This window comes from Semicossyphus pulcher, unplaced genomic scaffold (assembly GCF_022749685.1).
Source record: "Semicossyphus pulcher isolate SPU_LCO1_2020_fin unplaced genomic scaffold, fSemPul1.0.p SCAF_19, whole genome shotgun sequence".
Classification (NCBI taxonomy): Eukaryota; Metazoa; Chordata; class Actinopteri; order Labriformes; family Labridae; genus Semicossyphus; species Semicossyphus pulcher.
In genome coordinates, this window is record NW_027211692.1 from 17,860,355 (window position 1) to 18,108,603 (window position 248,249).

General features: G+C 41.5%; 3 protein-coding genes, 22 non-coding genes and 1 pseudogene across 27 annotated transcripts; 23 read left to right on the top strand and 3 right to left on the bottom strand.

Annotated features, from left to right (window-relative positions):
• Positions 1–256: 256 nt before the first annotated feature.
• On the top strand, positions 257–58,177 carry pdgfd (platelet derived growth factor d). The gene is made up of 7 exons (XM_069668605.1): positions 257–544; positions 30,529–30,718; positions 33,175–33,352; positions 42,221–42,280; positions 46,484–46,697; positions 54,182–54,399; positions 57,709–58,177. Exons 1-7 carry the CDS (start codon positions 427–429, stop codon positions 57,841–57,843), a joined length of 1,113 nt encoding a protein of 370 aa, XP_069524706.1. The 5' UTR covers positions 257–426; the 3' UTR covers positions 57,844–58,177.
• A 36,639-nt stretch (positions 58,178–94,816) lies between these two features.
• Positions 94,817–228,949, bottom strand: dync2h1 (dynein cytoplasmic 2 heavy chain 1). Of its 3 annotated transcripts, XM_069668841.1 has the most exons (98): positions 228,767–228,949; positions 228,256–228,429; positions 227,779–227,917; positions 226,002–226,120; positions 225,547–225,691; positions 225,113–225,258; positions 223,894–223,980; positions 222,701–222,835; positions 222,461–222,574; positions 222,247–222,358; positions 221,727–221,851; positions 221,320–221,495; positions 220,846–221,041; positions 220,631–220,726; positions 220,159–220,320; positions 219,915–220,013; positions 218,437–218,576; positions 217,904–218,132; positions 216,631–216,758; positions 216,125–216,240; positions 215,836–215,963; positions 214,857–215,006; positions 214,556–214,761; positions 213,873–214,028; positions 213,654–213,768; positions 212,976–213,146; positions 211,938–212,096; positions 210,831–210,899; positions 210,485–210,639; positions 209,972–210,104; positions 209,755–209,872; positions 209,491–209,603; positions 209,228–209,341; positions 208,850–208,997; positions 206,722–206,927; positions 204,569–204,751; positions 203,767–203,949; positions 203,339–203,562; positions 203,022–203,119; positions 201,507–201,510; positions 201,155–201,167; positions 199,019–199,213; positions 198,691–198,822; positions 198,412–198,544; positions 198,042–198,249; positions 197,802–197,931; positions 197,545–197,700; positions 197,035–197,294; positions 195,829–196,075; positions 195,203–195,354; positions 194,864–195,008; positions 193,646–193,748; positions 190,073–190,237; positions 188,883–189,007; positions 188,342–188,590; positions 188,011–188,119; positions 185,264–185,377; positions 184,644–184,786; positions 184,296–184,377; positions 183,960–184,120; positions 182,590–182,727; positions 181,281–181,394; positions 180,996–181,156; positions 179,356–179,479; positions 179,123–179,244; positions 178,732–178,818; positions 177,267–177,393; positions 176,376–176,517; positions 174,887–174,996; positions 174,569–174,589; positions 173,883–173,981; positions 172,894–173,017; positions 171,422–171,585; positions 171,119–171,238; positions 169,027–169,161; positions 168,282–168,425; positions 164,777–164,866; positions 159,720–159,785; positions 159,558–159,620; positions 159,437–159,487; positions 159,031–159,162; positions 157,646–157,718; positions 135,959–136,119; positions 134,258–134,383; positions 127,939–128,049; positions 124,671–124,740; positions 124,015–124,100; positions 118,963–119,038; positions 117,342–117,568; positions 117,025–117,129; positions 111,835–111,951; positions 109,377–109,484; positions 108,347–108,448; positions 100,965–101,054; positions 98,078–98,187; positions 97,913–97,994; positions 96,751–96,867; positions 94,817–95,479 (listed from the first exon to the last, which is right to left on the bottom strand). In XM_069668841.1, exons 1-98 carry the CDS (start codon positions 228,947–228,949, stop codon positions 95,321–95,323), a joined length of 12,930 nt encoding a protein of 4,309 aa, XP_069524942.1. In that variant the 3' UTR covers positions 94,817–95,320. The 3 variants fall into 3 exon arrangements, with proteins under 3 accessions (XP_069524942.1, XP_069524941.1, XP_069524940.1); XM_069668840.1 differs by lacking the exons at positions 174,569–174,589; positions 201,155–201,167; positions 201,507–201,510 and adding an exon at positions 174,154–174,174 and having other exon boundaries at positions 183,960–184,123; positions 184,302–184,377; positions 190,073–190,215; ... (1 more) ...; positions 199,019–199,218; positions 203,004–203,119; XM_069668839.1 differs by lacking the exons at positions 174,569–174,589; positions 201,155–201,167; positions 201,507–201,510 and having other exon boundaries at positions 183,960–184,123; positions 184,302–184,377; positions 190,073–190,215; ... (1 more) ...; positions 199,019–199,218; positions 203,004–203,119.
• On the bottom strand, positions 107,018–107,136 carry LOC138597548 (5S ribosomal RNA). Its single transcript, XR_011308610.1, has one exon. It is a non-coding gene; the product is annotated as a 5S ribosomal RNA (ribosomal RNA).
• Positions 140,953–141,025, top strand: trnam-cau (transfer RNA methionine (anticodon CAU)). Its single transcript has one exon. It is a non-coding gene; the product is annotated as a tRNA-Met (tRNA).
• Positions 141,660–141,732, top strand: trnam-cau (transfer RNA methionine (anticodon CAU)). Its single transcript has one exon. It is a non-coding gene; the product is annotated as a tRNA-Met (tRNA).
• On the top strand, positions 142,099–142,171 carry trnam-cau (transfer RNA methionine (anticodon CAU)). The gene has a single exon. It is a non-coding gene; the product is annotated as a tRNA-Met (tRNA).
• trnam-cau (transfer RNA methionine (anticodon CAU)) lies at positions 142,805–142,877 on the top strand. The gene has a single exon. It is a non-coding gene; the product is annotated as a tRNA-Met (tRNA).
• Positions 143,508–143,580, top strand: trnam-cau (transfer RNA methionine (anticodon CAU)). Its single transcript has one exon. It is a non-coding gene; the product is annotated as a tRNA-Met (tRNA).
• Positions 144,213–144,285, top strand: trnam-cau (transfer RNA methionine (anticodon CAU)). The gene has a single exon. It is a non-coding gene; the product is annotated as a tRNA-Met (tRNA).
• Positions 144,921–144,993, top strand: trnam-cau (transfer RNA methionine (anticodon CAU)). Its single transcript has one exon. It is a non-coding gene; the product is annotated as a tRNA-Met (tRNA).
• Positions 145,630–145,702, top strand: trnam-cau (transfer RNA methionine (anticodon CAU)). Its single transcript has one exon. It is a non-coding gene; the product is annotated as a tRNA-Met (tRNA).
• trnam-cau (transfer RNA methionine (anticodon CAU)) lies at positions 146,071–146,143 on the top strand. The gene has a single exon. It is a non-coding gene; the product is annotated as a tRNA-Met (tRNA).
• trnam-cau (transfer RNA methionine (anticodon CAU)) lies at positions 146,777–146,849 on the top strand. Its single transcript has one exon. It is a non-coding gene; the product is annotated as a tRNA-Met (tRNA).
• trnam-cau (transfer RNA methionine (anticodon CAU)) lies at positions 147,480–147,552 on the top strand. Its single transcript has one exon. It is a non-coding gene; the product is annotated as a tRNA-Met (tRNA).
• On the top strand, positions 148,185–148,257 carry trnam-cau (transfer RNA methionine (anticodon CAU)). The gene has a single exon. It is a non-coding gene; the product is annotated as a tRNA-Met (tRNA).
• trnam-cau (transfer RNA methionine (anticodon CAU)) lies at positions 148,893–148,965 on the top strand. Its single transcript has one exon. It is a non-coding gene; the product is annotated as a tRNA-Met (tRNA).
• trnam-cau (transfer RNA methionine (anticodon CAU)) lies at positions 149,602–149,674 on the top strand. Its single transcript has one exon. It is a non-coding gene; the product is annotated as a tRNA-Met (tRNA).
• Positions 150,043–150,115, top strand: trnam-cau (transfer RNA methionine (anticodon CAU)). The gene has a single exon. It is a non-coding gene; the product is annotated as a tRNA-Met (tRNA).
• Positions 150,484–150,556, top strand: trnam-cau (transfer RNA methionine (anticodon CAU)). The gene has a single exon. It is a non-coding gene; the product is annotated as a tRNA-Met (tRNA).
• On the top strand, positions 151,187–151,259 carry trnam-cau (transfer RNA methionine (anticodon CAU)). Its single transcript has one exon. It is a non-coding gene; the product is annotated as a tRNA-Met (tRNA).
• Positions 151,895–151,967, top strand: trnam-cau (transfer RNA methionine (anticodon CAU)). Its single transcript has one exon. It is a non-coding gene; the product is annotated as a tRNA-Met (tRNA).
• Positions 152,598–152,670, top strand: trnam-cau (transfer RNA methionine (anticodon CAU)). Its single transcript has one exon. It is a non-coding gene; the product is annotated as a tRNA-Met (tRNA).
• trnam-cau (transfer RNA methionine (anticodon CAU)) lies at positions 153,303–153,375 on the top strand. The gene has a single exon. It is a non-coding gene; the product is annotated as a tRNA-Met (tRNA).
• On the top strand, positions 154,009–154,081 carry trnam-cau (transfer RNA methionine (anticodon CAU)). The gene has a single exon. It is a non-coding gene; the product is annotated as a tRNA-Met (tRNA).
• LOC138596853 (KATNB1-like protein 1) lies at positions 218,979–219,832 on the bottom strand (annotated as a pseudogene).
• Positions 228,950–242,049: 13,100 nt separating the features above from the next.
• LOC138597437 (uncharacterized) lies at positions 242,050–246,085 on the top strand. Its single transcript, XM_069669038.1, has 3 exons — positions 242,050–242,188; positions 244,767–245,063; positions 245,790–246,085. The coding sequence occupies exons 1-3, from the start codon at positions 242,050–242,052 to the stop codon at positions 246,083–246,085; spliced, it is 732 nt and encodes a 243-aa protein (XP_069525139.1).
• Positions 246,086–248,249: the final 2,164 nt, after the last annotated feature.

Below are 248,249 nucleotides of genomic sequence, written 5' to 3' on the forward strand. Positions count from 1 at the left end.
TATTTCTGAGTGACTGAACTGAATTCATTTGCAGCACCCAGATAAGACGTTCGGCGCCTGTAAACTCATGTCTGGCCGTGAACGGAGCTATATTACCCTCCACGTGCACTTCACTGTTGCGTTGAGTTTTCGCTCTCTGGCGTCTGCGGGCGCGTAACTTTCAGAAGAAGGAACCTGGAGTTTTTGGGGGGGCATTTTGGCACAGGACGGGACAGCGTGTGCGCCAGGCGTCAGGCAGAGGAGTCAACAAGTGGCAGAGGAGGAGGGAGATTACGCAGAGCTGGAAGTTGCTGAATGGAAAGTTAGATCTGGCTTAAACTTTCTCGATCGCGAGGTATATTACTTAATCTTTTTTTAATACCCTAGGACATAGAAGAGAACACCATTTAACATCTTTTCTTACGCTCGAACGAGTTTGTCATCACCATGAGTGGACCGGTGTTTCTCCAGATGTGGATAGTTTTACTGTTGGGGACTATTACCGGGGTCGGAAGGGCGCAGGTCTCCACCGCCAAAGTGTTGAGGGGCAACATCAGGAGAGACGGTGAGATGGCTTTATTATTTCACTCACAGCTGCTGCTGTTTAAGTTGCTTGTTTCATCAGTGCTGAAAGGCTCTATAGAATACATTTACAAGCTTGTAGGAACATCTACTTAATCATAATTACTTTTTAAAATATTAAACGGTGTATTTGCTGTAGCTTATGAATTAATCCGTATTGGCCTGTAGGTTATAACGTTTAGATATTGCAGTGCCTTTAATGCATCTTTGGATCTACTTTCTGTCCTCTCTTAGCTGTGAAACTCATTAGAGATGATTAGTAAGAAATTTACTTGCAAATAGACATCATTTGTTTGTCAGTGTGACAGATGACTGGCATGGCTGGTTGTAGCGAGTGACCTGTTGACCCACTGATGTACAGCTTGTGGAAGAGAGAGAGAGAGAGAGAGAGAGAGAAGGCAGCAGCAGAGTGGAGACAGAAAGGAGACAAGTTAACAGGTTAAAGGAAGCTGTGTAGAGAAGTCTGCAGGATGACAAAGCTGCTCCACTTTCTCATATTTTGAAAACTGAATAAGTCTCTGACAACTGTTTGCTCGTAGGACTTCTATCACAGTAACAGCTACTTCATCGAATCTGAAGTCTTCAGATTCCCTGAGCCTCTTGCCTGTCTCGCTTCCTACAGGTGCGCCGTGCTTACTTTTCATTTGGCCCTGAGGCTAAAGTCACCGTGCAGGAGTACCTTTGATTATACACACACACATGCACACACACACACACACACACACATACAGCTGCAGGGTTGCTTTTGGCAGAGAAACATGAAAATACCACTGTATTAGGTTCTAACCTGGACGACTGCCCCTCAAGCCTGTTTCACCTCTCACTCCGGTGTGTGTGTGTATGTGTGTGTGTGTGTGTGTGTGTGTGTGTGTGTGTGTGTGTGTTTATAACAAAAGAAAAACATGGAAGGGGAGGCTGACCGTGACTCAAAGTCTACACTCCTACATTTCTGTGGCATTTGATCCCCGTCAAATTATTTTCTGTCACCACCTGTAACTGTTCCTGATGAATCCTTTTATAAACCAAACCTGGCGTGCGTGTGCTAAAGCAGCAGACTCAAACACACTTAGATGAGTAAACAAAGGAGTTTTGTTATTTTAACCTGAGTGTGCGGCATCCGCAGGTTTTGAGTGCAGGGTTGCGACCTGTCAGAAGCTCAACAGTCGCTGGGTCTTGTTCAGTCGCAACAAGAGCCTATAAAAATGATGTAGGGTGTCATAAAAGCCACCTCACAGAGTGACAGAGAAGACAGACAGGTGGGGAAAAGACAGGGCTTGTTTCAAAATAAAAGCTCAGGCTGGAAGAGGAGGACAGCTGCAGTAACTTGATTTGATTGAAAATACCTGCAGGACAGGATACAAAGTCTCGCTGAATGTGAGAAAAAAAAAGTATTAAGCATGAATGATCAGAAGAAGCACCAACATGCTTTTGTAATGCCTTGGAAAGTGGAGTTTTATGACATGTTCTAACAGCTTGTTCTGCAGAAAATCCCCTCTGTAGCTGTTACTAACAGAGACACATGGATCTTATTTATACAAACGCACTATTATCTTTTTCAGTAATGTGCAGTTTACCACTCTGGGAACATTCACAAAGCGACATGTTTCTGTCTTCATTTTCTACATGTTTGAGATCCTGATTAAAAAATATGCACTTCACCTCACGCTCTCCTTTATCACTTCAGCGTTGGAGCGCGTGTGCTCCTCAGTGTGTGTTTCAAAGCTGCAGCAGGCCTTGAATGAAGAATTTTTTATTATAAACACATACTTGAGGTTAATCGATGCGGTTAAATCTGAATAAAAGGAATAAACAGTCTCTGTGTTGCACATATCCCTGAGTTGTCTACACTTGCCATCTGTCAAATTAATCCAAACTATGGGAACACCCGGCGATGTTGTCAAGAAATGATTAGTTCCCAGAAAATGCCCCCAGACATTCGCTGGTTAACACCTTTGTGGTATAACTTTAGGTTGCAGCCTTAAAAGTATAAAGAGTTGCGCAATTTCGGATCATGTCATCGAGCTTTGAAGGTTGCGTAACTTTTTTTTGAACACTGTCACAAGGGGAGGGGAGCAGTCACTCACTGCAGATGCTCTGACAGAGCTGTCAGGCCGTCTCAACGCTCTGTTAATATCAAATCAGATTATGCCGTTATCAAAGTGAACTCTTTGATCTCTTGATGATCTTTCCGAGCACAAAGACTACACTTCCCTGTGATAGCTGCTGCCGAGACGGACAGGTTGTTAGATGTTGCGCAGGCTTTTAAAAGCTCTTCAATACGCTGCATGTGGAAGATTAGACCTTCAATTCAAACATGTAGGGCCTCTGCAACATTCAACCATCATCATACGTGTGTGTGTCTTAGCTCACTGCAAGGAATTCCCCCCGAGGTTTTTTCTCCCGTGTTTGTTCAGCGGCTTGCTCGTTACTTTTTCGCCTGCCATTAAAGTGTGTATTAAAGAGATTGTGGCGAGGGTGGGACGAGGGGGGCGGAGTGTATTGGTAGTAAGGGAAACAGAAAAAGACACATGTAAACACATAGAACAAAGTAAACACTGTTTGGCCTCTTGCCCTGAACGACTAATCATGAAGCTGAAGAGAAGAGATGACCCAGATAGAATAAAACGTATTTTCACAGACTATTGTGTGTGTGTGTGTGTGTGTTAGCAGCACTTGAGGGCAGGGAAATATGTACATGTGTGTGCAGGCACAGACAGAAACAAGCACACAGTAGTCGTTGCTGACACAGTGGTAAACTATCATCACCCTCACTAGTAAAACAACATCAATTGTAATTTGTTTGGGCTCGCCGTCTTCACGCCGTCTACACTCTGTGACACCATATTTCCTGGCTGCTTGACAGTTGCTTAATGACTCTGCTGCATTGATAACCGTTACCTTAAAATTGACATCATAACTCCGCCTCAGTTGTTGGTTAACTTGGCCGACCCTTTTGTTCCGGACAATCGCCGTGTCTCTGCATCTTTCATCCCCCTGGCACTGTAAGTGACGGCTGGCCTCAGTCATGAGGGGTACACGTCTACTGTTGTAAACGTTTATTGGCATTTAAAAGTCTAGACCCCGAATATATGACGTTCCCACTTTTTCAGATGTTTTTCAAAGGAAACAAACCCTGTCTCATATTTGGACCAAGTATGTGTCTCATGATACAGTATCAATTATTTTTTTAATGAAGTATTCTTAGTTAATCTCAATTTTTTTCAAACCTTGGTCGGAGGCATTGTTATTACAGGGCTGCACAATAAATTGCAATTTCACAATAGAGTATTCACAATAAAAACATCGTTAAAGTCTGAATTTATCGCATGAATACGATTTTTTTTTTTCATTTAAACAAGCTATGCTTTCTCCTTAAGCATGCTAAATTTTACCTATTGGATGGAGCCCTGGGTATAATGGCCATACTTTTACGCTATTATGATGCGATCAGTTGCAGCCCAAGCTAGCTATGAGCTACTCTCATATTAATAGGCGTCAATTTAGGTCGCTAAAAAGTCTGTTTGTTTGATCCGAATCAAAGACCAAATTGTTACAATGTTGCATTTTGTCTCAAGTTTGGTTTGTGTTCACACGGCAGCTTTTACTAGCGGACCAAAAGTTTTGATGCGCGAGGAAACTGCTTTCTGATTGGTCAGAATTTCCACGTGGGAAAAGTAAACTAAGAGAGCGAGCACACTCAACACAATCGCAGGCTTTAATGTCGGATTTTTTTCTTTTTACAAGCATTCGGGAAATTGTTTGGTCAGCCCATATTTCTGTTTCCTTGTCGCTCCCACACGTCTGTCCTCTACTCATCTTGCTGCCTGGCAGCTGTCTCTGCAAGTGTCAGCATCCGTTAACAACCCACCATGCACTTTCTATATTTGGTTCGGATCTTTCTTTCTTTCTTTCTCACCTGCAGTCAACAAGATTCTGGTCTGCTCGAAAGCGAACTGAGACGCCCGTTTTCAGGCAGACCAGAGTTTGTTTGTTTGGTCCGCACCAAAGTTCAAGATTGCTTTCACACCACCCACGAACCGACCGGACTGTCTGGATAAACGCACCAGGGTTCGGTTCAAACGGACGGTAAACACACACAGAGTTTCAGCCAATATGCACTCTGTAGTATTTGTTTATTTACCACACATCATAAAGTTATCGCGATTTTGAATAATGTAATAGCACATCGCAGAGTTTTACAAGAACATACTCGACACACTAAAGTTCTTGGGGAACATGATTGATTGCTGACTGTCTGGACTTCTATAAATGTTCAAAATCATTGTTGTTGTATCTTCACACTTACACACTGATGTCAAAAGGACGTGTGTCACTATATTGAGAGTACCAGGGAATGCAAGCAATACGCTGGAGATTTATCTGCACTGTTTCCCTTTTCTCCCTGTTGACTTTAAGATTAGCTTTAGTTATGCAATACGACTCACACTCTCACACACGCACCACTTACGCTTAAAAGTATGACAACATTAAGAAGTGGCTTGAAGAGAATGGCCATGCTTGCAGTGGTGTGATCAACTCTTTAGAGAAACAGAGCCTGCAAACATACAGTGTTTAATCGTCATGGCCTCTGTGCTAAACACAGAAAATAACTTCTATGGAGAGAAAGAAACATATTATCTTCTATAAAGGCTCCTGGCATACCTTCCTGCTTCCTCCTTTTCTTTATTCCAATAGTTCCTCTCTTATCTGTCGCCCTCCTCTCTCAGTGCTGTCTTATCAGTCTCTGCCTTGCCACATATCAGTCCATCTCCCCAGATCCTCCTCTTTCAATCTCTCCCTTTCTCATTTCTGCCTTTATCTCCCCCCCATCTGTTCATCTCCTTTTAATCAAAAGCCACTTCTACCTGTTGGCTCTGTGAGCAAATATAATGTGGCAAACAGTGTCACAGGCGGCACGCTCGCACAGAACAAAGCTGCCTGCTCAGGGATAATGCTTTTAGTCGACCTTTGTAATGCAGCAGACATTTAGAACCCTTTAGATATTATTTTCACTAGAAAAACAGACACAGAAATAGACAGGTAGGAACACAGTACTACTCACATATGCACATGCAGACAAAACATGGGTGCTCCCACACTCACAGCGTTGGTCATATCAGTGAGTGTGATGTCATCGGTCTTGACTCTGTGTGAGAACTCTATGTGGCCTTGTCTCTGATAACAAACTCACACACAGAAATAGTCACTCAAAAATGACTGGGTATCACAATGTAAAATGTGTAGCAAAAGAGGCAAATGTCCTCTTTCATAGAGAAGCATGAAGAAGCATCTTTACAAAACCTCACCTCAAGGTCCATGTAGTTTCTGTTTTTAGTTCAGTTAGTATCATGCAACTTCCCTTGTCAGTTGTTAAACCCAAGTGTAGATGTATGATTTTTTCTGAGCACTTAAAGACCAGACCAGACTAAAATGCTCTGCTTGAAATAATAAATTGTCTGATATGTTTTTTCTTCAAAATACATTTAATTACCTTGTAAAAATCCTCCCAAGGCATCTCCTCCTTCTCCTTCATATGCACATTTCCAACCGTCCCCTCCGTCTAGAAAACAAAACACGTCTCTGCTGTCGTTTAGTGCAAACTTAGCCAGCTTGAAATTCTGTAATTAGCAATAGTAACGTTAACGTTAGTAGTCAGTAGTGAGGTTGCAAAAATCACGATAACGGTTACAGCTGGCTCGCGCATCACCGAAGTGGTTGCCATAGGTTACACATAATGATATGCATAGCGTCACCCCGTCCATTAACGGGATCGGCTCCTTAGGTTTGTGATGTCTCAAACCTGCCAATCTGAAAACGTGTTGTTCAGCCTGTCCTTGGTACACTGCAGTTTAAAAGCAGACAGGCCCAGCCATGGAGATGACTGCTTATGTTGTCCCTGATATGTCTTGTAGCACATGAGAAACACCACATGGACATGTTTACAAGGTTAAACACTTGATTTTCACTTGAGGGGGGCTTTAAGCACTTCGACTTTTTCTTTTGTGGGTTTAGAAGTTGAGATTCAAAGCTCATTCAAGATTGTTAAAGCACTTTAAAGCCCTTGCATGCTAGGAATCATTCAGTAAGTGATTTGGATCTTTGGATCATATGACACAATCTGTCTTACCATAAAATCCAGAATATCGTCTGCATAAAGTTGCATTGAAATGTAAGAAGCATTTTGTTTTTTGGGGGTATCCCAGAAGGGAAAAAAGGTTTTCTTCAGTTCTTTATTGATAGAAACAAGTATACAAGTTATTTCAACACTATTTCAATTTATTTTCAAACACAAATGAATCAAAATACACACAGAAATTATAGCCTACCACCTGATTTTCGCCATGTTGGTAGGGGCTGCACTGGTTGTCATGACGGCGCATGTCTGTGACAAAGCTTTAGCTAGATTGTAGCGCCATCGTCTGTGTAAAATGCAATAAAATACCTCTCTCTTTTATACCGGTTAATTGGTCGCAGCAGTAGGATGCAGCCCCCCTTTTAGATGACAAAAAAATGGATTAAAAGGGCTTCTTATACACCGAAATATACAGTAATGTTATTATCTGAATATAAGCCAATTTGTAGCATTTTAAAAAATGTAAAGTCTTTAAAAAAAACCTCTAAAATGTTTTCTTACTCTGTGCTTTGAGGTGCAGGAGAACAAAGACAAGAACAAAGCTTTCAGCATTAGCAGAAGTCCAGGACACTCGGCAACATCATGACTGATTTAGAGACATGTGGGATCCAAATGTTTTGTGTCACCAGATTAAACACAGGGATGACAGCAGGGAGGAGTATCACTGGAAATCATGAGTCACACTCAGGACACCCGGACAGGGAACTTCTCCCCACCCACCCACCTCGTCTGACACACACTCAAACACAAACACAATTACAGGATCTCCCTTTCAAGGGTATCCCCTAATAAACACTTTCACTGCACATGCACACACACACACTTTTTGTGCAAGAATCGCATGTGCCAAAGTTACCCCACCCCTAAACATTTGGCAGACAGTCTTTTCCTCCCTTGCGCAGGGAAAATAGGGTGGTGACCACTTGGACGGTCTCAGTGAGTGCAAAAAAAAAAGAGAAGCAAAGACAGAGATGATGTCCTGGAAATTGAGTGGAGATAGATGTAGGCTCATATATGTGGCTATGCTGAGATTCTAGGAGGAGAGGGCAGCAGGGGAGGAGTGAAAGTTTAGAGGGGAGCTTAGAGGAGTTAGAGGGCACGGAGGAGAGGGACAGGGAGAAGGTGTGTTGAGAGAGATATGCCAAGTTAAAAAAGACCTGTCCCTCCACTTTTCTGCCCTGTCAGCTTGGAAGGAGAGATAGTAAGGCCGACGGCGAGCGAATGGACGGAGTATAAAAGAGGAGATGGAGGGAAGAGGGACTGATAGAGGAGAGGAGGAGGGGGGTGAGATAAGGTATTTTTGGAGAGGCTGAGAGGGTCGAGTGTAGTGCCAAGCATCAGCAGATTATCTGATCTCACTTTATGTTCAAAGGTTAAGCATAAAAGGAAGGCACAAGCAGGACTCTGTCAACATGCAGCGCCCTCACCACTGGGAGAGCTAAAGAAGGAATCTGGCTCTGCAGACTGGGAGGGTCAGACATGCACGCTGAGGTGAAGTGGAAACATAATTAAGCTTCCTCACCTCATGGCCTAAAAGTGAAAGTTTAAAAGAACAATGAATTCCTCAAGCTTATCCAAACATACAGACTATCCTCAAGAGGAAAGTTGCTGGATTCTTTCACAGGGATGTTACGACTCCAGTAACATCATCACTCGCTTTAATCCACCATGTGCAGGTTGCCTAGTTGCGTATGGTGGCAAATGTTAGCTGGTGTTTGCACCATGAAACAATACTTTGACATTTATGCTTATTTGCCTTGTTGCTGAAAGGTCAATCAATATCAGTTTGGTTTAATTAGTAATCGTTTAGTAACCAGTGAGATGGTCCTAATCTACCCTACGTGTTAGGGAACAGGCCGAGACACATGTTTGAAAAACCGCTTGCTCTGGTTCCTTTTCTGCAAGGTTTTGCATAATGGTAATTCATGTGAAGAGAAAGCGACACCATAAAGACAATCTCCTACACTCCACAGCAGTTTGCTCGCTTGCTGTTTGTCAGGTAGAGGTGTCATAAGCCCCTTTCACACATGCACTGCACTCCAAAACATTTCCTGACATTGTCCTGGTGGTGCATGCTGCAAATTTTCACCCAGCCTCCGAGTGAAATGGCCACAAGAAGTCTGGGTGAGCCGATGTGTGACTGCAAGCGAGTGGGCGGGCTGGTGACGTTTGTATCACAGACACATTAACGAGCTTAAGAGCAGCACCTAATAGGCTGATTAAAAACATCAGAGGTTGAAGAAGAAGGAAGGGCTTCTAGCTGTGAGGGTCGACACTGAAATTGTTCACGAGTTTGCAGGGAAGGGCAACCGGAGCACTACGCTGCTTCGTACTTCCGCAGCGTACTTCTTACGTCATCTCCTGCTTCACGACACCCCTCGACTGACAGGGGAAATCTTCCACTTTTCCTTCCAATATTAGACACGCACAGTAACAGCTCTCAGTGATTTGGTAGAAGGGCCAAGAAAGTCTGCTTGGGGTGGCAGTTGGGGGCGATTATTGGGGAAACTTGCCCCAGGAGACTGGGGTTCAAGTCCCGAGTAAAAGTCAGTCTGGTGTGACAAGAAAGAAAGTAAACACACTACAAAGTGAGCCGAGTTTCAGTTTTCAGCCACTTTTTAATGCAAACTTTGTGATTTTTCAGACTCATTTGTCTCCATTGATGTGTACTGTCTACTTTTGGCTATGCTAACTCAATTTACAAGCCAATAATGCTCTTAAGAAACTAAGCCGAGCTGGGGACACAGTGTACTGTAGAGGAGAATTAGAGAGCAGGGCTGAAAGGAAAGGAAGGGAGACAGATGTTTAGTCCTCGTGGAGTGTCGTCAGTCTTGTAGCTGAGCCATCCGACTGGCACGGTGGACGCAGATAACAGAGTAGCGGGGAAAAGGGAGGTGAAGGGTGCATGGACAGAGAGACAGGATGAGAGAGATGCAGGGAAGAAGAAAGAAAGTGATTAGGCCGGCGGATGAAAGAGAAGAGAAGATGAAATGAGGAACATGAAGGGAATAAAGAAGGAGTTTTTAGGGAGGATGGTAGTGAGATAAGAAGAGACAGAGAAAGGAGAATTAATGAACAGAAGTGGAAAAAAGTGGGAGAATAAACAAGTGGAAACTTATAATTGAAGAGAAAATGAGGGGTTGAACAAGGTAACGGAAAGAGGAGGAAGTGGAGGAGGGGAGGAGAGAGTCTGCCAATATGCGAGTTCAAGAAAAAGAGCTGACAAACAGGTTAACGAAAGAGCCAATGAGAGAGAGTGGAGAGAGAGAGAGAGAGAGAGAGCGAGAGAGGGATAACATGGGGCAAAGTGAGCGAGAGAGAGAGAGAGTGATGGATATGAAAAGAGACAGAGGAGAGGTGTGAAAGAGTGATAGAGGGTGCATGGCATCACAACAGAGAGGAATGGGAGTGGGAGGGAGGGAGCGTGCTGAATAAGCAGCGAAAGTGAAAAAAGAACAAGAGATTAAGGGATAAGAAGAGCAGAGAAGAAGAGAGGAAAGTTTGGACAGAGGGAGGGAGTTTGTGAACACACACGGGGAGCCTCCCCCCCCGATAGGCAGAGACACACTGATGAATAAGAACGAGGGATAACACGGGTGAGAAAATAAGAGCGCGTAAAAGAGAGTGCAGAGTTTTAAGGGAGTAGATTAGCTGGATTATTGAGCTCCTACCGCGTTCGCTCTCAGTCCCTGATAAACAAAGCTAACAGTAAATGTACGAGGAAAGTGCTCATCTTTTTGTGTGTAAAGGCAGAGGTATAGTAACGGTGTGTGTTTGAGTGGGCAAAGCTGAATGCAGTAACTAGAGATGATCAGATAACTTTTTTCCCCTCCCGATATCGATACCTTACTTGAGTGTTGGCCGATATCAACATGATGTTGTTTGTTATCATCAGACCATAATTTACCTTAAAACAGATGATTTTGGGGGTTAATCTGCTGTAGTATCCGATCGGTACATTCACTGACATACTCGCAGTTACCCGATATAACACATTTTAAACAGTATCGGAGGCCGATATCGATACTAGATACTTGATCTGTATCGGCACAACTGTAGCACTAGCATCTTCTTACTCCAGCAGAGCAGACGTGCCGCAGAGTGCGCCTACACCTGCAGCGCACACACAGCGTGAGGTCACGCTGATTAATGAACCTAAAAGTCCCCAACTTAAAATAACATGTGCACTTCTTTATATGTACATGAAAACACACTGTATTTTTTATATTGCAATAAATATCATGCCGCCCTGATACAAAGTGACTCCTAAAACAAATTACAAACACTGGGTGACAAATTAAAGGCAATAGCCACATTAATTTTCTTAGTAAGGTGTTGGGACCACTGCGAGCACCAGGGCAGCCTATAGTAAAAGAGCGGCCCACACCTCATATTTATACCTCCGGTGTGTAACAATGCCTTTGCAGTTGCAGCTGGTGTGTTAATTACATTGAAATCCCCTCAGGCAGGGTGTTGCATAGAAACAGGCTCAGGATCTCGGAGGGGATATGGAGGGAAATTAACAGGATGTCTAGTGCAGCTATTTGGGAGTTATTGAGATTAAGGTTGGATAATAACAAGCTTTATGAAAACTGTTGATGTAAAAGCTGCTGTTGGCTGGATGTTTTATGCTGTATCAAAAGGCAAGGTGCTTATTTGCTGAATTGCGAACCACATTTAACATCATCAACATGACCAATGTCTTACTACAAAAATTTTCCAACTTATTCAAACTAATCATAGCTGTGTTCCAGTCCTAACCCACGGGCTGCAGCCTCTGAAAGGAAGTGGTCTACGGAGGATGTGGCATTCATAGCCTGCGTAGAGCGTTAAAGCCGAGCTAAAATGAGACAGTCTCGTCTAAGGAGGATTTCCTGTTTGGGTCACCAGCTGTTCTCGCCCCTTACCCTAGCATCACCAAACACCGCTCCTGTCGCCTGGTAACAGGTTGCTAGCGGGCTAACTACTTATCATAACTAACATAATGTAACTTAACCTATTATTTTAAAGATAATTTCATTCGAGGGCCCTTTTGGTTTTTTTAAACATGTGTAACGTTAGCTATTCAATTTAGTTAAAACCAAAAACTTTTACATTTAAAGGGCCAGTATGGTCATTTTCAATCTCAGTCCTATTGTGCTATTATGGGGACCTAATGCCATTATGGGGGAAAGGAGGACACATTTGCTGGCCGCATCTGAATGACACTTCGAATTGGGACAGCCTTCGACGCGTCGCTGTGACGCAATCAGCCTTCAAATGCGGCCTTGGAATGCTGCAGCCCATGGTTTGGGACACAGCTCATGTTTGTCTGGTTGGCGGATTGACGGTAACTTGGACCATGGGTCAGCCTGTGACGATTTGTCTTTGCAAACTAAGATTTGTATCTGTCCAGAAGGAGAATAATCAACTGTAGCTGAGCTGCTTTTTAATAAATGTTCACGTCCTTAAGTGAAATCCTCAGGGACTAGTTTAACAGGAAGTAATTAGGCTCTGCTTGCATCATAGCAATTGAGTGAAGTAGTGCTAAACGAGTCAATTAGCTTCATTTTTATTCATGTTTTCCTTCATTCATTTAGCAAAAAATCTTCCTGACTCCAAGTGAAGTGACAGCATCCCCATGGAGAGATGTTTATCTTGATTTTTCTGAAAGATTAACAAATGGTGGAAGTTTGTTTAGCTCTATATCAGGCCGACAACACTAGCACTCTGCTACACTCACACCTAACTGCAGTATAAATCCAAGGAACCCTTCACAATAAGGAAGTAGTTTTATATTGACTGTTGTGTTCACTGCTGTTGCCTTCAATAGTTGCTGCTGCCGTTCATATGTCTTTTTTATTTTTTTATAAGCTCTACCTCCGACCTCGCATCCGCCAGCTCTGATCTCACTCTAGGTTTTCCCTGGGAGAGAAATTCCAGATTCTGAGAAAGTGTTTTGATGCCAGGGGGGTTTATGCTAGCAGGGCTAAGTGAGGGTGAGAACATGACAAATGTCAGAAATGACACTGCAGAATGATGAGAGCTGAAGCCGCTCTCACCCCGGGAGATCCGTCCCTGCTGAAGGAAAGAGATAAACACTCTGTGTATTTACGTTTTGTGTGTTTTATGTGTGTGTGTGTGTGTGTGTGTGAGGGAGCGGCAGAAAGAGAGAAATCCTCTAGTGCTCTGTGAGAGCTACGTCTTTGTTACTCTGACAATGGCGCTCTGACACAAATGAAAAAGAATCTTTTTTTTCCTCCTCTGTCAAACACTTTTATCTTTTCCTCTCCGACTGTCAGCGTTTCTCCCCGTATTTCCCTCTCTCTCTCTCTGATCCTCCATTTGTGTGTTTCAGCATTTCTCCCGCTGTCTCTCCATCTCTCTTCCTCTTTCTCTGTCTCTTCTCGTCTTCATTAGCTTCCCCTCTCCTGTTTTCATTTCATCATTTACTCTCAGAATTTGGTATCGGAGCAGCAGAGAGTGAAGGAAGGGTAGAGGCGTAGAGGAGAGAATACAAATACTGAGAGGAGAGAGTTAGGGAGGACCGGCGATAGGGGACATGGATAGGAGCACAAGCGAAAAGAGAAGGCATTGTTAGAGGGATATCAAAGAGGAAAAAAATGAGAAAAAAAAGACAGAATATAAAAGGAGAAGGGGAGAGAAATGGCAGGAGGACGGTGTTATGTGCTTCTGTGGAGCCTGCAGCAGGATAAGTGATCCCTGTGGTAGATAGAAGGTCAGAAACACACTGACAGGCAGACCACTGCTTAACCCTGCGCTCTCACCGCACACTCACACACACGCATGCTAACGCACACTCGCAGACAGCTGATGCGAGGCCTGCAGACCGAGAGCAGGACGGCTGTCAAAACATCAGCATCTGCTCAGCATCACACACGACGCTCAGAGCAACACGCGCACACACTCGTACATCCAAGCAAACGGCGTCCAAGCAGCCCTCAGAGGGATCAGGGCTGATATTTGATAAACTTGTGCTACCACAGCTGGGGCTTAGCTCGAACACACACACACACACACACACACGACACACGCAGAGCCTATTTTTCATGTAGTTATACGCTGAAACATAAAGTCACGGCGATGGAGAGGAAACAGAGTTAGTGTGCTGTTATTACATTAAAAGTTTATAACATATCGTTACAGTATACAGCCGTAGCTGTGCGTTTTATTCAGTGCACTTTTACGTGAACATCGATGTGTGTGTGTGTGTACGCGAATGCAGGGCTAATTGATTGTCCTCGTCAGCCCTGCTGTTCAGACTGCAGTAGCTGTCAGCAGGAGCCAACTGCTTCTCTAACAAGCCTTACAAACACACACACCCTTTTACACTCTCCCACAAGCACACACACACACATTATCCTATTAATGTAGAAACAGACGCATTAAATGCACACACACGCGGCCGCAGAGGCAGCTTAAGTAATCCATAAAATGCATGCGGTGGGATTGTGCCAGAGCTGTTATTTTTGACATTTGCAGGTTTGATTGACAGCAGTTGAGACATCCGAAGAATCTCCCGGCATTTCTCCAGTTTAAAGAAAGCTCGGCTCTTTAATCCGACCTTAAGCCAGAGATATACAACAAAGAATTACAGTACAGATACAGTGTGGAACAAGGAGGATAAGATGCAAATGCTATGCAACAATCCCTCAAGCCACACAAGCTGCAGACGCGCACACACACAGAGGGAGGATATTGCTGATGAAGTGTTGGTAAATACACTCCATCACAGTGTAGGAGGTTACACAGGGACAAGCCCCTCTCATCCCTCATCCTCTGCTTCTCTCCAGCCCGCCCCTCCCTCAAACACTCCCCGCAATCTGTCCTTACAACTTCCCACAGCTTCCCACACCCACCTGCTCTCTCTCCCCTCGTAAAGCCTCCTTCCTGCAGTCATGGATTTCTGTCTCCTACTGTATTTCTTCTCCTTCTTTCTCAATGCTCTCCTGCCTGTCTTTTTATCAGTCAATTTTCCCTTCAAGTATGTTTTTGATCAAACGAGGACATTCAGATGAAGACGGATCCTCCTGTCTGATTTCTTGCTTTGACTCCACCTCCTTTATTCCTCCAGTTATGAAAAACTATATCCACGAATTTGTATGTGGGCATGCGCCAGAAAGGTTGTGATGCTGTACTTGTTCATTTTTGTCTTTAATCCCTGTGAACACATGTTATTATACATACTGTATTTCAGCATCTGAGTGGTAAAGAAGTTTTTAGTAAAGTAAAGCAGACAGTGACAGATATAAATTGGGTCTATTCTACCTTTTCTGGTGATCCATGACCAGTAGCAGTGCCAGGGAATTGTATGGATGGCTGGATTATTTAAAGCAGATGCTAATGATTTTTGGCACAACAACCGATAACTAATAATATAATTGATTCAACTCGATCAGTTATCCTGGGTAAATAGCTGACATAAACGTTACTAAATGTACAACGCAAGCACAATTAACTCTGTAGGTAATGAATGAACAGGTCAAACACATACAGGAAGTACATAACCGCGAACCTCAGCTGTGAGCAAAAGCTACTGTAGCACAGGCTACATTTGTCTAGCATTACCATGGATGAGTGGTGAAACGGATCACACCCCACGGTTCGGCACGCAGGTGATCCGTGGACCCAGGCAAAGTTTAAAATCATGGTGTAAAATCCAGTTTTACTTCCGCTTAATCCCAATGCTGCGTTACAGTGAAAAGAGACAACACAACATGAGTGGATTTAGCAGTTACTGCAACGCTAGCTTGAGAGCAGCACGAAAAGATGCTGCTAGGAGGGCATCAGCGCCACAGAGATCCGATCTATAACTGTAAACTCGCTAGTCTGCTTTTAATGTTTCTATACGAGGTATCCATATTTCGCTGTACACCGGCTGCTTTGTATCAGACAGCTTCCACGTTTCTACTTGTACTAACGTTTAATATGAAAGCTGGTGAATGGATAACAATTGGTCGCTTAACGTTACACCGTTAACCTTTCACCGTGCATCCTGAATCGTTGTGTAGTTAAGATTTACAGTGACAGTCGTGGCTAGCTGAAGAGGGAAAAAGGTATTATTAGAAATATCTGTTTGGGTTTTTTTGCTGATCGATCCCAACCGTGAGTTTTGTGATCCGCTACACCCCTGCAATGGATACACCAACACACGACTCCTGCTACCTAGCAGTGCCTGCCAGCTGTAGCTAACGTTAGCTGGAGGCACACAGCACATGACAGAAATAGCTTACTTTAAACTTACGATGCTAAGTTTGATAGGCTACAACTACATTGTCCTCATTATCCTCCAACTGGAACAACACGTTCTCCTCCACCATGTTAGCACCTAGCTTCCTCATTGTTGGAATTTGCGGTCGGTGATTGTAGCCACCGACACCATCTACTCGCACGTTTCTTAGCGATAACAAAAGTAAGGCCCATAATCAGCACAAACCTTGTGTTTCCCTGAGTTGATTTGACACTTGTAGGAACTTCCATAATAGAAACTTCTAGAGTCACAGATATTTAGATTGCCATCAAATGTATGCAGACTTGCAACGATATGAAGCAACCAATCAAATTGCAAATTGCATCACTCTGTTTTGCTGCTCACACTTTGTTTTTTTGTATATATTTATATGTATAAATTAAAGTTTGTGTTTAGGGGGAAACTTTTTTAGACCCTGCTAGCCCCCCTCCTCCCGCCATCTTTGGCCCTGACGCATTGTTATAAAGGCATATTCTACGACCATGGAACATGCTTTAACCTCCATTGTTTATGCATTTCATCCCCTGAGAGATCCTTTTTGCACAGATAGGCTTCCTTCTCTGTAGTGCTGCACGCTCTCCCTCCCTCCTCTTTTCCTCTGCCTCTGTGAATATGAATATTTCTGTGTCCAATCACCACTGCATCCTCCGGTTTGTGCCACCTCTGCATTTGGGTGTTATGACTGCTAAAGCACTCCTGCCGTAGTGCCTCCTCTGACCTGTCTTCAACGCTGACTCAGCAGGTGTTAGTCCCCCCTGCATTATTCAGCTTGCTTAGCCAAGGTGTTAAGCAGGAGCACATCACAGCAGAGGGCGGGAGCATGCTAAGTAGAATGGCACAAGACATGGAGAATATAGGGATGTTAGCTTAGCGCGATACAGAGATGAGCTCGGAGAAACACGAGTAAAGCAGTGCCCCGTTTCCGTTCATGGACGTTAGTGTGTGTATGTGTTGAGGAACGCTATAGTCAGCTGATAAGAAATATATTTCACAGTTATAAAACCTTGATTAAAGATGCTCCAGATATAGCATTGTATGTATGTATGGGAAACATCGCAGTACAGGGAGGTTGTATTAGTTTAAGGGCTTTAATTTGCACATCCGGCCTTTAACTGCAGTTTGAAAAGTGTGAAAGCTGTTTGTGTGTGTTGTAAATCACAGCTTATCACCTATTCCTAAGTTGTTTACAACACATATCATCCTCGCAATATGCTTGCGCAAGTATTCACAGTTCAATGTGCTAAAATATTTAAATGACCTTAAAAAAATGGACATTATCCTTTCAAATCTCAAACCCTGATTTTCCACCCAAGTTGGCAGAGTGCAGCTCGTCCCTCTTCTTTGTACCCATTAGTCTAATTTGTCCCCCTAAACAGGTGTTGAATCATACATGGCTGAGAGGCACTCGCACAAGCTAAGTGGATGCTAATGCTAATCAAAGCCCCAAAAGGGCCATCGAGGCTCGCTGGTGAAGATGTAAGACCAGCTTAAAAAGCTCCAGCACCAAAGAAAAATGTAAATGCATTACGAGTCGCAGCTTTTCCGGGGGATGTCTCTCTCGTCTTTGTTTTTGCCTTTGAAGTAGATCACAAAGGCAAAAAATAATGATGAATTTGCACAAATCGGACGCACATCACAACAAAGCGCCGGCACACAAACATGCACATAACTTCACTGATGCACACAAAGCATTTATTATCGGTTCCTCTGTCTGAGTGTGACTCAGAGATGCTCTTTGTTGTAGCCGATGCAGTGTTTGATGTGTGGAGGTATCTTGGGGCTTTGTGGACTTTTCTTGTCCTTTCCACAGTACAGTAGCTGCAGCAATGTTCTCTGTCTTTCCCCTTTTATTTATCTGTTCTGTCCCTCTGTTTGCTTTTCAATCTCGTCCTCTCTCTTTGTCTTTCTCCACCTCACTCAATCACTGTCTCCCTGTTTCGCTCTCATCCATCCCGCTGTCCTTCATCTCTTCCCTTTCACTTTGTCCTTCTCTGTTTCTGTCTCTCTCTGTTTGTCTTTCTGCCTCTCTCACTTCTTTGCGCTGAGTTGTGTGAAGTCATTTTGAAGAGTGAGTGAGGTCAGTAAACCGTTTTGGTCACGTCTGTGACTGTTTGTATAACCCCCCCTTTGTCCGTGTCACAGGACATGCCTTTGTGTCGGCTTCAAAGGAGCACACACACTCTCACACTCACATACTCAAAATCCTTAAACAGAGTTATGTGCCACATGCACACATGCAGCCTTTCTCATGCACCCTAACACTCTCACTCTGAAAACATTCACCCACCCCACCATACACGCACAGAGGGTGCAACAGCTCCTATGTGGCTGGAGTATGGGGCAAGCTGAATAGAGGACAGGGATGCAAAGAGAAAGGGACAAAGGGACTGTAAGAGAGAATTGGAGAGGGAGGGAGGAATGGAGAGAGAGTGTGTATATTTCCTTATTATACTGTAGATGGCACGTGGTTTTATTTACGTGGAAAGACATACACCGATCAGCCATAACATTATGACCTGCCTAATATTGTCTAGGACCTGACTCGTCGAGGCATGGACTCCACTAGACCTCTGAAGGTGTGCTGAGGTATCTGGCACCAAGACGTTAGCAGCAGATCCTTTAAGTCCTGTAAGTTGTGAGGTGGGGCCTCCATGGATCGGACTTGTTTGCCAGCACATCCCAGAGATGCTCGATTGGATTGAGATCTGGGGAATTTAGAGGCCAAGTCAACACCTTGAACTCTTTCCTGAAAACATTCCTGAACGTGGCAGGGCGCATCATCCTGCTGTAACAGGCCACTGCCATTCAGGAATACTGTTTCCTAAAGGGGTGTACTTGGTCTGCAACAATGTTTAGGTTGGTGGTACGTGTCAAAGTAACATCCACATGAATGGCAGGACCCAAGGTTTCCAAGCAGAACATTGCCCAAAGCATCACACTGCCTTCTTCCCATAGTGCATCCTGCAGCATTGGTCTAAAACAGGATATAGGCCGAGCGGTTTTCCATTCAGGACCGGCTTATTTTGCCTTTAGAGACGCTGTTTTAAGGTGTGTTTTCCCTATCTTCAAGAAGCACATGTACTGCTGGTTAAGTCTCTTCAATGCCAAATTCTAAAGTGGGACCGTTTTTGGTGAAGACAATCTCCAAACTAACAAAAATCGCATGAAATTGTTAGACCAGTAATCAGGGCTGGCTCAAGGCATATAGTCGCCTGGGCTGCCACATTATGGGGCATGCTTTTGAAAATAGCCCCGTGTACGATGTTAATGTAAGCCTACAGCCAGATCGGGGGTAAGAAGTTGGCCTCTATAGTAACTTCTCAAATATTTTAATTATTGAATTATGATTCAAGGCAATGTGGGGTGCCAAATCGTCACCTTTGGCACCAACACATTTCCAAAGTAATTCAAATGGAAATCCACTTCCCTGACCACAGCTCTGCAGCCATCACACTAATGCAGCAGCGATGTTGTGTCCAACTGAAAGCATATAATGCATGTACTGTGCTTTTTTCTATAATTATATATAGGCATGCTGTCCTCTATAATTCATGTGTATGTACACCCCAGCTTTCTCGGCACGTATGTAACTCTCAGATGAATGCCTGTGTGGCCTGCCTAATGCACCGGACATTCTTCAAACATGTACTTTCCCTCTTGATCATCACTTTGATAGTTAAACTGGAGAATAAGTGAAGGGTCCCTCCTGGCTAACGTTTCTACATTCTGCCCTGCTTTTCATGCAATCACTCTGCTTTAGCATCCTTATTCCCCACACTTTTACACTGACTGAAAAACACATGCATAAATAAAGTGATGGCAGTGAATTGGTTTTTATAAAAGGCTGCAAAAAAATGATAATCTTAAAGAAAAAAGATAAAGGATATCAGATGGAGGAAGAGGACGGGAGAAACAGAAGCGATGCGTTATGTTTTTGACCATTTTCAATCTATTAATATTTCACGCCCCAGAGGCCGAGTCCAACCTCGGTCACGCCTCAGGGACCCGGCTGTGACTCGGTCCCTGAGGCGTGACCGAGGTTTGAAATACTTTAAAGGGTGAGAATGTATATCAGGCGCCCATTGGAGTAAACAAAAGAAGAAGGAAAATTAGAGCTTTAATGTTTCTGTCGTGGCCCAAACAGAAGGAAAAGAAGGTGGAGATGATGGTGTGGGATGGAGGGAACAGAAGAAGTGAATAAGAGGAGGAGGAGGAGAAATGTGGGGCGAAAGCCGACGCTGACCAAAGCTGACACCCCTCGGCATGCAGCGTTCACCTCCAGTGTGTGTGCGTGTGTGTGTTTCATGCCTCTGTGCCTGTGTGGGTGTGACTGAGAAACAAGGGAGAATATTTAAAGCTGATTTGTCATGAGAGAGTGGCACAGCGGAGCCAGCACAGGCTTTGATAAGCAGCACAGTGATGCAAACACACACGTACACACACACACCCAGACACACACGCGGAGGCCTTGAGCTAACATTTAGCCAGATGGAAAAGGCTCTGGTTATTTCTCATGGGTGGAAATTCTCTGAGGGTGCGAGTACAGCCTCCTGCATCAACAACCAATACACACACAAACACACACACAGAGCCATTTATAGTGACGAGCAGATGTGCACACACAAACCCACTGAACACACGTCAGCCACCGATGACATAAACACAAACACATTTATGCACAAACACACACAGAAGGACACACGCAGTGTTTACCAGCAGTTTTGCTGCTAATGGGCAATGTTTTACACTCTGTGTCCAAACACAGGTGAGTAAACAGGAAGGCAGATTGCCGGTTATGGCAGCAAAAAGCTCTGTAATAAATATATAAATATTATTAATAATAAAAAGAGTTTTTGAGTTTTATATGCCCGTAGAGCAAAGTCGCTAAAGCTTCTTTCCAGTTTTCATTCATGCAACACTCAAATTAGCTCCTAACATCCTCCTAAAATGACTTGAGTTTGAGCCTGTAACTGCCTCCTGATATGAATAAAGTTGGCCTGCATACAAGCTAATACTCAGCAAGCCAACTGCTTTATTAAGTGGTCTTAATGTCCCGCGACTTTTTCAGAAGCCTGTCTGCCAAATTTAAACAGATTGATTGGGGTTTTTTTCAAGTCCTATTCCTGTCACTGAAATGTCTGTGGACTTGAAATTTAGTTTTCCTCTTAAAATGAAAGCAGTAACTGAGCATATTCGTTTGCCAGGCAACCACTGGAGACTCCAGGCAGCTACTGCTCCCAAAAAGCCAAGAAATAGTCCAGTACAAAGCCCCTGTAAAAAAAACAACATGTTTTGAGTCCTCGGTTTCAAACAACCGAAGGATCTTGTGTGTTAATTTGTGAGCCTAAAAGGCATTGGTAGTTGTTTTCTAAACAGAGTCTTAGCTGTTTCCCTCTCTATCCAGTCATTGTGCGAAGCTAAGCTAACAGGCTCCTGGCAGCCGTTTTAGATCAAACAACTCCCTATTCCTGTCACTGAAATGTCTATGGACTTGTCTGTGTACTTGAAGTTTAGTATTCCTCTTAAAATTAAAGCAATAGTTAATCATTTTGGGAAACCACTTACTTGCCTTCATTTGACAGGCAACCAATGGAGACCCCAGGCAGCTAATGCTGCCAAAAGGCGAAATAATCCAGCACAAAGCCCCTGTAAAAAAACAACAGCATATTTTCGATTTCTGATCAGACACAAGCAACCGAGGGAGTTAATGTGTTCATTTATGAGCCTAAAAAGCATTGGTAGCTATATGTTGTTAGACAGGACTCCCTAAAAACATGGTATTTCACTTGCATGGGCGTGGCTTTGCAGGACGTAACAGTGCAATGGAAGCTCTGTGACTGTCAGTCAACTGTTAGCAAGCTAACTTTACGTAAACAGGTTTCCTTTGGAACAAGCCTCACGTGCCCCATGGAGCTATAAAGAATGAAGTTACCCGAGTCTAATGATAACGTGGGTTAAATGCTCTCACGCCAATGTCAGCAGTTTGTCAACAAATTTAAAGTGAATTGCACCTTATGCATGTAGGCTACATGGAAGCTTACTGCCCTGTAAGCTCATTTGGGCTGGGCATCGATTGATGCAAGTACTACATTGATATCAGAGTACAGATCCCCATCTGAGTATGTTGTTGGACATAATTTAGTCGATCTAAAAGTCAATATATTTTAGCACTGTTTGAGGTGAGGTCTCCTGTTGGTTTAATCTTGGAGATAACGCAACGTTTAGGTTAATAAACAACTTTTTGGGTTACTGTTTTGCTAGCGAGACGAGCGGACTGCGAGCGGACAAGAAAGCGCATCAGACACACAACACTCTCTGTCGCAGGACGTAAGGCACCACACCCGAGTTAAACACTGTGTTTTTAGGGAGTCCTGTTGTTAGACAGTCAGCCTAGCTGTTTTACTCACTTTCCAGTCATTGTGCTAAGCTAAGCTAAGCTACGCTAACAGGCTCCTGGCAGCCGCTTTAGATCAAACAAACAGATCTCTCCTCAGCAAACACATTTAGCATCATGTCAACTCCTTTAACAGGGATGCCAGAAAAGATAATCTGCATGTTATAAAACTTGTGGAATCTCTTTAAATAAAAAGTGTCTTAACCTCAAAAAAGCACACTAAATCTCAACCCGTAACTGTTTAAAACACCTATTTTTTAGACAGAAAGTCGGGATGCCACCAAGAATGAGAACAGCAACATCGCACGTCTCTGGGGACTTTTTCACAGCAGAAAGTGAATGTATTATGTGTGTCCTGTTAGCTAGTGCTGGGGCGCATGAGAATTCATTTTGGGAAGATGAAAGTCAGACAGGATATGTTAGACACGGGGTGGCAGATGTAGGAAATGGGGTTGCCTTGTTATAGGTAATGTCCTGTGGGAGTGTGCCTCTGAGTGAGAAAGTATCATATGCACACTGTCACTCAAGAAAAGTAGCTTCTGGTTTGCACAGAAGTCAGACTTGGATTAAAAAGGGATGATTTCTTATATGAGGTGCATATTTTTAGAGCTGTGACTTCAACAAAATCAACTTATTATTAAAAGAGAAACATAAATGTAATATCTCGTCTTCGTCGTCGGTTATTTTCTTGTGATGTTATTACTTTTCCCACAGAACTAGTTCTCGGTCTCCGGTGCACGCTGGATGATCAGAGTGTGATTGGCACTTGGATCAGAAATAGATCTCGGAGACATGAAGAACATCACACCCTGGCACTGGAGGTGGGAGAGCCGAGTTTAATTAGTGAGAATTTACCCACATACATCCTGGCACACATGCATCCATGCAAATGCACACAGAACTTTTTCCTGGCATATCCGCAAGCTCACTTTAATGGATCCCACGCTCGACACACACACGTCACACAGTCACGCAGCATCATTGTCACGGCGCTTTAGGTGTCGGATCAGGAGGCTGAAGGCTTTATTGCGAGTGTCAGACGTTGCGTGTACTTGCGTGTGTGTGTTTGGATGCAGGGTGTGAGTCAGAGTCGGTGATATTATCAGCTCTTTTGTTGCATGATCTTATTTCCTGAGATTGCAGAACTTTAACTTTCTGTCAAGTTCGAAAGAGATAAGTGTTATATGACGGAGCATGGGTCCTGTAAAACACATGATTTAATGAGACTGATGCTCTTGTGTGGCTAAGAGCTTATCTTTTTGTGCTATTACAGTATGTGATGTTGCAAATGCCAATGTAAGCGATACATGCAACATGTTCTTTTTAATCCTTCACCATTTAACCTGGGAACCCATAGGCTGTGGTCTGATGACAATATAGCCTCTGAAAGTGACAGCAAACTTCATGGGCATTTGTAGCCATTGTAGCCAGCAGTGAGCGATAGAGGACTTCCAGCCAAGACTTCCTTTTCCTGTCCAGTTAGCAACTTGAGAACATTCGTCCCTCCAGATATGTTTCAGCAAGATAAACGCCGTCTTTCTTGGTTTTATTTTTCTTGGTTTTACATTAAATCCCCAGTTCATCTGTTTCTGGTGAGTCTCAGTTTTACTGTAAATAGTCAGTTGCACACAGGCTACACTCCGGCTAACTACAGCAGTATAACCCAAAAAAGAGACAGTTTTTCTTGTGATTTACTTAAAATTATCGACTTTTAAGTTTGCAGAGATAACGCTAATTAGCTTTTGCGCCACAGAGTCAAGCAAATGTATCGCTCAAGTTGAATTTTTTGATCTAGAATGGATTGTTAGCTAGCTTGGTTAGCGCTGTCGCCTCACAGCTGGACGGTTCCTATTTCAAGTCCCGGTTAGGACAAGTCTTTCTGTGTGGAGTTTACATTTTCTCCCCATGCATGAGTTGGTTCCCTCCGAGTACTCTGGCTTCCACCCACAGTCCAAACACATGCTCATTAGGGTTCATTAGTAACTCTAAATTGCCTGGAATGTGAGTGTGAAAAGTTGTCTGTCTCTATGCGTCAACCATGTGATTGACTGTCGATCAGTCCAGGGTGTAACCCCGCCTCTCGACCAATGACAGCTGGGATAGGCTCCAGCCCTCCCGTGACCCTGAACAGGATAAGCGGTATACATAATGGATGGAAAGATGGTTAGCTGAATTTACATGCAGATGTCTGTTTATGGAGATTAATAAGAAGCTAAATCGTCGTCACATAACTGCTGATGGGAGCCGGGATGTCATTACGACAGACTGTGTTTTGCCTCCTTTTCCTCTCCACATGGACTGCATGCACCACAGCCTGCTGATACCTGACCAGTCAATACTACTCGGACTACAAAGGTACTCCAAACAGAAACGAGAACACTTCCCGTAAGAAACTCTGGTCTGGCGCCTCCAGATTCTACATATTAAAGTAGAATCTGTAAATAGAGACTATTTTACAGTCTAGCTTTCCCTGAATTTCCGACTATTACCACTTTCTTGGTTAGATGCGTAATGAAAAAGTTAATAAATCCCAAATGCAACAAAGTTTTTTATTAAAAGATCCTATAGGAGCCCATATTCACATATGTAATCTTAATATAAATAGAGATGTAATTTAAATCAGAGGCATAAAAATACATTTTAAAACACCACCACCTCTTTAAAGGCTTATGTAAATATAAAACTTTTTTAAGCTTTTGCCATTTCCTATAATAAGTTAAGTTTAACATTTTGCATGTAGCTGACAACACTTCCCCGTGGTCTGAGCGAGGGATGAAAAGAAAGAGGAGAGTGTGAAAGTGAGCAGAGAGACAAATTAAAGCGAAACTTTTCTTGGCACCGTATGTGGAGGCGATTTACTGGCAGAAAATGTCCTTACATGCATGGTTAGGCCAAGTAATAACAGCCTCTCCTAATTTCATATATTTCACTCATGCTGTGCCCATCCTGCGCTCGTATAGTTTGGACGCTGACACATTTTTTTCTGTGAATATATTGGCCTTGTACCTCAGCTAATTGGACAATGCGGATGAAGTGCTGACTCTGATGACTTTGATGCTGTGTTGTCTTTACATCAGCATCAGATAAACAAGTATAGCATTCAAATCCCAATTTTTTATAGAGTCTCCCATTTTGACATTTAAATACATTTAGATAAACTTGCTACATTTAATATTTTGTCTAAAGTCTTTAATCCACAGACATTAGCAAACATGTGGTATCTTCATTGCTAAAGCACTGCAGCCTTGTACAACAGCTATATTTACTGTTTGCTTATTTTGGGGGCTTTTTTACCCTCAGTTTGGTCTTCAGGTGTGAAACACATGCTCAGGTGATTTAGGATAACTGATATGGCAAGTTTGGCCGACTTTAGCCATAAGATTGGTTAAGTTGTCTACAAAATGTGACTACGTAAAACCCTAAAATAACTATTAGGACTACAAATCAGCAGCGTCGTAGTTTCATTCAAATACATTGTGGTATAGTACAGTAGTATTTATGGAACGCACCGCATATCCCACAGTTCCCCCTATGTGTTCCTTAAGGATTCTCCTCGGCCCTCATCCTGTTTCACCCTCTTACCCTAAATCATATCTTTACGCTCATTTGTAAACCAGGCTGAAGAATTGTAGCTGCCAGTTTCTAGTGCTGCATATTCTCCAGCATGGATCTCCAACAGAAGCCTATTCTCTTATCGTTGTATCATTTGCATGAATTTGCAGAGGTGTCATTGACATCACTGCATGATTTATGTTAAGGTCAATGGTGTCACTAAGGAACTGCATCCAAAAGAGCCGGGTGCTGCCTGAGCAAATTTACATATTTTCTCAATTTGGCGTCTTTATTCTTCTTAATGCTTTCTCTCTCTTGCACACACTCCTCTCTCTCTCTCACACACACGTGCATGTTCAGAATTTCTTATATATGTGAAATATTCTTTTAATAATTATCCGTTGAAACAATCTCTAAACCTCTGAGCCCTTTTGGCAATATAAAGTATTTTATAATAACAGAAAAAATGCTAAGAATCATGCAAACTTCATAATCAAGATGATATCATTTGACCTTTTAGTGGATAGAGAGTAACTCATTAGCTCACCACCATACTCCTCTTTCACTGGCATCCTGTCACTGTTCATTTTCTCTGCAAGCCTCTGGAAGAGTTGAAGAGTGTCATGTCTTCTTTATTACTGCTGCGCTATCCACAGCTGTTTATCTGGCGCCAATTATCTTAACAATGCTGAAGGAAACAAGGCAGAGGTCCATAAAGGCAGGCGTGTCTTGAACACCAGTCGGAGCTGAACACATCCAGTGAAACTCAGGCTCTTGAACAGTTGTTGTAGCTGTGCCAAGTTAGCAAATACACAATGTATAGTAGGAAACATGATGCGATGTCAGTGGCTGTTTTTTGTCAGCAGGTGTTTTATCAGTCAAAGTCTAGTAATTGTAGTATTGCTGAAGTTTGTTTTGTTTTTGTGCTCGTGAAGCGAGTTGGTGCTGGATATGCCACGTTCTACTGCTCGCGTGTGATTAGTGAATGTAGCGCCGTGTAGACCGGGCATTGTATGATCCGTGTTAAGCACTGTGGAGTAAAGTGCCGTGTGAAAATCCCTACTCTGTTCTCTGTCTCCTCTCTGATCTAACCAGCTATCCTGGGGCTTCTGCTAACTGCTACATGCCGCTAGCCCTCACCACCTACACCAGCCACGTTACAGTGTGTATGACAAGAATGGTGTCGCAGTGTGAAGAAATTTAGCTGTTCAATGTAGATACATTTTAGATGTAGATACATTGACAAGCTCTGAATGGAACCCCCGACACGGTCACCCATGATAACAGCCTGCTTCCGCTTATGACACCGCTATTTACTTCCAAAATCAGTTATCTGATTATTTTCTCACCCGGACTTCTTTCGGCGGATTGATATGATTACAGTTTGTCCTCTGGATTGTGCAATTAGAACTGCATCCCTAGAAACGGTCTGTTCTTCATAACAACAGTCTGTTATTGAGAAATAACAGACCTTGGAATGTTGTTATTAACCAATCAGAATCAAGTATTTAACAGCTGTGTAATAATTTGAAATAACAGTGCATCGGTTTTATAAAGGCAGACAGGCATCCATCAAAATGTTTCATGCATATTTTCTATTTTTTTAAAAACTTGATTGGGAGCACTACACGCGTATATGGATCTGTTGTTGCAGATCAGAGCTTAGTGAGAAGGAAGATTTAACATTCCTCAAATTCCTGCTGTTTTTAAGGTTTTTTTGCTGCACTTCTAAAGTGTAATAATTGTACCTAGCTTGAGCATCAGCACCACTTACTGCATATCTTTACAACCCTAATATTTGCACATCAATCAGTTGATGAAGAAGCTCACATTTGCATTTTCTTTTGCTGACTTTCTAAAGATTTGGTTACATTTTTGCAACACTTGGAAAGAAACCTGGCTTAGGCTGAATGCAAACACTGCAGAACTGCTTTCAAAGTTGTGCTCTTTAAGATGCACAACTGAAAACATCACGCACACACACACATACATGTTGGCTTTAGAGAAACGATGCACACTATAATACAACCACTCCATATGCAAGAAGTGATTATTGTCACATACACACACATAAACACAAATTCCCTTGTGAACATATGGGAAAACTGACTGACACACACGCGCACACACAGCTCTGTTCCCCTGTGACCTGTGGTGGTGAGAGCAGAGCAGAAGAATCCCTTTACTAACAAACTCTGCACCAACACACACACACACACACACACACACACACACATAAATGCATGTGCACATACATTCACACAGGCATAAATGCTCATTACTAAAAGTATACACTCGCACACACTAATGCATGTACACACACTTGCAGTAGCTATAGTGTTAATTACCACAGAATTGGCAGCGGTTGCGACTCGTGAAGAACACAGAATGACCGATGAGACAGAATTACTGATAGAAGCAAAGAAGAGTACAGCAAAGAGAGGGAGCGAGGGAATGAGGGGAGAGGAGAGGAGGTGAAATGGAGTTAGCAGTGAAGAGGTGGAGGAGAAGGCCAAAGCTTCATCATCATCTCCCAGGGGTGCGGGCTGCGGTGCCTTGATTATGCATTCAGCTCTCTCACTCTTGCAAAAAAAAAAAAAACACACACCCCTCAGAAAATACAGCCCTGTCAGCCTGCTTCAGCACACAGCCTGACCTCAAGGTGTGTGTTTCTGTGTGTGTGTGCGTGCAAGGGGTTTTGTTTTCTAATTTTAGGAAGTCGGCATTAAAATTAATGAGTTTTATTGTGCCATATCCAAATTAGATTTATGATTGCATTGATGATTCAGGATGAGATATTCAGTGGGTGTGATTATGATGTTCATCAGTACTGATGAGCAATTATTAGACTTCAAAGACGACTTTAAAAGGACCATTATAGTTTATAGAAGAGGGCGGTCGAGCTAATAAGCAACGACAGACAAAAGTTAAAACATGATTCTGTCTCTTATTATTTCTGCAGATATCTTAGGGATGTAGATACAGTAGGTGGATGTTTTATGATGACGTGTGTGTGTGTGTTTGTGGTGAGCTGGTAAAGTAGCGAGAGCTTGAGACAGTAAAACATGATGTTTTTGCTGCACAATATGACTGACCTTCACTGAAAAGAGAGACACATCTTTATAAAAACTTTTCAGCATGTTTATAGAAAACATAACGTGTTTATTGTGCAACATACAAAGAAGAACACACTTTATGTTCCCTGTGTTGGCAGGCACATGTTTGCCATACAGTTTTGAGCTCAGATCGACATTAGTGTGGCCATTTTTTATCATCCATCATCGTTTGTTGGCCCATGGTCAGTTTTTCCTTTTGGACTTAGCTGTTGAAAACCATAACCATCAAAGAATAAATCTCAATATTTTTGTTAAAACCTCGATCTTTTCTCTGCTTCCAATGCCAAATGTTCCAATTGTTTCATCTTTGTTTTAAATTTGGCCAAAAAGTGAATTGGCATTTTATCAAAAAAATAAATCTACTGTATTATAAAATAAGTTTTTAATCATTAATAAAATAATTAGTATTATCTATTTATTTGGCTTTTGCCTTTATTGACAGGACAGCCGAAGAGAGACAGGAAATGTAGGGAGGGGACTGTGTGTCGAGGACTGTGGCCTCTGTATATGGGGCTGCTGCTCTACCAACTGAGCTAAACCAGCGCCCTCATTATAAAATAAGATCAAATAGAACTTTAATAATCCTGAAGGAAATTCTAGTGCAAGATTGCTTTAAAATGACAGTACATACATGTTATATTACTTTAAGTTATTAACAAGTAAGCAGAAAGTAACAGTGGCAATTACTCTGTACTGACATCTATCATCAAGTAGTGACAGTATTGATAGTAAAAATGTACTCTATATTGCATGAGGTTATTTATGTGAAGATAGCGCATGATATGAAGTTGAATTGTACATAATAATTATGATAAGTCATGTTGCACAGGATAGTGAAAGTTAAAGTGATTAATACTGCACGTGATAATGCACTCCATGATGTATATGTATATAGCCCCTGATATTGGAAGAGATGTTGCACACGATAATGAACATGATTGAGCCTAATACTGAAAAGTATTATTGCACATGATATCAGAAGTTGGCTGTCGCTCAGAGTCGGTCATCTGTCAATTGGAAGGTTGGGGGTTCGATGCCTGACTGCTACAGTCACATGCTTAAGTATCCGTGGGCGAGACACTGAACCCCACATTTCTCCTGAAGGCATAGCCGTCGGATACGAATGTGCAAAGACACTGATTGGATATTGGCACTTAGGCCTCTGCCATCAGTGTGTGAAAGAGTGTGAAAGGGTAAATGTGACATGTAGTGTAGAAAAACAGCTTTGAGTGGTCAGAAGACGAGAAAAGCGCTATATATGTACAGTCCATTAATTATCGCTATGTCTTTATGTCTTTATAAATTAGGCTGAAAGCTTTATAAGAGCTAGAATTGGATGTATTTGTCAAAGTTGTATTTGAATTGTGTCAGTGTTTTTATGTGTCAAAAAAGGTTCTGCGACTATATTTGCATTAGGTTTAAGTGTCTCAGTAAACAAGTTGCTTCTTATGCTGTTATTTAAAACTGGACTAACTAACTGATTAGTTGTAACCGCTAACAGACAGCAATCGCCTCACCACAGACATGTACCGCAAAGATGAAAACATCACAGTGACGCAACTGGGTGGAGCCATCCACAGCCCACGCTACCCCAACGCTTACCCCCGCAACCTACTGCTGTCATGGAAACTGCTGTCGCCGCCAGGGAGCCGCATCCACCTGGAGTTTGACGGACACTTCGGCCTGGAGGAGGCTGAGAACGGAATCTGCAGGTAAATGTTGTGAAAGGTAGAAAGAAACGGTTGGAGGAGAGAGCGATTGAATTCAGAAGAGAGGATAGAGCAGGTGAGAGAAAAAATGGCTGAAAGACAGTAGTGATGATTTGCAGACAGCTGTAAATCCAAGAAGTTAAATAGAAGTTACATTGATTAAAAAAGTAAGAGGAGAACTGATGAAGGACAGTTTGGAGTGAAGATGAAGAGGGGGAAAGTTTATCGAGTATAAGTCTCAACTTTTCTTTAATGCATGCATATTAAGAGGTCAGCAATAAAGTGTGATTTAAAGGACGAGAGAGTAAGAATATAAAACTGTTTAGGGGGTGGAATTACATTGAGAGAGATGTATAGTTAAAGTTTAATCCTTTGGCAGGAAGTATTGGAAGTTTGTCCTTGAAGGTTGAGGAGAGAAAATATACTTCTTAATCCTCATATGCAACTCAGCTGTCTTTGTAAGCACTTTGCTGAAGAGACAATGGGGAGCAGAGGGGGAGAAAAGAGAGGGAGAAAAGAGGGGGAGAAGAGATTTAGAAGGTAGGAAAAGAGAGAGCTATTTTCTGTCTTTCTAATCTGTCTTCTTTGACTTTGTGTGTATTTTGTATGTGTTTGATTGATGGACTCAGTATTTGACTAGGGGATAGTGTTGAAATGTTATCAAAGTTTTCCAAGAACTTTTCCTGCAAAATACTTTTATGGTTCTTTTGAGGGTTGTACTCACCAAAGTAGTCGCTCAGATCAGGAAACACAGCGACCACATCAGACACCTGATTGTGCTAGTTTCCTGCTACTACTGAGATAAGAAGATTGATGCACTCTCATACATAGACTGTATAAAAAGATGGACGACATGACGGCTCCCTAAAAGTAAAGCCAAAACATTTCGGGCGCCCCCTGCTGACTGGCTGCAGTATAGGTCATAAAGCCCGCCTCCTCCATGTTAACAGATGGGACATGAGTCAAATTATAAAATCAAAATACACGTCAAATGCATGTTTCTCAAACATGGTTTCTGTCGTTATAGTTAGTTCTTATCATGCTGATTTATGTTCAAGTGTTCATTTTTTGGACAAGTTTACTTTAACGTAACTAAAACAATCACTACAGTCACTGAAGTTTACATATCTGTGAACGTCTGCTTCGGACCAAAATGGTTCAAAAATGGTAATTGCGGGAGCACACTTCCCAGATATCCAGACAGTGTTGCATGTGTAACGTCCACGGTTGGCTCCGGTTGTAACTCTTGATTTTCCTGACTGATGGTCGCTTTCCTTTTTAGACTGTTTGCCTTCAGCCATAGTAGATTACTGTTTACTCGAAACACTTGCAGAGACCAGAAGTGCAGCCGCTTAGCTCCGCCTACCCTCTCTGGCAGACCAACCACTGCTGGCTGATGGAAAACGCGTCACTAACTAGGCGCCACTTGTTATTTTTTTCCACGAAAGTCGCCACAGACACCCAGTCTGTAACACTGCAAATGCAAAAGCTTTCATCAGAGGGCCATAGGCTAGATCGCCATTGTGTTACCTCATTCAGTGATAGACAGAGATTTAACATTTATTTAAACACAAATCTTCAAGACTATTACTTTAAGTGTGTGTTTTGGTTAGCGGAAGTGGCTATGGCGGCTCCACTCGGCAATCGCTACCGCGGAGCTCTGGCTCCAAATGACGTCACCAGTGCAAGATGGGAGCGCCCATCACAGGAGTTGTTTTGGCTTCAATTTTGTACAAAGAGAGTAGATGGAGATGCATCAGCCATCTTTATATACAGTCATTGCTCTCATATCTCAACTAGCAGCCAGTAAACTTAAGTTAGCAAAAAAAACAGAAACAGCCAGAGACAGCTTTTAGTCCAAATAAAAAAAATATATATTGCTAGCAGCATCTTGAAGCTTAAACATTCACATTTTCCTTATTGATTGTTTAATTCTAACCTAAGATGAGGTGCAGTGAAGGCTAACTGTGGACTTGTATTTTAAGTCTTTACGCTAAACTAAACTCAGCTAAGCCAGGCTAAGATTTTAGGCACACAACTGCTAGGGTTTTTACATTTAACTTATTTAACTTATTAGCAAATTTCCTAAAATACGGTCAGTAAAATTTACAAGTGAGACTTAAAGGAAACATGTAAAATTAGTGTTTTAGTCCTTTAATTATTGTTAGTAGCCTATGAGAGGTTAAAATTGTAGATAAACTGTGATTAAGGTTAAGGTTAACCTGAACCTGACAGTTGGAGTCTTAATTTTACAGGTTTCTTTTGGTTTTTGGCTGTGTCACAAAATTCCCAGATATAACCAAATACAGTGACTTCGTGACTCACTGTTACCACAAGACCCAACTTTAACTGAATGTTCTGAATGACAAACAAACAACACATTCATGCTTCAAAGTCTCACCTTCTCTTTGTTCTTGTCTGTACGCTCAATCCTCATCCCTCTCTCTTCCTCGCTGCAGGTATGACTTTGTGGAAGTGGAGGACCAATCAGAGACCAGCACTATAATTTGGGGTCGCTGGTGTGGGCAGAAGGCTCCGCCCACTCTCAACTCCAAAACCAACACGCTCAGAGTCACCTTCAAGTCTGATGACTACTTTGTAGCAAAGCCGGGATTCAAAGTCTACTATTCCCTGCAGGTGAGACAAAAAACACACTCACAAAGAGTCATGAACCGTTATTTGGGACACAGCTAAAAGTTTCTGTTGTTTTTTTGTAACACTGGGTTCAACCCGAGTACCACTGTAATGCTCCAGGTAAAATGCCTCTTTCACTCTTGTTCCGCTCGGTGATAAAAGTGAGAGATGGCACGATGAGGGGAGAGAAATAGATGAGAGAAGATAGAGGAAGGGTGAGAGGTGGGATCGAGAAACACTGGTGATAAAATGCCAAAATATATTAGCCAGCTGTTCCTGTCTCACACGTCCATTCGACAGCAGAGGAGAATCACTTGTGGGGAAAGACGGGGAGGGAGGGTGGATGAGAAAGGGGTCTCTTAAAGGCTGTCAAAGGAACAGATAAGGAGATTAACTTTGTCATTCTGTCAGGAAGAGGAAAGAAGAAAGAGAGGGACTCTGATTTAAAGATGTTCTCCCACCCTATAATCAGAGGGGGGAAAGAAAGAGCCGCAGAGAGACAGAGAAGCGTTTAAAGATGTTCCCTAGCTGGTAGAGGAGAGCGAGGGGGGAACAGACACGGCTCCACACACAGAGCTGAACTAGTGGCATCGCTTATTATCTGAGAAAACGAAGAGACAAAAAGTGGTATGAGCACAGATGGGGGAAAGGGCAGGAGAGACAGAGAGAAAAGAGAGAGATACAGTGTTTGCAGATGATACTTCACTGTCATGCTGTCATTCTGACATTACAGCTCCTGAGGAAACATTTACACTTGCTTTTGATACAATCTGCACCGAAAGCCCGACACTTAACCAGCAGAAACACAGTTTATTGTTGTTATTCTGTGTTTCTTATTCTTAACAATGCCCAAAAAACACAATAAGACTTATCTGTGGCACTAGATTAAACGATCATTAACTACAAACTACAAACTACAAAATGACATATATATACTGTATATATATGAATCATGATTAAAAAAGTTTAACACTGTAATATAACAGCCGGATAGCGTAGTTTTTAGCGAATGTCAGTCAAACTACAAATTAGTGCATTTGTACGGGATTAACGCATATTTGATATGTGAGCTAGTATTTATGAAATCAGGGTGTATGAGAGATTAATGTAACACCAAACTACAGTGCCATTATTCAGTGCAACAAATTTAAATCATTCAGTGCCACAGCTAGGTTTATTAACGTGATAACTACCATTTTGAACTGTAATACCACAGGAGAATAAGCTACTTTATATCAGCAACACAGGCAATACGGACTATTCCCCACGCTTAAATTCCACAGGATCCGTCTCCGGCGCGTTTCGTGTGCGTCGCTACCTCTGGAGTAGATCGGGGCCCATTCAAGTCAATGCTCGTGATTCCACAGCACATGCCTACTTTTGACGGAGGCCGCTTCAAGCACGCGTCAAGCTGAACAGAGCAGATTGTTCTAAACAGGAAGTCAGAGACGAAAACAGCATACAGCATCCGGTCATTTTCAAAATAAAACAGACCGGAACAGACTCCTGTTTTTAGTAGTAGTTAAGTAGTTAAATTAATTATTGTACTCACCCATGGTAGAAGCACAAAAATCCTGAAATGACACCCAAATGAGCAGAGTCAAAAATCTAACAGCAACATTTACCATGGTTTCTTCACAAGAATTGAAGCAGCGTTTCTACAAAATGCAGATAAAATCAAGATGCAGATTACCTCCAAGCCCCACACCACTGCAAATCAATGTGTAGTAGTTTCCTATGGCAACAAGCAAACATGGAAAACAGCATAATGGGAACAAAGGAATTTCACAGCCATCATCTTCGTCATCCCTTGATTACCTCAATCAAATATACTACAGAGCAACTTCCCCACATGTAACCCGACATAATGACAACAAAGTAAAAGAACCTCATAATATGACTCCCTTATCTCTTTCTTTCAGACACTCGCTGATTTCCTCTCCTCTTCCTCCTTTGTTATTTCTCCTCTGGTCAAATAATCACACCTCTCTGTACATTTTAAACAGAGCCCAGCTCTTGGGGCTTATCTCATTTGATCCATTTTACCCATTTTTCAAAGAACTCCTGCGTTCGAGTGTGTTTGTGTCTCTCACACAGACACAAACAGGCGCGCGCACTGCTCCCCTTCAGCTAGACTGGAGCTGTGTGTGCGGCTTAATTTAGCAGGTCTAATTTGTTCTCTCCAGACCTGTCGAACAGATAAGAGGGAGGAGGAGAGGAGGCAGAGAGAGAAAAGGAGGAAGCGGGAGGCAGAGAGAGAGAACGAGGAGCTGCAGCATTGGAAGGAGAGAACAGGTGTCTGAGATGGTATCAGCGTGTCAGCTAATGACTAAAACAACCTGAGCTGAGGGAGGCAGAGGGAGAGGGAGGAATTTGTGAGGTACTGAGAGTGGACTCAGGTTGACTGGATAAAAGAAAAACCACGAGGGAAAGTAAAACAGTGTCAGTGTGAGAGAGAGCAAGGTAGAGTGGAGTCAGATGGGAGACTAAAGGGAGAAGAGAGTGAATATTAACAAGAGCAAAACACGGCCCTTTACTACCACTGCACATGCTGCAAACGCTGCAGTTCCTCAGATGGCCACTTGAGGCTGCCTCCAAACAGAGTCAATCCAGGGTTGGACCCAATGACTAAATAGATGGACGATGCGTCTCCGTCTGCTCTCATTGTATGGAATTGGTGCCAAAATGGCCACCGCGACGGGCGCTGCCATCTTGCGATGGTGACGTTATTTGGAGCCAAAGTCTGCGCAGTAGAGATCGGCGGGTGGAGCTGCCGTAGCCACTTCCGCTAACTAAAACACACACTTAACTTACCAAAAAAAACAGCAAGGATCCTGCACGCCGGCGTGTTTAACAGCAGAACAGCTGGTCTGAAGCAGACGTTCACAGATATGGAAACTTCAGTGACTGTAGTGATTGTTTTAGTCACATTTCCTCTTCCACTCTGCTAATCCAGAACAGATCGGCTGCGGGAGCCGTATTTATCAACAGAGCTGTCAATCATCCTTTTTACAGCATAAAGTAGCTAATTAAAAATAAACTTGTCAGAAAAATTAACAATTGGACGTAAATCAGCATGATAAGAACGAACTATAATGACAGAAACCAAGTTTGAGAAAAAATTATTTGGTGTGTTTTTTCATTTCATAGTTTGACTCATGTCCCATCTGTTAACATGGAAGAGGCGGGCTTTATGACCTATACTGCAGCCAGTCAGCAGGGGGTGCTCAAAATGTTTTGGCTTCATTTTTAGGGAGCTGTCATGTTGTCCATTTTTTTTATACAGTCTATGGTTAGACCTTATATAAAAATGGCCGACCTTACAGCTCAAATAAACACATTTACAGGCTAGTAAAAAAAAAAAAACGTTTTGGTCGTTACAACTCATTTTTCTGACAACTGTACAAGAGGGTTTGTTGGTATTGCTAGCTTTCTGCTAGCTGTAAACTAGCTGTCACCTCAGGTAATATAATCACTGAACTTGACCTTTTGGCTGTTATTTGTTCCTTTCGGAGACTTTTACACACATAATATGGCTAGCTGTGCAGTTTAGTGTTCTATCGTCTTCCAGGAAGTCTCTGCAACAAATTGAAAATCTGGCTCCAGAAACACGACATTTCACACATTTCGAATTGATCACATCTTTGTGGCTATTTATATCGTTCATTTCTTTTTGACCCATTATTACATTCTCTAAATCAACCCTGAATCTCTGCCTGTGTTTTTAGAGCTCTTCTCAGCTTATCTCGGTTCCTAGTACTCAAGTCATAATCCAACACCAAGTCAAGCAAGGTTATTATACAAATTATATTTGTCTTTTCAGATCAGGACTTGTTCCATTACTGCATGTCTTATGTCTACAGATCTAAGACCTGAGTGGAACCATGCAAACCACCTATCTGCTCTGGTCACGTGTGTTTTAAAATGAACACCAGAGAAAAATATGTTCTGTGAAGCGAACAAGGAGTCTGAACTATGAAATGACGGAAACATGCTCCATTCTTTATGACCTTTTATTACTGCTCATTATGTTGAAGTTCCATCGCAGTTTTGATGTTCTCTCTCTTTGAGACTTAATGAGTCCTTGTTAGCTTGTTTGGTTTGCTAGCTAATTAGATTGAAATCTATATGTTCACTACTATAATAATATGTTTGAAACACAGTGGTTGAAAGGGGTGAATCCAACAGTCCTTCCAAGACACATTTCTTTGGTCCTCCCAAGCAAAGCTACAACATAGTTTGTGGAAGTAGCATCTCTGTTCTCTATAGTAAGGGCATCTGATGCACTCAAATCAGCGACCTTTCTCTTCGTCTCATTGAACACCTGGATGAAGCATCGCTAACGATTTCAGCAAATAACAGAAATCATAACAATCTGTTGTAGCATTCAAGTGACATCCAATCAGTTCACCCACCGTATGATCTGTGGTTGGGAGAGTATTGATCGTTACGGATGAGGGAGCAATGTCAGTAATAGCCGTGACGACACGTGAAACATGAGCGCATCCATCAGTGTGAATCATCCGTGTTGTGTTCTGCACAGTTGTAACAGTAGAACTGCTTAGCTGTATTGGGGATTTTTGGTTGTTACCAAACAGTTTCAGGATCATTACCATTACTTCCTGTGCTGGAGTGAGTCTTTACAAGTTGGGCAAAGTGAGGCTCTGCCATACAAGATTTGTGATCTCTCCAGTTGAGATGAATACAGTATTTCATGTGGCTAAGTGTAAGAAAATTGGGTCAAATTAGGTCGACCACATTTCGATTGGGTCTCATTATTCTTAGGTTTACTTCAACAATCAAGTCTCTTGTTTTTCTAAAGAACACTTTTAGCTTTTGATGGATAGGGACCTAAAATGACCTTTACATCTGATATAAGGATACAACTGCTCCCCCCTGCAATGAAACAAAAGCCCGACATCTGCAGGCAACACTTCAGTCAAACAGAGGCCTTGCTCATTATTCATGTCGCTGTTTTTCCTCCAAAATCATTATTCTTTGATCCTTTCCAAATCTTGTTTTCAGCGGGTGTGATTCGTCATCTGCAGTGCAGGCTTACATGAAGTAATGAGTGCTTTTGATTGCATAAGATTAACATTTAAGGAGCGATTTGGTTATAAAGGCTCAAAGAAAAACACTATTTGAGGGCACAACTCAGCATGGCCTTATTTAATGTGAACAGAAGCAGAAAGTTAAACTTCAAAGACTTCAGAATCTTTTAGATATTGGTTTGTTTACAGCATTGATTTCATTGTCTGAGATCAAACAAGTAGCAGGAATGTATTCTGAGTGGGTATTCCTGGGAAGTGTTGTGAAGCTGGGTTCAAGCTGGGAAGGACTATTGATCAGGAAATATGATCCACGTTAGTTCCCAGAATCCCGTTGTGAGTCATGAGACGTGTGCTTCCCATACACTATGTCTCATGGGTTGTGAGTGAGAATGAAAACAACAACACTTAAATGTGTGATGCATGTGTGCTTATGTTTTAGTATACACAGCAACAATCAAGTGCCAAGTTAACCGTCAAGTCATGTCTATTTGAGATTTGAAGCAACTGTACAGCAGAAATACATTTCCACTTTCTTAAAGGCCCAATCCAACTGTATGTATCAATGCAAAGCAAATTAAAGTAATAACTATAATGTACTGTAAGTCTCTACTTCCCTACTGTTTCGATATACTGCACAAAAACACTTAAGTATCCCCGTGAACTACAAGAAAATCCAACATGTGAGGTAGCTGGGCATACGGACTAAAAGTCACCATGGAAATGCTCTTGCCTTCCTTCCCCGTCTACCACACACTTAATCTTCAACTGTTCTACTGTCCAACTGTACAAAATAGAGGTCAGAAAGGGCAGCTCCCCGGTGTCCCCTCCACCAGACTGTTACAGTAAATAAGAATGTTTTTCCTCCTCACTGGAAAACTCAGCAGTACTGCCTGAGGCTCTATTTTTTACATCTAGGATAAATACTGCTTATAAAATTGCACTATGCAGTGTGTTCAAAAACAATTCATCTAAAAATTAGCTTCTTTTAGCAAGTTGATGAAGACTTGCTGAAAAAGATCCCTGCATATCAAGTAGACTATATTTGCAGCTGGGGTTACAGCTATAATCTCTAGATCATGAGCTATTGAGGGTGCCCTCGTTGTGCGATTCAAACAAACACTGGTGCAATTGTCCGAGTGGTTTGGTTCATTTAGGTTAGTGTTACATTGTCAGTCAAACTCTAGTGTGGTATGGTAAATGGTAAATGGTAAATGGACTGTACTTATATAGCACTTTTCTAGTCTTGCGACCGCTCAGAGCTGCTTTTACACTACAAGTCACATTCACCCACTCACACTCACACACTGATGGCAAAGGCATAAGTGTCAATCTTCACGACCCACTCTACCACTGAGCCACAGTTGCCCCTAACTGAAAAACTGTGTCTTAAACCAGATCCTGTCGAACTCTGGTGCATTAATTTAAGACAATCTTCAGTACTACTAAATCCATCTGCTCACTGTGACCTGTTAAGGAAGTTATCAGTATATGCTGTCATTATGCATTGAAAGTGCACATAACACAGTGAAAATGAAGCGTAACGTCTTATGTGGGGTACCTTCACAAGTTAAGTCTTTCTGTTCTGTTTCTACCTGTTAATCTGATTTGGCACTGGAGAGGATACATGAGCTTAGTGCAGCATGGTTTGCTGTAATCTAACAAAATTTGACGCACAGACATACGTCAGATGACTGAATTAAACTGATGAAAATATTAATGGGTTGTAATGAGTAAATGTGGACATCAAACACTTAAGAACTCACACTAAAGCACATTTAATCCAGTGTAAAGAAACAAAACTCTGGCAGAAAAACTGAATGCAATTTTTAACCTTATTAAAACATACTTCTGTATGAAGGTTTAATCTGCAATCTGAGGCAGAGTCGTGGAGTCGGTCGTGGTAGAGTCGGTTGTCTTTCAACTGGAAGGTTGGTGGTTTAATCTGTCCTTGTTTAATCCGACTGAACCGAACCCTGGAGCGTTTGTCCCCTCAGTGGTGTGAACGCCAGAATCAAACTCTGATGCGGACCAAACTACCAGACCAGGTCCGCTAAAAAAGACTGGTCTCGGTCCGTTTCCAAACGAACCACGGTCCGCTTTGATTCTGGTGTGAACATAAACAGACTTAAAGTATGACCAAATATAGGAAGCAACCCAAAAACACTGCGCATAGTGTGTTGTTAACAGGTGCTGACACTGGCAGATACAGACACGCTGCCAGGCAGCAACATGAGTAGAGGACAGACGTGGGGGAGCGACGAGGAAATAGAAATATGGGATGAGCAAACAATTTCACAATTGCTTGTGTAAATGCACAAAAACACAGAGGTATTCACACTGTTTAGGGAAAAACTAAAGGAGAACAGGACTGATCGAGCTGTGGAACAATGTTGTGTAAAAATGAATAAAACTCAGACAACAAAACAAAGTCCGCAATCGCGTCGAGTGTGATTAATCAGTGTGCTCTCTCTCTCTTTGTTTACTTCAGGGAGTTTTCCCACATGGAAATTCTGACCAACCAGAAAGCAGTTCCCTCGCGCATCAAAACTTTTGGTCCGCTGGTAAAAGCTCCCGTGTGATCACAAACCAAACTCAAGGCAAAATGCAATATTGTGACAAATCGGTCATAGATTCAGACCAAACAAACGGACTTTAGGTGTGAATGCACCCTCAGTCTACATGTCGAAGTGTGGCAAGACACTGAATCCCCAAATTTCTCCTGTTGGCCCAGCCGTCGGTGTGTGAGTGTGACGACTGATTAACAGTAGGGCACTTTACGTAGCAGCCTCTACCATCAGTGTGTGAAAGTGAGTATGAAAGGGTGAATGTGCCATGTTGTGCAAAAGCAGCTTTGAGTGGTCGCAAGGCTAGAAAAGCGCTATATAAGTGCAGTCCATTTACCATGCAAATGTTGTATTCAAACAAGTGTGACAACGGCCTCTATCCTCAGAGGTTTTCAGTAATTGCTCTTCATGTTCTGATCCTTGTCTCTTAAAGTTATCCAACCCTATTAAGTGGCACAGATGTGCGGGACGTGAAGCATTTCACCTTAAAAGGAAATGAGACACAGAATCTGTAAACATGCATTTACCAATGCACACACACACACACACACACACACACACACACACACTTACAGGAAACCTTCTGACCACATTCACAGCTGGCTTTGGGTGTGCATTTACATGTATGAGTACATTCACCCAAAGGTCACATGCAAGAATCTGTTAAACAAAACCCTTTGCACACAGACTGACTTTGATGTCAACTTTATTACATTAGCAGACACAGACTGAGACAAAGTGAGCACACCGGGTCTTTGAAGTGTGCTCGAGACAGATTAACTGTTCCATATTGACCGGAGACGGTATTTAAGACTGTTGAGGAAGAGGGATCGAATGGCCAGGGAGATTTTACGTGTGTGTGTAGTAAAGAGGGTGATGCCAAAGACGGTGTGTGTGCATGTGAGAGAGAAATACAAAGAATGTGTGCATGTGTGCCAAATACAGTATGTCAGTCTGATGAGTGTTTATCCCCTAAACGTGCTTTGACCAGAGTCGGATTTCTTTCATACACACACATACTCATACGTATACACAGACAAAGGCATGCTGCAACCAGCTTCACTGGAAATACAGAGACACCTGGATATCTTTGGTAGCATTATATTACATGTGACGCTCCATCCTGTTCATAGAAACAAGATATCTTTTCATTTACAAAAAATATCTTTCTTTCATCCCTTCAGTATTGTTTCTCATCCACTGTCTGCTCAATTAACCAATTAACATCTGGCTGTGTGGGCTCTCTGTTCCTGCAGTACGACTCTCCTCTGCCTGCATCCAACACCAACTGGGAGGCTGTCACGATGCCCATGTCGGTGAGTCATGCACACAACTTCACACAGATACATACTCATTAAAACTTTAGAATAACATCAGTAAGCTGGGTCTGAGTCATAATAACGGCCGTGTCTTTGATCTAACTTCTGAAACAATAAGAGAAGGAATAAGAATGTTTGTGCATGGACGGATGAAGCGTTGGTGTCAAATTAATGTTGGATAGTGATAACAACCATGAGGACTGATGGCGTATGAGAAGCTCTGGAGCATTGCAGATATTGAACAAGGACTGGATTCTGGGTGATGTAGTGGGAATATTTCAAAATACAATATAAAAGTTCAGCCATAGCCAGTTTAATGTTCCCTTCTTACCTCACATGTTTGGTACACTTATTTTAAGAGTAAAGTTTGTGTCTCCTCTATTCCATATTGTTGTGTTTCTCTTCTGTGTTTATCTTGTGAATTTTCAAGGTGGTCTGTGTGTTTTTCATAGATGGTGTTTAATTCTTTTAGAGATCTACTTGCATTCATTTTTAAAAAATATATACCACCTGTTTTGTATTGTGACAAAACTGACATTAAACCTTCAGATTAAAAGGCTAACATGCTATGTGCTGCACCAACGGGGCATACAATCTGATTGCACTGAAATTCATTTGACAGTTGACATTTTCACGAAATGACTGACGCACTGTCTGCTGCACCATCGAAGGCTGCAAAAGCTTTTGTAATAACTCATGACTAAATAAATCTTGCTTTAGGGATAATGTTTCCAAAAACGAGTTACCGTAAAAAACAGAATATAAGTCCCACCGGAATATAACATGCAGTCTTTTTTCGGGGGGAATCCCAGAGGGAAAAAAGGTTTTATATAGCTATTTATTAATAAAAATGTGTACAACAGTTTAATTTTAAACATATTCAAAACGCACAAATTATAGCCTAGCATCCTTTTTCGCCACGTCGAGTTTGCAATCCTGCTAGCTACTAGTGTGGTAGTTGAGCTCAGCCTACGGTAACATTGATGGTAGTAAGGGTGGAGGCTGCACTGGCGATCATGACGGCGCACGTCTGTGATGAAGCTTTAGCTACATTATAGATTCTCCCTAATAGCTTTTTTGGGGGGGCTTCGAAGCTTCGGCAGCAATTACTCGATCGTAGTTGAAGCTTTGCTACGATGACGACAAGGGGTGGGGAATCCAATAACAGATCCACATTATTAAACGTCTGTGTCCTCCCCGGCAGATCACAACCTTATTGAGCCCGGTACAGAGCATGAGAAACACACAGATCTGTTTTATATATGCTCGTCTCCTGTAACATCTGTGGTTGAAAAGGAAAAACATTTTTTTGCTGGCGATTACCATGGCAGCGATTGAAGCTTCGAAGCATTCGGGTCAGCCCTACTCTGCATTTTATACTGGTATATTGGTTGCACCGGTATACAGGACGCAGCCCACTTTTTAAATGGAACAAAATGTATTAAATGTGCGTCTTATACACTGAACTTTAACGGTAAGCGCTTTTGTACAGCTTGGAATATATCACCATCATTATGATTATAAACTTGTGTTTCAAACTTTTATCGATGCTTTAAAAACTTTCAGTCCACATGTTTCAAACTGTGTGAACAATTTGCATATTGTTATATATGGTAACAGACGTGTGTGATATCTAAACACCTACCTGCTTTCAACCCTGTCATCTCACATATAATTGTCTTGTTAAGCACACAGGGAGCAATGGCTGTACTGATAAATATAACATATGGTCCATTTGCATAGGCTAACACTTACCCACACACAGAATAAACCCATGCGTGTATGTACTGTATCTTTTATGCATGAAGCTTGACATGTAAAATGGCATGCTTCCTTAGACTAATGTTTTTATAAGTACATCACCATAATTTGTGTGTGCCTTTGGTTCGGTGACATGTGTGACCATAATAATTAGTGTGCGTTGGGCTGTGTGGCAGTTTTTCTGCATGGATTGATAAGGGTTATACAGTATGTGTGTGTGTGGGTGTATGTTCTTGTGTGTGTACGGATGGATGTGTCATTGCCAGGGCAGATGGGATGTTCGTGTACGCTTTGTTGGCTTCTTCCACTTACAAATGATGCTGAAACAGTGTTTGCTTTGTGGGTTTTCCAAGTGATTTGTGATCGATGTACATTTAGATCTTATTGTTTACTGTTTCACACTACTAAGTTAATACATAGCGTGCATATACATAAAGATGATGACCATTTTCTGCATCATTGATACGCAGTAATGTATTATTTATAATAAAATAAATATAATGGGGATTTTGACTTTCGAATTCAACATTTAGTTTAGTTGTCATACGTTTTTTACAAGAGCCAGAGTCACATTTTACAGCATAATAAAGTGATTATATATTTTTTTATATTGTATAAGGTTACTGTATTAAAGAAATGAGAAGCCTTAGAGGTGTTTTTCAGCTCTACAGTTAGCTTTAATTAATCCTGGTGCCTTCTCAGCTTGTCCCCTTGCCCTTTGACCCATATAGAACCCAGTGCTAAGTATAGCAGCTAATGTCACAGGCATAATCGTCCTGCATGCTATAAGAATTAGATTGAAACTGCTTCCTTGCTAGATAAATAGCCGGCTACAGAGAGCAAAGGCTAGGAATCATCTGTGATGACTGTTGCTCTGTTGCCAACAATATTCCTTGTAGCGGGAAATTGATAATGCATGCAGGGAATAAACATTCATAATCATCTTAGTAATGTAGGATTGATTAAGGGCTGCATGGAAGATTTCCTTTTCCGCGTGCTGCATTGTTACAGAAAGAGAAGATGTTTTCTTGTGATTGACTTGTTATTAACGGGTCTTACCTTTGCTGAAATTTCAACATCATGATGCAGATTTGTAAGAAGTAAAAAAGCTTCGTCAGGTCTGTCCTCAAGAGGAGAAATACTTTTACAATGCTCGTTTTTTGGATCGATCTGATGCATTCGAGGAAGTCGGGAAATCTGAACGCTGAATGGCTTTCGTGACACAGCGTCAAGGGAATTCATTACAAGTTAAATTTTAGATCTAGAACTGATTGTTAGCTGTTAGCATGCAGATGTCTGTTTATAGAGATTAATAAGAAGTCGTCATCAGATCACGCTGATGGGAGCCGAGCACATTACGTTCCGCCTGCTTTTGCTCTCCTCACAGACTGTTTTTCTTGCATACGGCGCAGCCTGCTGATACATGATTGGTCAATATTACTCAGACTACAAGCGTAGTTCAAACGAAAACCAGAACACTTGCCTTCCCGGAGTTCCATGTCCCTGCCTACAGAATCTACTATGTAGGACCTCTTAATAGAGATTAGCTCTCTCCCAATACATGTTGAATTTTAAACTTGCAACATTTGATTTAAGGTGGTATTCAAAAGCATTGACGCAAAACTCATGGCACAATATATGTAAAACCATTACAGATTTTGAATGTCTTACTAAGAGCAGTATGCATTGGTTTAATTTCCTATCACAGTTGCACCATTTTCAATATAGAGATCAAACTACACAATAAGATAAGCTAAAACAACAGTACAGAAATGCATTACAGGTTTTGAGAGAAGGCCAAATATAGAGCTACACTGTGGAAGAAGCCACCGACTGACATAAAGTCAAGATGTCTCCTTGAAAATCTGTTTTCCATTTCACTAAAAGCTCTGTCTTAAATGTTTAGCTGGGATCTCTTTAAAGATAGGATGTGTTAAGAGGAGTCTGAGTCAGTGTGACCCAGGGTGACTGTTTTTGCTTTTGTTGTGGCAGCGTGGAGGTTATCTGTTGATATCTCTCAAAACATTTTCTCATGAATCCTCGGATATCTTTACAATGCTTGCAAAAGAAACAGTTCTGACTTCCCCATCACAACACACGATGTAACTGCAGAGTGAAAAATATTAAATATGCCGTTTAGACACGAATAAAATTGTGAAGATTACACAAACATTTTCAGCTGCTGAAGGACACTTCCTGTTCCTGTGCATTTAGATATTTCTTTAACATTTTGTATACAATATCTGATAAAAACATATATTTCTTCTGCATAATAGTGGTGAAAAACATTATAAAGTGAACCAAGAAGGTTTTTGCACATGGCTACATGTGATTTACCTCATGTGCTGTCAGTAAGAGTACCATAAATTAACAGATGCTAATGTTAGCATAGACCTAAAATGATCTTTGCCTTTACCTTTTGACCTTTGCTTTTTGCAGGACGGCGATGGAGGGCAAATTCAGGCGACAGTCACAGAGGTTCCTTTCTCACTGGACGATTTGGATCGGACCATAGCCGCCTTCGACACTGTGGAACAGCTTTTCAGATCCCTGAGCCCGGACACCTGGAGGCAGGACCTGGACAGCATCTACACTCAGACACACATACATTACAGATCCAGGGCCTATCATCTGGCAAGCAGACATAATAAAGGTAAGATTCCATTTACATCATTACACACAACACGCATATGTACGTCATCTTAAACACAGGTATTATTGAATTACAGACGTTAAAGATTTCCCTAAACTATGCTAAAAGCTTTAGCATAACGATAATCACTTTCATTTAGCACTGTTAGGAGTGCTGTTAATGGGATGCTGACACAAAAGGCAGTCTTACAATACAGCTCTAACTCTTAAGAGGAGACTACTCTTTACTGTTCATTGGATGCTATCAAATTTAAATAAACCAAAAATCAATAAGTTAACAAAAAGGTCCAGTTGTGCAGCACTAGATTAGTCACAGATGTATCTTAAAAAGCAATTCTAATTGATGTTAAACCAGCAAGATATGCACATAACTACTATAAAACACGTGCTCTTGTGGGTGAAAACAATTGAATGCTTTATGTAAAGCATGCATAAAAAATGTTAAAGGGCTAAAACAATAAGTCCTGAGTTGCAGTATCCAGAGAAAAAAAAAATAGTTAAAGGGGTATTATGCTAATTTCAAGCTTCATATTTCACTTTGTGATACCTGTGGAGTAGCTTAGCATAATTTACAGTTAAAAAAACTAATTTTTCTCATACTGGTGCTCTGTGCAGGCCCTCATACAGCCTCTACCTGAAACGACTCAGTCAGCTCTGTCCCTTTGAGAAACCCCGCCCCTACAAGCCCACTTTCCTCTGATTGGCCAGCTCTCCAAAGCCTGCTGAGGCTGCACTTTGTGATGTCACCAAGTGTAGCGTGTAGCGTGTAGAAAAAACTGTGTGAAACCTGGCGTTTACAGCAGCCTGCAGACTGAGCTGAGAAGGCTGGGGACTCCAACATACTTTTACCTACAGATTTCGAACTTCACCCACGTTTAGTCTGGACATCCAACATTGTACAATTATATACAGTTTATGTGTTAAAAAAAACATAGTACCTCCTCTTTTATAACTTAGATTAGATAGGAAAAAATGTGTAGCAAATAAAATAACTTGTTTTTCTTGGTATAAGGATCAAGGGTCAAGCAGATGCACTTGTTGATGTTGTGCTTTTTATTTGAATGCTGAAAAAGAAAAAATAAAGGCAATTATTGTCTTTATTATCAATCTTAATATAAGCACTACATGGGAAAGGGTCTTATATTATTAAGAATAATATGTTGGAATCATATTAAGCTTAATGAGGCCAAAGGACTGATAGTTACATGTCGAATTGGTACAGTGGATGCAGGAAGATCAGAGCTGTAATGTTCTCATCCCATTATATCGTGCTGCAGATGGTACCACCGCCACTGTGCTGCGTTCACAGTATTTTGCTGCAGACTGGTGCAGTCATTGGTAGCTGGTGTAATAGAGGGGAGGGGAGAGCGTGCTGCCTTGTGCTGGCCGACAAAGACCCACACAGCAGGAGGCCAATTCTCACTTATTGGACTGTACAGAAAAGCCAGTGGTGCAGCATTGGAGGTGGACAGGGTGTACGGCTCGGTAATTGAAGGAAATTATTAATCAGTGCTGTAATGACTGTGATCGAGCCCCACTGCTGCCTAATGCTCTAATATAGCACAGGTAAGGAGTGTTGCATATGCGGTTGAAACCACATTATTAAGCCAGTATTAGATGATGGTACATTGTGTATGTCTTTGACCTTTTTCTAGTTTTGTGTATTTTGTTGTCGCTCATTATGAAAATAAAACCGACCCATGTAATGATGCAACAACATAACGTAGCTTGACATAGCGTCATCGGTGAGCAGTTTGCCCTCCAGTGGGTCTTAACATGAGTCAGTGACATATTAAAGGTGACACAAGACCAGCAGTTTAAGGCCATAATATTTCTGTGAAAGTAGCTCTTATGACCTGCAGTCACCCAGGCAATACATTCATCCTTAAGTCCTGATATGAAATTATGGCAGCTGTATGCTTCTTACACACATGTCACACAATCATGAGAGTTTGTGTTGAGGGATACGTGCGTTTAGTGTATAGAAGCATTCAAGCTTGAAACAGACCTGTGTCTCTCTCACCTCTCTGTCTTTCCACCGCAGGGTTCTCCTGTTCCAAATATTTTTGCTTGACAGCGAATCCATCTCTATTTATCGGTGCACGCGTGTGCTTGGCTGGCATGAGTAGGCTGCGTATATATGGGGGGATGTTTGTGCATGTTGCAGCACTACAGAGAGGTGCATAGGTGCTGCAGGTCTTTGATATACTGTACCGGCATAGCTCCCTCTAATTGGAAATTCAACCTGTGCAGCGGAGCAGAAATCCGCCACAGTCAGCAGCTTAGCTTTGTTTTCATTAAGACACACACGCTTGGTGGCTCACACACACCTTTGTTCCCATGAAGGACAGTAAGCCTGATCGTAATATTAATTGGGACACCTTTAAGTCCAAGTAATCAATGCATATGCAGGCGTACACTTTAATAAGTCTGCATAAAATGATAAAACTACCAAAAAACAAACTATTGCGCAGAGTATTATCACACAGCTACATATGATGACCTTCTTTATGTAGGTGGCTGTGTGAGTGACATTGTAACTCTCTCTGTTTTGCTTGCTCTTTGTCTTTCTGTCTGACTTTCGCTCCCACACTCCATGACAGGTTTCCACGACGCTGCTCTTCTGAGCTTACACTTATTCCCCTTAAAGACACACAAGCTCGGTCCTGCATGCACACACAAACACCACATCTGTTCCGTACACACTTCCACACACTCAAGCATGACCTCTGTCTTTGTCACCAGTCATACTGTATAAACATGCACCTTACCCCCACACTTATTCCTTTTGTTGTACCATGTCTAGTGATGAATGTTCCCATCAGTCAATACAGCAGCAGGTGACAGCATGTACTTTTGTATCAGCACATGATGCCCTGCATCAACTCCTGAGGTGTAAGCAAACATTACCAGTGTCAGAGACACCTGTCAGGACTCTTTAGAATTCTGTCATCAACTATGTAACAGCACTTTTTGAAAATCTGCCATTTTGCTCTTCAGTAAAATAAAAAATAAAACAGAAACGATGGGTTCTCTGACACCTGGGATTTTCTCTTCACAAAAAGGGATGCAGGAAAATGCAGGGTGGCTGAGAGTAGAGGTATATGTAGAGGTAGATGTGGAGTAACACAGTGGCTGATGTGTAGTGTAGTCCTACGTGATGAGATGATTCTTAAAGCTAAATAGTCACTCAGTTGGTTGAGCAGGCACTCCATGTACAGATGCTACAGTCCTAGATGTACTGATCGCAGGTTCGATTCCTGTGCTGTGTTCAAAATGCAATACTATACTAGCAGTGTGTACTGATTTCGCCAAAATGTAGTATATAGTATGCAAAAAAAGCAAAATGTGCAGTTTGCAAAAATGCCCATATGTCGGAAAAAATCTCCAGTATGCATCAGACAAGTCTACCTCGCCTAATGTATCCCACAATGCAAAGCACTGGAACGTCACAGTGGCAGTTGAAATGACGGACAGCAGAAGGGGGCGCTTTAGCTAAAGAAGCAGCGGTTATTGTTTACTTCCACCTGCCGTAGCATATTGCAAAATTAATTTGAAAAGCTCCTCCATACTACATACTACCGCCAAATGCATAATGCAGTAAATAGTATGTAGTATACAGTATGTAGTATGTAGTATTTAGGACGGCATTTCGAAAACAGCCCTGGTCTGCCGATCATTTGGTGCATGTCATCCCTCTCTCTCCATTCCCAAGCAGTGTTATCTTTAAATAACTTTTAATTGTACTGTTGTGATACAAAAAAAGAGAGCTATAATGTAGCTATAATGATCGGGCTATAGCAATACATTGTTGTGTTTTTACTCTCCAGTTCATAAAGCTTTAAATCAGGTTGTGCAGTTCTTTTTTAAGAAATCATTAAGTAGGTCAAGTCAGCATAAACAAAATTATTATCTTTTTTAGTTTAATAAAAATACACACATTTACTCAAATAAGCAAACATTTAAATGTTTCAAAATACAATCCAACAAATTCCCTGCTGTAGAGTTATGTGTTGTTGACACTTTGAATCACGTGACTGTTTGAATCAGTGTCCTCATTTAACCTGTTAATACTCACACAAATGCAGACATAATCCACCTTTTATGTAGTCTACTGTATGAATGCAGGGATTTTAGAGGAGCATGGACACACATACGTTCTCACTGACACGGGCACATTTACACCTTATTTTCTTTTGCACTTTACCTTCAACTCTCTTTCTGTGAAGCTGAAGCGAATGATCATTTCACATGCTCTTGTCTCTGCTATTGTTGTCATTGTTCATTGTTCACTTGGCTTCCCTCATGCTCGATGTCATTTACGTTAACCCCCACAGCAAAGATTTCTGTTTGCGAACAATTGCTTATTGATTATCAATGCCATTAGGCTTCCCTTGACCTCCCTGCACTTCCCTTTGGTTTCTCTCACTCACACACAATATTGCACGTCAAGCGAATTTGTCATCGTTAGAGTACTATGGAGGACATGCAATTTCTAGGGAATTTCTATTGCATGACTGATCTTTACTGTTGCATTGTTGCAGCAGAGCTCAAAAACAAGCCGATGCAAGCCAATCTCACCTCAGCTACACTGTTGTAGTTCACAGCGAGTATTGATCTTGACAAGTCCTTTATTCTTGTATTGGGTCGTAAAAGCCGATTGCACTTCAATGAAGGGAAGAATCTAGAGGTGGCCAAAGAAAGTTTCATTCATCTTCATGGCAAATGAAGTTGTTTTACCTCCAGGGAACTGGGAAAAAAAGTTCCTTCCAAGTTATTTGTGTGCGTTAAACCAGAAATACATTCAACTTGATTGAAAGCAAAATTATCTGTCATTCTGGTTTATTTGATCAGTGTACAGCAGACCTACAGTAGAACACGTGATATAAGATATAGACAGAACTAAACTAAACCATTCCAGTTCTTCTTCTTCCTCCTCGTTACTTCCTTTGTATGTTTTACCTTTAGTGCTGCTAACCCTGCAACACACACTGACTGACTTTCTGGACTCTCCGACAGCTCTTCAGCTAGGTTAGAAGTACTGTTAGATCTTCTTTGCTGTTGGTGTGGGCTTTGCTGTCTGTCTGACTGACAGCCAGTTATGTGAACACCAAAGAAGTGAATTGATGTCAATTTCTTGGTCCTTTGTGACATAAGATAAAGGCTAAGCATCTGGTCGTCTCACCTGGACCAGGATATTTTCTTTGTTGGACCATCTGGTGCAAATATCATCCTTTTTGCAACTTCTTGTCTCGTGGCAGCTGGCACTGCTTTGGGTTGTTCATTACAGTTCCAGTTGGTAGAAGCCCCTTTGCCAGCAATTAAGCCATGAGATTGTTTGTTATGAAGTATTGGTTGAAGAAGAGGTGATTTCCTGTGGGAACAAATTCAGCCATGCAACGGACTGCTGATGGTCCAACACCTGGCCCTCAGTCCCTACATATTCCTCCCTTGGTACACTTTGAAATCCAGCTATGACCATTTGGAGAGGCAAGGAAGAAGACCTTTGGGCCAGTGGGGTTTGGCTTGGCTGGAACAAATTGCCGGACTGCACAGTGAAAGTATGCTTTGCAGACCCTCCCTGACTTAGGAAGGCTGAGAAGGCCTTGTTTCACATGGTAGAGTAGTCCCCAATTGGCAGAGGATACCTCCTTTTATTCCACTCTGTGCCACATCGTGCAGAGGAAACCAATTGGCATACCTACAACTTTAACCCCAACCTGGGTTGAAAAGTGGAGCAGGCAGATGTCTATAATTGGGCAGTTGCTCCTGCATTGGCATAGTCCACTATCACAGCGTTCAGTGCAAGGTTTACGGGAGCGTGACCCACTGGTTAGCTCAGGTCCGTCATCAGTTTATTGCCTCTTTCTGTTGGACAAAGGTCAGTCGCATTCTACCATAAAGGTGAATGCATCAGCGATTTCTTTCAGTTCAGTCACCCTCTCCTAAAGTGGTCTCTGTAGGTGTTGAAGCATCAGACATAGACAAGTAGGTGCCTCCCATGGTACTAGAGGCTCCCTCCTACTTGATTTTATTAGTGTTATAAACAATGCAGTAATTGCTTATTCAGTTCTTCTCATACTGACTATTAACTGTCCCAATGGAAGCGATATTCCTGTTTCCATGTTTTTGTCCTCAGAGACATATTGGTAGTATATTATCAAAGACGTTTTGTCACTCTAAGCATAGAGTGACTCAGTTGTGTGTGTGACCAGTATTAAAACTGGTCACTTGTTCAGTGACTCAATGCAATCACCATCCATGGTATGGACAGTTTGTTGATTATCCTGCTGATGATGACCTTAGTGAATGGAGCAATCAATGTGCAGTTGATTGGTGCTTCTTTCTCTTCCATTCTCTCTCTCATGAATTTCCTTTTCTCCATTTTCCATAACATCAATCCTTCAAACCACCTGTGGTCTCTCTGGATTGCCTGAAAAAAAATATGCAAGATAAAGTGCGCTCACTGTATTCCGAGATGACACATTCTCGGTCCAATCACTCTATCCCTTTACTCTCATGGTTGTATTGGCATCGTAGAAGATCCATACAAATGCTTGAGATTACCGTGTTTTTCTTTGGCTTAAAAGATAAATGATCACCTGCAACAATGAGCTCTTACGTCATTCAGTCAGTGGTCTCTGATGCCAACAATACTTGTGAAACAAACAGAAATACAGACAGGATTTTAATCAAGCTCCTGTATGGCTCTGCTGGTTTCCCCCTCTGGACCAGTGCTTTAATCCTTTATTTCCCATCAGCTTGTCCAATGGTCCCTTTGCTTCTCCTGAAATTAGTTTTGAACCATTGAAGCAAACCAATGAACAAAGATCTTATGTGCACAAACAAGGTGATTTTCTCCAAAGTGATGACACAAGAAAAGTCTGCGGTCAATACATTCAATCTACAATCAATTATAAGCCCCTGCTTCCTCTGCTGGCCTGTGTTCTCTGCATCTTTGTGGATCTCATTCTTCCGCTCATCTTTCCATGTATTCCTAAAAAGTCAATTGTTGTTGTAATTGTTTCAAATTTGAGTGTCCCTCCATCTTTCAACCATTTTCACTCAATCAATATTGAGCATGTTTAGGTGTGAATTACAGAAAATATGGCTAATTACCTCCCTCCCTGAATGATGAATAAGAACAGCCTTTCTCTCTCTCAACCTTCTTTTCTTAAATAGGTGTAATGTACATCCCATTAAAAACTGTATGCCGGGATCGGATAGAAAGGCACTCCAATATAACACATAGTAACTTTGCCATAAGTAGTTGATGAGGAAGTGATGACTTCCTGTTACAATTACCAAGAGCCGGTGCAGTTATATTGAATTATGGGAAAGGTAAGTTGCAAATTTAAAGAAGACAAATGGAGACATGTCCCAACATGTCCCAGTACCGTTGAACTGCAAAGTAACCTGGTGAAGTGGTGTTAAGTTATCTCCACAAAACTCAAATAAGTAATTTACTTATCTCCAACTTTCCAGTTGATCTGAACCGTCTGTATGACGAAGTCAAGCGGTACAGCTGTACTCCTCGAAACTACTCTGTAAACCTGCGCGAAGAGCTGAGGGCCACCAACGCTGTCTTCTTCCCTCGATGTCTGCTGGTCAAACGCTGCGGAGGAAATTGTGGCTGCGGAACCAACAACTGGAACAACGGCTGCACCTGCCAGCCCTCCAAGACGACACTCAAACTACACGAGGTAGGTGTTAGAACATGAATACACACTGCCAGACCTGTCAAATTATCACTCAAACTAAAGTTGGTAATTTTAGAGAAATAAAAAAATTTAAGAAAAAGCAAAAAGGAAGATAGTTTAAATCATTAAATGCAGTAATTAAGCCCGCTTTAAACAGAGATTCTGCATCAGGGACGTGAAGAAGCCCTGCCATTATGTTGCCTCTATTTTACTTTTACACTGAACCACACAACGCCGTAATATTGGTGTCCCAGCTTGTGGTTTCACACAGCTTTATGCCGTTACTGAACCAAAAGAGATGTCAAGTGTGAAAAAAAAAGGCACCAGCTTCACATACATGGCACTGCTCCATCCTGCCGGCTCCATTGTTTACACAGACGCCTACAAGTTTCGCCTGTGTTACGCCTCCTGTTACTACGGATGCCTTCACACCACCATTCTGCCTCTGTGACTTTAACACAAGGCGTAACAGAGGCGTAACAGTCCGTCTCAAACAGGCTGTGTGAAAGCGGCTGGTGTCGTACAGTACAGTAAAAGAACTAGGGGCAACAATGCATACAGCGCACATGGAGATACAGTAGTATACTGATTACATATGTTCTGTAAATTTTTTTCGTAATGGATTATGAGATATTTGCCGCCTATTGTGAAAGACGAGGCGGAAACAATGCAGGAAATTAGCTGTGATTGAAAAAGACGGCTTTTTACGTTAACAATGATTTTAAGACTTAAGAGATAAATAGGGTGCACGATTATTTTAAAATGCCTTTTATTTCCCTTCCTTTGATGTTGCACCAAAAGAGCACGAGAACCAACTACAACTGCTCAGCTTTTGCATGTTGTGGTCTTTCCGTTAACGTGACAGCATTCAATTTCGACTTGAGCTGTGCTGGAAGTGTTACAGAAGAGTGATGCAGTGGCTTATTCTAACATGAGACTTGCATGTAAAAAATTACAGCATGCTATTGGTGCGTATTCAAAGAGAGAGGCGAGAAGGAGAGAGGAGAGGAGAGATTGGGCCAGGAACCGCATCGACAATGAAGCAGCAGTGTGAATCAGACTCACACTTCCTCCCCGCTTCTCTCCTCCATTCGTTTCCATGTCGGCCCTGTCTTTCTTCTTCCAATCTCTCCATATCTCTTTCTGTTCATTGTTAGCAATATCTCTCTCTCTCTGGACTTGCATCATCCTTTCATTCTTCCCCAATTCCCATTTTCAATTTATCCCTTTGCAATGCGCCATTCTAGTTCTTTAAGCCTGTCATTCATTGTTTTCTCTCTCTTCCCTCCATCTCTTTGTGTCTTTGTTCTTGTGTAGCTTCATTATTGAAACGTGGTCCGCGGGGCTCTCTCCCTCTCTCTCTCTCTTTTAAAATTCATACAATGGAAATTTAGACAAAAGTGGGATTTGGGATGTAATTGTTCTATCTGTATGTAAGTCACCGTCGCTGAGACCATGAAGAAGGTGTGTTTGTGTCTGCATGTACTTTGCATGCATAAAAGTGCTCACATATGGGTTCTCATGAGTGTGAGATTACTGTTGTGTTTTCACCCCCCCTCCTCTCCTTGCAGGCATTCTTACCTGTAACTGCTTCCTTCACTGACTTAACTTATACAGAAACACAGTATTACTCACACTATTGTTTCAGGGCGGGGAAGTCCGGACATAAATCTTTCGCAGCCATGCTTTCACCGAGTTTTGTAGAAAGAAATTCACTGAATCAGTTATGGAACAATTTGTTCCTTTCGCTCGATTTTCGAAGTGCCACCTGCGAACAATTTGACAATCTGCAACAAAGTCAGTTAAAGTGAATTGCTCACTAAAAGCCACTATTAAGTCAATTTCATAGTCAGTTTTATAGACTCTCAGTGTGAACAGAGTCCTGTAAGCTTTCTCTGACTTCACATATTGAATTATTGATCTTACTTTTGCTTAAAAAAAAAACAATTGTCATTGTAAAAGTGTTAACAACACACTGTGATATTCTGTGTTTATCTGTAATCAGTGCTTACAGTCTACCTGATGTTTGGTATGTTTTCTAAGACTGTCAGTAATGAATCCAATTGCAGCATTTCCTGTTTTTTTTCCTGGGAATTGCTCCAGCTCAGTTACCTTTAAAACGAATAAGAAAGTAATATATGAATGCATCAATGTTGTTGGCTAACGTTACTTTTAAAAGTGACTTGTTATGTTGCTGCATTACCTATTAAGAAAATTAAGTCGTTACGCATGTCGGGTATATTGTCAGGACAGCGTGTAGTCTACTGTACTCCTACCTTTACATGTATTGACTCTACCGTCATTGCATAGCCTCGTTTACGGCCCATAATCTGTCACTCTGTAGCCTAATAACAAGAATGATAGACGCAATATAACCTTTACAGCTCTTTCTTATGCTAACAGTCTGACAGCGAACAGGGCAGAGGCAGACAGTATTAGGCTCAGCTGTTTAACTGAAAAGCACACAGGCTTTTAGTCGCACCAGTGTTGTCGAGCTCTGTTTAGCTTGCAGATGCTTCTTCACATTTGAAGTAGAGCTGACGAGCACTTATCCTCCAGGCACAACTTACATTTCACTGTGATGTTGTTCTTGTGCCTTTCGCCCAAAAATTCTAAATAATGGGAATATTTCCACCAAGTAAATGCTGTCCCCCCTGCCGTCTCGCTAGTTGAATTAGCTAGCTACGCATGCTCACCGACACAACTGTGTTTACCTTCCGCTGGTGCGCAGCTACCTACCAAGAAGTAGGAGAGAAACAGAAACAGTGCTTTGGGGATTTTCTTTTTTTGTGGCAACAAAATGGAAATATGGCGTTTTTTTTCAGTAACAGATTATTTTTAAGAAAAAGTAACTAAATAACGGGTAACTTTAATTGCAGAACTAACGCGTTATGTTACTCATTACAACAAAAAAGTAATCTGGATTACTTTACAACGTGTGACCATCACTGGTTATAATAATAGGCCTACAGGAATTCCGGTTTGGTCAATAATGTTGTACAAGGGAAACAGTGCACTTTTAACTTTTGTAAAACACTACTACATTCCTAGAAACTTTACATTTGCTTTCTATATTTTGACCAGTTTTCCTCTTTTCTCCTCCTGCACCGATTTGTCATTAATGATCTTTAAAGGAGATTTTACCCCTGCTCCATTCTCTACTTCTCCTTTCATCTCATGTCTCTCCCTCTTTCAAATTCAAATCAGGTTTTTTGGCATCAACTACACTGAATTGGCAAAGTATTTTCAACATCAACAAACAATGCATGCAGAAGTGAATCAACTTACTTAGTCATTCTCTGCCTCCTGCAGGTGCTGAAGTACTCCCCGGAGGTCACTCTGTATCAGCGCCATCGGAGGCCGCAGGTGCGCTGGATCATAGACGAGATCTTCCTCACACACCATGAAAAGTGCGAGTGCGCGTGTCCCTCCCAGCCCCCTCGCTGAGACACTCGGACCGACACGGGCATCTGGAACTGTTGGACAAGTTCTTCTTTTATGTATTTTGCAACAGACTTTATATTATATCAGCAACGCAGACACACATGGAGCAAAGAACAAGGCGACTATTTGACTGACAAACCACAACCCTGCATCAAATATGACATTTTTTCTTACAAGTTAAGCGTCTTCCTTCCTCTGTACACAGGCCAAACTTTAAAATGCACAAAGGTTTTTAGCCAAAAAATTTTTTGTGCTGCAACTGTACATTTAAACATCCCTCATGCACCATAAAGTCTTCTTTTTCTGCTTTCAAGGGTGCAGACTTGATTTGATTGAAATTGAACCGTCTCCAGCCGCTGTGTAAACTGTTTTGTATTCCCGTGTCTTGTGTTTGTATTCGAGTCTCTTGGTGTTATGATAAGACTCTTTCTAGAAACTTCAGGCACGTCCTCTTGCCAGGAGCATGCTGGGATGAGTGAGCGTGAGACGGAGAGAGGGAGGGCGGAAGTGATAACCAAAATAACACTTTATCTTGATGGGAAATTAGGCTAACCACAACCCTCCAGATCTGAACACACACATTCACGCTAGGCCTCAATTTCTACTGCAAGATGAAAACGGTAGTTACTTGTACTCAATTCTACAGCCCTCATTTGTTTTGCACACATTCACACTTCCCTTGTTGTATTTGCTTCTTTTTCTTTCTGTCTCCCTCTCTGTTTCTCTCTAATGCGCACACACAGACAGTGCTCTCCATCACTCACTCTGGAACACATCAGAGGAGATGTCAGACCAGGCCGCTGCCCAGTTTTCTGAGCGTTCCTGGCATTCCAGCAGCTAACCTGAATTCTGCGATAAATCTCTGATCCTTACACCCTAAATACAAAAGAGGAAAGCGGGAGAGCCATTCAGGAAGAGAGACAGAGAGTGTTTTTAGGAGGCACAGGCGGCGGACAGAAAAGGGACAATCAAGCCGCCTGTTAGTAGATTACCAGCGCTCTGACATGAGAGCTGAGAGGAGCCACTTTCAGCATACAGTACATGAAAGATTGCAGCTACTTCAACACTTTCAATCAGCATGTTCATGAATTCAGCCAGCCTGACTTTTTTAGTCACTCTGCTCATGAAGATTCTTATATGTATCACGATATGACCCACTGCTTTGCAAGTCTGCAGCGGCAATTCGGGTGGGTGAGGGATATGTGGGAATTTGAGTTATGCTTGTGTGTGTGTTAGTGTGTGTGTGTCTGCTCAGGAAGAAGTCCTTTTGTTTAAGGGGTGGAGGGTTACCAACAGTCTGTGAGAGCTGGCGGCAGATACAAGCATGTGACTGTGCACGAAAGTGTGTGTGCGTGTGTGTGTGTGCTAAGGTAGCTCGAGTATCAAAGCACCAAAGGGAGATTTCAAACTAACTGATTATCATTTCCATACACATAACCCATCTGTGAGAAATAAAAGACTCTGTCATCTGTCATCTCCCCGTCATCTTCACCTCCCAAGAGTCCCGGGTGGCTGGCAGGCGGGATTTACACCGAGAAAATGGGATTTTACACACTACTTTTGTTCTAAAGACAGATGAAACAAAGACTGAGTGGACACTGAGACGATTCCTCTGTCACGGAGAAACCCGATCAGCTGTGTGCAGCTAGCGCTTTCATGTGCATGAGTGTACTGTGGAGCTAAGGGTGTTATTTGGCAGGTGTGGGAGACAAATCACTTTTAAGTATTCTAAGAGTGTGTCAGGTTGTGAAGTGACAGAATCTTCCACACAAATCTTTTATGTAACGGATCATGTATAGTGAGCAGGTTGTTATAGCGGAATGGAACCCCAACAAGCTTATTTCAGGCTACCTAAAAAATCAATTATTTGACACAATATATTGATTTGGAAATCATTGTATTAATTAGAAATGACGATATTTCCCTTTCTTTGTTTAAACATAGTTCATTACACTAACAGGGATAGCCACGTCCACAGCAACTGTTAACTCTATAGCCTTCTTAAAATGAGCTAACTGAGCTAATATTACTCACATTAAAACAAGCTAACCTAGCTTTTTTCACTCACATTAAAACATGCTAACCTAGCTGTTCTTACTCACATTAAAAAGAGCTAACCTAGCTTTTCTTACTCACATTAAAACGAGCTAACCTAGCTGTTTTCACTCACATTAAAATTAGCTAACCTAGCTCTTTTAACTCATACTAAAACATGCTAACCTAGCTGTTCTTACTCACATTAAAAAGCGCTAACCTAGCTTTTCTTACTCACATTAAAATGAGCTAACCAAACTGTTTTCACTCACATTAAAATAAGCTAACCTAGCTGTTTTCACTCATATTAAAACATGCTAACCTAGCTGTTCTTACTCACATTAAAAAGAGCTAACCTTGCTGTTCTTACTAACTTTAAAACAAGCTAACCTAACTGTTTTCACTCACATTAAAACAAGCTAACCTAACTGTTTTCACTCACATTAAAATGAGCTAACCTATATGTTTGACTCACGTTACATGGAAACATTTCTACTGATGGTGAAGTAAGACATGTTTAAGCGGACCGCAGGAATCAGCGTAGCGCATTTTTGAGATTTTCTGTCTCGTCACTGTCAGAGTCTGTGGATATTTTCTTCTTCATTCACCGCCTTTAAACACCGCCGTATCCCATACTGTGTTCCATTTAATGTTTACTTCTTGTGATGTCGTCAGCCTTCAGTTTTTGTGTCTTTTAACCTCTATTACTTTCTCTCCATTGTTTTTTTCTCTTTTCTTTTTTTCCCCTTTGTCTGTTTCAGCAGATTGATATGATTACAGTTAGTCTTTCAGGATTGTGTGTTTAGAGCAGAGTCCCCAGTAACCGTCTGTTTTTATAAGTAATGGTTTGTTGTCGAGAAATAGCAGACCTCGGAATGCCTTACTTGAACCAATCAGAATCAAGTATTTAACACAATATAATATATTCTGTTATCTTGCAAAGTTTGCTATCATTCCCCTATTTTGCATCTTGAAATACAAAGAGAAACACAAACTGCACACACAGTTGGTGATTTGTTTAAATGTCACAGATGATGGTTTGCAGATAAATTACCCCGTTTTATTTTCAGTCACCAACAAGCCAGATGGTGGTTTGGGAACGTCATTTTTTCAAGGTGCTTTGCTGGAAAATGTATAGAAACTGTAACAATGTTACAGTTAGAGACTCATATGTAAGTAAGTGTGTTTTTGTGGTTGAGTGTGTGTGTGTGTGTGTGTGTGTGTGTGTATCCTGTATCTGCCAATTTGTTAGTGTTATCAGCACATTCCATTGTTGCGTGCTCCAAAGTGACATTCCTCTTTTTCCTCAAAACTGGTTTGTTTTTCCTTCCCAGTCTTTTCAATAGAACTACATGTACTTTTAAGTCACACATTTAAAGCTGCTTGTGTAATTGTTTGGATTTTTTTTGTCTTGTTTTATTCAGGTCAACTTAGAACATCAAAACCAAACAAAAGACTGTCAAGTAATTGTAATGCTTCAGCAAAATTTGGTCTTCCCCTCTGCAGGTTGTCGGGGTTGTTTGGTCATATTTCAAACTCAGAGAACGGTTGTTGATATTAATTTTAGCCTGCTTCGCTGTATTCAGACAAATATTCATGACAAAACTATGCTTTACTTAAATAATTTATTGTGTCTTTTTGTTGTATTAAAAACATCAGCTGGTTGGTCTTGATGAATAAAGTGTTTCTAGCATTACTGCCTCCAGTGTTTTCTGCTTTCATTAGGTATTTGAGCGTACAGTGGATATATGATATGCAACAATTGCTTGTTGATGGCCTGTAGAGTATGCAGGGGAATCTGTTATGCTTCAGCGGAAATGTCACATTGTGGACAGAGCTGTAGGGAGAAGTATCTGAGTTCAAACACAGAAAGAGCAAGAAGAAGAGAAAAATAAAGTGTTTGGACAGAACAATGACACCACTGTGCTGCTGTCTGACATATCCGAGCACACAACACTGAGCACACAGGTCACTATGGAAGGCACAAATGTGCTTTTAAGACCGATTTCTCCGTAGTATGTTCAGGAGAGGTCATATAATTGTGACATTAAATGTCCATAAATCATAGGCTTCCGCGATCTCTGTTTTCTGAAACTTCAAATTGTCTTTAACATAGTAGGTTAAGAAAGGTGACGTTGGTTATGTTAGCTTGTTAGCCAGCTAGCTACCCACTGCTAGGCGACAGGAGCTTTGTGACGCAAGGGTAAGGGGTGGGAACAGCTGGTGAAGCAAAAAAGGCAATCCTCCGTAGACCAGACCGTCTCATTTCAGTTCTGCCTTATTCGTCTACGCAGGCTACGAATGACTCATCCTTCGTAGACCGCGTCCTTCGAAGCATGCAGCCCCTGAAATGAGACACAGCTTATATCTTTCAAGGCTGTTTCCTGTCCCAGTGGTTGCTGTGGCAACTCTTCCTGTGCCTTTATCATTAAATAGCAGTCATACATCATATTCAAGCAACCAGTCACATCTCAGAGGCTACAAACCAGCCAGTCATTTGTCCACCAATCCATCCAACCACCTGTTCATCCATTCATCTATTAAGCCATCTGTGACCAGCTATTATATCTGGGCATGAGAGAAAGGTTAAACAAAACTTAGTAGCTTTCTCTTAGTTTCCATGGAGTCGTGAAAGGTTGAATGAGAAACGTACAGTTAGAGTTTGAAGCCATCAGTCCTGCAAGGCTGTTTTTAGTATCTGCAGCAGCTTCTTATCTTTTCCTTTCAAACACACACATTCTGTGTTCTATTTTTTTATCTTAACATGCATAACATTTGAATTTAAATACACCCACCCATACGTATAGTAAGTGCCATCAATGACACACTCTTTACCTGATTTTGTGTTTCTCCAACTGCAGTTTTCCCGTTCTTTCAGTCTCTGCTGTGCTTTGTAATGCCAGTGTCCCTCTCTCCCACTAGTACCCCACATGCTAGTCTCCATGATTTTCTTCTTATTGACTTTTCCGTCTTTCTCTCATCTTCTCTGTCCCATGATGCTGTCTTTGTCTTTCTTATCAGGACAAATCGCCTCCCTGCTGTTACACAGGAAAGCAGGAAATGAAAGCATAAAAGATCTGAAGACCTTTAGTCAAACCTCCGTCTCGATATCTGCCTTCTGTCTCCTATATCTTCCTATATATTTGCCATTCTTTGATGGTGCGTTCACGGCAGCAGTGTCACAGGGAGTGACAATTTTAAATCTTACAAGTGACAGGGACGACTTCTAAGATACACAATGCCTTCCAGTGCATCCCCGTTCTCAAACCATTTTTGTTGATCCTTTGTTCAGTGTTTGTGGACAAGGTCTGACAGTTTAATATGTGGAGGCCATCAGCCACTTAGACTCAGCTATTTATTTAGGATAACTTTTGATTTAACATGTTATGCTACCTCCATTTGCAAGACTTTATTTACAAATTTCTATGATTGTATATTACCACTCGAATGTCATCCTCAAAGTTTAAAGCTACACTACTCATTATTTTCATATCACCAAAGGATGAAATGATTGCATGTTATGGCAAAATTGGCAAATGCTTACACTGATCAGCCATTACATTATAACCCCCTGCCTGATATTGTGTAGGTACCTCTTTTGCCGCCAAAACAGCCCTGACCTGTCGAGGCGTGGACTCCACTAGACCTCTGAAGGTGTGCTGAGGCATCTGGCGCCAAGACGTTAGCAGCAGATCCTTCAAGTCCTGTAAGTTGCGAGGTGGGGTCTCCATGGATCGGACTTGTTTGTTCAGCACATCCCACAGATGAGACCAAGTCAACACAATGAACTTGTTGTCGTGTTCCTCAAACCATTCCTGAACCATTTTTGCAGTGTGGCAGGGCGCATTATCCTGCTGAAAGAGGCCACTGCCATTGGAGGATACCGTTTCCAAGAAGGGATGTACTTGGTCTGCACCAATATTTAGGTAGGTGGTACGTGTCAAACTAACATCCACATGAATGGCAGGACCCAAGGTTTCCCAGCAGGACATTGCCCAAAGCATCACCCTTCTTTCCACAGTGCTTCCTGGTGCCATGTCTTCCCCAGGTAAGCGACGCACACGCACCCGGCCTCCTTCTTCCATCGCTCCGTGGTCCAGTTCTGATGCTCACATGCCCATTGTAGGTGCTTTCGGTGGTGGACAGGGGTCAGCATGGGCACCCTGACTGGTCTGCGCCTACGCAGCCCCATACGCAACAAACTGTGATGCACTGTGTGTTCTGACACTTTTCTATCAGAACCAGCATAAGATTTTTCAGCAGTTTGAACTACTGTAGCTCTTCTGTTGGATCAGACCACACAGCCTTCGCTTCCCATGCGCATCAATGAGTCTTGGCCGCCCATGACCCTGTCGCCGGTTCACTGGTATTCCTACCTTGGACCACTTTTGGTAGGTACTGACCACTGCAGACCGGGAACACCCCACAAGAGGTTTGGAGATGGTCTGACCCAGTCGTCTAGCCATCACAATTTGGCCCTTTCTAAAAAAACAAGTGAACTGATTCAACTGACAATATGCAAGTCAAACTGGGGGGGCTTCTCGACTGATGACTTGGGTCACTGACTTTCAGGGGGGAATCCCAAGTCATTTTACAACAGTTTTTTAAAGACTGAGCAAAAGTGTTCATGAAGAGTATATAGACGATTATAATTAATAAATATTTTATTATAAAAATAATGATTAAAAAGGCCCTTTTTGACGGTTAGATTGTACCCTTCATTTTTGTTTAGTTTCAGCAAACATGGTGGGTATAGCGGTTAGCATGTTCAAACAAACTGTTTTTAAAAGCAAAATAAGGAAGGGAGTTTAACTGATTAAAAGCTATTATTTACTTTAACCGGCCCTTCAAAGACATCTTAGCTCACCAATAGTTCATGATTAATTTAGATAAATGGCTGACAAATGGAGGCCTTAAGACAAAATCATAATTGGTCTCTTGTGTGTCAGGCCATCCACTGTCTCCTCAGCTTTTGAGCCATATGAGCTGTAGCTGAACTTGTCCGCCCTCAGTATGTTGTCGTCCATCAAAAAGTGGAGCTATTTTTGAAGTGAAAAACTGGCAACAGACAAAAGCGCAAAGCATGATCTAAGTAAGGGTGGAGGCTCATCACAGTTAATCCGCCTGGACATTGTTTGGGACAGACAGGGCTGATGTATTGACTTAAAGACAAACAGCCACATTGAGAGGAAGGTAAAACTTGACAGACAAAGACAGTGCTGGACAGGAAGAGTTGGGGGAGATTAAAGTAAGGACCGTGTAGAGAGAAGCCGACACATACAGACAGAAGAAAAAGCCCTAAGTCAGAGAGAGAGGTTTAGAGACACAGACAGACGTAGAAAAATCGACACACAGACAGATGATGAGGAGGTGGAGGAGAGCTGATGAAGTCATTGAGGCGTGTAGGAAAGAATTGTGAGAATATGACCCATAACTGAGACACGATGTAGCGAGACAGCGCTGCCCTGCATTACACACGCATCCAGTTTCACCATTCACACAGGAATGTTAACATGATTACACGACTCTTCTTTTTTTTGCTTCAGTGCTTGGAACACCTCGCATTGCCTCGTCTCCAAGGGTGAGAGATGCGTGGAGTTTGTTTTGAAATGTGTGGGTGAAGATTTGACATCAACACTTCACCTCCCGTCTCTTATTTCGTCTTCCTTTTGACTGATTCTTCTCTCATTTTGAAACACACACACACACACCATCATTTCTCGGTCCTACCCGACCTTCAGTCCCATCCCTTACTTGTCCCTTGCTCCCATCTTCCCCCTCTTTCACACTACATTATAGAACAGCTTTCATTTAGGTATGAATATTAGATATTTCTTTTGAATAATGGAGAACGACCGTATGTGAGGAATCTGCAGACATAAGGAGAAAAAGGACAGTCGCACTTGCTGGCCTTCACTCGCACATTTAAAATAGTCCAATAAAGATGACATTCTCACATCCAAACCGTTCCATTAAATAAAAGATTAAGTTTAAGTGCAAGCCGACAACTGAGGTGTGTCCTTCTGTGTGAGGTTCTCTGTATTCTTCTTCTCAGAGCAACACTGCAGAGAAAAGCTGTTTATTCCAACTATGACTGTATGTTAAAGCAACTGTGCTTTGTGCTTGTATATTTTATGGCCCTCGGATGCATGAAACACTGCCTAAGATTTTTGAAAGTTTGACACATGACTTCTAAAATGTTTATCTCAGTTCTTGGAAAGTCAGGTTGGGGAAATTGCATTTATGGCAGCATCATATTGAGAAAGCACAGGGCAGAGGGATCAGAGGGGGGAAGGAAGAGGGAGAGAGGTGCAGGAAGAAACAAATAACACAAGCCCTGAGGCGCTGGAGTCACTTTAATTTGATGGAGCTGATTCACTGTGGTGTCTGTGTGCATGTGTGTGTGTGTAGGAAGGTATTAGCTGTAAAAGAGTTTGTTCTGGCAGCACAGGAACCTCATGGCGCACTTTATTCTTACAGACTATTCAATTACCTGAATTACCTGGTGCACAAGCTTAAAGAGCTTACCCACAAGCATACACACACACACACACACACACACACACACACACACGCACTTTCCCTCTATCGTAGCAAATAAAGTATGCATAAATAAACACATAAAACTCACATAAGGCCATACAGACATACACTTAACAACACACCGAAACCCTGCAAAAGGAATGCTGCAAACAACAAGACAGAAAACACAGATTTGAGCCGCATTTAAATGAGAGCTTTACCTCACAAGTGACATATTCTAGTCGGGCTTGATTTGTGAAACTACTGGATCTTCTCTAGCATGCACGGATACACACACACACACACACACACACACTCATGATATAAATGGAGGGCAGTTTTTGGATGTTGAGTCACAGTTCCGAAAAAGGAAGCAAGCATGATTCCTCTTTATTCCATGTGGTTTGATTCCACTTATACCAACAGGAGATTACATTTGTTCAACCTTACTTGCCAAACCAGCCATCACACTCATCTACATCGAAATAATAGCATGCCATTACACATTAACTCAAGCAGCGACAAGAAACATGTAACAAAATAAATACCAGACACATCTTAGTGAATTCAAGCCATTGGAATAAATGGATTTCCTGTGGTACTGGGGAAAACATTGATCCATCCACCAGTCTATTTTCTTCTACGTATGAGGGGTAGGGTCGCGGTGGCAGCAGGCCAAGCAATTTAGCCCAGATGTCTGTCTCCCCAGCAAAGTTTTCCAGCTGCTCCTGGGGGATCCTGAGGCATCTCCAGGCCGGGTGGGATATAAAATCCCTCCAACAACCTCCTTGTTTACCCCGAGGCCTCCTCCCAGCTGAAGGTGACCGGAAAACCTCCAAAGGGACGCTACCCAGAGGCATCATAATCAGATGACTTAACCACCTCAACTGGCTCATTTAAATGCAAAGGAGTATTGGCTCTACTCAGTGCTCCCTCCGGAGTTCCTTACACTATCTCTAAGGCTGAACCCTGCCACCCGTTAGAAGAAACTTATTTTGGCCACTTGTAACTGTAATCTCATTCTATCGGTCACTACCCAAAGTTCATGAGGGTTGGAACTTTCTGGGTTAGCTCCCTCTTCACCGCAACAGTTGGGTTCAAAGCCTGCACAACCCGTCTGTTAATCTCACTATCCATTTTACAGTCACTTGTGAACCTGACCCTAAATTCTGAAGTCCCCAAACCTGACAGTAAATCTGGCAACCAACACCATGGTCTTCCACTCCACAGACCTCCATGCAACTTTGAAGAGGCATGTCAACCAAGATAGCCAAATAATGTCCAAAGCCTTTAGCATCAGTGAATTTCAGCTACACCTGCCACTGAGGAGCTTCTTGACTATCTCAGCAACCTCTGCCAGGGATGTAGGTAATGCTTCCATGTTTGTGGGGTTCATGGAATGAGCAGTTCTTCATACGACAGTTTGTCTTGAACACAGTCTGCTGGGCCAAGCCCTCCTTTCCCCTCCTAAGTCCTCTAATGGTTTGCAATAACTTCTTTAAGGCCAACCAAAAGTCCTTTCCCATAGCTTCCCTGATCTCCTCCCACACCCAGGTTTTTGCTTTCACAACCAGGGATGGCTCAAACCTCCTAGCAACACGATACCTGTCTGCTGCTTCCAGGAAGACCCCATGGCTAACCAAACCCAAAAAAACTCCTTCTTTAGGCCCATGACATCAACAGATTCCTAGGTTGCAGCCTCAGCCTTCTGGCAAAAACTTCTACAAGCCGCTACCACATTGAACATTGCACACTTGGATTCCATGTCCTCAACCACCCCAGGTATGCATGAAATTTTTCCAGTGATGAGAGTTTCATGGAATGGGGCCTCTGCAAGACATTTTCAGTTTACACTGACTACCTGCTTAGGTGTAGCAGCCTCACCTGCCTTCTAAACACAAACTGACTGGGTGGTGATCAGTTTACAGCTCTGGTCCACTCTATACCCGAGTGTCCAAGACATATGGCATCAGGTCTGATGATGCGACAACAAAGTTAGACTAGAGATTCAAGATTAGGGTGTTTAAGCTCGACCTCCCATCTCGGGTCTTGCTCCCGGAGGTAGCATATTCTGGGCGAGATAATTCTGCTCCATGTTAGCTAATCCACAGGGGTAGTTTAAAATGCCTGGACCCTCCCCTTGGACCAATTTGCCTTGGAGGACCCTATCACCGGCAACACAGCACCCAGGTTCACAAGGAAACCAAAAACCATTCACCAGGCTAAGATGGCAATTCTTGGAGGGGAATAAACAGAATAAACAGCCATCAAAACAACTACACCTATTTCGCTCTTGTAAAATACATGATATCCATCCATTATCTATAGCGCGTATCCTGTTCAGTGTCGCAGGGGGGCTGGAGCCTATCCCAGCTGTCATTGGGCGAGAGGTGGGATATACCCTGGACTGATTGCCAGTCAATCACATGGGTGACACATAGAGACAGACAAACTTTCACACTCACACCCACACCTGCGGGCAATTTAGAGTCACCAGTGAACCTAACGAGGTCTTTGGATTGTTGGAGGAAGCTGGAGGAGAGAACCCACGCATGCACGGGGAGAACATACAGACTCTACACAGAAAGATCCACTTCATCCGAACCGGGGTTCGAACTAGGAAGCTTCTAGCTGTTAGGCAAACAGCGCTAACCACTGCACCGCCGAGCAGCCCAACATGAATATCACATTTTCAAAATAAATTCACTTTAACTTCCTAAAATCGGAAAGAGTGACCCCAGAGTCGAGTGTCAGAACTGGGACATCATGCTGTAAACTGGGAGGGATGTGGAGAGAACATAGAACCATGCACTCTGGTTCTTCATGCTGTGAGAAAATAATGGTAACAATCACCTGCTTCTGCACAGGTTCAGTTCCTGGCAGCAGTGTGTTTGGCTCAGCCTCTACAACAAACAGAGTTGGCAGCACTCACAGGTAGCGACACTGCCAGTCATCTCCTGGTCACTGCATGACTCAGCTGCAGGTTGGTCAGGATGCCTGCTCAGCATGGAACTTCTCACTGTGCATCCTTTGAGAAGGGACGGGTTTGTGGTAAGTCCTGCAAGTTGTGTCTGTCTGTATTAAAGTTTTAGCTTGTGTATGTAAAATCTATCCAGGGACTAGGGATGGAAAGTTTTGCAGGTTTGCAGTCCATTTGCTGTGTCTCAAAAGCCTGGTAAATAAGATGGATTGTTTAATTTACTCTGATCTTTATTTACAATATAAATAGTTTCTGTCAGTGATTTATGATTTTTGTTTCAGTCGTTGATGGTCTGAAGATGTGATTGTGAAGGATGATTAAGCTGTTTTTCTATTATCTTTCTTGGCTGTCTGAAAACGTATACGCTGCACTCTGGTCCTGGCTTGTTGGAGTTAATGGTGTTTTAAGCTTGTAGTTGTAAGGACATAGATGTATACATGGCAGAATAATAAAACCTATTCATTCAAAAAAGTCTAATTCCATCCAGCCCTCTGACAAGCTTCCTCCCCCGCTCGACATGTTACCCTGATTACCCTCTTTCCTTGGTTAACCAACTCCTCACTCTCGTCCTAACAGCCCACAACCCCGAGGATTAAATAAAAACACCTGATCCCTCTCTTTCCCCTGTGCCAAAAAAGACACACACACACGACCATGTCTTGAAATAGATTTGAGGTAACGCAGTGAATCAACATGATAGAAGGAAATAACAGCTCCTGGAAAACAACGTTACACAGTGACATATTTAACCTAGTGACTGCTACAAGCAGGAGAGTGTGTAGTCTGTGGTTTGTCTGTGAATCATAAATTATTTTGTGTCCTGTGTGTGTGCATGTGAGAGCAACCCGTCTGGGAGATGTGGGGTTACTTAGACCAAAAAAGGTGCAAAAAACAGGAAACATATGGTAGTGAAGGCTACACAGAGCTTCTGACACACACAGGGGCGCGCACACACACACACACACACACACAGCCACTGTAATAGATGTTTTCTGAGGTTGTTCCTGCTGTGGGGTCGTTCTGTTCCTTATCACTTTATTGGACTACAGCTGCTGTGAGCATGCTTCACTGGAACACACCAAATATTTATTTTGAGTAGACAAGTTCACATGATAAAAGCCTTTACAGTAGCTGTAGTGTCTCCACTCAGGTCAAAGATCATACAAGCTAAAACTGAGAAATAACACGCCTTAGAAGATCAATAACAAAGCAAATATAAACGTGTTCCCACTTGCAGACAGATGACTTCTTGTCGAATAATGATGCCAGATATATGAGACTTGACAGTCTGTAAATCAAATGCCACTCAAGGTAAAATTATATGAGACAAAGAAATCAGAGGTTCAGAAAATATTCCAGTAAATTCCTGAAGGAAGGAAGTCATGTCTGATGTGTCAACTGTCTAGACAGTGATTTAAAACAACACCAAGAGTCTACATCCATGTATTCATACAAAGTACTGCTTCAAGCTAAATGCTTAGTCATGCTAACATGTTGATGATAGATTATGTTTACCAGGTTATGTAAGTGTGTTAGCATGTCAATGCTTGCGAATAAGCAATAAACAGAAGATGAGTGCCATGCCATTAGTTTTGCATGTATGTGGACATAAAACAAAGTGTTTATTACATTTACGACCTGATGGCATAAATGAAAGATATTTTACTCAAAACAACTTTTGCAAAGGTCGTGGCGACACTTAAAGGAAAAGTTAGGGGTCATCCAAAGTCTGTGGAATTTATCTTTACAGGATCGTGAAGGTCTGGACAAAATTTGGTGTGAAACGATACAGTACATTTTGAGATGCTACACTGGATATGTGGAAATTTACTCCTGCTGGTGGTGCTAGATGAAAAATCAGGACATCACAAAACTCCTTAGGATTCTTATTCTGGACACCACGGATATTTGTACCAAATTTCGGTCCAATCCGATCAATAGCTGTTGAGATACTTCAGTCTGGACCAAAGTAGCAGACCAATCAATCATCCATTGCCATCGCCAGAGCAACACGGCCAGCATGGCTGAAAACTTCAACTACATGATTTACTTTCTGATTGTTTAGTGGTGTCTATACCAAGATAGTGAAGCGAAAGTTTAAGCTGCACACTTGAATCAGCTTATGCTCAGAGATACCTGTCTATCCAGGTGCTGTTATGCTGCCTCCAAGTACTGCATGACTCATACAAGCCACTGAGTGTGAGACTTCTTAAACAACCAAATAGAATAAATAAAAACTCACCTAAACCACAGCTGGGGAGGGAGGTCTGTGGTCTGAAAAGCATGCACACACTCAGGCTTTATCCTTGGGTACTTTTTAAAACCGAAGCATTCCCAGGTTGTTTCCCTGAACTGCTTGATAAACACACAGCCACTTATGTTACGAGAATGCGAACCGCTATAAACACCCCTGTTTAACTTTAAGTTCCCACTGCTGGTATTTAAACAGCTGCTATAAGAGAGAAATGCACAGCAGCTTACTAATAAAGGCTCGATATAATGGTTATTTAAAGTTTGAATGCAAGATTGATTAGTTACAGACATTTGCAAACAAATGAAAATACTGCAAAGAAAGAAGGATTAAATATGACTGAAGAAAATTATATGTATTTCTTTATTCAGTACTGTCTCTCATCTGTAATGTAGTTTCCTGTTGATGCTATTTAACTTCCTCTTGTAATGTATATACGTTGAGTATCTATGATGTAAATGTTGGTCTCAAGAGGCAGATACACTTGCTTTTTATACTTGCGTTCGCGTACACAACCGCCTGCGCCGTGAACGTAATTGTTCACATACTTGGCCATGCACTACACGTGTTAGTGGAGGATACCTCTCGAGGGCACAGAGAGCCCCATAGGCTGTATGCAACTACTGTATGTATGAGATGTAAACAAGAGACATGGCAACACTTGAGGAGGTTACTATTACGGCAGAAAAAGGCAGAACACATTGCTGACACCGTCCCCACTCCGTTTCTCCAACACATTCCACCATGCATGCACGTAACGGTCCTGGACTTGTTTTCATTTAGTTTTGCAGGTTTCCACGTCAACTTCTAAAATGGAACTTATCCGTCGCAGCTATTTTGACAGGCATGTTTGTCGCTGAGCAGTAGCAATCGGACAGATAATTGCAGACTTGGTCTATCAGCTGGTCTTCAAAACTTTGTCCCTGCTGTTGTGTTGACCCTGTCACCTTCCCTCTGCCTTTACACTGCCCCTACCGTTCATGTGTACATTGCATGTTGCGCATTAGTTTTTGAGGGTGTGCACAACAGACGCAGGAAACACAGGGGAGCCATCATAACCATGCAAATGCGTCGTTAAAAGTGAGTATAACTCCGGCCTTAGAGAAGTGTTAAGTGGGCAAAACACTCACCTCAAAATCCATTTAGAAGCTGTTCTGGAGCTTTTCTTCGTCAGCAGATGCCCTGATGTCAAAGAAATACATATGTAAGACCAACTTGAGCCCTGTGTGAAAAATGCAGGCACAGTTAGAATGCCATGTCAGGGTCCTTCAAAATAATTTTCTGGTGGATGATTTTGCAACAAGAACAGTGTATTTATGCTGCTTTCTTTGCACAAGTTGTAATGATGAAAGTATTGTAGTTGCCAACTTTATAACTTTCGTCGTCAAACTGTGTGCACAAGTATTACCAACCTTTGTGCATTGTTTTGCATGTAATATGCCTTTAAATGCATAAAAAAATGCTACTCCAACTTGATTTTATTTGATTTCTTAATGGCACCGTACACACTCATCTACAAACTCAGCCCTCTGCGACATTTCAATGCAGATGTATTTTAGGCTTGGATCAAATTTAATCTAAAAAGGAAATGTTTTGCACATTGTGTGAGAAGGTCATGTAAGTTGCATTAGATGGTCAGTTGAGGATATTCACCTTGAGTCAAAAGCTGTTTACATGCAGCAACAACACCAGATAGCATCATCACCTCATCATTAAAGCAACCCACACTCATCGCTGTGGAGCTTGAAAATACGCCGTTGTAGATCTACAGATTGAGTTTAATTGATTCAATGTGAGCTAATATCACGGCTGTCATTTTCAAATTTAACATTTCATATCCAATCCCAGCAAAATAAACGGTTTACACAGCGAGTAAACTCTGCAGAACTCTGCCCAAACAAACCAGCCCTCCAGAAATTCAGAAGCATCTTCAAGGCCAAACAAATCAGACATGACTTCACCTTCTGAGTAAACAACCTGCATGAACTGTTAACCTCTGAGCAACACCCCCCCCTCCACAAAAACAAACTGAGCTTCATCATCAGCATCATTTATTTGAAGAGGCCTTCAAGATGTAAGCGCTTCTTTCTGGTGTGTTAGATGCACAGAAAGTATAAGACATTAGAGGACGGAGGAATCAGCTCATGCTCTTTGTGAATTAGTGCTCGGCTCTGTCATCGTGACAAAGATGTTTTCGGCAGTCGTCTGGAAAAACAGACCATTAGCTATTGTTTGTACTGGAACAAAGTCATACTGTAAGACTGCCAAAAGTTTAGAAAGTGCTGTTTAAAGACAAGGACAGAAGTGGAGTGACAGGGAGAGAGAGAAAAATGAAGTTATTAATTTGCTGTGGATGCTGCTGCTGGAAGGACACGCTTCACAGAAAAGCCATTTAACATCAAAAATAGAGTGCGATAAAGCTTGATTACCTTATGTTATGTCATCATCACTTGGGGACAGCTTCCTGGATGGGCCTGGAAAACACATCAGTAATCTCAAGTGTTAGTAAAGGCTCTACACCGACTACAGCAAGTCTGCGACCTTGTGTGTTCGAATGCTTTTATTGAATTCACCTAAATGCGTTTATACTTATAAGTGTGATAATCAGACGTTAATAACACAGTGACAGAAAGACAGTCTGTTTATCTGTGTGCCTTTGTGTGTGTGTGTGTGTGTGTGTGTGTGTGTGTGTGTGCGTGTGAGTAATAGTGCACACACACACCGGCAAGTTATGAAAGGAAGTCTGTTCCCTGACACCTCAGTCTGACTGTCATAACTCATAACTTACTCAAAACACAATCCACACACACACACACACACGCAATAGATACTGCATGCGTGTAACAACCCCCCCTTAAAAAACACACGGTACCAGATACACACACACACAAGCAGTCACACACACTGTCACTAAATAAAGTCCAGACTGGCTGCCCTGAGTGCCCCTCAGCTGCATAATTTACAGTGAGTGTCTGTGAGCGTCTGACCTGTTTTGATGATGTTGGTGGAAACTTGCAGCGATTATTCATGACTGAGCACAATCCTGACTCAGGGATCCACATTTTTCTCATATTAGTGAAACACCATGTGCTACAGGGGCAAAGAGTATCTTTGGCTATTTTTGTGTCGGGTCTAATTGGGATCATAACATCATAACATGTAAAGCTTGCAATACAAATGAGAAAAGGGTTGCGAGGTTAATAATATGGACTGACAAAGGAAGCTGGTGGTGTGTTCTCAGGGGGATGGCGAGTACTGACAACCATTTTTCAGCATCATTTGCTTGCATGTTGACATGAAGTTGACCCTTTAACAGTGCTTTAAGACATGCCAATTGTACACATATCATCTTGATATAAAATGTATGCACCTCATGGACAGTAGTGACAAGATGTATCTTACCTCTATATTATATAAACATTGTTATTATGGCTAAGTTGATGAAAAAGCATCCCCATTGGTAGCATCCATTATCCTGTTCAGGGGCGCAGGAGGGCTGGATCCTATCCCAGCTGTCATTGGGCGAGAGGCGGGGCCCACTTCATCCGAACTAGGATTCAGACTAGGAACCTTCTACCTGTGAGGCGACAGCGCTAACCACTGCATCGCTTCAGCCCTCACATCTCACCAATCAGTGTTGTAATTTACACAGGAAACAGTGTCAAATTGTAACCAACCAGTTGTAACCAACTTCTTTCAAAATCAAGCCGATGACAAGGGACCTGATATTGGTGTTGGAAGTGTTGTGGTTTCCGTTTTTTGTGCGTACTCTGAGCAGTATTTAACAATCATCATCATCAATCATACCAGCAGGTTTTGGTTGCATGCAGAAAACAGAGAGAGAGCCCAAGGGGGGGAACGCAATCAGCCTTAATAACATCCAGGCTCTCATCGGCGGTCATCTGACGACTAGCGTTTTATTCATCCGTATATATAGATATCTGCATACAAGTGAAGCTAACAATCTGCTCTTAGATGTTTTATCTCAACTCCAACTCAATTCTCGTTTCTTAACTTGGTTGTCAGACCGACTTGGCCGGAAGTCCTTTGTTGCTAAGTGCTGGCTACACAGGAAGGCCTGAAAATGTGGCCGTTGGTTTCGAGATTGAGATGTCACAGACTGAACATTTTTTGCCTTCACATTTTTCCTTTCAAACAATGACACGGTCAGGATAAGGATGAGCAAATTTGTGACAATAATCCAACACTACTACAACTTTCTCTGGACACAGTTCACAGTGGACTATGGGATGGTTTTATTGTCTTTAAATGCAACCCAGAACTGACTCCTCACTTGTCTCTACGCTGAACCAAGGACCAATTTAAGTCATTCTTTTATCTGTTACTTTTCAATGTAGAATAATCTTAGCAACTCAATATTTGAGGTTTGTAGCACGCTTGTTCTTTATCTTAAACATGACAAATGTAGAACCTAGCGGACCCCTAGTCACTATTAAAAGTCTACCAAACTTACTACTTATAACTGACTTTTGGTGAGCTAACATTCTTAGTGCCAAGTAATGCTTAAAAACATGTCTACACAAGTTGCTGTCAAGCCGTTTTCGGACAGTCATTCCTGGAAGGCAGATAGTGTTGCTCTTGTTTGTTCACACTATAGCGCCAGAACTTGTTGTGTCAAGAATGGTAAAAGAGGGCTTAAGGAAAAAGGTCAAAGCGTGACTTCTTTCTCACCTCCGCACAGCTGACCTATATCTGCGTGAAGTGAGTGTGAATGTCAGATATTGAAAAGTTACAGAAGCTATAAGGTGCCGGGAGAGGAGGTTTCTGAAACTACATGACCACTATACACTGTACTGTATTGTCTTTTGTCTATTCATATACTACTAACTTTATAACTTTTCATGAGACCTTTTTACTTGCCGCATCAGGAAAGCACAGGTGTTGATGATTACATTAACAAAGGTGCTGTTCCATTGGCATCAAAAGTTAGCCAGCATGGACAAAAGCAGGACCTGTACTGTAGTCAACACAGGAATTTAGGTCAACACAGGAATTTATCACAATACAAGAGAAATTTGTCTCACAGCTACATTTTGCTAATTAGCAACGTTATTTTCTCCATATGTATTAGGGATATAGAATGAAGGACGTCTACAGTTGTTTTTGATGTTCTCTGTGTCTTGAGCACAGCTTAGGGAAGTTGTAGAGTCGCTTGATCATCTGGGATTTGTAGTCCCCACCTCAGCTTGTTTTACAGACTAGCTACGTTTCTAAGAGCTAAAATGGCTAGTGAGAATAGTTGGTGTTTTTTGCAACTACATTTACAGCATTTTGGCTGTGTTTATTAGAGCCAGACTATTTTGCAGCAGGATTAGGCTGTAAATGCTCCCACTCAATGCTCAATGCATGGTTCATGTAGGCTAACCTGACACGGCTCCACGAGCAGGCGAATGTAGCTTGTTCGGTAAACACACTAAGGGATGGATGTTGATCCCTCAATGTTAATTTCCCTTAATATACCACACACACAATGTTGTAGAATACTCCAGAATTAGGGACAATGAGCTAGAGACCCACGTTTTACTTCCTTTCCTTTTAACAAACTCCTTAGATTGTTGTTTGTGAGCTAGCTAGCAAGCTAACTTACCAGCTAGCTACCGTACCTCAACTCAGCAGCAGTGACCAGATGGTGGAGTAAAAACAGGTGCATCTGAGGAACAATATGTCTGTTTCTTTAACACAAATGACAACATAGATTTATGAAACATGACAGGTATTGCACATTCTGTTTCACACAACTTTGAAGGTCTACCATGTTGTGTGCATTTAAATGAAAACTGTAGCAGTGTTTATTGGTGCTTTTCTGTGTTGAGTGGCTTTATGCTTGTTCTGGTTACTTCATTAAAATTGCAGATTTAATTCCTGACAAATACAAACATGACATTTTCACGCCATCGCTGTTTAAAAGGTGAGACGCAGGTTAACCACAGGTTAAACATGCACAGATAAAGTTGATCCAGATTTTTGTAGCCTGCTTCACATCTCTGTTACATAACTTTTTGTGTCCTCCTCACTCTTCTTCCATTTGATGACACAACTCCACTTTGCAGAAACCAATTTATGGCCATCCTAAATCTCAATCAGGGGCCTCATAGTGCTATTATACCAGCAGACTTAAGATGGGGGAGGCAGGAGTCACAGAGACTTGTGTGGGTAGACGTGCTTTAAAAGCATTTTGAAGCCATTAACACCATTTTGTTTCCCTTCACAGCCTTCTAAAAGCAGTGCAGTCTAACACTGTGTCTGTTTCCGCGCCGTGTGCCTTCGCTGTGTATCCGTCTCCGACAGAAAGAGTGAAATCATGTTAGTTGAAGATGAGTCAACCTCACACTCTTCCCTTGATGTCGTTGTCATTTTCCTCAGTCTACGCCTGTCCTCTCTTTTCCCACCTCCTCTTCATCTTCCTCCCTCTCTAAAGCGGATGTGAACATGCTCCCCTATTTTTCATCCATTAGAGGAGCACTCTCGCTTTTTTTTTTTTACATTTACGTATTGTCTCTTTTTTTTGCCAATTTTTTTCTGAGCCAGAAATTCCATCAAGCTCTTTGTCCTCCTTAAAACACTTTCACTTTCCATTAGATGCTTTCCTTTCACTGAATATGTCTTTACCCTTCTACTCAATCACACTAAATTTATTTTACTTTTCATCTTCTGCTTTTATGCTCTCGCTCCTCTTTTGAGCCTCATCCGTCATGCTTTGAGCTTTTCAAGCAGGGAATAGTGAGAATGACACCTTCAGAAATGTGGCGTAAATTACCGTCTCTCTTACTTCTCTCCAACTCTGATCTTTCCTAACAAAACTCTGGATGCAATGTCTTGTTCATTTTGATTTTGTTTGACTAAATATTTTTTTTATATTTAAATGATGCTCTTTCCATCTCCATCCATCTTTTCTTAAGTGGTGTTTGTTAAATTCCGCCAAAATAAAAGCCCCTGCTTCTTATCTCCCTCTTTTCACACAACCTGGTTGTCCCATATTTTCCTGGCGACTTTTCTCCATCCTGCCTTAAGCCTATTTCTTTGCTTTTCTAATTTTACTTCCCCCTGTTTCCCTTTCTGTGTCCTGTCGTGAAGGCCCAAGCTTCGGCTGGAGTACTTTTGCATTTGCAACTTAATTTACTCTCCACATTTTGTTCCCCTCCCGGAGACACAGTGAATAAGATTATCATATATGGGTTACAAAATACAGCATTTTAAATCTGCTTCCAAAACACTGCATAATATAGTCAGTTTTAGAGACTAAAATCGGCCATAAGAGCTGAAGATGCCGTGACCTCATCCAACCCCTAACTCACCACCTGTCTGCACTCACATCTCTCCACACACTCCACATTTATTCAGCTGTTTTGTCAGACTCCGTCTGTCTGCCTGCTTGGCTTAGTTTATCTTTACTAATGAAGCATGTTAGAGACAGAAACACTGAGCTAATCCTTCCCTGGCTACAGTGCTTGGAAAAATTACACACAAATGAACAGACAGACTACCAAACAGGCTGATGGGCATAAACTTAGACACACTTTGCTGCAGGGACACCTGGAGAGGTGTGAGAGCAGGTTGGGATTTTGAGAAAGTGTGGGGAAAATTGGGAAATTTAGAGTGTGTTGCATGTTATAGAGCAGAGTATGAGCTCTTTGTGCACATTTCCCCCGCAGAGGAAATACTGAAATGAATTTAAACTCATGCAAGCAGTTTCCATCAAGCCTGTCATCGCTTCAAAACAGGTTTGAAGACTGAAATGCAAAGTATTTACAAAAAAAAGATTTCAAAGCATCCGAGGCTTAATCAACGGTTTTGTGTTCCTCAAGTAAGCGAAATAAGCAGAGCTACTCTGAGACAAGTCTCAATAACACTTCACTGCTCCGCTGATGCAATGCTGATGATATACACGAAAGTCAAAGATAACAGTCTCTCTCTTACACAAACACATCGGAGCATGCACACAGAGAGCGCTCACAAACCCACACACAATACGTTTCTGTGAATGCGGGGCGGCAGGACCACACGACTGTTTGCTTTCCGGGTTTAGTAAAGATATTTGAAACGCGCACAAGACAAATGGATTGTTGGAATCAAAAGTCCTTCACGCAGCAATATGACTCAGTACGAAGGTTGTCAAGTGCAGGCAGAATAAAAGAGTTGAATATGATGAAAGAGATGAGTTGGTGGGGAAAAGCTCTTCCTGATTCAAATTCAAAATTGTGACTGCAGAAAACCTCGTCCTGTGAACACACTTAGCAAACAGTGTTTATGAGTAATAGTTTCACTGCTGTGCAAATTTACAAGGAGTCTTAAAAAACAGATGTCTGTTGGTTATATATGTCCATGTGCAGAGTGCAGTTTAAGGGCAGGAATAAAACCATTGTACAAAATTGAAGCCAAAATAGCCCCTGTGACGAGCGCTGCCATGTTGCATGCAATGACTGTATATACAGATGGACAATGCGTCTCCATCTGCTCCCATTGTACGAAATTGATGCCAAAATAGCCCCTGTGATAGGCGCTGCCATCTTGTGATGGCGACGTCATATGGAGCCAGAGACTGCGCAGTAGAGATCGGCGAGTGAAGCGGCCGTAGCCACTTCCGCTAACCCAAACACTCACTTAACTTACCAAAAAAAACAGCAAGGATCCCGCACACCGGCGTGTTTAACAGCACAACAGCTGGTCTGAAGCAGACGTTCACAGATATGGAAACTTCAATGACTGTAGTGATTGTTTTAGTCACATTTCCACTCGGGGATCGTCCTCTCCTCTGCTCAGCCAGAACAGATCAGCTGCAGGAGCCGAATTTGTCAACAGAGCTGTCAATCATCCTTTTTACAGCATAAAATAACCATTTAAAAATAAACTTGTCAGAAAAATGAACACTTGGACGTGAATCACCATGATAATAACTAGCTATAATGAAAGGTTAACATGGAGGAGGCGGGCTTTTTGACCTATACTGCAGCCAGTCAGCAGGGGGCGCCCGAAATGTTTTGGCTTCACTTTTAGGGAGCTGTCATGTCGTCCATCTTTTTATACAGTCTATGGTTGCACTTGTTGACGTCATTTGGAGCCAGAGGTGGAGCCGGTGGAGCCGGCGTAGCCACAGGAGCCGGATTCGTCAACAGAGCCGTCAATCATCCCTTTTACATCATCAAATGACTAATTAAAAAATAAAGTTGTTTACTTGGACGTAAATCAGCATGATAGGAACTAACTATAATGACAGAAACCATGTTTTAGAAAAATTTTGTTTGACTCATGTCCCAGCTGTTAACATGGAGGAGGCGGGTTTTATGACCTATACTGCAGCCAGTCAGCAGGGGGCGCTCGAAATGTTTTGGCTTCACTTTTAGGGAGCTGTCATGTCGTCCATCTTTTTACACTGTCATGGTGGAAACATGCAGGTTATAACAAGGAACGTATGTCAATAGGTTTGTCTTAAATTAAAGCAGATCCTGAGAGGACACTGATGTCCTAGCTTAGTGTGGGAGTTGCAGAATCACAACACCTTAAAGTGTAATACACCATAATACAACACTCAGACAAACTTGTGGGAGTAGCTCATGTTAAACAATATTGAAAGCCAGCAGCAGATCATAGAGACAATTAGCAACAAAGTGAAGTAAAGCCTGTGTTCTGCTGCCCACTGACATACAGAATTAAATGGTGGATTTTTCTTCTCCTAATAATTTATTCGAGTCCAATAAGCCGGTGTCAGCCCACACACAGCCTGAACCGGCAGGCATTCACTGCTTGATTGTTACTGACACTTCCCCGACTGTGCCTCTCCGCCCACATGAGTGCAGCCAAGGTCACGATGAGTCATCAAAAAAAAAAGCAAAATGGATACAGGTGAGGGCAGAAAAAAAAACTGATGAAAGTGCTGTTTTTCCGGTGCGAGCCCCAAATCGTGCTGCATGCACTGTCACAAACACAGATCCCCTTTAAAACCTGCAATTTCTCACAAAGCTCTGCACCTCTGCCACCCAAAAAAGGGGATTAAGTCCCCCCCATACTTTTTTTTTTTTCTACAACACTCACTGAAAATTGAGCATTTTTAGCCACAGAAAGGACAAAACAAACTGCTCTTCACCTTCATCTGTGTTTTTCACTCCTAAAAGCCTCGCATGCTTTAAAGGCCGGTTAAAATGAAAACCGAGACGCGGTGCGATCCGATCCTCCCCTTCCTTGTAAAAGGCGATCCTGCAGAGATTCATTTGCCTAAAAAAGCTGCATATTTATCAGCTTTAAATCTGACAGTGTAAATGATTTATGTTTTTTTTTTACACAGGCTTTGGTGCACTGAGGTTAGATTGCATGCTAAACTGTAACAGCAAGGTGACACGTGCTGAGACACACACACATACACACTCGGATTAGGTCACTGCATACGAAAATGAGCCACGGAACACAACAAAAAACCTTTATGCTGCCCGGGCATGTGTATCATCCTCAATATAGAGTGTGTGTGTGTGTGTGGGTGTGTGTGTGTTCGGGTGATCCATGGTTTGTCTAAGGGCTGGTAGACAGGGCCGTGGTCATAAATCCGCCCAGCCGTAACCACAGTGATTTGCAGGTTCAGAGAAACCATAAACATCGGCACTGAGCGGCCCGCTGCCCTCAGAGGAGGCTGAATTAAGTGGTGAGTGTGCAGCTATACGTGTGTGTGTGTGCCGAATGCGAGTGTGTGTCCCCGGTTAAACGTGTGTGTATGAGTTTGCTCAAGGGCATCCCTCGCTGCAGATGAGAGCAGAGTTTGGTGATTGGCCGAGGGTCTGAGGAGGTCATTAATCTCCGCTGCTCCATTGGCTGTGACGGCAGAGGGGAGGGGTTACTGCAGCTGGTCAGTTAGCTGCTGTCAGCTTTCTAATCTGGAACATTCTTCAATATTAGATGGAGTGCGCAGAGGATTACGGGGGCCAAACTGGATTCAGTAAAACACTAGATTTCTCTGTCTTGTCCCTTTTAGTTCCTCACTGTTTTTTATTAGACGGCACAGGCTCCTGATTATTTCGCTATTTATGGGGCTCAGAGGCAGTTATTAAGCAGGAAAGTGCCTGTAACCTTGTATTTTCTCCCACTGAAGAATCATTAAGACACCCGCCCTGCCTATCAGCGTGACAGTAACAATAAACTAGTGTGAGTAAGTGGGAGAAAGCAGGGTCAATGGTACTTTAAAGGCATACCTTAAAAGGATCACATGAAGCAGAAAGGAATAATTGCATGTTGCATTGAGGGAAATTGTTCTTTTCTTTTAGAAGGGACATTAAACTTTCAGCAAGGAGAATATGCCTAAAAAGTAGTGCAGTTAGCAAGGTGTATTATGGGTAAAATAGGGAGCATTTTGCGCACGTGTGCAGGTAGGAGAGGTGCAAAGGTGTGTGCATGAACATTACAGCGTGAGGCAGTCGGTAGCCTTTAGTTTTTGATCCACTTTAATTATATTTTTATCTTCTTCTCCCGCTTCTCATCCCCTCCTCTTAATCATTTTTATTTTTTCGCCCCTCCCCCAACCCCCCTCGTCTTTTATAGGAGGATAGACGGACAGTCCAATCTCCTGCAAGATTGTTTTCTGTTCCAGACGGATCCGACAGTAGCTATAGGGGGTTTCTCTTTATGGCCGCTGCATTCTTGTTGAAATGAAAGAATATAATTCAACATCTGCTGGACAGTGAGCTACTGATAATTTAGGACTGAGTCGATAAGAAAGCATGTTAGAGAATTGAGAAGGCACACGGGAGTTTGTTGTGGAGCACAAAATAGCTCCAAATGCGCCCGATGTAACCGTGTAACACGTAGCGTATCAGTGGACAGACACCTCTGGCAGCGAGAAGTTGGAATGTGATTGATTCAGACATGTAAAATCAATCCAGAAAACAGCTTTTGGATAGTGTGTGTGTGGCCGGTGATGGGGGCCATTGATCCAGCATGGGAAAAACACTGCAAAAAGCTCAGTGAAAGTTCAGTATGTGGGATGAAAGTCTCTGTCGCCTTTAAATGGATTTATAAAGAGCACAAAATTATAGAAGGAGCAAGCAAGAAAGACACTGACACAGAGAGAGTTCCTCTTACAGAGCATTTAGCTGATGTGCCACCTCAATGAGGGGATTATAAATTATGGGCTCAATACTCTTCGCCACTTTCAAAGTGAACTGAAGCAATGTGTTTGTTTCCTGTGTTATCAAACGCTCATTAATACAGATAAATGTGGCTTGAGATAGAGAAATAGAACTCAGAACAAGATGTGATTCCTGCATCCATCTGCATTTGTTCTATTGAAACGAGCGCTTTCTAAATGGTACCCCGGTGCTAAGCGATCTTTGCAACAGCCCGGGCCATCTGTTGAGCATCTGCACCGAAATGGAAATGCTTTTGCAAAGACAGCAATTCTCGCTGTACAGACAACTCCAAAAACTGCTGAAGCTGACTTTAAAACGATGCTGGGCAAAGAGCAAAAACCTCCAACCAAATATTTCCAAGCTGCTGCACAAGGCACTGGTGGAGCGGAGGTTTTTATTCTCCGTCTTTAGAGAACTCTTGCGCTGTTTGGGAAACGGACCCTTCAAAGGGGAGGCTGGCAAACATTCTTTACAAAACTCGACGATGAGGGGAATCAGGACAGATCATTTTAAAGATTTTGAACAGGGATCAGTGGATGCTTTCCAAACTCAGTGTAACACTCAAGCCAAAGCCCGAGCCTTTAAAGTGCTTAGAGAAAGTACAAGTAGTCCTGCAGCTCTGTCAGTGAAAGGTCCCGCTGTATTGACGGAATACAAATTCCATTTACGCCCTCCATGTTTTTTTATTGGCGACACCTCTTCACCTTGATGGACACAATTCTTTCATAATGCATCGAACGGTTCCAAGCCGCAGCCAAACTGAGTCATCACAAGCTGGTACTGAACACAATAACAGAATAGAAGGATTTTCAACTGATTTGTGCAGTCAGTGCTATGTCATCTCTCAGAGTGTTAAAGTGAACTTTTATGTGTATTTCACTGATGGTGTATGTAAAATGATATTCTTTAAAGGTCTTTAAAGGTGGGTTACAATGCTAATTTCAAGCTTCATATTACCGGAGCACCTTAGCATAATTTCCAGTCAAAAAACTATTTTTTTTCACACTGGTGCTCTGTGCAGGCCCTCACACAGCCTCTGTCTGAAACGACTCACTCAGCTCTGTCCCTTTATGAAACCCCGCCCCTACAAGCCTGCTTCCTTCTGATTGGCCAGCTCTCCGAAGCCTGCCGAGGCGTCACTTTGTGACATCACAAAGTGCAGCGTGTAGAAAAAACTGTGTGAAATGTGGCGTTCACAGCAGCCTGCAGACTGAGCTGATGAGCCTTTGGAGTACTCTAACATACTTTTACCTACAGATTGAAACACCCACGTTTGGTCCGGGCATCCATCACTGTAACATTATATATATTTGTCTTAAAATGTGAACCCAGCTAGCAGGGAACGTTCCCATAACATTACCTACAAGTTCTAATTACGTTTGAAAGAAAACGTTTTAATCTAATATTCAAAGAATGTTTTAAGGGTGTTTATCATTTCAAATAAAGTCATTGTAACGTTAAAACTGAAACTAAAGCCCAGTTCAGATCAATGATTCGCAACGCAACAAAACAGTTTTAGAATGTTGCAGAGAAAATTGTAGCGGTGTAAACTGGTTAGTTGCAGAGCGGCTCAAGCCGTTGGGTGGAGTTGCATAAGATTTGACTTGTCAAATCTCCAAATGCAGTTTTAGAACTGAATAATGTAGCTATTTCACTTCAGCCAATCAGGAAACAGCATGAATTGGCGTAGGCACCCTGTCTCTGGTGTTGCAGTAGCCAAAGACGGCTCCAGATCCTCTCTCTCCAAAATCACTTGTCTTCGATGTTTATTAATCAGTGTTACAGCTCACATTGTGAGCATGTCACTGTCATCTACTCCTTTTTAAAACGATAACATAAATCCAGCTACATGATTCATGTACCCTAGGCCTAATTCTAACGTTATATAGTATTAGCTAACGTTATGGTATTAACGCAGAAATAGTGGGGTATGTCAGTGCGTCGTTGATATGGAGACGGTCAGCTGTGTCTGTGTGCGTTGTGTTGCGTTGCTTTGATGTGAACGGCCCAGTTTTAGAACGTTTATGATCAGATGTCAAGGGATTCTTTTGGCAGTTGCATCCAGTCTCGTTGTGAATCATTGATCTGACCTGGCCTGAAGACGTTTTAACTGCAACATTCTGAAGATATTTTCAGGATGTTAGTACGGCTTGAACGATCAGAATGTGATTTATAAAACATTCCTGAAATGCGATTTGAACATTCTCACTGCAACTTTCTGAAAATGTTTTCAGAGAACGTTCTCCTACTATTAAAAACATTGCACGTAACATTCTTAGAACGTTCTTAGAACAAAACATTTCTAGCTGGGAAACAGCATAATACAAATTATAATAATAACAACTTTATTTATATGGCACCTTTTAAAACAGATGTTTACAACGTGCTTTGACAGACAAAGTAAAGGCAGGAAGATTACAGAACATAAAACAGATAACAGAACTTTCAACAATGAGGCCAGAGTAGTCTAGAGAGTTCGACAAAAGGCAAGAACTCACTGCAAACACAAAAGGTCAACAAGAATCAGTGAAAATAAAAGGAATAAAAGTGATAAAACAGAAACAAAGGCAGTTAAAGAATTAAGCAATACAAATATAGAGATAAATAAAGGGGGAAAAGAAATAAAAGACCATAAAAGGTTATAAAAGAGACGATTAAAAAACAACATCACATCAGAGGAAAAGAGTTTAAAGGATAAAAGATAAATTAAAAAAAAAAGTTAAAATAATAAAATAAAAGCAGTAAAGGACGGTAAGAACAGGAACAGATAAATGGATTAAAAGCAATTTTAAAATGCGTGACATCACTTTAAAAAAAGTCTGTTAAAGTGAGTTATAAGAAGTGATTGAAAAGAAGTCACTGACATAGATGATATATACATTCCTTATAACGTCCAATTCTCTATTTATGTCTTTAATCTCCATTTAATCCACTACAACGCCCAGACTGTCTTCTTTATCCTCCTTCTAAATATCCGTTGCCTGAGAGCTGATTATAAAAAGAGCAGACAAACTCCAATACCACTTTTTCTTCCAGTCAGGGACCTTTAAATATCCTCACATCTCCAGTACACTCTTGTAATACAACGATCCCTTTAGTCTGCGAAGAGATCGATCAGTAAGCAAACAGGTTACGTCACATGTCGCCGTTAAATGGGTCCGTTTCTTATTCAGAGGACAAAAGTTTCATTTTAACACCACAGCCAAAAGCCTGTTTTTGCAGGCCATAATGTTAATTATAAGGTTAAGTTAACCCATTCTAGAGCAGAGCACTTTTCAGTACAAACAGGTCTAATCTCTTGGATAATAATGGGTTGAATTTCAGTTTAAAAAGAATAAGAAAAGGTCCCTTTGTCCCTTCCTTTTCAACCAGTCAGCAGACACAAAAGCTGCATGAGAGACGGCAAAAAAGTCCCGAAGGAATCCTGTCTAACATCTAGCAATAATACAGTAATCCCCTTCGTCTGCAGGGAGATCATGGATTACAGTCGCAAGGAGAATGAGAGCGAGAGACAGTGACGCAGGAAGATTGTTCGAGAAAGCAAAGACACAGAAGAGACAAAGAGAAGTGAGAAGTTGTATAGAGAGCAGGGGAGGAGAGGGCGAGAAAAAAAGGATGCGGAGGAAAGTATATAGGCGAGGGAAGAATAGACGGGAGGACAAAGAGAGGAAACAAGAGTTAAAGAGAAACAAGAAAGCAGCAGAGGAGAGGATGGAGAGAGCAGATGATGAGGCAGAGGCAGAAAAAGAGCAGAAAATTCCCCATGAAGTGTGTTTGTGTCTCCAGAGAGGATCACAGATCAGAGAGACAAGTGACCTTGTGGTCATCTGTCAGCCCCTCCGACTCTGCTGGAGGCAGGATATCTCTCCAGGGACAGAACACGCTGACTCACACACACTTTAACACACACACTCCGTTTTTAGGCAGTATACTGAGGATAATGTGTGTGTGTTCCTCTACTTCTACTCGCATTTATTAGCAAAGCAAAAGGCATTAGCGAAACAAAAAGGTACAGTGTCATTCCATCCTAAAGACTTTCACAGCTGGTGTTCACCTTGCTGATGATCTGTCTCCTGGAGCTTTTACATACACTACTTCATATATGACGATCACATAATGTAGCAAGTAAAGAAGCCTTGTAGAGAAGTCTTTAGCTATTGTGAAGTAACTGTAAAGTCTGTCAGCCCTCGCTCTTAGAGGGAATTGTTCAACCAAATTATTTTAACTATTCCTTGCACAGAGTCTACTTTCAATCCAAGGACTTCAAGGATGTCTGGGCCTTGCTCACAAGTGAGGGGATCATAAAATTGACAGATGGATTGGTTTAGCATCAGAAGTAATGAAGGCGTTGTACCGAGCTGGGAGGCAAAGCCACTCTGTCCATGTTTAAACCCTAACCTATGGTCGCGGAAGCAACAAAGTTGAGATAGTTGAGACAAGCTGCTGAAATGAGCTTCCCCCCCGGCAGGCTGGTTAAGTTCAGACTCAGTGAAAGGAGCTTAAACATCCAGAGGAAGATTGGAGTAGAGCAGACAGACAGCAGAAGTCGTCCGTTTTTTTTGGTTTTTTTTAAAGAGACGTCCATTTTCATTGCCCATAAAGCCCCCTCAGCCTTTCCAGCAGCACTGCATGATATCGTATGAAACACTTAAAAAGGAGAGATTTTTCCCACCATGATCACACAGTATATATGCTCAGTGTACGGCCAGGCCAGTGCTTCTCACACTAAAAATGATGTGAGATCATTTGGACCTTTCATCTACTCAATGTGTGTTGAAAACGCTGTGCAATCATTTTTATGTTCATTGGGGATCGTATATTGTTATGAGCAGGTGCTGGACAGTTTCATGCTGGCTGAAGCAGCAGCTGACCACTTTTAGAGTACCTTATTAAAATCTTACTCTTACTCTGGATGAGAAAGAGACAGGATGTAGTAAATACAGGGGGTTTTGGATGAAGAGGCACATGATAAAAAGGAAAACTAAGTACTAAAGAAACCTTAACTGTCAGTAAACAGTATGCAAAGTATGAGACATAAAGGGATGTCACAGCAAATTACAGTGAATATGCAGGCTTTGCAAATATGCATTATGTATGAAAATGTCTATGTGTCTTTGTGGTGTGAAAGCTTTTCTCCTTATCAGCACATTTTCAAGGATAGAAGTGCCAATATTTTATACTTTCTTTAGTGTCAACAAATCCCACCAAAAGGCCGACACAGGCAGCATGTTTGTCTGTCCCCACAAGCCCCTTTGATCCTTCTCAGTATGTAAATCTTTAATAAAATGGGTCAAAATATCTGTGAATAAAAAAAATATTTCCTAAAAGAGCTGTATGCTATTGTATATTGTTTTGAGAGCATGTCAGTCAAAAAGGAGGACAGTGTTTGTTTGTGGACGCTTTGAGTGTGAGAATACTGCAGGAGGATGGTGTATGTGGGTTTGACTCAAAATATACAACAGTTGTAATGATGTATGTATGTCACCCAGTGCAATAGTGGAGCTCATTGATGTGTTTATAATAGTTTTCATACAACAATGCAGATCTTAAGCACTACATGACAGGATCCAAGTATGAAACATTGTAATGTTGTGCAAGTAAAACTTCAAAGTAGGTCAGTTGTCTGATAAAGTGTTACTGTTTTACAGTTTAAGGGAGTAAAATTTAAGATGTATTAGTTTTAAAATATAAATACAGCTATGAAATTAAATGTTTTCCCTATAAGAAAAGGTCAGTTTTGGTATGTTCTCAACCGCGTACTGGTACTTATATGTGATGAATTCATGTGATAATTAAATTACTCATTGCAAACAATGATACATAATTAAAGTGTGTGTGTGTGTGTGGGGGGGTATTATGCTAATTTCAAGCTTCTTATTTCACTCTGTGATACCTGTGGAGTAGCTTAGCATAATCCACAGTTAAAAAAACTCATCATTTTTCTCACACTGGTGCTCTGTGCAGGCCCTCATACAGCCTCTGCCTGAAACGACTCAGTCAGCTCTGTACCTTTATGAAACCCCGCCCCTACAAGCCCACTTTCTTCTGATTGGTCAGCTCTCTGACGTCACACAGTGCAGTGTGTAGAAAAAACTGTGTGAAACCTGGCGTTCACAGCAGCCTGCAGATTACTCCAACATACTTTTACCCAAAGATTTGAAACTTCCCCCAAGTTTAGTCTGGACATCCAACATTGTAACATTATATGTATGTCTTAAAATGATAAACAGCATTATACCCTCTCTTTAACTAAATTTAATTGTTGAATATTTTGGATTATCTAAATCTGCAGCGTTATGAGTGACTTAAGTTTGTAAAACAAATGTAGTTAAGCAAAAAGTAACACAATTAGCAGTATTTTAGAAGTATAAAGCGTACAGTACACTTCATTGTAGCTTACTAGCATAAACAACAATACAGGACAAAGACTCTGATGACCTACAGTAGGCCAGAATAAAAGGAGATCTGGATATGATGGCGGGTGTGAAGAGAATTATACAGCTACACAAATTAAAGTACTGTCACTTTTACGGCAGAATAAAGCATCACAAACACAACTCAGCATCCTCCTATGTACAGTGAGTTACAACAATAAGTAAGAGTGTTGTCGTACGTCAGCCACTCACCTGTCTGAATGGCTTCGTGTTAGCTTTGTGCAGCACAGTCCTCCACAGTCTGCTACAGTTTTATCTTCATGGCTCCATCATTGTGAAAGCAGAATTTCACCAGTCCACTTACCCTCTCCGTCACACTGCGTTCTTCAAAGTTTTCAGAGAGGTTTAGAGCTGCAGTCACATCAAGGATCATCGACAAGAATAGCAGAAAGACCTCACACACTTCAGTCAAGGTAGGAGCAGCTGGTGGATGATCCAACATGAACATATTAGCGTTTAGCAATGTAGACTCAGCATGCACCTCTTGGTCACACGCCAACTAATTAGCATGCCCCCTGGGAGTTTTTAACTGGATATGAAACTGTCTGAATTTGATACTGATTCCTCAATGTGACCTACCAAAGAAATCCAGACAATTCGCTAGAAGATTTCTGTACAGTTATTTTTAATGCCTCCCACAGCTGCCACCGGGTCAGATTCAGACAAAGCAATAGCAGCATGTTGACAGGAAGAGCTTCTGTTTCCCTGGAGAAAGTTTCACAGTAAGAAGTAAGTTATCCAGTTAAAAGGAAGTAAGAGAACATGTTTCTTTACAGAATAATATGCATATGACGAACAGGACAGAATCAAATAACAGAAGAGGCTTACCGTTTTGTCCGAAGGAACCGCGGACATTTGAAGTTCCTCAAAGCTGCTCCAACCAAGATAGATGCCACCATAAGGACACATTACCTGATTTTACTGCATTGTTGTGCACATTTTTTGTACAGTTTAAAAACTGCTATGCTCCGCCTGATTGTAAATGTTCCCAGGCCTGTCTGACACTGAGTGAACGTAGATGTTTCGCCGATATCTGTGTCAGATGAGAGTCAGTCACGTACACACCAGCAGCAAAGGAAATTAGTTAGTGCCACTCCTCAGGAATTATTTCTTTATTGGTTTGTTTTTTCTTATGCAACTGGATGACAACAAAAAAACTACATACTATCACCAGACTTAATTTAGTGTAAATAGAAAGTGTCAATGCCAGCGATGCTCTCATCTCGCTCCACACCTCCTCCACTCTGTATTTCCAGCATTTTTCTACCATCCTCCTCGTGGAGCATCCTGTGGACAGTGTTAGCTTTTCCTCTCACCTCCCACCCCTGAAAACCCTCTGCTGAGGAGGGACATACTGTGACATCTTTTGTAATCAAGGGTGTTTATTGGGAAAATAGAACAGTGGGAATCGCAGGGAAGATGATTGAAGCAGTGGGAGAGAACTCACCTAGTGCATTTAAGACCAGGTTCCAAAATCAGCCCCTCAACATCCTTAAAAACAAACCTGGTGTACACTGATGTGTGTATAAGTTTTCATGCTTACTGTGACGATAATGCAGTTCGGATGTATTACAATCGAGCGCTGCACTCTGCCGGTGCGAGGTTACATGCAGCTGGCTGTGGCTCATCTGAGGCTTCTGTGGTTCTCTCATTAAAGCATGGCTACAGTCTGATGCAGCAGTGATTAACATTTTAAATCCGGAAACCCAAATGAGAAATCTCGCCTCATGCAGGAACCCAAAACATTTTACCACTCTAGCTTTATGGGGACCGACCAGATGCTGGCCCAGTTAGCATTCTGAGTGTTACAAGCTAAACCGCCGGGGCTAGATGCTTTCGATAAGCTGTGTAAGAATGTGCAGACTAAACGAACAAATGTGACTCCATTCTGAGATGAATGATTACATATCTTCAGGAGAGGAAAACAAATGATAAAGCTCTTGTTCTTTTCTGTTTACATCTTTATGTTTAGTGTTTGTTTTGACTGAATGTTTGTTGGACTGATTTTAAGATAGAAAATGTCATGTTTATGTCTCTCATAGGGCGGCTTTATGTAAGCATTGCATTGTGTTTTGGGTAAAACAACATAGGAAATCCCCAAACACTGTCAAAGGTGGACGTCATACGAAGGTGGAACAGAGAAGCGAACAGGGAATGAAGGGAAGAGGCATTAAGTGACATCCCTTGTTATATATGTGGCTCTTTTTTTATGTGTATTTGCTAGTGAGTGTTTAACACTTTGTTAAGAGGCATTAAGTTCTGCCAGTGGCCGGAATCAAACGTGTGCTGCATTTAAAACAATGTTCTGAAATGACTCATATTGTGTGGGATTGTGATCAAAAGTCAAAACAAACATCTCAGTAAAGCAGCTCCGGAACGCCGTCAGAGTATCATCACAATAGTTCCTCAAACCTGGCATGCTAATTTGTGATAAAGACAAACTCCGTGAACACATTACCTTGGAAACAAGCCCTCAGCCAAGAGTTTTCTGTTTGCTGCGATGCTGATGTTAATTTCCCACCTCTGCCTGCGGGGAGAGTCTTTTCAAAACTTACCAAAGAGTTGTGCAACATTCACTGTTTTGAATCTAATTTCTGTTATGTAGCTTTTGGTGAAGGGGCTAAACAACTGGCAACTTACCATTAGCTAGAACATTTACCCAGCATGCCACGTGTGAATGCATGAAAAACACGTGCATTAAAGGTGAAAGTTAAAGAGGTTTTTATAAGAACAAATCAGCTGTCAGTCCTGTGTAATAAAAACGATGACTTAATGACTGTTTTCAATCTGCTTTAACTCTTTTACGTTCTGCCCTCTAGATCGTTTGTCCCTAACACGCTCACCACTCGTCCTGGCTCTCTCCGCCCATCTCTTTCCGGCGTCCTCATTTTCCCGTTTCTCAATTTTCTCCAACTGATTTTATAGCCTTTTTTCTCGCTCTCCTCGCTCGCTGCATCTCTCATCTCTCTCACTCTCCACACCTCTATCCCTCTGTCTCTCTTTCCCTCTGTGACCCAGAGGGCCGTGTTTTGCCGAAATCCAATCCTCTCTCTTTTTTAAACCTGCTGTTCCATTTCACTCCCATTTTGTCACACTGCAGTGCACACACAATACCCGCTCCTCCCTCATTCCAACCCTTTTCTCTGTCTCTACAAACACACGTACACCGACAGACACACACACACACACACATCAGGGAGACACACATTTACGGAGTGCATACAGACACATTCAAAAAGATTTGCACAACTGCATACACACAACGTAAAAACAGGAGGATACGGAGGGACAGCGGCTTAATTAAGCCATCAATCAAATTTAATGCTCTTGGTTGGATTCATACACAAACACACAAACATACACAACCCTCACACCCTCCCTTGTAGTTCTTTGGCCATCCATCACAGCTTCAGTGACTCCGCTCAACCTCAGCTCACAACCAATCACACAGGGGTTAGGGACTGAGTGCTTGTGAATGTGTGTGTTTGTGTGTGTGTGATACAGACAACCACCATTTGCGAAGGGAACAGACACCGAGGCGTTTCATGCCTGTAAAGCCCGCCTCAGCAGATTTGAGCGAGCGGCAGAGCGAGCAGAGTGAACTGTGATCTGTATTGTTTACTGTTGAACAGTTGTGACTGCTGATAATGCGCTCTGAAACACACCTACACACAGACACACAATACAGCCCATACTCACAATACACCCACAGCTTTGTGTCGTTGTATAGGCAATATTATTCTCCACTTCTACACTAAAAATAAGCGCTGAATTGAAAAGGTTTTTACTAGGGATGCACAATATTGGCTTTTTGCTGATATCTGATATGCCAATATTTTCCAACCCTTTTTGCCGACTGCAAAATTATTTTCCACCTAATTGCAGAGAACATCAAGTCTCCCCTGTAGCGGATCATGCCTACTCTACTTGTCGTGGCCAAAAACTACCATATCGCAGACATCTTGACGGAAGAGGCGTTGTACAAAAGGTGTCTGATCTCTCACGTTTCTGAGCACACCTGAATGCAGCATCCCCCGAAACACGGCAGTGAGGGAGACATGTCCAGACTTGTTTACTGCTCCTACTATGGAGACATCAGTGATCGCCGACGGACTCTCTTTATTATCCATGAATATGTAAGTTAGTTTTGCACTGATGTTAATGTTACAGTCTGTTAGCGATGGCTTTGGCCATGAGTGTATTTTCAGCGCATTTGATGTTTTAAGTAAACCAGTAAAATGAGGAGAATGTGAGCTAACTGTTAGCTAGTTAAGAGTTGTTTAACTTCTATTCATTGGCTCCAGTTTCTGTGACTTTTTAGCCTTTATTTGTAAATTGATAGAGATAGAGAGTTAATTTCGTAGCATTACATCAAGCTATTTTAGGGAATCATCGAGCATTTAGGCAGAATTATAGTCTTGTTTCATCAGCGGAAAAATATCGGCAAAAAAATTACATATCAGCTGTCATTTTCAAGCCATTATTTGTAGATACCGATAATGTGCCGATAATATTGTGCATCCTTAGTTTTTACCAACCACCATACAAGAAAAGTACTACTGCTACTGAAACCAATAGAAAGAACAACATTTATTTGATCTTTATTAGGAATAAATAAGGTCCAAAAATACACTCAGAAAAATGTAACAAAAAACAAGCTCAGATCAATGGTTTTACGCAATTTTATGGAATGTATTAGATGAGTGGAGTAGTGTATTGTAAGACTAACACAATACCAAATAAAGGTATGTTTTTATCTTATTAAATAGGTTTCCGCTGCTCTATTTTGCTGTCATATCCATTAAAGGAAAAAGAGTAGAAGTGTTGTTGTTAAGCCAAAAAGCAGACCAGTTATTCACTAAGGTTTTCTTCTTCTCTGCTTCTCTTGTAACAAATGATAGTGACATGAAGTAGCTGAAGTTTTTTTCTCCTCAAGCCGAGGTACTTAATTAGAAAATGAAAGTGTCAGTATCAGAGCCTGACAGTTTGAAGCGTTAATAATTTGTCCTGTTATTTGCTGCCCCAGTCGAATCCGCCTTTCATGACAATATCATCTTCCCCCGAGGGCGTACAGCGCTCAACAAAAGCCCCTGTCGTTACTGTCTCTGTGTGCCTGCCTTCACCAATCCTTTCACTGCTGTTTGAGAAAGAGAGCGGCTCCGGTTTGTATCCACTGGTTGGAGTTGGCTCCGCAGGGCAGACTGATGTGTGTGACCACCTTCACCCTCTCTGAGCTCGTATACAGAGGCAGCCAGATGTTGTCTTCTGATGCAGTGGAGTCTGCTGCAGACTTCTATGATCACACACAGAAGACATGAATAAATTAATATATGCACAATAATTATATATTTAGAGTGGTAATCTTGAAGATCTCAGTTTCATTCTCTCCGGCAGCACCTATGGTGATAAACGGTAATTGCGGGAGCACACTTCCCAGATATCCAGACAGTGTTGCATGTGTGATGTCCACGGTTGGCTACGGTTGATTTTCCTGACTGACGGTCGCTTTCCTTTTTAGACTGTTTGCCTTCATCTGAGCGTCGAATTTGTTTCTTTTTCTTTGGATTTTCACGTATTTTTTTTGAAGTTGTATCTGTAGTCATCGATCTTTTCTTTGTTTGTTCAGCCATAGTAGATTACTGTTTACTCGCAACACTTGCAGAGACCCGTAAAGCAGCCACTATGCTCCGCCTACCCTCTCTGGCAGACCAACCACTGCTGGGTGATGGAAAATGCGTCACTAACTGGGCGCTGCTTGTGATTTTTTTCCACGAAAGTCGCACCAGACAGTCAGTCTGTAATACTGCAAATGCAGAGGCCTTCATCAGTGGGCCATAGGCTCAATCACCATTGTGTTAACTCATTCTGGGATAGATAGTGATGTCTATTTAAATGAAAATCTTCCGAGATTATATCTTTAAGTAGTTCAAATGTATTAGAATGATAAAAAACATGATACTTGTTTCTCCCTACAAAAACAATGACAGACCAATCCCCAAAGAGTTACATTTAATTATAAAGCACCCGTGACGTCATTTGGAGCCAGAGCTGTGCAGTACAAATCGGTGGGTGGAGCCACTGTAGTCACTTCTGCTAACCAAAACACACACTTCAACTTACCGGTAAAAAAACAGCGAAGGTCCCCCACGTCAGTGTATTTAACCGCAAAGCAGCTTCTTGTGTTGGTCTGAGGTTAATGTACACAGATATGTACACTTAGATGACTGTCGTGATTGTTTTAGTTACGTCTCCTCTCGCTGATCGTCCTCTACTCTGCTAATCCAGAACAGATTGGCTGCAGGAGCCGTATTTGTCAACAGAGCTGTCAATCCTTTTTACAGCATCAAATAACTTATTAAAACTAACTGTATTTTGTGGATAGTCTGACTCATGTCCCATCTGTTAACATGGAGGAGGCAGGCTATATGACCGATACTGCAGCCGGTCAGCAGGGGGCACTCGAGATGTTTTGGCTTCACTTTCAGGGAGCTGTCATGTCGTCCATCTTTTTATACAGTCTATGGTAAATACACAATATATTGCTCTGTTTTGAACACAAACCTGTGGAACCCAGGCCATGCAACAGGTTGGAACAGCTGACACGCTGGGAGAGTCATGCTGATTCTCACAAAGATGAACGCCGTCAAAACTGCAACCCTCTAACTGGAGACCTCCAACCTGGGAAAAAGCGAAAGAAAGGTGACGTGAGAAGCAAAGGCAAAGAAAGTGGGGGCAGATGCAAAAAGGAAAGAAAGGGATTGTAAATTGATGAAAAGAGAAAAAATAGATATAAAGAGTACATGGAAATTACAGAGGGACATGATGACATAACATGTTGGAATCTGAGAGAAATACTGCTGTCCATGGATTAACTAGCAACTAGCACTAACTGTTATGGACATTTTACATGACAGATTGTTTACATGAGTGAATTCAGCCCAGTGACTCAGGGATTTTCCACAGTAGGCCAGACAATGAAGGGAACTCTGGCGTCAAGTCAGAAATACACAGACAACTTCTAAATCACCATAATCTAGGCAAGAAACAGCACGACAGAGAGAAACCCAGAAAAAAGCTACATTTTGTGTGCGTGTGTGTAAGCGAGCTCATTGCTTGCACAATTATCCCCTTTCTCTTTCTCTGTCAGATGTCTGAGTATTTCCCATCCCTCCCCGCAGCTGCAGCCTCTTTTTAATCACCCACACCCTTTTCCTCTCTCTTTATATATATTTGAACTCATTTCAAGAGCAAGCGGTGCCGTTTTTTTTTGAGCATGTCAGAAAAGAAAGACATGCCTCAAAGTATCCAAATTGTACACATTACAATTATATCACCCTTAAATCAGAGCGTGAAAGGGAACGAAAGAAGACTGAGAGTGGTATTGTACACTGTAAGTGCTCCCGGTACTTTAAATTGTATGAATCTGTGCCCATCAAATGCATTAAAATTGGCAAAGGAGACTCGAGATGACTGTTTTTAGAGGCAGCAGACTCGTCTCTAATGGATATGCAACAAACTTGTGGCTTTCTTCCTTGGGGTTCTGCCTTCTTATCTCCATCTGTATTCTATTCTTGCAGCCTTTTACTTCATTATTTTCCAATTATCACTGAGCCAAAGTCTGCTGCATTTATAGCCCCAGCTTTCTGCAGCGGGTTGGGAACAGTTTGTATCTGCCGCCTGCGTGCATGACCTGTAGGTAAATGTGCGTCTGTTGCATTTGTACCTTGACTTGGAGCTTGGCCTGCGCAATTGGACTCCTCCATGATGACACAAACACCAAACTGTCCATAGAACAACCCATGGACCTAAACCAGACAAGAAAGCATGTTATGAACCATAGAACGTTACTGATTCTGTCTCACATAAACCCACAAGCATCAAGTGTTACCTGGCGGTTTCTTGTCTCAAAGCGTTGAGGAAGGTGTCCGGGTGGAACAGCTCCGATAGATCTAAGGTGTCTGATAGAAGAGCTTGTCTGCCTGCGCGCTCCACCCAACTCTGGATACACACATAAAGACAAAACACACACATAGGGTGTAATGAACCAAAAAAGCTAGAAAATAACAAATAAACACTCCTAGGTAACACACAATTCAGGCATAAAATCAGTTTCACACAAGAGTCAGGCAAAGCATTTAGTGGATCAATGAAAGATAATAGTCTCCAGTTAAAGTAGTGAAATGTGACACAAATAAACCTGGCTCAGAATACTGAAATGATTTGCTCTAAAGAAAACAAAGAGTGACTGTTATTGTATTTGGCTCTTTAAATTTTCATAGAGAACATCGATCTACGCGTGGAATGATCATCATTTCTATCCGAGGCAGTGTGTATTCGTTAATGAGAGATAAAAAGGGTTACAATGGGAGAGGGCAAAACAAAGTCAATTACAATGTGCGGCCAATAGAGTATTTAATGTCCCCTTGTCCCTTTATCACCACATCCACAAGCTGATAACATTGGAACCCCAATTATCTGCTAATGGGAATACAGTGTGCACACACACGCATGGGCATGAGTACTGTAATCAGACAAACATTCACAGACACAGGCATGCAGAGAATGATGTATATGCAGACACTAAAACGCAGTCAAAACTTAAAGAGGAGGTATTATGCTGTTTCACATTTTAAGACATAAGGTTACAATGTTGGATGTCCAGACTAAGCGTGGGTGAAGTTTCAAATCTGTAGGTAAAATTGTGTTGGAGTTATCCCCAGGCTTCTCAGCTCAGTCTGCAGCCTGCTGTGAACGCCAGGTTTCACACAGTTTTTTCTACACGCTGCACTGTGACGTCGGAGAGCTGGCCAATCAGAAGAAAGTGGGCCCATACAGGGCGAGGTTCCTTAAAGGGACAGAGCTGACTGAGTCGTTTCAGGCAGAGGCTGTATGAGGGCCTGCACAGAGCACCAGTGTGAGAAAAATGATGAGATTTTTTAACTGTTAATTATGCTTAGCTACTCCACATGTATTACAGAGTGAATGATCAAGATACATCAAAGTTTTGTAGTTTGTATGTTTTCTTTTCATATTTGAAATGTTGCAGAGGGGCAACCGAATTCACTGCCCTTGTTTACACATACAGCTAAGCTATAATGACATAAGCCTGTGTGTCCAGATTTAGTCTCAACAGTTGACCTAAGATTGAAGACTTGATCCATCCTGGCCCTCTTTTTTTGTTTTTTTTAGACAGGCAGTTTTCTCTAAATCGCCATAGAAATTGGCAGATTTGGAGGTCAGCTGAAGAAAATTGCTGACAAACAGAGGCAGAATGAACAAACATCTGATCCAGCCTCCATTATAAATGGATTCATTTTTCTGCACAGCATCAGTCTGCACTGGCTTTAGAGATAAATTGGGATGAGCATTATGCCAAGAAAAAATATGCACAAATGCAAGCCCATTCCCACATTCCCATCCTTGCAGGCAGATGCCCGTGCTCGCACACACAACAGAGGCAGACGTGTGCACCAAAAATTTGTGGTATTATTAATACAGCCAGCCAATGTGTGCTGGTACGCATAGTATTTGTATGCATATTTGTGTGCGAGCATTTGGGTGTTTTCAAGGTCGTCCTGTGCGTCTGGGGTGCACTGCTGTGCTGTTAGCTCTTTATTCTTCGGCACTTCCACAGCAGCAACAGCAGCTCTGATCGTCTCCGCCTTTATTAGACTGATTAGTGAGCAGGACACAGACACACTGCTAACAGAGATATCACTCAGCACTGATGGGCAGAAATAGACAGTTAAGGACAGTGCAGCCTCCAGATAGACACACATGAAGACAGATGGAGTGCAGACAGGCAGACACACACACAAACAGATGGGTAGGGAGGCAGGCAGGCAGACAGACAGACACAGGCAGTGAGGCTCGCCCACACAAATAATGAAATGCAGCAAATTCACATAGAAATACATTATTTCAGAGCATGTGTGTGTGTGTGTCTGTATGTGTGTGTATTTTCTAGTCTGCCAGAGCATATTGAGGTAGGCGTACAGTCAGACACAGTCGATAGGAGACAGAGAGGAGATTCAGCCAGAACCTTCATTTCCTGGCACCAACCTAGGGCAAACACTTCCCAGAACCGCATGCTTTTATATTATAATCCGCTTTCATTTATGAAGCGCTTTTGAAAACAACATTAGAGTTTTTCTGGCATGGTTTAAGTCAACACATTGCCTACATCACTCATGAATTATTACAGTCAGAGCCATAACCTATAAGTACTTAGTCTGGTGTTTGGACCCAGATTCTGCTGAAGGAGTTCTGAATGAATGGAATCCCCTGGGGCAACTGAGGGATGTGTGAGGTGCTAGATATTTTCTTTAATCATCTGAAACTACCGAAATCCAAAAATCCTCCAGTAACATTCATCACAAGTGGAGGACAACCCTCCCGGAAGGATATATATAGATAGATATATAACACACCATTGAAATGGATCCCTCAATCATTATGCTAATGCTGATTAGAAAACTCTTAGGCCTCTTAAATCTCATTCCTCTGAGAGTGCTACCACTGAGGATTCCCAGGGGTGTCTGGGTTTTTAATAACCGGTGAGGTCGTCGGCAGATGCCTTTACTACCAGTTATCCCAAAGACATGTTACTGCAATTTCTTTTTAGTTGAAGGAAAAGGTCCTTTGGCAGTTGCGAGCCTGTGTGAATTTCAGTCAGAATATTTATAAGTGTTCTTTGTGTGACCTCTTGGAGAAAGGGAGAGAGACAAATAGAGACAGACAGAGAAAAAGGCAGAGGATGTCTCCTTATGTATTACCTGTATGGCAAGAGCCCGCGTTACTACAGCTCTGAGGTACTGCATTGGCTCCTCGGGTCCCTCCCATTTATTCTGCCACGTTAAAGGACACTGAGACAAGAGGAGCAGACACGGAGAGGAAGAGAAGTTATTCAGAGCCGTAATGAAAAAATAAATACATAACAAAAACCAAGTGTCGGCGAGGAAGTAAAGTACACCATGTTATTTTCGCTGTGGGGATTCTGTGGGGTCAATTGAATTTGCCTCTCTCTCACTCACTGAACTCAGCCGTCAACTCAGAGAGCCACAGCATGCAGGAGGACTGCAGATCCACTGGGCTGTGTTGAATATATTCTTCAGGGGAGAGGAGCTAATGTCTGCCCCAGTCGTTGCTACATTTGTCCTTCAGGGTACTTTTTAAGTAAAGTTGCTAAAGTGGTCTTAAAGTCACTGAAGTCCTCATAGCTTAATGGTCTAAACCAGTGGTTCTCAACTGGTCGAGCCTCAGGACCCACCACCACCGCCTTAATGATGAATCGCGACCCAAATGTTTTAACCTGAGACGGAATGAAACATCACAGTATGTCAACATCACAAAACACAACAGCATAATAGTTAGCTAAAATGACAAGTGGGTGGCAGGGCATAAGAAGAACATATTCCGTGAACAATTCATTCAATTGGAAGCCTTTTTTCAGAACACAAATAAACTGAAACAGTGCAATATAAATGCAAATACTGTAGAGCTGATCAAGTTTCAAGAATGTAAACGTAACTGTAGCTGGGATTCCCCATCCTATCCCTACCTAAAAGTGCAGTAGTAGTGTAGTTTATTTACACTCCATGTGTCCACTGATTGGGTAATCCCAGCTACAGTTACGTTTACATTCTTGAAACTTGATGAGCTCTACAGTAGTTGCACTTTTTTAGTTTATTTCTGAGGAAAAAAAGGCTGCTCATTAAATGAATTGTAGAGGGAATATTTTCCTCACACTACTACCTGCTGGTCAGGTAGCCATCTCAGGTCCAAACTGCAACATTTTTTATTAGATAGAGTGGTTGAGAAATTTGGGTCGCAATTTGTCACTAAGGAGATGTGCGTACTGAGGCTAGACCAGTTGGCTTCTATAGCCACTAAATTGTACAACATTGACAGATAGACCTGACAACAATAAACCCTGTTGGGTCACTTTGAAACTATTTAAAATACAGACGCTGTCCTAGACTACACTGCCACTGTGGTCTGGCTAAAACATAATCAAGAGTTGAGTTGGCAAATACCTGAGCGAGTGAATCTGCAAAGTGATTGTCTTATTGTACACTGTAAATACTGCACATCCTTATATTTGACTACAATATATAAAAATGCAAGATGTAAAACTCACAACACAAACATGGCATTGTGTGTGTCTCTTCATGCAAGCACCTGTTACATTTCATTCAACTACCTTCTGTCTGTTGTTCCTTCTGCCTGCGCTCTTTGTCTCACAATGAAACTGTAGCAAGAGCATTTTTCACTCTCCCAGGTTGCAAAAAACCCTCCAAAGAAAAACAACACATGTTTTTGTTTTTCTTTGGATGGCACTGTTCCTTTTTTAAAAGTTGTTCTATGTGAGGAAGCAGAGCGATGCAAAAAGTTATTTTCTCTCCTCAGGAGGAGTGAAAGAATGTACAAAGTCAGCCAATGTTGTGTTCCTATAACAGCGACTGTACTCCATCCAGATGCTAACTAAGTAGTTTAGTTGCCTAACCAAAACCAAAGAGGTTTGCTGACTATAAAACTCTCAAATGTGCAGTCATGAAATGCTTAAAAGGTTTATTTTGAAAGGCACTGACAAATGCAATATGTGCGTAGGTAGCGAAGGGCAGATTCCCTGAGGAGAAAACCGTTAACTCCGTAATAGGTTAGGCCGCCCATGTTTGCTTAAGTATTAAACTGAGATCAAAGGATGGCCTCACACACACACACATGCACAAATAAGCACAGTGGGAGATCGAGGACTAAGAACTGGATGTTATTCAAGCTTGCAAGTCATAATGAAACTAAATGGGGTCTTAGCGGCAAGTCAACCATGCAGTCACTCACCTGCTGAGTGTGCATGTGTGTGTGTCACAACAAAGTATGAGTGAGCAGATAAACAGGCAGGCAAGTTACGTCAGTGAATTCAAATGTATATATCGAGGTAACTTCAGGGTAAAGTCCGGGTTTTCAGCACTACGAAGGTGGTTCACTTTTTACCAGGGTAGATCGCCATGGTAACTATTGCTGAACACCTAACCTGCTCCGGAGCAGGCTATGTTCAAGATAAGAGATCAGTGTGTATAAAAGGACCACCTACTGACCAATCAGGTCTCTTGATTCAGGAGCTCTGTGAGCAGATCGTGAGCGGGAGGAGGGAGAGAGAGAGAGAGCGATAAAACATTTCCGCTTTACCGTCTGATATTTGATATGAAATATATTCATGAAAGATACATCATGCGTTACTGATATACAACAGAGACTGATAAATGAACTGACGCCTTGTACTTGTTTATAAGATATGAAAGTAAGCTTTAAACTGCTTTAAATTGTGGTTTTATATTTATTTTATTTGCTCCATAAGTCCGTTTGATACGGCCGGGGCTGAGGCTGTGAGAATAATCTGTCATAAATGCCTCATAAACACATCCTTGCAATGTATTAATTTAATGTAATACATAAGAGTCATTATAGTCAATGGTGCGCTAATGATAGAGCAGTGATATTATAGATTTCATTTGCACATTAACACAGTCTGTGATTATTTGGGCAGTTGTCCTTCCTGCATTCAGCAGCTGCAGCTGACTAGATTTTAGTCTGGATTAGTATTACTTCGTCATTTCTTTCTAAAGTCATAGTTTGCTTTGACTTTGTTAATATGCCGATCAGCTGACGCCCGACTTGTCTCTACGTGTGATTGGTCATACACTGCAGACTCCGCCCCTTTTATGTGAACGCGTTCATTGAAACCCCGAGTTGACTTATCGAGTTGATAACCAGCGTCGTGTGACCGCTTAGCACGATCTCCTTTGTCAGGGTTACTGAAGCCTGTTAACTAAAAGATACCCTGGGTATGCTGACCTCGCTTCGTAGTACAGGCCTCAGGAGTGAGCTCTCTTTAATTAGCTTGAAATAAAGAAATCAACTCCCCCTTTCAAAGTCATCTGTGTGTTTTTAGTTCATACTCAGTCTATGATTGTAATTACACATATCATCTAATGTGGAATACACCAGTGATTTTGCATTGAACTTGTTGCCAGAGCTGAATTTACAAGTAGCTGGTGGGTAACTTTGCTGGCGAGCCTGCTTTGATCACTTTTTGCTAATGACCCCAGTTTGCTTGTAAGAAACTGTGATGACAAAATAAACTAAATAGTAACTCTGCATGCTAATTACTACAGCTGGCACTGAAGAATTCCCTGATACTAAAGATTGCTTAACCTTTAATCAAAAAGCCATCTCTGCATCAGTCCTCATGATATTAATGATCTTTCCACTGACTAAAGGCAGTGATGACATTTATTTCTGTTTCGCAGCGCCGCTTACTTCTCTCCTCCGATGCTTGGGTAGTTTCCAAGTATCTAATTATTTTTTACTGCACAGCTGAGGAGAGGGGCAATGGAGCTGATTCCTCCCGAGCTGTGCCTGCCATACTTTTACAATATTACAACCCAAAATGGTCCATTTCCCCAATATATAAATCACATCACCAGCTCTCTCTGTTCCTCTTCTGTGGTTGAAACTGGGCTAATCAGTGATGGTTGGTTTGCAGAGAGTCCTAACCTCATTTACATTCAGAGCTGTAATGCTGTTTTCAGCAGAAGCAACAGCCACCTGTTAGCTAATGTGGAAATGATAAATGTAATCAGTCTTTTTCTAATTGTTTGTTGAGACAGCTGAATACATAATGTGTCCTGCATTAGAGAAAAAAAATCAGTAGTAAGTATTAATGTATCCGCCAGATAACGCCAATGAAATAAATCACATAAAGTATACAGTGAAAACATTTATGAGACAAATGTAGCTCTATTTTATTTTTGCTAGCATTTATTTGGTTCAAGGTATAATCGCAAAGATTTTCTTGTAAATAAATGTCTGTTAAAGCTCCTGTGAGGAACTTTCAGTTTGTGTTGATTTTGGCGCCCCCTGTGGACAAAGCTGTACCTATCTCTTTGCTGATTCTGTCCTGTACATGCTTAAGTGGTGGATTTTATCAAAGAATCTCACCCTGCTTTCTTTAACAATCATATGAATCACTCACTTTAATTTTTTACCCTGGAAAAATGTAAACAAAGGCATCGTGCAGTTAATGGCTTCGTCTGACACCTACCCAGCAGTTTCAGGCATTAAAAATAACTGTGTAGAAATCATCAATGTTGTCGCTGGTCTGGATGGAGAATTCAGAGTTAATTTCAGTCTGTTTCATAACCAATGAAAACCTCCTCACAGGAGCTTTAATTCACTACTTATTGCCGAATGAGGTAACACATTGTTGATTGCGCATATGGCCCACTGATGAAAGCCTTTGCATTTGCAGTATTACAGACTGGGTGTCTGTGGCAACATTCGCTGAAAAAAATCCCATGCGGTGGCCAGTTAGTGAAGCGTTTTTCATCACCCAGCAGTGGTTGGTCTGCCAGAGAGGGTAGGCCGAGCTAAGCGGCTGCATTTCTGGTCTCTGCAATTGTTTTGAGTAAACATTAATATACTATGGCTGAACAAACAAAGAAAAGATGGATGACTACAGATACAACTTCAAAAATAAGTGAAAATCCAAAGAAAAAGAAACAATTTCAACACTCCGATGAAGGCAAACAGTCTTAAAAGGAAAGCGACCTTCAGCGAGGAAAATCAAGAGTTACAACTGTAACAAATGGAGCCAACCGTGGACATCTGGCTAAATTGGGAAGTGTACTCTTGCAATTACCGTTTATCGCTAAAGGTGACGCCAAAGAGAACGAGATTATAACTTTAAGGGTGACGGTATAGACCAGGTTTTAATTATTTTCAAAGTGGCGGACAATGAAAAGGGCTGTCAAAATAATGTGATAAAAAATTTGCAGAAATTAGTCTTTAAAACCTAAAATTAGGAAGAAAACTGGTTTACTCTACTTATAAAAAATTCCAGTGCTTAAGACTCATGTAAACACTGGCAGACTCCTACATGCCATGGCAGTAAAGCGGGTGGTTAAGGTTCATATAGTTTAGAAAAAAAAACAGTGTCTATAACCAGAGAGTCTGTTTAATTTTGTTGCTATATGCCCTTATTCTTCAATGGTAGTGATGTAACAGTGATGTAAACGTTGCCAGCTTGGGTCATCAAAGTCTTGGTTATGAAACAGACTGAAATTAATTCTGATGACTCTATATGACCTACAAAAGCAAACCAGACCATCAGCGACAAGATTCATTATTTCTGTATAGTTATTTTTAACGCCTGAAACTGTTGGCGCGGGGTAGGTGTCAGGCGAAGCAATTAACTGCACGCTGCCTTTGCTTACATTTTCCAGGGCAAAAATGTAAAGTGAGTGATACATATGACTGTTAAATAAAGCAGGATGAGATTTTTTATGTTAAAAACCACCACTTAAGCAGGTACAGGACAAAATCAGCAAAGAGATAAGAGGTACAGCTTTGTCCACAGGGGGCGCCAAAATCAACACAAACTAAAAGTTCCGCACAGGAGCTTTAATAATTCATCAAGTTATAATTCTGCTGCTTGTAGATTTAATATGTATCAAGGATTTTATGGTAAATGGTAAATGGACTGTACTTATATAGTGCTTTTCTAGTCTTTGCGACCACTCAAAGCTGCTTTTACACTACATATCACATTCACCCATTCACACACTGATGGCAGAGGCTGCTACGTAAAGTGCCCAACTGTCAGTCAGATATCACATTCATGCCTGTTGGCTATGCCACCAGGAGCAATTTGGGGTTCAGTGTCTTGCCCAAGGACACTTCGATATGTAGCCTGACGGAGCTGGGGATTGAGCCTCCGACCTTCCGATTGAGGGACGACCGACTCTACCACTGAGCCACAGCCGCCCCAAGCTTACAGCACCTGGTATTCCCAGGCGGTCTCCCATCCAAGTACTAACCAGGCCCGACCCTGCTTAGCTTCCGAGATCGGACGAGATCGGGCGTGTTCAGGGTGGTATGGCCGTAAGCGGATTATACAACAGCATCAACAACGATTGCAGCTTCTGTTTTTTTTTCTTATTGCAGCTTCTGTTTTTTTTTCAAAACAAAAGATATTCTGGACGACTTTTGTTCGATACAGTGTGATCTCGGTCTGAGGATAACTCTTCTTCTGCGGAAGAAGAAGAGCAGTGCCAATATGTTGGGTCATCATCATTAATACTAATTTAACAAACAGGCCATGGCTAATCTCTACAAAGTAGCACTGCCCTACAAAACATAATGGATCTCTTTAATTGTCCATCAACTTGAAATGCTGCATTTTGATTATGCACAAAGAGAACATCCTAAAATGGGTCCTAGAAATGATCATCAAAGAGAGAAGACTGTGTTTCCTACTTTGGGCCATGGGAAGTTTGTTTTACAGTTTAATTAAAACGGGGGAGATGGGAATCAGAGCTCATCAGTTTTATAGTCTAACTAGTTATTGTGCATACTGGGTCAGTTATAGCGTACTAGGAGGGGTGCTCATTTGTGGAAACTCATACCAGATGGATGGTAAATACAAATGTTGGAATCATACATTGTTGAATCCCTTTTAGCTAACATGAGGGTACTAAGTGTCTTTAGAATGTGAGCATTGATTTAGCCGGGTAATCTTATTTGTGATTTTGCATGCTTTCCATATCATGTTATACATCTTTATTAGGACTAATGTATGAGCTCTAATTTAAAGGAGAATGTCTTAGAGGGGAGAGAGAATAGGTAAGACTATAATGCACTAGAGACAAAAAGTGTTCGGGAGAGAGCTGGGGATGAGGCAAGAGAGCTGCTGATTAATACAAAAAGGGAGAGGAGGAGAGCTGTGTGGAAGGAATTATGCCGAGGGCTGCTCTCAGGAGATTACAAACATAGAAAGAGTAAAAGGTTGATTGTGTATCTCTCCTTCCTCTACAGTACCTCATCATATCCCCTTTGTCCTCATCCCAGCCTGGGGACACGCGTGGATACATGCTGTGTTGGCTGGATGTCTACAAGTCAGCTTTGTGTACTGTATGTGTGGCTGCCCCTGTGGTCTTGACTTCATCACAGTGTTGGAACATTTTACAGTTCAGCTCTTAAACAATATACTGTAGTGAAGACATAGAATTCTATCTGTGAGGATGTCCTCACTGTATGTTTTATGATAGTATATATTAAAGATTCCAACAAGATGCTTCACATATTTCTTCTTTCTTACCTCTTGATTGAGCAGAGCAGTCGCCAGTTTCTGGACATCAGGAGTTAGCAGTTGGGTCCCTCTGATGACCTTGCTCAGTGCAGCCAGGGATTGGTGGATAGTCTGGAAAACACTTACAGTTAGGCATACATACTGAGAAGAAGTTTGAGGGGGTAGATTAGCCATTTGATTGCTTTAAACTGGCTAACTACTGCAATGATTTTTCGTTCTTTCGTGCCAACATTTCCTGCTTAAAAAAAATGTAATGTAAGTTTGCATGGAAGTACTATATGGAACTGTAACACCAATGAGTGCTGTCGAAGCCATTTTTTGAATGAGTGTGCATGTTTATGTGTCACCTGGGCTTTTACATGATACCCAGAAGGACAGTTACATACAGACTGCTGCAAAAAAATAATTTTAACATAGTTCTAATGATTAATACTCATATTTTCCATCACCATAAGGTCAAGTTAAGGTCAAGTCCTAACTTTTAAGCATATCCATTTAATTTATATTGCGAATTCCATCCATCCATCCATCCATCCATCCATTATCGATACCACTTATCCTGTTCAGGGTCACGGGGGGGCCTGGAGCCTAACCCAGCTGTCATTGGGCGAGAGGCGGGATACACCCTGGGCTGATCGCCAGTCAACCACAGGGCTGACACATAAAGACAGACAAACATTCACGCTCACACCTACGAGCAATTTAGAGTCACCTATGAACCTAACGAGCATGTCCACGGAGGGAACCCACACATGCACGGGGAGAACATGCAAACTCCACCCAGAAAGGCGCACTTAGTCCAAACCGGGGTTTGAACTAGGAACCTTCCACCTGCGAGGCTAATATTATTAGGCCTTATATTGCTAATCATTATAATTACATCCTTACACTATTTGAGGAACGCTTTGTCTTCTCAATAAACACCTTCCAAAGAACATGCTTTCCTATCTGACAATAATGTAATGCAAGTGAAGCAATCACTTCTGAAATTAGGTAAAACATCTGTTAATGCTGGTAAGGCGCTACTTATGTGACACACCTGGACCAAGCGGACTGCGTTGAACTGCTCCAAAGCGATGAATGACAGGACCGGCGACCCTTGACCTTCTGTGGGCGGGGCCACCTTCTGGTGGATAAGAGTAGAACCCTGATAGATAGTGGACAGATAGACAGACATGTTAGCATATTGACAGAAGGGTCAGATAGATTGCTAGTCAAAAAAAAAAAGTTTCCCAATAATGAGACAGAAATAAAAAGAGCGGAATAAAAGTTAGGGCGGAAAGGAAGGAGGCGCAAAATAAATGATGATCCTTATTCTAAATACCTCAGAGCTCAGGATATATTTACCTCGGGCTAAAGTGCTTAAAGACTTATTGCTAAATATTTTACACTTGTCCTTGTTTTGCTTTAGGTCCCTCTTGTTTTTCCCACATTAACAAAATGTAACCACATAGGAAAGCACATTTCGCACTCTCTCTTCACTGCAAATCAGGGGGGAAATTTGTTTTTAATTAGTTAACACAGAGGTCTTTTGTAAGTACACTAAGTGGTTGTGTACAAACACATACAGGTAAGTCCACTTAATAATATTTTGTTGTAGATATCAAATTCTGTACCTGCACCCTATTTTGTTTTCCTCACAAGTAAACAGTGAGAGGCAGAGGAGGAAGGAGAGGGATAGTAGGACTGTGAGATGGAGGAGTGGAGACAATGGAGTGTAAGAGATAAAAAAGACAATGAGGAAAAAAAGGCTGGTAGGATGTGTACAGCGATGCAATTGTGTATTCAAAGATGTAACCCAACAGCCAAGAAACACAGGGTCTAAGGATACAGGGTGTTGATGCTGTACAGATTGTAAAGCCCCTTGTGGCAAATTGTGATTTGTGATATGAAAAATATAAATTGAATCTTTTGTGCTACTTTATGTTTCCCCCCTTTAATACAGAGAACATACAGATTTAACAAAATAAGGAGCTATCTCAAATAAAGATGGTATCTCAACACGCAATACAGAGAAATGTACACGGCCACACATATATGTGTCCGTGTACAAGCATGAGCTTTGAAGGTTCAATTCAGCGCACACACGTCCCCCGATGGTCAAACTCTGAGGGTTATCTGACGACAAAGGGCCTGTTAATTGAAAGCAGTCAGAGGTAGATTGACAACTATGGGAAGCTGATACAACGCCAGAAATTAACACAGTCAATCATTTTCCTCTCAGTAAGTACAAAACAATTCTGCCTGCAAGGCGCTGACAGAGAGATGGAGAGAGAGAGAGGGAGACATAGGTGAAGGAAAGAAAAGGAGAGGTGTGTGATTACAGCATGTGAGTGAATAAAAGAGAGGCAGAGTGAGAGAGAGAGAGGGGATATGGCGGTGGCTAAATTATTTAATGTAGAGGTAGATTTCCTTTTGATTTGAAAAGGTGTCGGTCTCCAAGCAACCACGCACAGCCCTGCTGACTCAATACGCAAGCCAGTGGCTATCACACACAGAGCTCAATTAGACTCTACTAATTTCCAATTAGCTTCCACAGCTTTTAATTTAGACTAGTTGCTGCTGTATGGGCAATAAAAATACATGAATTTGCATACAAATAAAGACTGATATGTAGCTTTACAATCTTAAGAATAAATACAAAACATTACTTACTGTTAATGATCAAGTACTTACAAGGGACTATGAGTTTGATAACAAAATGTTATAAAATATCCAGGCAACGATCAATAATGGAATTCCCAGTAAACATTCTATAAGATTTGTATTGAATGGACCTAAAAAGGTTTTGATTAAGGGTGCTTTCACACCTGACAAGCTTTGGTCTGGACTCTTGGACTTTAGTCCGGTTCATTTGGACAGGTAAGAACACGCATTCGAACTCTGGTGCGGACCAAACCACTGAACCATGGTCTACCAGAAAAGACGGGACTCCAAATGACCCACGGTCTGGTTTGATTCAGGTGAGAACATAAATGGACTTGAAGTAAGACCTCATATAAGAAGCAAACCAAAACACAGTGCATTGTGGGTTGTTAACAGATGTTGACACTGGCAGAGACAGCCAGGCAGCAAGATGAGTAGAGGATAAACGTGGGGGAGCAACAACAAAACATTAAAGTCCGCTATCGTACTGAGTGTGATTGAGGAGGGTGCTCTCTCTCTTTCTGACCAATCAGAAAGCAGTTTCCTTGAGCATCAAATCTTTTGTGCCGTTGGTAAAAGCTGCCGTGTGAACACAAACCAAACACGAGGCAGAATGCAACATTAGAACAATTTGGTCTTTGATTCGGATCAAACAAACAGACTTTAGGTGTGAAAGTTGATCAAGATTAAATCAAGATGAAATTTATAGGGCCAGCTTTGTGGTTGGGTTTGCAGGTGGAACATATAGAACAGATGGTTTGTTTATTGCTAAAGACTCAGCAGAGCAAATTTCAGTTTTAGGGAAAGGAAAAAGAAGAGTTCAAAAGATGAACTGGAAAACAACAACTAACCTGGTTGAGTTTCTTCCACAAGTTGAGGACAGGTGAAAGTCCATTGGACCAGAGCTCCCTGTCGAACTTAGAACCTGTCGCCACTGAGCGGCTCAGAACACGCAGCTGCAAGATCACCTGGGAGACAATCATTCAGAAACACAAACAAATAAATCAATTTAGCAAAGATGATTTAGAAGTAGCACAGAAAAACCCACTACCTGAATCAATTGGCTGAGTGTTGCATTTGTTTACTGAGCAGATCCTGAAGCGGCTTGTAAAAGGTCGCCCTCCCAAAAAAACACACTAGGTATGTAATAAATAAGCGCTTTTGCTAATTTTACCCAATAGCAATGTATCTTCAAAATAAAGCTGTTTTTATACTGAAAATACTGTATTTAAATGTCATTGGCATCTCTGCTGGCTACACTCTCCAGTGACAGTAAACACAGCTTCAGGTCCTGGAATATAACAAATGAAAAAAAGGCCAAACTCCAAACACATCTCCTAACAGCTCCTTACACACCTAATCAAGCATGCTCAGCTCCCGGCTCAGAGTCCTGGATAGTGCTTTTATCTTGACTCAGGGTGTGTGTTTGCGCGGTTGTGTAATTTCTATATATGTGCGTGTTGCGGGGAAGGCACAGCGTCTGATAAATGGCTTTCATTTGGGCCGGGAGAACTCTTTACCAACACCTGCTTTATCTTCTCTGCTCAGGAGGGAAAGTGTGCGCATATGCGTGTGTGTGTGTGTGTGTGTGTATCTGTGTATGTTTGTATGGTGGGTAGAGAGAGAGAGATGAAAAGAGGGAAGGATAAAAAAACAGATAGCTAATCTAGAACTTGAACCTGACGGCAGTAAAAATGCGGGCAGCCGAGGATGGAGATTTGGAATAAATTGCGGTTCATATATCTCGGGATTTAAATATATTAAGATTTATTTTTATCATCACTAACAACCAGGTGGCAACTACATTTACTGTCATAACTTACTGAGAAGAAAAAGTTACTAGTCAAAGACAATGTGCAAGGAAGTTAAGACCTTCACTTTAATTCAATGTAATCCCAGATTGTGGTTCATAGTTTTTAATCAGGGGACTATTTCTCGCCGTCTTTGACAAGATGCCGTTCAATAAAGACGTTAACCAAGCAGAGCTTAGTTAGAAAAAAAACAGCCCATATGCCAGACTACTTAATGGCGCTATCACTGAACTGAACACAAGCCCACCTGAGACACCTCGTTTATTTGGAAAAGGCACGTCTTGATAATTGAATTTTTATATTATCTTCTTCGTGATAACACCCCGATGATAAATTTCCACTTGCTAGTCCCTGCTTACAGCACTCAATCTTGTTCTGCATTGCACTTAAAAACACAACATGTGTGCATACATCATCCATCACGTCTGTAAGCCCGAGGGGATCCTCAGTAAAGTTTTAGGACCATTCTACCCATGTGGGGTCATTCACACTAAGCTTATGTACTTATTTTAAATGGAATCCACCGAAACCACTTACTCTGGGCTCTGCTTAGTGTGTGTGAGAGTGGTAGAGTGCCCTACCCCCCAAAAGTGACAAGGGTCCTTAGGGAGAGGCAAGGGCTTAAATTAAGAGAGAGAGAGAGAGAGAGAGAGAGAGAGAGAGAGAGGGAGCATGAACATGACAGTGACAAATGACAGAAGGAGGGGACACAATCCAAAGTAGAGGATGTAGGTGAAGAGGAAGACACACACACACACACACACACACACACACACCCAAGTGGCCATGTGGGATAGTGTGAATTAAACTAGGTTGGTGCTTCAAATGATCAGCAGACCACACTGACAGTATGAATGGACTCCCACATGGGACTGTACACACACGCTGTGGTTCAGTGTGGCTTACGTGGGTTTGCGTGTGCACACATAAAGACACCTACAAACCTAAATACATCATAACCATCTGTCCATGGTTTCCCTCCCTAATTCATATCATTACATTTTTCATGAAAGCCTGAATGAATTTATACGTAAAATATTTGTGGCTGCTGATATGTGTGATGCAAGACACTGGTCACAAAACGAGCGCAGTGCAGCCAAACATTCTTCACTCTGCATCCTCTACTTGTCTTTGTTTGTGGTGCAATCTCTTTCTCTATCTATCTCTCTCTTTCTCAACAAATACGCACATACGACAGTGAAAGCGAACATTTAGTGGACTATATGTGTGACAATGTGTTGCATTGAGTTACATCAGAATCTGCAGTGACCATCAATCACTATGCACATGCACATTCACGCACACACAAACTCACACATGTGAAAAGATGCTAATTATTAATGACAGTGTGGACATAAATACTGCAAGCCATCTGCAACCCAACATATGTTGTCATTGGAAACTTAGTTAGCACATACAGTGCAAAAAGAACAAACACACACACACACAAAAACACACACACATAAACAAGTACCCACACACTCAATATTCTTGCGTTAATCCTCCATTGCCCATAATTCCCCAGCCTCTAATCGGAGTCCCTTCACTTTTTGTTTCTATCCTTTTGTTAAGATGTTAAACATTTTTTTATATTCATGTAACACCTGCATGTCTAACCTCAACCTTTTGGCAAGGTATATCTTTCAAATTAATGATATTTTGTGGTGGTTAGCGCTGTCGCCTCGCAGCTAGAAGGTTCATAGTTCGAATCCCAGTTCGGGTGTAGAGGGCCTTTCTGTGTGCATGTTCTCCGTGTGCATGCGTGAGTTCCCTCCGGGTACTCTGGCTTCCTCCCACAGTCTAAAGACATGCTCCTCAGGTTAATTGGTGACTCTGAAATTGTCCTTAGGTGTGAATGTGAGCGTTGAATGTTGTCTATTTCTATGTGTCAGCTCTGTGATTGACTAGTGATCAGTCCAGGTATCCCACCTCTCGCCCAATGACAGCTGGGATAGTCTCCAGCCCGCCTGCGACCTTGAACAGGATAAGCGGTATAGATAATGTATGGATGGATGGATATTCATGTGAAGGGGTTTGAGTGTCCCTGTGAACCTGGGACACACAAACTTCCTCCAAGGCAAATTGGTCCCAGGGGAGGGTCCAGACTGAGAGCATTTTAAACTACTTAGCTCCAGCCCCCTTCGGCCCTGAACATGATAAGCGGTATCGACAATGGATGGAAGGATGGACGTTTTTGAAGTTTCATTTTTGTTGATGTGTAGACTGGTTGAATTTGGCTTACACTTACAGACACTACTACTTTATTTCATAGTGAAATAAATAGAAACGGCTTGGTGCCCTGACCCTAAAATAAACCGCCTTTATGTCTCTTTATGGAGAGTGAGTCCCTGGAAAACGACAGGCGTTGTGGATCGCGCACACACAGTTTGTATTAACTCGTAGTCTCAATCACACACAGAATCTCATTATGACTCATAAAACAGAAATAACCATAGTGTCATACAATGTAACTGCACCTACAATCTGGTGGAGCAATCATCGCTGTAATTTAAACAGTAATTAGGAGATAAATTGCCTCTCCGTTCAGAGTGTAGTGATGAGGCAGAAATGGATGCCAAAGAGAAAAGTGAGTTCATTTTGGCAGGAACTACTCGTTGACTTCTGACTCACTAAGTGGATCCCCAGAAGTAAAAGAAACACAAGTATCTGTATTGACCAGGATCAGATCAACGTGCTCCATTTCCTGACAAGCTTTTTAATGTGGATATCATGCTTGAGATGGCAGGTTGTTTTTTTAAGGCTTTTGTGGAGTAAGCTTGGCTGCAACACCATGTGTTCACAAAAAACGTTAGTTTTATACCAGAGGGTTTTTTGTTTAATATAACCCATACTCTTCAAATATGATCTGACTGGTTCAGAATTTTGCTGGTCAGCACAGGACATGCTTGACACACACAATGAACATGATGTAGACACATAACTGGGGAAAAGTTTAAAAAAAATGTCCTACTTGAGTTCTAACTAATTCAGATGATTACTCCAGCTTTGGACTCAATCTACAGAAATGAAGAAAAGGGATGTTCTGAAGGAAATAACAGAGCCAACTGGTCTGACTTGTAACTATCACACAAACAGAGTTGATGCATGTTCTTAGCAACCTAAAGCAAATAACTACACTATAAAGCTAGAGATACACTTTCTTTTAACTACGCGTTCAAGTGCAACTTATGGTTGCCACGTGTTCCCTGCGTTTGTTTGGAGCGTCGGCTGTGCACGTCCTCAAGAATTAACTCTACGTGTATGCGAGACGCCGTATGCTCATGAATAGTAGGGGCAGTGTAGAGGGGATGTGACAGGGTCAACACAGCAGCAGGGACAACAATGGCAGAGAGTTCTGAAAGACGATAGACGAAGTCAGCAATTATCGCAATCTGTACACTGTGCACAGCGACAAACATGCCTGTCAAAATAGCTGGAGACAGATAAGATCCATTTCAGAAGTCGATGTGAAAAACCTGCAAAATTAAATGGAAGACAGTCTGGGACTGTTTTTGTCCATAAACAGAGGAAAATGTTGGCGATACGGAGCGGAGGTGGTGCTGATGGTGTGTTCTATCCCGCACATGCGGTAGTTACATATGGCCTGAGCTCTCTGGTGTGCCCTCTAGAGGTATCCTCCAGTAACACGCGCAGTGCATAAACAAGTAATGTGAACAATTACGTTCATGACGCAGCCGGTTGTGTACGCGAACACAAGGTTAAAAAGCAAGTATGAATGAACAGACCAGTTGTCATATCTGCAAAAATAAAGCAAGATAAAAATTTGCTTTGCCTTCAATCTGAATTCACCTGGAAGGCACATGTGACCGAGGCTGAAGTAGTATTACTTGGGAATAAGTCCACTGTCTGTGGTGGTGGGTGAGGGTTCTGTCCCTGAGCCACACAAGCGCTCCAAGGCTCAACCTTTTCATACAACACCAGGTCCTTTTTGAGCAAAGAGTGTTTTTCTGTGTCTGTTCTGGCATACATGTGAATACTTGTGCTTCTGTTTGCATAAATAGTGATTGTGTCCATTATTATTCTTGTGTGTGAGTGAGATAGAGACAGCATATTTACATATTTATGTGTGTAAATAGTAAAAAATGTTAGTGTGTGTGGTTCTGTGTTGTATTCCTGTCTGTGTGAGGTAGCGATGGAGGTTGTGGTGCCGTGCGCTTGAGGGAATGAGCAGGTGGCAGTGTGTGAATGAGTGTGAGTGCGTGGGTGCACCTGGGAGCTGATAATTCTCTGAGAGGATCTCTCTATGTTGGCAGGCAGACCAAAGAATGCGGGTCTGTCATCCTCAGGGAGATTCTCTATTACGCTGCGGTAGTCCTGGGAAGACACACAGTCACATACAGGTCACACACAGAGAGATGCACCAGCATGAGCACACAAAGAGAGAGAGAATGTCAGCATGCTGCTTATCGTTAAAATGGCTGTAAAAACAGGACTGAGACCATTTTTGCATTGCAACACGTGCCAATAAAGTTAAATGTAAAAACTTGTTAACCTGCTACTTTCTCTTTGTCAAAATCCTAACATACCAATATGGAGCAAGAGCTTGGGAGGCTGATCTGAGGTGGAAAGAAGCGTGCTCCTCCCCTGCTCTTTCTCTGACCAGCTGAGAGGGAGGTTGAGAGGAGCTGTGCAGAGAAGAATTGCTCAAGGTAGGAGCGTAAGATGCGGAGGTCGGAGGGGTTGTCGATGCGTCCACCATAAATTGCACTTTCCAACAGGCCGTGGACAAACTCCCACTGGAAAGATTTACCTCCTGTCCAAAGACACACAGATAGAAAGTTAAACGTGTATTCACCACACACAGAGCAAAAGAACACTAGCATACACACACACATACATAGAGACAGGAAGAGACACAACCAACATATACATCGATCAGCCATAACATTATGATCACTGACAGGTCGAGTAAATAACAATGATTATGTTGTTACAACGGCACCTATCAGTGGGTGGGATATGTTAGACAGCAAGTGAACATTTTGTCGTTAAAGTCGATGTGTTGGAAGCATTAAAAGTGGGCAAGTGTAAGGATGTGAGGGGCTTTGACAAGGGCCAAATTGTGATGGCTGGTCAGAGCATCTCCAAAACTGCAGCCCCTGTGGGGTGTTCCCGGTCTGCAGCGGTAACTATCTACCAAAAGTGTTCCAAGGAAGGAAAACTGGTGAACTGGTGACAGGTTCATGAGTGGACAAGGATCATTGATGTGTGTGGGGTATAAAAGCTGGCCTGTGTGGTCCGATCTAACAGAAGAGCTACTGTAGCTTAAATTTCTAAAAGCTGATGCTGGTTCTGATAGAAAGGTGTCAGAACACACAGTGCATCGCAGTTTGTTGCATACGGGGCTGCTTAGCTGCAGACCGGCCACCGAAAGCGCCTACAATGGACAGGTGAGCATCAGAACTGGACCACAAAGCAATGGAAGAAGGAGACCTGTTCTGATAAATCATGTTTTCTTTTACATCATGTGGATGGCTGGATGCATGTGTGTCGCTGACCTGGGGAAAACATGGCACCAGGATGCACTATGAGAAGAAGGCAGTGTGATGCTTTGGGCCATGTTCTGCTGGGAAACCTTGGGTCTGTCCATTCATGTGGATGTTACTTTGACACCTACCTAAACCTAAGCAGACCAAGTACACACCTTCATGGAAACAGTCTTCCTTAATGGCAGTGGCCTCTTTCAGCAGCCCTGCCACACTGCCAAATGGTTCAGGAATGGTTTGAGCAACACGACACGTTCAAGGTGCCTCCAAACTCCACAGATGTCAGTCCAATCGAGCATCTGTGGGGTGTGTTGGACAAACAGGTCCGATCCATGGAGGCCCCACCTCGTCTTGGTGCCAGATACCACACCTTCAGAGGTCTAGTGGAGCCCATGCCTCGACGGGTTTTGGGTGTTTTGATAGCAAAAGTAGGACATACATAATATTAGGTGGTCTTATGGTATGGCTGATCGGTGTACATGTACACACTGCAGAGAAATGCAAATGCTGAGTTGCCTATGCCATGTTCTATCAGGGGTAGTGTAAATTAAAAAAGGTAACTGATCAAGGAATCCACAGATTCCAGTCCTCATTACCATATGTGTCAGATAAACAGAGCAGAGCTCCCTACATATTGTTATGTTGTTACCAGTGTTCCTACCTTCAAAAAGCCTGTCGATGATTTCAAATCCAGCACGGAGGTCTGACAAAGAGAACTCATAGAACTTCGTCCAGCCCTGGATAAGGTACAGAGGAGGGGAAGATGTACAAAAAATTAATTATATTTATCTTACTACTGTAGTCACAATATATTAAGTCATAATGTTACTTTTAAGATCTGTCAACCAAACTGTGACAGATGGCATTCAAAATTACACATCAGAGAGGTCAGTCTTCTAACATCTGTGTGCAAGTGTAGTGTTAATTAACACGACTGCAATAGTGATGGAATTCACAAGCAAAAGGCAGCTGAATTGCTGATCTGTATAGAGTGCATATTTATCCTTCAATCTAATGTAGTTTCTCTTCAGGCTCTCATTTCCAGGGTAACTATCCATTGTGTGCATCAGCAGTACTTGAAACTGTGAGAACACTCCAAAACACCCACATACATTAACTTGCCTCTGTAATGACCTACTCAAATTTTATACGGTTACACTCTTGATACTTTTCATAAGTAGTTGCAGCTTCAATATAGATTCCCTTAATAACTTCCTGAAGGGATTATCTCCACTAGCTGTTGAGTGAAGGCTACAACTGTTAAGAAAAAAAACATATGCTTCAAAAAGCCCCACACAGTTTAGCTCGACCCGGTATAACAATATTAACAGTCTCAGATAGAAAATCACTAAGGTGTTGAATCATAAGAGTCTGAAGGCAGTCTCAGTTTGTGAGTGTGTGCTTGTTGCACTTCACTGCTATTCAATCAGCTGTTGTAATCTGCCCACTGGTGCTGTAGGTGGATGAGGTGAAGGGTGAAGGAAAACTGTGTAGGCTTGTTCAGTAAATCTTTCAATGATTAAGTGTATGTTGTGTGTTCAGTGGTGTCGTGCTTGAGAGTGTGTTCACAGACTGTTTTGGGGCATGTTTCTAGTGCTTCTGCTGAATGTGCTCATTCATGTAAGCATTTGCTTTCTGTACGTGGTGGATGATTTAAAGTTTGGGTCTTACAAAGGAGCCTGAAATATCACCTTGCATGTGAGACCCTGACCGTTTCATCTCCCTTCTTTGCTCTTTCCTCCTTCTGACTCTTTCTGTTCTTTTTTCCCCACCTTAGTTTCTTTTCCTTAGTCTCTCTAAACCAAGTGGTTTCAGAAAAAGACGTGTAAAAATATTGAAAACAGATAGAGAATAAATGGCGACAAGAGGGGGGGCATTAGATGAATTGAGAAGGGGTTAAGTGATACTGGAGTGGATGAACGGAGCTGTGACTGTTTGATTAATTAGGCAATCATGTTCTTGGATGAGGAACAACATTACCATCTCAAATGAAAACACTTACAAGAGATTCAGTGACTGGGAGAGAACAAAAGAGGAGCGAGAGAGAGAGAGAGGGTAGCCAGGGTGGGAGGCGAGTTAAAAGAGAATTAGGGGAGAAACAAGTACACAGTGTGAAGGGAGAGATTAAAGGAAGAAGAAACAGATCCACTAGAATTTAAAAGGGCATATGCATACTGTGTATTAGTAATGTAGGTTTATATGATCCTACAGTGTCATCAATACTCTTCTTTCCAAACAACTCCACAATTAAGGGGACTGTTCAGGAGGGGTACTGTGAGCAAGCAATAAGCAATATTACAATAACATGTTCTTTATTTTGGTTTATTGGGAGATTGTTGGTCAGCTGATAAAATTGATCGTGTATCTTTAAAGAGGGGATATTATGCTATTTCACATTTTAAGACATACTGTATATATAATGTTACAGTGTTGGATGTCCAGACTAAACATGGGTGAAGTTTCAAATCTGTTGGTAAAAGTATGTTGGAGTAATCCCCAGGCTTCTCAGTTCAGTAGAGATGTTTCGGTCCTGTACGATTCTTCAAAAAGAACTAATCTTTTCAGTGAACGGAATGATCCCAGTGCCTCCCTTCTTCTTTTAGAAAACCAGACTGATTGATGTTAGCACGAGCCAATTGCCTTTTAGAGGAGGGCTGTTTGTATCAAATCAAATGTATCAAATGACCATCATTGGTTAGGTGAATGACTGAATGTATCGCTTGACCAAATGTCTCTCTCTCTCTCTCTCTCGCTCTCGTTCACTGAACGAAGACCATTCTCGTTCAGTGAACGAAGAATGGTCTTCGTGATCGAAGCGACCCGATTAGGTGCATCTGTGCATACAAGTCAATTCACAGATGTGTAAACCACTGACAGATGAACACCAACTAAACTACGTTTATTTATTTAGAAATTATAATGTCAGAAGGTTTTGTGATGGGCAAGTTGGGCCAAGTAGACCAGTGAATGCAACGGGAGCTGTCATCGTTCATGAACGAGTGAGAGTGAGGAAGGAGTGACAACAGAACTGCGTCTGACTAAGCCTTTTAAAGGAGCGCTGTATATAACACAAAGATATTAGATATTAATTGGTTTAAAAAATGGGAAAAAACATAATTGTTTTGGTATCGTTTGTTAATTTTTTTTCATACAGCAGTGTTGGGGGAGACTCTGATTAAATATTTTACATCCTAAGGCCCTGTGATATACAAGGAGCCTCATTCACCTCCATTAAACTTTAAAAACAACATATAACAAAAACGGTGACGCAGACTCGCAGCGCTGAGAGGGAGAGAGCACCTGCACAGAGGGAGGGGGGGAGCGGGTCATCGCGGACTGAAGTGATGAGGTGATATAAAAGTTTGATCATGAAGCCTGATCATCTACAGCTCTGTGTAAAATATATGTAGTGCACAGCAGACTGCAGTCTCTGTTGACGGACAGACAGGCAGATCTGAACACGGGTCCACGTTATTAAACGTCTGTGTTCTCCCCGCGCTGCGTTATAATGAACTGATCGCAGGTTACAGCTCCTGCTCGTGTCATTCCAGCATGTGGAGAGACGTACTTTATTTTTTATAGTAATTGTGTGCGGAAAATAAAGACAGTTATTAAGGATGATTTTCTCATATTAGAAGCATATTAAAATTACAATGACCTGGATCACTGAGAACCTTCACACTAGCGAATACAGTTTGAGCGCAGAGGAGGGGCGAATGACCGGGTCATCTCTCGGTCGTGAACGAACGAAATGAGTCCCAACAGGGACATTCTGATCCTTGACCACGACAAACTAAGGCGGCGGGGGTATATCTTGCACACATCAGCAGTTCACATATGTTCACAGCACTGATGAACACAAACACAATTTTGTGTTGTTATATTGTGATGATTGAACAAGAAGACCAGTAATGCAATGGGAGCCGTATCGTTCATGAACGAGTGAGAGTGAGTGAGTTAAGGGTAAACCGGAAATGTCACTGAACGACCTGGTGAACAAATGTAATGAACGAATCTTTCAGCTGAACGAGATCCGAAGATCCGGGTCACTGAAGTGAACGAGAGCTGACATCTCTACAGTTCAGTCTGCTGTGAACGCCAGGTTTTCACATAGTTTTTTGTACACGCTGTCAGAGAGCTGGCCAATCAGAAGAAAGTGGGCTTGTAGGGGCGGGGTTTCTTAAAGGTACAGAGCTGACGGAGTCGTTTCTGGCAGAGGCTGTATGAGGGCCTGCACAGAGTACCAGTGTGAGAAAAATGTTTTTTTAACTGTAAATCATGCTAAGCTACTCCACAGGTATCACAGAGTGAAATATGAAGCTTGAAATTAGAATAATACCCCCCCTTCAACTGCTGACATATATTATTTGATTACAAACCAATCTGAGGCCTCATTACATAGACGCAGAGAAAAATGAGTGTAAATGCATTTTGAGACTGTAAAGTTGATAAAAGGATACATGACAAGGCAACATGACATTTTGAGAAGTATCAGAGGTCTATGTGACATGTACATGATGAGTAGGCAGAGAAACAACCGATGTCCCAATGTGCAGGGGGTATCTATTTTAATGAGTCCTGGCTACAGCCTTTGGCAATTTAAAATCATTTTCCATTTTTCAAATTCCATTTAATTAATTATTCATTATGTGTCAGTGGTGAGGTTAATCAAAATCTTCTGCTTTAATTGAGTTCCTCATTAACTTATGGCAGCAATTAAACAAATACATTTTCTTTTTTTTTGGAATCAGAGTTAAGCTTTTACTGAACCTGTGGTATTTTGACTGCAATACTTCCGATAGCCTCGTAACTATGTCGTCGTTGTTCAGCATCATTTCCCCAGTGACTTTCAATCTATTTTGTGCTGAGTCATCCCTATTTTGGAGTTGAACTGCGAAAAGAAAGACTTGATGCGAATCATGTCATTCTATACACCTTCTATCTTGTTATGCAGAGATGATTTTTCAACAGACTTGTAGTTCATAAGAGGAAACACTGCGTTTAGTAAAACACACCGTTCTGAGTCATTACTCACACGCAGCGAGTTGGTCAATAAAATTAATTTTCAGTTGATACTTTTAATATATCTCTTTTTTAAATTCCTTTGACTGTGTGTGACATCATACACTTGTATTTCCTGCTTCCACAGTCCCGCTGCTTCACCAATATAGGGGCTGCTTTATACACTGTGTTTTGTGCTGTGTACAATGTGAGTGTTTTGATCAGCAGGCAACTTTACAATGCACATATTCACATTGGTAAACACACACATAGTCTGCTAGAGGCATAACACAAAGAGCGGGCTCTATGTTAGTCAGTAAGTACAAAGAAACTGATGTCTCTGCTACTTTCTTTTTACCCTTTATGTGGGTGTCCATGTGTCATCGCTTCTGTGTCAGTTGAGCTTCCTCTATGTAGATATCGGTCTGTATTGTTTTGTACCTATCATTGACTACTTCGGAAAGATAAATAATGCATTTATATATGTGTGTTCTGTATACAGTGGTTATATACCTGCCATAACCGGAGTTAAAATAAGGCCATATAACATATGTGTATCTTTGACAGCTGTATCAAAGTTAATTATCTACATGTGGCAGCAGTTCATACTATAAGGCAATCTAAAGCTACAGTACTTTGAGGTTAATGTCCTTGGATGAAATTATAGAACTGTGTCCACCCTGATCTATATTGGGATGTTTGTGTACTTTACCTGTGGTATGTAGTTGCGTCTCTCTTGGCAAACAGCATGGAACCAAGCCAGACAGAACAAAGACTGAGCTCTGGACAGGATGCCTCCTGCACACAAATAGCCAACATGTCACAACCAAAATAACCATAGTAATTGATCATTATCAGAGTGCCTGTTTATTATAAACCTCAAGGGCAGTTATATTTTATTAATCAAACAAAACACTGCAGTGAGGACTGAGAGGAGTGTTAAGCGTGCTGTTATATGCTCTGGATGGTTTAGACCATGAATGCTCTGTTGTTGTTTGCTGCTGCTCATTTCATGTCTCAGAGGTGCAAGCTTCACAGGACTCCAAGACTGAGCTAATAACCATGCAGGGATATCACCACAAATGATAACAGTACCACATCCCATTTTACGTCAGAAATGTAAACTATTGCTTTGACTCTTGATGGAAAAAAGCACAGATTATTTAAGCTTAGAGAGAACTCATCTCCTGAATCAGATGTTTATATTAGCTTATATGTATGGTGTACTGTAAAACGCTCCCTCTACATATACATGTATACAGTATATAACATTATTTGAATCTTTTCTATAATAGGAGCAATAGCAAATTAGAAGTAACAACAAACCGACTTGAGAAAATACTTCAGGAAGAGTAGAGAGGAGCAAACCTTTGCTGATCTGCTCTGGAGTCCACGACTCATATGTTCTCAGCAGATTCTTCTTTAACCCGGGAGGAGCCTGAACAAGGGAAAGAAACAGTAAAGAAGGATACAGGGGAAGAGGAGAAAATATTGGTTTTATTATCATTAAGTATTGTGAAACATTTATTGTTCAACACAAGTTTGAACTGCAAAGTCCAAATAGTACTGTAATACAAGCCCAGAGATATATGGAAGCCCTTGGCAGGCATGCATCCCTATATTTCATTTACTCCGTTTTCCCGTGATAAGTTATTTCTGGTTGTTTTCTTGAGATCTCAACTTGTGTTTCTTGCTATCTCTGGAAAACAACGCTGGTTTTCCCATTATAACAGATTAATTTGGCCCATTATCTCAAGATAACAAAGCTCATTTTCTCGTGATAACAGCATCATTTTCCGGTGATCTTGAAAACAACTTGCTGCTACACTGTTGCAGAAACAAAATAATAGTAAGTAAGTAACCACATGTAAGAAGACATATCAGAATGTTTGCAAAACAAAAGGGAGGGAATAATCCCCAGGAAGGAGTCACTACCAGTCCAGATTCTAAACTTTTGTTGTTGAAGCATTGTAAAAAGGGAGAATAAGAAAAAAACACTGTGTTCCAGTAACAAGTGAAGCTTAAATGATTGTGAGACTTGGAGATCGAACACAGAATTGTGAGAATTTGATATTGTTTGATCCTCACATCCCCAGGAGTTTGTCCATAATCCACTTTATTAAATATGTGTGGCTGGCAAAACAAAAAAGGAGTTGAGAGAGCAGTTTGGGATGTGTTCAAGTTGATTCTTTTCACAGTCTGTTTAGTGTTGTTTTTCTGTTTTAGCCTCAGCCAAAAACCCAGCATGCAGGACCAGCCAAAATCTGACCACATGTAAAAAGCCATTCTCTCATTACGAAAATCTCATAATACTGTGGTATAAAACTAGACTGATCTGAAAACATGGGGAAACTGAATGAGGTAGGGCAGAAAAAACGGACCATGTTAAGAGCGCTGAAGACTTTTTCTAAAGGCGAAAGACTCCCATTTTTAAGTCACCTGTCGCCGAGCTCTGGGAGTTACAACAAGCGTCTGAATGAACTGAAGAAACTGTCTTTGGTTTGGGTTGGACACACAATAGCCATTTCCACAGGAAGGACAAAGACCATAACACAGACTGCTGTTCAGGCTCTTATATACATCTCAGGCTGTGTGTATTTATATAAATGCAGTGTTGCCATATTTGACTGTACTTTGGTTGGAAGGTTTTCAACATGAGTCAGTTCTCGGTACATCAGATTCCTCTGGCAACAATATGCTCTGTTCATAATAGAAACAATGAGCATACATTGACATCGCTTCACACATTATCAGCTCTGCTGAACATTTGGTACCTCCATCTGGAGCTTTTGATACTATACACAGCCAGTAAAGTGTATGAACTAAATTTGCCAAAATGGACAAAATCACTGCATATGCTACCAAGTAAGGTGCCCAGTTCTTACATGCTACTTCCCAGCCAGTCAGAATTGTACTAGTTTCAGTTTATTGTTCCATTGGAAATGCATTTACAGCATTTGATTAAAGGTTTGACCTGTTGGTTTACACTTTATGGCTAATGCAATGCAAATAGTGCCAACAAGGCACTAAGCATATTTAATTATGAAGCTTCAACACTGAACTGAAACATCCAGTGTGGGTGGTGAGGTGTTTGGGGTCGGATAGGGAGCTATAGGGTTGTGGACTAAAATTTAGTTATATAATTGCTACTCTGATCACTTTAATTTAGCTACTATTGAAAAAGGGGTCGGAAATATGGGCATGATTAAGGAAGTGTTAAGGTGTGTTTATGTGTGATGGTATGCAATGTCATGTAGAGTAAGTTCACATGTTTTATTGTTGATACAACTACTAGAAGAGATTCTATTTCTCCCAAGGACCAACAAAAAAAATGTCTCAATCTTGCAGGTAAGCTCTGTAAACTCCTGAAACAATCACAGAAACAAAAAACTAAATCTATGTGTGTTTGTTCGGCTGTATGCTGTTTGTATGTCTGGTATGTTTGACGTACCAGCTCTGACACTTAGTTGTCTCGCATTCAAAAATATTACACTGCACACTACAGTGGCTATCACTGGGGAAGTGCTCAGGCTGTGTGTGTATACATCTAAGGTTTGTCAATACGTTTGCACATGAAAGAATGCAAGTGTGTCTGAGGGAGAGAAAAAAAAGAAAGATGAACAGACAGAGGGAAAGAGGCTGTTTGTGCAGTATGCTTGGCTGCTGAAGCAACTAACCCCTTGAGCATGAGTCCCATCAGAAACACACTGAGCACTAAAGCATGCATCACTAGCACACGAGCTGCAGGCTTCTGAGCCTTCAGTATATGTGTATATGTGTCTGAATTTGCGCATGTAGCCATTATAAAGTGTCATGAAATCATATATTTCAAACAAACAAAAACCTTATACACCCTATGTATCATGAGATGCTTATTTACAATAAATAGATGTTAATAAGACTATATTTTTGCAGCTACTGGATCTAAAGTGAGAACATTGCCTTTGCCAAAACATTTAATTTTTGTTATTTACATTTTATCAACCTTTACCCCCCATGTAGTGCTCATTACAAATGGGAGGCGCAAAAAGCACAGTTGACTGATAATAAGGGTAGGTAGGTTGCTTTAGATCCAGTAGATGCAAAAAAGCATAATTAACTGTTAATAAGTGCATAGTTAATTGCTAATTACTGCATAATAAACTATGTATTAATCTTAATAAAGCAGCTGTAAAGCTTGGTAAAGGCTTAACAATGGTATAATAGGTAAGTGAGTAAGACTCAATGAATGAGTTTGTAATGCTTTAATAAACAATTATAAGACACTTATAAGACTTTTATTAACGCTCTTAAGCTGTCTATAAATTATTTACAAGTTTCTTATTAGTGCTTAGAAATGTCTTATCAGAAAATAAACATGATAATTATTAACACTTATAGAGGTTTTATTAAGATATACTTAATAAGCATCTTATAAGCACTTATAAGGGTCTTATTACCTAATAACTAACAATTATTTCAAGGACATTAATATAAAGCTTACAAAAAAAAACCAAATACAGATTAATGACCAAAATAATTTGCCTGCAACAGTTTGAGGGTAAATGTTTGGGTGACATAAGCTACTACAGGAGGATCATAGTCTTTTGTCTTTATACCTGAATGTGTGTGGTGGTGAAGGTGTGTGTGTGAGTACCTCGTAAGTGATCTTGAGGCTGGACTGCAGCAGTATGGGAGGAAATCTGGGGTGAACTTCTGCTGTCAGCCACAGACGGAAGCCTGCTTTGGGTTGTAGCACATTTAGCTCCTGTGGAGGAAAGACAGGACACATGTTAAACACTTGTAATGTACAGATCACATGAGGGTAATATGACACTACTATAGTCTACTTGTTCAGTAGTATCAGGATGTGGATATAATGGTGAGCTGAGGTCCTCGTTTCCACATTCCTTCCACAAATACTTATACTGTAATTATAACACTCAAAGCATGGGACCCATTTTCTGTGGGTGCAAATGATAGTTCACAAGTTCACAAGTTCACACCACAGTAATAGCTTTACACTGCACTGAATGCCATTTTCGCTGAATGCTTACATATCTTTAAACAGTCCACTGCCTTCCTTAGATTCCCCTAAGGCAGATTTTCAATCTTTTAACAGAAATTTAATCTTAGTGCAAATTAAACAAAATCATATCTCAAAATCCAGAGAAAACTTTTCATATTGATTTTTCCTTGTGAAGTACGGGTGCCCTCAGCGGACGTGCATCCAAACATCATATTTACTCAGTTTTTCTGTGATAATGAGTAATTTCTGGCCGAAACAACTGAAATTAACTTGTAAAACAAGCAAAGTTAACCCAAGATAACAGAAAAAATAAGTCAAGATTTTGAGCAACCAGAAATTACTCGTTATAACGGCAAAGTTGAGTAAATAAAATGTACGGATGCATGTCCGCTAAGTGATTCCGTAATAAAGATACATTGATGGACACTCTTATTCATACAGCGTGGTCCAAAGAGAGCTGTTCAATGTTATGTATGCTTTTCTCTTTCTTTCACAATGACACTATTTGTTCCTCTCTTTCTGTGTCTGTTCTTTTCACGGTGTCCATCCTTTGTCCCTTTATTTCAATTTCAGGCTTTCTTTCTTAGACTTCTCTTCTGACGTTCCCTCCTCCCCCTCTCTTTCTATTTTTCTCAAACACTTGTGGTTAAAAATAGCACGCCGGCACCTTAGGGTCTTGTGTCATCTGATTGGGTACTCACACACAAGTAAGCACACACAACCACACAACCACACACACACATATATATTGAACTGCAATCAATGTCTCTGGATCATTTGGAACCTAATTCATTCACATGGCCGCACACATGTTCACTGATGATCAAAGAACACAGGAAGTGACATCCCTCGAAGAAAACTCCCCTTTCTCTCCGAGTGTGTTTGTGCGAGTGTGTCTGAACAGATTATAGTAGTGCAAGAAGCTGCTAGATAGAAATATTACCGAAGGAGAAAAGGACAAAATGGTTAGATATAGAAGAAGTGGAAGTGGGAAAATAGGAGAGAGAGTCCGAAAATGTATTTTACCGCAAGTGTTTAAAATCTATATTTGTTAGAGTATATCCATATCGTTCACATTCACTGAGTGTGAAAGACACACACCTCCCTCATAAATTAGAGAACGGAAAGATAACTCAACAGGTTTATTCTCTCTCTATCTCTCTCGCACACACACATACACATTGGCTGTGTCCCAAACCAGGGATGCAGCCCTGCATCACAGAAGCACGTCGAAGGCTGTCCCATTTCGAAGGCTCCTTCAGAATCAGCCGACAAATGCGGCCCAACATCTCCTGAAATGCTTTGCATTTTAAACGTTTAAATGTAAAAGATTTTGGTTCCAACTCAATTGAATAGCTGGCGTTACACATGTTTATAAAACCGAAAGGGCCCTTGAAAGAATTAAAATAATAGGTTAACTTACGTGTAAGTTATGCTAGCTAGTTAGCCCGCTGGTGACACAAACAGACCAGCCTGTCTTATTTCAGTTCGGTCTATGCAGGCTGTAAATGGCGCATACTCCTGTTAAGGCTGCAGCCCGTGGATTGGGACACAGCTATTGTTGCCATTAGAAATGTGTGTCTTCACAGTTCACACGAGGGTTAAAGGATAACTTCGGGATTTTTCAACCTAGACCCTATTTTCCCATGTGTTTGTGTGTAAGTGACTAGCGGAGACAACAGTTATTGAAATCGATCCAGTATTCAGGGAGGGAGCACCGGCCGGCAGCCGCGAAATGAGATACAATGAATCAAAAGATACATTTTCGATCACAGTATTATGACCATTAATAATGATTTTATTGCAATAGATGTGATGTACATATCGATGCCATGATGTACATATCTGTTTAATGTTTTGTGCTTTGCAGACAGGGATCATTTTGGATTGATACATGTGGAAGAATGATTGGATGATAAATACATAAGTAGATGGATGCAGTTGGTGATTTGAAAAACGAGAGATAGAAAACAGTGCAAGTGGAAGAATAAGAGTGGACAGGGATGAGAGGACATCTGCACTGCCAACTTCAATTATGAACACTGACCGCTCTCCCTCTCTGCCTCCATTCCCTCCTTTCTCCTCCCTCTAACTGAACAACTGGTTTAAAAGACTGAGGAGACAGATGGCAAAAATAATTTAAGAAGCTACATTGAGAGATACAGTGAGACAGAACAGATGGTCACAGATACAGAAACTAAAACAAAGCCCTAGCTTGGTAGAATTTCCACCTACTTTGCTGACGCTGAGTTCATCTTTCCCTATACTTTCACATCTACTGTCTTCACTCTTTCTTTCCAATGCTCCCTGCCTCCCTTGTTCCCCGTGTTGCGTCAGTATTTCATTTCAAGCTCGACTGCAGAGACCTCAACCTCATTGGTTGCTGGGCAAGGAGCGAGAAAAGGAAACACTGAGTGAAAGACGGACAGAAAAGAGAGTTTGAGTTACACAATATGACGTGGGAAAAAAGGAAGGGATGGTGAGGATGTAGCAGTGAAGACAAATGAAGCAAAGGGTAACATGCAAAATTTAATACCAGGAGAAGGAGAGCAGTGAGGAGCGTGGAACAGAGGAGGACAAATGTAGAAGATAATAAGCTGTGGTTGGAGTCACTATAGGAGCACAGACAACTCTGGACAGGAAGGATATCTGGCTAACTCAAGAGGAACGCTTTCACTGACACACAAACACTCACAGTATTTCACTCACGCACATAGGTGAGGGCACACACACAGACCCACACATATAGGCCAATCACTGCCAACAGCTGTGTACTGACCTGCTACAGTGACACAGCATTAAATAGAACCCCAGGAGAATCACATTGACACAAACACGCACAAACAAAGTGGGATACACCTATTAACCCACTTCCAGTTGTAGAAAATTGGAAACACTCATTTCTCTATACTGAATCCACTTTTTCAAAATAGTCAGTATTCAGCTTGGACAAACTGAACTCATGCCCACAAAGCCTGCCCAGGAAGACCCGCTAACCTTAAAGTTCACGTGGCCTCGATTGCTCGGTCATGTCGATTTGCCCTGTACAACATCAGAAAGATCAGACCCTACCTGCTGGTACTGGCTCTCGTATTATCACAAATTGACTACTGCAACTCCCTACCGGCAGGCCTCCTTGCATGCACATTCAAACCTCTGCAGATGATCCAGAACACAGCAGCGCGACTGGTCTTCAATCAACCCAAAACAGCACATGTCAATCAGCTGTTCACATCCCTCCACTGGCTCCCAGTTGCCGCTCGCATCAAATTCAAAACCCTGTTGCTCGCTTGAAAAACAGCAACAAAAACGGCTCCTGCCTACCTAAACGCCCACATATAAGTCTACGCTCCCTCCCGCCCACTACGCTCTGCCAATGAAAGGCGTCTGGTACTCCCATCACAACAGGGCCCTAAGTCGCTAACTAGACCCTTCTCCTCAGTAGTCCCCTGGTGGGGGAATGAGTTACCAAACTCCATTTGGTCCACAGAGTCCCTTTCACCTTTAAGAAGAAGCTGAAGACCCAGCTCTTTCATAAACACCTCTGCACTCAAAGGAGCAATTCTCCCCTGGAAACGTTGGTCAAAGCTGGTGTTCTCTGTAATCGATAGAAGCAACAATATTTGAAATTGATGCCATACCCGTGGAGAAAGTTGTACAAACAGCTTGTGGATTTCGCCCATTCTACATGCCTACAGCACCCAGCATGCCTTGCGCCCCTCCCTCTGAAAGGAACGGCCCAGTGAGCTGGAGTGAAATACTTCCGTTTTCCAGTCAAGGACACTGAACGGCTCAGAGCGGAACAGAATCTGAAATACGAAGAGAATATACCGCTGGATCGTCTAAAAACTATATTCAGGTCTGCAGTCTACATTTCAAACCTGACGATTTGGAACGAGACATGACATCGGAGGCGGGCGTCCTAGATTGAGGAAGTGTAGTTTCGCAAGCTACCTGGCATCTGCAAGATGACGTGTTTTATGTAGTCTGGCATACGTTTTCCAGAGCCCATTGGCAAAACAGATAGCGTCCTCCAAAGGCACAGTGCGAAATAGCTTTTCCTAATGACATTAGCTCCCCATAATAGCATGATAGGACTGAGGATGAAAATCGTCAAACTGGCCCTTGATATTGATGCTGTTGATGCTATTGAGGATGATGTTGATTAGAATATTCATGATGATGTTGCTAACCCTGTGTATTGCCTCTGTGCACTGCCTGTCAGCACCAGTGTCTGATCACAGTCAAAGCTGTTTGTTGGCACTTCCTGACTTTGTTCCCTCCTGTCTCGATCCTTGCTTGTGTTGTATTAACTCTCGCTTTTGACAAAAGCGTCTGCTAAATGAAATTGTGACAGTGTTAGTTGTGTTTACTACCACAAAGCTCAGCACAGCAGTTAACAATAACTAAATGTGTCACTGTTGTCTTTAAAGTTTCATTTAAGTATGTATTTAAAATAAACCAAGATTCGGTTACAACAGAAAGAAGGGCTCCTCTCTATTGCATTGGTTGCACTACCTTACAGAATATGTCAGAGAATTGAATCAGAGATGCTGTAATACGTCTCAATAAGTTTTTTTGTTTTGCTTTTTTTTGCAATTTTTTTGCCAAAGTAATTTCAAGTGAAGTAACACCAGTAATGGCATATGAAACTATAAGTATTTACAAGATAAGGTATAGAAGAGCAAGCTATACAAGGTATGGAAAGACAACATGTCTTCTGCATTCGGTAACAAGTTGTCATCAACATCACATCTTACTTTCTCTTTTGCAATACACCTGCATACAAGGATCTTTTGTAAGCCTGATGCATCCCTGGCTTCTGCAGCATGTTCTTGTACTAAACAATTTTGGTCATGTTTAAAAGGTAAATTAAACCTTTTTCAATTGTAATTGTATTATTATTTTTTTACAATAGGGTGTAATAACTATGTTAAACTAATACTGTTCATTTTGGTTGTGGTTGAGTTTGAGTGACTCTTAAAGGATGTGTGAAAAGCTTTTGGAAAAGGGAAACTTAGTATTGAGAGATGTGTGTAATGTAACACACAGGCACACACACAGAACAATCAAAACATAAAAGGATGAGCAACATGAGTACAAGGGAGAGTGACAGACACAGATGTTAACTTTGCAGATGTAAAGAATGCGAAATACAAACACACATACACATGTTTTGCCAGAGACATGGTAAGAAACTACATGCACAGAGACTAATATGGGCTGACATGTAGGCAGCAAAATGCGTATGTGCAGGCAGAAGGTAATTTTAGATATGGAATTTTGGGCAGACGGCAGAATGTGTTCTTGTGTTTTTGTGTAGCCGTGTTGAAGTAGTAGAGATAACCAGTGACAAGAAGGCTGAAACAAGAAATTACATACATGCTTTTACTACACAGCATCCTCCAGGCTCAGGCAGCTGTACCTATTTAACACTGTGGGCTTAAGATTGTATAATGAAATGCTTGTCTCACTCGATTTTACTGCACATTTTACTGTGACTTATTTTCATGTAATGTCTCAACAGGACCTATCCCAATGGACCCTTTACTTTGCCATCCACTGGAAGCTTAATGGCTTTATTTTATTACTTTTGGTCTTGGTAAAGTTAATTTGATGGATAATTGCATAATATATTTGGAAAATGGGTAACATTTTCTGTTTATATTTGGTAACCCCACACACGGCTCCTGACGCATGCCTGCTTTTGCACAAATGAGGCTGCTGTTTGAAACAATTACACAGTAGATGTTAATACAATGCTGCCATAGACACCATCCAAAGTCCACACACACAGAATCACTGTAGGGTAACAGAGTCTATATAATAACTCTATCCCTTAAATAAGTTAACAAGGGTCCTTTGTACTGTACAATAATTTATGATAACCTCTAACATTTAAAAACCTGACCACACGCATATATACTCCCACACGCAGGGTACCTACCTTTTCCAAGAGGGGTAGCCATGTAGTGACAAGGTGAAGGTTTTTCAGGCAAAGCCAGTCTCCATTTCGGGAGCATTCTCTGAGTGTAGCTAAGGCCACATCAGCCTGTCCCTGACCCATGGAGATCTAGACAGAGAGAGCGGGTGAGTTAGGAGGGGGCGAGAAACAGAAGCAGTGGGATGGAAAATTTGATTCTACATTGTAATCTCTTAGAAGTTGGAGGCAGATAATCTCATTCCGTATTTTAATGCACCTTTCTCCTCGGTGGGAGAAACTATGAAACACTTGAAAAGTGAGAATCCCAATGTAATATTTAACAATAGAGTTCCCATATAGAGGCAGCCTCATAGAGTATTAGATTTATATATAACTGATAAGACTTATATACAGTACCCATAGGAGTTGAATGAATTGTGTTCCTCTCCAGCGCCGCATATAAGATTCCCTTATTTATATAGTTAGTTGTAGGTACAATAGAATATAAAAACCTATATTTGGGCTCTAAAAACAGTGACCTGACTGTTGGTAATTGTGCATATTTATATATTTTTAGAGTATGTTTATCCTTAATTGTGTTAATTTCAAGCTTTATATTTCACTCTGTGATACATGTGGAATAGCTTAGCATAATTTACAGTAAAAAAAACTAATTTTTCTCACACTGGTGCTCCGTGCAGGCCCAGGCTCAGTGTTTGACCCGTGGCCGTGTTACAGAGTTGTCGGCAAAGACTAAACTTCACTTTTTTGATATGAAATGAACGGGTGGTGCTCTTGTCCTTTGGAAAAGTAAACACTGATGTCTTTCCTTCACAGGCAAAGAAACACTTTCTCCAAGACATTCTTAACCGACTTGACGAGCAGAGCCGTTGAGCAGAGTGGTTGAGTGAAAAAAATTTCCAAGGCAGACTGAGCTGCTGGGTGGGCAGGAAGTTGTGTCTGGCGAAGTCTGTCTTAAAGCCAGCGTTCACAGCAGCCTGCCGACTGAGACTTTTTTAGCAGGGGATTACTCCAACATACTTTTACCTACTGATTTGAAACTTCACCCACATTTAGTTTGGACATCAAACATTGTAACATTATATATATGTCTTCAAATGTGAAACAGCATAATACCCCCTCTTTAAAATGTTTGCACACATTGGTGTTAATTTTTGATAAGGTTTCTTGTTACAATCATTTAAAAATGAAACATGAGCCAAACATCCCCCCTAGAAATATAACTCATTACTGAATAAAAAATCATGTCACCAAAACAAAGCTGTGGCTCTTGGATGCATTTTCAATTGTTTTTCGATGAGAGTGGAGTTCTTTGGCACAAGCTACCATATATCAGGCATCGACTTCACAGAAAAATACTTGTTAATAAGATACATTTCTTTGAGGGCTGTGCTTAAATTGTTCTAAGCTGTGTTAAACACATATTGAATAACAGCAGGTGTGTAGGAGTGTCTTGCAAGGGTATTTTTCTTGCTTTCTTGAAATGTATTACAATTGATGAACTCCACTGCCAGAACATTATCCAGCGCCGTGCCTCAAAACTGTGTTTCAATTCAACATTCAATAAGCTGAGGCACTCTCATTCCCCCCCTAAGGTGCACAATAGGCCATTCTGGGAATCTGATCTTGGCGTTCTGTTGAAAATATACCCTTGCACTTACTAATCTGATATCACTTCTGCTATTTATTCTTTTTATTCTCTACCTCGTGATAGTTTTCCCTGCCAACGGTTTCTACTGCTAGTTCTGCAAGCTCCTGGGACGGGTCTGCCCCTGGTGAGATGATGATCAACACTGGCTCCCATTCCAATGTCTCAGTGAAGAGACGCCGCAGGTTCAGAGGAGGGGGGGAGAGCTCTTTCATACCTGCAAAGAAGAGGAGAAAAAGATAGGAAGAGATTAAAGGGGGTGAAAGAGATCTTTAAATTCTATGCAACATTTGATATAAAGTTGACATGCTTCTTTGCAGTCGAAGTAACTTTATATACAGCACTGAGAGGGTACAGCAAAAGTAGACTGAAAAAAGGCAAAATAAAGGAGAAAGAAGAGGTTGGAAATGCTAGTTAGTTCCCATTCCATTGGGAGGTAGATGAAGAGGCAAAAAAAAGTACAAAAAGAAGGAGAACGGACAGGAGGCAATGATGGAGAAAGGGAGAGAGCGCAAAAGAGGAAGACACTGAGGGAGACCGAGTGCAAGAGATTAGGAGGGCGATGTGCTGTGCATACTGAGTGCTAGGTATGCAGCAGTATTAACCACACATAAGCAGAAGAATACCTTGTCAGCCCCCTGGTGTTGAGAAGCTGGGCTCTTTGTGTATGTGGTGTGTATTGTGTGCTTGTGTGTTTGCATGTGTGCACTTCCTCACAGAGCATTAGGCTTTAATCCTGTTGTAATGTATTAAGTAGCATATCAGATACAAGGTAATAGTGACACACAAGTGGCAATACAAGCACACAATGTGTGAGTGGCTGTGTCAGAAATTCCACTGTGGCGTTGTTCATGCATGTATCAGCAGATATCTCTTCCAGGCACACACGCATGCACATGTATGTAGGCACACACACACACACACACACACACACACACACACACACACAGCCCCTGTCTGAACAGTCTCTTGGTGTCTGCTGCCAAATGCAATCTGCTGCACTGAAGTACATATACAGTACAAGCACTCACACAAGGTCTTGGTAGAGAACATCTCAGAGCGACCTTTTGCTCCATCACCATGGCAACACTAAGAAAAACAGTCATCTGACCACATGGCTTGTGATGTTTGACTGCAAAAAAGGGAGCATTTACAGAACATGCGCGTGCACAATACATACACAACTACCTTTGACACAGGCAGGTAATCAGTATTCGTGCTGCAGAGCAGCAGTCTCTGTCTGTGAATAGCAAAGTTCACCTTGGCTTTTATAACACACAATCAGGGCAAAGAAGAGCCTCGAAAAAGACATTGCCACGGTCTCCCTATGGTTCAAACACTGCTTAGTGGAGAAAACAGTGAATGGCTAAGAATTAATGAGCAGATACTTGGTCACAAAAAACACATGACATGAGCAATCAGGGTTTCCATAATATTTCCTCTTTCTGTCAAAATCACTGCAAAATGCAGGATACACTTGCATTTGATTGTTTTTTCAAACAAAAAAGGGTGTTTTATTGTCTGATTCATGATAAAACAGAGAGACAGATATTGTTTATGCAAATGGGAAAGAGGGTTTGTACTTTTAAGAAGTAAAAGCGAGTGTGTGTGTGTGCGTGCGGTTGTGTTCACCCAGGCATGCCTGTGTGCGTGAGCAGTGCCCAGGCCTGGACTGGGGGGATTGAGTGAGATTAGCTTTAAGAGGATTACAGACCATGCCTCATTAGCATACTGATTTACAGCCAAAAACACATACACATACACACAAAATCTTCTTCTCTCCTGTTTTTTTTTAATCTGTCTGTCTCTCTCGCTCTCTCATTCAGGCACACTCTCACCAACATCATGCACTTGTACACAAACTTCATTTCCATCCATGGGTTCACTTGGCGTTCAAGGAGTGAGAGGCCGATCTATTTATCACAATGTGATAATTGTGTGTTTTATTAGAGCTGTCCACAGGCAAGTTTGAAGAGACACAAAGAAGTGAAACTTTCAGGGAATGAGCAGAAATGGAAACATAGACATGTGCTCTCAAAGAGTTAGAGAGCTAATAGAGGTGAGCTGCTAGAAGTCTACAAATTCAGGAGTACAGATAGCCAGACAAACAAAAGCTGGTGTCATACTGAACGGTTATTGATTCAATCTAAATGCATGGGAAAAACAGCTTTTACAGCCTCGTAGGCCCAATATTGTGAAGGTTGTGAGTTTCAGCCTCACACCGGGTTTAAGTGAAAAACTACCTGGACAATAAATTAATTGAAGGAGCAACTACACATAGAATGCGGAGCAAATATATTACAAACCTTCATAGGCTTATAAGACCCTTCAGAGACGGTTAAACTGATAGATGTATGCACGCATAAACACACACACACTCACAAAGGCCAGACTGTTACCTTCAATGAGCCAGTATAATGGAGCAGCTGCACAACAGCTGACACTGAGTTTCTGTCATTAGACCTTTCAACAGGAGCAAAGCAGTCAGAGTATCCTACTGTGGCTCACCAAAGTACTCTCTTCACCTCTGTCTCTACCTTTTTTGTGTCAATCCTTCTGCACAAGCACTTCTTTTCTGCTGGGGCTCCCCTTAATGTCCAAATAAGACCATTGGTGATACTAACTGAGAGTTGAGTAATATTCTGCAGCAGCTCACAGGAAATTAGTTTTAAGACACTGAGGAAATTGAGAGGTGGAACACTACACAGTGTCAGTATTAGGTGCTTTTCGACCAAAAGTACCAGGAACTTTTAGTTCAAGGAACTTCTCTTCAAGGAACTAAATTGTTCCTGTGGCCCATTGTTGTCTGCCTTTTCTACAGCGGCCTAAAGTCCCAGGAAGATTATGCAAATCAGGCCAATGACATATGTAGAAACGTAAAAGTAAAAGTAACTACACTACACCACCAGGCCAGTAGATGGCGGTAATGCACCTTTAAGCTGTTTTGCCAACCGCCATTAAAACTCAGAGAAGAAGAAGGTATCATCATTTGTGTAACACTACAGTTAGCCTGTTAGCATGGAGGAGATTCAACATGTGCTGTTTTTCATCTTGCTTTATTGCATTGCAAATGAATTCATTGAGTACGAAAACTCGTGTCTCCTACTTCCTGCTGGCACACACAACCTCACGCTGTGCGTGTGCTGCCGGTGTAACTGCTAAAAGTAAACCGCTCCCTGAACTGTCTGTTTATGTTTCCTGTAACAGCAGCACCTCGTCCCGGTGCTGGTTAATGCTGTGGCTACATAAACCAACAGTTCACGGAGCGGACGTGCCATGGAGTGTTTACAGTTACATCCACAGCACAGGCACGTCGTGAGGTTGTTTGTGCCGACAGGAAGAAGGAGACGTGAGTTTTCTTTTCATAAAGTTACTGTCACGGTGCAGATCACGCTGATTAAACATACATCTGAACACCATTAGAAATGGTTGATGACATACCATATAAATAATACAACATCAGTCCACAGGTCTATTGGTGTTTATTTTAAAAGGAAACGTGTCGCTCCACCTGAACTATTCCTACTTTTTCATAAAGGTGTCTGAACCAAGAGTGGTAAGAGGGGGTTTGTTATGTTATAGGAAAACAGACTTAAAAGTCCCAAATAATAAGAACACACTGCATTAATCCGGTATCATTTCCTGTATTTTTTAATATCGCAATAAATATCGCTATACAAACAAAAAGATATTGCTACTATGTATGTTTTTTCCAATATCATGCAGCCCTAGTGTGTGAAATAAAATGCTGCAAATAAAAGGTTCCTAGTTTCGGGGGAAAGTTCCTGCTGTCGAAAAGCACCCATAGACGTGATGTTGTTGTAGGCATACCAGTGTTAAATTGCATTGTCCATTATACAAATCTTCACATTGAAGAGGCTTGTTCCTCCAGTATGAAATGCATCTTGCGTTTTATAAACTGGATACCATCATTTTAAAGCTTCTGGTGAAGTCTGTCATATTAAAAATCCACTGGTCATAATGTCCGATGAAAATAATCTATTTTTAACAAGAAAAATATCACCGATTCATGATAACGCCGTCTCTTCAGTGCTTCAGGAATATGCTAAACCAGCCATCCAAACCATTATTGGTCATTTTGGCAAAGAAATTACTGGCGAGGACGCGTCAGCAGCACCAGCCACAGCTCCTCTCATCGATGCCACAAGCGCACGAGATGCCAGCGCTGTGACGCTAGCGCTCTGTGGCTAAAGAGGCTGGAATTTATCCACGGCCTGCAAAGTCCTCATCAGGGATTTCAGTGGAATATATGCTATCCCGATTCATATATATTCATTAATATTAGTATGTATAACGAACTGCACTCCCTCTGGGAGAGAGGGAGAGAGAGAGAGAGTGCATGCAGACAGCGCGGACACGGCGCAGAAAGTGGTCATTTGAGCCAAGAAGTCGGTCATAGCTATCCCTGTGAACTGTGGACAGGAGTCCTTGTTTACAGTGACAGACAGAGTGATGGCTGTCTCATGCACAACTCCTCCGCAGGTTGAAAGTGCAACATTAGGCGTATCATATATTAATTTTTGGACAAAATTATTGTATGGACTAATTTCCATACCCAATTCTACCCTCTTGATATAGCCTGCCTGTCTATTGTTTTTAAGCTAAATAAATGCAGACAATATTTGACCGTAATTTCACCCATTTGTCTGGAACATTGAAAGCTTCCACGACACATGGACCGGCACAGATTTTTTCTAACGGAACCCTGGTCCAGACACTGACTGCACTTGTCATTTGACACAGGAAGATATCAGATGGAGATAAACCGTGTAAGATGGTTCTCAACTACTGAAAATACTTTGGTTTAGGGATGAGTCATTAATTTTAAGTATTTGAATAGTCATTCAGGGACACAAAATAGTGACACATTACCTGGCTTTAAAATTTTAAAAGAATGTTATTGTCTGAAGTTGTATTGAAGTATTGAAGGCCCGTTGGCACAACAGAAAGTGCATCAGTCAGCCTCAGACTTTGAATGACAGTTACAACTGAGAGAAGTCATCGGGATCACAAATTTCAGAAAACGCATGCCTCGTTGGCGCAGTAGGCAGCGCGTCAGTCTCATAATCTGAAGGCCGTGAGTTCGAACCTCACACGGGGCAGCTGTTTTAAGGCCAGATGACCACGACACACAATGAGGTAGTCATGTGGTACATACTGTGAAAAACAATAAAGAACAGAGGACACCCTTAAAAGCGCTGTCAAACGTACAAATCATGGATTCGAGAAAGAGACAAGTTGTTGAAAATGTAAATCTACAGTTGTCATGCTGTTGCAACTGAGAGAAGTCATCTGAAACACAAATTTCAGAACATGCATGCCTCGTTGGCGCAGTAGACAGGCCGTGAGTTCGATCCTCACACGGGGAAGCTGTTTTAAGGCCAGATGACCACGACACACAATGAGGTAGTCATGTGGTAGGCCTACATACTGTGAAATACAATATAGAATTGAGGACATGCTTAACCTTGTTGTCAAATGTGAAATGTACCAATCATGGATTCGATAAAGAGACGAGTTGTCCATCGGTACATCCACGGTTAAAAATTTTCAAAGAATGTTATTGTCTGAATTGCAATAGTATTGAAGGCCCGTTGGCACAACAGAAAGTGCATCAGTCAGCCTCAGACTGTGAATGTCAACTCTCAAGCGAATGCTATTGCCAAGTTTTGAAAATGCAACTCTACAGTTACAACTGAGAGAAGTCATCGGGATCACAAATTTCAGAATATGCATGCCTCGTTGGCGCAGTAGGCAGCGCGTCAGTCTCATAATCTGAAGGCCGTGAGTTCGAACCTCACACGGGGCAGCTGTTTTAAGGCCAGATGACCACGACACACAATGAGGTAGTCATGTGGTAGGCCCACATACTGTGAAATACAATATAGAATTGAGGACATGCTTAACCTTGCTGTCAAATGTGAAATGTACCAATCATGGATTCGATAAAGAGACGAGTTGTCCATCGGTACATCCACGGTCAAAAATTTTCAAAGAATGTTATTGTCTGAAGTTGCAATAGTATTGAAGGCCCGTTGGCGCAACAGAAAGTGCATCAGTCAGCCTCAGACTGATTGTCAACTCTCAAGCAAATGCTATTGCCAAGTTTTGAAAATGAAACTCTACAGTTACAACTGAGAGAAGTCATCGGGATCACAAATTTCAGAATATGCATGCCTCGTTGGCGCAGTAGGCAGCGCGTCAGTCTCATAATCTGAAGGCCGTGAGTTCGAACCTCACACGGGGCAGCTGTTTTAAGGCCAGATGACCACGACACACAATGAGGTAGTCATGTGGTACATGCTGTGAAAAAACGATGAAGAATAGAGGATGTGCTGTCAAACGTAAAACTTACAAATCATGGATTTGAAAAAGAGACCAGTTGTTGAAAATGTAAGTCTACAGTTGTCATGCTGTTGCAACTGAGAGAAGTCATCTAAAACACAAATTGCAGAACTTGCATGCCTCGTTGGCGCAGTAGACAGGCCGTGAGTTCGATCCTCACACGGGGCAGCTGTTTTAAGGCCAGATGACCACGACACACAATGAGGTAGTCATGTGGTAGGCCCACATACTGTGAAATACAATATAGAATTGAGGACATGCTTAACCTTGCTGTCAAATGTGAAATGTACCAATCATGGATTCGATAAAGAGACGAGTTGTCCATCGGTACATCCACGGTCAAAAATTTTCAAAGAATGTTATTGTCTGAAGTTGCAATAGTATTGAAGGCCCGTTGGCGCAACAGAAAGTGCATAAGTCAGCCTCAGACTGTGATTGTCAACTCTCAAGCGAATGCTATTGCCAAGTTTTGAAAATGCAACTCTACAGTTACAACTGAGAGAAGTCATCGGGATCACAAATTTCAGAATATGCATGCCTCGTTGGCGCAGTAGGCAGCGCGTCAGTCTCATAATCTGAAGGCCGTGAGTTCGAACCTCACACGGGGCAGCTGTTTTAAGGCCAGATGACCACGACACACAATGAGGTAGTCATGTGGTACATGCTGTGAAAAACGATGAAGAATAGAGGATGTGCTGTCAAACGTAAAACTTACAAATCATGGATTTGAAAAAGAGACCAGTTGTTGAAAATGTAAGTCTACAGTTGTCATGCTGTTGCAACTGAGAGAAGTCATCTGAAACACAAATTTCAGAACATGCATGCCTCGTTGGCGCAGTAGACAGGCCGTGAGTTCGACCCTCACACGGGGCAGCTGTTTTAAGGCCAGATGACCACGACACACAATGAGGTAGTCATGTGGTAGGCCCACATACTGTGAAATACAATATAGAATTGAGGACATGCTTAACCTTGCTGTCAAATGTGAAATGTACCAATCATGGATTCGATAAAGAGACGAGTTGTCCATCGGTACATCCACGGTCAAACATTTTCAAAGAATGTTATTGTCTGAAGTTGCAATAGTATTGAAGGCCCGTTGGCGCAACAGAAAGTGCATCAGTCAGCCTCAGACTGATTGTCAACTCTCAAGCAAATGCTATTGCCAAGTTTTGAAAATGAAACTCTACAGTTACAACTGAGAGAAGTCATCGGGATCACAAATTTCAAAATATGCATGCCTCGTTGGCGCAGTAGGCAGCGCGTCAGTCTCATAATCTGAAGGCCGTGAGTTCGAACCTCACACGGGGCAGCTGTTTTAAGGTCAGATGACCACGACACACAATGAGGTAGTCATGTGGTACATGCTGTGAAAAACGATGAAGAATAGAGGATGTGCTGTCAAACGTAAAACTTACAAATCATGGATTTGAAAAAGAGACCAGTTGTTGAAAATGTAAGTCTACAGTTGTCATGCTGTTGCAACTGAGAGAAGTCATCTAAAACACAAATTGCAGAACTTGCATGCCTCGTTGGCGCAGTAGACAGGCCGTGAGTTCGATCCTCACACGGGGCAGCTGTTTTAAGGCCAGATGACCACGACACACAATGAGGTAGTCATGTGGTAGGCCCACATACTGTGAAATACAATATAGAATTGAGGACATGCTTAACCTTGCTGTCAAATGTGAAATGTATCAATCATGGATTCGATAAAGAGACGAGTTGACCATCGGTACATCCACGGTCAAAAATTTTCAAAGAATGTTATTGTCTGAAGTTGCAATAGTATTGAAGGCCCGTTGGCGCAACAGAAAGTGCATCAGTCAGCCTCAGACTGTGATTGTCAACTCTCAAGCGAATGCTATTGCCAAGTTTTGAAAATGCAACTCTACAGTTACAACTGAGAGAAGTCATCGGGATCACAAATTTCAGAATATGCATGCCTCGTTGGCGCAGTAGGCAGCGCGTCAGTCTCATAATCTGAAGGCCGTGAGTTCGAACCTCACACGGGGCAGCTGTTTTAAGGCCAGATGACCACGACACACAATGAGGTAGTCATGTGGTACATACTGTGAAAAACAATAAAGAACAGAGGACACCCTTAAAAGCGCTGTCAAACGTACAAATCATGGATTCGAGAAAGAGACAAGTTGTTGAAAATGTAAATCTACAGTTGTCATGCTGTTGCAACTGAGAGAAGTCATCTGAAACACAAATTTCAGAACATGCATGCCTCGTTGGCGCAGTAGACAGGCCGTGAGTTCGATCCTCACACGGGGAAGCTGTTTTAAGGCCAGATGACCACGACAAACAATGAGGTAGTCATGTGGTAGGCCTACATACTGTGAAATACAATATAGAATTGAGGACATGCTTAACATTGTTGTCAAATGTGAAATGTACCAATCATGGATTCGATAAAGAGACGAGTTGTCCATCGGTACATCCACGGTCAAAAATTTTCAAAGAATGTTATTGTCTGAAGTTGCAATAGTATTGAAGGCCCGTTGGCACAACAGAAAGTGCATCAGTCAGCCTCAGACTGTGATTGTCAACTCTCAAGCGAATGCTATTGCCAAGTTTTGAAAATGCAACTCTACAGTTACAACTGAGAGAAGTCATCGGGATCACAAATTTCAGAATATGCATGCCTCGTTGGCGCAGTAGGCAGCGCGTCAGTCTCATAATCTGAAGGCCGTGAGTTCGAACCTCACACGGGGCAGCTGTTTTAAGGCCACGATGACCACGACACACAATGAGGTAGTCATGTGGTACATACTGTGAAAAACAATAAAGAACAGAGGACACCCTTAAAAGCGCTGTCAAACGTACAAATCATGGATTCGAGAAAGAGACAAGTTGTTGAAAATGTAAATCTACAGTTGTCATGCTGTTGCAACTGAGAGAAGTCATCTAAAACACAAATTGCAGAACTTGCATGCCTCGTTGGCGCAGTAGACAGGCCGTGAGTTCGATCCTCACACGGGGCAGCTGTTTTAAGGCCAGATGACCACGACACACAATGAGGTAGTCATGTGGTAGGCCCACATACTGTGAAATACAATATAGAATTGAGGACATGCTTAACCTTGCTGTCAAATGTGAAATGTACCAATCATGGATTCGATAAAGAGACGAGTTGTCCATCGGTACATCCACGGTCAAAAATTTTCAAAGAATGTTATTGTCTGAAGTTGCAATAGTATTGAAGGCCCGTTGGCACAACAGAAAGTGCATCAGTCAGCCTCAGACTGTGATTGTCAACTCTCAAGCGAATGCTATTGCCAAGTTTTGAAAATGCAACTCTACAGCTACAACTGAGAGAAGTCATCGGGATCACAAATTTCAGAATATGCATGCCTCGTTGGCGCAGTAGGCAGCGCGTCAGTCTCATAATCTGAAGGCCGTGAGTTCGAACCTCACACGGGGCAGCTGTTTTAAGGCCAGATGACCACGACACACAATGAGGTAGTCATGTGGTAGGCCCACATACTGTGAAATACAATATAGAATTGAGGACATGCTTAACCTTGCTGTCAAATGTGAAATGTATCAATCATGGATTCGATAAAGAGACGAGTTGACCATCGGTACATCCACGGTCAAAAATTTTCAAAGAATGTTATTGTCTGAAGTTGCAATAGTATTGAAGGCCCGTTGGCGCAACAGAAAGTGCATCAGTCAGCCTCAGACTGTGATTGTCAACTCTCAAGCGAATGCTATTGCCAAGTTTTGAAAATGCAACTCTACAGTTACAACTGAGAGAAGTCATCGGGATCACAAATTTCAGAATATGCATGCCTCGTTGGCGCAGTAGGCAGCGCGTCAGTCTCATAATCTGAAGGCCGTGAGTTCGAACCTCACACGGGGCAGCTGTTTTAAGGCCAGATGACCACGACACACAATGAGGTAGTCATGTGGTACATGCTGTGAAAAAACGATGAAGAATAGAGGATGTGCTGTCAAACGTAAAACTTACAAATCATGGATTTGAAAAAGAGACCAGTTGTTGAAAATGTAAGTCTACAGTTGTCATGCTGTTGCAACTGAGAGAAGTCATCTAAAACACAAATTGCAGAACTTGCATGCCTCGTTGGCGCAGTAGACAGGCCGTGAGTTCGATCCTCACACGGGGCAGCTGTTTTAAGGCCAGATGACCACGACACACAATGAGGTAGTCATGTGGTAGGCCCACATACTGTGAAATACAATATAGAATTGAGGACATGCTTAACCTTGCTGTCAAATGTGAAATGTACCAATCATGGATTCGATAAAGAGACGAGTTGTCCATCGGTACATCCACGGTCAAAAATTTTCAAAGAATGTTATTGTCTGAAGTTGCAATAGTATTGAAGGCCCGTTGGCGCAACAGAAAGTGCATAAGTCAGCCTCAGACTGTGATTGTCAACTCTCAAGCGAATGCTATTGCCAAGTTTTGAAAATGCAACTCTACAGTTACAACTGAGAGAAGTCATCGGGATCACAAATTTCAGAATATGCATGCCTCGTTGGCGCAGTAGGCAGCGCGTCAGTCTCATAATCTGAAGGCCGTGAGTTCGAACCTCACACGGGGCAGCTGTTTTAAGGCCAGATGACCACGACACACAATGAGGTAGTCATGTGGTACATGCTGTGAAAAACGATGAAGAATAGAGGATGTGCTGTCAAACGTAAAACTTACAAATCATGGATTTGAAAAAGAGACCAGTTGTTGAAAATGTAAGTCTACAGTTGTCATGCTGTTGCAACTGAGAGAAGTCATCTGAAACACAAATTTCAGAACATGCATGCCTCGTTGGCGCAGTAGACAGGCCGTGAGTTCGACCCTCACACGGGGCAGCTGTTTTAAGGCCAGATGACCACGACACACAATGAGGTAGTCATGTGGTAGGCCCACATACTGTGAAATACAATATAGAATTGAGGACATGCTTAACCTTGCTGTCAAATGTGAAATGTACCAATCATGGATTCGATAAAGAGACGAGTTGTCCATCGGTACATCCACGGTCAAACATTTTCAAAGAATGTTATTGTCTGAAGTTGCAATAGTATTGAAGGCCCGTTGGCGCAACAGAAAGTGCATCAGTCAGCCTCAGACTGATTGTCAACTCTCAAGCAAATGCTATTGCCAAGTTTTGAAAATGAAACTCTACAGTTACAACTGAGAGAAGTCATCGGGATCACAAATTTCAGAATATGCATGCCTCGTTGGCGCAGTAGGCAGCGCGTCAGTCTCATAATCTGAAGGCCGTGAGTTCGAACCTCACACGGGGCAGCTGTTTTAAGGTCAGATGACCACGACACACAATGAGGTAGTCATGTGGTACATGCTGTGAAAAACGATGAAGAATAGAGGATGTGCTGTCAAACGTAAAACTTACAAATCATGGATTTGAAAAAGAGACCAGTTGTTGAAAATGTAAGTCTACAGTTGTCATGCTGTTGCAACTGAGAGAAGTCATCTAAAACACAAATTGCAGAACTTGCATGCCTCGTTGGCGCAGTAGACAGGCCGTGAGTTCGATCCTCACACGGGGCAGCTGTTTTAAGGCCAGATGACCACGACACACAATGAGGTAGTCATGTGGTAGGCCCACATACTGTGAAATACAATATAGAATTGAGGACATGCTTAACCTTGCTGTCAAATGTGAAATGTATCAATCATGGATTCGATAAAGAGACGAGTTGACCATCGGTACATCCACGGTCAAAAATTTTCAAAGAATGTTATTGTCTGAAGTTGCAATAGTATTGAAGGCCCGTTGGCGCAACAGAAAGTGCATCAGTCAGCCTCAGACTGTGATTGTCAACTCTCAAGCGAATGCTATTGCCAAGTTTTGAAAATGCAACTCTACAGTTACAACTGAGAGAAGTCATCGGGATCACAAATTTCAGAATATGCATGCCTCGTTGGCGCAGTAGGCAGCGCGTCAGTCTCATAATCTGAAGGCCGTGAGTTCGAACCTCACACGGGGCAGCTGTTTTAAGGCCAGATGACCACGACACACAATGAGGTAGTCATGTGGTACATACTGTGAAAAACAATAAAGAACAGAGGACACCCTTAAAAGCGCTGTCAAACGTACAAATCATGGATTCGAGAAAGAGACAAGTTGTTGAAAATGTAAATCTACAGTTGTCATGCTGTTGCAACTGAGAGAAGTCATCTGAAACACAAATTTCAGAACATGCATGCCTCGTTGGCGCAGTAGACAGGCCGTGAGTTCGATCCTCACACGGGGAAGCTGTTTTAAGGCCAGATGACCACGACAAACAATGAGGTAGTCATGTGGTAGGCCTACATACTGTGAAATACAATATAGAATTGAGGACATGCTTAACATTGTTGTCAAATGTGAAATGTACCAATCATGGATTCGATAAAGAGACGAGTTGTCCATCGGTACATCCACGGTCAAAAATTTTCAAAGAATGTTATTGTCTGAAGTTGCAATAGTATTGAAGGCCCGTTGGCACAACAGAAAGTGCATCAGTCAGCCTCAGACTGTGATTGTCAACTCTCAAGCGAATGCTATTGCCAAGTTTTGAAAATGCAACTCTACAGTTACAACTGAGAGAAGTCATCGGGATCACAAATTTCAGAATATGCATGCCTCGTTGGCGCAGTAGGCAGCGCGTCAGTCTCATAATCTGAAGGCCGTGAGTTCGAACCTCACACGGGGCAGCTGTTTTAAGGCCACGATGACCACAACACACAATGAGGTAGTCATGTGGTACATACTGTGAAAAACAATAAAGAACAGAGGACACCCTTAAAAGCGCTGTCAAACGTACAAATCATGGATTCGAGAAAGAGACAAGTTGTTGAAAATGTAAATCTACAGTTGTCATGCTGTTGCAACTGAGAGAAGTCATCTAAAACACAAATTGCAGAACTTGCATGCCTCGTTGGCGCAGTAGACAGGCCGTGAGTTCGATCCTCACACGGGGCAGCTGTTTTAAGGCCAGATGACCACGACACACAATGAGGTAGTCATGTGGTAGGCCCACATACTGTGAAATACAATATAGAATTGAGGACATGCTTAACCTTGCTGTCAAATGTGAAATGTACCAATCATGGATTCGATAAAGAGACGAGTTGTCCATCGGTACATCCACGGTCAAAAATTTTCAAAGAATGTTATTGTCTGAAGTTGCAATAGTATTGAAGGCCCGTTGGCACAACAGAAAGTGCATCAGTCAGCCTCAGACTGTGATTGTCAACTCTCAAGCGAATGCTATTGCTAAGTTTTGAAAATGCAACTCTACAGTTACAACTGAGAGAAGTCATCGGGATCACAAATTTCAGAATATGCATGCCTCGTTGGCGCAGTAGGCAGCGCGTCAGTCTCATAATCTGAAGGCCGTGAGTTCGAACCTCACACGGGGCAGCTGTTTTAAGGCCAGATGACCACGACACACAATGAGGTAGTCATGTGGTAGGCCCACATACTGTGAAATACAATATAGAATTGAGGACATGCTTAACCTTGCTGTCAAATGTGAAATGTATCAATCATGGATTCGATAAAGAGACGAGTTGACCATCGGTACATCCACGGTCAAAAATTTTCAAAGAATGTTATTGTCTGAAGTTGCAATAGTATTGAAGGCCCGTTGGCGCAACAGAAAGTGCATCAGTCAGCCTCAGACTGTGATTGTCAACTCTCAAGCGAATGCTATTGCCAAGTTTTGAAAATGCAACTCTACAGTTACAACTGAGAGAAGTCATCGGGATCACAAATTTCAGAATATGCATGCCTCGTTGGCGCAGTAGGCAGCGCGTCAGTCTCATAATCTGAAGGCCGTGAGTTCGAACCTCACACGGGGCAGCTGTTTTAAGGCCAGATGACCACGACACACAATGAGGTAGTCATGTGGTAGGCCCACATACTGTGAAATACGATATAGAATTGAGGACATGCTTAACCTTGCTGTCAAATGTGAAATGTATCAATCATGGATTCGATAAAGAGACGAGTTGACCATCGGTACATCCACGGTCAAAAATGTTCAAAGAATGTTATTGTCTGAAGTTGCAATAGTATTGAAGGCCCGTTGGCGCAACAGAAAGTGCATCAGTCAGCCTCAGACTGTGATTGTCAACTCTCAAGCGAATGCTATTGCCAAGTTTTGAAAATGCAACTCTACAGTTACAACTGAGAGAAGTCATCGGGATCACAAATTTCAGAATATGCATGCCTCGTTGGCGCAGTAGGCAGCGCGTCAGTCTCATAATCTGAAGGCCGTGAGTTCGAACCTCACACGGGGCAGCTGTTTTAAGGCCAGATGACCACGACACACAATGAGGTAGTCATGTGGTACATGCTGTGAAAAACGATGAAGAATAGAGGATGTGCTGTCAAACGTAAAACTTACAAATCATGGATTTGAAAAAGAGACCAGTTGTTGAAAATGTAAGTCTACAGTTGTCATGCTGTTGCAACTGAGAGAAGTCATCTAAAACACAAATTGCAGAACTTGCATGCCTCGTTGGCGCAGTAGACAGGCCGTGAGTTCGACCCTCACACGGGGCAGCTGTTTTAAGGCCAGATGACCACGACACACAATGAGGTAGTCATGTGGTAGGCCCACATACTGTGAAATACAATATAGAATTGAGGACATGCTTAACCTTGCTGTCAAATGTGAAATGTACCAATCATGGATTCGATAAAGAGACGAGTTGTCCATCGGTACATCCACGGTCAAACATTTTCAAAGAATGTTATTGTCTGAAGTTGCAATAGTATTGAAGGCCCGTTGGCGCAACAGAAAGTGCATCAGTCAGCCTCAGACTGATTGTCAACTCTCAAGCAAATGCTATTGCCAAGTTTTGAAAATGAAACTCTACAGTTACAACTGAGAGAAGTCATCGGGATCACAAATTTCAGAATATGCATGCCTCGTTGGCGCAGTAGGCAGCGCGTCAGTCTCATAATCTGAAGGCCGTGAGTTCGAACCTCACACGGGGCAGCTGTTTTAAGGCCAGATGACCACGACACACAATGAGGTAGTCATGTGGTACATGCTGTGAAAAACAATAAAGAACAGAGGACACCCTTAAAAGCGCTGTCAAACGTACAAATCATGGATTCGAGAAAGAGACAAGTTGTTGAAAATGTAAATCTACAGTTGTCATGCTGTTGCAACTGAGAGAAGTCATCTGAAACACAAATTTCAGAACATGCATGCCTCGTTGGCGCAGTAGACAGGCCGTGAGTTCGATCCTCACACGGGGAAGCTGTTTTAAGGCCAGATGACCACGACAAACAATGAGGTAGTCATGTGGTAGGCCTACATACTGTGAAATACAATATAGAATTGAGGACATGCTTAACATTGTTGTCACATGTGAAATGTACCAATCATGGATTCGATAAAGAGACGAGTTGACCATCGGTACATCCACGGTCAAAAATTTTCAAAGAATGTTATTGTCTGAAGTTGCAATAGTATTGAAGGCCCGTTGGCGCAACAGAAAGTGCATCAGTCAGCCTCAGACTGTGATTGTCAACTCTCAAGCGAATGCTATTGCCAAGTTTTGAAAATGCAACTCTACAGTTACAACTGAGAGAAGTCATCGGGATCACAAATTTCAGAATATGCATGCCTCGTTGGCGCAGTAGGCAGCGCGTCAGTCTCATAATCTGAAGGCCGTGAGTTCGAACCTCACACGGGGCAGCTGTTTTAAGGCCAGATGACCACGACACACAATGAGGTAGTCATGTGGTACATGCTGTGAAAAACGATGAAGAATAGAGGATGTGCTGTCAAACGTAAAACTTACAAATCATGGATTTGAAAAAGAGACCAGTTGTTGAAAATGTAAGTCTACAGTTGTCATGCTGTTGCAACTGAGAGAAGTCATCTAAAACACAAATTGCAGAACTTGCATGCCTCGTTGGCGCAGTAGACAGGCCGTGAGTTCGACCCTCACACGGGGCAGCTGTTTTAAGGCCAGATGACCACGACACACAATGAGGTAGTCATGTGGTAGGCCCACATACTGTGAAATACAATATAGAATTGAGGACATGCTTAACCTTGCTGTCAAATGTGAAATGTACCAATCATGGATTCGATAAAGAGACGAGTTGTCCATCGGTACATCCACGGTCAAACATTTTCAAAGAATGTTATTGTCTGAAGTTGCAATAGTATTGAAGGCCCGTTGGCGCAACAGAAAGTGCATCAGTCAGCCTCAGACTGATTGTCAACTCTCAAGCAAATGCTATTGCCAAGTTTTGAAAATGAAACTCTACAGTTACAACTGAGAGAAGTCATCGGGATCACAAATTTCAGAATATGCATGCCTCGTTGGCGCAGTAGGCAGCGCGTCAGTCTCATAATCTGAAGGCCGTGAGTTCGAACCTCACACGGGGCAGCTGTTTTAAGGCCAGATGACCACGACACACAATGAGGTAGTCATGTGGTACATGCTGTGAAAAACGATGAAGAATAGAGGATGTGCTGTCAAACGTAAAACTTACAAATCATGGATTTGAAAAAGAGACCAGTTGTTGAAAATGTAAGTCTACAGTTGTCATGCTGTTGCAACTGAGAGAAGTCATCTAAAACACAAATTGCAGAACTTGCATGCCTCGTTGGCGCAGTAGACAGGCCGTGAGTTCGATCCTCACACGGGGCAGCTGTTTTAAGGCCAGATGACCACGACACACAATGAGGTAGTCATGTGGTAGGCCCACATACCGTGAAATACAATATAGAATTGAGGACATGCTTAACCTTGCTGTCAAATGTGAAATGTATCAATCATGGATTCGATAAAGAGACGAGTTGACCATCGGTACATCCACGGTCAAAAATTTTCAAAGAATGTTATTGTCTGAAGTTGCAATAGTATTGAAGGCCCGTTGGCGCAACAGAAAGTGCATCAGTCAGCCTCAGACTGTGATTGTCAACTCTCAAGCGAATGCTATTGCCAAGTTTTGAAAATGCAACTCTACAGTTACAACTGAGAGAAGTCATCGGGATCACAAATTTCAGAATATGCATGCCTCGTTGGCGCAGTAGGCAGCGCGTCAGTCTCATAATCTGAAGGCCGTGAGTTCGAACCTCACACGGGGCAGCTGTTTTAAGGCCAGATGACCACGACACACAATGAGGTAGTCATGTGGTACATGCTGTGAAAAAACGATGAAGAATAGAGGATGTGCTGTCAAACGTAAAACTTACAAATCATGGATTTGAAAAAGAGACCAGTTGTTGAAAATGTAAGTCTACAGTTGTCATGCTGTTGCAACTGAGAGAAGTCATCTAAAACACAAATTGCAGAACTTGCATGCCTCGTTGGCGCAGTAGACAGGCCGTGAGTTCGATCCTCACACGGGGCAGCTGTTTTAAGGCCAGATGACCACGACACACAATGAGGTAGTCATGTGGTAGGCCCACATACTGTGAAATACAATATAGAATTGAGGACATGCTTAACCTTGCTGTCAAATGTGAAATGTACCAATCATGGATTCGATAAAGAGACGAGTTGTCCATCGGTACATCCACGGTCAAACATTTTCAAAGAATGTTATTGTCTGAAGTTGCAATAGTATTGAAGGCCCGTTGGCGCAACAGAAAGTGCATCAGTCAGCCTCAGACTGTGATTGTCAACTCTCAAGCAAATGCTATTGCCAAGTTTTGAAAATGAAACTCTACAGTTACAACTGAGAGAAGTCATCGGGATCACAAATTTCAGAATATGCATGCCTTGTTGGCGCAGTAGGCAGCGCGTCAGTCTCATAATCTGAAGGCCGTGAGTTCGAACCTCACACGGGGCAGCTGTTTTAAGGCCAGATGACCACGACACACAATGAGGTAGTCATGTGGTACATACTGTGAAAAACAATAAAGAACAGAGGACACCCTTAAAAGCGCTGTCAAACGTACAAAACATGGATTCGAGAAAGAGACAAGTTGTCCATCGATACATCCACGGTTAAAAATTGAAACTGAATGTTATTGTGTGACTTGGTCAGTAGTTGCAATATTATTCTGGGCCCATTTGTGCAACAGAAAGTGCATCAGTCACCCGGAGACTGGGAATGTTCAACTCTGACTACAAATTATGACAAATTTTGAAAATGTAAATCTACAGTTGTCATGCTGTTGCAACTGAGAGAAGTCATCTGAAACACAAATTTCAGAACTTGCATGCCTCGTTGGCGCAGCGGGTCAGTCTCATAATCTGAAAGCTGTGAGTTGAAAAGCTGTGTGAAAAGAATGTTATTGTCTGAAGTAGCAATGGTATCGTAGGCCCGTTGGTATAACATAAAGTGCATCAGTCACCCTCATACTGTAAGTGTTCAACAGTCAAGCTCACAATAATGACAAGTTTTGAAAATGTAACTCCGCAGTTGCAACTGAGAGAAGTACTCGGGATCACAAATTTCAGAATACGCATGCCTCATTGGCGCAGTAGGCAGCGCGTCAGTCTCATAATCCGAAGGACGTGAATTCTAACCTCAAACGGGGCAGCTGTTTTAAAGCCAGATGACAGGCTTAAACATGCTGCTAAACGTAATGTACCAATCAGTCTGACTTTGTCGGTAGTTGCAAAAGGCAAAGAAAAAGGTGCAGAAAGTGTATCAGTCTCCCTTTTCAAAATAGAGTGTGAGGAGATTTACATGGGTGATTGATTTAATCTGCAATTGCATACAACTGCATGCAACAAAAGACAAACTGCGTTCAGAATCTTCTGTTGGTGCAAGTCAAAATGAACTTGAGTCACACCAATATAATATAGAATTCATTACATGCTTAATCATGCTGTTAAACATAATGTACTAATTGTGGGTTCTAAATATACATTATCTATACATCAGCATGGCTGATTAAAGCCTTAATATGAGCATTATCATTGTCATTGTATGAGCATTGTCTGACCATAGTTGGTGAGCCCACCACTATGTTCCAGATTGACATATTTCCATATACTGGTTTCGCTGCAATGACACATTTTAAAGACATTCATGGTTTGTGCATGATGAATCCGAAAGGCTTATGTGGTACCCATTTTACTTCAAAACCTTATTACCGCTATGTATTTTGCAATGTATATCCTGAACTTAACACGACAACACAGAAAAGGTGTAAGTCTATACTTCTACGTTTAAGGTCAAGGATTACAAAAATAAAATAAAAAACATATTAAACAGCTCAGGAGAATAGTAATTGATAAATTCAATGATGTTGGGGAAAGGAAATCACAGTGAAGGGAACTTTGACCAGACTTTATATCATGTCAGTTGCAAGCATGTTGTGTAGAGTTTTAAAAGCTTAATCCTTTAGTTCAGGGGTTCCCAACCCCTTGGCTGCGGACCGGTAGCGGACCTCAGGTCGTGAAACCCAATAGGTGTCTGACATTCAAAACATACAAGAAATCAGAATCATCGCATGGGCTGTGCGAAGTGTGCAACCACACAGGACTTTGCACCTGCAGCAACACTTCAAAAGTAGACCAATTCAGCTGCAGAAAACGCAGACCTGGCAACCCTAGGCAAAGTTTTCGCATCCCATGAAGTGATATGAAACTTTGTTTGATCATGAAGCCTAAAGCCCCTCTTCAGCTCTGTGCTATCAGGGAAATATATGAACTAACCAGCATATGGGCACATAACAGCATGACAGACGAAGTTTATACTTTAACTGTCCAAGGAAATACACACAGATCGCGATGTAATTGAGACAGGTAGGCTACAGAGCAAGAAAACACACACACACACTGTGTCATATCTGCTCCTCCTCTGTCTCCTCCCCGCACTCATGATAACTCTGATAAACTACGCATGGATCACCTCCGGCTCTTCTCATTCGCAGCATGTGGTGGACACATATTTTATTCTTTGTAAAGGTTGTTCATAGAAATACGGGAGTGTTCGCGACCCTATCAATTCAGGGGCAGAACATGAGAAACACACACAGATCTGTGTCCTCACTGCGCTGCATGATTATTAACTGCCCACTGCTGGATCACAGTGTTATAAATTCCGCTAAACTGCTTGTAGATCAGACTCTGGATCATCTCTCTCTGACCCGCGCCGTCTCTCCCTGTCTCTTTGTCGGATCGTGCCGACAGAGAATAGAAACAGAGTGCAACACATTATACAAACCAAGAGCTGAAATGCCAAGAAATACATCTTTTTTTTTCAGACTTAATTTTATCTCATTTTTTTAAGTTAATTTTACTTCATCTTGATTGATTCTACCGTGGTTTCATAACTCATTGTTTTACGAGAAAATCCTTCACAGCACACTTAAGGAGAACTTTAAAATAAAAAAAATAAAACGTCAGAAGACATTATCATGTCTTGTCACACAGCACACACAATTGAAAATACGTTCTAAACACATACATAACACCTGCATATTAGTTTCACCTGACACCAATTAGCAGGGTCCCAGATAGTGCAGTAAGAAGCCAACACACCATTAGGATTATCTGGACTGAATGATTAGGCTCATTAAGCACTAAGCACTCTCTCGCAACATCATAACTCTGTGTGTGTGTGTGTGTGTGTGTGTCAGTGTAGGAAGTAGAGAGACAATGAGAAAAGGGAACAGACAGAAAAGTGTGTTTGTGTTTTTTTTATATGTGGCATTACCCAAAAAGAGGAAAGATGGAGAGTACTTTCTTGCTAGATCATTTTTTTATGTGCCTAAATGTTTTTATGTTCAGTGTTAGATGTGGTGTCTTGATTGTGTATCTATCTATCTACACTATTGAAGATTGAAGTATGGCTCAGAGATCAAGAATAAAAGTATTGTCTGAGAATATTTTGCATGAGTGGAGTGTGAAGGTAGAAGGTGCTTGTAAAAGCATATTTTTACATTGCAATGTGAGGGCAGAAGTGCAGTAAAAGGAGATAAAAGTGGATCTAGTTATTTGTGATGTTTTCAGTTTATTATTGAGAAAAATCACACTCAATTCAGAAGGGCAAATATTTGCTGAATCTCTGAATAAACATGTAAGGTGTTAATATTTTTCATCTTCAGTTAATTATTAATGACATGTTTTAGTTTGTTTACTGTCAGTCTGTCAGATATGCATAAGATGGGATTTGTGTATATTTAATAATGTGATAGCCATTTTGAGGGTTCTGGTCTCTCCATGTAAAAGGAAATATGTACCAGAAACCAATCAATAATGATGACTTTCATAGTTGTTATTTGTCTGGTGGGCAGCATGAATATGTTGAGAATGTGTTTTTTTTTTTGTCAGAGGGAAATTGTGTTTTTGTGAAGTTTAGTCTACAACAGTAAAGTGGTACTGAGCTTACCTCTCGCGCTAGCCCATTTGCAAAATTGGCTGAAATACAATATAAGTCCTATTATGAAACACTTACCCAGGGCCTGGGTGGCAAATGCTGCCATGGCACTCTGAAGTCGGTCTGGTCTGACTGCCTGAACCAATAACAGCTGGAGAGAGCAAAGAGAGAAAGATTATTTGGATACAAACCAATTGTCAAATTCACAGGAGGCGAAGAGATGCTAAATTTAAGAGCATTTTTGAGAACATTTTGACACAACTTATATGAGTAAGTCCATTGGTTGTCATGTGTGCCTACTTGACGTAAGCAGCTTTTTTCTTGCTTACACCAAATGTGAAGGGGTGTGCTTAAAGTACTAATCTTCAAGATTTTAATTTAAATCAATGTCTGTGAAGTCACTATCTACCACCGTATGAGTTACATTGTGTTACAATGGTGATTGAGCCTATGGCTCACTGATGAAAGCCTTTGCATTTGCAGTATTATGGCAGTGGCGCCCAGTTAGTGCCGTGTTTTCCATCACCCTAAGCGGCTCCCGGTCTCTGCAAGTGTTGAGAGTAAACAGTAAATTACTATGGCTGAACAAAGAAAAGATCGATGACTAAATCAAATCAAATTTTAGGTTGAGTTATCTCAAGACACATTACAAAAGAGCAGGTCTAGACCGTACTCTTTGTTGTTATTTAGAGAAAGACCCAACATGAATCGACCATGAGTAGCACTTAGCAACATTCTGCACATTGGCAAGAATAGACTTCCTTGTAACAGGCAGACTACAGATACGACTTCAAAAAAAGAGAGAAAAACAAATTTGACGCTCAGATGAAGGCAAATCTCTCTAAGAAGGAAAGCGACCGTCAGCGAGGAAAATCAAGAGTTACAACTGGAGCCAACGGTGGATGTCTGGATATCTGGGAAGTGTGCTCCCGCAATTACCATTTATCACCATAGGTGCTGCCAAAGAGAACAAAACTGAAATCTTCGAGGCACTTTAAAGATAGAACAAACAGGTTTAAATGGGTCACACAGAGGAATTTTGGAAAAAAATATTACAGTATGTCTGATAAACAACACATTTTAAAACTTATTTAAAAAAAAAAACATAGCAGACAAACTTTTAAAGTAGAAATGGGAAGTGCCTTTACTGAATGTTTCATATTGAACCAAAGTTTAGGGAATAAAAACAATACAGTTTCTCCATCTCACTGTTACTAAGGACAAGCCAAAATTAAAGCAGCTTTTTAAATGTCCACGCACACAGTGCCATGTATCAACTAAAGCCAAATCCGTGTCTCTCAACAATGAAAAAAATGATCTGAAAACATAACTTTCTTGGCAGAGATTACTCAACTAAATACACAAAATGTTTAAGTGTGTATAGACTCTTGATAAACTGTGTTAATAATGAGAAGTTGTTTCATTTGGCTTATGAAATGACCGGTTCTTTATTGAAAGCTGACCTGCTGGAAGGGAGTAATCTTCTTGGCAATGGACGATGGGATTTCCTGTTCACACTGCGAGCTCTGCGAGAAGGACAGCCAAAGGTCTGAGTCGCTCAAACACAGGGACTGGTAGAGGGCTGGGAATGTAGCCTGAAAAATAAGGAAGACAAAACTTAAAAGGGTCAGAGACATGTCATGAAATAAGCTTGGATAAATAGATGAAATATTACAGTGGGTAAGAAGTACTTTGCTGGCTTTGTCTTTAAATCACATTAATCTATATTTTTTATTTCTAATGGTGGGAGAAAATATGCATTGGACAAAGTAAATGCTTTTGTCAAACATTGCAAACATTTGACTGAGTAATACAGTATATTTTGCGTTGTGTGTGTTTGTGTATGACAGTATGCATATCATTGCGTACTTTAAAAATGGCCACTGCTCCTTGTCTCTCCGGGTCAATCCAAGAAGGGAACTCCTGCCAGGAGAGGAGAGGACAGGTCAGAGAAAGACATAGCAAAGTGTCTTCTCGTCTTAGACAAAACATTTGCTCTTACCTCTTTCTTAAACATCTCTCCTACTACGGAACCAGTGTAGACATCCCATTCCTACAGCAAAGAGTAGTGTCAACATTTGGTATGTACAAAGCAGAAATTTCTATATTGATAATAAAAATGCAAAGAATGTAAATCTACAAAGATACTTACACTCTCCTGGAAGAGTTCAGGGTACATGCCTTTCACAAAGTGCAGAGCAAACATCAACTGGTCAGCCTGAAAGAGAGAAAATGAAGGGAGAGGGTTTAATACATACGTGGTCTACCTCACATGTTATGTAGTCTTGCTCAAAACCCAACTTGAAATAAAGTCATAGAGGAGCACAAAACGTTTCTCCTCCAGACCGAGGACAAACACAATCTTATTCCCATTGCATGATATGCAGCTCAGCGTGTCTAACTAAAGGGCTTGTAAAGGGTTGCTACACACAGACAAAATATCCCCAGAGACTTCAAGAACTACACTGACTGTTTTATAATTCCTACACTCTCTTTTTTTGTGACTGCCTGTCTCTCTCTCTTTCTCATCTGCTGGTAGAGTTTAAGAGAGATAACAGAAATCCACTAATCAAGATGCTTATCCCACTCCCACCCACAGAGAGGAAGAGAGAGACAATGACCCCAGTGGAGACAGTGAATGTGGCGGTAAGAGGAAGAGAAACAGAGAGCAATCAGTGAGAAAGAATGCAGAAGCAAATAGAAATGTACACATATGGGGTCAGATACACAAGATGGATGATTCAGAAAGGCCTTTAAAACAGCCTTTAGAAACAATCAAACAAATGCTGTAACTGATTTTAGATGCAGATAGAAAGAACAATAGACAGAGACACATACAGAAACACATTGGAGATACAGAAAGGGGTGCAAAAGAAACCTATTTATCGACCAACTGCATGTAAACTACAGTAACCACGATACTACAGCATACTACATAGAAATGTAGAATCTGTAGGCAGGGGCGTGGATTTTAGGGATGTCAAGTGTTCTGGTTTTTCGTTTGTAGTACGCTTATAGTCCGAGTAGACTTGACCAATCATGTATCAGCAGGCTGCGGCGTATGCAGGAAAAACACAATGTGGAGAGCAAAAGCAGGCAGAACGTAATGCGCCGTAATGACATCCCAGCTCCCATCAGCGTCTATCTGACAATGATTTAGCTTCAGACCAGACATCTGCATGCTAACAGCTAACAATCCCTTCTAGATCTAAAATTCAGCTTGAGATAATTTCCCTTGACACTGTGTCACGAAAGCCGTTCAGAATGTAGATTTCCCGACTTCCTCGAATGCATCAGAAATGATCGATCCGACCTCCGTTCAACAAACGAGACCTGACAAAGCTTCATTTTTGCTTTTTACAAATCTGCATCATGATGTTGAAGTTTCGGCAAGACAAGACCCGTTCAAGTCAATCACAAGAAAAACAGTTTCTTTGTCTGTAAACAATACAGCACGCAGAAAAGGAAGTCTTGCCTGGAAGTCGCTAACCACTGGCTGCACGCCCGGCATATTCACCGTTGTCCCAAGAGGCTATATTGTCGTCAGACTATAGCCGATGGGATCCAAGATTGTAGCATAGCTAACAAAGCATGTTTACTTTTCTATTATACTTTTAAATGACATGACCTTTTGTAAAAAATTTGAAATGAGAAACACGCCTTGAACTTTCCCATACATACCTGCCTTCTTAAATTAACTTCAGCGGTGTAAATAGCCACAAAAAGTAATATATAAATGTCTGGTTTCTCACTTACAGTACTATCATGATGGATTCTCTTATTCTTTCTCCCTATAACAATACCAGGATACTTATTTACCAAACTTTGCAACAAACAGCACACCTCATAACATTCATATTGAAATAAATCCTCGCTGCCTTTGTGCTGGACATGTATATTTATGTAAATCCCATTTTATGCACCCAACAACTGAGTGGCAAGGACAACCCAAAAAAGAATAAGCATGTAATTTAGTAAGACTTCTCAATATTGTGTTATGTAAAGTGGCAATAAGTTAAATGACTGTGTCAATCTCATCAGTTTGGCTATTCACAGAAGCTGCTATCACCGCTACCAGATGCAGGCATTGTTGCTGGAAAAACAGGTACATAAGAAGGACTGTTTACTGTCTATCTGAGAACAGCTCTTTTTCAGCTGCAGTACCTATATGCATTCAGGTGAGCTCACTGACTTACAGCATTACTGGATGAGACTAAACCCTATTAGCTGCAGAGACAGTGTGCAAAGGGCACCAGCTTGTCTTTTACATCTGTCTTTGCAATTTATCAACGCAGTCCAGTCTTTAAGCCTCCTGTGCATTTCCAAACATCGGACCCAGCCATGTGACACCCCTGTACAACAAACAACATGGCCCACAATATTCCTGTCAAGCTGTTAACACAAGATGTAGCATGGGACAAGGGGTCAGGTAGTGTGTCACATAAACACTCATACACTATCCACACCTACATTCACAGACACACAGAGCCTTTTCTTTTCTATGTGTAACTAAAAGCAGAAACTGTTCAATGTTTTTTTTTTAATTTGTTAATTTCTGGCATTTTAAATGATCAGTTTTTGGAACGGAATAACGGAAAAATGATCAATTTTTTTCCTTCCTGACATTCCTCTGAAAAATGAACGGGAAAATCAAGCAAACATGACAAACAAATGAAAAACCTTCATTGCACATCTCTACCTGTAACCTCATATCACATTGTGTATGTTTACAAACAGCTGTTGCGGTGAAACTACGCTTCCAGATTTGGAACTTCCAGTTGAATTACAGCTCTACACTACAATGCCCTCTTTCCATGTTTCGCCTTTATCCTTCTTCTGAAGTGACGATGGACACAGTTGAACTTCAACAGTTAAGCAATATATCGCTGATCAAATAAAAAATAGCAGATGTCCTGTTTTTTTGTGTACATGTCTGGATCTGTGTGTGCATAAATGTGTGAAATGAAGCGTGCAGAGTGCCATGAGGATAAAAGTCGGTGAATGTTTCTGCGAACTGCTGTCACACTGACTCTCTGACAGGACAGCAAACTAAGTCGACAGTACAACCTGGAATCTGTCAAGATTGAGCAACACAACTCAATCTACACAACTCTCACACACACATTAAACCTCCCAAGTGCTTGTAGCTGCCACCCCATACAAACACAAAGACCTAATATAACAAGTGTTTGCACATAGACATCAATGTAGAGACAAGGAGCACACCCAGATACACAATCCCATCTTTGATGGTTCACTACTCTAAAGATATTACCTCCTCTGTGTACAATGCTCCAGTGTACAGCCGTGTTTAGAAAAGGAAAACTTTCACATTGTTATTGTCGCATGTTCTCTATGGATATTGTCAGAGATTTCCAAAACAGGAAGATTTGCTCAGGTGCTATGCAAGATAAGTGAGATAAGTGGCAAAAAGTATATGCCACTGCATCTAAAGTATTTCCATCCATCCGTCTATTATCTATATTATCCTGGAGCCAATCCCAGCTGTCATTGGGCGAGGGGTGGGGTACAACCTGGACTGATCGTCAGCCAATCACAGGGCTGACACATAGAAACAGACAACTTCTCACACTCACATCTACGAGCAATTTAGAGTCACCCCTTAACCCAAAGAGCATGTCTCTGGACTGTGGGAGGAAGCCGGAGTACCTGGAGGGAACCCACGCATGCACGGGGAGAACATGCAAACTCCACACAGAAAGGCCCACTTTGTCGGAAACCTGGATTCATGCGAGGAACCTTCTAACTGTGAGGCGACAACGCTAACCATTGCACATTGCATGCATTGTTTGTCATAATAAAGTTACAACTCCATGTCATTGCTGGAGTAAAATACTGTTTCTTCCCACTGTGCATATGAAAACTGTTGAAAATATAAAACTGCTCAATTGGTGTAAGTTTAAAAAGTTTACACCCTGATAAAAATAAAACAATCTTTGCTCATGAGAGGTTCAACAATCAATAACTGGTAGAGATTCTTTATCACAGCCCTGATGCGTCTAGCCACGCTCAATCAATACCTTATTAAGCTGAATCTGTTCTGTTTGTGCTGGAATTTAAAACAAATACACACTGGTCTAATGTCTGCCGCTGTGGTAAAAATGCAGTTATTCCAAAAAATATAAAGTGGTTTGTTATGTTATTTTTTTTCCAAAGATGACTAAATCATGAGGTTTTAAAGTCTTCATTCTTTTCCTCCTCTTTTTTCTGTTATCTCCTTTGTGGCACAGATGGGGGTGTTGACAGGAGCACTGATAATGCAGGCTGATGTTTCCTCTCTGCTAATAACTGGGCTGCAGCTATATATGCAGTTTGTATCTGTGTGTACATGTGTGTTTCTGTGCAAGTGTTGAGTTGATAGCCTATAGATGTGATAAGCAATTAACTGCCACCCTGGGTCTCACTGAAACTGCTATCAACATCCAGGCAACACTCACACACACACATAAGACAGAGAAATTACATTTACCATTTACTGCCTGATCGATGCAATGATTGCTCTGTAGGTCAATATTTGACACTTCATTGCTGTGTTAGTTGCACAGGTTTGATTGTATAAGTGTGTAAATGTATGTGTTTATCTGATTGTGCATTCAGTCTAAACGATCAATAACAATACTGCTAAAGTACAACAACACAAGGACTTCAGCACATATGCAAAACACAAACAAACCAAAGGATTAGGGGAGTAAACAGGTAAGGAAATGAACATGCCGTGAAAATAGTTGCATTTGTTGTTGAATAAATCTTCATATTAATTGGAGGAAGTTCTTGTTTTATGTGTTCAGTCCTTATTTCAGTTTAGGCTGAGTTAGAAATTTAATGCTGAGCTTAAAAAGAAAAGAGTCCATTTGTGTTTGTGAGTTAAATAGGTCTCATTTAGTTGCATAACTTCTCTTTCACTGTTAATAGAAAAATTGGGGACATTTCTCTGGCTCATGATGAGTGATGCGTTTGTTGCTGAATGTTGTTTACTTAATAACGCCCCATCATTTGAAAAAAAGAGAGAACAACACAAAGGCAGTAATAAAACTGTTGTTGAGGATTTAAAAACAGGCGAGTTCATCTTTGCAATTCAAACTAATCTGAAGTAGAACATCGAGCAAAATTACTGTGACTGGCTGTCACAACCCACTTATCTCCAGAGAAATGACCTCTTGTCTTCCTGTGTTGAGGTGTGTGTATTACCTTGAAAAGTGACCGGCAGACGTACTCATACACCATATTCTTCAAGCTGGCCTCCAAAGCAGCAATCCTGGCTTCGGTGTTCTCCGCTTCCTAAAATGCACATACAAACAGAAACACACAAATGAATACGCCGAACGAGGAAAAAAAATGTAACCCTACATGTTATCTCCATTTACAGACATTGGGATGTGTATTTTAAGGATGGCAAGTGTTCTGGTTTCTGTTTATGCTACACTTGTAGTCCAAGTAGTATTGACCAATCACGTATCAGCAGGCTACGGCGTATGCAGGAAAAACAGTCAGTGTGGAGAGCAAAAGCAGGCAGAACGTAATGCTCTGTAATGACATCCAGGCTCCCATCAGCGTCAACTTTTTATTAATCTCTACAAACAGACATCTGCATGCTAAAAGCTAACAATCCATTCTAGATCATAAATTCCCTTGATGCTGTGTCGCGAAAGCCATTCAGCGTTCCCTACTTCCTTGAATGCATCAGAAATGATCGATCCGGCCTTCGTTCAACAAACGAGCATTTTAAAAGTAGTTTTCTTCTCCTCTTGAGGACAGACCTGACAAAGCTGCATTTTGACTTTTTACAAATCTGCATCATAATGTTGAAATTTCAGCAAAGGTAAGACCAGTTAATTAAAGAGAAAAACTGTTTCTTTTTCTGTTAACAATGAAGCACGCGGACAGGGAGGTCTTGACTTGAAGTCATTTATCACTAACCACTGACTACAAGCCCGGCATGTTCACCGTTTCACCGTCCCCAGATGCTATATCGTCGTCAGACTATAGCCGAGGGTATCCGAGATTGCCCTACATGTAACCTCTATCTTTTTCTTTTTTATCACACACTTTTTTTGCTTTTTATTACCGACGTACAATTTACCACGGACCAATGTTGGTCGAAGTTGGTGCTGCCTATCTTTTAGGCATGGGTGAGACTAGATTATGGAATACAAACATCACTTAGATACAGAAGAGTGAGATAGAAGAAGGAAAAAAATCAACAGCAACAGAAGAATTAGAGCATGAGAATCAGACACACAAAGAAAATGCAAGAGAACTGGAAAAAACGGTGATAAAAAGACAAATTCCAGATGGATTTATCTCTGTCCCCTATTCCCACTTCAGCACGCCCATCCTTCTGCTTCTCCTGTTTGAATCTCTGTTTACTTAGTGACTGTAAGTAAGTACTCTGTGTATACAATGCCTCAGTATAGATGTTGTGTGCTTATCTGCTAATGTGTATTTGTATGAGCGAACGAGAGCTCTGTTATGTCAGAAATGAGAGGTTTAAATTCTCTTCCAGATCTCTGGAAACATCTGTAGCACATTGGCAAATTCAACTTGTTCATTTAATACAAAAAACAACCAAAAGATACAAAGGGTGAGAGAGTCAGTGAATCAATGCGGCATTCTGACCACAGTCACTGAATATGTCCACAAGCCTACCTGCACACAAACACATACATAAATGTGGAACAGTGGTGGCCAGCTGCTGCCTGGTGACATTCTTGGATGACAGCACTGGCTCTAACAACCCACACAGGATTTGGGGAATTAGTGCTCAATCTCTCAAACCAATGTCTATGTGCCTGTGTGTGTGTGTGTGTATGTGTGTGTGTACTATGGTTATCAGACAGTGTTTAGGGCTCAGATGGGGAACAGCAGTGCAACAGACAGCTGCACAGGTCAGACTGAATTAAAGTCACAGAAGGAAAAAAGCATGTTACACTATCTACATAAAGAATATTCCAATATGCCAATGTAAGTGTTGTCTTGCATTCGTGTATTTTTTCTTTCTGTTTCTTTCCAGAATACAAAAAGGTCAAGCATGTGTTTTGTTTGTGCTTAGGAGGTGACTCCACTATCATGAATGTCCCTCTAATCCTAGAAAACATGTATGACCTATTGCCAACTAAATGCATAAAGCATAGCAGGAATAGTTTTTTGGATAAAAATTGGAGTAGGGAGTTTGGGGTGGCGTTATTTAGATAGAACATACAGACTTATGGAGTCAAATAATACGGCCAGTTGTTGTTTTTCACGCTTTGTGTGAGTGTAAAAAAAATGTGCATGCAAGTATCTAAATTTGTGAATGCGTAAAATAAATTTGTCCTCACACACATTCTGTCTCCTGTCAATAATAAACATGTTGTCGGCCACCATGAACCTGCACGCTAGAATGTGTTGCGCCCTGTTTTTACAGGTTAGCTTCCTCTGATTGGAAGGTCAGAGGACAACATGGAGACAAGCAGATTGGCTGGTTAGCTAAGTCCACACACACAAATAGTTTCTACAGCTAGTCACACACTTAAATGTGTGAGGACAAATTTTCACAAATGTAGATACTTGCATGCAAATGTTTTTTACATGCACACAAAACGTGTAATACAATTGCAGGAAAACAGTAGTTTGCGAGCTCAAAATCTTTTTGACCTTTATTTGACTCCATACAGACCTTGTCTAAATGTCCCAACACTATTTAATCAATTTTTCCACCTAACTTTGCCACAAAGAGACACATATTTCCCTTAAGCCTCATTTATGCCATTTAAATAAGCAGATACTGTGGTCCAGTCCCACATGTAACATTCAGTTTTAACCATCTTAGCATGACCAGCTGGCATCACACTGAAACGATGTCTTATCAAAAATTACTCTGCATCACAGACTGCACCATTGGGACTATTCAAGGTGTCAAGGTATTCTAGTATCTACTTTACTCTTTCCATCACTCTCTGTTATGCTGTATTTATTTTTTTCTGCAACTTGACTAATACATTCTTTTTTAAGATTTTTTTTTTGGCTTTTGCCTTTATTACATAGGACACCTGAAGAGACACAGGAAATGCGGAGAGTAGAGAGTGGGGGGTGGACATGCACCAAATGATCGGCGGATCGGGAGTCGAACCTGCAATCAGCGTGTCGAGGACTGTAGCTCTACCAAGTGAACTAAACCAACCCCCCCAGACAAATAAATATTATGCAAACTTTCTCTTGGAATAATGTCTTAGCAGTGATATTCCAAAATACCATGTTCCATGAATCTGTGCTGCTGTCTATACTATGCCACATTTCCTCCTGGGTTAACATGCAGACATGGCCCCATAAGTGAGATCTACAGTATAATCCCATAAGCTGTGACAGGGTATTTTATTGAATAGCAAACCAACAATAACATGGACCATAGGGGAGGGGCATTGCTTCTCAACACAGTTTCCTATAAAATGTAAAGAATTTGCTTTCAGATTTAAAAAAAAAAAAAAGAAAAAATAATTTTCTTTTAATGTCCAATCAGGAAAAATCTTAGTTTCATCCAAGGTGTGCAGGTGTGTGAGGTCATGATGCGTTACCCCACTTGCAAAATGTGTGAGAAAATGTACTTTTAATTTTTGTTAATCTTCTAAATGATTAAGATATGAGTTGAGTTGCATCTGGGGTTTTGTATTGTTGTTTTAAGGACAGAAGGTTGAAAATGGAGTTGTGTGGCAGTCACCTTCTTAGCCTGAAGAGCTCTTTGGAAGAGGCGCAGAAAAGAAGCAAGACTGAAGCGATACATGTTGTTGATCCTCGACAGGTCTGTGATGACAAAATACATCTTGCTGGCGCTCTCTGCAAGAGGCAGGTAGGCATCCCGCTCCTAAAATAAAAACCATAGTGAGGTGGACAGAAATGACAGAAAAGGAGGAGATGAGAATAAACCAACAGGCAGCAGAAAAAGAAAAATGCAGATGTTTTATCCAACAGGAGGAGGGATGGCAGGGAAAAGGGATTTATACGGGAATGGATACGCAGAAAAGAAGAATAGAAAATGTTTTATTCAATCAAGATGTAAGGTGAGAGGAAGAGAGATGAGGATGGACAGCATGGTGTGTGATGAGACAGGAAATGTGAGGGAAAAAAACAGAGAGGTGCATATGAGAAAGGCATAAACAGAGGAGAAGTGAGTATATAAAATCAACTCTGAGAACAGTACAAAGACAGTTCTGGTGTAGCACTGCACCCTAGAGGAAGAAAATGTATTGCACCTGCAATAGCTCCTTGCCTGGGCATCTGAGCAACCTGAAGTTTTTAGCAGTTTGTGCAGGGAATTGCATATTTTCTCTTAGGTTGAATTGTAAATTGAAAATACGTGTTAAGGATGTCACATATACAGCACCTTGTTAAATTCTGAATATTTTCAATTATCAAGAAGTTTTAAAAAAGAATGTACTATATACTATGGAAAAAAATTGAGTTACCTGGTCCAGGGACGCCTGCAGCCTGTGTGATTCCAGTAGAGACTCCTGGATCAGAGCACTGCTTGCCTTGGTCTGGTTCAGACTGTCTATCAGCTCCCTGTTTTCCAGGATATTACCCTGAGCTGTGGCCAGAGTCTGATACAGGAAAGAGACAGATGGACGGACAGGTACACACACAAGATAAAGCAAGCTTTAGACAGGGAGCGATTGATCATCAAGAGGGGAAGGAGAAAAGCCCGTCTTCTCTCCTCCCTCTGGGGATAATAAAAAAGTAAGACATTGTTACATATCTGTCAATTTGCTGAAATCTGTGTTCTCATCAAATTTGCAAGAACAAAAGTCGTCATTTGAGAATAGCGCCAAAGGTTTGTCCACTTCGTACTGTGGAATATTATTTTATTCTCTGAAACTAACTGAAACTAACTGACAAAAAATTATTCAAATAAATTCACATAAAATAGATGAAAGAGCATCGGAGCATGGAAATGTCAAGTCAAATATGCTCTTCCAATTCTAAAATAATTACATGTCTAGTACCACAGAAGCACTGACATCCTGGTCTTGGCACTATCTATATGTGTGCGTGTGTGTTTCAAATTTGCCTTGGACTGTTTTCTAAAAAGGGTTTGATTATTAACGTAAATTTGCATCAGTATTGAGGCACTGGTTTAGCTCAGTTGGTAGAGAAGGCATCCCATATACATGAGGCACTGATCGCAGGTTCGACTCCTGGTCTCATTTGGTGAGTGCCATCCCCCACTCGCTACTCCCCACATTTCCTGTCTATCTTCAGCTATCCTGCCTATTCAAGGCAAAAAGCCAAAAAAAAAATCTTTTAAAAAAAAAGAAAAGAAAAAAAGGCAATGCAACAAGTGTGTAATTTAACTCCCTGCCTGCGACAATATCCTTCAAAATATCCGACAACTTCCAGAAGATTATATTCCACATTTGCATGGAAACAATTTAGCTGCAGGTACAAAAACAACCTAGTCCGAAAAGAAGTATTTGGATGTATGCATTTCGGGTTAAGCTAATGCCATGGCCGATGGCTGACAGTCTTCACATCCACAGAGACATGTGTTTAATACCCAGCAGTAATGCTGCCTGAGTGGTCCAAACTCTCTATCTGACAGTGCTCCTGGGAGGGACGTCAGTGACAGATCACATCCTGCTTGGTCTGAATACATTATCTCATTCTGTCTACAACAAACTCGATAGAACAACACTGGGTTTGAAGCAACACTGTATGCAGTCCATGGGTAACTGAGAGCATAAGGAAGCTTTTCTTTACATTTGCATATAGGACTGGGGCGATTCGTCAACGTAATCATATCCATCGATTACGGATATACATCGTTTTGTATAACGTGCGTCAGTGCGTCGCAAAAACAAGAGGGCTGAGTTAAGAGTTGGAGCACAGTAAATTTATGGCGTGCAGAAACAGATCTTATCACTTATTGCTAGCGGTCTCCTAGGGCGCCATGTTCTGGGTAGAACGTTTTGAATGAAGCCCCAGTACGGTGTTAAATATAAGCTTAACTTTCTCTCTGCTCCACTCGTATTTACCGTCACCGCTGTCGCTCTCTCTCGTACTTGCTCGACCACTCACTCAATGCGCACTCCATGACACAAGTTAAAACGAGAGGAAAGGAGGGATGCGTTCAGGTCCAGTTGGGAAAACTCAAATTCGATCTTTTAATAGAGGGGAGGGTAAGAAGTAGGACTCTGTAGCACCTTCTCAAAAATTGTTAATTTCTGTTTTGAAGTAGTACGTCCTGTTGTTTAATTAGCTCACCCTACTCGTTTTAAGTAAGTAAAAATCTTTAGAATAATCAATAAATGAGTTGTTACATTAATCAACTAATCGAAAATATAATCGTTAGGTGCAGCTCTATTTGTATATAGTCTTGCTTTTGCAGTTGCAAATGGTATAGGTACTATAATACACATGATACTGAGGTATAGGGTGCAGTCCCAGCAACATGCGCTCCAAGCACTCCTAAAGGTAGAGAGAAAAAAATAACAAGAAAACCAAAAGTAGATCTCCACTCTACTTTGTTGTCACGGTGTATGCTTAAGTTTGTATGTATACCTCTAACAGTGATTCTTCCAGCTGAGCCAGCTGGATCTTCTTATCTTCCTCTTGCTGTAGTAGTCTTGTTTTTTCAGTCTCCAGCTCTGGCTTTTCCTGCTGGATCGTCAAAGCCAGCAGCTAACACAAACACACACAAACCAGTTGACAAGTGCTCATACAGTATGACTACAACGTCAGTGCATACTCTCCATATACCCTGCATTATTCAACCATAAAAGAACATGTTCCATATGAATTTTTGGACCACTAACTTGATTGAAACTACCAACTGCCAGAAAATCTATAGGTGATTGAGCTTACCTGTCCTCGCAAGCCTGCTCTGGTGGTAGTGAAGTTGACCTCTGTAACCACAGACACAGCATCCGGGGGGATAACAGGGGTGGGATTCCGTGTTGCCATGAAGAGACGGAAGTCCTCATTGTAATCAATCACCTTGTCTCCTATCTGAACCACATATCTAGGACCTTTGTGTGCACATATGTGAGGAAATTGGACAGAAAGAAAGACTTTGTTAATAACATATACTGTATCATACAGGCTTGTATTTTTTTATTTAGTGGCGACTATAAATCCTATCTTCACCCTTTTAATCACTCCTCTACTCTCAGCCTCCAGATGTCTGCAATGCAGCACTGCCATGCCTGTGTCTCGACTTTTTTTCTCATCCTGTTCGACACAACTTTTAAGTGGATAACTTGCCCTTTCTCGCACTTTCTCTGCCCCCACTCTTTCCAATTCAGCTGCAAATAGACAACCACCTCTCCCTGGATGATTCATACACTTATGAATCACCCTGATTCACAGGTGTGTTTCCAACCTCTGTTTACTTTTGCCTGCATGATTAAAGTACCTGTTTAGAGCTGTCACTAGCGTGTAATTATCTAAGCTGAGAAACTTAAAATATCAGAAGTGACATTAGAAGGGCAGGGCTGCATGAAAATAACTATTTTGGTGGATCTCTTTTTAATATCATTGGAAAACTTTGCACGTATCTTTAAAAGAAGATGACCAAAGCTGTACATGATTTTATATAGTAAAAATCAATTTCCATAACTGCAAAGTAATTCCCCTGTCTGAATTATTCTGATTACTTCTGATTAGCAAGATCACCCATCCATTATCTGTACTATTTATCCTGATAAGGGTTGCAAGCGGGCTGGAGCCGATCCCAGCTGTCAGTGACCTGTCTCTGACACTCTGAACAGGTCACCAGTCAATCACAGGGCTGACACATACAGATAGACATCCCTTCTTCCTCACATGTACACCCACGGGCAACTAACAGTCACCAATAAACACAACAAGCATGTCTTTGGACTGTGGGAGAAAGTCCAGAGTACCCGGAGAGAACCCACACTGACAAAGGGAGAATATGCAAATTGCTGGTCGATAGAGGTAGAGGTAGAGGTTACAGTACAACCCTCGTACTATCTTGCGGCTCCTGAGAAAGGTTATACTAAATATAATTAAAATCGTGTCTTAAAATAATACTGGAAAGACTGCTTCATGTTTTTAAGATGCAAATGACTTTTGTTCAGCACTTTCATAACACACACACACACACACATATATATATATATAAATAATACATGTGTGTTTACGAAAAATGGAAATTGACACATGAAGATGAGGTGAGAGGAGTGGGAGAGAGGTGAGTACTGCCCATTTAAGCCAACAACCAGTGGTTGGTGAACACTCAAAAGACTTATGATGGTTATTTTTTCCTCAAACCCATTCTATAAAAAAAACAGTGTATGTGAGTGTGTGCATACCCTGTGCTATGAGGTCCCTCCTCAGCAGCGGGTACAGCACAGGTTCCACTCCATCCATCTCTTGGATGATAAGTGTTTTTCCAAATCTGACTGCCAGTTCCAGGGATGTCATGAAGTTACTATCCTATGGAGACACACAGATAGACACACGCAATTAAGGAACACACTAAAGGTCATTTAGCTCAGTGTACCATGTGTGTATCTCGCCTCCATGTTCAGGTCAGTTATCTAATAACCCAAATGTCCAAAATCAAGATAGACCAAAAGAAGCATCTACAAGTGGATCACTAAGAGAACTAACTTTGTCTAGAAAGTACACTAGCACAATAAAAATTGTAAGCCCTCTACATTTTATTTACTATATGACAATAAAGATAGAAAAATGTTATTATATAACTTAATACATTTTATTTAACATAAATTAATTTAACACCTCCACTTTAACAGCAGTCCATTGCCTTGTAGACCGAGCTGTGATAACAGTAGTGATTTCAGCGCCCTTATTAAGGAGTAGGAGCACGGAATAAAAAGGAGATATTCAATCTTCTTAAAAGCACCATGCTGCAAATTCTAAATTAACAATAAGGACACTAATATTGAAATTACTTAGCAGTCTTTAGTAAGTTATAAGTAATACACTGCAACATTAATCAATGTTACCGTATCATTTGTGAAAATGATAAAAGTGGATAAAATAAGGAAAAAGATAAAGGTTGCAAATACGTGATAAGGGGACACTAATGGACTTAAAATGTACTTAGATTCATAAGAAAAAAGATCAACCATGAATGTCTAATGAAACGCTTGAATGCAATTGCTTTACAGACTCCTGTAGAGATAAAAGATGAACTGATCTGTTGAATGATATGAACAAAACATATCACCAGTGTGCATGTGTGTGGAAATCAGATTGTAAATGCAACAGAACAGTTTATGATGTCTGTTGTTCTTTAAGACTTACATGTGTGTGTGATTGTGATTGTGCTTACCTGTTGGTTGATAACCTCCAGTCTGCTCTGCATGAGATGTGTTCGTAGCCACTCTGTAGCTCTGGATGACGGGTCGATCAGGAACGGGCAGGCAACACTCTGAGTATAGAACAATGATAAAGAACTGCGTTTCAGGTTATGTTGTTTTGGGATAGTTTCACTTGTGAGGAGGATCAGTTACTGAGGGAAAGGATGTGTGTTTGTGCGTGTGAGTTCAGTCCTGCCTCACTGCTGTCTTGCTTATCGACCCAACGTCACTCCTATGCCAGGCAAAGGAATGAAGTCCACAAACCTCCTTTCATCCTGTGCTTTTCTATTTCATGGTCTCTTGCTTAAGGATTCACTTTCTCACACCACCCTAAACCTGTGTATTTGTCTGCTTTATTCCTGCAGCCTTTTCTTACTCGGCCTCCTGATAGAAGTAACCCTGGACACTGTGTCTTTTGTGTGTGTGTGCCATGGACATCTGCACGTGTATCCTATTTAAAGTAAGCAGGTAACTCAGTGTATACATTTAGTTATTTTACTTAAGTTATTTTTCCTATAGACACTCACACACACACACACACACACACACACACACATAAACACGTCTGAGGGAGACAAACACAGACAGTGAAAGAAACAGAGCAGCTACACTAGACTAAATGTCGGCTATAGGGATGAATTGGGAAACAACTTCTTACCCGTAACTTGAGAGCATTGATCTGAAGGCAGCAATGATAAAATAAAACACACAAACTCAATACAAACAAATGGAGGACAGATGAAATGCAAACATGGGCAGAATGTTTGATATGATTGTGAGTACTGACTCTGTGGTTATATTGTGATTAAATGCCTATTAGACCCATACTATTAACCTCAATAAAAACAGCATTGTTAGAACTTTATCTACAAAAAAACACCAAGAGAATAAGAAAGAAATTGGTGATTACACTGCATTAATGACATAGATCCTTCTGTGTCAAAGGAGATTTGTAACCTAGCAATGGATGTCTTACCTGGAGTATCACAAGTGCGTTCTCCATGGAGAGGTCATCAGACGGCAGCCCCTGACTCTTCCAGATCAGCTGCTCACTCTCCGAGCACAGGAAGGACCGCAAGTCAAACTCTAAAGCAAACATTAGATATTTGTGTTAGCATTTTTATTAAACTTTAGATACTGCAGTGAGTTGATACTCCAACAGCCATTTGACAGCAAGTTCCAAATCAACAGTCGTGCCTTGACAATTTACACAACACTAGGGTTACTCACTAATCTTGACAACCAACTTTAAAATGGCCATGGTGGGTCAAACGCAAGACTGAGCCGTTTGGGATTTACATGCATATAAATAGCCCTCTAGGAAATTGTTTTCAAAGCAGAATTATACGGTCAGTTATTACTAAGAGAATAATCAGTGCTGAGGGAGACTTTACATAGATCATACTGGTTCACTTGTGTGGAATGAACATATATATCTGGACAGAAGACCACATAAATTAAGATAATTATGCATGGCATCCAACCATCACTAAGCGATAAACTTCCAGCCAAGACTTCCTTTTCGGTGTGCTGCAGTTGTTTCCAGTCCAGTTAGCAACTCGAGAAACGACCATATGTTCAAAAGTGAAGTGAATTTCGCCCCCTCATTTCGTCATTCCATTGTTAATTAAATCCCCCGGAAAAGCGCCTGTTCATTTGTTTGTGGTGAGCCTCAGTTTCACTGTAAATAGTAGGTTACACTGAGGCTGCACTCTGACTAAGTACAGCAGTATGAACTGGAAAAATTAACCGCTATACTTGCAATTAACAAGTCTCAAGTTTGCCAAAATTTCAACATCATAATGCAGATTTGTAAAAATTTTAAAAAGAGGTCAAATCGATCTTCTCTGATGCATTCGAGGAAGTCGGGGAAAAACGGCTTTTGTGACACAGCAGTTAGGGAATTTGTCTCAAGTTGAATTTTAGATCTAGAACGGATTGTTAGCTGAACTTAAATGCACATGTCTGTTTATAGAGATTAATAAGAAGCTAAATTGTTGTCAGATGACCACTGATGGCAGCCGGGATGTCATTATGGTGGATTAAGTTCTGCCTGCTTTTGCTCTCCACGCAGACTGTTTTGCCTGCATACGCCCCAGCCTGCTGATACGGGATTGGTCAATACTACACGGACTACAAGCGTACTACAAACGGAAACCAGAACACTTCTCGTACTAATTATCCACGTCCCTGCCTGCATATTCTACATTTTTATGTAGAATCTGTAAATAGAGATTAAGGTGAACATGACCTTGAAGAAGGAAGTTACTTTGGTGTTAACTGTAGACATTGCAGGCACTAATATTTAGTAGACCAAGGAGCTTGCAAATGTTGTTTGTCTATGTATCAACACAGTGTTTGATACCATGTGTGGGTAGTGGTGAGTTTGCGTAGGCTGTTCAGTACAGGACTTGCCATACACTTGTGCTAGAGTGGGCTTGAAGAATTAATAGTAATATATTTACTCTGCAGTCCAGATTGAGCCATCCAAGTCTCCAGACAGTGTCTTCTACGGTCTTCAGAAGCTGCAGACAGATAGGTGATGAAGGCTGCAGCAAGCATGGTCCTCAGAGGGAGCGTGTCCAATTCATTCTTTATCTCAGACATCTGAAAGGATGAGAGACACGGAGTGAAAAGAACAGACAAGACAGAGGAGCAAGGGGGGAAGACAGACAGGTAGGTGATTAGGGGGAAAAGAGGAAGCGAAGGGAACAGCGTGGATTGGTAGGAATCAGAGGAAGGCCCACATCTCTCAGGCTGATTTCAGGTTTTCAAGAGCATGTAGTCTCTGGTGTACTGTGTTATTCCTGTTAACCATGCTACCACACTCTATGCCACATTAGAAGTATCTATTTCTGCTATTAATATGTAGTTGTGACTCCTCTCTCTCTGTTCCTCCCTTCATTTTAAACACTGAATCAACTAAGAAGCATTAACAGACATACACACAGCTTGTACATAGTATGCAAAAGAGTAAGGGATGAAGTGTGTGCGTATCTGCACCTGCCTATGTGTGAGTGTATGGAAATACGTGAGTAGAGAGTAAACTGGCTCTTTGGTTTGGGCCTTTAGGGAGGCAGTGTGTCAGAGGCGGAGTGTGTGCACGAGTGTGTGTGTCAGTAAGAGATTGAGTGTTTTAATTAAGGTGCAGACAGATGCTGTAGAGAGGAGTAAAAACAGCCAGAAGGGACTCAAGACAGCGGGATACATCCCCCTGTCACACACACTCACTCGCAATCATGTGCACACACACACGCCTCCTGTTGCTCTTACATGGTAAATGAGCCCCTTTCTTAGTAAATGTGTCTAACCTCCCACACCAATACACACATCATAACAGTCATTTATCAAACTACCTGTGCGTTCCACCGTGTATGTTCACCATCCAGTTGAGATATGAGCTGCTGGGCAGCAGTGATCGTGTCCTGAGCTTTGGTCACCTCTGCCTCTAACTTGGCTGCCTCTGTTGTGTGACACTGAAACCTGAGGACAGAGTAAGGAGAGATATAAATAAAATAGAATTAGTATATGTCATAATTAAATTGATGTATAATACATTTGTAGCTGCCTCAATGCCATGGAACTGAACATTCAATAAAGTGAGGGAAGGCAAGGTGAGTGGAGGTGAGGCAAGGCCTGAAGAGAGAAAGGAGTGAGAGGCGAGCTAAGAAATGGCCGGCGTAAGTAAGAAATCAGTTTAAATCACACAGCTTATAAATAACTGTACGCAGAGGGATAAATAGGAAGATAAATGGGATGACGAATGGTTGGAGAAAGAAAGGTTAAAGATGTTGGAGGAAAGGGCACCGCAGAGAGTAAAAGGGCTCAGCTTAACTCACAGTGTGAAGTTCGTCATTGTTGAACTCTGATCTTAAAGCAGTGAGATTGGATCGTTTGCAGCCAATTTAAAACACAGTGGAAAAGACCTGCCCTTAAGGCATTATAGATTCTTTGTATCATTGTTTATATAATACAGTAACAGAGAAGGTGGGATGCTTCATGGCAGTGAATGAATGGGCAACAAAAATACAAAATGTGTTTTTCTTTCTTTTCAGAATGCTTTTGTTAGCCTGCTAGTGGAGTAAGCACTGGAAGCTTTGTCAAAACTGCATTATTTCCGGTCGTAGCTGCTTTAGATTGTAGCTTGAAATCAAATGTGACTGTTTTAAAGTGATAATCTTGAAGATTTTCATTTAAATAAATGTCTCTTAAGTCACTATCTATCACTGAATGAGGTAACACAATGGTGATTGAGCCTATGGCCCACTGATGAAAGCCTTTGCATTTGCAGAATTATGGACTGGGTGTCTGTGGCGACTTTCGCAGGAAAAATCACAAGCGGTGCCCAGTTAGTGACGCGTTTTCCAACAGCCAGCAGTGGTTGCTCTGCCAGAGAGGGTAGGCAGAGCAAAGCGGCTGCTTTTCCGGTCTCTGCAAGAATTGCGAGTAAACAGTAATCTACTATGGTTTAACAAACAAAGAAAGGATCGATGACTACAGATCCAACTTCAAAAATAAGTGAAAATCCAAAGAGAAGGAAACAAAAGTCGACGCTCAGATGAAGGCAAACAGTCTGAAAAGGAAAGCGACCGTCAGCGAGGAGAATTAAGAGTTACCACCAGAGCCAACCGTGGACGTCACACATGCAACACTGTTTGGATATCAGGGAAGTGTGCTTCCACATTTACCATTTATCGCCATATGTGCCGCCAAAGTAAATGAAACTGAGGTCTTTGAGATCACAACTTTAACAGGTGAAATACAGAAGAAATGGATTGATCAAGGGCTGGAAGAATAGATAGTTAAGTGAAAGGAGCATACTTCTCTTTCAACTCGTTGACTTTGGCTCCAACAGAGTTGAGCTGGTCCTCCAGTTTGTTCTTCCTACTTTCCGTTTTCCTGAGGTTTCTGGACACACAAATGTAAAACATTACAAAAGGGTATCTCAGGTGGCTTTGTATTTCAGGAGGAATTTGTCTATGTGTATCATTAAGTGTGTGAATCCTTGTGTGTAAGAGATCAGTAAGAGCTCTTAGACCACAAGCTCACTGACAAGCATGAAATCTCTTCATTAAAGGCAAAAATATGAAAATGTTTCCAAAAGCCGTAACTTATTTATGCATATAGCTCATGACCAGGTGTGTGGTTGCATTGCGGACATTAATCTAACTCATCCTCAGGTGTTTTCTGGTTTGTGTGTGTGTATTCCTACTCCAGAAGTCCGGCCTGCTCTCTCTCCAGTGGCTCGATCTTCTCCATGACGTGGGAGTATTGGACGTTGGCTTTGACCCAGGCAGCCAGAGGAGCAGCTGCTGCACTTGCACGCTTTGCATTCTGACCGTAACAACAGCATCACAAGTCAAAAAACAACTCAGTAACAGCAACAGCATTAATGCCATCTTCAGCCAACAACATAAAGGTGGGGGGGGGTTGTGTTTAGCTGACCTTGGGATCAAAGGAGGCCTTGTTCCTGTTGAGCAGCTCCTCCACACTCTGGCGAATCTCAGGGGTGATGTTCCTGGCCTCAAATGTAGCAATGTCCTCCCTCACACCACGCTTAGCCAGAAAGCTACAGAAAAAAGGGGAAAAAAAGACGACTGAGAGAGGATTGGACATGTGTAGGTAACAAATACAGCAGCAAAAAGATACACACACAGAAAAGATGTTGTTCAAGAAAGACAAAAAAAGCATTTTCACTCAGAAAAAAAGGATTTAAGCCTTAAATGACAAGGATTATGTTTTTTTTCATCTCTAATTAAGCGAAAACAGTTGTAACTTACCCTCTTTATTCCTCATATCTTTGCCTACCCCCCTCTCTCTGTCTCTCAATCTCTCACACAAACCACATTGACTCTCTCTCTTTGTTACTTCCAGCGGTCGGAGTGAAGTTGGTTGACCCAATTAAGACGACTCATTAGCAGGGCAGAATCCTTTGTCTGTCTGATCCCCTCTAAAGGTGCCCACGGACAGATGAGTGGATTGTTCCAAAAGCTCATTTAAATTAACATTAAAACATAAAAGAATTACACAGACATGAGGCAGCAAACCTTTTATTTTTAAGTATTACACAACTTATTTTTTTTGGTTTACTTTTATTTTTTTCTGATCATATGAGTAGAGTAGGAAAAATACCAATGTCCAAAAGGTAGAACTAAGGCTATTAAATGTCTTCATTTTAACCAAGGATCTCACAACTGGCTATGTCAAACAATGACCGTGTATATATATAGATGGATAACACATCTACATCTGCTCTCATTGTACGGAATTGATGCCAAAATAGCCCCCGTGACGGAAGCTGCCATCTTGCGATGGTGATTATTTGGAGCCAGAGCTACACAGTAGAGATGGGCGGGTGGAGCCACCGTAGCCACTTCCACTAACCAAAACACACACTTAACTTACTGAAAAAACAGCAAGGATCCCACACGCCAGCAGAACAGCTTCTTGCGTTGGTCTGAAGCAGACATTCACAGATATGTAAACTTCAATGTCTGTAGTGATTGTTTTAGTTACGTTTCCTCTCACCGATCCTCCTCTACTCTGCTAATCCAGAACAGATCGTCTGTAGGAGGCGTATTTGTTTACAGAGCTGTCAATCATTCTTTTTACAGCTTCAAATAACTAATTAAAAATAAACTTGTTTACTTGGACGTAAATCAGCATGATAAGAACTAACTATAATGACAGAAACCATGTTTGAGAAAAATGTATTTGACATGTATTTTCATTTTATAGTTTGACTCATGTCCCATCTGTTAACATGAAGGAGGCGGGCTATATGACCTATACTGCCGCCAGTCAGCAGGGGGCGCTCGAAATGTTTTGGCTTCACTTTTAGGGAGCCGAATACATTTGACATCTATGGTGTCAAACCTTTCCTCCATTTTTTCTACTGTTGCCGTGCATCCCTTAACAACCTTTCACCTTCTCACAACACTTTTGTGTTACCAAAAAAGGTGTTGAAGATTCTTGTCAATTTAATTCCTACTAACGAGGTAACTTTCTCTTCATCTATACGTTCATGCTTCATTATCGACTTTGCCTGTTCATCCACATTCTTCCAATCTCTTCCCCCGTCTCACCTCTTCATGCTGACCCAGGACGTGTCGAAGATGCCCATCAGCCTCAGCACCCCCTCCAGGATGTCTCTGATGACATCAGGGGGCATGCGGAGGGAGCGGATCTCAGACAGAGCTTCAGGCTTGATGTTTCCAACTGCACGCTTTGCTTCATCTACCAAAGGCTAGAGGGCAGGGATGGTAAGAAGAGTGAGGGAAGAAGAGGGACAGATAAAGGATGAATAAACACAGCTGGGATGCAAAGCATGGATGCATGTATGCGTATTGACAGTTACATTGACAACTTGCCTGCACTTCCTTCAGCTCGTCATCTATTTTGGATTTTCTCTCTTCAATCTTGGAGACTTCATGAGCCATCTTCCCTTTGATCTTTTCCATTTCTGTCTTCTGGTCACTGGCGTTCTGTGTAAGCAAAGAGATTGTGTGATGAGTTTAATGTTGGTTTGAAAATACAGCCTTCAAAACATTTCAGATGATTGTGACATACAGTGCACTGCCTTCAACTTGTGATTCAACAAGAAAACTCTATCCCTGGCCCAGAGATATTACAAATTAAACCTTTTAAAATGAAAATTAGTTTTCAGTGCTTCAATTCTGATGCATCAGACATACAGCCCCAGTCCTCAGCAGAGTAAAGATGATATATTTAGTTTAGTGACATTCAGATGAGACAGAGTGATTTAAGGGAAATGGGAGAAAGGCTAAACTTTTGAATGCAAAATTTTTATTGATTGTTTTCCCATCCCTCCAATTCTCCCCTTGTCAGGTCTTGACTCTCTTATTCTCTCTCTAAATCTAATTTTACTCCCTTTTCCACTGGATGTTCCCATCTTCCCCAAGCGTCTATCGCTCTTCCACCTAGTTTGTTTCAAATCTGCATCTCTTCGTCCCCGTCCTCCTCCCTTTTTTGCGTCCCTGCTGCGTCCATCTCTACAGGAGACAAAGCCACTACAGCCCAAAGCAATGAGTCTAGTCATTAATTATCACTCTGCAAACTGACTCGACTGACAGTTTTTTCATTCTCCAGTTCCTTGTTTCTTCTCTCTCCCTCTTTCCTTCCATCTCACTCAAAGAGCAGATTCCCCACAGAGAGACAGACAGAAGGACATCGTAACTAATGAACAAGGTTCAGCTTCCTTTTCCCTGCTTACATCTATCCATCCATCCTCCAGACAGAGTCGGCAGGAGGAATTGGAAACGTGGATATCAAGAGACAGAAAATACTAAAGGGAAACTGACTGAACAAACAAATGTGCATTCCCACAAAAACTAAATAAACAGTGTCGTCACAGCAGGGGAGAAACAGCCATGAGAAATCTAGAAAAAGTTGCTTGTATAATACAATGCAGATGAAGAGGGGAGCTGTGAAGGAGAGAGAAGCAAAGACAAGATAACACACTAGAAGAGAAAGTTTACAGAAGAGAAGAGAGCTAGCAGGGACGAGGGCCACAGTGAGAGTTGAGAGGAGGACAGCCAGAACTTGGAGGAGACATGAAACCCTGCAGGACCTCTGACCAGCCTGCCACTGAGAGTCAAAGTTACACACACTAACAAACACACAGGCACAAACATGCACGCACACAAGACACACACACACCTGCATGGAGGTGGTGATTTCCTGCAGGGCAGAATCTGCCTCCTGTTGTTTAGTCTTCAGCAGCGCACTCTGCTCCGCAGCCCGCCTCTTCAGCTCATCCACTAACGCTTTAGCTTCGTTCAGCTTGGAGACACCGGCCTGCAGACAAGTCAAAAGTATTAAGTCAGAGAAAAATGTCTCAACACTCTGGTAAAATTTGTTTAAATTCATAAGCTCCTGCTATTGTTTGCCAAGTTCTTTTTTTGTTACTTCTACTTACCTTATCTGTAATTGTTGTCATTGCACTGTTCACATTTTTCATGTAAAAACTGAGAATTTATTTGGGTTGGTATTTAATTTGGTATTATTACACATTCATTGTTATTTATTATTTATTATTTTGTTTAGTACGAGTAGTGGTGCTTTTATTTTGAAGTTACAAGTCTTCAAGTTTTCAAGTCTTGCTGGGCTGCCCTCACGTGAGTAAGATTCATCACCTGCAAGCAAGCAGCAAGCATGGACTTCAATGCTCCGCTAAAAGTTTATACTTGACACCTCACAATATTCTCCCATTTGTAGCATGCAGCCAACGAGGTCATTGATTTGTTTGTTTGTATTTTTATTTGGTAAAACGTTAGTCACATGCTGTGCATATTATTATTTACTTTAGCTAACATTGTATTCATATTGTCTCGTTTATACTGTGTGTACTTTTGTTGATGGATATGGAGCTCCCTAAAGGTGAAGCCAAAACATGTTGAGCGCCCCCTGCTGACTGGCTGCAGTATAGGTCAAAAAGACCACCTCCTCCATGTTAAGAGATGGGACATGAGTCAAACTATAAAATGAAAACACATGCCAAAATACATTTCTGTCATTATAGTTAGTTCTTATCATGCTGATTTACGTCCGAGTGTTAATTTTTCGGACAAGTTTATATTTATTTATTATTATTTTTAATCAGTTATTTGATGCTCTAAAAAGGATGATTGACAGCTCTGTTGACAAATACAGCTCCTGCAGCCGATCTCTTTTGGATTAGCAGAGTAGAGGAGGAACGGCGAGAGGAAGCGTAACTAAAACAATCACTACAGTCATGGAAGTTCACAAATCTGGGAACGTCTGCTTCAGACCAACACAAGAAGTTGTTTTGCTGTTAAGCACGCCGGTGTGCGGGATCTTTGCTGTTTTTTCGGTAAGTTAAGTTTGTGTTTTGGTTAGCGCAAATGGCTACGGTGGCGTCACCCGCCGATCTCTACTGTGCAGACTCTGGCTCCAAAAGACGTCAACAGTGCAAGATGGCAGCGCCTATCACAGGGGCTATTTTGGCATCAATTCAATGACAAAAAACAGTCATTTATATGGACCTTGTACCATAGCTGATATTGTACCTGCAGATGCTGTTGTCTCGTTGTGAGCTGGCTCTGCTTCCGGCTGTACAATGCAGTGTAAACATGCAGAAAGGCCATGTACTGGCTGGGTGTTGCGCCACGTTCTCTACATGACTCATGGACCATCAGGAACAAGCGGCACAGGTCTCCCTGGGCAGAACCTGCTGGGAGCAAAGGATGAAAAGGCTCCTGAGCACAAACTGGTTTGAATTTAGGAGGTCAAATTCATAACATAAAACACACCCAAAATAATAACAATAGATTTCAAATAGTTATTTATTTAAATAGGTCATTTTCTCATTAAGTATGGACTTTTATCTGATCATGTGGTCCTACCTGTGCTTTTCCCCTTTGCTGCTATGTCTCTTTCATTCTCCTCCCCTCCTCCTTCTGTCTTTGCCAGCAGCAGCTCAGGAATCTAACGGGAACAGGCATTCATGCATGGATTAAAAAAAACGACTTTATGTCAACTATTAGAATGCCAGAAAATCGGTCTGATTCTTGCACACAGCAGTCTGTCTTTCAGTGTTTCTTGGTATATGTGAATCTCTTTACTGAGCACATTTAACCACCATTTTTATGGTACATACTTGAGTAAACTTTATCAGCAATTGCTCATTTAATATCTGTTTTCAAATCTTGGTACTATACATCTTATCTTCCTCCTCCTGCTACTTCACTAACCTTCTTCATGCTACTTTCAGACCATCCTTCCATCCACTGGACTGAACACTTGCGGTAGAAAGCGGGGTTACTCTCACAGTTGATTGTAAAGTTAGAGTTGGAGCAGTCCATGATCAGAACAATGTGGAGGTTCTGCTGGATTCCTTTAGAGGTTTGGCACACAACATGTAGCATAAGAGTTGGGGAATAAAAATAGTGGAGGTGTTATTCACAATAGACACAGGTAATTAGAGGGAAACAGAGACAGGAGGGAGCAGTGGGACAGCAGGCACTAGTTTTTGTGTCACAGATATTTTCCCTTTTAGCTTGTAGTTTCCTGACAGAGTGGGATATTGAAGGTGAGCAGCGAGCTCTTTAGTTGGTTTATTTTGACAATAAACAAGCGATTGATTTCATTTCCAAGCAGCAACATTAACCTCAGTGACACTGCAACATTTTTACAGTGCACTCATCACTGCACAGCAGGGAAACGCAGCAATAGTCTGAATCACAGGAGAGAACAGAGAGAACAATCAGAGGAAAGAAATGACACGTGTAGTGGACATAGATGGGAAAAGATCAAAGAAAGGAAATACAGACAGACAGAGAGAATGTGCTGTCAACAAATATACAATACTGACTATAGGAAAAGTAGTTATAAAGTGGTCCAGTGAATCCATCCTGAGAAGCAGCATCTTTGAGAGGGGAGAGGAGAGGCTCCAGTTCTTCTGGGGTGTACAGACCTGGGACCTCACCTAAAACATGACACAAACAAAGATACATACTACCATCTGAAACACAGTATGGCTAAGATACATTCACATTAAGCTATGAAAACTATGAAACGTTTACTGCATAGTATTTGTTACAGAGCATGGTTCATATTCAAATGCAAGTACAGTACACTCTGGGCTTGGGCTGCAATAGTGATGTGTTTATTACTTAAAGGATTTAATGCACACAAATAGTATACAAACCTCTTACTTACTTAATTTTTTTTACTTATTTCTTTTGCTTAAACTTGTCATGAGTTCTTATTGTTTAATTTTGTATTTAATATATTGTGTTCTTGTCTTGATTTAGTCTTGTTTAGTTATGTAATTCATTTGTGTTTCATTGTCTAGAGATTTTCTGTTTGAGTTCTGCTTTCACAGTCCTGAGTTTTGTTTTTAGTGTTTCCTGTTTTATTTTGTAGTTCTTGCCCTATGTATGTTTTGTCTTGTTTTACTTCCTGCCTTTGTGTGTTTTCCCGCCTGTTTGATTATGTGCCCTGCCCTTATTGTTTTCACCTGCTCCCTTGATGGTCTCACCTGTGTCCGATTAGTTTCACCTCCCCAGTGTATTTAGTCTTTGTCTTCCCTTGTCCCTGTGCTAGTTCGTTGTGATCCATCGTACATGAGTCTATGTCGTCCATCTCTGGAGTTTTGTCTATGTCCCTTACTCTGGATTATCTTCATGCCTCCCCTGATTTCCTAGTGTTCCTTGGATTACCCTGTTCCTGGTTTTGTTTGTAAGTTTTTTTGCTGTTTCTTTTGATTTTCCTTTTTGTCTTTTGTTTATTAAATCTAAGCATCTAAGTCTGCATCTGGGTCCTCACCTTTTTGTTTAAATCATAACCGTGACAAAACTTGACAGCTTTATATGTCAAACCCGGGGCCGCCACATCGTCTGTAGCCTCTGTGTACTGGACATGTGACTTAACGACTGAGCTAAACCGACGCCGCAACTTGGAATGGAATATTTGAAACTTTTTTAAAAGCAAAACTAAAGACCTACCTTTTTAGTCTGGCTTTTAACTGAATTTCACTTGATTTAACTATATTTATCAACTTATTTTTCTCTTTTGCATCTTAGTCTGTGTTATAAAGTGTGCAGACCCGCAAAATGATAGATTTGTTTTGATTATGAGGAAGGTGTACATTCCTCATTTGTAATTTCTGTCAATTGTACATAATAATTGTTAAATATGTGTGAATTAAACTTCATGATTTCTTTTATTTTCTGTTTGAATTTATGATAAAATGCGGTGTTTTCATTATTTATTCCTTTTAAAATGGCCGCTTGCGCTTTTGAGTTCAGTATTTTTCCTTTGTTCACTTATGCTTAAGTGTAATCAACTCCTGGAGAGGTGAGATTAAGTTCACCTGTGGTCAAGATGGCACTGATTACAGAGGTCACCTGTGATTGGCCTAAAAGCAAAGTATAAAAGGTGTGTGAACTCAACTGTTGGATTGATGTGTCAGTTTGGAGGTGAGGGCTATGAGGAGAGCCTGTGTTTTCTGTTTGAATAACCTCCATTTCTTTTGTCTCTACAGAGGACACTTAATGATGATGTTTGATATTTTATTGATAATGATTTTTTTTTTGCTTGTCTGGATGGCTTGAATAAATCTACACCTCAACTGGTAAATCGTCAACCTGGTTTTGAATCCTTTTTTTGTCTCACTCACACTGCCTGTCATCCAGAAGCGTGACAGTCTGTTTTAGTGAATCATATATTTGTTTAGTGTTCTTATTTAGTGTTTCATTACTTTATTCTAATTTATTTTTATGGATAACCTTCTAATCTTTTATTGTCTTATTTATGTTCTCCATCTTATTTTGCTATTTTGAGTCTTAACATTTTAATCCTACCTCCCAGTGTTTCCTCATTATGAATTCATGATAGTATCTCCTCAGCTTCGCCAGTTCATGTTTTTATTGAGCCTTCTATATACAGCATGTTTTTATTTTGCCTTGTGCATGAATTGGGAGGTGGGGATGCTGATTTTGTTTTTATTTATGTTCCGTCTATGTAAAGCACTTTGTGCTACATTGTTACATGTATGAAAAGTGCTATACAACTTAAGTCTGATTGATTTACTTTGAACAAGACTAGGTCAAAACCTAGTATGTGGCTGACTGCATTAGGTCAATGTGCACTTTTGTGGACGTAGGTGAGGGTAGCGGACGAGCAGTGGAGGAGCAGCCCCGCCTACTCTCCGAACAAAGTATCCAGAGCCATATAGAGTCGCGTCAGTGGAGGTCCAATATGCTCCATGATCCGCCATTGCGATTTTGCAACTCTCTCTACGGCTCTGAAAGTACCCTCACTCACTCAGTCAGTCAGACCCGTGTCTAGGGCTGACCCCGGAGGTCAGCCAAAATTAAATGTGCTCACTGGAGTCTTGACATCACCAGGTACCAGAGGAGAGATTTAAGAAAAGCTAACCATCTCATAGCTACTGTTACATGTTTAGCGTACAGACCTTGGAAAGTTATCAATCATCCCTTTAACTCTTTTCAGGAAAGCAAAAAAAAAATCCCCAAATTAGAAAATGTACCTAAACTTCTGAAAGAATTCAATTTATGCTTTAAAAAAGTAATAAAAAACAAATGTGATACAAACCTGATGACAGCAGACTGTTGACCATCTCTAAGAAAGCTGGGTGAACAAACTGATAATCTTCCAGCAGTAGAACAACCTGTTGGCCCTCCAGACCAGCCAGCTGCATCACCTACACAAACAGTACACCTACATTTGATACACACATATCCACGACACATCACAGGTATACTAAAGATCGTTTGGTGAATTCCCTGTGTTTAAGCTTTAAATACTACCTACAGGAGCCATTCAATAAATCATTCCTCAATTTAAATCTGTAAACGTGCCTTTAAATCTGTAAGTGTTGAACTTGACACAATGTGAACTGATAGAAAAGAAAATCCCCTCTAACCGTCTTGAGATCATTGCTGAAGTGCTTTAGGGTGTAACCCCGGGAGATTTTGGGTGTGAACAATGTGTATCCATGCATGTGTGACACCAGGCACGTGGCTGTGTGCCGACCAACTCCGCTCCGGCCAGCCAGGAGCAGAGAGCCACCGGGTCGGCTCAGCACACGATCCACCCTGGACACAAAGTCACACACTTCCCAGAACAGGAGAAGATCCAGCTCCCTGTTATCGCGGCTGTACAGCACGACTCCCTGGATGAAGAAACGGAAGGAACACACAGGTGAGGAAATGCCCAACAGACACTCTGACAAATACAAATGAAAAGGGAAAACAAAGAAACACAACCAAATGAATGAGACAGGAAAATAAAAGCTGCGGCAGCAGATACAAGACGCACAAATATTCACATCTATTCATCTATAAAATGTAGAGAGCAATACTTTGAATCATGCAGAAAAGCCTTTTTTCTATGTCAAAAACACCTTCATCCAACAAGCCTGAGCACACACATAACACAGCAGACAACAGTTCCTCACTGTGTACCTTCTGTATAACTTGTTTCAGGTCAGCAGAATCCAAGCATCCCAGTTGTTTACCATGAGGAGGTAGAGGCTGGCCTGGAGCCATTACAGCTCCTTCAGAGGCCCCCCATGTCACATAGAAACCATCTGCACACAGGGGAGGTATTTCAGGCTGTTAGCAAGACAACTCCATCTGTGATCATTAAAAGGCATACACCACAAGTTGTCTAATGACAAAAATACAGAAAACTATGAGCAATGCGAAGGCAGTACTGTCAGAAAAAAGAACTTAAACCAGTGAAACATAAAAAATGTAATAAAATGTCTGTCAGAATGTGCAACATGTGCATCCTGATTTGTTCAGAAATCCTGCAGCTAACATACCAGATGTTGTGCAGAATCAGGCAGGTGTTTGTTTTGCAGGCAGACTACACTTAAAGCCACAGCAGAGAAGAGGCATTCCCTCTAAGGCTACAAAACACAATCATTCAGCTGATGCTCCCTCACAGCTTATATATATAAAGGCAGACAGCTTATGGTTATATTCAAGAGTATAGACAATGGCAATAGGTTGGTTGAGAAGGGTTGACAGGAATATTCAAGCTTTTGTAAGATACTGCTCTGTCTCTGCCATCATTGCCAGGTGCCACGTTGGGGGATATTGCAGTTTAAAAGAGACAGTTTCGTGTCTCTCAGTCGCTGAGCGACACGAAACTGTCTCTTTTATGTATGCTCCTCCAATTGTGTTTAGTTTCAGCTTTTGGTGAGCTGCTTCTTGGTATGACACTGTAGCTAGGAGCACACTTCGGATGCGTTGGTGTGAGAAAATTATTTTTTCCTTTAGGCCTCTGTCTCTCGTTATTACACCTCTCGGAGTTGAGCCAGCTTTCTTCGCATGCTTTTCTTTACACTGGCTTTGGCTTGCTCTTGCCGAAATTTGCCAACCATTTTTAGTGTTAGTGAGCAAATACGTACTAGGCATAGCACATGGAACAAGTTTTCCTACTCCACTGTGTACCTTTGTTTGTAAGGAGGGATGACTAACTGAACTGTATCTGTATTCATCTTTATCTTTTAGTCATGAGGGGCCCGACGTGTGGACGACAGTAGATTTGACACTGATGTGACTCTTCATTCTTTAAGTTGACAGAAAAGTGTAGCATCTGCATTTTTGTTCAAAGTTTATGTCAACAAGAATAAATTATCTCATACCTGTCATGTTGTCGAGAGCATCTGAGCCCCAGTCTCCCCTTATGATGGAGGAGAGGATGTTATCAAAGGTGTGAAGGTCTTTAGAGGAAACTAGCTGGTCCCTGAACAGCCTCCTGGCCTCGTATGCCACCACCTCCAACACGCTGTCTGTCACATTAGATTGAGCTAAAAAGAAATACATGAGACACATACACACACATATATGTGGATTACCACCCAGCAGGATACCCAAAGAAATGTGCAAGTTGGAATTGAATTATGTTTGTCAATTATTCCATAACACACAAAATGAGTATGTCAATGTTTTTCTTTCTTTACATGTCATACAAGGACACTACAAGCGAGGCATCAACACGAGCCAATGGGCTGTTTTTGGCAGCATCAGATATGACAACAGCACCTCCAAGGGTGAGTCTAAATTTGCTAAATTCCCCCAAGAATCAGCAGCAATGTGCTGCTAGCTAAAAACAGAGTGCTACGTATTGGGACAAGCAAGAATAAGAAGTCTCGAAGGCCACTGGCTTCAACAGTGTCTGTCACATTATATTGAAAGAGCTGAAGAAGAGAGTTAAACAGAGACACAGACGTCACTCCAGGGTATTCCTGGTACATTAAATTTTAAAGAACACGAAGGAAAAGAAAACACTTGAAGAGAGAAGTTGTCATGCTAAACATCTTCCATGCCTATGGCTTTCAAATGTTATCCTTGCCTGAAAACCACCTCAGTGGTGATTCTATCGGCAGAACCAGTAAAGAAAAAAATATTCTGGCTCTGTAGGGGCAGTAATAAAATATGATATAATAAAAATGTATGAAAAACAGGGCTGGGACAAAATATCAATACGGCAATATATCATCGTCCTGACTCGTGCGATACAATTATTGATAGGCTGGCACCAAATATCGATATTTTAAATCACCGCGTCACTACTTCATGACTCCTCACAGGCCCTCATGACATGGATGAGGGTAACGTGAACGGAAATTAATTGGGCGAAGAAGAAGATACTGGCTGCTTCTCATGTCTCGGTGTGTCCGAAACCGCATACCATTATACTAATCATACTAATCACACTAACCGTGGCGTAAAATTGAGTATGTCATGCGTTCCCATCTCATAGTATGCAATTTTGTGTATGCGAGAAATGCCCGGATGTATACTAGATCGGCTCAGATATTTGAATATGAGACGGGAGCTCACTGGTTGTACTCAACCGCCCCAAAATGCATTGCGGCTATTCAGCTTCTACTATGGCGGAGATGGACCGGAGATCAGACCGGACATACGTAAACGATTAAGTCACTTTACAGGGTGCCTTGAAACCGACTATAAACAATGGTGGTTCTGAGTCAACATCTGAGTAAAAATATCATAAATTGAAAAGTAGCAAAAACAGAAAACCCTGTTAACTTTTCTTACGGATGAATGAATGAATGAATTCAGAGGGAGCAGGCGATTCTCTCTGGCAGCAGGTAACACTTTTTACATGTGAGATTGATCATCAATGAGGTCGGGTTTGATCAGCATGACGTGATTTCTATTTTCCCTGAGACTTTTAGCCTAATAAATAATTTCCATAGCTCATGAACAAAACAGTATTTGGGCTTATCAAATAATGAATTCAGATCAGAGTACCACTTATCAAAAATGTAAATAATGAAAAAATAATATAAAGGCATAGTGCTGGTAAGAAATGTCCGTATTGCTCTAAGCAGCAGGAACACAGATTGCAGCCAATTCTTCATGTGCAGGTGTTTGTTAAACAGGTAAAAGCAGCCATTGTGATGCATCATTATATGATTGTCTTGCAATATATCAATTATCGCAGAATTGCTGTATCGTGATATTATCGTTATCGTGGGCCACGTATCGCATCGTAGCGTGAGTTACTGTGTGATTCCCACCCCTAATGAACAATATATTTTTCTTTATAAAAAACCACACAAATAAAGGAATAATTGATGTGACGTGAATTTGTTATTGAAGAATTGGGACTAAATGTTAAAACATATCCACTTCGGTGGCAGCATAAGTAAACAAAACAATGTCTCTTTATAAACTTTTCATATTTTTACATTTTTGTCCTGTAAGTTTGTGTTACTTAACGGCTGACATCTGCAGCGACAGATGTTTCTGAGATAAACTGAAATTGGCTGGTTATATAAACTAATGTTACGTATCTGTCAGTTAGTAAAATGCTTTGTTATGCTCGAAGTACATTGCTGCATAAGACCTACACAATAAATCTGGAGATCAAATTTCTTCTTCTGCTAACGAGGAAATATAAACAATCATGCTTTGACTTGGACACAAACAAGCAGTTAAAATATCTGCGAAATTTAAAAGAACTTTCACAGAATCTGACTTGCGATAATGGATTTGTTTTTTCACCGTGGAGGCAACTTAAATTTTGTTTGACATATCATTTCCTCTTTAGTTGATATCTGAGTTCATTATTTACACATCCAGTAGTTATGGAGCAACTTTATCTTTGATTTGGAGTCATTAAAATGGGAAATGAAGTACTAATATTACTTTCAGCTTGGTTTTTCTTACCGATGAACTACTCAGGAAAATATCTGTCTCTCCCAAATGCTTACCTATATTCACCAGATACTTTTTTACTGTGTCTGTATGCCGTTTGGGGCTGGACAGGTATTGTACAGTGTAATTTTACAGCCTTATCACTGGAAAAAGCTGCTTTTCGTGGCATTGTGGCAGAAAAAAAATATTTTGACAGTAAATTTATGGACCGGACAGTTAAACAATGAGCTGAAATTTTCAGGCAGATTCAGGGTCATATTTCTCTTTATGTTCTGCGTGACTCTGAGTTTCCCTGCCACATTGTTTTCACATTGTCATTTGTTATATTGTTATTTCTCGATAATAGCCACTTCAAATTTCAAACACTAGAGTTATGAAAGCATATTCATTGTGATCACAAGCACCCTCAAACGCACCACAAACATCAACACAGTCACAGAATAAAGATAGAGAGGGATTTTTACATACCAAAAAGAATGTAATCAGCAGGAGAGGAAAAAAAAGAGGAAAAAAGAAGTGAGAGCGAGTTAAAAAATGATGAGCAGAGGAAAAGTTAAGTTTGTCTGCTGACTTTACTAATTAAAATAAATGATTTGACTCACTATCACAGCAGGAACACATTGCAATAGGGGAGAAAGAGTGACAGAGGGAGAGAGATGAAGAGACAGCAAAGGGAGAGGATGATAAAAGAGAGGGAGACGGACGAGTGACAGAAAGTGAGGAAGAGAGGAGAGAGGAGGGAAGGAGTGAAGAGGAAGGTGAGAGTTGGAGACAATAGCTTTGACAATAAAACGAAGCCACCTGGTGCTGTCATTTTAATTTTAGCATCAAGAGTGAGTTAATAATGATTTAGTTCCTGAAAACCAGTGGGTCATTCAATCCAACTCACTGTTTTGTTTGCATACAGCAGTGCCTCTGATTAAAAGTCAGTCAGTCTGATTCCAGAGGGTTTCCACATTACAAAAGTCATAAAATGTGCTGAAACACATACAAATAGTATGGGTGATTTCTTGCAAGTGTATGGTTACCTGCAGTGAGGTCATATCGCAGCAGGCTGAGGACCCATTCTGTGAGGATACAGGGGGTAAACAGGTAGTGGCTGTGGTCATCCACTGTAAACTTGGCTTTCACCTAAGCGTAAGGACAGAGGAGGCAATGCATGCATATAAACACAGGACAAAATTCAATGCCATTTGACAAGACGCATTTGATACGAATGTGTAATATGAATTAAGAGTAGGTCACCAAAATAAGAGTCTTTATATGTGTTTATATGTACAGATACTAAACCTCTAAAAGCAAAGTTTCTGTGCCAGTTTGATATAAAATAAAATCCCCATTCTGACTTTTTAAAACATATCATATGGCTATAGGTTTAAAATTCTAGTGCAGTATTGTTGACAAACTTCTGTAAATGTGCAATTATATACTGACTTTTTCACCTCCTTCATTTGAGGTAGTTGGGGAGTAAAAACGACAAGCTATTTCAGCCTTGATTTCCAGTCTTTGTCGCCTTTGCTTGTATTGCTAAGTAGCTGTAAAACTATTCTACGAACAGCGAAAATGAACATTAGTGCAAAGGGTGGATTTTATAGTGTCATCGGCTAACTCAGAGACTCAAAAATATGTATTATCTGATCGAAGAAATGCAGAGCAGAGCAAAGCCAATGCTGCGGCTGCTTGCACACAAAGCGTCCTGGTCCATGAAGGCACTGCCAACAGAGCTCGAAGAGCAGGAAACTCCTCTTTCTTGGTCATTAAGGAATTCATTTCTTAAGTTGATTACATTTACAAACAGCAAAGATGGGAAATCTTCAGGAAATGTGCCACAAATGTCCTCTAATCATATTCTGCACTACTGTGTCACACTGTACATGAGAACCACTATAATACATGTACATGTTTTATTACTGTAGACTTGCAATATTTATCAAAAAACCTGGTGTGCTTCCCAAAACACTGCTAGGCACTCAACCAAAACCAGGGAATTCAACAAAGGGCCATATGTTTTAAGGCATACAAGGGGCAGTTTATTGTGATGCAAATGGCTGCAGTGATTTCCTCCTGCTCGGTCAGCCTGTGTGTACTTCTCCCCTGCTGCAGAACAACTGTGAATTCAACGTGGGATCACTCAAATTCCAATCCGAGTCTCCAACGACCTGTGTATGCTTTTAGTATCTGAGGCAGCACCATGTTACTATGAACCGCAATGTGGTAATGAATGAGCACTGCATCCAAGTCAATACCTGTTCATAGAGCTGCACAAGAGACCCAGCCAGCTGGTGTGTTTTCCCTGTGCTGGCCCAGGATGCCTGGCTGCCCAGGCTATGCTGGAGAACTGGCTGCAGGTATGCCGAGTAGATAGTCTGCAGCTGCTCCCTGTCTGGATAGCTAGAGGAGAAGGCAAAGAAGCACAGAAACAGATGGATGTTCGGGGGGAAAAAAGAGACAGGATCGGGGTGAGGGTTGGAGGAAGACCAAAACAGAAGAAACAGTGACATATGAGGGTTGATGCAAACAGAATTTAGAGAGCTTGTAAACAAGCAATTGGTAATATGCAAAGCAAATTTATATTCCATACTTACTCTATAGTGCAGATGCGAACTATAGAGGAGAAGCGGGATGTGAGCGAATGGCTCCCTACAGCCCCTCCTGTTGACATGGAGGCCACCACCTGGATGTTCTCAAGACTCACCCACTCCAGATTTTCATCGTAGAATCCCTTATAGGTCAAAACCTGGGGGAAAGACAAACAGAAGCCCCTTTTATACTGCCAGTACAAGGCGGGATTTTTACGCCTCTGTTACACCTCGCCTTTTATGTAAAACACACGGAGGGGATAAGGTGGAGTGAAATCGTTCCGCCTCTAAGCCGACATCGGAGGAAGTAACAGAGACGTAACAGAGGTGAAATGGCGGCAAAGCACGCAGGATGGAACAGTGCTGTGTGTGTGTAAAATGGCAAAGGTAGCGTAACGGTGGAGAACCACGATGTAAAAAGGGTTAGAGATAAGAGAGAGAGAACAATGTGAAAGAAATGGAAGTCCTACCCGTAGCAACCCTGAACCCTCCCGGATGTAATAGAAACCAGTTTAAAAGTCGACCTCTGAGGACCCTGGGATTGAAACTGTACTTTCTTCTTTTTACCACGTCATCCATTCACTCATTTGGTACCTTATCTGTATGTGTTGTTGTTTATGAGTTATCTTTACCTGTTGCAGGAAGGCAGTGAGGTTGCTTGTCCCCCATTTGTCAGGTTTGGGTAGGTTAATGTCTTTCAGGTAGAGCACGAGGTTCTCACAGTCTTTGGGTCTGAAGACTCTTCCTGTGTTAGAGCTGAGCAGGAGGCAGGTCTGACTGAGCTTCTGTAGGACATGGCGAGATGAGGTCTGGGCGCTGCAATGAACTACAGCGACTTGGGTGGACCGCAGTCGAGAGAAGGCGAAGCGCAGGAGCATGCTAGATAGAAAACAATGAAAATCCCCGTTTTTTTGAAGAACTTCAGCTAAGTTAATGAAAGCTGTGACTCTTGTGAAACTAATTTATTATTAGGATGTTGTCAGGATTGCAGAAAAGCATCAGAGGGATAAAAAGTGTGTCAACACTGTATTTAATAAGAGGCCACTTGGGTTGTAGTGAACAATGTTTGTCAGAACAAACCCAAAGGCAAAGACAGACATTTTGTTAGGGTGCAAACAGAGATTGGAAATAATTGCAAAGTAAATGATGCGCATGCATTTGCATGTACGCTCTTTCCAGTGTATGTGTGTGTAAATTAATTAGACGTTCTTTTATTAGAAGGGTAAGCTGACAAACCCAATGCCTCACTGGCACAGTGACCTTTCAGGCAAAGTGAGCCAAGACAAGAGGACGAGAAAAGGAGACGTTGAGTGAGACTCAACTGGAGTGTAAAAGGCAAACTGAGTGACCCTTTTTCCTCAACCCCTGAGGAGGGAGTAATTACTTTTGAGGCATCGCACAACGCACACACAAATCTGATCCCTGTTCTGACTTGTCAGTGCTTCTACAGGAAAGGTCAAGTCGTGAATAAAAGAAGCTCTTAAATCAGTGTTGATTGTGTTCTTGTGTCATTTTGAGTGTCCACATTTCACCAGTCCATATCGTACACTCTTCCAATGTGACCTTACAAACCCTTTTTCTGCAAGCAGACCAACATGAGGTTTGCTGGGAAGAGTGCCCGCTTAAACTGTAAACAGACTGTCATTTGATAAAATAAGAATAAATGATGGCAATGTTTTTAATGTAAATGCAATTGTTATTCAGCAGTGATGTTGCCATGATCCTTAATGAAGGTATATTTTGTCTTTTATATACGCACTGTGTCTGCAAATGCCTCCTATGTCTATCATTATGTTAATGTTTGTGTGTGCTTACACATCTGCGTGTGTGTATTTTACCCCTTCCCGCAGCCCTCTGGTCCAACCACCATGAAGGGCTGCCTGTGCTGAGCGGTGAGCCACGGGGAGAAGCAGTGCAGACCTCTCTGCATGTCTGGAGTCTCAATAACGGGTAGCGTCTGTGTATGAGAGAGCTGTTCCAGTGTGAGGCCCTCAGGACGCAGGAAGGTATAGGCTGCTAGCTGGCCGCTGTCAGAGTCGTAGTACGTATCTAATGGTTTTTTGGGGTCTGGTGGGCTCTCCCGTGCCCAGCTCAGCAACTACAGAAGTACAAAGGAATAAGAGCACACATGAGGAACGGTTTCTTTCTAAGTAGTGGCATTAAAGAAGTTGCCCATCAGGTGTATATAATGCATTTGTACATCTCATCCTTCTTTATTATCTTCTATGTCGTCAGTTACAGCTGAGAGGACTCGCATAAAGAAATCCTTTATGGCTGGGACATAAGTTCAATTTCAGCTCAAAACTAAACCATTAATGCAGCCACCCTCTGCCCAAACAAAACCTCACCTCCTTGGCAAACTCCTGTCGTGTTTTGAGGTTGAGGTTTCCTCCCAAACCTCTTAGAAGACCAATGATGAACTGACCCCTCTCTGACACAGCGCTGAGGTGTGACAGGCCATTGAACACTGTACCCACCAGACTCGTCTCCACCACAAAATCAGTCTAATGAAAGGAGAGAAGAAGAGAAGGGAGGCACAAGTTTGAATAAATAAAGTGAAAAAGGTATAGGAAAGAGTATAGAAATAGGACAGGGCAAAGGTTACCTGTTTGAGGACCCAGTCCAGCGCACGTTGGAAGTAGTCCCCTTGCCAGTTTTCCAGGTTACTTCGACACTCCTCTGGCTGACCCCTCAACCATGACTTCACCAAAGCACCAACATCAATGTCCTCGTCGCTAAAGATGAAACAAATACAAAGTTGGAGGTTAAAAAATAAGTGACACAAACTAGTCGAGAAAGACAAAATTGAGTGTTAAACACAGAATGTCGACATAGGCTGACAGACCTGAGAAAGATCATGCCCATGCGGGATATTGTGGCTGGCGAGGCACAGCTGAGGTCGTGAGTCTCAAAGAGGAAGTTCACATTTGGTCCGAACTGGATGCGTTCTCCACTAGGCATGGTTAACAGCCGGTTATCATCCAGCACAGAGTTCAGACTCTCAATCCACTCTGGGTCGATGTCGCCGTCGCACACGATCCATGAGCTCACCTCTTGAATACAAACAAAATTACGTGAGGATTCAAGTAAACTCAAAAAATAAAGTGGGTAACTTTATGCAATGCCCACTTTAACCCACTTGCCAAAAGTCTAAGCAAACTAGCAGCCTATTAGTGACCAATTTGTTCCTTTTAAGTGGAGTGTCCTTCTCTTACCCTGTGGTTCTCTGACCACACTCCTGGCACTATGTGTTAGGACGCCATCAGCCCACTCTCTGGTGTCCATGTCTATATGTCCCAGCAGCTGCTGTCTGGGCATGGCCTTAGGATTCATTGTATACTGCTTTACCTAAAAAAACAAAAAAAACAACAGTTAAAGATGTCAACCAAATTTGAAGAAGGTGTTTAAAACTGACACACAGGTTTTTTTTATCAAATAAGATGTTTATGTTTTGCTGAATGAAAATCCAGGCAGCCAGTTTGCCTCTTACTCACCACTTTGCCTGTCTTGCTGAGGGCAGCCCTTAGCATCCTCCAGAGTGTAGACTTGCCCGCTCCGCTTGGCCCTACGATAACTACTCCCATGCGTTGTCTCAGCTGTTCATTCAACTCCAATGCCTTCTTCAGCTGCCCAGGGATGGAAAAACAATACGCAATAAATCTTTGAGATTTTCCCCATTTTTCCAACCAATTATGATGTTAATAATACTTTTTTTTTTTTGCAGTATGGAGTGATGCCAACCCCTGGCTGAGCAGCAGCTCAGTTCCTGCACCGTGACAATAATATATGTATATCTGACTGATGACAAAAATGCACACACACCTGGCTGGGTATAAGTTCAAGTCGCGCCTCCTTGTAGACTTGTTCCAGTGCATGCATTAGTATCTGGTCCTCCACATCAGTGAAATTAACCCCGGAGAAGACGTCTCTGACCAGAGCATCAAACCGGGAACTGTCGGCAAACGTCAGCTTAGACATTGTGTTCAGTCTCAGTGCCTGCACCACCAGACTGCTCTCCTGAACTGCAGGTAGATGAAAAAGGATTATTATATTTCAATTTACATAGAATAGGCATTTTAAAAACACTTCAATAATGATATGACTTAAATTATGTTACATTTGTTTAGATTAATCTGTTTAATTTGATGTTCTATGTGCAAAAAGGGAAATCCAGGCTAGATGGAGTCATGGTCAAAATTAACTTGTCCAACTATTATTGCTTTGCTTTAGCACATGTCCCCTGTTATAAAAGGTGCTAATTAACTACATTTATAATGATTCAAGCATTTATCAATACTTTTGTTCTATTTTCCAAAGATGCAGGCCTTCCCTGCAGCCACTAATCTGGTGTTTTTTTCACATCACGTAGGAACACTTGGCCCGACTACACACAGAGGCAAACACAAGAACCTTGGGGACTCATAGCCAAGACAGGAGATGCATGTAGTGTGTGCACGCCTGTGTGCACGCCTGTGTGTGTGTCTTTGTGTGCTGGACAAATAAAGGGCAAGTGGTTGAAGGGAAGGATTTAAAAGAGAGAGAAGGATGGCTTTAAGTAAAGGCAGAGGGGAAAATGACAACAGAGAAAACAGGGGGAAAGTATTGCAAAGGAGCAACATAAAGGGGAGATGCAGTGAGAAACCGAGAGCAGCGAGCGAGAACGAGTGGGACGAGAGCGGCATCGACAGGCAGGTATTAGAGAGAGAGCTAACAAGAGGTCAGAAGCAGGGGGAAGGAGGTGGGGAAAGAGGTACTGAAGAGGTAAATAACAGAACTCTGGCAAAGTGTTTGGGAACAAAAAAAAGGAGAAGGACAAAAGTACAGACAAGCCCATGGGAAGAAAAGTTTTAAAGTCGAGCATTCGGGCTAAATGTCAATTGACGGCGTGTCTGTATTAGAGGATTTAGAGGGCAAGGACAACAGCAGGTGTTTAGAGAAAGTTGTGGTCAATAGAGCCTCTTGATGTTCGAGTACACTCATGCATAGTGTTTCTCAAACTGCCTTCAAGGGATAAACCGCACATAGAGACACAGATTATCAAAACATTTTGTTGTGTGACCCTGTTGGGGACCGGATAAGCATCTCCAAGCCGGCTGAATTTTCACTCACACCTTATCCTCTAATCCTTTTTCATCGGCTCTACAGCTTTCTATCTCTCAGGTCACAAGCTTACTATCCGGGCGATAGTTTCAGCACTCCTCAGGGGACACATTTTAGGGTCACTTTGACCAATTAAACAAAAAGTAAGTTTTCACATTTTGCAAATAAAAACTAAGAATTGGAACTTTTCACTTACACTTCTGCAGGGAAATTATAAGATACGTAGTTGTAACATTCAGTTTGACTGTCCTGCCTGCTGAACTGCCTTTGTGGTACATTTACTTCTGAACAGGCAGTAACCAGTCTGTAGAATCAGGTGTGCAACCATCATTGTAATTGAAGAAATAATTTGGTTTCTGAACCACTGAGCAGAATGTTCAGAGATTTTAACAACAGAATGAGGAGGGAATCAGCAATGACTTTAAGAGTTATCACTAACAAAGCAACTTTAGTACCACTGAGCTTTTCTGGGCGTGTTATGGAATGATTAGCAGTCAGTTCTTAACATACAAATAAGCTATCTAGTAATTGAATGGCCATGCGTTTCTGATGGCGTGGTCAAACTACTGCCTCATACCACCTCATGTATTTTTGTGGTGGTTTGAGGCAGTATAATCACCACTAGCACATCTTAACTTTAGTCATCTTATTTTAGGACTATATATTTTACGCTGTAGTGTGCTGGGGGAGCAGGCTAAAGACACAGGAAGCTAACGGACTCAGTAAGCTCATCAGGAAGGCTGGCTCTCTCCTGAGAGTGGAGTCTTTAGTTGGAGTGTCTGAGAGGAGGATGCTCCTCAATATCATGGACAACACAGCTCACCCCCTGCACGCCACCCTGGAGTCAGACCAGAGCACCTTCAGTGGTAGACTGAGACCACCCAGGAGCACCACAGAATGCCACAGGAAGTCTTTTCTACCTGTGGCTATCAGACTGTATAACTCCTCTCCGTTCAGCAGGAGGAAAAATGGAGCATGCAACTTCTCCATTACAGATATCATACAACTTCTAATATCATGTGCAATATCAGGTTATAGTATGTTCATTATCATGTGCAATATCTCCCTCAATATCAAGGGCTTTATTTATATTTATAGAATGCATTACTATGTGCAATACCGCCACTTATTTAATACTATGTGCAAATTACTTAACTTTCACCATCTTGTGCAATATAACTTTTTAAAATTACCATGTACTTTTACATACTTATCTCATGCTCTATCTTAACAGTCATCATCTCATGCATTACTGTACAACTGTCAATGTAACTGCCACCATTACTTCTTTTACTCAGCTTAATACTGTAAATATCTTATTGTGCTACCGCTATTTTATTAGGCATTGTCTCTCTATATTTAACTTCTATACACTTTATATTGCATATTTCACTTATATCTGAGTTATTTTGTATTCCTCCTTTTTTTACAGTAATTTTGGAGGAACCTGGCACAAGAATTTCCTTTGGGATTAATAAAGGTCTATTCTATTTAATTCTACATAAATTGTAGCACACATATAAAATTAACATAAAACATAACAACATAAAACAACATAAAAAATTCAGGACAAACTTCTGTGCAAAGTTTGCATGTTCTCCTCGTGCATGCGTGGGTTCCCTCCGGGGTCTACTTGTAAGGTTAATTGGTGACTCTAAATTGCCCATAGGTGTGGTTGCGAGTGCGAAAGGTTGTCTGTCTCTCTGTGTCGCCCTGTGATTGACTGGCAACCAGTCCAGGGTGTACCCCGCCCTACGCCCAATGACAGCTGGGATAGGCTCCAGCCCCCCGCGACCCTGAACAGGATAAGCGGTATAGATAATGGATGGATGGATATTAAATTCACCATATACAGAGGAATAGCACAAATGGATAATATCATATGTATGTACTGACAGTCGTGTATCTTGCTTTCAATAGAATTAACTTGAATATTTAATTCATATATTAACAATTAACTATTTTTCAAAGTCAGTAAGTTTACTTTTACTTAAGTATGTTTTAAATGAAGTTAATCGCTACATCTGTCAATCCATCTGTTACTGAGTAAATATTTATCTACGCATATTGCGAGCTAGAAAGAAAATCTGACCAGACACCAATCAAATGCATCGCATCAAAAGCAGGTCCATCAGATCAAAGTGTCATGCATCACGACAAAACAGGGGTGCCTGTTGATTTTCACTGAGTCCGAAGAGAAGAAGGGGAGCTGCAGCTACCCGGGACTGACGCATAACATTAGTGAACCATGTGTGGAACAGAAGTTTCATTTTATTTCATTTGCATAGGATGCATGTGTAAGGTAACCTTGGCTAAATTTGTTTATTATAAGTGAGTTTTCTGTTGTGGGTCTAGAGTGAAATCCTGCTTCTATTCAGCCCTCGATGGCTTGTAATTGTTGATCCTGACATGTTGTTATGAGTATTTCAGTCAATAAACCCTCTTGCACTGCACAGGTCACATTTGTCAAATGTCCGCCATGGAGAAATGCCTGCACCATATCTTTTTGTTGTGTAATTGTGTTTCTCTAACACGACTTATACGACTGTGTACTTTTGGCAGCAATAAATGAGAATAGAGGTCATGGCCGAAGAAGCACCCACTCTCTCCAAACTTTGCTGTCACACTCCACTATTGGAAAAGTAAAAATGCCTCGAAGAAATATTGTTCCGTAAAATAAAACAAAAATAGCCAGAGGGGTTCTTACTCTTGTCCTTGTCGTGACTCCTCCTCTGTTGCTGAAGGAGACTTCCACAGGCCTTCAGCACTGTCTTCAGAGCACGCAAACCCCAGTCATAGTGCTGCTGTGGGGTCAACAGCTCCCTGGACACACAAACAAAGGTTTTCACACATACTCACACAAACTGAAAACTGTCACTTTCAAATGAATTCAACAGCAACAGTATAATCTTGGACTGCAAAAACAGCACTTAATGAAACCCACACAGGGAAGAAGACCTAAATAGTGACACAGGTCAGTTACATACTGTATAACTGGCAGTATGGTGATAAGTTTCCTTCCCCCCCCCAACCAAAACACACCTTGCCAGGTTAAAAATTGCAACCAGTTTGCTTCCTAGTATTTGTCCATTTTTGAAGCCTTCAGAGTAGAGGATGACCTCAGCAATGAGCTCGTTGTCAGGTCTGCTCATGGCCACAGGCCTGAAAAGCTGCTTCAGGTTGTCTGGAAGCTTCTGTCTGCCTCCGTAGCCTTTTCCTGCTGGGTTCAATGTGATGAACACCCCAGAGTTTGGGTCCAATTCCACCTGAAGGATGAAAAGAAGAAGAAACAGTTATTCTCATCAATAAAATGAAGGCAAGGAAGTAATTGTTGTGAAAAAGCTCTGCTCCACTTATGGTGCAGGAAAAGACAAAGTCCAGATAGCCAGCTAAAAATCTAGCTGTTATTTTTTCAAAATGGCCTTACGACGGTTACATTTTTTGTTCTGCATCAATTCCTAATTTCTGACCTCCTTCCCAAGAAGTTCACATGTGTTCTTGTGATGCTTAAGGGAGTCTTGAATGGCCTGAATCTGCATGGAAACTGCTGACAACACTGCCTCCTCTAAGCGGTTAAACTCATCGAAGCAGCCCCACGCTCCGCACTTCACCAAGCCAACGAAGATCCGTCCCATTGACTTCACGTCGATACCCTGAAAAACAGACAGATGCAAAACAGAACCAAGATCTTCTCATGAGTTCTCATTGGCAGTTGTTCTTAATTACTGGTCTTGTTTTGGGTGTACTTATGTGTGTGGACATGAGTTAAAGAGGGGGTATTATGCTGTTTCACATTTTGAGACTTATATAATATCTGTAGGTAAAAGTATGTTGGAGTAATCCCCAGGCTTCTCAGCTCAGTCTGCAGGCTGTTGTGAACACCAGGTTTCACACAGTTTGTTCTACACACTGTACTTTGTGATGTCACAAAGTGCAGCTTCAGTAGGCTTTGGAGAGCGGGCAAATCAGAATAAAGTGGGCTTATAGGGGCGGGGTTTCTTAAAGGGACAGAGCTAACTGAGTGGTTTCAGGCAGAGGCTGTATGAGGGCTTGCACAGAGCACGATTGTGAGAAAAATGATGAGTTTTTGTGTAAATGTAATGTAACTGTAAATGATGCTAAACTACTCTACAGGTTTCACAGAGTGAAATATGAAGCTTGAAACTCCCCCTTTAAATGATCAGAAAGCATGTATACATTTAAAACATGTCAGAATAATAGTTTTAGTTGACATGTTAACCTGTCACACACCCTTTAGGAGAATCTTTATACCTCATCACAGTTGAACACCAGCACTTGACGTCCGAACAGCCCCCCCAGGGCTTTGACCGACTCAGTCTTGCCCGTTCCCGCGGGCCCATAGGGGTTTCCTCCGAGCCCCATCTTCATGGCCTGGGTCAGAGTCAGGTAGCACTTATCAGTCAGTGGAGTGTGCACCAGCTTAGCCGCATTCCCCTGGGACACAGGAGAGGTAGGACGGAGAAGAAAGTGAGCGATAACGAGAGAAAGAAGGTGAAGGAAACATAGTAAGGTGGCCAGACAGAAGTAAAGATATATCGGGAGTGAGGGAAGGTTGGAGGGGGACAAGAGAGAGAGGGGGGAGGAAGGCAGCAGAGGATAAAGGCAAACAGACAGATGATGGATTAAGAAAGGAAAGAATGAAAAACAAATAAAAGACAGGGAAAGAAAATGAAAATTATTGAGGCTGAGTCGAGCTTGTGTTTTTTTTTAGGGAACTGCAGAGAGGAAATAAAGCGTGATTACTCCTCATTTCTGCATAAACAGTGCCCCCAAGAGGTAAAACATGAGAAGTTCAAGTGTATTCCTAAAACATGGATTGTAGTCCAGAAAGAGAAGATTGTTTACCAGATCATACAGGAAAACAATTATCTTGATCGCAGTTGTGGATTGAGTAAAACAAAGCATGTCTGAAAATGTATGGGTACCTGATACTACATAATGTCTTGGGTGATAATTTAAGTGGCTATGGTATGTATGCAATATGTTTGTAATCAGAGTTTGGAAAAATAAATTGTGCATGCATGAGCATGACTTTTCTTAATTTGTTTATAAAGTGAAGAAAATATATGATAAGGGAAGAGTATTTGATTATACCGGATGCAACTGGTTAAAATGTGAATCATGAACATGAGTAAATAAATGAGTGAATCAATCTGTAAGGAATAATTTGATCCAATTTGGGCAAGTTATTAATAAAGTTATTTATCATCTAATTACATAAATGAGTTGCCAGAAAAAAATTAGTTAGAAATGTGCATTGTCCCTTTTTTAAAAAGATAAACTCAAACTCAAAAACTTGAAAGGGAGGAAAGGTACATTAATCACAATGAGCACTTGAATACATCATGTAAATATGCCAGATTTAGCCACACAGGATCATTTACATCTGCAGTCCCTGGCAGGTTGATGGCTTATAAAGAAAGACAATGAAAAAACACATTAAACAATAAAAGAAACATACATCAACAACCATAACACTTAGGGGGGGGGGCAGACCATGAAATATTTTATACACAAGTAAAATATTTCATTAAATTTTTCACCGTGACATGCCCTGTTGGTTAACTGAAGAGAGATCACAGATCTGTGTGTGTTTTTCATGCTCTGTACCTGGCTCAATAACATTGCGATCTGTCCGTATTTCCGTTACTATAAAGTATAAAGTACGTGTCACCATGCTGTGAATGACACGAGCAGGAGCTGTAACCTGCGATCAGTCCATCATAGTCCATAATAACGCAGCGCGGGGAGGACACAGACGTTTAATTACGTCGATCTGTGTTACTCACGCGGATCTTTCTGTCTGTCTGTCACTGTTAACAGAGGCTGCAGTGTAGTTCATATATTTCACACAGAGCTGTAGAGGAGCATCAGGCTTCATGATCAAACTAAGTTGTATATCACATCATCACTCCAGTCTGTGATCACCTGCTCCCTCTCTCTGTGCTGGTGCTATCCCCCTCTCAACGCTGCAAGACTGCATCACAGTTTTTATCTAGTTATTTATTTATTTTTTGAAGTCTAATGAAGTTGAATGAGGCTCCTTGTATATTCACAAGGCCTATATTTAATCAGAGTCCCCCGCAGATTCGAACCAGAACGGCCAGATTCGATTCAACTCAAAGAATCCTGATTCTGGTACAGCCCTAATGCTTTCCCTAATGTTACAATGGTGATATGACTTTTTATCCAATATTTTCAAGTTATAGTAGACTGAAAAATTAATAGGACTTTTAAATAACAATGTCGGGCTGTAACAAGTTTATATTTTACATTTTCAAGGATCAGAAAGAAAACCAGTTTTAAAAGTTAACTGCAGCCCAAGACGCATCTGAGTGTTAATTTGGTCAATTACAAGAACAGAACTGTATCCAACAGTATATCTGTAACACATGCCAACACACCTGGTATTCATATGTATAGCTGAACTGTGCATCCACCATATGTATGAGGCAGCATTTGTCTGGTCCCATGTAGAAGCGAAGCTGCTTCTTCCAGGCCCAGGCATCCAGGCTGGTAACTCCTGCTTGGTTTAGTGACTTCACCACACTGATATTGTGGATAATATCGAGGATCAAAGCCTTCAGCTTCAGCTGCAGGACGCCCGACTCTGCACAGGAAGAGAGTATCAGAATATATCAGGATGGCAGAAACGGCAAAGTAAAGTACAAATCATCATCTTTATCTCCCTTTTTTTGATAAATAATATTAAACATATAAGACTTTTATCATTCCTTATCATTTTTATAAACTTCAAAACACATTATTCATTTAATGTCCTTGCCTTAATAGTTACCCATGGAAATTAGATAACCAGGCACTCTTGCTGCTTTGCTGTGTATAGATGGATGGGCTCTTTTTGTAAGCAGATAAAATAGCAATAGCTTTTATGCTTCCATAAAATAGCATGTTTGTCACTTTTACGCAAAGCTGTTGAGAGCAAAAATCAAGATTGTATTGATTGCTGAGAAGAATAAATGGGGCCACTCACTGTGTAAACAACCCAACATCTCAGGTGAAATCATTAAAAAAGGAAAAAACATGAATACAGCCAAAGATATTGTGGAGAGTCAATAACAAAAGCAAACGGATGCTGGCTGAACTTAAATGACTGCATAAAATGCAGAAATATGCCCTTGAGACAATTCAGATCAGAGTTATTGTTAGTAACTTGTCTGAAAGTCCTTGTTCTCTTATACCATCTGCTGTTTGAGAAAAGAGCAGTGTCACAGCCAAGTAAAAAAAAGAAAAAGAAAACAGAGAGGAATGATAAAAATATAGTCAGCATAATGTCACTGTGACAAACTGTCCCTGTTTAAAGTGCATGTCTTTGTCACAATAAGCTCAAACCCTCTAAGAGCTGCTTTGAATGCCCTGCATGTACGAATGCATCAGTGATGTCAGACTAATCAGGAGAGTGTGCAAAATACTTTGCCAAATGTACACCATCCTATCTTGTCTCTGTTCCAAAGAGGAAAAAGCTCCCATTCCCTGCCTGGATTAAGGCCCATTTATGTGGACAGGGAAATTAGATTATCCGTCTTGCCATTACTTTAGCTGCTTTAATCAGTACTGCCACTCCAAAACCTCTCCAGCCTACCTGGTGGATTTAAGTGTGCCATGTAAACAGGTGCTTAGTGTGGATGGTAGAGTTTTAAATGCAAGACATTAACAAAATGAGACACTTTATCGCCTAAATATCGAGAATGTTACAATGTTGTAAAAAAGCAGTAATGAGGAAGAAAGTCTGGCACATAAAACAAACTTTGCTTTCATAGATACATTTTTATGGCAGCAATGTCCCGTGAAATGCTGCCGCCATGAGGGTGTTCATCTCACGCATGAAGAAGAAACTTTGATCTAAATTTTAAAAGCCCATTTGATAAATCCAAGTCCTAAAACCCAACTGTCATGCTTTGTGTGACTATGCATTCAGTCGCAAGTCATTAAATTAGCCTGCAAGCTACTGCATGTGTACTTTCAAAGGGTACCGGCCCTCTGCAGCCTCTTGTGTCTTACTGGCTATCAAGTGATTCCCTCAAAAGCAGTCATTGGCATTAATCTCTTAGTTTTAAGTAACAACCAAAGACTTTGTTCAGAGCTCATTTTTAACGACACTTGAGAGAGTCTGAGCGCGGAACAAAAAGAAAGTGTCAAGTACCAACTGTTTAAAAAGGACAGCACAGCAATAAAGAGAGGCTAATATTATCAAGAAAGTAATCAAAGAAAGCATCAAAAAGAACACTCTGCTCCAGCAATAAGAAATGAAAGGCAATATCCTGAAATCATTTAGCATACTACAAACTTGTCAAAGCATTAAATGACCTGCTAAGAACAAACATCACACAGGGTGTGGTCCTGCGTCTATCAGCTTCTCCTGTCTGGGTTTGCATTAATCTCACCCCAGAAGGTGTTTTATCTCCTCAGCATGCTGTAACATCCCAGAATATGATCAAAGTTTAATCATTAAAGCCCCAGGTAGATACATATCTATATATATATATATATTCACATAAACACAGACAGAGCTACCTGTGTTAGCGTGATCAGAGCTGGTGTCCACTGTGGTGTAGTGTTCTAACTTGGCATTGAGCTCCAGCTCCAGCTGCTGCAGATTTTGCTCTTTCAGAGCTCTTTCCACATCTTCAGTAAACTGGATTTGTTCAGCCAGACACAGAATCTGCAGCAAAAATAAGAATGTTCAGACAGACTACAAAGTAATTAAGAAAATGTTATTACTGGAAAATGTTTGTTATTTCACATCTTTGATCACAAATTTACTGTAAAAAGTGGTCTTGGATCTCAATTTGGTTGAAAGTTGAACTGCTTCAAAAAGCCAGTGGTAAGATTCAGAAAAACTGTTATTGTATCTACAAATAAAACTGGATTGTAAAATAAATGGCTGCGCACCTGTGATGGGTAGCGAGAGGGGTCGACAGCCCCTTTCTTCCCTGCCAACAAACAATCAAACAGCAGGTGCTTCAGAGTCTCCTTCATTTCCACAGACAGCTCACCTAGCCACACCTACAGAGAAGATAAACAGTTTATGCAGTTATCCTTGTCCTTGTCCTTGAATCAAATAAAATATGCTCTATTAAAACAACACAAGCAAACAAACACATTGTGAAACCAGTGCATATTCATCCACACAAAACTCTGCACAGCAGCTTTACCTCTACCAGGCTTGTGATGCGTATTAGGTTTCTGAGTGGCACTATTTCTCCCTCCAAAGAACACATGGAGACAATGTGCTGGCACTGCTCATCAAACACAACACTGTGGATACCTGCAGAGATGATACATATTAAGCCTCACTGTCCATTAGAATATGCTATGATACAAGATATAGAGAGGAGAAGAGAGAGCGCAGGTCAAAACAGTGAAGGGCACAGTATAAGAGAAATAATACAGAATAGAACAAAGCAGACGCGTCTGACCTGCAAACAGTTTCTTGAGGTGTGACTGGATGACAGTTGGGTTGGTTGCCTGACCAAGAATCTCTAACAGATCATCATCCCCTATGAAATAGAACCGTGGGAAGGCAGAGCGCTTCTCCTACATCAGTCACACACAATAAAAGAAAGGTTGTGATGCTTCCAGCCAAGTGCTATATACATGTAATCTTTGCATACATAAATACACACATGTGAGTACCTCGAGGAACTCATTCAGGGACTTTTGGCAGCGCTGCAGCTGATCCAGTATGGTGACCAGGGAGTTTCTGATGCCGGCCCTTGAGCTCAGGGAAACAACTCTGTTGTCTCTCTGAATGTCCGACATTATAGACCTGTTAGAAGACATACGAAGAGAGAGTTTTTTTGCTGAACACGCAAAAATACAAACTATACTTTACCAAGTGTTGAATATCAGTGTGCAGTAAAATAAAATAAAAACAATATAGGATAAAGGAATTACATTTGACAAGGGATATATCATGGAACAATGACTGACGTAAACATACCAACCTTAAGCTTAAATTTGAGCCTGTTTATTTGTATCTAATCAATAGTGTTTAGCATAGCATGAATTTCCTGGACTCGGAAGTGTTCTATCTACCACTTGGTCAAATTTAACTGATCTCTATTTGACCTGCATATCTTTAACAACCAATTTGCAATAAAGATCAAAAGCTCCAGATGTGTTGTGATGCAGTCGCAGAGAGAGTACCTGAAGTCTTCATCAACTCTTTTGAACCGGGCCTCCTCCCGTGGCAACGCCCCTCGTCCAAAAATGGGCTCCAGATAAACCCAACGCCTCTGGATGGCATTCAGGCTCAGCAGGTACTCGTCTAAGTCAGACAGACGAACTTCCCACAGACTGACCTGAATATAAACGTAACATTGATTAGTGCCACTTATTTAAGAACCAAAAATGCCAATGAAATTTGATTAATTTAAAACATTGTATATTTAAAATACAGAAAGTGAGGGGGGATTTTCATTTGTCCAAAAATAAAAATGAGGCACTTAAAATGTATACATTTGTATAAATAGATTCAAGCCTTTGATCTGACCTTGTCTTGGAAGCTGCGGTAGTAGGGAGAGTCTTTGAGAGACTGCAGCAGACAGCGGTTGTCTCCCACCTGGATGGAAACAGAGTGGAAGTGGAAACAAAGGTCATGTTTGCAAACCAATAAGGGTCCCAGTAGATATGCCTGTGTTTTCATGAAGGGGTTTGCTGCCTTCTAAGACTATCAACAGTGAAGAGACAAGAACTGAAGGAGCCTTTCCAAAGGATAAGAATAAATGTTTTTAAAAGCAGTGCTCTGCATGCAAACTTCAGTTCTGTGTGTTATTTAACTAAATAGTATTATGCTGAATCAAAGCTCATCAATTAGTATGACACCTATCAGAAGCAGAAAATTTAAACTGCCAAAGACAACTTTATATGCATTTATAGTATACAGTATAATGGCATAACAAAATTACACAACATCATCCAGTAATCAGGCTGCCATCTGTATTTTTATCATCTGTATTACATTTGTATTATCTGTAACTACATTTTACCTAACAGATCATATTTTGTGCCACATGTTCCTCACACCAACACCTACTTAGTAAGGCGGTAGAAAACGTCAACTGTTAACATATACTTGTTGATATGCAAAGAGACCAGGCACAGAATACATTTTAAAATGTAAAGGTTGCAAGTGTAAAGATGTTCCCCTATTCCGTCGTGATAAAAAAAAGATGAGTGTCAGTGGTAAATAATTGATAGAACTGAAAAGAATTGGTACCATACATCCTCAAATATCACATACAGGAGTTATTCAGGAGTGTTGTGTTGAGAACAGTTTTCTGGGTTTGACAACTGTATATTCAAGCAAGAACAGAGACTATATTTGCTCCTCAAGGTTTTTGCCTGGGAGAACGTCAAGAAAGCAGATAAAGTGCATCACCTGGGCCACAGCCTCCATCAAGGTGTTCTTGTTATAAGCACCTTATTAGTACTATAAAACATGGGTGTGATTGGTTGTATTCTACGTCACAGTTATTCATTCTGAAAATAACTTTGAAGTGATGGTGATTTTTTCAATAAATAATTTATCCAGTCGAGTTAATCAGGCTAAGTACTGTAAGTAGGTGAGTCCATATATTTTGTTTTTGAGCATTAGTACCTGGTTGACTATATCCTTCCAGTCCTTGATGAGGGTGAGAGTGCGCTTGCTGCTGTCTGTGTACTCAGTGAGGTTGAAGGTAGCTGCAGCTCCCCACAAATCCAGCTCCCTCAGGGCTTCTCTGATTGTCACTTCTGCCTGAGCACGACTGTTCAGGTCCTAATATGAAGCACAGACAGTCAGGTAGACAACTGAGTACACTTTATATACATCTTCTAAAACCAGTGCAATGCGTCAAGTCAGATCAATCTGTAATATTCTTCTGGGTATGTTGGCAAGAGCTTTTCCCTCTGCTCTACACGCATGTGTTGTTAATTTTTACTAACACATTACGAGCTGTAAAGATGGAGATGTTTTATATTGTTTGCCAGGAATGTAATAAAAGTCACAAGAAATATTAAACAAAAGAAACACCTTGGAGTGTGCCAATATGAAACTTTCAAATGTGTTATTTTTACCACAATTAGCTCAACATAGATATTGTTTCCAAATATGATTTGCAAACCATTCTGATAATAAATAAGAACACTGCAGATCAGTTAACTTGTTCAGTTTTGTATTGAAAAGTACATTTTTTAAAGCAATAATTAAGATCAAATGGAAAATGAAAAGGGTTAACAGACCAACTAAACTTAAAACACAAGCAGAATGTCTGGAAATGTTCCCAAACTGTTAACAGGTAGTATCTAAGTCCAAGATATCAGTGTTAAGAATCAGTTCATATTAGTGATGTTTCTTAGAAGGGTCTCTATTTGTGACGGGGTCATGTCTTCATAAAATATCCTTATACATGATCTCAATTCCAAATGTACACGTGTATTTATATTCCAACATATACAATTTCTTAGTTGCTGCTGCCTCCTAGTGTCCTTTTTCATTTATTGTAGTAATTTTGGAAATACAAAGATTCACTTCTTCTTCTTTCTTTTCTTTTAATAGTCACCCCATAACTAAAAAGACTGCGTCCCTATAAAAGTGTTTCCACCAAGTAGTCATAATGAGTCATGATTTATTTTTAGCGACCGTGTTTATACATACCTTGAGCTCCAAGGCCTTTTCAACAATGGTATTTGCCACTCCCAGGAGGTCATTAAAGGTGAGTCGCTCTAAAGTTGTCCCTCTTGGAAGACCGAGCAAACGGAACATGTCCAACCAATGGTCCTGGGACAGGTGCTCCCCACGCACATACTTCAGCACTGGGACCATGTTCTAGATGTACAGATGGGAGTGTGAAAATAAAAGTACAAGTTAACTCTAAAAACCAACTAAAGAGTCTTGCAAGTCACCTATAGGTTTTTCAACACTGATGTTTTCATTTTTTTTCTTTATAGTAATAAAACTTAAGTATTTAGAGCCATGAAGTTTGCTGTACATATGATGGTCCCTTTGATTTTGGAAATCAAGGGACTTTTCAACCAGCACACAGATTCAGTCTATACTTGCACAAAATACATAAAATACACAGACTATTGCATGAGACCTTCTCTGAACAAATAAGAATGTGGTGATTCATCAAATTATTCAATAATGCCATGGCAACACATTTTTTAACACTCATGTTTACTCTAAGAATTGCTGAATTTTCAGTTAATTTTCCAGAATCTTTGGGTGTAACAATAATTACAGCGATTCTTAGGGGTTTTCACATGAGTCATAGCAATGTCTAACAAAGGCTTTACTCAAACTGAAAGAAGACACTAACATGTTTCTGTTTACCTTGTATTTGTCCACTTCTCCCTGCAGTTTTACAGACATGGCTGTAGGCTGCTCCAGCTTCCTAAGCCTGTCCTGCCACGTAAACAGAAACTCCTCAAACACATATATCTTACTCCTGGGGGGAAAAAAATAAACATATTGTGTTAACAAACAGCTGAACACAGATTAAGATAAGAAGACCAGTATCTATCAAGATTAGGTCTAAACGTAACTCCTTACCTGCATGTGATCCAGTCCTCCTGGGCCCTTTCTGTAAAGCCTTGCTGCCACTCCTCATACAAACCCCACATCTGGCTGTACTCGTCCATGTCTCTTTTTGTGTCTTCTGCCAGAGAGAAATCCGGAGCCTCCAGGTCAAAATAGGTACAGTCCTCACTGAGGAGAGGAGACATTTTATTATCAAGAGCTAGACTCACATTTTTCATTTCTTTGAGTGTCTCAAGACCTCACTTAAAAGCTCTAAAACTTGGTCTCTCTAGAAAGTGAGACTTCACTTCACCCATGCCTTAAGTTTAATCGGAGGGTGGCGATTAGTGAAGTATTTCCCATAATTCCAGGCTAGTTGTTTAGGTAGAAATGCATCAGTATTAATACTGAGTAGCTTTAGATACAAAGCCATTTATAAATAAAATAAAAATACTTTTTCCTGTAGAGTGATGTCAGTGTTTGTAAACTTTGTATGAAATGTCAGTCAAACTGGCCATAAACTAACAGACGTTAATCTTATCACACCAGATTTAATAGAGTTTCAAACAATTCTATCAACACAAGCATGATTTATAGAAGCCATTCTCAAGCAACAATTTATCCACCTCTAGATGAAAGTAATAAACATCCTTATCAGTCCTGACTCTCAGTTAAAAAAAAATACATATAAATTCAGTCTATTAAAAAGGACGTACAGCAGTTTACTCCGCACAAGCTCCAACTCCTGGAACTCTTGCTGCTTGTCCCTGATGGTCTGTAGGCACGCAAGAAGGGCAGCATGATCACCGGTCTCCAGCATTTCATCTTTAGGCTTCAGCTGGTCCCAGCGGCCCTTAAAGCGATCCAGATCTGCCCTGTAGGCATTGATGCGACCAGCAGCATTACTTCGCATAACGTCCACCTGGGGGAGGTAGGGCAAAAGAACACAACAAGAGACAGTGATAAAAAGATCACACCATGATCCTACTTGAGTGTTTGTGAGCTGTGGGATGTCACCTGTTCTTTGATCATGAGCTGATGGCTCTCCATTACGAGCTCTAGTTTGTCCCACTTGGCCCTTAGTGAGGACAATGAGTCCAGGCCTGCACCAGCCACTGCTCGCAGCAGGCGGTTCTTCTCTTCGGCACACTGGAACTCAGGTAGAATCTATACACATCAAGTATAGTTAGTATATTTTCTGGTATTATGCTAATTTTAAGCTTCATATTTCACTCTGTGATACTTGTGGAGTACCTTAGAATTTACAGTTACAAAACTCCCTCATACAGCCTCTGCCTGAAACGACTCAGTCAGCTCTGTCTCTATAAGAAACCCCGCCACTATAAGCCCACTTTCTTCTGATTGGCCAGCTCTCCAAAGCCTGCCAAGTGGCAGAACTCAGTGTTTGAGGCACGCCTCCTACCCTGTGGCTGTGTTACGGAGTTGCCGGCAAAGACTTAAATTTTTCGATTTGAAATAATGGCTGGTGCTCTTGTTCTTTGGAAATGTAAACACTGATGTCTTTCCTTCAAAGCCAAAGAAACACTTTCTCCAAGACATTCTTAACCGACTTGACGAGCAGAGCCGTTGAGCAGAGTGGTGGAGTGAAACAAATTTTGAGGCGGAATGAGCTGCTGGGTTTCGGGCAGATGTCCAAATATGGACTTCCTCCACCTTGTGACATCATTAAGAGAATCATCTGGAGAAGTCTGTCTTAAAGCAATCGTTCACAGCAGCCTGCAGACTGAACAGTGGATTCCTCCAATATACTTTTACCTACAGGTTTGAAACTTCACCCACGTTTAGTTTGGACAGCCAACATTGTAACATTATATATACTGTATGTCTTTAAATGTGAAATAGCAGAATACCCCCTTTAAATGCCCATAAACTTATGAATCCATACATGTCATGTTATTGACATTATTGGTCAACTTAAATATATGAAATTTTGAAAAAGCTACCCAGCCAGAGATTAGGATTGTATTTGTCTTACTTCAGGTTTCTGGGCTAGTATCTGCCTGTATTTGCCACTGGCTGAACCAATCTCCTCCATGCTTTCTGGACGAGTGGACAAGGCCTCCATTGACTCTGACACAAAACTGTCTATGGCCTGTGTGTGGCCTGAAAGAAGAGAAGGAGAAAATAAGCTCAAACGGAAGGTAACATAACATAAAGAAAAGAGAAAGTAAAACCACAGGGGATTAAATGAGAGATAAACAATGACAAACATAAACAGAAATAAACGGACGATTGGAAAACAAAAGGAGATGTCTGTCTTTTACCTTGTATGGACTTCCTGAGTGATAGGAGCAGAATGTCAAACAGCCTCTGGATCAGGTCATCAATGATGGCTTTTACTGGCTCACAGTTGACAGTGATGCAGTCTACTTTCTCCTGACTGACATAGAAAGAAGGAGATGATAAGTGCCTATGACTCAATTATAGTGTAAATATGTAGGATTTCAATAAAATTTGCCATTTCACAGAAGGAACCACATTTAATCATCCTGGGGGAAACAGCAGCTTCAAATGGCAAAAGAAACTGTGACACAATTTCTGAAGCCGATTCCTGTCAGAGAACCAAAGAGGTCTGGGTCTCGTCTTAAGGGTTAAACAAAAATGTGATGACTGGTTTTCATTGTCCCCAGTTCTGCAACAACTATGCAATTATCTATTTTATGAAAGTCCTATAAATATGAATCAATATTAAACTTTCTCGGGGAAATATTGTGGTGGTTTTCTGTTATAGAGGTTATATTTGCTTGTGCTAATTATGTACGAAATGTACCTGGGCAGACGTTCAGACTCCTTTCCTCTGGCTTTCAGGGCCTTGAAGTTTCTCTCCCAGTCTTGAACAGAACTCAGATGCTTCTCCACTAACTTCTCTAAATCCACCTGTCCCAGCACCACCCACTCCTACAACACACACAAACAGAGAGTCACAGTGGTTGGGTACAGAACACATTTCCTAATTTTAAACGCATGTGTCAAAGCTTAGAGAACACGTCATAGATCACTGAACTGAAAAGGAGGTAACGAATAAAAAAGAGAAGTCGGATGTTGTTTGGGGGCTTCCCCCTACATTTGACATATGTATGGGTGCAGACTGAGGGGAACAGATAACACACAGTGCTCAAATGTGCTATACACAAATGGGGAAGTAGGACTAATCCAAGGAGAAGTATTTCAAAGAAAATAGCAGAGGACTGACTCATTGTAATGCCTAAAATAAATAAAGGGGATAAATCAAGTAAAATCACTGTGTCAAATATAGTGATCAGTGTTGCAATACAGCATCACAGCAGAGTCATAAAAGGGACTCTGATCTCTGAGGCCAGGGTCGAAAATCTATAAGGTCAAAGAAAATCATGTAATGTAATGCATTCAAATAGATTGTTTTGTATGGTGAGAACTGCCCTTACTTCTCTTAAAGGGCCAGTTCGCTGATTTTCAACCTCAGTCTTATCTTGCTATTATGGGGAGCTAATTCCATTATGGTTTCACACTGTGCCTTTGGAGGACGCTATCCGCCTATCCAATGGGCCCTGGAAAATCTCCGACTATGTAAAACACGTCATCTGGCAGAGGCCAGGGAGCTTGCGAAACTACACTTCCTCAATCTAGGACGCCCGCCTCCGATGCCATGTCTCGCTCAAAATCGTCAGGTTTGAAATGTAGACGGCAGACCCGAAGATTTTTTAGACGATCCACGGGTATATTCTCATTGTATTTCAGATTCTGTACCGCTCTGACCCATTGCCTGCAGCGATCAATGTACTTGACTAGAAAACGGTAGTATTTCACTCCAGCGTCTCTGGCTGGGCCGTTCCTTTCAGAGGGAGGGGCGAAATGCATGCTGGGTGTTGTGGGCATGTAGAATGGGCGAAACCGCGGCCGTTTGTACAACTTTCTCCACAGCTATGGCGCCAATTTCAAATATTATTGCTTCTATTGATTACAGAAAACACCAGGGGCCAATGGCTCCTTTAATAACGTACAGATGTTTTATAACAGGACATCCTAAATGTTACTAATGTCAATCTAATGTGTTGTTCAGGCACCTTGAACTTGTGTTGTATAGCTTGCAGGCGGCTGAATAGGTCCTCGGCCTTGTTGAAGATAGTGAGGAACCCAGAGGCATTTCTATCAATCATGACACTGAAGATCATCTCGTCCCCCTGGGCGCTGACCCCTTTGAACTGGTTTGGGATAGAGATGAACCGCTTCATCTCTCTGAAGTAGCGTGCTCGCACCTCCTCAAATGGAGGACGGAACTGCAAACGGCCCTGTCTGTTCAAAAGAAGGAGAGAAATGTAATGAGAAAAGGTTGTTTTCTCTTTAATCCACACTTATGAATACTGTGTTTGTAGGAGAAAGAAAGAAAGAGAAAGTAAGACCAGTACAGAGAAATGGAGGCGTTTAAGAATTAGAAAAAAATGTAGAAGTTTCTGCTAGTGGTTTGAGACACTAACATACTGTATGTGTATGAGTGTAAGAGGAAGAGAAAAAGATAATAACCTACACATAAAGAGAAAGATTGTGTACAAGAAAAACAGATTGTGTACAAGAAGAACAGTAAAGTGTGTGTACTGACTTGAAAGTGAGGTCTATGTGTATTTCAGGCAGGTTCTTGTTCAGAGCTTCCAGTCCTGTCTGGTACTGGTGTTCAAGAGCCTTGTATAGCTGATGGTTCCAGTGCTGACGCCATGCCTGCATATCATCACACCTGAAGCCCTGGACACAAATAGACGTGCATTAACTTTGACAATTAGGATTTATTATATAATAAAGTTTTTTTCTTTTTTTGTAAGTGAAATTTTATTAACAACAAACAACAATACAATGTATACATTTTCATACAATTACTCTCTTTTTCTTTATTCAGCTGTCTTTCACACATTAGATTCAAGTGTTGAACAAATTCAACACTAATACTTATCCACTCCAGTACGTGCATACATATCCATATACATTCATACCACACACATGCATATAAATGGTAAGTAGACTATATGATGGCTATTCTACCGGGCACTTTGGGATTCAGTGTCTTGCCCAAGGGCACTTTGACATGTGACTGTAGCAGTCAGGGATCGAGCTCACAACCTTCCGCTTGAGAGGCAACCGAATCTACCACTAAGCCACAGCCACCCCATTGTTTAAGACAGGTAAGCTCTCAAGCAGCACCCCTGTATCTTAAATTCTTATAAAGGTAGACCACTCACTACCGTTTCTTCGCCATAAAGTTTGTGTCACTTTTAGTTGTAGACTCCTTCCAAAAAAGACTTGAGTCATAGCTTCATGGTCCTTTGTCAGCTCGGTGAAGTAGCTGAACTTTGAGCTGGCCCCTGCCACTTTGGAGGCCTCTGCAGAGTTCACAGCAAGCCCACAGTTGTCATTGTAGCGCATGCCACACACGTCATCGGAGCACGTCAGCTCATTTTCTTTGTTGGCCTTGCCGCGTTCACGAGCACAGCCTACATTTGATGTCAAGCCCACCTCCACCACTGGACAACCCCTCCTCTTGAAAGATAACGATCGCTTTGCTTTGTCTGGACTGTGTGATCCGTAATGGACTTGAAATCTTTCTTGAACTAATTCTTCCTTATTTACAATATCCACCTGCTTAATGTTCTTTGCAGTAGAAAGATGCAGGCAGAATCGCAGACAGCCATTGGATTTATACTGGTTTACCTCAAAGACTTCCCGTAGCCGGACATGCTTCCCAGGTCATGCTTACCAGCTGCCATAATAAGGGAGTTGATGTGAAAACTGGTTAAACTTAGCAGCAACTCCTCTCTGAGCAGGTTCGGTAGCAAAGTTCAACCATTGAAATGAAGTTCACAGTTCAACCATTCAAATGAATACCACTAATAGTACAGTGGTTAGTAATATCTTTTAATGTAGTAAAAAGTTTTGAGCACTCCAAAAAAAGTGTAATCATGTTCATTTACCCTGATAATCCCAGCAACCACAGAGCGTACCTTCATTGATTTCTCTAAATGTTTATGGTTATGAAGAATATGTATAGAAATAATTTTAAAGATCCATACTTCTGATTGTAACCAATACCTGAGCCTCCAGAGTGGCAAAGCCAGTACGCAGGTCCTGAAGGCCGTCCTTCCACCGCTGCTGATGCCTCAGTAAGTCCACATTCATCAGTGTCACCACCTGACAAATGTACCCAGAGACAAATAAACAAAAGAGAAGGACTTTAGTTACATGAAATATGGCAAATAATTGAAATTAGTGCAGACTGTCTGTATTAAATCATTTACTAAAATAACTGAGGTCAAAATAAACAAATAGCTATAACCTTGTCAATAAAGTCTGTGTGCCATTTGCGCAACTTCCTGTTTTCGGTGGACAGTTTCTCAGCAGCAGACTGCAGCTTTGTAATGTATGCTTCCAGCTCTTTGGGGTTGTCCCAAGTGATCTGCAGTTTACCACCTGCTTCCTTTGACTGAGAACGAGGATTCTAAAAAGAGAAAAGCAGAAATTTTTATGCCAGTTATAGATACATGTCAACTTTTTATGCACAATTTTCAGGTGACAAGTGAGTTTCTTGCAGTGAAGAATTTTGGGGGGAAATATCCTCTACTTTTCGAAGAATCAAGAAAAAGTAAAAGTAAAGTACAGAAAAGGAAAGTACGTTGTGTGATTCATTTTTTATTTGCAAGTCAACAATTCCCTTTCAACTACATTACAACATCATGATAATTTATAATGACTATAAATCACATTTAAAAAAGAAAGAAAGAACCACAATTTCCAGCTTTGTGCAGTACCTTGATGACCTGCTCAAAGGCCAGGGCAAGCCCAAGCATCATAGGCCTCTGAGAGGGAATCATCTGCTGGTCAATTGTGTTGTAGAAATGGGCCACCTACAACACAGAGTTACATTATGAGCTTGAGACTTACTGAAATGGTAAAAAAAAATATAGTAAAAATCAATTAATTAATTAATTAAAAAATGTGATTATATCTTGACCAAAACTCTCACCTGTTTTAGGACAATGGCCTGTCTGTAGAATTTGTCTGCAGTGTTAGACGCCTGTTGTATCTTGGCTGGGATGGGAAAGCCAAGGGCAGAGAGCTGTCTGACCTCCCTGAGCAGACTGACCAGCCTGTCTGAATACTGGATCTTCAGTCTGCCGTCCGCATGGTCCAGATCCATCACACGGTTACTGGCCTGCAGGCTAAACAGGGGGAGAGACTGTCATACAGGATCCACTCCAACCAGCACCTGTTTAGAAGTGCCTTTGATGAATGTACGAAATGAGGCGAAAAGTTGTAGTAATAAAGTAGTAGTAGTAAAGTTATTTGCATTAACAAATAAAAAGGAGTTTATTAAGGAAATGTTTATACTTTGCAGTCCAATATACTTTGACATTCTGTACAAGTGCAAAGTGGCAATCATGATAAAAGTCACTCCAACTTTTGTGGTTTGTCGTGTAAGTTGAGGAGTGTTTCCAACCTGATCCCTGACTTTGGGTCAGCCAGTCCCGACAGTATATCTCTGGACCAGTCCTCGAACTGTTCCTGTTCATATGCCCTCAGAACTTCCAGCAGGTCGTCACAGAAATGCAGGAACGCTTTGAACGCAGAAAGGTCTGAGAGCAGTGCCTCCGCTATCCGAACAGAGTCCTCAACCTAATGTTAGGTTACAAGCAAGATAGTATAGGGGAAAAAAGGAATCAGTATACACAGAGTCTTATCACTGTCATTAGAATTATTCGTATTGTAACATCAGAAAAATCTGTTGTTTTCATTTCATCACCAACTGTCAATTATCTAAAGAAGGCTTCTTACACTTTAAAATCAAGGATAGACTACCAAATGCTGTGCTAAGTCATGGACAGTAGTGTGAATATACGCTGTTACCTTGTGTATGAGCTGTCGGACCCAGACAATTTTGTTGACCACCTCAGGGAGGTTCCTGCCAATAAGTGGCCCAGACTTGTCTCCAGGGCCTCCATGGCAACGACTTTCAAAGTCAGTCTTCAGGCCTACGAATATCAATAAAGTAAAGAGGGGTCAAGTCGAGAAACAACTACTACTCACTATCAATCACTATCAAACATCACCGACTTTCCTTCCTTAGTTGGTTCCTAAGTTACTGACTGTGAGTGAGCAGGTTGGGCTCCAGTTAAGAATATATTGTAGTGGTAGCAGAGCCTTCGAGCTCTATGTACTCTAACCACTAGACATCTCACCTGATTTCAAGTCAAACATTTCTGAAACAACCGAGGAGGATAGGGTATCTTAAGGTGTACTTCTATTGTGTGGACAAATGTTTGCAGTGCCCCCCATCAAAAGAAAAGTAATGAAACTGTGTTTAAAAATTAAACAGAACATGAGAAAAAACACAATAAAGTGAGTGCTTTGAGGCTCAACTGTGCACCTTTGTTGTAGTCCAGTAATCTGGCCAGCAGTGTCTCTCTCTCAGACTGCAGCTCTTTGCTGATGGTGGGACGTCTGATCAACTCTTTGTGCTTTTGAAACACCTGCAGCAGCTAGCAACAGACATGTACAAAGGCATGTTTGATGAGTTCCCTTAACTACACGCCTCCACACACAATGCTTCATAACTTGAACTGAAAAGTGCGTTTCACTACCTGTTGCGGGTTGTCCCCCACGTCAGCAATGTAGCTCTTTAGTCTGCCTGCGACCTCCTGCTCTGACGGAGCCATTAGGCGCTCAAACTGAGCCACTGCTGCTCTCCAAAGAGGCTACAAAACACGTACAGAAGTCAGACTCTAAGTTAAAGAGAGATGTCACAGCTTTACAATAATAGATAATAGATTGATATGTCTGCAGCCTAACAAAACAAACACTCACGGTTTCCTACAACTAACCTCAGTGTAGGGGTTGTAATGCAGCGGGTTGAGTTCAGAAAAAGGTTCAAACACACGATCTGAAGTGAGAGCCTGCTGCTTCCCTCCTGGTAGCAGCCGCAGCAGTTTCTCATGAACCATGCGCAGAGTCACCACCTGGTAGAAATAAACAGGGAGAGTGATGTCATTTGTTTTATCTCTGTGTCTGGTTATGAGGCTCAAATGAGTCAACAACATCACTACCAAGAAAAAGAGGGATACTAGGTGGTCACGGTAGCAAGTTGTTAAACTCCAGGTGCTCTTGAAGGCTAAAAAGTTAACTGTCGAAGGAGGGAAACCACTGGGCTTTCATCAAGCACACTCGCACCAAGACAAGGATTTAGATTAAAATGCCTTTATTGAATCAGGGCATCTCTCGTAAAAAAACATCAATATTACAGGAGTAAACGCCAACTGGTTTCGACCCTCATCGAGTCTTCCTCAGGGCGTGGCTAGGAAGAGTCATTAAAAGTGTCCCTGAAGAAAGCCCAGTGGCTTCCCTCCTTCAACATTACTAACAACTTGTGACTTGCTTATTTGACTATAGGAAACAAACAATTTCTCTACATAAAATACATCTAGAACATTTTTGTCATTAAGAGTTTAACTGACAGACACCCACGTCAAACCTTCTATGGAAAATGCTACGAGGGCAGAAACTAGATATTAGTTAGTGTACAGAATATTGTAAAGAGGAACGAGGTATCTGTGTGTAGAGTATGTGGCAGAGGCTAAATGTTTTTGGACCGGACAACTTTCCAAAGTGGTAGCCTTTCCGGGAGAAAAACAAACCTTTTTAAAAACCAATTAAGGTAATAAGCCTTGGCTGCCAACACTATTATGCATCCAAACATCTACTGGGGTGAGACACTTTGTCAAAGGCTGTGTCCCAAATCAGCCATAACGAAAAGGCTGCCCCATCTCTTTATCATGTCGATTTATGGTTCACTTCCTGTCCTGAAATTCCACTTAAATGTCACATCTGCTTATTTACAAACAAGCAGACACAAGGAAAAACGAAAGGATTCTAGTAAGTATATTTGTAGCACTGAATGTGATGCAAAAATTATTCGTCATGTGCGAGGGGAGAAAATAACACCTAAAAAACATATCAGTATCTATATCTATATCTATGGGAAGTGTTTTCTTGACCCTGGATGAAAACCCTTTCTTACCTCATCCAATCTTTTTGCAAGGCAATGAAGGCTTTGTGGGCAGTGCTTGTTTTCCTTCCATGGGTGGGGAGCATGTCTCTTCCACACCTGTAGAAATCAACAATTAAGCCATGTTTTCATTGTTTACCACAATAATACTGATGACCTCCTTTAATACAAGATGAAAATGTATTTTTTTGTTTGAGGTATTCTTTCCTCTTGAATGAGATGTTTAATTATGGGCAATCTCCACGCAGGGACGTGGATTTTTAGGGAAGGCAAATGTTATGGTTTCCATTTGTAGTGTGCTTGTAGTGCGAGTAATATTGACCGATCACGTATCAGCAGGCTGCGGCGTATGCAGGAAAAATAGTCCGTGTGGAGAGAAAAAGCAGGCGGAATGTAATGCGCCATAATGACATCCCAGCTTCTATCAGCGGCTAAGTTGAACCCCAGTTTGTTGAATCAAAACCATGAGCCAGATGTACAGACTAAAAATCTGAACTAAGCTGTCTAATTCATAAAATTGTAAATGTTGTGTTGACTGCTGTGTGTTTGTCATGTTAAATAAAAAGTACATGATGTAATCTCTTTGGGGTCAATTCTTGTAAACATTAAAAATTTTGATAATGCACCAGGTAAGAGGTGCAGTGATATTGTAACTGAAATACCCCTGACACAAATCGATATCGAATCGGATCGGGACCCTGTGAATCGGAATCATATTGATACCCAGCCCTACCTATCTAATGATGATTTAGCTTCCTATTAATCTCTATAAACAGACATCTGCATCTGTTCTAGATTTAAAATTCAACTTGAGATAAATTCCCTGACGCGGTATCACGCAAGCCGTTTCAGATTTCCCGACTACCTCGAATGCATCAGAAATGATCGATCCGACCTCCAGTCAACAAACGAGCATTTTAAAAGTAGTCTTCGTCTCCTCTTGAGGACAGCCCTGACAAAGCTTCATTTTGACTTTTTACTAATTTACTAAGAAATTTCAGCAAGGATAAGACCTGTTAATTAAAGTAAATCACAGGAAAAACAGTTTCTTTTCTGTGCACAATGCAGCACACTGAAAAGGAAGCCTGCTGGCTAAACCGGACACACCCGACATGTTCACCAGACTATTGCTGATGGGATCTGACATTGAATTATGGGTGAAATGGTAAAAGGTTTAGATTTTCTGAACCATTTTCTGCATTGCTTTCCCACATTTTAAACCCTTTCGTACCTGTCCAGTCAGATGCTCACAGGCTACCACCCACTGTTCACAGATGGCAACACCCGTTCTCAGGTTCTCTCTCATTAATACAAATGGCTCCTCAAAGATTTTCAGAGTGCTCAGCTTCCTCTGCACGTATCTTCCAAGGGCTCCACCTTTAACAGTTACAGACAAACAAAGAAAGAAAAGGAAAAAATTGCAACAACGCAGAGCAGCAAAACACAGTGTTTCCTGTGGTTTAGAATCTATGTACAATGCCAGTAGCACTTCTGAACAAAGTCAGTTTCGTTTCTCAAAACATGCGAATTTCATCAACAACCACAGTGGCTGCGGTCTTTGTGACATGGAGGTCATGACGCACACTCTCTATCTGTAAAACTACATCAGCAAATATTTGTTTTTATTTTCGGGTGTGGGTTTGTGTATGTGTGAGAGAGTCCCACCGATTACATCCATGAGTCGGACCATGCGGGTTTCTGGATAAGGCTCAAAATCGGTTTGCCGCCAAACATCGTCAAGAGAGTCTCTGCTCTGTTCCACCAGATCCACCACATCAGACATAGACAAGCCATCAAGACCACCGTACTCCTGGTGGAAACACAAAGGGACACACAGTTTCATGTGTTCGTTAAGTTTAGATTTGTCACATTATTATACTGTTCAATATACTGTTTAAACCAACCAGCATATGAAACAATGTAAATATTAAGACTCACTATGTTAAGCCTGTAGAACTGTATACTAAGATGTAATGGCTTTCTTTTACCAACTTATCTGTGGAATCATTGCATCATATAATTAAATATTATAGATCAAAGCTGAATAATCACCATAAATGACCATAAAAAATAAAATTTTACACAGAGGCAGTCCTGATACATAAAGTTTTCATGCATACCTTTTGTATGGGTTTAAATAGCTCAGTGAAATGTGTAGCCCTCTCTCTCACACTGTTCTTCTCAGCAGCCTCAGAGAGATCGGACCAGAACTGAAACTCATCGCTGGGAGTCAGGATACCTGCATAGTGGAAATAATATGAGGACATCTTGTTAAAATCCTAACATATCCTTGTTCCCAGCAGATCAGTTTCTGTGTGTTTTTTAATAAACAATCTGCTTTATGAAGGGAACAAATGCTATTTCTGTTTGGCTATAGAATAAAAAATGAACAAATGCAATTGTCCATTAAAATTTAGCTGACAAGAGCATGTCACTACAGCTTCCAGCAGTAAGGATTCACTTTAACACAAGTAATACTCACATCAAATAATATACAAGAATGGCAACCCCTTTTCTTTGATAAATACTGCAAAGATGTTTCACTTAATGGCATGTGTAATGTATCTCTGGTACTACATTCAAATGGTTCACATCATACCTGTCAGACTGACACTTCAATGTTCACATTAATAACCACGTATCTTCCTCTGCTCCCCTTTATGTGGAGTCCCACAAGGGTCAATTCTGGGACCTATCCTGTTCTATTGCTGCCTCTGGGAGGTCAGCCTGTAATACCTCTTACCATTGCTGCGATGATGATATGCAGCTGTATTTTTCGTTTAAGCCTAACTACCACTACCTAACAACCTTACTGTCCTTCAAGAAAGTCTAGCCTCGCTCTCTCTAACTGGTTGTCACTAAATTTCCTCCATCTTAATCCCAATAAAACTGAGGTCCTTGTAATCGGCCCTGACTACTGTAGTAAGGAGGTGGTTCACAATATTGCTCCCCTCGCAAGTAATATCAAGACCACCTCTAAATATCTTGGTGTTCTGTTTGACCAGCATTTGAATTTTGAACCTCATATGTGTAAAGTCATTCAGTCCTGCTTCTTCCAGCTGAGAAATATTGCAAAATCAAGCCTATGCTAACAACCAAACACAGCAAATGTCTAGTACACACCTTAATCTTTTCCCGTTTAGACTATTGTAACTCCCTCCTCACCGCATTACTCAGTCCTCAATAGCACGCTTCTAAATGGTCCAAAATGCAGCAGCTAGGTTGTTAACAAATACTTCTTGTCAGTCGCATATCACTCCAATCCTTGCCTCCCTCCATTGGCTCCAGTAAAGAACAGAATCAATTTCAAAATTTTGTTAATTACATACCAGGCCCTGCACGGCCTAGCTCCTGCGTACATGGCAGAACTATTGAGCCCTTATTCTAGTGGCCGGCCTCTCCTTTCTCCCGATCAAGGCCTTTTATCAGTTCCTCGATCACACCTCAAATCCAGAGGTGATCCAGAGGTGCATTTCACTGTTGCTGCCCCTAAACTCTGGAACAGTCTACCCCAGATCATTAGGTCTGCTGAATCAGTGGTCAGTTTTAAAAAGCTGCTAAAAAAACTCATTTCTTTAACTTAGCGTTTTCACAAATTCTGTCTGTCTGTGCATCATGTGTGTATGCATGTATGCTAGTATGCTTGTTTCACATATATGTACAGTATGTGTTGCATTTCTGCCAGTCTGTCTGTGCAGGATTTTATTTTATATTAAGCACTTTGCAACTGTGTGTTTTAAAAGATGCTATACAAATTAAGTTTATTATAATTATTATTATAATGTAATGTCCCTCCAGAATCTAAATATTTAAAAAAAAAACTCAAATTCTGTGACCATTCTGTGGGTTTACAACCCTAACCTGTGTTTCTTTCTGCAAAAATATATGCATGCATACCAAGGATATCTTCCTCCGTGCTGCCCTTCTTGGCAGAGGGTTGTGCTCCAGACTGGCGGACCACTGAGCCCAGACCAAGCTCCAGCTCACTCAGCAGGCCTGCAAGCTTAGGATCAAATGCTGAACGCCACCGCTCATCCTTGAGAAGAGAGACACTTTTTAAGGTTTTATACTACATAGTTTTGTTCTTTGCTCCTGCAATATTTAGGCACCCTTCGTGAAAGCTTAGGGAAAAACACTTTTTGTATATTTCATGTTGTAATATGTATGTATTTTATTTCTTTCAATTAAAACTAGTCAAGTATAATTTAACTTTATATTACCTGAAATATGTTAAAAAATAGTAGCTTCTGTAATGCTTCAGTATATACTCAAATTCGTGTGGGCCAACAGAATATTCCGCTGATGAAACAGCCAAAGCCTACGCCTTTAAAAGAAGCATGTGTGTAATCAATTAATACACAAGGGCAGGCACACCTTTAGCAGTACAGGTGCGTAGACTTGTCGTACAGCCTGGTAGAGCGTGTTGATGGGAGACTCCAGCATAGATGACACAAGGAGGCTGTGGTGAAGGTTTTCTTCTGTTATCACTGTGGGATGCAGCTTGAAGAACACCAACACCTTCTCTCTGCTGTTCCCAGATGTGTCAATCTGACATAGGAAGAGATGTTCAATAAGACAAAAAAAAGGCACTGCTTCTTTATCAAGTCAATGTTTAATAGTAAATGGTTACATGACCTGCACATACACACAGTAACTTGACATTTTAATTGAAACACTGCTAAGCAAAGGCCATTTAAAATCAATGATTAGATGTAAATCTAATGACATAGCTCAAAAGCTTTACAGCATAGCATATCTCATATTTCATCTAAACAGTTATCAAACATTGCTCTGATCCCAGAGATAAATCCTTTTAAATGTATATGCTGTTAAAAAAGAGGGAGTGTTATTTCCATTTTAACAATGTTTTTAACATCTATGTTACCTTATCTGAAAAGTGGAGGTCCTTGCCATATCTGGTGACAGACAGAACAAATTCATTCCCATCGTCCAAGAAGTTGTTGAGCTCCGCACTCTCAGCCAGGGATGATGAAGGTGTTATGCCATAGAAGTTTCCAGTGGTGGTCAGGATAAACTTTTTGCGAACATCATCTGAACCATGAGGCATTTTTCAGCTGCAATAAAGTTCTGCTGCTAAGAAAGTTGGAGAATACAAAAATAACTTTTTAAATAACCATACTTTGGAAAGGATATGCATTGGTGTTGATAATCTGTGTACAACAGATTATTATGCAAACCTTTGTTTTAAATCTCAAAGTTATTTCTAAAAAAGTTTTAGACTCCACAATTTTGTTTTTAAACCCTCCTCGTTTTCATATTTTTTGGCTTCCTAAAACTGAAGTTATTACTGGTAATCACTATTGTACCAGGGCAAGTCTCAGTTTGTGTCTGATATGCATTTACAGGGACCAACTGTGGCCCATCAGAATAGGACTTTGGTTAAACATAGCGTTTTTTCCCATTAACACAAAGTTAATTCGTATTATTACATAGAAAAGCTTATCGACCAAGTTACTATTCGTCAACACACATGAACGTTAAAGTATCTTTTCAACTATAACTTGGAACCATCAAGCTCGATTAGTTACGTTGTGTTAAAATTTCGCATCTTTGAAGTGACGCCTAAACCTACAGCAGATCTATCAGTGCAGATATCTTGGCTAAACTGTTAGCTACTATCTTGTATGTGCTAGCGCTGAAACCATGTTTCGTATAAGACCAGCGTGCGTTACGCCTGCCTCTTTCTTTACGAAACTCTTTACATTAGCACGTAAAGGGCAACAAGAACATTCACAAAGTTTTCGTAATGCATTAGTGTTATAGCTTAGCAAAGGCTGCAGAGGGGAGATACTGACACCTGCTAACTAGCTAGCTAACGTCTGCTTACTGTCTATGTGAACTACAGTTTAGCATTTTGGCTAGCTGGGCAGACTTAAGCACGATAGAAAACTGATAGAAACCTTGGTTTCATACCGTTTTGCTTCCAAATGTTTTACTCTCGTAGCTTTCGGTAACTTCATTCATGAAGTGGCTCTGTAACAATCTGTTGCTCGTGTTTATGTGAGCGCTCCTGGATTATGCTTGCGTGGTTACCACGTAGCAACTACGACCCATTGTACCACGTGACAGAGCGGAAATAGAATCCTACGATTACCTTACGCCGTTTACGTAGAACGCTGCAAGTCCTTGCAGCATTGCAATTCCGTGGTTTAACTTTTGGCTTATCACAGTAACGTTTTCTCATGAATATGTATGGGAATCAAGATCAATGGTATTATGCACTTCCTAGTACAAATTTGACAATGCCTGTCATTTGTAATTTTGACAAAGACAAAACAACAGTTAGTCTGTAATAGTTGAATAACCACAGTCATGAATCATGGCCACAAATCGTGCATCTCTAATGCGGTGAGTATTATCTAGGTCATTTTAGATTACCTTTGATAAAAAGAAACCTTGTTTCCTTTTCAGTAGTCTAGTGGCTTCTGAAGAAAGATCTGTCAAGATATACTGTAAATGTCTTTGTAAGAAAAACACAGGTGTTACTAACAACATTAACAATGGCTCTTTTCAATACAACTTTATTGAATAACTATCACATTCAATACAATTGCTATGCGGATGATACCTAGCTGTCCCATTAAAATCCAACAGTAATGACATGACTTTCATACTGTCTTGCAGACTAACATCAAATGCTGGATGTCCAAAAACTTTCTAAGCTTGAATGACCCCAAAACAGAGATTATTGTCACTCCCTCGACCTCTTGTAATTAGGGATGGGGACGAATACTCGAGTACTCATTGTTGACGTCATTATTCGAGTAACGTTACACTACTCACGCACCAGCACGTGTTGTTTTCGGCTAAAGTAGTTTAACTCAGTTAGCTTACTTCCAGGCTATTTATTTACATTATTGTAAAAGTGTTAGATAGTAATATTCTCTTACAGGCATATAGGCTACTATTTCCAGGCCGGGAGGTCTGTGTGCAACCTATGTTTTTTTTTAACGGTAAAAAAATAGATAATTTGCGAGTAGTCGATTACTCGTTTATAAGGTAATTAGATTACTCAAATATTGATATTACTGGAAATGTCCATCCCTACTTGTAGTCTCTCCTTTAACACTCCATTGTCGAAAGTTGTGCAGGCATGTTTCCCTAAGCTCAGACTGATCTCTAAGGTTAGACCCTTTTTCTCTGTGTCTGACTTAGAAAAGGTAATTCAGGCGTTCATTACCTCCAGACTTGATAATCGCTTTGCACTGTACTCTGGTATCAGCGAGGGAAGCATTCACAGGCTACAGCTTATCCAAAATGCTGCTGCTTGCCTTTTAACTAACTCCAGCAGAAGTGAGCACATAACTCCAATTCTCGCTGACCTTCACTGGCTACCAGTTAATTTTAGAATTGATTTTAAGATTTTAGTGCTTGTTTTTAAAGCCTTACATGGTCAGGCACCACCTTATATCTGTGATCTTTTAACTTTTGGCAGGAACTTTCTGTCCATTCCTGAATCTTGCCTTGTGACTAAAGGTGATCGGGCCTTCTCCGGTCAAGCCCCTAAACATTGGAACTCAGATTAGCCGAGTCATTGTCCTCTTTTAAATCATTACTGAAGACTTTCTTTTATCTTAGGGCTTTCTCTCTGGTGTGCTATTTTATTTATTTATTTTTATTATGGTTATTTTAACATCTTAATAACTGTCCGTCTGTCTGTCTGTTTTTACTCTTTTTGCCTGTATGGCACTTTGTCACTTTGGTTTAGAAAGGTGCATTATAAATAAAGTTAATATTAGTATTATTATCATCTACACCTGTAATTTTTCAAACTGTGACTTGTCAAAATGTCTTACTTGAAAAAGGCCTAAAAGTACAACAAATTATTCATAGCAAATAAGTGAAAGTCTTATTTGTGATCATGGCCAGGTTAACCTATTCAGAGACCCTGGGGCAAAACTGCACTGGATGGTTCTTCTGTTTATCTTCTTCTTTGCATTGTGTGTGCTTGTGTTCCTGGCCTCAGATAAGAGGTAGTGCTATGATTTTTTGTTTTTTTGTTTGTTTTTACAGTGCAATTGGTTAAAGTTTTGATTAAGGATACACTTAAAAACTAAGTAAACTACAGTTTGGTGCAGGGCTTCAATGTCAGAAAAACAACCTTCCTTGTGGCCCTTTCTGCCATATTATAGTTGACTTGGTAAATATTTGTACAGTATATTCCCATTTGGAGACACAGTGTACATAATATTAGCACAAACAAACTGCCACACATGGATTTTGATGTATCCGGGGGTCAGGGGCTGATAATAATATATAATGTAATCAGGCCTTTGTGACAAATCACAGTGTTCAAATTCAAAGTCACACACAAAACCATTCTCGATTCCCTTGACAAAGTTTCATTTCTGTCATTGACCTTATATAGATGGACGGGAAACTCAATTTAAAGTTTCAATGATGATGTCGTTAACCTCATGGATTTCCATGAGGATTAACAATAACACTGATAACCATATCACCTTTACACATTACTCAAATCTTCTTGCTACTGCCCCTTGGACTATTGTAGTTGGTTACAGTCCAAACTTTTGTGTAATCCAACCTCCCCCAATTTACAATAGTGCAAATAACTTCCCCAGTCTGGTAAAAAAAAAAAAGAGCGAGTCATACTATTAGTGCAGACTTTGCAGCACAATGCAGAGTTTCACATTTTCTTTAAACAATCGAAAGATAAACAGAGAGATTTTGTGTTTGCTTCAGTTCACTTTTCAGAAAGGAAGTAAAAGAAGAAAGGTGGTGGCAGTTTTTGATAACGCTCTTGAGTTTTAAAATTCCCCACAAGGATCGGAACTGATTTGTTTAAGGGGGGTTAGGTTGTGATTCCAGAGCCTTTCTTCTCACTTACCACCCCCATATTCCTGTTTCCCCCCTAATTGATCCCCAGAGGGGAGTTGTTGCAACAGCACAAAGACAAGTAGCAAGAAGGCAAGTAGAAATAGAAATAGGAATAGATAAAATAAAGTAAGAGGTATAATTAGTATACAAAAGTGACATAAGTGACAATCTAAAGTGACATGGTATGGGATAAAGTGACATATTTGTAACAGCAGCAACATTTAGCAATATGAAATGGTACAGTATAAAGTATATATATATAATTATATATATAATGTAGTATAATATGGAATATGAATTCAATAACAGTGTATATTACAGCAGCACAAACATCATATCAGATGTAATGATAACATAACATAGTGCAGCATAGTATGGAGGTAAGGATTAGTATGAAAACATAACAGTATATGGCAAGTGTAGAATTAAGTCAGGTCAGTTGAGGGTCACTGAGGAGTGAAGGTGATGAGAGTCACTGTCTGTTGGGGGCCTGTTCAGCAGGATGACAGTCCGTGGCTTCCACTGCTATGGTACAGTCTGATGGCAGTGGACTCAAAGGAGTGCCTGAAGTGCTCAGTTCTGCACCTTGGTGAGATGAGGCACTCGCTGAATGAGCTGCCCATCTGCCACAGCTCATCATGGAGAGGGTGAGTGGGTTTGTCTAAGATGGCTTTTATTTGTCCCTCATCCTCCTCTCAGCCACTGACTCCAGAGTGTCCAGTTCAAGCCCAACCCCAACCACAGATTGGGCCTTCCTCACCGGCTTGTGGAGTCTGTTAGCCTCCTCCTCACACCAGACACACAGACTGACACAAACTGATAGAAGGCCTCCAGGGAGCCTGCTGCAAACACTGAAGGACCCTCAGGAAGAACAGCCTGCTCTGTCCCATCCAGAAGAGGGCGTCAGTGTTGTGAGACCAGTCCAGTTTGTTGTTGATTTGGTACAAGGTACTTGTATGAGTCTACCCTCTCCACTTCCTCTCCCTGGATGATGACTGAGGCAGAGGACCTCCTGTTCCTCTGGTAGTCCACCACCAGCTCCTTGGTCTTGCTGATGTTGAGCTTCAGGTGGTTGCTGTTGCATCATGCAATGAAGCTCTCCATCAGTCCTCTGTACTCCTCCTTGTCATCATCAGCGATGCATCCAACAATGGAGGAGTTTGTCGGAAAACTTTTGGAGGTGGCAGGAACCATAGTTGAACCAGAAGGTATAGGTGTAGAGAATGAAGAGGAATGGCGCCAGAATAGTTCCTTGAGGTACGCCGGTATTGCTGGTCACCACCTGAGAGGCACAGCCATCCACTCTGACATACTGTGGCCGGCCAGTGAGGTAGTCCAGTATCCAGGCTGTGGTGTCAAGATGCAGTTGCATCGCCAGCGGCTTGTCCCTCATTAGGCAGGGCTGGATGGTATTAAAAGCACTGGAGAAGTCAAAGAACATGGCCCTGTTTACATTTGGTATGACGCATCTCTCCTGGGTAATCCGATCACAAGTGGACAGCTCAAAGCCTGCAGTTCACACCTGGCATTAACGAGCCCCTCAAATGCGTCTTCAGTGACCACTTGTGATCGGATCTCACTCGGTATGCAAATAAACACGGAGGCCCAGTCTCCTTTATAGGACCTATCATATAATAATATAAAACATTATAAGAAAGTGTGACTTGCAGCACAGAGAGGGGGAGAGCTGCTGTGCACAAGCAAAGAGGGAGGGGGGAGGGAGGGAGCGGGTGATCGCGGATTAGAGTGACGACGTGATATAAAACCTAGTTTGATCATGAAGCCTGATGAATGAATATATACAGACACGTTCTGTCTGTGTTTCCATGCACACTCCACTCCGGAGAGGTGAAGTGCATTCACATCACCTCCGTATGTAGCCTGAGTGATTGTGGGAGCGTTCAGACCTGTAGTTAAGGCTGTCCACTTGTGAGCCGATCACGAAAACCACATGTTGATACCAAATGTGAACAGGGTCCATAACTCTCACAGTGCTTCCCTGCTTCTCCAGGTGCGAAAGGGACTTGTGGGTAAGGAGGATGAGGGCATCCTCCACACCAATGTGTGACTGATATGCAAACTGCAGCAGGTCTAGGAAAGCAGTTAGCAGTGTCCTCAGCTGCTGAAGAACCAGCCTCTCAAATGTCTTCATAACATGTGACGTGAGTTGCCACAGTTCTGTAGTTATTGAGAGATGTCTTTCCTTTGGTACTGGAACGATGCAGAAGGTCTTCCACAGGTTGGGCATCATCATTAACCTCAAGGAGAGATTAAAGAGGTGCTGAAATACTCCTGCAAGCTGTCCAGCACACATCTTGAGGACCCTGGGGCTGATGTTGTCTGGCCCACTGGCTTTGTTGGTACGTAGTCTGGAGAGCTCCCTTTCCACCTGGTTGGAGGTAAGAGTGGGACAGGGGGAGGGGAACAGGGAAGAGTCCATTGTCCTGTAGGTGTGGTAGTAGAGAGCTGGGGGGTAATACCATCTCATCCAAAATACAAAGCTTTAACAAATAGCTCCCCCCCCCTTTACACAGGCAACTTCTATTGTACGTTAATATCCTAACTGATAATATTTTCTAAATGGACATAATAGGGGTGAGTCAGGGTCAAGGGTCCGGGTACTTTTTTTCAATTTATCAGGGGTACACATGGGAAATCCTGGAAATCCAGGCACTTTGGCCAGTAATTAGCTTTTTCTCCACAAAGCATCAACAATTTATGTATGCTCCCTGTTCATCCTCTTACATAGTAGAAATACAGTCTAGTCAGGGCCAATAGTAACTATTTCATGGGCACGTGTGTCTGTAACTGCTTGGCCCTGTGAGAGGGTTTAATAATGAATCATACAGTTAAGTTTTCTAACCACTTTTCCTTTGCTTCAATGGAATCTGTGAGGTAGACTTTATAAGAAGCATGAAAAAAATACCACAGTGCAAAGCAATCATGGAGCCCAAACCATGAATACTAATTATTTGATTAAAGTCACTTTACAGCTCCTGTGAGGATATTTTGGTGGTTATGGAAATGAATACTGATGCATCTATATGGCCTCCAAGAGCAAGCAAGACCAACAGTGACCAGATTGATTATTTCTGTATAGATTTTCTTAATGCCTGAAACTGCTGCGGCAGGGTTGGTGTCAGATAAGGAGATTAACAGCATGTGGGCAAAACAGTTTTTGTTTACATTTTTCACGGCAAAGAGTCTCGATGAGTGATATGTTTAAATGTTAAAGACAGCAGGATGAGATTTTGTCCCAGAAAACACTACTTACTTGTTCTAGAATGTGTACATTTATATAAAGTTTGAATTCTTGAACATTTTGAGTTAACTTATAATAACTGATCATTATGTTTTGATTATACTTGACTTTAAGTTTAATATTTCATGTTTAGATGTAGAATTTTCATTTTCTATTTCATTCATTTTTGATAAATACGTACTGTCGCTTTAAGAGAGCGCACCCTGGCGCATGTACTTCTGTGAAGCTGTTGAACTATGGCATCGAGTGGAGGCTAGACTAGCTGTGGAGTCACACGGTTTTTATACCGTTTCCTGTCCTGTTAAGTTGTATGTTATCCAGCAAAGAAAATTCAGTGGATTAACAGACTTGTGACACCTGTGGAAGAAAGTTGTTTGTGTTTTCTGAACATTACAACAGACGTCGAGTGGATTTGTCAAACTACAGCAATTGGACACGTGTACCAGCTAGGTTGTGTTTTCTGCGGTAACACTTGTGTACACGACAAAATCAGAAAACAGATAAGAGGTACGGCTTTGTCCACAGGGGGTGCCAAAATCAACACAAACCAAAAGTTCCTCACAGGAGCTTTAAGCAGTTATATCAAATGTGATGCAACTTGTCAAAACACAAATAGTAGCAGAATATTGTGTTTTTTCTGCAGTGGTAAATGACTGTAAAATTCATGTCACAGTCAAATGTGTGTCAAAAAGCGTGTCAAGCTTCCTGACATCTTCAGTGATGTCACATTTTCTTCAAAACTCATGCACACATAATGCATTGACACACATGCACAAACACAAGCCAACATCCATCTGAAGCAAGCCGCAAGCTGCTCAGCTGTTCTATAGTTCATCCCAGGTTGCTGACATAAAAAAGTCATATGATTAATTTGGCCCCACCTCCTTTAGCAGGAAGAAGAGATTCCTTCTCCTCTGTCCCCTCAGACGCAGCGAGCAGCAGCTGAGGCAATATAGTGAGCATTTACTTCTCTTTCTTCTCTCTTTTCTGTATTTGAAGACAATTAATTTTATTGTGATTGGATCTGGCTATCATTATGTGTCTATTTGTTTATGACACATGACTTCCAGGAAGGAAGTCTGTCACGCATTAACATAGTTGTCTGTTTGAATGAAATACCAAAAATGTAATTGAACAGCAGCCTGTGAACGCGGTGTGTGTTAGTGTTTGCTGGCTCACAGATTTTGGAATCAAAACCGTCATAGGAAGAGCTTGGTTTCAAGGGCCCTGAAAATTGCTTTGGTTGCTTAATCAAAGTACAATAATAGAGTAGGTGATAGCCACAAGTGAACTATAACATGTACATCAGAAACTCCTCTGTGAGTATAGGAATGATATGTGCAAAAATGGGCTCCTGACCTAAAAGAGTTACTCAGCTAAAGTTGCCACCCAGTAAATCTAAGTTTCGTCAACAGTGCGATTGCTGCTACTTGTATAATTAAATGTCATTGCTAACTCCATACTTGATTTGTTTAATTACATAATATTGTGGTGAAGTGAGAATACTCCAAGAATGGGGAGTTACCTATGAAGCAGTTCTTCAGTTTGTGTAACACTTTTGTCCGCGCAAGTAAGGGACTGGCATTTGGTTTCGTGTATTTTACCGCCTAAGGTGAATGAGAGGCCTGCGTTTTGGTTCCCAGAAATGCGTGATGCGTGTTTGCAATTTGATAATAACCATCTAGTGACATGTACATTACATGACTTTTCAAAATGATAATAATAGTAAACACTTGCATTTCATTTAACTTCCCGTAGACTTGCTCTACACGTTCACACTGCTGTCTTAAGTTGTCTTTCTTTTATAAAGTGTATTTTGTGTTGCGTTATCTTTTAAAGCATGTAGGTGTCCTGTAACAATGACCACAGAAAGGTGTAAAATATGTGGCTTTTAAAATAGAGCTACTGTAGAGTATGCCTGTTGTATCTTAGCTTATTAATACATTTAGAATTCCATAGTTACTCCATAGTTTCTAATATCAATGTTACAACTCCATATGGTAATAAGTTCCTTTCAAACACACATATTTTAGTTATGACACCATTGGCAATTCCCTGAGATGTAGTTTCTGGTGAGTACAGAAACTGTTGCTTAAAAAACACCTAGTATGTAGCTATGGCGCAGGGAAAAGGTCAAAATTAAGACACTTGAGAGGCCGAAGGAGGATATATCCTTGCCAAAGCCAGCTACTGATCTGGCCAATGATAAGCCAGTACTGGTAACTGAGAGGCTGGCGGTGGTAAATGAGAAGCTGCCTATTCATTCGACCAGGGCGGCAAGTCATGCGTCTAACATAGCAACCCATTGGATCGGATATTGGCTAGGCTGGTCATTAGCTTCTGAGGCTGGTGACTAGCCCACCGAAGCTAGTAACCCACTAGATCGGCTACTGGTTAGGCTGGTCATTACCATCCGAGGTTGGTAACTAGCACGCTGAAGCTAGCAACCCAATGGATCGGCTACTGACTAGGCTGGTCATTAGCTTCCAAGGCCGGAGAATAGCACGCCGAAGCTAGCTACATTAGCAATTGATTTGGCTGGTCATCTTCTTCTGTTGTATTTTAATGGCATAAAGTAGCCATGGTTATTTTAGGATAGTGTATCAGCATTATGAACTCTGGTGTGAAATCAAGGCATGTAAAAGCTTTACCTTTTCTTATCTTGTTACAGCGTAGTCTCCCTCTTAAACCATTTCCTTTTCTCCCACATGGGAATCCCTGAAGATTTTAGGTGTAAAATCCTTGATTTCTAATGAAATCTGTGTTTTTCCTTGTGGAAACACTTATACACAGAAATATGAACTTTCTGAAACTAGATAAATCACTAAACTTTAGCACTCATATAATATTGCATACAGCATAACAGGAAACTGAAAGTCTCCCCTTAAGTAAGAAGGTGGCAAATTCCCCCCCTCTAGGTAAAGGACGACTTTCTGCAGCCATGACTGAAACAGTTAAAAGACTTGTGACTCACTGACTCGTCTCACCGGGACTTTCCGCGTGGTGCCAAAGAAAATTGTGGCTGTGTCCCTTAAGGAACAGCCATCCAAATATTACAGATAAGACAGCTTATTGCTTGCTCATTGCTCACATGCTTTGTCACTATGCAAACTGGTGCAAGATTCCACCAACAAACCATTTTCAAAAAATAGTTTTCAAAGTATGTTCAGGTTAAACACATCAGTGGTGGTTTGAGATATGCAGAATGGGGGTTTTGCAGCGCTGACAGGATGTGTTGTCTTGTACAGCTACTGTAAGGTTCGCTGGTACTGGCAGATTTGTACCCAAAAGCACAACACTGAGACACACAAAATTGTAGGAAAGTTCCATTTACTAGGTCAAAGTTCAAGCAAGGTCAAAACCGGGGGTTCAATCAAACAGGCAAACAAATCCAAAATCGGGCAGGCAAATAATCTGAAGTCCAAAAACAGGCAAACAAGGTCAGAACAGGCAGGTCAGAATATAAAATTATGCAACACTGGAGAGCTTGGCAGTAAATAGCTACACAAGACAATCTGTAGCAAACTTTCACGGACCGGTTTGATCCTGGAAGCATGGAATGTGAGGTGAATTCTCATAGACCAGGGCAGACGGAGGCGGACAGCCACAGGGTTGATGCTACTCAAGACTGGGAATGGACCAATGAACCGAAACCATGTCATAGGGGAGGTTGTGCAGGCGAAACATGTAACAGCATGATCTCAGCAGTTTCTTTAGCAATGGAATAAGAAGAGCAGTTTTTGAGAATCCATCCACAACAGTGAGGATAACAGTATTACTCTCAGAAGCAAGCAATCCACTGACGAAGTCCAGTGATATATGTGACCAGTGGTGACGGGGCACCGGCAAGGGTTGAAGAAGACCTTAGGGGGCTTGATGCGAGCTCCTATGTTGAGAGCAGCTTCGGCAGGCCGCGATGAACTCCTTGGTATCCTCCTCCACGGAAGGCCTACAAAACTGTTGCCGCAACAGAGCCAGAGTGCGTCTCAACCCTGGATGGCAAGCCAGACGGGAGGCATGACCCCACTGAAGGGCCTGTGAGTAGAGACTGGCAGAGACAAACAGGCAATCATTGGGACATTGGGACCTTGTCCTTTATCTCCCAGGTTACTGCACTGATGATGCAGGTTGGCGGAAGGACACTACCAGGCTGAGACGGGTGGGGGCCATCTGGCTGGAACTGCTGGGAGAGGGCATCAGGTTTGGTATTTCTAGAGCCTGGTCAATATGAGAGAGAAAAGTCAAAACGGTTAAAGAAACAGGGCCCACCTGGCTTGCCTTGAGTTCAACCGTTTGGCAGAACAGATGTATTCCAAATTTTTGTGGTCAGTCCAGACAACAAATGGCTGCCCTGCCCCCTCCAACCAGTTTCTCCAATCCTCCAGAGCCAACTTCTCTGCCAGTAGCTCCCAATTCCCAATGTCATAGTTTCTCTCAGAAAGGGATAGCTTGCGGGAGAAGAATGCGCACAGATTAACCTTTTGGTCCTCAGCCGCCCACAGAGACAACCACTCCAGTTTCTGAAGCATCCACCTCGACAATGAACTGACAGGCAGGATCTGGGAAGATGAGAATAGGAGCAGAGGAAAAACATGACTTAAACTCACCAAACACCTACTTAGGTAGAATCAGCAAACTCCAAGAAACGCTGAATCTCCTTGCGAGTACAGGGAGTGGGCCAGTCCGTGACTGCCCTAGTCTTGGCTGGATCCATCTGGACCCTCCCTGCGTTGATGATGAACCCCAGAAATGACACCTCAGAAACATGAATCTCGCACTTCTCTGCTTTGACAAAAAGCTGGTTCTCTAGGAGTCTCTGAAGCACCTGGCGCACATGTTCCTGTTTGGGTTTGAAGAAGAAGATAATATCATCCAAGTACACAAAAACATTGATATTGAGCATGTCGCGAAGTACATTATTTACCAAACCTTGGAAAACAGCAGGTGCATTGGTAAGGCCAAAAGGCATGACCAGATACTCATAGTGGCCACTCGGGTGTTAAAGGCAGTTTTCCACTCGTCCCCTTCTCTGATACGTACAAGGTGATAGGCATTTCTGAGGTCAAGCTGGAAAAAGATTGTGGCATCTTGCAAAAGTTCAAATGAGAGGAGATGAATGGAAGAGGGTACCTATTTTTGATGGTAATGTCATTGAGGCCCCTGTAGTCAATGCATGGTCGTAATGACTTGTAATTTTTCCCCACGAAGAAAAACCCAGCACCAGCAGGTTTGATGAGGGCTGGATGATTCCTTCTACCAGGGAGTCATGAATGTATTTCTCCATGGCCTTGGTCTCCAGGGCACATCACCCCCATCTCCGAGGGGGTGATGTGCCAGCTAGTAGGTTGATGGCACAATCATATGGTCTGTGTGGTGGCAGTGAGGTGGCTCAAGCCTTATTGAATACCTCCTTAAGGTCCAGGTACTCTCCAACTGAACACCAGACAGGACTGGCAGAAGGCAGACTCAGACTAGGAGCAGATGACAGTGAGCACTCCACTGGAAAATAGATCCTGATGTCCAACCTATGTGTGAATTATGTCTTCTAAGCCAAGGGAATCCTAGGATAACAGGTTGTTGAGGTGCATTAATGAGATGAAAGGAGACCGTTTCAGTGTAGTTACCTGACATGCCGATTTGGAACATTTGGTGGGTGACCCAAAAGAGAAGACGAGATTAACCAGAGGCTTCTGACCAATTCCCCATCATGTAATGAATGAATGACCAAAAGGTTGGTGTCAGCTCCTGAATCAATTAGAACGTTGACAGCGCGGTTCTGTCCCAAGAAGCAGAGTTGAGCCAGAAGCACAGGTCTATTACAGTTCGTAATCCGGCTCACCAGCTCACTCTTTTTGACTGATGAGCCCCCTCTTTTACCAAGCAAGAGGAGACAAAATGGCCACCCTGGCCACAAGCTGCATTGGTTCAGGAAGACCGCTAGGAGTGCTCTGCTCTGCTGGAGAGGAGGATCACTGAGGTTTAGGTGGAGAGTGGAGCAGCACTGAGAAAGCAGAAGACTGGTCTCTCTCCCTCCTCCACTCCTGGAGATGACTATCGATGTGGATGCCGAGGGTGACAAGAGAGTCGTTGTCAACAGGAGGGTCCCTGGCAGCCAGCTCATCAGAGAGTCCATTGTAGAACTCATCGAGGGGAGAAGAGGCGTTACAGTCACTCTCCGTTGTGATGGTGTGAAACTCGAAGGAATAATCTGCTACAGTCCTCCCACTTTGTTTAGGTTCAGTAACCCTCTAGCTGCCTCTCGACCTGGAGTCACATGAGCGAAGACCTTGGGGAGCTTTGCCGAGAACAACTGGACTGAAGAGCAGATAGAGGACTGCCTTTCCCACTCAGCGGTACCCCAGTCTCTGGCTTTCCCTGTGAGCAGAGAGACGATGTACGCCACTCACGACTGCTCAGTGGGGAAGGCTGAGGGCTGTTGCTCAAAGGTGAGGTGGACATTGCACCAGAAAAGGTTGGCAGGAACCAGGAGCCCCAGAACAGCATTCCGGGGGCGGCATGCAGCCTTTGGAAACCACAGAAGTCTGAGCTGGAGGGCTTGGTCGAGTGGTTGTAACAGGAGACTGAGCATTGGTGGTGAGCCTCAGGAGGTGTTCCTGAAATTACTCCATGCTGTACTTGTGACGAACAGCCATCGCCTGCATAGCCTCTGCCAGGAAGGTAAGTTGTTGATCATGCCGTTGGATCATGGAGGCTTGTGTCTGCGGCTCAGTCTGGGGTGATTCAGAGTCGGCTGGATTTATGTTGACCAGATTGTTCTGTAAAGTTAGCTGGTAGTGACAGATTTGAACCCAAAAGCACAACACTGAGACACACAAAATTGTAAGAGAGTTCCATTTACTAGGTCAAAGTTCAAGCAAAGTTAAAACCAGGAGTTCAATCAAAGAGGCAAACAAATCCAAATGGAGCAGGCACAAAATCAGAAGTCCAAAAAAAGGCAAACTAGATCAGAAAATGAAGATCAGAAAAACTTACTATGCAACGCTGGAGAGCTTGGCAGTAAATAGCTACACAAGACAATCTGGCAGGGAACAAGTGAAAGAGGGCTGGTATAAATACTAAGTGACAAATGAGGGAATGAGTTGCAGGTGAGAAGATGGATCATGGGAGGGGAATGAGCTGATTGCCAGGTCTGAGAAAGTGGCAGGACCTGAAATGACAGGCAAGTTAGTGATGATGCAGGAAAACAAAACATATAATGAAATTAACACTATAACTTGGTAGGGGTCGTGACAGCTACCCAGAGGCAACAACTACAGCCCCCTTTCTGTGCTTTATCAGTCAAAAACACAACTAAGATTAAGAAAATTAATTATTCATATACTTACTAATTTGGATCACATGAACCATTTGCCTAATCTGATAGACAAAGATAATTAGTGAAAAATCCCTGCAATCACAGGCCACTTTGGATTGCTGTTGAATGCTCTATTTTGAGAGTACCCTCCAGTGGATTTGGCTGGGTTAATGCTATTGTGCAATGATTCTAAAGACATAATTAAGTGAAAAAAACAATAAATCCTGTAAAAAAAATGATTAACTTGTTTGTCTTTTCAGCAGGCATCCCTTTACAAGCAAAAGAGACTTCTGTGAGTACCCCTGCCTTTTTCTATCGTGTCACTATGACTGATGTCAGGAGTAGACAATGATGCATTTTATTTTATTTCGGTGGGGTGCTTCCTGTAAAACAGCCAGTAATAAAATCATGGAAAACAGAGTAACTGTGGTCACATCACTTTGGAAACCAGAAGTCAGCCACAGGGGTTAGATCTGAAACTACTCACCTGCAAAGTAACTGAACATTTGAAAGGACATTCAGAAAGAAACCTACTTAATTATTCATACAACTGAATGGTGGTGGGCGGTGTAGGTGTCAGAGCTTTACAATGATCATAACTGGACTGTGTAGGTTGTTTTAAAGATGGAACAGTCATTGTAGCTTAAGAAAGTTGACATTTGGGGCAAAGGCGGGGCAAAATTAGCCCATGTGCCGCTCCAGAGTCTGAATTGACTCACTGACTCACAGTAGTTTTTGGGAATGGGGCCAGGGAATTCCCAAATGTTACCTAGGTAACCATGAAAACTATTTTTCTTCTTGCCTTCCAAGACACCAAACCATGTTCTTCTGGATGATGGCCCATATTTTGGTCATGATGTGGCACTTTCCTCTCATTGGTGAGTATTTCCCTGTGATCACTGCATCAACAACACACCTTATCTTGGTTATACTGAACGTCATTAAGCGTAGCTTTACAAAAAACTTAACGAAAACCCCGGACCTTTACGCTCACGTACAACCTTAAGTGAACTCAATACTTAATGAGTAATTTTCATCATAAAGACAGACTTTTTGACATTTTGGTAATGATTTCACTACCTCTTATATCAATCCCTACTACTATCAATGTTGTATCTGCTGATTAAAACAGGAACAACATTTGTCCCCTACATCCTTTTCTCTTTGTTTTCCGACTACGTGGAACACTTAGTCCTTCACTTTAATTTAGGTAATTACACTCATTTTATTTCCTACCAACTCACATATTCAGAATGTTTTCAGAACTGGTATTGAAAATAGGTTCCCAAGAAACACAACTCCCCCTGAAACTGGAGCAGACAACACTGTTTTAAACAGCCTGGAAGGGTTTCTGACTGCACCAGATCTTGCGTTCATGTCTCCTTTAAGACTACTTCATTGTGTTTGGCATACTCTAACCCTTAACTCCTGCTTACTTTTATTTTCCAGAAAGTGCTGCTCTGATTGAGCTCAGAGGGGAGGTTGGTGGAAATGTGACCATCCAGTGCGCCGTTGAATGGAGGCCAATTTTATTTTTATACTTTCAGAAGGGCACAGATTTCGTGAACGGATACCATGCATCAAAAAAAATCAGCAGCAACAAATGGGCAAACACCTGGATGAGTCAGGACAAGGCCGTGCACATATACAGTTTGAAAGTCTCACATGGTGGTGACTACGACTGCTTGGTGAAATATAATGACAGTCATGAAATTCATAAATATGTCATACACCTCAGTATAACAGGTATGAGTGTGTTAAATTAAATATTTTAAAATTAATTTTACAGTTTAACTTTAGTTAAGGCTGTTGTAAATTTGAATTGCAAATGACAATTTTCCAACAAAATGTATATGATAAAACTTGTGAAAATGAAGGGTGAATGAAATTAAATTCTGCTTTTCTTCTTCTGTAAGACCTGTTTAGAAATCTAAGAATGTGTTATTATCAAAAGCTTTGAGTGGGTTTACGCTGGTCAAACAGCTGGGCAATACGAATAGTATATAGTATAGTTTGAACTAAAATGCAGACTTTCACAGTTGGGATGACATGGGGCAAGTAGGAAGCAGGAAGACGTTGCCTGCGACATTACCTTGAATGTGCTTGTGTGTTAGCCAGCTGAGTAACAGGAAATACTTTGCCTTGCTTTTGCATTGCCCGTGTATTGATGGGGTCTAGAGTCCAATTGAGCAAAAGCATGGAAAGTCTCTTGGCAGGTTACCCTTAATGGGCACTGGCACGTAAAAACACAGTTGTGTTCATGCACATTATTTTGCTAAGACATATAACCCTTCAGTATAATAAAAAAAAATGAATGTCTCAGTGATGATGATTGTAAGTTAGTGTTGTCTTCTTAAGTGGGACGCTCTGGTTTGCATGGTGCTAAAGCTAATCATGGCTATTTTTAGGGACATTCACATGCTGGAGACACAACCTGACAGTGCTGCTTTACTGTCCTTCTCTCTCTCCCAGCAAACTTCAGCAAACCTGCAGTTACACTGCACCCTATCGATGACATCCATTGGCTGGTGACGTGTTCCTCACATGGCGGCTACCCAAGCTCTGAGATCATGTGGAACGTGCCTGAAAGTCCGATGGTGAAAGCTGTCAACAGCAGTGAAACGACCGATCCGGTCACACTGACGATCAACAGGTCCAGCACTGTGTTCTTCAACTGCTCCGGTGGAGAGATGAAGAACCTCAGCTGTTCTGTGGGAGGTGTCACCTCAGACATCTTCTCAGTCTGTGAGTACCAAACTCAAGAGTAGAAAGTCACAATAGAAAAAAAAAGTTTTGAGTTCAAATCCTGGTCAAGTTTTAGGAAGTGTAAAAGGCATGATACCCCTTTTATATCCTGTAATTGAATTGATAAGATTTGTGTTTGTGCAAGATGGGACTTTAAATGGGTGTGGATGCATTTAGGTACTGCTGTGATTTGAGCTTAAATACTACCTCTACCATTGGCAGCATGCTAAAAATAAAAACGCTAATCTTTAGCAGTTATAATCAAAGACTGTTTAAAAAGAGGAGGACATGACAGCTCCCCAAAAGTGAAGCCAAAACACCTTGAGCGTCCCCTGCTGACTGGCTGCAGTATAGGTCATAAAGCCCACCTCCTCCATGTTAACAGATGGGACATGAGTCAAACTAGAAAATCAAAATACACGTGAAAAAACTTTTTCTCAAACTTGGTTTCTGTTATGATTTATGTCCAAGTGTTTCATTTCAAGTTATTTGATGCTATAAAAATGGTGTAATGCTATGACTGACAGTTCTGTTGACAAATATGGTTCCTGCAGCAGTCTGTTCCCGAGTACCAGAGTCATTGAACTTTCTATAACTGTGAATTTGCCTCAAACCAACACAAGAAGCTGCTTAAAGGGATAGTTTGATTTGTTTGAAGTGAGGTTGTATGAAGTGTACTACATACAGTGGATGCCAGTCAGCACAATTATTTTTCTGAAGAGGATTAATGCAAAATCAACGCTGAATGATCCAGCTGGTCTCTTGCTAAAAAGCAATACTACCCAGAGAGAAGCTGGAGACATGTCGTCCATCTTTATATACAGTCAATGGGAGTGTTTACCATGTTCGCCCTCTTAGTTTATACCATAGTCTGTATAAAAAGATGGACGACATGACAGATCCCTAAAAGTAAAGCCAAAACATCTCTATCGCCATTAAATACGCCGACGTGCGGGATCTTTGCTGTTTTTTTCCGGTAATTTAAAGGTGCACAATGTAACTTTCAAAAAATCCTCATTCCTGACACAGTTGGCCGTTGATTGAACTGCAGACTGCAGTCAACCTTCTTGTACGTGCTCGCGTGGACAATCGCATGCATGAACGAGCATCCAGGTTTTTGCCGAAGACACACGAAACTGAGCATGCTCAATCCTGGAACTCACCGGCTCTGTTTACTTTTCACTGACGAGGTGTGTTTACTGACCGGCATCATGTTGTCCAAAATCGACACTGTTTGTCATAATACCTAAGTTAGTATCTGGTATCAAATGACGTCACCATTGCAAGATGGCAGCGCCTATCACGGGGCTATTTTGGCGTCAATTTCGCACAATGACAGCAGGTGGAGACACATCATTCATCTATCTATACAGTCATTGGTGTATGCATGTTAGCAAACTAACAATTAGCACTAAACACAACGTACAGCCAGCCCAGGACTGATGTGAGATTAGCTTTTTAGTTAGCCTTTCATCAGAGTATTAGACATACTCAAATTTTGACCAGATGAGGCGATTCAAAATTCACGAAGGATTTTTTTAAGGATATTTTTACCCTCTGGGGTCATTAAAGATTTAAAGACCCTCCTCTGGGGACTATAAATGTCTGTACAAATTTAATGTCAAGCTGTCGAGTTGATCGCAAGATTGTCCAGTTTTGATCAAAATGATCCTGACCTTAACACAGGTGGACCGACTGAAATAACTATCCCTTGCGCTATGTCGCTAGCGTAGCTAAAAAAGCTACGGTGGAGGAGCTTGATCATACTTCAGCTAACTTCAACATTGTTGGATCAAAAATATCACATGACAAATGTTCATAAATCAGATGCATTTTTCATTGAAACTATAGTACTTGAAATCAACATTGACATTGTGTAGGCCTATAGTTCTGAGTAAGGGATACACCTAATCTGACAATGCTTAAATAATTTTACTGTTGATTTATTTTTGTAAATGATGTTGTTATTCTATATACTCTATGTATTTCTAACACAGTAAGCCTGAAAAAGAAGTCACATTAACTTTACTTAAAGATGGAAGCAGGGATTTCAGACAGATATTTCAAAAGAGGCATGTTTTTGGCAAATAAAACCAACTGTATATACATGGACAACCATTTGTGAGGAAAAAATTGCTAATTGTCTTGATAACTTTTATGTTGCAAATGGAGCTGCTGTGATGCAAA

Bases quoted from the DNA above. Each gene is read 5' to 3' on its own strand.
- pdgfd (XM_069668605.1), top strand. From the start codon at position 427: ATGAGTGGACCGGTGTTTCTCCAGATGTGGATAGTTTTACTGTTGGGG. The intron at 42,281-46,483 runs GTGAGTCATGCA...TGCTTTTTGCAG, and splicing joins CTGTCACGATGCCCATGTCG to GACGGCGATGGAGGGCAAAT. The intron at 46,698-54,181 runs GTAAGATTCCAT...CCAACTTTCCAG, and splicing joins GGCAAGCAGACATAATAAAG to TTGATCTGAACCGTCTGTAT.
- dync2h1 (XM_069668840.1), bottom strand. From the start codon at position 228,949: ATGCCTCATGGTTCAGATGATGTTCGCAAAAAGTTTATCCTGACCACC. The intron at 209,604-209,754 runs GTCAGACGCGTC...TCATCTCTGCAG, and splicing joins CCTCAAGAAACTGTTTGCAG to GTATCCACAGTGTTGTGTTT. The intron at 198,545-198,690 runs GTGAGTAAGAGG...TTGTTTTTTTAG, and splicing joins TCAGCAAGACAGGCAAAGTG to GTAAAGCAGTATACAATGAA.
- LOC138597437 (XM_069669038.1), top strand. From the start codon at position 242,050: ATGACTATCGATGTGGATGCCGAGGGTGACAAGAGAGTCGTTGTCAAC. The intron at 242,189-244,766 runs GTGTGAAACTCG...TTTATTTTCCAG, and splicing joins AGTCACTCTCCGTTGTGATG to AAAGTGCTGCTCTGATTGAG. The intron at 245,064-245,789 runs GTATGAGTGTGT...TCTCTCTCCCAG, and splicing joins CATACACCTCAGTATAACAG to CAAACTTCAGCAAACCTGCA.